At 35.3% G+C, this 246561-nt stretch overlaps 3 protein-coding genes, 1 long non-coding RNA gene and 1 other non-coding gene across 6 annotated transcripts; 2 read left to right on the top strand and 3 right to left on the bottom strand.

The window, feature by feature from the left end:
- The first annotated feature begins 69321 nt into the window (after positions 1 to 69321).
- Positions 69322 to 138417, top strand: LOC127870772 (sodium channel protein type 4 subunit alpha B-like). Its single transcript, XM_052413247.1, has 33 exons — positions 69322 to 69423; positions 70720 to 70810; positions 80453 to 80593; positions 85915 to 86094; positions 86459 to 86577; positions 88058 to 88144; positions 93460 to 93588; positions 94362 to 94456; positions 95405 to 95614; positions 97727 to 97775; positions 102910 to 103054; positions 103503 to 103667; positions 104430 to 104510; positions 105956 to 106150; positions 107169 to 107585; positions 107842 to 107923; positions 108213 to 108517; positions 111654 to 111827; positions 112796 to 113134; positions 113682 to 113806; positions 114410 to 114606; positions 115409 to 115437; positions 115855 to 116048; positions 116562 to 116709; positions 117117 to 117290; positions 118195 to 118317; positions 119695 to 119964; positions 124108 to 124164; positions 125671 to 125808; positions 126771 to 126878; positions 131599 to 131731; positions 132077 to 132214; positions 134980 to 138417. The coding sequence occupies exons 3-33, from the start codon at positions 80465 to 80467 to the stop codon at positions 136134 to 136136; spliced, it is 5892 nt and encodes a 1963-aa protein (XP_052269207.1). The 5' UTR covers positions 69322 to 69423; positions 70720 to 70810; positions 80453 to 80464; the 3' UTR covers positions 136137 to 138417.
- Trnaa-agc (transfer RNA alanine (anticodon AGC)) lies at positions 81746 to 81827 on the bottom strand. Its single transcript has one exon. It is a non-coding gene; the product is annotated as a tRNA-Ala (tRNA).
- Positions 138333 to 140247, bottom strand: LOC127870773 (uncharacterized). Its single transcript, XR_008044907.1, has 2 exons — positions 139943 to 140247; positions 138333 to 138468 (listed from the first exon to the last, which is right to left on the bottom strand). It is a non-coding gene; the product is annotated as an uncharacterized LOC127870773 (long non-coding RNA).
- Positions 140248 to 148004: 7757 nt separating this feature from the next.
- Positions 148005 to 220244, top strand: LOC127870770 (echinoderm microtubule-associated protein-like 6). Of its 2 annotated transcripts, XM_052413245.1 has the most exons (38): positions 148005 to 148289; positions 151325 to 151484; positions 152506 to 152604; positions 152910 to 153018; positions 153850 to 153995; positions 155902 to 156037; positions 156579 to 156681; positions 159699 to 159797; positions 160822 to 160959; positions 161918 to 162174; positions 162590 to 162802; positions 164171 to 164338; positions 165249 to 165465; positions 165841 to 166027; positions 167897 to 168002; positions 181160 to 181253; positions 182515 to 182615; positions 183133 to 183335; positions 186481 to 186720; positions 187236 to 187437; positions 188167 to 188259; positions 188553 to 188684; positions 189029 to 189294; positions 191421 to 191628; positions 193917 to 194037; positions 194492 to 194591; positions 196069 to 196198; positions 197490 to 197759; positions 198978 to 199198; positions 199799 to 199956; positions 203266 to 203383; positions 204521 to 204709; positions 205187 to 205356; positions 207154 to 207316; positions 211207 to 211310; positions 212389 to 212542; positions 216041 to 216141; positions 217647 to 220244. In XM_052413245.1, the coding sequence occupies exons 1-38, from the start codon at positions 148093 to 148095 to the stop codon at positions 217669 to 217671; spliced, it is 5898 nt and encodes a 1965-aa protein (XP_052269205.1). In that variant the 5' UTR covers positions 148005 to 148092; the 3' UTR covers positions 217672 to 220244. The 2 variants fall into 2 exon arrangements, 1 of the variants encoding a protein (XP_052269205.1); XR_008044906.1 differs by lacking the exons at positions 205187 to 205356; positions 207154 to 207316; positions 211207 to 211310; ... (1 more) ...; positions 216041 to 216141; positions 217647 to 220244 and having other exon boundaries at positions 203237 to 203383; positions 204521 to 204658.
- On the bottom strand, positions 175753 to 180222 carry LOC127870771 (E3 ubiquitin-protein ligase arc-1-like). The gene is made up of 3 exons (XM_052413246.1): positions 179777 to 180222; positions 177741 to 179119; positions 175753 to 177163 (listed from the first exon to the last, which is right to left on the bottom strand). Exons 1-2 carry the CDS (start codon positions 180109 to 180111, stop codon positions 178747 to 178749), a joined length of 708 nt encoding a protein of 235 aa, XP_052269206.1. The 5' UTR covers positions 180112 to 180222; the 3' UTR covers positions 175753 to 177163; positions 177741 to 178746.
- Positions 220245 to 246561: the final 26317 nt, after the last annotated feature.

The raw sequence follows: 246561 nt of genomic DNA, 5'->3' as shown, positions 1-246561 counted from the left end.
GAGAACTTAGCTACAGGAGTTTAATTTAATTATACTGTTTTTATAGTCTATCTAAGTTCAATTTAAGAATGAGCAATTCTAGAAAACTCAGCCACCGCTCTGCTCGTGACATAAGTATACATAGTGGGAGCAGTGGTCTAGTGGGAGCAGTGGTCTAATAGTAGGACGCTGGCGTAGGGATCGAGAGGTCCCAGGTTCGAATCCCGCCCTGACCGCTGTAATTTCCTTGAGCAAGAAATTTGTCCCACATCTGCTCCTCTCCACCCAGGTGTATAAATGGGTACCTTTGAGGGAAATAAGCCAATGTGCCGTGGCTGCCTGGTGCGCCATATGTAAACGGACGACTTAGATCCCAGTGATCAGGGGGATGATTGTGAAGTCGGCTGAATATTTATATAGAAGCAGACTATAAACCGCACCTTTAACCTTTAACCTTTTACTTGCGAAGTCGAAGGTTAAGACGCTATTAATTAGACGCTTACTTCTGGGTCGAATACGGCGAAATAATATTGCATAATATGATCAATTAGAATTATTTATTGCAAAAGAACGTTATCGATATTTGTCTCATCAACGCATAAAGGTCATTTACGTATCATATTGTTTTCCTGTCCTTTGAATTTGCCGTTTACCTGGTAAAACGCTGATGTCGACATGTTTCAAAAGCCAGTTATAGAAATATCGGATGCCATTTCAGTTCAGTCCAGCGAGCGATTTCAGATCGATTCGTGTCTCATGAGTATGAGGAACCAATACTCGCAGAAACACCAGACGATATTTTGCCGCCATTTTAGACATTAGTCGGTTTTTCGCAAGAAGGAGTTGTCGTAATGTATTTCGAAATAAACGCTTTTCAAACTGTCGTTTGCTCATTATTTGTGTGATCTGAGTGATTAAAACATTGATTAGAAGTCGATTCGTTCGACCATCTCCGAAAACATTCCGACACAGAATCGTCGTCATCTATTTAGTGCCAAGTTGTATTTGATATTGATATTGATGATCTCTGAAGATGGCGGACTTTTTTCATGCTATTTACGTAGCTCGACGCACGCGTTAGCTAGCGGGATGTAAAAGAATGACAAGGTAAGAGTCGTTTGGTCGTTTTTGTGATGTTTCGGTGGCATATGAATGAGTTACGGATGATGCTGGGAGCGTTCGTAGGTGAGCGGGTGTGGTCGATTTGAAGATACCTTTCTAAGAATATGGTTAAATGTTATATGCAGACATTCAACAAGTATATTGCGTTTTTGTGTGTGCGCGCGCGTGTGTGTGGGGGGGGGGGATGAGGGGGGGGGGGGTCTGTTTATACGCGTGCGTGCGTGTGTATGTGTTATGTAAAAAGTATTTTTGATAAAATACCATAATTAATCATGTAGCATTGATGCAGGTAAGACGCATTGAATGTATTATGAATTTAATAATAATGGTGTAATTATTAATAGTTTTCGAGCAATTCCAAATATCTGGCAATATTGCGGCAAAATTAACATGTACTTTATTTTGACAATGAAATTTGCTTTAGCAGTTCGACTTTAACTCGTTAATTGCGCTATATATAACATATACTCAATATTTTAAAGATCACACTGTAAGTATTTTAAATGCGGGACAGAAACAGGCTTTTTTATTTACTAGTACGCAGGTAATCAATTTGCATGGTTAATCATATAAAAACTTAAACTGCAAGAGAATATTCTTGAATACTCCTTGTTTTAGTTAAAGAATTCTCTTAGTTTAGCTTGGAAATGGTAATATGTATAATTTCATTTAGGCATTATTAATTAATCAAATTTGAAAAAAAGCAGAGCACACTTTTCTGTTGGCAGAAGAATCTATGATACAACAAAACCGGAAGTGGTAATCACATAACAAACAAGATGTCGACGTCTATGCCGAGACAGGTATTTTTCTCTGTTCACACCCTTTAATATTTTTTTTTTTAATTTTAATTATTGTTTAAATGTGAGTTTAGTCGATATATATAACGAATAATACGATATAAACGCTAATCACTTTCTTTCTGATATGACTGGAAAAGGAGAGGCAGTTAAACAAATAATATAAGTATAAAAGGGTATAACATGTCTCGGCATGGACGTCGCCATCTTGCTTGTCACGTGATTACCCCATTAAAAATGAAACTCTCGTGTTCCTTTCTTTTATTGTATATGCGTTTCAGGTGTATTATTCTGATATGTGATTTATTAGACAAACTAAATAAGCGAATTAAATGAAACAGTTACTCGAAACCTCCATCCGTACTACAAATTCAGGCTGTAATTTGTTTCTAGCCGACTGGCTATAATAATAGCAATAACATAATCAATTGACAGTTATTTGCAGATCGGCTTAATGACTCCGCTTTGCATACAATTACTCATACAGGTCATGTAATAGTTACCTTGATAAATATGCCCTGTTATACGCAACTAATTTGATATTGATGTCATATTAAACGACGTATAATATCCCATACTATTAATATCTTGAATGAAACATTGATAATTTTGTTTTCACTTAAATGCAACTCCCTTCTTGACAACATTTGTTCAATGCTCTCAGAGTTTTTATTGAAATGTGTGTGATTTTCAATCAATAAGAACATCTCTTGTAATATGTTTAAAGACTTTGTTATGCTTATCACTCAGGACACACGAGCATACATTGACGCAAAATGTGTTCGTTCAACAGCTCGTATTTATGATATAGATATAGGGTAGCAAAGTATGGTGCTTACTATGGCTCCACACAATGTCGTTGCATCCTCACATTACACTAAATAGATAGCAGAACATCAAGAATGGGGACTTCGATGCCATTAACCGTTAATGATCTTTTCATTTGATTGACAATAAATGATAAGGTATTTTCCAATAAAAAGACATTTTTTATTTCAAATATAACATCATATTCATGATTTCTGACCCCTTTTCTTAAATAAAGATTTAATGTTTGTTCATATGTGTTTAATCAATTAATACCTAAACTCACTCTAATATAGCTAATTAAGCTATATTCATCCCCGTTAAGATTCCGTTATCGCCATTCTGGGGGTTGGCTAGCATTCAAACTGCTTTAAAACTCCAATGTTTTACATGGACCGTTCAAAAACTATTTAAAAAACATAAGTTATGTTTATGTTGTTTTGTAAATATTGTTATGTATTGAGGTACCCACTTTTGCACTTGTCTTGAAACAAAGACCAGCTGATGGTAACACGACTTTATTTTTTTATAATGCTACTGAAATTAGTCCTTCAGTAGCATTATAGGTGCATGTATGTGTCTAAACTTTTCCTGGTTATATAGAACTGTCTGTGTAAAACATTTAACGCTCATCTATAATGCAATTATCATAGAAATAATGGTACCGTGATAAGCGTTTACCGACATGTTTTTCAGTCAACCATTTCTCCTGGATACACTGCTATTTAGGTTAATAATGGATGACTAAACGTTTCTTTGCGACATAATGATAGTAATTACGATAGTACTGACTACATTGTTGTTGATCTCATAGAATATCTGATGGCGCTTGTGTACATGGTTTTGTTTCACTTCGGCAGAACCAGCATCGATGACATTATAGTCAAGCATGCGGTCGGTTATTCATGGCTAGTGTCCTTATATAAAACTGCCCGACACAGCACACATCATAACAACCTAAACAAAAACACGCACAGACCGACACAACACACATCATAACAACCTAAACAAAAACACGCACAGCCCGACACAACACACATCATAACAACCTAAACAAAAACACGTACAGCCCGACACAACACACATCATAACAACCTAAACAAAAACACGCACAGCCCGACACAACACACATCATACCAACCTAAACAAAAACATGCACAGCCACAAATAGGTTATGTATTGGTGTTATCGCCTTAGAATGACCAATGAGTCTTGTAAACTATTATGTTGGTTACACGAATATTGCTTGTAAAGTCTTCATCTTTATTATTATCTGCAAAAGTAAAATTGTTTGATATTCATAAGTATTTACAAGTTTTAATTACTAAACGTAATATTATTATTCATATTTTTTTCTTACACAGTATGTTCTTTTCATATGTCAAAAAATTCTATCTTCTTTATTCCTTGTGAGACTCTGCTTCTACCGTAAGTTCTAACAGAAAAGCATATTGCCTTGTTCCTATTTGCGCGCTCGAGCAATTGAAACGGCATAACCAGTGTGAATACTGTCAAGAAATCCGACCTGTTGTCAATTTACATCCAGACACATCTGTATTACAGCTGTTTTGTTTATGTAGCCATGTCTCCAATTCCAGAGCGGCCTTCGTTTTCTTGACATCAAATTACCTGTATCTTGTCCGTCATTAAACGTGGACATTATGACTGCCTGGAAATGGTGTGAAACGCAGACGGCGCTCGATATGTAACGTTTTAACCCATTTATGCCTAGTGAACTCTCCCATCCTTCTTATTGGATAAATTTATTTCCAAAATTAGGGATGTCTAGTATATTAATTTCTATATTTAGAATATTTCTTACTAAATTATCTTTAAGCAAACAGCGCAGACCCTGATGAGACGCCGCATCGTGCCTAGGGATGTCTAGTATATTAATTTCTATATTTAGAATATTTCTTACTGAAATTTCTTTAAGCAAACAGCGCATACCCTGATGAGACGCCGCATCATGCGGCGTCTCATCTGGGTCTACGCTGTTTGCCAATGCCTTTTTTCTTGACGCTAGGCATACATGGGTTAAAGTCAGAAACTGTGACGAATACAAAGTATGTAATTCTGAAAATCGACTTCTTGTCTAATATTAGTGCGTACCTTCCATCGAAAATAGGTTAAAAAGAACATACATAAAATGATATGCATATTCATAGTTTATGGAACGCCTAGTCTGTCTCCTGTTGACTATTGGTATATCGAGGGTTTCATTCGAATGATGTGAGTTTAAATCATATTATATGTGTTTATAATAGTATGCTGTGTGCTTGCCATATTATGCTGTGTGTTTGTGACGGTATGCTGTGTGTTTGTGACAGTATGATGTGTGTTTTTGATGGTATTCTGTGCGTTTGTGATGATATGATATGTGTTTACCATAGTCTGCTGTGTCATGGTATTTTGTGTGTTTGCCATTGCATGGTGTGTGTTTGAAATGGTATGCTGTGTGTTTGTGATGGTACGCTGTGTGTTTGTGATGGTATGCTGTGAATGTCATTGAAATGATGTGGGTTTAAATAATATGCTATATGCTTATAATACGATGATGTGTGCTTGCCATAGTAAGGTGTGTGTTTGCGATGGTATTCTGTGTGTTTGTGATGGTATGCTGTGTGCCGTTCATGGTATGATGTATTTTGACATGGTATGCTATGTGTTTGTCATTGTGTGCTGTGTGTTTGTCATGGTATGCTGTGTTTTCGTCATGGTATGCTGTGTGTTTGTCATGGTATGCTGTGTGTTTACCATGGTATGATGTGTGTTTGCTTTACTATCCTGTGGGTTTGTCTAACATGATGTTCTTTTCATTCGCTTTGATGTAAGTTGACGTTATTTTCATTCGAAACACTCGGTTCTTGTCAAAGAACTAATGGTTACGTCATACATATATCCGTCGGTCCGTACATCCGTATTTCCGTCCGTCCGTGCGTCTGCCTATTTGTCTGTGTTTCTGTCTGTGTGTCTGTCTTTCTGTCTATCTGTGTGTGTGTCTCTCCGTCCGTCTGTCTGTTTTCTGTATGTCGGTGTGTCTGCCTTTTTTCTCTGTTCGTCCGTTCGTATGTCTGTCCGTCCGTGTGTCCTTATTTCCGTGTGTCCGTCTGTCTCGTCTGTTTGTCTGTCTGTTTTTTGTCTATCCGTCCGTCATTCTGTATTTCCGTATGCCCAATTTGTCCGTGTGTCCGTCCGTGTGTCCTTATTTCCGACCGACCGTGCATCTGTCTTTCCGTCTGCATGTCTGTCCGTTGCTCCCATAGTCCGTACATCTGTCTGTCTCTCTGTCGGATATACGGACATACAGACAGACGGAGGGACATACGCACTGACATACGGAAAAAAGGATCCACGGACTGAAGGAGGGAGGGACGGAGGGACGGAGGGACGGGCGGACGGACAGACGGACAGATAGAAAGACAGGCAGGCCGGTAGGCAGGCAGGCAGACAGACGCATGGACGAACAGAAATACGGGCGAACGAACAGACGGACATACGTATTACTTAACAATTAGATCTTTGACAAGAACCGAGTGTTCCGAATGAAAATAACGCCAACTTACATCATAGCAAATGAAAATGACATCATGTTAGATAAACCCACAGGCTAGTATTACAAAAACACAGCATACCATGATAAACACCTAGCATACCATGACAAACACACAGCATACCATGACGAAAACACAGCATACCATCACAAAAACACAGCATACAATCAAAAACACACAGCATACCATCACATACACACACTATACTATTTCAAGCACACAGCATAAAATTAAAAGCACACATCATATGATTTAAACCACATAATTTCAATGACACTCACAGCATACCATCATAAACACACAGCGTACCGTCACAAACACACAGCATACCATTTCAAACACATAGAATGCAATGACAAACACACAACATACCATGAGGTACACACAGCAGACTATGGTTAACACACAGCATATCATTAAAAACACACAGTATATCATCACAAAAACACAGCATACCATCACAAACAGACAGCATACCATCACAAACACACAGCATAATATGGCAAGCACACATCATACTATTATAAACACATATAACATTATTTAAACCCAAATCGTTTCAATGAAACCTTCGATATATCAATAGTCAATAAGAGACGGACTAGGCGTTCCATAATAGTTTATTTGAATTTTAAACATATTATATATAGAGTCTCGCTCTGGATAAACTAGGCTTAATTCACATGTGTATCGTCTCATATCAGCCTGAGCAGTCCACACAGGCTTATAAGACTTTCTGCTTCAAAAGATTTGTTCGCGTTAAAGAAGAATCTGCTAAACGAAAATCTAGCCTTAGCGAAAGTTATTTATTTCGGGGAGGTAGTTTACGTGCATGCATTAAGCCCATAGGGAGGCTTATATGCTTGATCATGATGAGGCAGTTCATACAGAATATACAGCTGCAAAGTTATTGAAAGAAACTGGTAACACAATGCCCCGAATCATGAAGAACATATGAGTCGCGATCTGAAAAAACTGGGCTTAATGCATGTGCGTTAAGTGTCATCCCTGATTAGCCTGTGCAGTTCACACAGTCTAATCAGGGACGACACTTTCCGGCTAAACTTGATTTTCGGTAAGGAGGGACCTCCTTGAAACTAAAAATACCATAGAAGCGGAAAGTGTACTGCACAGGCTAATCTGAGACGGCACTTAACGCACACTAATTAAGCCCAGTTTTCTCATATTATGTTTTAGCACACTGATCCTCTTATTCTTATGACATGAAAAAGGCTCAACAGATTCAACGTAATAATACATGCATTGTACACAGTGTCTCATAATTGAAAATAAACAACGATTTGTGTTGTTGTTTTTATCTAAATAATTTATAATAATTTGCGCAGTTCATCGCGATGTTTGACATTCCGAGAAGCACAAAAATGCAATTAGTCGATCGACGTCCACGACTCTTGACATGTATCAGTTTCGCGTCGAAGGCGTGGATTTCAATCTCTTTGGAACTTCCAATCGATCGGATGGTGCCTGATATTACAGAGATCGTTCTTGAGGCTGGCCTGTTTGTGTTTAAGTGATTAGCACTTTTCCTTTACATTTTTACTTTCATGTGCAATCTCATGTATTATCAGTTTTCAGTTTTAACTTTCAGAGTAAATTAAAAAGCGAATTTCACTTATAAATGATTTGTTAAAATAATTATAATAGGTGCTAGTTATAAACGATTTGATTTTAGGGCTTTAAACAAATGTCGTGACATGGTTTTCTTTCTTTAAAAAAGCCGTATTGAATATCAGAATCGTTATAAACAGTGTGTATATGTTGGTGTTATAATAATATAGTTTTTTACGATATATGTTCTGATTGACTGAATGTAGTTCAATAGTTTTACGTACATAAAAAGACATGCTCGCAAACAATTTTGATACGTAGTTTACAATGTTTGCTTTAAATGATCTGATCTGAACGAGGTATGTTTGCACAGCTTTATATTAATGCATTATCGTGATATTATAGCAAGAATTGTATGTTTAATGTTCTCAAAAGATCTCAAACAACTTAAGCAAATACACATTTCAAAGTTGCTGACTATATATTATTTCATTTGAAAAATAGAGCAAAACTGCAGATAGAATTTTCAACAACAAACGCACTCTGCGGTTGACAATGATATCATAAAATTGTAATTGAAGAGATAAACAAAAATTGAACTAAATATAACACAGTTATTTTCGATTTTTTGAAGTCGTTTGTGAAAGACTTAAAACACTTTCATCGAACAATAAAGTCGGGTTTATATAAAAGCTTGCTCTAAAACGTTTCCAGAATTACCAGTTTTCTTTCCGAAATTGTCTTGTTACTACCCATTACTTTTATGTCCTCATTTTTCAGATGTCAGATGCAAGTCTTTGTAAAGCCCAATTTCCAGGGAATTGCTTCACCGAAACACATAATTATATGCAAAATGCCATCGTGTGGCGTTTAACAATGTATTGGGCATTAAGAAGACTTAATATTTTCATTGTTGGAACATTATTTATATTTTTCTGCATATAAAATTGCATGTTACCAGATATAACGTTTTCGTTGCAAAAAAAATATATACGATTTTAAATTGTTATGTCTAATCTATATTAAACTGTCAGATTGTTTAAATACATAAACGTTTTGACATTCAATCATTTATATGTAAACATTGAATTAAACATGAGCTCTGTTGAATGTAGAGAAGACATATTAGTTTTATTCGGACTGCCATGGATTTTAAATTGAAGAATTATATATATTTTGTATTTTAAGAGTTTTTAGCAGGCCAGTTTTTTAATACAAACATGATGTGATTACTAACAACAAACGTTGTTTCGGTAGAACTTATTACTAGTACATGCTTACATGGCCACATGCATCAACCATGTGCTTTTTCAATATACCAACGCTATTCACCTGAGGGCAAAAAGTTCTTTAATTAATATGCTGTTTCTCAGAAAAAGCCATTTGGTTTGACCAAGCATGATGCATGTTCCAATGCATTAACAAGATCAAAGTCATCATTAGTAAATCCGTACACGAAGTTGAAGATTATATAAACACATAGCAAAGGGATGACGCATACATTCTTAAATGCAGCGGTTTCATCAATATTGCAAACCATGGTTCCGCTATTTGTGTTCGTCACGCACTACACACAGATTTATGGACTGCTAAAACCGATCTGGTCTGAACTTTTTTATTCTATTTGAGGTCACCGTGTGCAGCAACTGCAGTTAAATTTCTCATGTGAGTGGGTTAAATGTTCTATACATAGAGATTTTGTCCAGCATTTCCGTACGATACAAGAATTCACCGACTGCCGTTCAAATACTAGAGCCAGGTTGCTGTAAGTAAAGTGGTAAAGTAAATCCCTTTTAAAGGTTCATTGGTAATACTGGCGTTCATTCTATACCTTAGATGGATTTATAAAGATGGAAAAAACACACGCATTCACAAACCCGCGTACTAAAAGTTAACCGATTCCACAGCTCTCACAACAAACATTCAATATAACTCAAGAGTTGCAATATCGATTGGTAAATGTAACATGGGCTGACTCTTGAATTGGTTGCATTGTGTTTTTTTTTATAGATTTAAATCGATATTGAGTCATTAATTCCCGCAATTCTTTGATGTAATCTGTTTGAACGCTGAATTGGTTTCAAACATGGGCTCGAGCAATACTGAATATCCTGAAAAGTTGTTTTAAATAACAAATGACACACAGTCGTTGTATTATATATATCTTTATATACGGACTATGCAATATTCATACATTATTTAGAAATGAAAACATTTCAGAATAAGGATGTTTTTATTATGCAAAATGACGTTTTTAAGGATATCTCCAATCCCCATTTGCGTGTTTTCAAGACTTAAAATATATATATACCAGTATATACTGAAGGGATGACTTGATAAATAGAATAAAACAATTCTTCAGACCAGCCTGTACGTTCGATCAGTCTAGACAAGACCTACCCTGTCCACTATAAAGACACGCAAGGTTCCGAGGTATCATTAGAAGACAGGGTAGATCCTGACCAGACTGTCAGCTATAACATCACACAAGAGGTTGTGGTCTCATAAGAAGACAGGGTAGATCCTGACCAGACTGCGCTGAGTAATGTATATATAATAATTTATGTAACGGTAGCCGCTCAGTAATGATTTGTGTATGCACTACTTATGACGGTATGCAACGTGTATCCATTTACATATATAAATGAGTTAATACCTTTAATTTTTGCTGACGATGTGTCCAGTTTCTCTGATAGCATCATACGTATGCAATGTCAAATTAATTTCATTGAACAATTCTGTAAATCTGTTGATATGAACATTACTGTTGATAAAACAAACGTCATCGTATTTAGAAATGCTAGCGTTGTTAAACAAACTGAAAAATGGACATATTGTGGAGAAAATATTGATATTGTCTCATCTTATAAATATCTTGATGCCAAAACTTTTTTGGTCAAAAACTCAAGAAATGTTAGCAAAGTATTAAATCAATTGCCAGTATATTTCGATTTCAACGTAAATTTGGTTATTTAAGTACTGTAGATAATTTTAAAGTTTTTAATGCCATGATTAAACCTATACTTTGTTACGGGTTCGAAATATGTATCTATTCATATGTAATTAACATTAAAAAAAAGTACATATAAAATGTGGTAAACAATATTGTAATTTACGGAAAAACACACTTGATATCTTAGCTTTAGGAGAATTTGGTAGACTTCCTTTATGTATAACATGTATCCCAAACTGCATCAAGTTCTGGTTGAAAATCACCCGTATGGAAAATGATAGATATCCTATACAGTGTTATAAAATGTAACAGGATTAATAATAATAAAAATAAAATAGATGATGCAGGTAGAAGGGCATGGGCTAGTCAATAATTTGAAGAAAAAAGATAAAGTATTAGATACACATAACACAACATTTACATTATTCTATGTTTGTTATTCTTTAGCAAAGCAACCAAAATTCTAAAGATGGTTGTCAGTGCAGCAACCAATCGAAAAAAGAGACATATTGTTGTAATTTTGTCTAAGTTATCCCTATAACATTAATATGAGGATAAACAGTGCACACAAATCTCGACCTGTGCTTTAAGTCCCACTCTTTATAAATTTGAATGACTTGTGTTAAGTTCATACTTGCGATATAAAAAGTTTTCACATAATTTTGAAAACTGATTTGCGTCTAAGATTATGCAATAGCGAACCACTTCAGTTCCTTCAGCGCTTTGATTTTTATATCAGTTTGACAACAAAAGATCTACAACAACATTGACTGATGAACAATATGTAAAAGTGATTATTAAATTATTGAAATTACAAAATAATCACAATGATAACCCCTCGATCACGGAATCGAACGGCAGTTACCCATGAAACATTCGAAGAATTTTTGTAACCCATTTATGCCTAGCGTCTATAAAAAAAGGCATTTGCAAACAGCGTAGACATAAATGAAACGCCGCATGATGCGGCGTCTCATCAGGGTCTGCGCTATTTGCTTAAAGGAATTTCTGTAAGAAATATTCTAAATATAGAAATAAATGTGCTAGACATCCCTAATTTTGGAAATAAATTGATCTAATTTAGAAGCATGGGGGAAAGTCCACTAGGGATACATGGGTTAAATAGTGTTTCAACAACGCAGACGATCATTTGGTTTATGAAGACTTTCGATGGCGAGATAAAACGAATGGGCGTCGAGAAAATAATACGTGAATATTGGTTATCATGGAAACGCAAGTGCTTTTCTCCAAATGTATCACATTCGTATTGTGGAAAATATTTGGACTTCATTTCAGGAGTGTTTTGGCATTAGGGCGATATGTTTATATTCATAAATGTTAAGACACGTAAAAAGCTATGATAACATCAATGAAAGAGTTTCTGTCAAAAGTCGAGCGTATCTTATGCGTACTTTAGCTCTGCTTTCCTTTTGCTCAGGCCTATAAATGTTTACTGTCCCAGTCAAAACTAACTTGTTAATAATCTTCCAAAAGGTACATTGATAATACAGGCATTCATTCTTGTCTGAATACATTTATTAAGACAGACACAACACAAGTATTCTAAACCCTACACAGGGAAGGTAAAGCGATAACGCCTCTCCGTTGAAACTTAACATAACTAAAAGAACATGCTTAACAACATTTTTCTCCCACGTGATATTGTGCATGTAGTAAAAATTATAAAAGGGAGCATTGAATGCATATCATGCCATTATCATACCATACGTCCGTTTATATTAAAACAAGCATTTGACGTTACCTTCCTATATTCGTTGAAAAATCAAAAGAATAATTAGACCCTCACACAAAATATTAGATACACGTCAAGACTTGCTATATCGATTGGTTAATGTAACATGGGCTGACACTTGAATGAAAGGCATTTTTTTTAAAGATTTAAATCGATATTGACTCATTAATTCCCCGTATTTGTGTTTGCTGCAATCTGTTTGAACGCTGAATTGGTTTCGCAGACGGTCTCGGGCAATAGATAGTGCAAATGCTGAAAAGTTGTTTTAAATAACAAATGATACTCAGTCGTTGCATTAGATTTTTAAAACATGGCCTATACAAAATTCATACATTATTTAGAAATTAAAACATATTAGAGTAATGATGTTTCCATAATACAAAAAATACATTTTAAGGATATCTCCAAGCTACGTGTTACTTCCGGTCTCTCAACTGTCAAAATATATCAACCAGTATATAATCAAGGAATGCGTTGATATATAGAACGAACTATGCCATGCAAAAATGGGCCTTATGCCATATGTGACAATTACTTTTTCAGACCAGCCTGTACATTAGATCAGTCTCAACAAGACCTACCCTGTCCGCTATAAATTCACGCAAGGCTCAGTTGTCTCGTTAGCAGACAGGGAAGCTCCTGATCAGACTGCGTTGATGAATGTATACATATTTTAACATATGTAACGGCAGGCACTGAGTACAACAATTGTGTCCGCACTACACACTACTTTATGGAATGTGCATTCTTTTTCGTAATTATCCGTTATTGTATAATATCATATTCAAAAGATTGCATGAAAATGGTTTGCAAGATTGTATTGCTTTGCATTTACCATTCATATGCGATGCAGCCATTGTAATGTGTTGTATAGGCACGTGATGCATTGCATTAAATAAACAGGAGGCGGAAAACTACAACGGGCGAGGCATGGTCAGGGGTGATTACCCCAAAAAAGGGTTAGGGTAAGGGTTAGGGGTCGGGTTATGGTTGGGTTTAGGCTAACCCAAACCCTAACCCGACCCCTAACACTAACCCTAACCCTTACCCTCTAACCCCCCCTTGCGCAATACCATACCATGCCTCGCCCGTTGTCGTTTTCCGCCTCCCTAAATAAACGGTCAGAAGATAAGGATTGTGGGCTTTTCATTATTTTTTTAATAAAGTAACGTCATCAGTGAATCAGTGAATACCGATCACATATTGTACATGCCCTAGATCTTAGATCGTTACGACGGCTCCGAGATCCTTAACAAAGGCCTCTTTAAAGATATAAACTGCCTAACTGCCTTAAAACAGCTCTCAAGTACTAAATGATTGCCTAGTGTGTGGAACGAGATGACATTGGCATTAGCTTTTATTGGCTCAATAAAAATCAACCGCACTACTTTGGCTTTGATATCCAATACCTTGGATTAGTAATCAAATGGCAGTAGCATTCTCTACATGAGGCAAGGGTTGGATATATTGAATTATTTAGACATTTTCATACAAACGTATAAAACTTGGGAGTTCTGCGTGCAAGCATATTGGAATTTACATCTCCTCTGTGTTTCGATCGACTGAAAACCCTTGTTAATAGAATATTCCTTTGTTTTAATGTGTCCAGAAAGTCTACAATTGACACGCTGCTTCATGTTGCCTTCGAGATTAACGGTGACAAGTGATACGGCTTTTTCCAAGGATTGGCTCACCGCCAATTCACTATGACACATTGCATATGCATCTCGTTTACGTCCGGGTATCTATGTTCTCTTTCGCTACATCATATGTAGTACGAGTAAGTGTAACCGCCAGGGTTGCAGAAGCTACAATAACCCCTCCAGAAACAGATACAACTACACAAGAACAATAAATAAATAAATTTACTAACAACATTAAAATAAACTATTTACAATATGATATGACTATCAAAAGAAATAAACCAACAGAGTATCAAAGTTAATGGCCAGTTAACGTAGTTCAACTGTAGATGTTAGATGTAGTGGTGGAGCACTATTGAGTGTCACGACCTGAACCTATGTCCAGCCGTCAATGACCAGAACCGGAACTGAGTGCCGGTGTTAAGTGTTCTGCGACGTAGCAAACTTCGAGCTGTATCAAGCCCGAACGTAGAGTGCAGATAACCCGAGCTGTATCAAGCCCGGAAATAGACTGTAAATATCCGAGCTGTATCAAGCCCGGAGGTAGACTGTAGATACCAGAGCTGTAATAAGCCCGGAAGTAGACTGTAGATACCCGAGTTGTATCGAGCCCGGAAGTAGTCTGTAGATAGCCGAGCAGACGATGCCCGGAAGAAGACTGCGATACCCGAGCAGAGCTGTATCAAGCCCGGAAGAAGTGTTCTGTCAAACACCGAGCGACGATGCCCGGAAGAAGAACGTACTGGTGACGTTTACGTGGCCGGCCGTGTACCGGTGCAAACGGTTCCCCGTATTTCCGCCTTATAACGAGGTGTCGTAGGTAATGTCAACGAGTATGACGCCCTGTAGACTTGCGGATGCTCATGTAGCACTAGCGTAACGCTAACGGTGCGTTCACGACCTGACGTCTACCATGCCAAACGACTATCCACATTGAAACGGCTAAAATAAATGACATTAGTAAATACTTTGCCATTAACGACTGGCTTACAGTCATACCATATAAATATATATAGTACAATGTCATACAATGTATTACAAACTTGTTTACTTCCATTAATGCACAAGTTTCTTATAAAATATTGCTACTCGCTTGAATGCATTTATTTAATGCACGGTGTGCCAACAATTGTACACATAATACTCAATTCACCAACTAACATCTAAATGTTAAGTATGATACTCCATTGTTAATGTGTAATATTGAATTAAATCAAACTCGAATGGTTTGTTAAATCAATTGATGCATAAATCTACACACAATACATGATATTAAGACATAAACAATGTCATTATTATACATGCCTCGCGTACCTAGAATTATGTACACAAGCAAACAACTACACAGGTAATGCAAGTTTCCGCTTTTGACAAATATTTAAAATTCGGAACACAACTTCGGCGTTTACTTGTATAAATGCAAGCAACAATTTACTTTATTCCTATAAGAATTAACTGGTATATTCAAATAAAACAATTTATTTCACCTAGCAAAAACAATTATCAAAAATGTAATTGAAAATAAAATAACTTGCCCAAATGCCGTATGTAATCGACACTTACGTCCCAGCTAGTGCTGGTCTCAAAGTTGTAACTGTCCGTGTGTGTCAAATAGTCTGTCGATTTATACGTGTAACCGCCCAGCAGCGTTACCGAAAAATCGAGGAACATGCTCTCCATGAACTCAAACTGAACAACTTTTCTTCACTGACCAATAAAATCAGACATAAATCGATCATGTACACATCACCCGATATCGTACGACTAAAAGCGTATTTACTGAGTCCCACTTTACAGAAAAACATAACAATTTACAAAAATATGAAGATCGAAGTTTCTTAAACCTGAACGTATTTGACCGTGTTTTGGCTTAAAATGTATCTTGTACCACACTGAATAATGTGGCAAACTTGCTTAAAACCCCAATTATAATCACCAAACAGAACAATCTGAAAACTTACATAACTTGACAAATGTAAATATCTATACAAATGAGGCCCGATAATTAACATAAAATAACATAGAAATCGTAACAATAAGCTCGAGACACGCCCTTTGTTGTATCCATATACACGAGACACGCCCTTTGTTGTATCCATATACACGAGACACGCCCTTTGCTGTATCCATATACACATAAAAATATTTGTGGGAATCAGGGAATACATCTTTGTTTCCATTCGCAAGTCTTATATTTTACACAAATTACCAATTACTACAACAATTTGGAACAATTTAGACACAATATACACAGGAGTTAGACTTTCGTATTAAATAGAAATGCTATGATATATTCTAATATATATTCTAAGATTCAAATCTTGAAAAGTTTTGAACGAGATATGTGCACATGCAAAAATCTGAAATGTCATTCCAGATTAGTCTGTGCACATTAAAATCTAAAACGACACTTTAAGCATATGTAATAAACCCGGTTTTGCCAGAGACGTGTGCATTTCTTAGTATCGACCCATTCTCTACAGTAATTGTCTTGATCTTTGATCTTTGAGGAAAGCTAAAGAGAGTAGAGTTGTTCTTTGCAGTCGAACTATATACAAACTATTCTAACAAAAATGGGCGGTAGATTACTCATATCAATAAAAAGTAAAATGTAGGAAATTTTTAGAAGGCTCTGAATTTAGTTTTAAAGGGACTAACACGCGTAAATATTGAATTTTCGCATATCATTTTGACAACAAAGAACCACAACAACATTGACTGATAAGCAATATGTTATTTTGATAATTAAATAATTGATATTAAAAATTAACGACAATAATAACCGTTGACCAGTGAATCGAACGGTAATAAGCAATGAAACATGGGCATAATTATTTTTACTAGTGTTGCAATTACGTGGACGATCGTTTTGTTTATGAGGACAATTTTGAGACTTTGGTTGGCAAGATAACACGAGTGGGCGGCGAGAAAGTAATATGTGAATATTGGTTACCATGGGAATGCAAGTGCTCTTTTCCATCGCGGGAATAGACTGTGTTTTATAGTCACGTATCCGAGTCGTATTGTGGAAAATAATTAGACTTAATGTCATTAGTTTTGGGCTTAAAGGTGGCATAGTGTGAATGCAATGATGTTAAAACTCATTAAAGCAATAATCATATCGATGAAGGAGTTTCTTTCAAAAGACGCGCTTATCTTATTTTACTTCAGTTCTTCTTTCCTCTTGCACAAGAATTCGATGTTAACTATACCAACGAATTAAAGTACTGACAGTACTGGTGTGACGATGCTTTTGAGAGGATGGATATAAACGCATCAAGTTAAGTTTATCTACATCACCACAATCACCACAATTACGTATGTTGGTACGAAAAAAAAAATAGGTACAGAAATTTTGCGAAAAAAAATTTGGGTATGAAAACAAATTTGGGTACGAAAAAATATTTGGGAACAAAAAAATTGGGACCGAAAAAAATTTGGGTACGAACAAAAAATTGGGGATGAAACAAAAATTGGGTACGAAAAAAAAATTGGGTACGAAAAAAAAATGGGTACGAAAAATTTTAGGTACGGAAAATAAATTGGGGGAACGGAAAAGTAGTACCTGTGGGGAACTTGACCCACACTCGCACATTTTCGGCCCTTTCCGTCAAATATCAGATAAGTTCCTCGAAGGCAATAGTATGAATACACATTTCGGAAGCGGTAATGCGGTCCTACCTACGCGCGTCAAAATGTAAGCGAAATATGTACACAAGTCTGTCAGGAATGATTGAATAAACGAAGAAAATCGTGTATTGATGTAAGTTTTTTTAAGAAATGTGCAGAAAATATATTAAACAAGAGCTGTGTTTGTGAAACACAATGCCCCCTGCTGCGCAGCTTTGAAGCCATATATTTTACCTTTGACCTTGAAGGATGACCTTGACCTTTCACCACTCAAAATGTGCAGCTCCATGACATACACATGCATGCCGAATATGGAGTTGCTATCTTCAATATTGCAAAATTTGACCTTTGACCTTGAAGGGTGACCTTGACCTTTCACCAATCAATATGTGCAGCTCTATGAGATACGCATGCACGCCAATATTGAAAAAGTTATGGCAAATGTTAAAGTTTTCGGACAGACAGACGCTTTATATTTGACATTTGACCTTGAAGGATGACCTTCACCTTCACCTTTCACAACTGAAAATGTGCAGCTCCATGAGATGCACATGTATGCCAAATATCAAGTTGCTATGTTCAATATTAAAAAAGTTATGGCCATTAAAGTTTTCGGACGGACGGACAGACTGACACACTGACTGACTGACAGTTCAACTGATATAGGCCACCCTACCGGGGGCATAAAAAACAATTGCGATATTTTTCTCAGCCACATAATTGTTAATAGTTTGATATCACAAAATGAAAGTGAAAGTAGAACTGTCAAAAATGACAACCTGTCAACGTGTTGTTTTTGCTGGCACGAGAGGGCGATTACACTCAATGTGTTCACATTTTGACCATAGGCTTTGTCAATGACCTTTATAGTATGGGTAGCTTTTATATTATTTATTGCTATCATGTAACTGCATGATTGTGTATATGTTTACAATACACAAAGCATAAATAATGATATAAATACATGTATACTGATTGAGCTTATAATAATCTGAGAACTATAGCCAGGTCAATTAAGGGCTTAAAATACAATTTTGTGTCCTGATTTCATGAAGAAATGACCATGCATGTCCTAGATTTCAAATTCAAGGCCCTGGTGTGGCACATTGGTAGCATTACCGTTAAACTGTTACCAGGCTTATGAAATTAGTTTTTATTGAACTATCTAAGGAAATCTAAATCAGGCACTGATTTTTATTGTTTTAATACAGTCATAGATCAGTTGTGGCCTCTGGGTAATGACCAATTTTTGCTTACTTGTCACACCCTTAAAACTTTCCACACGTCTATAATAGCAAATCTGGATTTAGGTGATCTTCAATGGTACATTTAAACTTTAGCTCTGTTACAAGAGTGCTGGCAAAGTCCAGTCACATATTTAAATCTAGGCCATGTCAAAATCAAAGTGTCAAAGACAAATGAAAGATGCGTTCATTAATTATTGTTCAGTTGTTTACTACTGCTGTAAGTTTTTATATAATATGACTGATAAACACCATGTGAGAGAATATTCACATTATCATTGTATATCAGGTTTAGCAGCCTTTTAGATAACAAAGTATGATAGTTTTCAATGTGGCGTCTGGGGATCAAACCCGTAGGGCTTTTAGGAAGATTCTGAAATTTTCGATCCCTCGAGAGCAACCAAACCAAAAATTAAGTCAAATATTGCAAACTCGGTTTTTTGAGTCGGTTCATGAGGGATAATGGAGCTTGATTGGTCATTGTCGGCTCTGGTACTACTTACATGTACCCCGGGTACTCTTAAGTATACTTACATGTACACTGGGTACTCTAAGTATACTTACATGTACCCCAGGTACGGTAAATAAACGTAATTGTACTCGGTCCGTATTAGACTGTACCCGAGTTGTATTCGCGCCCAAAACATGTAAGTATACTTAAGAGTACCCGGGGTACATGTACGTAGTACCCGAGCCGACAATGAACAATCGAGCGATACTGGAAGGTGCAACATCTCTCACGCCCTCTAGCATCGCCTTAAGCAGTATTCAATTCTCAACAGGAAAGTGCTGGAGTCATTGATCCCGAGGGACAAGAAAAACAATTGATTAATGTTCGAAATAAATAATTTGTTTAATGACAATTCTATTATTTGAGCCAGGTCACAGGAAAAGCGCAGTCAAATCAGTATCCAATTAAATTATTTGTTATTGTCAGAAAAACGCTTTTAAGCAAACAGCTTTCAAGCGACTGCAGGATGATCTAGATCCAAACTGGCCACAATCGCCTTAATGTCTCTTTTACTGTGACACAGTTTATTTAACTTTAAAATGATAAAAAGTACTAACACTAAGAAAAGAGTTTGAAATCAATGTTGAATTTCAGGACAGCTTGGTGATCTGCAGATCCCTGATGAAATGTTGATATCGGGTATCATAGTCATTCAATAAGTTGCAAAATGCTCGAATACAATTTATAATGCACAATGTGACTTATATTGATAACTAAAAATACCAGTATGCCAGTTTTGCCGTGTCAAGCTGTTACGATCCAGAAAGTCCTTCATTCACATCGAGTATATATCCTTCGAATTCCAACTATTGTTGTCATAAGCGGAGATTTAGTGAATAAATAATTCATATATCCTAAATGACAGCTTCTAAATAGCGAAACAAGCCAATTTATGCAGTAAGAAAGTTTTGAATCGAGATTCTCATGGGGACAGCCATTGTTGAATGTTGAAACACGAACGACAACTCTGCTAGGAGAATGTTATCAATGACGAGCAATCTCATACGCAGTGGCGAATGCAAAAGGGAAGTAACTGAAAAATCGAGTTATCTCAATCGGACTGGCTCTGTCTTTTACATAGGTCGCCATTTTGATTTTTTTTAGATGGTTATCATACCTTGGACGATGCTGTTGATGACTTGGTAAGATTAACCAATAACAGCCTCTAATCGTCAAACTATTAGGGCGAAAAACACATTCTGATCAGTATTGTTTGTGTCGTTTTCTTCAAGAAACAGTTACCAGATGATGCAGAAACTTTGGTGTGGGGATTTAATTGCCGCATATTATTTTCTTGAGAAAACTTCATAGCTTCCTATTGTATCGGGACTTTTTATGCGACAGGTATGCCTTTTGCAGAAATACTTAATATAAGTGTCACATTTCATTATTTATTATGTCATCTATAGATAATGAAAAAAGGTGTTCATACAATAATTACTAATTGTTATTTCCCCTGAGCATTTAATTTCACCGTATTACATTATATAAATGTGATACGTGCGATTATCAATAGCTGTCTTTAACGCTGCCAAGCTGGTATCCATTGTGTAAGCAATATTTCTGAACCCCAAGGGCTCTGCTTTCGTTTGTAACACATAACTTGTAAACATAAATACCTTATATACATATATGTAAAACAAAATTTAATTTTCTTTGAACTTGTGTTTATGATATATTGATATAATCTTTAAGTTGAGAAAACGATAAAAGAGAGAACATAGCCGTATAAATTGAGGTTTAACGAAACTGTAATTGATAAAACTCCAAAAACTTAATCAGGGGAGATATTCTTGTTCCTATAAAAACATAAAAGAATGATGCATAGACAGGATAGATTCAATCTACAAACACGTAACCGTTCCGTTAAAAACAGGTTAACCGTATACCTTTGTTACATGATAGCAATGCTTAAGCTTAAACATTACTACTAATTTACTAGTAATTCGGCTACTTGTGTCAATGTGCCGTGCGAACAATGCTGCACTGAAATCTGAGGATCTCCCGATAATCTTTGATTCACGATTGTCTACTGCACAAAAACAAATTAGTTGAACTTTTAACGATTATATTTCGTTCAGTCCCAATTCTTTTTAACATTACTCTATTCTGATATTCATCAACGTTTATCCGTTGTGATTGTTTAGAAAGATCATATAAACTCGCTTTAATAAAAACTTAGCTGCCCATCGCCCCACGTGTTTTAATGCATAATATTGTAATATTTTGAAATTTGAAATAGTTCTATTGCCCTTTGGAGTCGTGTCTTGCGGATATGCTTATAATGCCAGCGTACCTCCAGGCCAGTCTGCGTACGTTATATTGTACCCTGTCCGCTGTAAAGAAGCGCAAGGCTCCGTGGTCTCATTAACGTACAGCGTGTGAATGCATATGGCATAATGATCCATTTTTGCATGACGTGGTTCATTTTAACATATCGTTTACTTATAATCAATACGTGCTGCGAGTCTGATAAAATTATAGGATTTAATGATAGGTTATCGCTTCGGAATGTTGGACCCTGTGAATGAGACTCGAATCCGGGTCGGAGCATCTGCATGTCTCTTGTGTTTTAAATTATTACATTATTTGATCTTATTTTGAAAATATCAATTTGCTACATATATGACATACTCAAAACATACAAAAGCATGTGAACAAGTCATCTTGAAGAAAAGCCGTTGCCCATTACTTCCCAAGGCCTTGTTTTTGTAACCGAATGCGATCTGTAACTTGGCTCCGTAATTAATCGTACAAAGTCTATTACATACGCTGAGTTTAAACAATGCTATAAGCAATCATCTTAGAGGACCGAAAGATCGTATCATAAATTATAGTAATATCTGCGACCTCAAACCGGGACCTGTCAGGTCAAGCGTCAATTAATTTGTAACACTATCAGGTTAACCTAATAAGACGACGTCTATAATTATATCTCATTATCGAATTATCGGACATACGTAACGAGATTATATTCACGCGATCCTGGCAATATCGCGACAGTCCTATTTTGACTTATGACAGCTGTACATCTCTGCGCTTGACACAAAGTTATTGCAACAATGGCAACAACGACGTTGTAAAATCTGCGACATTACCCCTTTGACTTATTATATCAGCTGTGATTACATTTGTTATGCAGTTTTTTTAAACTAGAGTGTATGTTTGTGTTTTTCGCCGTTTTCAACAGTATTTCAGCACTATCACGACGGTCAGTCAAACAACTCACACTTATTATGAGTAAGCTGGTTTACCAGTACCTAATGCACATACATAGGCAAGTAACTGGCAACTGCACGAATTGTATCAGAAGAAGGGGGCGCATTGCCCTATAGGCAAGTAACTGGCAACTGCACGTATTGTATCAGAAGAAGGGGGCGCATTGCCCTATAGGCAAGTAACTGGCAACTGCACGTATTGTATCAGAAGAAGGGGGCGCATTGCCCTATAGGCAAGTAACTGGCAACTGCACGTATTGTATCAGAAGAAGGGGGCGCATTGCCCTATAGGCAAGTAACTGGCAACTGCACGTATTGTATCAGAAGAAGGGGGCGCATTGCCCTATAGGCAAGTAACTGGCAACTGCACGTATTGTATCAGAAGAAGGGGGCGCATTGCCCTATAGGCAAGTAACTGGCAACTGCACGTATTGTATCAGAAGAAGGGGGCGCATTGCCCTATAGGCAAGTAACTGGCAACTGCACGTATTGTATCAGAAGAAGGGGCCTAATGCACATACATAGGCAAGTAACTGGCAACTGCACGTATTGTATCAGAAGAAGGGGCCTAATGCACATACATAGGCAAGTAACTGGCAACTGCACGTATTGTATCAGAAGAAGGAGGCGCATTGCCCTATAGGCAAGTAACTGGCAACTGCACGTATTGTATCAGAAGAAGGGGGCGCATTGCCCTATAAAGCACTTCAATACCAAGTTGCACACTAGTTATGTAACCGGATCGGGTATCGTTTATATAAGTGAACACATCGGAATCAAAAGAAAAGACGACACAATCAAAGTATCATCAGTATAAATATGGTCGGAGATAGAACGATATATCGTAATTCCATTTTTATTCCATCGTTAACATAATATATTTTGCATTGATATATAATATTTGAAAATGCACAAAATAAATATATTTGTTTCACATTGTTAGATATTAACTATAATTAATTAATTATATAATTATATTATTAATAATATAATTATATTATTAAGTATAACATAACATATAATGTTTGAAATTGCACAAATAAATATATTTGTTTTACATTGTTTGATATTAATTATGGTACATAGCATCTATGAAGACTATGGTTGGTGTGGATTAAATACGTTTAAAACTCAGTCAATTGCAAGCATTCTTACAATTTTAAACTCACATGCAATAGCATAACACAAGTACATAAAGATATGGGTAAAACAAACAAAAGATACGGGGAAAATGTATGTTGCTTTAAGGTTGGTTAAAATTATATTTTAAAGGGGCCTTTTTACAGATTTTGGCAAGTACTGAAGCATGCCATTAAATTCTTTATATCGATAAATTTAAACATTGGACGTAAAAATCTCCAGTAAAAAATCAAGAATACAATTTAAAAAGGACAAAAAAGTAACACTCAACTGGGCTCGAAACACTGACCCCTAGAGTCCTGGAGTAAACAGTCTCCCGCTTAGACCACTCGACCATCCGTTCACATGCCATAAGAGGATGTATTTTTTCGGCGTAAGCTGTATTAAGCCAGCTTTTCACCCTGACTTGACCTTTGTAAGTGTCCAATAATACTCAAATAAAATTTCCCGCGGCTAGGTACGAATGAATACACTTCATTTATTCCATTGGCTGATTTGAGTATAACACCAGAACATTGGAAACATATCCGCGTCTTTGAAACACTGTTTTACTGCATGAAACAATTTTATCTCTAATGAAAAGGCTCAATAGATAGAACAGTTTTACAATCAATTTTCGACATAAATACAGTTTGTGCGTTGACCTTTTATTTTCAGAGAATTACCAGCGCAAAAGCGTTTATACTAAAGGCTATGTTGTCATATTTAGTACTTACTTGCATTGCATTTCAACCCGCGAGGTTTCGGGTCAATTCGCGGCCATTTGTGAAAGTCAGAGTTTATATACAGTTCATCACCGGAGTTCGCACAAGGGGTTGCGATCATTGTGTTACACCGGTCTTACTGACAATAACGTAGTGACTGAAATGCATTGCATTCCAATCCGCAAGGTATCAAAGGTCAGTTTGCGGTCAGTAGCAGAAATCTTTATATAAACGCCGTCTCGTAAACTTTGTGCACTTGAAGTCTGTTTTGATCAGAAAGATACTAAATAATGATATTCGGCGATATTATTGTGGTATGTCAATCATCGATTTTTAATATGGTTTCAACATTTGCATGATAAGGACCAATTTTGATAAAATTAATTAGAAATATTTATCCATTTAGACCAGTTTATTAAGCATGAGCACAATAATTCGCTATACTATAATTATGCAATTAAATAAGATTCGAGTATTGCCAGCTGACCTATATGCACTCGTTTATTTTAATGTTTCTTGTGTTTTTCTATTCTGTAAATATAGATATCTGAGTAATAATATCACATAAAGCAAAATAAGCCACGAAATCTGGCGCAACACCCCGTAATTGACAACAAATCTGGAAATAAGAATATTTTATACAAGTGTAATTGCACTTGCTAAATAATATTGACTTAGAGTGTGGCTAAGGGAGGCTATTATAAATTTGTAATACAAAATCCATATAATCTTTTATTATAACAGACCAAATGTGATTCTTGATAAATTTGTGACATAAAGTTAATATGTTTTCTATAATATTACAGAAATATCATCTGTTTATTTATTAGTTATAAGACCCACTATGTAATAAATATCTAATAACTTTGTTTACATTGAATCAAAAGTGTCACTGTTGTGGATGCTCTGAACCTTGATATTTAAACTATTTCATAATTAGAGGATCAGTATTGTACATAGGCACTACTATCTTTATCAGTCTATAGACTTATAGTTTCTTGATAAACATACTATTTAAGAAAGTAAAAGGTACTTTGATATTAACCTTTTAGACTAACCAAAAAATAGCAAACTGACTATATGAGATTTAAAGGCCATAAATGCATATCATAATTTAAGTCAGAACTAGTATTAAAATGGGAAAAAAAATAAAAATTGTTTTCTCAGTTCAGGGATAGTAATATAGACGGGTAAAATTTATATTGTACTGTTGCTATATAAATGTTGTGTTTCTTTCTCTATCTTGATATTATTTTATGTTCCTTATACGCGGTTTCTTTCTCTATCTTGACATTATTTTATGTTCCTTATACGCGGTTTCTTTCTCTATCTTGACATTATTTTAATATAGATGGGTAAAATTTATATTGTACTGTTGTTATATAAATGTTGTGTTTCTTTCTCTATCTTGATATTATTTTATGTTCCTTATACGCGGTTTCTTTCTCTATCTTGACATTATTTTATGTTCCTTATACGCGGAGTACCATGCTAATTTAAAACGTATTGTTTATAAACATGAGTATTATGCATAAGCACATAGGCTAACCGCTTATGTTTTGTTCACATGTTTTGTTTTATAGTCGCACTGTATGTGTGTTTTTTTGTATGTTTGTATGATTTCAGAATGTATTGTCTATTTATGTTGTGTATGTGTAGATGTCTTTCCAGTAGAATCTGTGTGCGAACTTCAGCATTTTTGTATTGCCTATTTATTTGTTTTGACAGAGATAAAACGTATTGTGTATTTACTGCAATTGTGTATTGTGTATTGACTGTGGTAATTGATAATGGCTGTTGCTGTCTATGGTATGTTAACAAAAATGTCATCCTTTGTATTGAGAATGGATAATTTAAAGATTGTTTCATACAACTGTCGTGGTCTAAATGATGTTTCAAAAAGAGCTGATGTTTTTAAATATCTAAAAAGTCTAAATGCCCATATATATTGTTTACAGGATTGCCATTTCACTTCTTCAATGGAAAAACAAATTTACTCAAATTGGGATGGTGAATGCTATTTTAGTTTTGGCACTTCTAATTCAAGAGGAGTTTGCATTTTATTTAATAAATGTTTGACAAATCTGAATGTTAAAGTGCACAATCAAGAACAAGATATAAAGGGAAATTTATTAATTCTAGACTTAACAATAGATAACCATAGATTTACTCTGTGCACTCTTTATGGACCAAATACTGATACTCCTTTGTTTTATAGTCAACTTTTTAATATAATAGAGACCATAGGTAATGAGTCTTATATTTTATGTGGAGATTTTAATCTAGTACTTGACGTGAATATTGATTATGCCAACTATAAAACTTTGAATAATAATAAGAAGTCAAGGGAATTGTTATCTTCTGTAATCAATGATAAAAATCTAATAGACACTTTTAGAGTTATAAACGGGGATACAAAATGTTTCACTTGGCGAAAGCCTAACACTGTCAAACAAGCTAGATTGGACTTTTTTCTAACAACTAATGATTTTAGTCAGTATATTAGGAAATCTGATATACATGCTAGCTACAAATCAGATCACTCCCCTATCACTTTGGAATTAAATTTTAGCAAAATAGAACATGGAAAGGGCCTGTGGAAATTTAATAATTCATTACTTTATGACCTAGAATATATTCAATGTATAAAACAAAAAATTGAAGAAATTAAGCAACAATATGTCTTACCTGTGTATAACATTGAATATCTTAACACTATAGAAAATGATTTAATACAGTTTACTATAAATGATCAACTGTTTTTAGAAACTTTATTAATGGAAATCAGAGGTAAAACTATATCATATTCGAGCTTCAAATCCAAAAAGAGAAAAGAAAGAGAATATTATATTTTAAAAGCAATTGAAGACATTGAAAAACAGTTAACAAATGAAAACATTGAAGAGCTCAATCTTTTGCAACAAGAACTCATAGGCATTCGAAACTTGAAAATGAAAGGCGCTTTCATTAGAGCTAAGGCGAAGTGGATTGATGAAGGCGAAAAACCCTCAAAATATTTTTGTAATTTGGAAGCACAATATGCATCTAATAAAAACATTCCTTTCATTGAAAACGATGAAGGTCAGCGGCTATTTGATAATCCTGGTATTTTAAAAGAAGCTGCCCAATTTTACAAAACATTGTATACAAAGTCTGTCTTTAATGACTCTTATAATGTACATGATGACCTTAAAGAAATAAACACAATTAAATTAAACACTGAACAATCTCAATCATTAGAAGGCCTTCTTACACTTAAGGAAATATTAATTACTTTAAAAAATATGAAGCATGACAAAAGCCCAGGATCAGATGGTTTTACAGCAGAATTTTTTAAAGTTTTTGGAAAGATTTAGGCCAATTTATAGTGAGAAGCCTCAACTATGGTTTTACCTCTGGAACCATGTCAATTACTCAAAAACAGGTATAATCACATGTATACCTAAAGATAATAAACCCAGACATTTTTTGAAAAACCTAAGGCCATTAACACTTTTAAATGTAGTTTACAAGCTTGCATCTGGGACTATTGCTAACAGATTAAAAACTATCCTTGATACTCTTATTTCTAAAGATCAGACAGGATTTATTAAAGGCAGATATATTGGTGAGAATACCAGACTTTTATATGACATTATGCAATATACAGAAGATAACAATATCCCTGGACTCTTGATGACCATCGACTTTGAAAAGGCGTTCGATACCCTTGAATTTGATTTTATAGAAAAAACATTAGATTATTTTAATTTTGGTACAACATTGAAAAAATGGATTTCACTTTTCCTACATAATACCTTGACGGCAATTCAAATCAATGGGTTTTTGTCAGAATTTATAACAATTCAAAGAGGTTGCAGACAAGGAGATCCAATAAGTTCCTATATCTTCATTCTGTGTGCTGAAATTTTGGCAATTAAAATAAGAAATTGTAATGAAATTAAAGGAATAGTGATATAAAATATTGAATATAAAATTTCTCAGTTTGCTGATGATACATCTCTCTTTCTGGATGGCACAGATGTTTCCCTTTATGCTACCCTCGATCTTTTAAATAACTTTGCCTTATGTTCTGGATTGAAAATCAATTATGACAAAACAAACCTTATATGGATTGGCTCCAAAAAGTTTAGCATACAATCAATAAAAACTAAATTTAAACTAGTCTGGGGCACAACAAACTTTAAAGTTTTAGGAATATTATTTGATGTTGATTTAAAGAAAATAATAGAAATAAACTTCACGAGTAAACTGGAAAAGCTGCACAATATCATAAATTTTTGGAAAAGAAGAAATTTAACACCCCTAGGAAAGATAACAGTTGTTAAATCACTACTACTTCCCCTTTTTACACACCTGTTTGTAGCTCTTCCTAGCCCAGGAGAAAAAGTTTTAAAACAAATAAATAGCCTTTTTTTCCAATTTTATATGGGATGGACCAGCAAAAATTAAACAAACTATTGCTATTAAATCATATGATGATGGAGGAGTTGCCATGACTGATATATATGCTTTTGAAAAAACTATGAAAATGACATGGTTAAGGAAAATTGTATCAAGTAATGGAAAATGTTTCCAACTTGTATATTCTATGTTTGATGTGAAGAAAATGTTTAATTTGGGGAAAAAATACATAGAAAAAATTATGATAAGTTTAAAAAATTGTTTTTGGAGAGATGTCCTTACATGTTACATTGAGTATATTAATAAACAAAATGTCAGTAAGTGTGAAGATATCCTTGATATGCCGTTATTTTATAACCACAATTTTAAGATAGGTGGGAATATTATATATAACAAAAAAATGTATGATAGGGGAATTAGATATGTAAGAGATATAATGTGCACTTCTGGAGAATTTTTAAAACAATCTGTATTAGAAACTCTCATTGGCGTTAAAATTAACTTTCTTTTTTATGAAGGTTTAATTAGAACTGTGAATGCATTTATCAGACTATCAGGACTTCCATTTATTAAAAAGCCAAATATACAATGTGCATTTATATCATTTTACTTGAATAACATTGTATTTGGATATAATCAAAACAAACTTGTCTATAAATGTTTAAGCTATAATACAGATATACCCACTTGCCATTTAAAATGGAATACACTTTTTAATAACGTTGAATGGACAAAAGTGCATGCATTTGTTTTTATTATATCTAAAGACACTTACACTCAGTGGTTCCAGACAAGAATTGTTCACAGAATCCTAGGAACCAAATCTTTGTTATTTAAAATGAACATTGTTCATGACAATTTATGTTCTTTCTGTAAAGAAAATGAAGAAACCATATTACATATATTCTGGGACTGCATTTTCACAAAGAGAATTGTTAATTATGTTGTAGACTTTTTAAGATCCCATAATGTGCAAAAATGTACTGATATTTCATGTCAAACAATGTTATTTGGTTGTACAAGTATTAACATGACTGATATTAATATTCTTATTCTTGAAATTAAAAAGTATATATTTGTATGCCAGAGAAAGGGTCTATTACCTTCAATAAGGGGGCTGAATAATTATCTTTGCGTAGCATGGGAGATTCAATCTAATACTAAATGTAAAGAAAAGAAACTACTTAACTGGTCAATTGTAAAACTTTTTGTAGATCAATAGAACAGTGTTATTGTAAATTGTGTTGTTTACTTAAAATATTTAATACCATGGTCGTTTGATTAATGTTTTTAATTGTCTGAAGTCAAAACGTTTGATTAAAGCTTATGTTTTTCTGAAGTCCAAACAATTGTTGTTTTTTTTTGTTTCATAACATCGCATGTATGTGTCTGTGTATGTGTGAACTGTAGGATTGTGTCTATATAATGGAATGCATGGATTTTATATACCTCTATTATATTATTCATTTGAATTGTTAAACAACTATATTATATACTAACAGAATAACATGAAAACTAATGATACACTTTGTAATGTATGGAGGTGAATAAACGCTATAAATTCAAAAAAAAAAAAAAAAAAAAAAAAAAAAAAAAAGTAATTGATTTGCTTATGATGTAGCTAAGAACTGCGCAGAAAAAAGGCATCCGCTACTTTTTATCTCATAGAGATAACTTTTGATCGTTCATAAACATCGACCACAATCAACGCCGTATATCTTTTTTTAAAAGATATTTCTTGTTACTTATATAAGCAATCCTCGTAGTTTCCCAAAATATAACGACAACAGCAGAACTTTCCAAATTATTCAATTGTTTTGCGTTTCAACGCTTTATAATGTTCAGGTCTTCAAATCGTCAAAAGATGCATATAACGGATATGTTAGGGCATGGTTAATGTTCAGTATTACTATTTCCTCACAAATATCATAACTAAAACGAAAATTTGCGAATCTGAAACAACTATTTTTTTTTATTTTGCCAATTTACCAAAACGTGAAAAGGTCCCTTTAAGTGTTTCTTTTCAAGATAGGTGTAATAGTTTAGTATAAAAAGCGCCCAACGAGTATAAAATATGTTATTTATTTTGTGTTGTCGCGATAAATTCCTCGTGTTTAATTCATTTTTTAAGTACACACAGGTTTCTAGTTGTGGTGTTTATTTTTCCTGTTTGTATCTAAAGATAAAAATATATAGCCATTAATTATTAGGACTTTATAACGTGTGCAGCGTTGGAATCAGCTTTGGTCGAATTGCAGAATGATATAATTTCTAAATTTAGTTCAATGTTTTCTAACCTTTCCAACTTGTTGTAAATAAAGTACTTGTTGTAAATAAAGTTATTGTTATTCATCCATGTTTTCACGAAATGACAATCACATAATACGTGAGTATATGTTTCTGAGTGCATATAACAAAAATCACATAATGTTGACGGAACGAGATTGCATTTATGGAGGTATGTATTGTTTTATTATTGGTAAAATGCGCATGAGGTATTTATATTGGAAGTTTTTTAGTTTGGTGTCAATAGTTAATTTGACTGGTTATTTTTGCAATTATGTAAGGTTATTGCTATTCAAAAGAATACTTTAGAGAACTTACAACATATTGCTTTATAATGTTTCCAAAATATTCGATCACAATTCTGCGGAGATACCATCTGATCCTGGACTTTTATTGTTTTTCATGAAAAAGATACCTTTGTTCATTTTGCTATTGTTCAGGACTTATTTTTATTGTAAATGTTCGTAAAGAAACGTTCATAATTGTTTTTATCTATACTGGTGTTGTATTTTGTGTTGGTACTGATCGCTTTTTTCCAGATTTGCAAAAAAAAAATGTTTTTTTTTTTTTTTTTGGGGGGGGGGGGAGGGGTCGGAACCACCAATCAACTGTGATTTAATGCGTAACGGTATTCCTTTTATATTATTTTTAATGAGATTATTTTATTTAATTATTTATTTTATTTAATTTTTGAGTCGATTTTTGAGTTTGCATGTTCTTAATCATAGCTATTTATTGTAAGCTCTAGTTCTAACTCTGTAATTCTTGATTGAAGTGTTTCCTTTCGTTCTTTTTTCTTTCTATTTTTCTCGCGTATTTAATTGTTTTGTCTCGAAGACTTCCTTTAATTATTTCATATAACGTTTTTGGATTAGCTTTTTGATTAATACGTGCAATTTCTGATTTAGAAGCACGGAAACATTTTTGATATTCTTGTTTCAATAAATATTAATTACTAATTTAAAAAAACGCTGGATCACTGCAATATGAATGTAGATCTAGATGAATTGATGCTATTGAATCAAACCCTTGGGAAATGTTGCAATCTGCGATGAAATTAACAAGGTCCTGAGATAATAAAAAATATATAATCGACACAATATAGGCGGTTGAATGTTTGAATGTCATGTGTAAACGTTTTATATGGATTTAAAGTCACATATCACAAAGATCTTTGTTTTCTATTATTTCATTTATTTTTTCGTTAAATTTTTTATTTGTCTATTATCGGCCGTTCAATTAATCTAAATTATACTTAATAACTTAATATCACCTCCGAGGATTAGTAGATGATCTTTGTACTTATGTAAATGTATTTCCAAAGTGTTAAAAATCCATATTATCTGTATTAGGACGGTAAATATTAAACATATCAATTAGTTTTCCTTGTATTTCTATTTCCAATATTTGAAGCCTGTCGCTTATAATTTCCTGATTTTCAAAGATAGTGTAGTTAAAATCTAAATCTTTCTTTATAAAAATTCCAATGCCAAGAGAGTTAGAACTAGTTCAGATGTATTGAAGGTAACCATTATTCTAATCAAATGAGATTTAATATATATGATTGCCTATAAGCCAAATGAAGTTGAAATAGTTTGATGGTTGTGTTTTGAACAACTTGCGAAGGTAAGGCTCTTATGTACTGAATTACGTTCTGTACATTATGTTAACGAAAAGTTATTCTAAGCATAATAATAATAATAATAATAATAATAATAATAATAATAATAATAATAATAATAATAATAATAACTTTATTTCATGAAGAATTCACATTAAGAAATAATTTCTTTTTTACAATGTGATCTTCAGAAACAAAACACAAGTATACATATTAAAACATGCATACGAACATACAAGGGAAAAAAAAATAACTATACAGCTAAATGTTATAATAACTTCCTTATCAATTCAGACGACGACGACGAAGATGACGACAACGATGATAAAGATGACGATGATGAGTATGATATTACAAAATATGATACAAAAATCAATCTTTCAAAATAAATCACATCAGACACATCACAACAAAGTATTTACATAGAAAAATGTAAAAAAATTATTTGTTTGTAGGTATTTTTTAAATTTTATTTTGAATGTAGTATTCGAAGACACTTGTCGGATGCTTATTGGAATTAAATTCCATATGGTTCGCGACCGAAACGAAAACGCTCGTTTTCCATAATTTGTTTTAAACGGAATAGATGATATATCAGTGTGTGTGATGGATCTAAGAGCGTACACATTGTTATTTGAGACATGAATAACATTATTGAAATAAGAGGGCATTGCGCCTATAACAAACTTATGAACAATAGATCCAATTAGGTAAGTACATCTGTTATTGAATGCCAACCAACCTAGTTCTTTGAATAAGGGAGCTGAAGGAGTTGAATATTGCTTATTCAGTATTATTTTAGCAGCTCGTTTTTGTATCGAATGTATTTTACGTAAGTGTGACTGTGTTGCTGGACACCATAATGCGCAACAATAATCCATAGTCGTTAATATATATGAGTTGTAAATAGTTTTTTGTTTCATAGTTTATAAAATAGTTTTTTCGTTTTAATAAGGCCAGTTTAAAGTTCAGTTTACGACTTACACTGTTTATGTGAGATTGCCATGTAAGATGCTCATCAATCGTAACTCCTAGTAAATTTAATTCTTTGGTTTGTTCAAGGAAAATGCCATTAATATTAAGTCTAAGATTGTCAGTAGAACTACGAGCTTTTGATAAATGCATACATTTAGTTTTGTTTAGATGAATTGACATGTTATTAAAGGAACACGATGTTGCTATACTGTCCAAATCGTTTTGCAAATGTAATTGTATATTATGAATGTTATAATCCGATACGTGTAATGTTGAATCGTCTGCGTAAGGATCAATTGTTAAGTTTTTAACGAAGGATGGGATGTCATTAATGTAAATAAGAAATAAAATTGGCCCAAGTATAGAGCCTTGTGGTAGATATTGATATAGGTTTTGATGTATTGAAACGACGATTTTCTGGGACCTATTTTAATACACTGTCTTCTATTAGAAAGATGAGATTTCATCAAAGCAAGAGCATTGTCAGAAAAATGGTACATGCTGAGTTTTTCAAGTAAAATGTCATGATCTTCTAAATCGAATGCTTTTCTGAGATCCAGGAAAATTGATCCAACCATGCGACCAGAATCAATATACTGTAACCAAGAATCTACAAGGCGAATCAAGGATGTTTGACAGGAATGATTTTGGTGGAAACCAGATTGTGACTGTGACTGTAACTGTGGAGTAGTTCATGCTTTTCAAGATATGATTTTCAGTTGATTTGTAATGTGTCTGTCAAATATCTTCGAAATTGTTGGGAGAATAGAAATTGGTCTATAATTGTTAAGATCACTTTTATCTGCACCTTTATGTATTGGCAAAACATGTGAACCTTTAAGCTGGTCAGGAAAAATTCCAGCAATTATACAAGTATTAATAATAGAAGTAATCGGACCTACAATGGTATCCCCACAATATTTGAGAATTTTAGCGCCAATATTGTCTATTCCGGCAGCTTTGGATATTTTGAGAGAGTCTATTATTTTCCGAACGTCAAATATCGTAATCTGAGGAATATGCCAAATACATTCACTCCTATTTTTTTGTCTAAATTTTTTTTTTAAGTTTGATAAATGTTTGGGTCATATTTTCTTTTCGAAACTATATGGGAAATGATTGTTAAACTCTTCTAAAATATCTTCAACATTTTCAATATCTTTATTATTTATCCTTATTTTTGTTTTGAAGTTTGTGGTGTTGTTAAAGCATTAAGAGTTTTCCATAGATGCTGAACTGATGCATTTTCCTTCACCGATTGGTTATAAAACTGCCTTTTACTTTTTCTTATTAGGAATTTTACACGATTTCGCTGTTTCTGGTATTCATCTACTTAATGATGCTTTTAAACCAATCGCGAATTTTGATTTCTTGTCTTATTTCCGCTGTAAACCAACTGGGTAAACGATCAGATTTTATTCTTTTTGTTTTTCATGGTGCGTGAACGTCTAGCGCTTCATTAATTTTATTTAGTAAATAACTAAGTGAAGTATTTGGATCTGCTATTGTTTCAACATGTTCTGCATTTGACATTAACAAATAATTTTGAAAGTTTGATTCATTGAAATTTTTGAATTGCCTATATTCCTTTGTTAAATGCGTGTTTTTAGATAGTTAATAACGTGTCTTTCGCGTGAAACACACTGGAAAGTGGTCACTTATACTATAGGACGATACAAACATTTCTATTATTCGATCCGGACGATTAGTATACAAATGATCAATTATAGTGTTAGATGTTTTGTAATTCTTGTTGGTTGCCTGACCATTTGTTGGAGTCCATTTGCCATCACAAAAGAAGACCATTTATTATTACTGAACACATCTTTGTCAGAAATAAAATTTATGTTAAAATCTCCTAATATATAAAATTCTGTATCCATTAAGTTATTAGCGTTTTAAAAATTAGATTCATATTTCGATATCCATTCAATTGTAGAATCCGGTGGTCTGTATAAAAAGTTTATTAAGAATGATTTTGTTTGAGGAAACATTATTTCAATCCAAACTGATTCTAAAAAAAATTACGTTTAAGTCCAATCTATGTTGGAAAGGTATGTTATCTTTAATATAAATTAATATGCCTCCACCCTTTCGATTGTTTCTGTCACGGCGAATAATATTATAATTTGGAATTTGTATATCATTATCTAATATTTTGGCATTTAAAAATGTTTCAATAAGTCCTAATATGTGAATATCCGAATTATAAAGTACATATTTGATTTCATCAATCTTTGGTAATATGTGATGAATGTTTAAACAAACATTATGTAATCCTCTATTAGTGAAATTGAAATCCAAAGTTGATTCTGTAATAATACTACACTTTTCATTAGAAAAAACAATTATCTGTTTCAATGGTAGTGCTACTTTCTAATAGAGAATTTTTATCATTAATATTTGATACTAAGTAGACAGCTTCATTTGATACAATCGTATTTAAAATTCTAGTGTCAGAATCACATTTGCATACACAGTTATTACATTCTATACAGCTGGGGCCTTGCTCTGACAGCGATATCGTCCGTATCTCCTAGACTCGGACCACGAGTTGCTATGGTAACTGTCCGATCGACGCCATTTCCGATAGCAGACATTTGTTTCGTGGTTATTCAAGCCACACACATTGCAATATGCTTTTGGTGGCATTCGTCGTCCCTGAAGAGAGTCAAATCGTCGTTGATCAGTTGCTATGCTGTTTCCGGCAACTTGACCTGGTGCATGATCTCTGTATCCGGTTTGCGTCTGAAAACTGCTTCTTCCGTCACGTGAATAGGCATTCCTTGAGTCTCGTCCAGATGCGTATTTTTTGTAGCCATAACTTCCGGTTTGCAAGTGATAGTTACGTGAATCGCCGTTTCTCGGACTGCCTCGGTCAGGAGCATAACTTACGTATCCATTACTTCCGGATTGAGTGGAGTGAGGGGTTACGCTACGATAAGCTTGTCGATCTTGTTGCACGCACGTCTTCTGTTAAATGATATTCACGGCTTTGTTTATGTTAGCCACTAGCGTACTGCAGCCTATAGCGTGAAATGATGTATGCATATAGATGTATGCATTGCTATACTTAAATAGAACTAAATAACGCGTGTTCTCACATAAACAATTAAATCGAAAGGTTTTTGGCACTGCATAAGGTAGTTGAATTTAATTTTATTTTATTTTTTAATCTTAAAAGGGGACCTCGCATGATTAGGATAGATTTCAAATGTTTCTATTCATATGAAGAAAACAAAGTAGCTTAGTGTCGTTTTTGACGATGCTGCGAAGCATCGTCTAAGTTATCATATCATGAAAAAAATTCTTCACAATGGCAACCTATGTAAAAGACCGAGCCATTCCGATTGAGATAGATCGATTTTTCTAATCGGCATACCTCGCTGATAATCATTGATAAAGGTATAGAAAGCTCAGCTATAAATAGGAAAGCATATTCTGGGAAAAGATTTAATAATAGTTTGAAAACGTTAATTTTAAATCAGTTATATTCAATCCATTATATGTTTATATATCAATGAAACAACTATGCATTTTCTGTATTGTATTTGACATTCAGTAAATAAATTGCGAATTAAAACGTGGAAAACTTTCAACGCGATCATGAGTGTAAAGAAAACGAATTATTTCGAACCTGCCATTTGTAAACGTTGTAGCGACTATGGTATATAAACAGCATAATAGCCATATCATATCTGTGATACTCGCTCTTCTGCGTGCTTTCTCATTTTGCATATTCAATAAACTTTTCAAACATAAATTACAGAGCCACATCAGTGCACATAATATGTTTGACCATTCATTCGTTTGTTGGATATTGTTTGCTGTTTTAAACGCATATTAGGTCATATCGCGGAGATTTAGTTAACCTTACAATGTGTTCATGGGCGAACTCACGTATTCAAGTGCTCTTACGACTATGTGCTCATTCCCACTTTCGATCGGGAATCATCATGAAATTATTGCCGTACTTAACGAACAAACATGCCTTAGCTTATTGAATTAGAGAAAAAGAAAAATAATCAAAAGAGAAAAAGTATATGTTCATGCACATGGGATTGTGAAATCACGTCCGTACAAATAGCATCATTAACTTAGGAAAGGAAACAACGAAATATTAAGTTTGGTATGATATACATGTGGAATTAAAGAGCATGGTGTAATTAAAGAGCATGTCAAGTTTTGAATTTATATGCTGAAACGTAATGTTATAACCCACACACGTTTTACTGTAACAGACATTTTTTAAATATAAGGAGTACAGAAAATACACGTTGAATACCTTTTTAAAGATATTTCTTGTTATATTTGATCGAGAATGTAACCCGCCTTCCAGTTTCGCTGAAAGGATCAAGTTCCCAACGGGTACTACTTCCCCGTGCCCCCAATTTTTTTTTCGTACCCTACATTATTCGTACCCAATTTTTTTCGTACCCAATTTTTTTTTATACCCAAATTTTTGCTCGTAACCAAATTTTTGTTCGTACCCAATTTTTTTCCAACCCAATTTTATTTCGTAACCAAATCTTTTTACGTACTTAATTTTTTTGGCATATTTTTTGTACCCAATATTTTCGTACCCATTTTTTCCTACCAAAAAAATAAATAAAAATGTTCGTACCCACATACACAATTGTGGTGATGTAGATAAACTTAAATATAAGCTTTTATATCAATCCTCTTCAATATTCACTTTATATCCACCATTTAGTCGATGACAAAGACCAAAGGTATCAAAAGCGTATTTTGTCCGATTACTGTATAATTTATATTCCGCAGCGTACTCGGTATCATGCGTAATATCCCAGCGTTATTTCACTCCTGAGACGCAATAGGTCAATCAAATCGATAAAACTGCAATCTTTAACCAAATTTAAATAGGTAAGAGCGACCTATTATTATTATGTAGGTTAAAAGTTATAACTACTAAGCCAATTAACGATGCACTGTGTCGATTTAATAGATGAACTGACATTTTTAACAAAATAACCATAGATCAGAGCGCGCTCCAAATAGAACTCAAGGTTAAAGTTAAAACTAATCCTCGCGTGGGCTTTAGGTGGCACTTTGGGTTCAATATACTGTTGTGTAATCTGTCAGTCCACATTTCAAACTTGGAAACCTATATATTCAGAGCATAATGTTTTGCAAAGTCATCGAAATAGAATATGGCCTAGTCAGTAAAAAAATATTTGTGTTTCTTTCGTCGTTTTAAATATGATATTTTAGAAGACCGTAGATCACTGATTACAAAAGAAGTTTAATACCCGCAGCACTCCAGTTTCAAATGTCGTAAACAATCTGATATCTATTAAAACACTAAAATCATTCGCATCCATATACGTACAGGAATGTACCAAACACGCACCTTTCTTGAGGGTAAATAACCGTCGTAAATCTATGCAGCATATTGTACTACATGTAGCTAATAGTGTTCAGCTCGTAAAGTTAAACTATTGCATTGTTGGTCTTTAATCATTAAATGCTCCGTTGCTTTTTAATTTGTTACATAACACGCTGCAGCAAATATTTAGGATGTATTTAACATCAATAGTTCCTCGTGTGATATAAACATCCAAATGATGTATCCAAATTTATCTTATTTATTAATGACTTTTGCACTAAGTATAATATTCTGCGGGTTAAATATAGTAAATATAGAATATATATTCGTGTTTCAACAACACTTTTTTCTTGCATTTGACACGTCTCAATCGAGCAGTCAATCAACTGTAATGCAGACCTATAGAACTTATTAAACATTACAAATTGGTCTGTTGTCCTGTTCTACCAATATATTATAGTCATTATTTCAACATTTATTATATATTGTTAAAACTATGTGATGAGACTTGGATCAAATACTTTCTTTTTGTGTTTATGGGTTCATTAGAATAGAAAATGTGAACATTAGCCAATGATCATCGCAGAATATTCCGATTCCCTCTAGATCTTTCTGTTGAGAGTTTTTATTAAGATAATAATCTTTTAAGCGAAGAGGAATCTGTTGGCATTCTGGGATAGACTCTCCTCAACCATAGAAAACAGAGATGTGCTTAACATCTGCGCAATCATAAAAATCGACTTTAATACGATCCAAGAATGTCCGATATGTATTTATACACACCGTTTATCGCATGATTTAATGTTAAATGTTTATAATACTCTTAATAATGCTAAAACAATAATCGCCCTTAAATTGAATATCAGAATGCAAGAGAAAATAATGCACTTTAAATCAAGGTTATTCAACATGTATTAGTTCTCATTAATAGTTTTGATTGTTCTTTATCATGACAAGGATCAGTAAACACTTAAAGTTAGCTATCAGACACGGATGATCTATTAATCTATCAATTTATTTAACGTATCGACCATAATCTTAAAGAATAAAGGCACGATAAAAGCACTGTGTCTTCGAGATATCAGAGGTGCATTAACTGACTCGGGTTATTTATTATTTGTCTTTGGTGTGTGGGAAGCGGCTGTAAAGAATTTTAAGTGATTATTGGATTAAATTTGGTTTTATAAATCAGCATCTAGATGAGTTGGACACCGATAATTTTATCTTAACTTTTTGAATTGGGGTAATTAAGTCAAAGTTAGAATATTTAAAGATATTTCAACTTGTTTTTACTTAAATTGAAGTCAAACTGACTGTAGAGCTTCTTTATCCGCTTAGGACACTGCGTTGAACAGAGGGTTGTGTCCTTATCGATGTCAATGTAATTATAAGGGATTGTGTGCAGAATAAATATTAAAAACTAATTTGGAACTGTTGTATAAAGAAATTGATTGACCATTTCTTCAAACGCTCACATTCGAAAACAAAATACTGTGATAAACAGCTGGCAAACCCCATGGTGCAAGATTTTGTTTGGAGTTCAGAGAAAGTGTGTAAGTACTATATATAGTTATTGGATGTAGATTATTTCATTTTTTTCACGTCTGTATACCTGCTTATATAATGGTATGATGTACAAAAGTAACACAAAGCGCATACCATAATTTTATTATTTAAACCTTTGGGTTGGAACATATCGTGTTGCATGTTTATTTTTTAGTGTTTGACTTAAATCCTTCGAGCGTATAGATTTCAAAAGATGAAATGTCATTCGAGGAGTTGCTTAAAACGCACGAAAATGTCCTAGTTTATTGAACTGTTTACGCAAATGCGACATTTTAAGATTTGTTCACTGAACCGTTATTAATGAACTGCATGTACTACAAAATATCTTTTATTGTTCTAAGCAAATTGATATTTCTGTATTTTTTTTTACATTTAAGTGACACGCAAATAACGATTGTTTTTGTGCGAGTTTTGGATGCATGCGCAGACATAAAAAATACATCAAACAAAATATATACGTATGTTTTGGTATATTACGGACGCTTTGCCACCATTTAGCTACCTAATTCTTCTCGCAATTGTGTAGTTACCTGAGCGTAATTTGACTTTTTTCACAATTGATTGTATTTTTTATTTTCCTTATAATCAAGACAGTTTAATGCCAGTATAATTGTATGCACTGGTCATAGGTAACCGCAAGATAATGTAATAACAATTCATACAACTTTTTTTAATGTGTCATGGTTGCATATTAGTATTAAATGCTTAGGAATTTCCGCGTTTTTTTAGACTAGTGTTATCAATACAAGCATTATGAATGCAGAAGATTAGTAGTCTTGCATGTTATATAGTTAAATAACCGCGTTTTAACTTCAAATATTTTGTATATAATCAAATAGACAAGTAAAATCATTATGATGCATGGCGAAATCTATTAGAAAAATACATGACCGTATATTATATTAGCCCAGTGAAATACAACAATAGGCTTTGCATTTTACGTTACAAGCTCGCTACAATTATTGCAATCGGACAGAGTTTCACATAAAAGCATTGTAAACTGTGTATAATTGTCTCCAAGAGAGGGAACAGGAGCAGTCGAACTCTATGGCATTGAGAAGGGCCACAACTGATAGCATACGCATAATAATCAAGAGGTGGTATACTCGATTTTCACTGCTTACCTTAGAAAACATTTAAAGTCAAAAAGTTTAATATTAATATTCAAAATTGTTTTTTTTACTGTAAAATTGATGCTACTGACCTTGGTTTGGATTATAATCATGAAGTGATGATGATGATGATGATGATGATGATGATGATGATGATGATGATGATGATGATGATGATGATGATGATGATGATTTATACGCCATGTGGTATGTGCCCCATTTTCATATATTTGTGCACGTTTTACGGACACAGTAACATCACCTGTATTGTGACGCGTCAACAAGTTAAGGTTATGTCTTTCTCATTCGCAACGAGTCTGCGGCACAGGTAAACGAATGATAGTGCAAAATTATGTCAAGTTCATCACCAGTAATTTCTCTTGACCTGGTGACCCTAGCATCAGTCAATCTACGTCTGATTAGTCGATTTCTCCTATGAATATTAAATCATTTGCAGAGGCGTTTGCTGAACGAATTATGTTGGTTCCGGAACATTCTTCTATATGAGTGGGACAAGAGAGGTTATTATTGGTTTCATATATTTGTGACAAGCACTGCATGTGTGCACAGCTCAGATTCAACAAGAAAGTAAAGGTATATTGAAATCCCAACACAATACCAGGAAAGAAACTCTTGTACATGAACACAGAACAGAACACGTTACTACGGATAACACTGTGATCGACGCTTTGAAAAGGTCAACACACAATCAACGGCCAAATAAGGATCGTCTACATAACCACGTAAATCGTATAAACGCATATGTATTATGTGTTCATTCAAGTTGTTGCCATTCGTTACTATATTTCAGTATCAAAACTATTTACTATTGAATTATCTGATAATACAATACGGGTCAGTAGAACAAATTGTCTTATACAGTTGCATGCATGCTTGCAAAGTGTATAGTGTCTGCGAAATTCAAAATTAACGCGTGCCATAATTGACGAGAATCGTATTACTAAGGCACATTTTTAGGTATTTAACTTTGTAGTTTAGCTTTATGAGAATTGAAACAAAAAAAAATCCACAATTTCCCCACCGTTTAAATGTAAATTGGTGTAATTTATTAAATGACGTGATCGATTGATCAATCTACTGTGTGGGAAGTTATTTTAGAGGAAAGATCACAGTTATCCATTATAGAGACCGCTTCCAATGTATTGATGATGTTCGTTCACAAACATCACTTGTGAATTATTGATGTATTCTTGCGCGCATAAACTTCCCTGCAACTCGTATAGCCTGGTTCTTTTATTTAGACTTGATTCATGAAATCCATGATTCGCTTGAATCCGCAGGCTCCTTATGTGTTCTTCATTTTGTAACCATAATACTATACATTATATAATGCGGATGTATGCGTTATTGCTAGTAAAATCAAAACGATTTTGCTTTTGACGTCCATTTCAAGCATCGGTTAAGGGCTATATGCATGCCTTATCCGGTTTCCCGAATGTCGATAATATTCTGAAATAAAGTATGCATGTTGTATTTTATCGGTTAAGAAAAAGAGATGAGGGTTTATTTAAAAGGGTTTTTCTAACTTAAGTGATGTTGGGCTAAGAAAAGCTATTCATTCGTTTGAGCTTGCTATTCATTTTTGAAACATTTCTAAAAATGTTAGTTGGATTTATAAGATAAATTACGGCGATGTTCGTGAAAAGAACCCTAATTGTTACTTATTAAATGTTAATTTTATAATGGGCTTAGATGGTTTTTTATGTATTGGTATTGGGGTAAATTCTACTGGGACTGTGGTTGAAACGATGGGTTGGGCAAGATGCGCATAAAACAACCGTACCAAATCGTTAGAAGCACATACGACCCACTTGCTCATGTGATCAAGCACATACGACCCACTTGCTCATGTGATCAAGCACATACGACCCACTTGCTCATGTGATCAATAATGCACATACGACCCACTTGCTCATGTGATCAAAAAGCATATACGACTCACTTGCTCATGTGATCAATAACGGGTTTCTGAAGCGTCGTAATCATGCACAATAAACCAATGTTATTTCATCTATTGGTTGCTTGTGTAGCGAACATAAGAGTATCCGAACAAATCCAGGAAAAATACCTTCGGGAGATTCTCCTATTGATTGGAAGTTTCCAGTGTATCCATAATTCAGACGTTTCTCCTGCTATACACGTCTATTTTCGCAATATTTTGTAGTGTTTTTTTCTATCTATCATTCTATTTTTTTGGAAGGGCATAATCGATAGCACGCTTATAGAAATTCACCGGAATATAAACAAATATTACATAAGCGTTACTTATTATGATGTCGGTCCTGCGAACTATCTCTAAAGTTAAATGATTGACAAGTGTTTTTCAAAATACGAAAATACGTTTAAGAGATTAGATAAGTTTGCATCAATTTTTTATTTATGTGAATGTTCCAAGTTAATTTGCGCATCATCTGATACCATATTGGGATAATCCATAGAAAAAATAGGGTTCGCGCTCCTTTATAGTTCTATTTCTGTAAATGCAAAACGTTGAATTTTATGTTATGTTGATGTTAAGAGCAATGTTACACCTATAAATTTAACCAATTAACCAAGATGAAAACATTTGTTATTTTCGTCTTTTTTTTATTTAATTGAATCATCATATTTCTATAAAATGTCACGTTACGTGCTCAAGTTACTGCTTATACTATTTAAGTTCATTTATAGACTTTCATAGAACAATACTATCCATTTAAAAAGTATGCCTATTCGTGTGTTAAATTCTTGTTAATTAACAAACACATTTATGTGTCTCTTGTCAATTTAGTTCTCTTTGTATCCTCATTAACAATGCACGTGCCGTAATTTATAACGCTTTAATTTTAATCAATGCTCTACTTTGAGGATGGTTTGATTGTTCAAGTGTTTATAATTAAGATTAAATTAAGAACCATTTTCTGTCTACGCATTTTAAATAATAAGCTCTTGTAATGTTATTAGAATCAGTACTTCATCTTATCAGTTCAAGGGTCTATTAGCCAAGTTATGTCTTCTCCCATTTAGAAGAAATTCATAGTTTATTTCATTTTGAAATACATACGAAACCGCTGAAGGTATGTACATATTCGGTACAATAGTTGCCTCATTATTTTATGAAACTTTTAACATGATTTGTTTAAATGAGATATTTTTTACCCATTTTGTTTTACTGCAATGGAATGTGTTAGCGATTAAAATAAATAAAAAAAACTGTTAAGTATAAAGTTAGCGCTTAATATTAAGTTTTCTTTATTAAATAACGTTTAACCAATTCTACAGATTGTATTCAACAGATTATTAAAATAATATCATAAACATAGTTATGAGGTTTCAACAAACGGTTAACTCATCGGTGGACGGAACCTTGCCATGCAATACTTACTTTACATACAACTGAAATATATTTCATTTTAACACATGCTTAGACTATATAATTGTTGTTATACTCTATAGCGAATACACTCATCATCATCATCATCATGATCATCATGATCATCATGATCATCATGATCATCATCATCATCATCATCATCATCATCATCATCATCATCATCATCATCATCAGCATCATCATCATCATCATCATCATCATCATCATTAACATCATCATCATCATCATCATCATCATCATCAATCCTTTGACCGGTTTGGCCGTTAGGGGGAAATGAGGGACAACGATACAGAAATCCTCCTCCAGTCAGATCTGTTGTGTGCTGCTGATAGTAATTCATCAATAGGAAAGGATGTCCACTCTTTTACATTATCAATCCTGCTTTCGTTCTGACGGCCTCGACACCGATATCCCTCTAGTGTGCCCTGGAGAACAGTCTTGCACAGAGAATCGTTCCTGGTGACTTGTCAAATTCAAGCCAACTTTCGTCGTTTGACGGCAACCAGTAAGACTTTTCTGGACTAAAAAGTATTGCAGTCATGTTCCGGACATACTCGTTGGTCTTGTGCTCCGTATAGGAAGTGCGGAGCAGTAATCGGAGACGTTTATGTTCAAATGCCTGTATCATGCGTTCTGTGTCCGCGTGAAGCGTCCAGGTCTCGCAGCCGTTGAGTAGGATGGATACTACAAGCGACTTGTAGAGTCTGTACTTGGTGGGAAAGCTGATAAAACTGTTCGTCCACAACCTGCTCATTCTGGCCATCGCTGCAGATGGCATGGTAATTCTAATTCGGACCTCATTGATAATGGAACCATCCTTTTTAAGGGTTGCGCCTAAGTACTTGAAGCTGGTCACTTCTTCTAGTTTCTCACCGTTCGTATTAATGTCTACTCTGGTGTTGGTCGTGCTGATCTCTTACCCGTATGATCTTGCTCTTTCATAAAGTCTTTTGGTGAGATCTTAAAGTTCACTACTGGTGCCAAGCATGAGGTCATCAGCGTATCTTAAGATAGAGATGGGTCTTCCTCCGATGGAGATAGAGGTGTGGTGGTCATGGAGAGTCTCCTGGATGATTTTCTTAAGTAAAATGTTGAACAGGGCGGGAGACAGCAGACAACCCTGACGCAGGCCCATTGATATCCTGAAGAAGTCCCCCTACTGTCCGTTGAGACGTACTGCACTGGTGGCGTTACCATAGAGTTCTTGAATGACTCGCAACAGTCTTCCGTCAATATTAAATCCTCTCAAAACATTGCATAGGCCATCATGCCACACGCGGTCGAAAGCTTTCTTAAAGTCAATAAGTTTGCGGGAGAGGTCACGTCAGATGTTTCTTAATGATGATTCCGCAGTTGAAGATCTGTTCATCTGACAGTGTGCTCCGCCCAGCTCTGAATACAGCCTACTCTTCGACCAGCAGTTCCTCGGTCTTACTTTTCAATCGATTAAAGATGATGCGTATCATGACTTTGCTTGGATGACTGATTAGACCGATGGTGCGGTAATTCTCGCAAAACTTGAGGTTGCCCTTTTTCGGTGGGGTATGACCAGTGACTGGGTCTACTCCTTGGGGCAATTCTTCTCCTCCCAGATCTTTCAGCATAGTGTCGGCAATGATGATGTCGCTTCTTCTTCTCCGTGCTTAATCAGCTCAGCAGGAACGTTGTCCGCTCCCGGAGATTTTTCTTCCTTAATACTACGCACTGCCTCCTCCACCCCTGCATTAAGTATGGGCGGACTTTCATCGTACGCTTCTGGTCGGAGGTCGTTCTGGAAGAGACTGGAGGCCGGTTGAAGCGGATAGTTGTAGACGTCCTCTGTTTATGTCTGCGGCACTCTCGGTCAGGAGATTCCCGTCAGCGTTTGCTTTAACACTGGTATTTGGCCGACTGGTCTTCGTGAGGGTCTTAAGGGTGCTGTAGGCCTTCTTACTGCTGCCAGCGGTCATCTCTTTGTCAATGATGACACATTTTTCCTCAATCCATTCCTCCTTGGCATCCTTAATCTTCTTCAATACCTCCTTGTTCGCTTTCTGGTAATCTTCCCTAGAGTCCCGGCTGGTGTACTTCTCATGACTCAGCTCTCTTCGTTTGTCACATAGGTCCATGATTTCGGTCGTCACCCATGGCTTGTTCGTTCTTCTCTCTATCTCCCAAGTACTTCTTCGTCCGATGACAGTAGGACATCCTTGATGCTGTTGCAATGTTATGACGATAGCATTGTTTTATATGTTAAGGGCTGCAAACTTGCCACTTGCACCATTTCTGTGCTTGAAATACAACTGCTATCATTGGATCTTTCAATTTCTCCTATTCAAATCTAATGCGAGGGTGCTTTGTGGTGCGCTTGCTCTTTAACTTCAGCTTGATGGTGGTGAGTCATGGTCACTGCCGATGTCTGCGCCTGAGAACTTTGTTGTGTTCGCCTTGTTAACTCGGAGTTGAACCGTAGCGGCACCAGCATGAAATCGATCTGGTTTTGTATTTGCTCGTTTGGAGCATGCCAGGTTGCTGCTACATGTTAATCTGATACTACAGTTTCACACTCAACCCGTATTCGCGCATGGAAAGAAGTTATGTTGCAAGTAGTTAGAGGTTGTCTAATGTTGCATATTGCTTTTGAATAACATATTCTGAACATTGCGCTTTGACCAGTCTTATGTTCTTAGCTACAAACACTCAACATATTAGACACTACTTATTCGTTGTGTCGCTAAGGTATAAATTAATGTAAACGAGTGCGATACGATATGCCACAGTATCGTTTCTTCTCAAAAAGAGAAAGGGTAAAAAGTTCAACAAACGCAAGCATCGTTTTGGTGAAGATGTTGATAAAAAAAAACATATTTAAAACAATTTCAAAATCGAAAGAAGTTTAAATGCTTTCCTTGCATTTGTTACTTTTTAGTAACAACCAAAGAATTAATTCATGAACGACAGCGTAGCCTTTCTCATTCTTAAAACTGATCGTTTGAAAGTGAATGGCAATGAACGAAACTAATCAGCAATTTACGCAGTATGGGTATTCATATGGAATCGGAGGCTATAAATATAGCAGATGATATTACTTCTCGCAGCAGTTATCTCCCGTAGATTTTAATAACGCATTACGCGTAATCTTACGCTTAATACTTTTGAAGGTTGAATTTAAGCTAAAATTGTGTTAAAGAAGCAATTTCGTGACAAGTTAACATGCTTGTTATTTATGTTTATATAATTAATACATGTACAAAACTCCGCAGTACGTTCCCGTTATCTTGGTGTCACCAATAGTATGATATTGAACAACGCGCATTCTATTCGCTGTTTGTTATAGATGTTGATGTATATTATAACATTGCTTGAGGTTGGAATTCCCTAAAACTAGAAATGTTTTACAATTTGTTTGGCATTGTCTTCTTCCAATACAAAAAAGAGATAAATATAGGTCAGAACCCATCTCAGAAAGCTGCCTATTTAAGTCGGGAAAATAATTACGATTTGGTAGTTGTATGTTGTACAGTCTCTCTCTATATATATGTATTTTTTTATTTACATTTATAATTATGCAATGTACCAATGCGAAAGGATTGAATACTTTTTTATTACTTTATTGTTGTTGTTTTTTTACACTGGAACTCTTTCTGGATGTTCACATCTTTCAATTTGAAGCAACTAATTACGAACTTAAAACACTTCCAAAATATGTTAACAAGTCTCTTGAAAGTAATATGTGTACGCATATTTCTCTTGTAACAACATGCGCTACAAAGGCAAAGACAACGGCCATTAATGATTGATGATATCCGGAATGTCGAACAAATCCATTAAGATGAGTTGACTTTGTCATTCAGATCTTTGACAAACATATGAGGGCATTTACAGAGTAAAATGTGATGGTCTAATGTGATGGTTCCAAGCTTTTAATTGGCTTGGGCATGCACATGAGTTAACAGTCGTCAGGTGACAAATCCGACTCGATAAGTTTGTTTAAACTTTAAACTAATTTATTTTTATCTCGATTGCATCAACACTCTTAGGCTTATTCATACGCTATCGATACCGTTTCCTGCAAAGAAACAGTCCCACCGGACGGATCTAATCCACGCCTTCCTTGTTGCTAGGCGAATCCCATACCAACTACAACATGGATACTGGAAGCTCAAAGAGGTCTAGTTTTTATTGTTATAATTGTTGTCAAACAAAATAAGCTTTTCCAGGCTTCAACACGGATTACTATAAGTATGTGTTTTCTTGGCTTGATAATGAATTTATTTAATAAATGCCATGAATAAGACCGTTAGAATTGATTAAGAAACAGTAAGACGCGTCCTTATTGATATATCTTTTCATTAAAACCTTAATTAATGTCTTAAATTCATCAAATGCATATGGCTGTTTTGTGTTTAGTTTCGTTTTAAATTATAATGTTTTCAACGTTACAAAAATGATAAGTATGATGTGCTTTCATAATAAGACAAGATTAGATTTCTTTTTTGAAAGTTTTATCAGAACATTTTACATAATTCGCACAACTTAAAATTCCATTTTCCAAAAAAGGTTTGTGAATACGGGTCCATGGCTATTATATATATTATTAATTATTTAAAACAAATAACGAGACCAGTATATCACTAACTGGAATGTCAGTGTGACGTTATGTTGCTCACTGATCCTATATTAGGAACTAAACCCAGTATTTGAAAGTATTTCCAAATTAACTATTCAGTTCAATGTATTATTAAACAAGTTGCATAATGTTTCACGAATTGCGTGGACGCCCATCGAACATGACGTTAGGAATATAATACACTAACTGGTCAGAAGCTTGGACAAAGCGATGTAACAATAACGGTCACAGTTCCATAAGTAAGAACAATTAATGTGGAGTTTCAAGTACACTAGCGAGTATTCAAGTTCACTAGCGAGTACTCAAGTTCACTGGCAAATATTCAAGTTCACTAGCGAGTATTCAAGTTCACTAGCGAGTATTCAAGTTCACTAGCGAGTATTCAAGTTCACTAGCGAGTATTAAAGTTCACTATTCAAGTTCACTAGCGAGTATTCAAGTTCACTAGCGAGTATTCAAGTTCACTAGCGAGTATTCAAGTTCACTAGCGAGTATTCAAGTTCACTAGCGAGTATTCAAGTTCACTAGCGAGTATTCAAGTTCACTAGCGAGTATTCAAGTTCAATCAGAGCCCCAGATAAGGTTTTGTGAAATTCTTAACGTTACTACCAGATTTTCAAAAATAACTCTTAACTCTGAAATTTTATTCTTAACGTTACTACAAAGTTTTGGAAAATAATTCTTAACTTTTCTAAATGACCTAAAAATAAATAATATTGGTTATTTTCATGCAAAAAATCAAAATAAACATACAAGCTACTTAATTTAAACGAGTTCAACAGTGTCAAATAAGTATTATACAATTTTATTTTTCAAATACCTTCATATGCCCAAACTGTGCTTAGATTGCATGCATTCGATGAATTTTTACATTTTTCACAATTAAAACGGGTCTCCCCTTCAATCTTTTCAACTATTGGCCACGGGCATTGTCCCTTCCACTCGTTCAATCTTTTTTTGTTTAAGTTTGGACCCATCGTGTCGCGTTTTTTTAGCTTTTCCGACTGTTTCGGCAACTGAACATACAACATCGTATAAGATCTTTTCTATAATGTATTTCTTAACATTCAAATTCGGCTCACTTTGCGTACAATATGTTAAAAGCGTGTTTTTGCACGCTTTGCAGTTTTTTAGGGACGCTCTCTGGGCGCCGCCATTGTTTTTTGACAGACAGACTTACACGCCGCTTTTATTGGAAACAAGAAATATCTTTAAAAAAGATATACGGCGTTGATTGTGGTTGCAGTTAATGAAAGGTAAAGACTTCAATGAATGAAATCAAAGATAGCGAATATCTTTTTCTGTGCAGTTCTTAGCTGCAGCAAACGCAGTACGGGATGATACGCGGAGTTTTCGCGGCTTATTTTACATTATTACATATTGCTGGTCATAAACGTATAGATACAAAACAGAAAAACAAAAGAAGAATGGAATTGAAATTAAAACATATGAGTCAACCGGCCACACGCGAAGTATCCGTACATATTTTGAATATTTATACGCGAGTTCTTCGAACAAACCTGTTTTAGTGGTTTGTCTGGCGTTGCTATTTGATTCGATTATTAACAGTATCGAGAATCATTGCGCTCATGCTTAATTCATTAGTCAATATGATGGCATAATTCTTGTTAAATTAATTAAAAATAATATTTATCATGGTATTGTTGTAAAACACATTAAGAATCTATTATTGACATACCATAGCGATATCTTCATTTAACATCTGTCTGGTCTAAAGAAAATTCCAATTCACCTAGTTCACGCTATAGCGTCTTTATTATGTAACGATTATTTTCCTGGCCGCGAACTCCGAACAGCACATAGGGTAGACGCAGCGATGACCTGTATGTAAACTCTGACATTCACAAACAGTGGCCGCAAATTGACCCGATATACATCGCGAGTTGAAATGCAATGCATTAAAGTGAGTCTTCGCTTCCACTGCTCTCTATACTTTAACATGTTAACATGTTGACAGGAATATGGAAGTTAGTACTAAATATGAGAACATAGCCTTTAAATGCAAACGTTCTCGCGCTGAAAATCTTCTGAAAATAAAACGTGGACGCACAAACTGTATTGATGTCGAGATTGAGTGTAAAACTGTTCTATCTATTAAGCCTTTTCATTAGATATAAAATTGTTTCATTGTGAACACGCAGTAAAACAGTGTTACAAAGACGCGGACATGTTTCCAATGTTCTGGTCGTATTCTCAAATCAGCCAATGCAGTCAATGAAGTGTATTCATCTGTACTTGTCCGCGGGAAGTTTTATTTGAATTCTATTGAACGCTAACAAAGGTCAGGCTAAGGTGAAAAGCTGGCGTATACAGCTAACGCCGAAAAATGCGCTTTGTTAAACAAACCCGATAACCATTTTATATAAGCACCGAAAAGATCTTTAATACGCGAAAAGAACTCAATAAAAATCGATACGAACCGATGTAAAAATAATATTCGTAACTTGATTTTGTAATTCGTAATGGTACGACAAGATTTTAAAATAAATACGTAACGGACTTGAAAATAATTCGTTATTACGAAAATACGACCCTTATCTGGAGCTCTGCAATGAAGAGTATGCTGCAACTACTTGTACAATGTAAACCGTTTGTAAACATAATATTTCCGTTCGAATTTACCATATAAAGCTTATCGTCGTTAACACACACATACAATATTCACATTTTAACCGTTTGTAAACATAATATTTCCGTTCGAATTTACCATATAAAGCTTATCGTCGTTAACACACATATACAATATTCACATTCGTTTTAAATCAAGACAAAACATTCATCATTGCTCAGATACATCGATAAAAACATGAAAATACACATGTTTAAAACTATAGCGCCATATGGAGAAAATAAACATTTGCATAATGAATTCATAATGTAACATTATTGAACAATTGCAACATACAAATTGCTGTTGTATTTTTGCTGCCTTTTTGAAAATTAAAAGAAATTGTTTATTGCTACATAAACAGGGTATTTTCCCGTATTTTAAAGCATTTGAAAAACACATTAATTCCTGCATATTTGTTTGATTAAAGTTTTAAGAAAACAAGATTAACTTGTACATTTTTTATATGAAACTTTGGAAGGCATTTATTTCAAAGATTTGAATAATGATACATGTACATCATTTAAGAAAAAGAGGTATGGTATCTCGATTTCATGTAAGTTGCTAACATCGCATGTGTTGATATCTGACAATTAATGGCGTGTTTACGTTTTTATATGTATTTTGTTAACGTGTTTACAACATACGTTTTATTACGTGCGTTACAGATAAAAATAAATATATTAAATTTGTATTGCTACAAACCATTGATTGTCTCTTTGGCGTTCTAATTTACAAATCAAATGCTACAATAAATGTGTATTTTCTGAAAAACAAATTAGTAAGAATTATATAACTAATACATCCTTGGCTCATTATCAAATCTATTAAACTGCACTAATGTGTATTAAACTATATCGTCGTTTCATGCAGAACAACATTGTACCCTTACACAAACCTGTTATTTTGCACTCGTATGTAGATGTTCACGTGATAATATACATAAAACTTTCATCGTGGTATAGAAGTATTGAAAAATCGGCGAGAAAAACCTTAGTATGTTCTATATATATATATATATATATACGAAACGGACCAGGTGTAAGTCGTATAGGTGAGATGCCATTAGGTCGGAAATCGATGCATAACCCATTGGAAACATCTTATATCGGCCATGCAGTCTTCCAAGTCGGCAGACATAAAGTGTTCGCGCGCGTTTCACGTTTCCAATTACCATTTATGGCATTCGCCGACGGAAGCGCGACCGATTGACACAAAATGCGTGCATTTTGTCGACACTGATGTTTAGACAAGACTCTGGATTAGATGTGATGCTGATGTTAGTAAATATTGAAAAAATATACTACACAACAGCTTGGTCTTAGAAATGTGTTGGTATCGGTTTGGACTTTGCGTGGCCATTGTGAATAGAGTTGTTTGATTTCTTCTGGAGTCAAGCATGTGCATGCTTGTTAATGGAATAGAAAAGTATAGTTGCCGAATGTTCTTGGGCTATTGCGATAATAAATAAACGCCAAGCGGTTGGGTAAGCTATTTATTGAGTCATATGTACCGTAATGGTTATTACATTCAAACGGAAGCAAATCCTATAAGTATGGTCAATAACAAAAAAAACACGTTTAAACTACCCTTACTTGATTTTTTCGTACACATTTTGAGCATCATAATTTTGTGTTCCTGTTTCTACACTCTGCAACACATACTATGTTTTCCTTTAGACGTCATTTAAAGCAGCGAATGTCTTGTATAATACATGCATTCTTTTGTACTTAACGGTACCGATATAAATCGATATCATGTTGTATTGCGTGCAGTATACATTGTGGTGCATAATTGAATTGGATTTTTTTTTTTTATTATTTAAGATTATTTTGTTGCGTGAAACAATGCAATAAAGAATCGATAAATACTTCTTTTGTTTCGATATACTGTTCTACCTTGAAGAAGTTTCAAATTACAATGTTATATTGTGTGATGATATCAAGACAAACACAATTGGAAAAATATTCTTCGCAAACATTGTTGTATACCATATTTTAATAGTGCGAACGATATATATTATTGAAACGCGATAGCTCTTTGACGTCAGTCGGATATATTTCTGTAAGTCATTAGTTCAATTTGATTCCCTTGCGAGGAACAAGCACACAAAAAACACGAAGGCGGGAGCAACGAACATGAAAGTGCTTCAAACAAGTCTTTCTATATTTATTATAGTATCGAAATCTAGTGAAAGGAAAAGAAATCAAGATCTAGTATTTATTGTTAAATTACGGAAATAAAAGGGACAGTATCATCAGCAGCAGCAGCAGCAGAAAAAATAATAGTTGAGGATCATTTTTTTATACAAGCCAATAGCATCGGAAGAAAAAAACACAAAACCCGAGTAAATTTGAAAATAATCAAATCTAAAATTAATCATTTCAACAAACATTGAAATTTCTAGTAAAATTGTATTATTTAGGTATATACGTCATTAATTCCCTGTGGAAATTAAGTATTTGATTGTGTGAACAACGCTTAAAATATGAAAACTGTCATCAAGTTGAAAACTGTTTTAATACAACTGGCATTGTTTATTTCTATGTATGCTGTTATATTTCTCGACACAATCTATGAAGTAGTGTGCACGGTATTCGAATTTTGAAAAAAAAGCCATTATTGAGCAATTTACGAACTTTAATCAGTTTGATACGTTTATTTAGGAATTTGCAAACTTAAATTAGATTGATACGTCAAAATATTTTGTTTTGACTTATTAAATTAATTTAAAATATTAACTTGTCTTGTTATTTGGTGCAAAATTTATTGACGTTTGTCAGTATGTTCTTAAAAGCGTTTTTTATTACCTGTGCAATTAAAACTTTGGTTACAAGAATAACGGATTGCGCGATGCAACACCCTTTGATCTTCCTTTTCATTTACAGAAAACTAGGCGTCCAAACTTAAACAATCAAATGAAAATAAAAGGTTCCACTTTCATTTAATTTGAAATAAACGTTAGCAATCATGTAGTCATAATGAGTCATATTGAGAATTGGTTTGATGTTGGTTACACTAATGATGGCTTTTTTTCACTTGTTGGACCTTGTGTGTGCCTTTAAAATCGGTATCAACAGCTTTTAACGCATATACGTCTTTATTCACAGCAGCATTATCATAATAATCAACATATTACACTTCACTATGATTATTTGTTTTAATAGTATGATGGACACCACAATCGTACTGAAAGCACCATAGCAGTTATCATCAATAGCTGTGGCAGTAGTACAAATAATCAGTCGTTGTCGCATTTGTTGTTATATTTTGTGAGCATCACATTTCAGCGAAGAACGTTTGACTTACTAATAACTCGCTATACCTGTTTACGGTGTCTGTATCTTAAATCGATAACTGGCATGCTACGAGGGTATAGTATACTGATACCATGGCATATGTTTCATATAGACGAGCATATGTCTCCTAAATGGATACCATTGTCATCCGAGTATCGATCAGGGAACTAGGAAACCGTATTCCTATACTTAAGTGAATTAATAATGAGCTATCCGCGATAAACACTTGTTCAGGCTACACTAGCAAAATATGCAGCAGATAGGCTCTATAAATAATTCATCATCGGGGCATTTTGCCTCATTGACTACCACAGCTATTATTTTCGCAAAATTTGGAAATGACGCTGGAAAATTACGTTGTTTATGAAAGAAATAGGATTGTTTGAACTGGGCGTATTCGGAATTTAACTCATTCTTGTATGTGGATTATATGCAAACGTGAGTGTGTTTGCAGGAGAAAAGTGGTTAAAAATACAGACAGCAAAATGAGAACTAAGTAATTTTGGTAAGTGTTTTAAAAATTGATATGAAAAAACATTTAAGTTGTTAGCATGGCTTTGGTGATCTTTTATAGGCGCTTGTTCAAAGTTATAAAATTACAAAACTTTCAAACATTTGTCATGGATAACAAAAAGAATGTCATATTAATCAATAAAAAAGCGAAGTAGCACTCTTGACTTAGCATTTTATATGTTGATTCATAAATGTAAAATCGTAATTCGAATCTGTAAAATAATGCAGCGTTTGGAACGCCTTTACTCGAAAATTCGAAAATTAAATACATTAATAAAATAGCGTTTATAAATAACTATTCATATTAAAGCCAGCGTTGCTCAGCAATAGCGCACGAACTTTATCTTCCTGAGGGGCGTGCTTCGAATCCTTGGAAAGGAATTATTTTTTATTCTACGTCATTCTCATTGGTCTGATATGTATAGACTATTCAAAACAGTAAACAAGTATAAGTAAAACATCTGTACGTCAATTTTCAAAAATATGAAAATATGTTAACAAGTCCTTTTAAATTTTACATCTATTTTAAGAATATATTGTAAACACACAAAACGTCATCTACCTTCAAGTTGATGGCACGTTCGTATTAAATGTAATTAGCTTTGCAGTCTTCAGACATTTAAGATAAACTTTTAACGTTAATTTCATACAATATTTATTGTATTAACTTTTCTCTTTTCATAACATCGTCTGCAGCACAGTACAAATGATTTCGAACAAAAGGAGAATAAAAAGTACAAACATTGATTGGTACTAGCGCGGAATAAGTATACTGCCATAAGTATGGCTAAATTAGAACACGGAATGTAACTCTGACTTTCAACGCTATATCGATATGCACAGATTATTTAAGCCAACCCACTAATGGCTTTCACTATGGTAACCATTGTCTTAGCGTATGAATTATGGACGTGTTTTAAATTGTGTACGGGCACAACAGATTACTACAACAAAACGCTCTACTAATTCAGAAATTATTAACCGTTATGTTGACCTGATTGTGTCATTAGCGCAAGAACCAAACTCACAAATATTCATCAACGAATCGACAAATATGTGTCTTGTTCTGTGAAAATTGGGCAAAATGCATGTGCGTAAAGTGTCGTCCCAGATTAGCCTATGCAGTCCACACAGGGACGACACTTTCCGCTTTTATGGTATGTTTAGTTTGAAGGAAGTCTCTCTTTACCGAAAATCAAGTTTAGGCGGAAAGTGTCGTCCCTGATTAGCCTATGCGGACTGCACAGGCTAATCTGGGACGACACTGTACGCACATGAATTTAGCCCAGTTTTCTCAGAACAAGGCTCATATAATCTATATCCGGATATAGTAACATTACTTCCACACCTGAAAGTATTTAAATAATTATAACTAGACGATATATCTACTCAGTCGTCAGGATTTCCGTAACCAACTTTGTCACTGAAGACAACACGTAAAGCACTGCAGATGCAACTCTGCGTTTCACCACTTATACTTGTAGCGTTTGCCGACACTAGTCATCGTTATTGCTCTTGTTTAATACTTATATTCCTCGATGGAATTACATGACTTTATATACTTTATATACTATACGATGTTTTAACATTTTGCCTTTATGTTTGGGGCATGTGTGGATTGGCATAGTCTTTAAATGTCAATAAATTTAGGGATCAATTGTAGATTTACAGCAACGTGTATTCAATTACATTAACCCATTTAAGCCTAGTGGACTCTCCCATCCTTCTAAATTGGATCAATTTATTTTCAAAATTAGGGATGTCTAGTATGTTTATTTCTATATTTAGAATATTTTTACAGAAATTATTTTAAGCAAACAGCGCAGACTCTGACGATAGCGTGCAGAAACGTATATGGAAACAGGCCCGTAGCCAGGGTTTTGAAAAGGGGGGTGCGAATTTTTCCATCAACAAATGTTATTGAGCAACGAAGTGGCGAAGGGGGTAGGTGCGGGAGGGGGTGTCCCTCCTGCAATCGGGGGTTTGAAGGTCCTCCCCATAGAAAAAGTTTGAAAATGAAACGTAAAACACTGCATTCTGGTGATTTTTTTATCTGTATTTAGAGACTGAAGTTATAGAGCAATTTTATATGAAATTTCCCTTTCATTGACCATACTCAGTGACTGATCGACATGGATATGATATACCATTTATTTCCCATTACTGTTTTTCATTTACCAGCTTTATCGACCAGTCACGAAAATGCATTATATTATACGGCGTTTAACCTGAAACTAGTTTGCGCGCACATACTTTGTTTCCATATGCAATAACACATTTATTGAAAGTAAAATCAACAATAAGAATGATATAAAATATCATTATTTATTGGAATCTTGATAAAATTAGTGTTTTCTACCATTCCAAAATTTTACCATTCACAAGTCAAGCAAATTAAAAGGAATATGTGATTTTTTTCAAAACAATTGTTTGTCTGCTACTATGGATAGTACCAGAGGCCTAGCATTACTCTACACGTGCTAATAGTGTATTGTACAACAAACACTGTTTAACAAAACTGGGTCATCCCTAATTTGCATCAATACTAGGGTGCAGGACCACGTGACTTAGAAGTCAACACACCGTTAAGTGCTGCTTTTTTCCAAATAACTTTGTAAAACAATTTTTCTTAAGAATTTCAACTAGTGCATAAAAGATAGATTTTTAAGCTGCGTATGTCAATGTGAAATACCTCAGAATTACTTTATATAATAAGCACGTGTTCTTTTTTCAAATATTTCATTAATACTGCACAAATATCCTTCATGCAAATTGTATTTTTGTCACCGATTTCAGACGTATTCTCAAGGATCGACTCAAACTGCAAAACAAACTGTCTTTTATGCACTAAAGATTTTTGCAAATGTATTTCAATAACGTGACATATTTGTTAAAATAAAGTTCTGAACGGTGTTTTACATTCTGTCTAGCCCGTGTGTAAATACCTTAAAACCAGGCGTATTCTGCACCCTGACTACTAAACAGAAACAAAATGGTATAACTGGTTACTTTTACTTTTGTCAACTATTTTTAACAAATTAGTTATCTGTTCAGATACATATAAAACTTAAGACTTCATAAAGACCCTATCACCACAAACTACTGGCCATATGGTCTCAAAGTCCTTAACAGTGTAAACCAGGACATTGAAAAAAGGACGAATTTGCCCATTATGCTCAAGATCTGTCACAATTTATGAACATTAAACATTAACGTCCACCTGATCAAATGTCATAACGGTTTAAATTCATTATGACAGCATAGATCTTTTGACATGTTGCTGTCAAAACTTTTATTGATTTCAGCAATTCTGCGGTTAAAAATTGTAAATAAAAATCACGGTCTATCTTGGAAATGACTTCATAGATAAATTTAATTATATCATATATGGTGACCTGTCAGTAGCCTATTAAATTCAACATTATTGTAACGCTTAAATACGAAGACTCACTGGATTCAAGGAAAAGATAAATAACCGCTTTTTCGTCGAATAAAGTTGGGTGCAACTTATAGTACACATTTTTTTACCTGTCAAAAAACATTGGGTGCGAACGCACCCAACGCACCCCCCCCCCCCCCCCCCCCTGGCTACGGGTATGGGAAAAAATGAGAAAATTAACAAAGTGCTCTGTTGGCCAACTTTTGACAGCTCATCTTTCATTGTCAATATAGGAATATGACGGTATTTTAAGTTTACTAATTTTGTACAGGCAACAGCTAACAAATCGTTGATATATCGACCTGTGAATAAATTTTAAGCTTGTGGGATCCTTAGTTTAAATGTTTGTGATTCAGAATCAGGCCCGTAGCCAGGGTTTTGAAAAGGGGGGAAGCGAATTTTTGCCATCGACGATTGTTATTGAGCAACGACGTGGCGAAGGGGGTATGTGCGGGAGGTCCTCCCCCTAGACAATTTTAAAATGAAACGTAAACTCCTGTATTCTGGTCACTTTTTAACTGTATTTAGAGACTGAAGTGATAGAGCATTTTATTATGAAATTTCATTTTCATCGACCTTACTCAGTGATTGATCGACATGAATATGATATAACATACATGTATCCCCACCACGTTTTTCAATAACCACCTTTTTTAATCTTTCACGGATATACATCATTTTATACCTTGTTAAACCCGACACTAGTATGCGCGCACACACTGTGTTTAAATATGCAACAACAAATTTATAGAATATAAAATCAACAATCAGAACGGTATAAAATATCATTATTTATTGGAATCTTGGAATCTTGATAAAATTGGTGTATTTTACCATTCAAACATTCTAAAATTCTAAATAGAGCAAATTAATTGGAAAGCAACTGTGTTTCTACTACTATGGATAGTACCAGAGGCATAGCATTGTTCTAAACGTGCAAATAGTGTATTGAACAACAAACACTGATTAACAAACTGGGTCTTCTCTAATATGCATCAATACTAAAAAGAAATCAAAATGGTATAACTGTTTACTTTAATTTTTTAAAACTATTTTAAACAAATTAGTTATCTTTTTTCTACGCGAATTTCAGAAACATATAACGCTTAAGGCTTCATTAAGACCCCATTACCACAAACTATTGGACATATGGTCTCAAAGTCCTTAACAATGTATACCAGGACGTTGAAAAATAAAGATGTACTTATTTGCCCATTATATGCTCAAGATCCGTCACAGCTGATGGACATTAAACGTTAACGTCCACCTGATCAAATGTTATAACGCTTTAAATTCATTACAACAGCTGTTAAAGAGAAAGACATTCCTAGTTTCAAGTTTGACATAATTCTAACATTGTAAAAAATTGTATATTTGGAGCAGAACAGATGCCATAACGTGTTGGTAAGCTACATAAAAAAGCTACATTGCTTGTAGAAATGATTTGTTTTCTTGTCATTCAACAAAAATTACCCTGTTGAGCATAGCTGATATTTTTGTTGCTTGAAAACCCTTTAGGGGATCCGAAAATGGTTGTACGGGGATATAACAAAAAGACAACGCAGTCTGTCGAAAATGCTGTGCACAATGTGTCATTGTTATAATTCATGGTATAATGCAAAGTTATTAATCAGTGACTCATTAGTCTTCGGCAATAGTCGAAGGGTGTCCTTTGATTTCAGTCATTTTCGGAAGTTGACATAACATTCCGTTAATTATCATCTAAAATGTCTGTATTATATATGTTCTTGTTTATAAGATTATTTATTCAAGTTAATCAAATTGTTTTTCAAGCCATTTAGATACTTGTCGAAAAAGGTTATTGACTGGGAATTCAACCCACACTAGGTAGGCTTCATCATTTTGTTATGATATCTATTGAAGTTATAGCTTTAACAGACATTAATAACGATGACAAAAGTGACAAAACTATAATTTAGTAACAAATATCTATAAATAAGTATCGATTTTATACGGATTAGAGTGCCAGGTTAATAATTTTGCATTATACAGAAAACAAATATTAATTTATAACAAAGATTCCAGTTCCATTTTGCGGATCGGCTTCTAAGATTTTCTCAAATTTTGCTATCAAAACTTCTGTTGAGTTCAACAGCTCTACGGTTAAAATTGTAAATAAAAATCACGCGCTATCTTGGAAATGACTTAACCGAGAAATTAATTATATGGTGACCTGTCGCTTGCATATTGAATAAAAAATTATTTTAACGCTAAAATACAAAGACTCACTGGAAAAAAAACACAACATTTTTGCGTCAAATAAAGTTGGGTGTAACGTATAGTACAATTTTTACTCGTCAAAAAAGATTGGGTGCGAACGCATCCAACGCACCCCCCCCCCCCCCCCCCTGGCTACGGGTATGAGAATAATAGTGTGATGCCTATCCATACAAAACACTTTCTTTATTGCATAATGTGCCATGATTAAGTGGTGAAACACGGTGAAGTGTAATAGGGTAAGATGTTATTTGAAACTCAGCGCAGACTGGAATTCAATTCAATTCGAATTCCGATAAACATCGGAGAGAAATCGAAATTCACTTCTGAAACGCCAATGACTACACGGTGTATGGGTGCGTTTATTATTACAGTGGAAATATCAGTTACACTTGGAATCGGATACTTATCGTCCTTTCAGCCGGTTATGCTTGCCCCAGCTGAATACTTCATCATGGGTCGATCGATATCTGCTGGGAGACAATAGTTGCATAATATTCTGCAGGAGATGTTGAGAGAAATACAATACTTGTATACATGGAAAATAATACACACATAGTTTTATATGTGCAAAACATTATATTGTTTACGCAAACATGATTATACACTTTGAAAAAGATTTCGGAGCACAATGGGTGATGGTAACGACTTTTCGTATCTAAGATTTCTATTTGCATGGTTGAAATATTACTAATCAGTCACATTAATGGTACCATAATCTATAAATATATTTTTTAAACTGCATAATTATTCAATATACACAGGCTTTATTTTTTTATTTTAATGCAAACCTATTGATTTTAGCACTATTGCAACGAAAGTCGAAACCTTTTCGCGCCCGTGACAATGGTAGACGCAGTACTTTTAATCTGTATGGGACATCAAAAAAACGCTTAAAAAGTCGGGATTCTACCCGTGACGTCCCGGTCGCTAGGCGAACGTTATATCCACTATGTGAAGCCGCACAACTTTTATTTTAGTAGGATTGATGTCAAAATAGTTAAGATCATAACAATTTCAAAAAATCGATACTGTGGAGTTTCATTGCGGCGTCATTCTGACTGATAATGACGAATCGAGAGCTATGTCTGCTCTCGTGAAAGTCGATGTCTGTCATTGAAGACGTTGAGAGTTATGAGCCACGTGTGATATTTATAATGAATTGATACATTTACAAATTATGTTGAGAGCAATTTTATACTGCAGAAGAAACAATTACGCAATTTATTCAAACAAAAAGTTCGTACAGTAAAATGATGTTGGCAGTTTATTTATATATTATCCTTTGTACTCGATGTGATTGTAATGTTTGTGAAATGGATTATGTTGCCTTCAAGATCTATTGAGGGCGGGGGGGTGAGAAATGAATGTTATGAAGAAACACTCGCAGAATTAAATAGATATTTGCTAAAGTAGAAATGGTGTCGGCAGTTTATTTATTCCGTATCCTTTGTTCTCAATTTGATTGTAATATTCATAAAATGTTTCTTTTAAAGTACACACCCAGTTTTTAAAAGGAAAAGGGATCGACTTGACAACAAAGTTTTAAGATGAAAACGAGTATATCATAAATACTTCATTGCTGTTGTTTAATAAACATGTAATGCAGAATTCTTTCTTGATTCTGTCTTGAGAGTCCTTTTTAACAATTGTTTACGGTTGTTCATCATGTGCTAAAAGCTTTTCTCACATGTCTGGTCGAAGTGTTTAATCCGCACATATTTCTACAAAAATTATCATAAACTTAAATCGATTTAATATAAAATGGTATTTATCTGGTGATCGTGTTGGTCAACTCCTATGTTATTGAATCATTAACTTGAGTTATGTGTCTGGCAAACACACAAAGTAGCAGTTTTATTTATATGCACATTTTAGTAAAAAATATAAGATACTACTTTTGTTCATGCAGTAAAAAATATACGTGAACTGAGCTATTGAACCGTTCGATTGTAAAAACGGTTATGTACATTATTTATAAAACATATTGAGTCATGAGAAAATGAATGTTACTCTCTTTGAGACTTGGCTTCTTAATCTTAATTTCTTAATCAAACATGCACTAGAAAACCAAGACTTTCAACAACCGAACTCGTCTCGTTGCCCGTTTTTGGTAAATAATAGTTGCATATACACAATGTATTGATGTTTGATTAACATTAAGTTTTAGCTTCCTATAAGTGTATGATTTCAAATTGTTTATTTGGTGCACAATAAAGCTTGTTTTTGCGAAATCGATTAATTATAATCTACTAAGTTGGTCGTTTGACAATGCAGAGTTGACATTGTAATATCAATAATGTTATAGACAAAATACTGTGACTGTGTATATGTTTCACAACGTTTTTAATTAATTTATGAGTTGACGTTGTTTACATTTAGTTGAAGTTGTTTGAAGCTAAATTACCCATTTAAAACAAATTCGGTCTTGTCATACATTTGTGAAATTGGGCATATGCAAAAGTTGTGGGAGGTTGTAAGTTCTCAGTTGGTAGAGTCATTCAGATTTAATTAATTATCGCAATAACTAGAGATATCGTAGTAAGTACAATTTGCCTTTGTGTTCACAAAATTTTATCGGGCTTATAGCGTTTATTCCAGACGAGTTTGTCCAAACAAAGCGGCCTTAAATAAATCACTGCGTTCATGCACTTATTATGTGAAACGTTTTCTCTGTAATTAGGTGTCGTTTTCTTAGAATGGAAGCGACGTAACTAGGACTTTTGCAAATAGTTATGATAAATAGACACTCGTAACCCAAAGCATCTCGCTCTGGAGTAGACATTCGTGAAATTTAAAGACGAAATTGGTTGTTAAACGCTTGTTATTGGTCTTTGTTTTTAAATCAATATAATACTGTGCTGCTGTTAGTTTATTTGAAATTTTAGCAATTGATTCGACGATTTATCCAGGAATTCTATCCACCGCTTCAAAAAGGGTTCGAAATGCAATTTTGTTTATACCTAATGATAAAACATGACATTTCTGCAGTGAAGTAACAGCAATGAAAATAAACAAATTGTTATTTTCACCGGTGAAAATAACACATTTTCGGAACTCCTTTTTCTATTTTTAGATTATCATAAATAACTTTATATATATTTTATGATAGCGAGTGAATTAAAATCGACATTTCACCGAATCCAACATTTTTATTTTTATTTTATGCTTTTTTACCGTTCATTTACATTTTGAAAGAGTTTTACTGTAGAATTTCGTTGGTATAATGACGTCATTTCGTCACACTAAGGACGTCATTTTGTGTTTTGAAATGTATTGAGGCATGCCACGGGAGAAAAGGGTAACTTTTTAGCGAAAGGGAAACAGCTATTAGTTATCTTTTTGAAAAAGGGGCATAAAAGAAACAGAAAATGTGTTCATGTCAGTGTAATATCGTTTGTTATTTCACTCGTGATCATAAACAAATAATATTTTCACTCGTGGCGCATATTTTCTGTGATCACTCGTGAAATAACAAACGATCTTACACTGACATGAACAAATATCCTCTATATCTTCAACAAATAATGACGTTGTGAGCGCCATTATAAACAAACAGAAAATATGAGAGATGTAAAAATGTGTACTACCAAAGCTTAATTTTATTTTGTTATGCTTATATTTGCCATATGTCGATTATGATATAATGTAATAGAAGTTGATCTGTATTCTTATGAAATCCATAATAACTAACTAACTAAACTATAGAGGCTATGAAAGCTCTATGGCACTAAAAGTGACCCGTAAGGAATTCGCAAATTGAATATGGACAGAAGCAGAGGTCTTGGGCCTGGCGCGGCATGGTAATTTCATTGGGCCAGTTGTGTTTCTTAAACATGTGCATTATCCGAATATTTCAGTTTTATATCATGACGTGTACAATTAACACTTTAACAGTACTCATGGTTTACCTCTCAAAGTAGGATAAAGAACTTCAAAAAAAAATCGGACAACTTTTTTAAGAGAGTTGAAAGTTCAAAGAGCATCACACTCGGCAGCTTGCATAAAAACTGTTATTTCAAAGATGGTTTGCAAATCAATTCTTGCAAATTATTCTTATTTGCTCCATGTTCTTTAATTGTATTCAAGTAAGATTATACATCTCAAATCGTTGCTTTCCAAATATCGCAGCGGTTTTTGTGTGTTTTTTTGGCTTAAACATCGAATACAGGCTTTAGTCAAAAGTGTTAGCCCCACCAATGGTACATGCGTTGAAACATGCAGACCTTTTGCTCAAAATAAACATCACACAACATGTGTCAATCCACACCGCACATACTCACATCACACAACATGTGTCAATCCACACCGCACAGACTCACATCACACAACATGTGTCAATCCACACCGCACAGACTCACATCACACAACATGTGTCAATCCACACCGCACAGACTCACATCACACAACATGTGTCAATCCACACCGCACAGACTCACACAATTAGAGAACATAGTCAAGAAATAGAAGCATTGGGATGTAGGCCTAGTGTCGGATTTAATTATCTTCAAATGTCCGCATCTAAATGTCCTGGGACGCCTCGGCCTCTCGTAAATGCATGAAACCTCCGCTGGGGGACCTTCGAGATAATGTGCTGTATCGATCCCTACTAGAATTATCACTATCTATACATTTTTTGATGTAGAGTATATAAAATATTTATATGGTAAAGACATTCGCTTTTTGTTCGCTCGCCATGTTTGCGATCTTTTACAATTGTGTTCGATAGTGGTTAGGATTGAATGGTGTGGTTTCTTGATATAACAACCGTTACGGTGACAAAAATAGCAGCGTACATTATTACAATGTATTGATTTAAATTTTATTGATTTAGATTTTCTTTCATACACTTGGAATTAATAATGCTTTAGGCGGATACATTGCCAATGTGTTTGATAAAGTGTAGGCTCGTGTTGTAGAAGAAACATTTGTATCGAACAAAGGGAATAAGACATCTTTCTCCGGGTCTTACATTGTTAGAATCCATTCATTCATTCCAAACATAAGCCTCTTGTGTGGATTGCTAATGCTTCAGTTTATGACGCTCGCATATTTGTACTTCTTAATTAAATATACTGTAGTCGTAAGGTTAATACAAGGTTCGTAGTATTTACAAGGGTCTATATTAGCATTATGTCATGTTAAGAAGCCCTGGTGACAAACAACCAGTGGCCAGAGAAATAATAGTAGGCAAATGAGTCGGTCGGAATGATGTCTCAATACAAAATTATTCGAAGAATGGTAACACTGTAGAATTATATTGAGTTTTCATTTGTATTGTTGTTCATACGATTGCAAAATTTAAATGGGTTTCTTCCGGTAAAAGGGGCTAGACCAAAATGTGTTACTAAACATCTCTAAAACGCAAAACAATGTGTTCTATTACAAGCAACACCCTTACACAATTCATCGGACTATCATATAAGTGAACCTCACTTAGGGATAACGAGGTTTAATGCATGTGCGTAGAGTGCCATCCCATATAAGCTTGTGCAGTTCGCACAGGCTAATTCCGTGACGACACTTTCTTCTTAACTGGATTTCCACTAAACAGAAACTTTCTGTCAACGAAAATTATCATAGAAGCTGCTAGTGTCGTCTATGTCTAGAATGTGCAGAATTCACATGCTAATATAGAATGACACCTATGCACATGCATATAAACCCTTTTTTGAAAGTGAGACTCAAATATAGTCCTTTTTATCACAGATTACTAAAAAAACTAAACAAATCCTCCCTTTTTACTATCTTTAGCATGGTTTCACCTGTTTCTAACGTATGTCGTAAAAACTAGCCAATACTTATTTGTGTAATATTCGTATGTATTCGTTATTGATATTGACATAATTATACATGCTCCTGACGCCACAACAATTCATGTTGCTCTAGATGGTCGCTATATTCAGTATATTGATCGATGTTTATGATTGCAGTTCCAAACAAGCATTACCACCGAGCTCAGTGTTGACTTGTTTCAGTGGCCATGGTTGAATCGGGACTCGATAAATGATTTATTAACCAAATCCTTTTGGTGACATGATTGTTGCTTTCAATATAGTGTATTCTATTATTTTGTAAAGTGATATAAAATATGTCAATCTACCTGCACATTGAATTTATACTAGTGAAAAGGCCATGGGCATCCTTTTCAATAATAAAATATTATAGATTCGTAGCTGTCAAATGTATAGTGTGCAATATATTTGCTTTACTTTTTGGTTGTCTATTTGTATTGTTCAATATATATATAATTATGATTCATGTATATTGTACAAGCAACGTAATAGAACAAATTGAAATATAAACTTTTGGTATTAATTGATCCAATATTTAGACCAATATTCTAACTCTAAATAAGGCACGTGTCATCGTAAAACCATTTAAATGGTGAATGATATGATAACAGTATATACACAGATATTGATTAGAAACAGTTCAAACAACAACTAAGATATCCTGAATATGGCATTTGCATGTAGCTAATAGATCTGACCACTCATTATTGATATGACGAGTGGAACGCGAAGAGACTAGATAACTACGTTCATCCCATAGCGTAACATCTATGGCATTTGGCTCGACGTTCATCCCATAGCGTAACATCTATGGCATTTGGCTCGACGTTCATTACATAGCGTAACATCTATGGCATTTGGCTCGACGTTCATCCCATAGCGTAACATCTATGTCATTTGGCTCGACGTTCATTACATAGCGTAACATCTATGGCATTTGGCTCGACGTTCATCCCATAGCGTAACATCTATGGCATTTGGCTCGACGTTCATTACATAGCGTAACATCTATGGCATTTGGCTCGACGTTCATTACATAGCGTAACATCTATGGCATTTGGCTCGACGTTCATCCCATAGCGTAACATCTATGGCATTTGGCTCGACGTTCATCCCATAGCGTAACATCTATGGCATTTGGCTCGACGTTCATTACATAGCGTAACATCTATGGCATTTGGCTCGACGTTCATCCCATAGCGTAACATCTATGGCATTTGGCTCGACGTTCATTACATAGCGTAACATCTATGGCATTTGGCTCGACGTTCATTACATAGCGTAACATCTATGGCATTTGGCTCGACGTTCATTACATAGCGTAACATCTATGGCATTTGGCTCGACGTTCATCCCATAGCGTAACATCTATGGCATTTGGCTCGACGTTCATTACATAGCGTAACATCTATGGCATTTGGCTCGACGTTCATCCCATAGCGTAACATCTATGGCATTTGGCTCGACGTTCATTACTTGCGTCTTTATTCCATGGGAATATTTATGGTCGATGGTGGAACACAATCGTTCGTATGTGAACAAATGGATTTGTAACGTGATCTTAGTACTGTAAGCAAGTATAGGTCGAATAAATATGCTTTATTGAAGGGGATGGATATCAAAATGATTGTATGGTGTATTTAATTAGAATGTTATATCTGTGCATTATCCATAAGCATAATTTTATATATGTATATTCCGTACAGGTTTAAAGTTGAAGATGGGATACCATTAAACGCTAGATCCCAGTATTTGTTAAAAAAGCTTATTGGCGAAAATAATCAATATATTTTGTATATCTTAATACAATAATGTGTATGAATTGAACACATTTTGGAAAACAAAATTTAATAAATATTGACCTACTGTAACACATCGGCATGTTTCTATTTACGATGTTCATAGATGTGCTAATTGAGCCTTATTTGTGTGTTGATTTTTCATCTACATAATCCATTAAGATGTTACAAAACATCTTTGTATCAAGGTTCTCATTTTAATGCGTTGGAATAGTCGCTAAGATCCGCCTTGATATTCTATATGATAAATGCATGTTATGTTCATACGTCTTACCTTCGAAAGTAGGAAAATGTTGAAATAGATATTGTAAGAGATTCCTCATAGACGCCCAAAATATTTCAATATTTGGATATCCTTAATATAATATAAAACAGAAGTAGAATTCATAAAAATCACATGTGTGCAAGAACTAAATCTGTTAAGGATTAACTCCGTCATGCCTAGCGTCTAGAAAAAAAGGTATTGGCAAAGAACGTAGACCCAGACGAGACGCCGCATGATGCGCTGTTTGCTTAAAGGAATTTCTGTAAGAAATATTCTAAATATAGAAATAAATATACTAAACATTTCAAATTTTGACAATAAATTGATCCAATTTAGAAGGATTGGAGAGTCCACTCGGCATAAATCGGTTAATCCGACGCAAACTGAAAAAAAAATGCTCAAACTCTGTTATTTAAACTAGTAAAATAGTAAAGGTGTATGCGTTGTGATATCTAAAATACGTTTTTAAGTATGAAATGATTTTACTCCACCACAGGTAACGACAAATATTGTGCATTGCTTAATTACTTTTTAAGTATGCAATGATTGACTTTACCCTACCAAATTAATTATATTAAAGTATGCAATCATGTTTTACTTCACCGCATTTCCAATCATCCTGTTTAATTGCTGAACGTGTAATGTTACGTAATGTAATGTTACAATTGTTGAATTTATTTGCTGTAAGTTTTGTTATGTTATGTTAAATTGCTAAATTAATATATGACAATGTAATTTTATGTAATGAAATGTTCAATTGCCGAACGTCTATTCTGTAATGTAATGATTGATTATTTCCAGAGCCAGATGTCTTTGCGTGTGTCGCCTGCATCCAGCCTTTTGGCCACAAGTAGTTGATACATCAAACAACCTCATCTCTTCTCATAGCTAGGTAACAAGGGTTTCGACTTTTCTTTGCGATGTTATCACGTTATGTTGGTAGTAGAGCAGGGATCTATAATTGTACCTTTTTGTTTCGTGTTGATACAATGTCCTACTTACCGTGATTTTTTTTGTAAATTATCTTATTGTTGTCCACGTTTATGCCATGGACTTCTTGTTTATCGTGGTTAATAATTTCATGCAATGTCCTTATTTGGGTTCATATTTATTTTATGGTTTCTAGTTCAAAGTTCAAGCAATAATGTACTAAACGTGGGTCAATTCTATTGGGAAGCGGACAACGACAACTAGCGAGGCCTGGTATTGTAATGCGCATGGGGAGGTTAGAGGGTTAGGGTAAGGGTTAGGGTTAGGGTTAGGGGTCGGGTTTGGGTTAGGGTTAGCCTTTACCCTAACCATAGCACTAACCCGACCCCTAACCCTAACCCTAGCCTAACCATAACCCAGGGTTATCTCCCCTATACAAGGCCTCGCTCGTTGTCGTTGTCCGTTTCCGAATTCGCATCCCAATTCTATTAGATGATCCCCTCATCGATGTCCGTGGGCATGTTATGGACTTATTAAAGGCCTGGTGTTGGCCTATTATATCTGATCAAATGACTCCCTGTATACATTGACAACGCTGTTGGCGTAGTGTAAAACCCCTTATTACTAGTAATCGATGTACACATTATTGAATGATCTTTCATCTACATATCTTGCTTTAAGATCAAGATATGTATGGTGGACAAATACACTGAGTAGAATCAACGAATTGAGGGGGTCTATGTATTCACCTACATCGGCCTTTGACTAACATAATTGTAAGAATTGTTTATGCTTTAAAGGGGCCTTTTCACGTTTTGGTAAATTGACACAATTTAAAAAAGTTGTTTCAGATTCGCAAATTTTCGATTTAGTTTTGATATTTATGAGGAAACAGTTATACTGAACATTTACCATGCCCTAATATAGCCATTATATGCATCTTTTGACGATTTAAAAACCTGAAAATTATAAGGCGTTGCAACGCGAAACGATTGAATAATTTGGAGAGTTATGTTGTTGTCGTTATATTTTGTGAAACTACGAGGATTGCTTATATATAGTATAAAATACATCTTTTATTGTAAGCGGAAGGATGGACGAGTGGTCTAAGTGGTTGACCTTTACTCCCAGGACTCCGGAGCCCTGGCGAGGGTTACTTTTTTTTTTTTTTTAATTTTATTCTTGATTTTTACATGAGCTTTTCAGAGCAAATGTTTACATTTATCAATAGAAAGCATTTAATGACAAACTTAAAAACATGCCAAAATCTGTGAAAACTTACCTATCGTGGTTCAATCGCATCGATACTTAAGTAATGACCAGACTCGCGAACATACATCAAAAACAGAACCTTATTTAATCACGAATGTCGGATTTATAAAACAAGCGGGACAAAATGTAGTTAAATACCATACTCTTAATAAATTTTGCTTACCAACAAAACATAGCATTCACATACAGTTACATGATATTTAATTATCAGAATTGGGTATCTATGAAAATTGGTGCGTACACAATCATATTATTCAGACACTTGTTTACCCAAAATAAACAAGTCAAAGAATTACGTTGTTTGTATATGAATTTTTATGAAAATATCTTATCATGTACAAGGAATTATGTCGTTTTGGAAACTGTAAAAGTCTTAAATTTCAGAGATTTAATTATAATCAAAATGTTTTTACCGTATAACCAATGCCTTTATGATAAATACCCTACCGTGTTATTTTTTGGTGTATGTTAATATCCTGATTATAATTAATGCTCTATTTGAATGATTAGATGCGTGCTCGTTTAGTTTAAATCAAATAAATTCGGGAGTGTGTTGTTTACATTTTACAAACGAAATTAATTCGAATATTCGTATATTACAAGTTTAGGAACATATGAAAACGCAAAATCGTTATTTATTCAATGATATCCCATATGCGACCCTGGTTCAGTACCCGCTCCCTGTTTCATCTATGCGACCCTGGATCAGTACCCGCTCCCTGTTTCACCTATGCGACCCTGGTTCAGTACCCGCTCCCGGCGCATTTGAATAAGGTTGCTGGTCAAACTGGACAAGTAATTTGTTATGGGTTCTTCGACTTGTTCGTGTCCCCTCAAGAGCACAATACTACACTATATACTTAAAACGCATGTTGTTATTTTATATGTATATTTATATGTATGTTTCTTTATATGCTCAAGTCAAAATTAAATATTCTGTTCTGTTCAGTAAAAATAAAAAGCTGAAAACTGCCGTACGATTTTGAAAATGGCTCCAACAAATCTTAAGTCTGGTCATTAATAAGCCTTACTGAGTGCTGAGATCCAACAAATCGTAAGTCTGATCATTAATAAGCCTAACTGAGTGCTGAGATCCAACAATCTTAAGTCTGATCATTAATAAGCCTTTCTGAGTGCTGAGATCCAACAATCTTAAGTCTGATCATTAATAAGCCTAACTGAGTGCTGAGATCCAACAATCGTAAGTCTGATCATTAATAAGCCTTACTGAGTGCTGAGATCCAACAATCTTAAGTCTGATCATTAATAAGCCTAACTGAGTGCTGAGATCCAACAATCTTAAGTCTGATCATTAATAAGCCTAACTGAGTACTGAGATCCAACAATCTTAAGTCTGATCATTAATAAGCCTTTCTGAGTGCTGAGATCCAACAATCTTAAGTCTGATCATTAATAAGCCTAACTGAGTGCTGAGATCCAACAATCTTAAGTCTGATCATTAATAAGCCTAACTGAGTACTGAGATCCAACAATCTTAAGTCTGATCATTAATAAGCCTTTCTGAGTGCTGAGATCCAACAATCTTAAGTCTGATCATTAATAAGCCTAACTGAGTGCTGAGATCCAACAATCTTAAGTCTGATCATTAATAAGCCTAACTGAGTGCTGAGATCCAACAATCTTAAGTCTGATCATTCATAAGCCTTTCTGAGTGCTGAGATCCAACAATCTTAAGTCTGATCATTAATAAGCCTTACTGAGTGCTGAGATCCAACAATCTTAAGTCTGATCATTAATAAGCCTAACTGAGTGCTGAGATCCAACAATCTTAAGTCTGATCATTAATAAGCCTTACTGAGTGCTGAGACCCAACAAACTTAAGTCTGATCATTAATAAGCCTTACTGAGTGCTGAGATCCAACAATCGTAAGTCTGATCATTAATAAGCCTTTCTGAGTGCTGAGATCCAACAATCTTAAGTCTGATCATTAATACGCCTTACTGAGTGCTGAGATCCAACAATCTTAAGTCTGATCATTAATAAGTCTTACTGAGTGCTGAGATCCAACAATCTTAAGTCTGATCATTAATAAGCCTTACTGAGTGCTGAGATCCAACAATCTTAAGTCTGATCATTAATAAGCCTAACTGAGTGCTGAGATCCAACAATCTTAAGTCTGATCATTAATAAGCCTTACTGAGTGCTGAGATCCAACAATCTTAAGTCTGATCATTCATAAGCCTTTCTGAGTGCTGAGATCCAACAAACTTAAGTCTGATCATTAATAAGCCTTACTGAGTGCTGAGATCCAACAAACTTAAGTCTGATCATTCATAAGCCTTTCTGAGTGCTGAGATCCAACAATCTTAAGTCTGATCATTCATAAGCCTTTCTGAGTGCTGAGATCCAACAATCTTAAGTCTGATCATTAATAAGCCTAACTGAGTGCTGAGATCCAACAATCTTAAGTCTGATCATTAATAAGCCTTACTGAGTGCTGAGATCCAACAATCTTAAGTCTGATCATTCATAAGCCTTTCTGAGTGCTGAGATCCAACAATCTTAAGTCTGATCATTAATAAGCCTAACTGAGTGCTGAGATCCAACAATCTTAAGTCTGATCATTAATAAGCCTTTCTGAGTGCTGAGATCCAACAATCTTAAGTCTGATCATTAATAAGCCTAACTGAGTGCTGAGATCCAACAATCTTAAGTCTGATCATTAATAAGCCTAACTGAGTGCTGAGATTCAACAATCTTAAGTCTGATCATTAATAAGCCTTACTGAGTGCTGAGATCCAACAATCTTAAGTCTGATCATTAATAAGCCTAACTGAGTGCTGAGATCCAACAATCTTAAGTCTGATCATTAATAAGCCTTACTGAGTGCTGAGATCCAACAATCTTAAGTCTGATCATTAATAAGCCTAACTGAGTGCTGAGATCCAACAATCTTAAGTCTGATCATTAATAAGCCTTCCTGAGTGCTGAGATCCAACAATCTTAAGTCTGATCATTAATAAGCCTAACTGAGTGCTGAGATCCAACAATCTTAAGTCTGATCATAAATAAGCCTTACTGAGTGCTGAGATCCAACAATCTTAAGTCTGATCATTAATAAGCCTAACTGAGTGCTGAGATCCAACAATCTTAAGTCTGATCATTAATAAGCCTTACTGAGTGCTGAGATCCAACAAACTTAAGTCTGATCATTCATAAGCCTTACTGAGTGCTGAGATCCAACAATCTTAAGTCTGATCATTAATAAGCCTAACTGAGTGCTGAGATCCAACAATCGTAAGTCTGATCATTCATAAGCCTTTCTGAGTGCTGAGATCCAACAATCTTAAGTCTGATCATTAATAAGCCTAACTGAGTGCTGAGATCCAACAATCTTAAGTCTGATCATTAATAAGCCTAACTGAGTGCTGAGACATACTCCGTGTACTAACATTGTTCAGCCTCAGACAGCGAAGGACTACGTTAACCCTTTGCATGCTGGGAAACTTGTCGTCTGCTGAGATGTCGTCTGCTGAATTTCTAAAATTAGCATTTTCTTCGTGTTTTTTTTTTAAGAATACTATCAAATAGCAAACAGTTTGGATCCTGATGAGACGCCACGTTCTGTGGCGTCTCATCTGGATCCAAACTGTTTGCAAAGGCCTTCAAAATTCGGTTCCAGCACTGAAAGAGTTAATTTGAAGTTCACACACGCAAACGTTAACAACACTTTCCAGTCTACTGAGCTTTGTTTATAGCATCAACGGGACGAAGGAAAGTCTGAGATATCGCTCATAACGACAGTAGTTTTTGAATGAAAGCATGTTTGGATGTTTAGGTTTAATCTTTCATTGATCACCATTCCATAAGACATATTGATTATTGCATCACAAGCGGAAGGAAAATCAATTACCTAAAATGGATATTGATTAAAAAACACGCTAACTAGCACAGATGAAAATAACAATACGGCATTCAAAAGGGTATATTTGACATCCACACACATATTTTGATTTTGATTTTCGTTTGGTCTACACGTATATAGGAAAGGAATTGATGCTATAGATAGAAAGTTATTCACGTTTATTCGTCATTGTCAACTCATTTGATGTTCTGGTTAACGCCTTTTCGCAAAATACGTCTCACATTTATGAAACAAAACTTACCGTTGTATTATTAACTTCCTATTGCAATGTGTCACCATAGCGATTGTTTTAACCAGTGTTTAGTATAGTTTGTTTTTTTACATATTTTTTGCATCTGTAAATCCATCTAGACTGTAAAGGGAGGACTGTGAGTATAAAAAAAGTACAAATTAGTGAACTTTAAACACTAAAGAAACTAAAAATCATATGTTTATATTTTACTTTTCTTTCAAGATTTTAATATAACCTGCAGTACAAGAATACGATAAATGCAAAGTTTCAATTGATTTCGTTCTTAGTGTATGGTCCTTTTATGGCGAAAGCTAAGTCTTGCGTGACTACATGAAACTATTCATCTTTAGGAATAAGCCCCAACGCATAATGTTATGTTTTTACCAATTCTAACATGCAAGCTGAGTGTATGCATGTATAGCATATCAATACTGAAACGTTTCCTAGAAAATCTAGAACAATTCTAGATAAAGGAAACATATCAATGAATTATTCAGTGCCAGGAACGTCAGTTACATGATCATGAATGCTGTATGTGTCTTGATCGTGTTTCCATGATCATTGCTAATACGGATATAGCATATACCAATATCAATTAGGAAAACATGAACTATGACCGTGCTCTCATTGTGGCAACATCTGAAATTAAGCTATCCGTTATTCTATTCACTATGCACTATATCCTATGGTAGTTTAAAACAGCATAAAACAGCATACATTAGTTTCCAAAACTGGGGCAATACAGAATTTGATACTGCATGGATTAATGGAAACTATGGCATGTTCTTCTAAATATGTTAAGAGGTCAATGGAAGGCTTTTTAAACCATAGAAAGGAATAGTTAAAATGTTACTATGCACATGTTTTTTTTAACAAACACATTTTCTTAATTAATCCACTGTTTTGTATAAATAATAAGAATGTATTATAAATTATAGCTCAAAACTGTGAATGGTTGGTGAATAATGTCGTCATGGTTTGAACAAACATCATTGAGTTGAGAGATTGTTTTCGGAGGCGCGTCTGTTCAAGCATATTAATTGAACCATTGTATGAACACATGAATGATCGTTGTGACGCATGAGATTGTGTTTTAGCATCATATGAATCCATGATTAGTCGTTTAGACGCGTTATATTGCATTCAAACAGTGTATGAATCCATGATAAGTCGTTGACATGCGTGAAATTTAATTGAAACATTGTATAAACACATGGTTGTTCGTTGAGACGCGTGAGAATGCATTGGACCAGTGCACGAACCTGTTATAAGTCCTTGAGATGCGTGAGATTGCATTGAAGCATTGTATGAACCCATGATAAGTCGTTGTGACGCATGACCTTGCACGAAAACATTGTTTGTACCCTTGAAAAGTCGTTGAGACGCGTGAGATTGCATTTAAACATTGTATGAACCCATGATAAGTCGTTGAGATGCGTGACATTGCATTAACATATTGTATAAACAGATGATAAGTCGTTGAGATGCATGAGATTGCATTAAAACATTGTATGAACCCATGATAAGTCGTTGAGATGTGTGAGATTGTATTGAAACACTGTATGAACCCATGATACGTCGTTGAGATGCGTGGCATTGCATTAAAACATTGTATAAACCCAAGTCGTTGAGATGCGTGACATTGGATTAAAACATTGTTTGAACCCTTGGAAAGTCGTTTAGCTGCGTGGGATTGTATTTAAACATTGTACATGTATAAGCTCATGCTTATACATGATATTATACAGGCACGATATTATATTTAAACATTCTATTAACTCACGATTGTTTGTTAAGACGCACGAGAAAGCATTGAAAGATTGCACGAAGCCACAATCGCTTGTTGAAGTGAATGATAGAGCATTGAAATATTACACAAAACCATGATTGCTTGTTGAAACGCATGAGGGAGCATTGGAATATTGCACAAAGCCATCATTGTTTGTTGAAGCGCATAAGGCAGCATTGAAACATTGTATTATCCATGATTCTTATTGTGACGACTGAGATTGCATTTAAGAATTGTATAAACCTATGGTTGTTTGTTGAGACGAATGGGGTTTCATTTAGTAAATGTATAAACCTAGGAATGTTTTAAGACGCGTGGTATCGCAGTGAAACATTACATAAGCCCATTATTCATGTACAAATCAGATAACATCGCCACCTACGGATTTCACAAGTCTGCCTCTTAAGTATTCTATCCCTCATAATACGGCATCGTAACAATATCACCATAGAACATGTATTGTAGTGTATTAGTTCAGAGAATGGAATAAATTAATGAAGAAAGTGGGAAAAAAATCAGACGGGTAGTTTTAGTGGAAATGTGAACTGTATATAAAGTTAATATAAAATTGTGAAATGAACATCGGATAAATTTTAATATTGTACATTGAAACATGTAACTATCCATAATAAGCATATACTGTCGATAAATTGATTTTTTAATTTCTGTTAATCCTATTGCAAATCGTGTTTTCTTACTTGCATATAAAATTAAAAATTAGGTTTCCTATGTAAAAACTCAAATGGCATGTTTTAATTAAATATGCTCTGGTTTGACCTCAGGCCAAACGCACCACTCCCGCAAACTGATGTTATGCAAGACTTGTTAATGTGAGAGTTAAACAACGTACACAACATCACATTTCACGGAGGACTGGTTAGAAAGTATATTTGTCTTGTGTAATGCTTTTGTCTGGTCTTGTCATAATGTTGTATTGAACAAAAACATGAGTATCTTATGGGATTGAACCATTGAGCATTGAGCACCACTAATCACCATTAAATTATAACGCTAAACGAATGGGCATGCGTTTTAATAATTAAATATACCTTACTTGATTATGCTCAACTTATTAAATACAGCTACAAAAAGATAAGCTTTACGAACTTTGACCAGACTTATGGGTACAAACAAAGTTCTCCTGGTCTCCCGGTATAGAAACGTATAGAAACTTTGATAACACATTATTAAAACAACACCGCCGATTAACCCATTTATGCCTAGCGTCTAGAAAAAAGTCCTTGGCAAACAGCGTAGACCCTGATGAGATGCCGCATCATGCGGCGTCTCATCAGGGTCTGCGCTGTTTGCTTAAAGGAATAACTGTAAGAAAGATTCTAAATATATAAATAAATATACCAGACATCCCTAATTTTGGAAATAAATTGATCCAATTTAGAAGGATGGGAGAGTCCACTAGACATAAATGGGTTAAAACAACACCGCCGATGAAATTATTGTGCAATATCATGTTCTTATATCGTAAATAAATATGGAAAAGAAATAATTTAGAGGTAAGGTTGCAATCCAGCTGCAACTATTTAACAACATGTACAAAAACAATTAAATAATTTATTATAAGTGTCTTTAACAATGGCATCGATCTATTATTGCTATTAAACAAATACATCAGCAACAAATTGTAATGGTTTGTGTTTATATACGTGTCAATAAGCACGTGAAATAATTCTGTATACGCGATCATGACATAAACAAACGCCACGAATGAAATCAATTTTTGTACAGCAATTTCGTGTTTAGTTTTTTTTTTATTCCCGTTTGTAGCATCTCCTTCCCTGTAAATATTGACGTAAGTGCCTGACGCCGCATATTGTATTGTGGTGGAGTGCATATCCCTTACAAAGCAATAACTGGCCTGCACAAACCGGATAGTGGCAACAGAAAACAACTGCTTTGAATGGCTAATGCGGGTAAATTATGCCGGCGGATATTCCAACGTTTTCGTATGGCAGTCTTTAAGTTTGATCTAAACAGACGTTACTGGAACCAAATGTCAGGAAGCGAATTTTAATGTCCCATTAGTGGTTGTGACTATCAGAGGTGTCGGATTTCTGATGAATGCGATGCTTAATTCAAAGTCGGTTTTTATATAATGACCGTTGGAGTTTGTTTTTATTGAGATAAACTTTAAATGGTGTTTCGAAGATCACGTGACTTTCTAAACATTTGAATAGTCATCGCCGAAAAATCAACGTGTAAAACAGTAATTTGCCTTTGTTAAAAGCCGTTGTAGATTCCCCATATAACATTACAGATTGGGCTAATAAAGCTTTTAACCTTCCAAAAAATGTCATACAAAGCATTTTGACATAGATCGGAAAACGAAACTCTTCACCGAGTGACAATATTCGCTGACAGTGAACATTCAATATGATGCTATTTACGTTTCCTTTCTTCAACCAGAAGGGGTCGAATATGGAAAACACAGATAGGACCGCCGCCGAGGAGCCGGAAGAGGCCGAAGAATTCACTCCCTTCCGGCCGTTCACCCGGAACTCGCTGTTTAACATCGAGCGGCGAATAGCGGAGGAGGCCGCTGCCAAGGTAACTCTAGAAATGTTGCTTATTCTTGAGTTTGATTTTAAATTTAGCCTCGTTTTGCTGAAAACAGGGCTTCATGCATTTGCGTTAGTTATGATCTCAGATTAACATCTATAGTCCGCACAGGCTAATCAGGGATGATACCGCTTTCATGGAATGTTTCGTTTAAAGGTAGTAACTTCTAAAAAACTATTCACTTTAGGCGGAAAATGTCGTTCCCGATTAGCCTATGCACAGTGCATTGATATGAACACGAGAAGCTCGTATTTATTCATTAGGATTAATCTATTTGTAAACAATAGAATGTAAATACGCTCCAATTGCAAGGAATTAAACATAAGCGTTTGCAAATATTATAGTTAGCCATTTTTAAGCAAAAACATTCTTAAATTATCAAAAAAATGTTCTTAACGCCAATAGATACCACAAACATAAGCTGTAGCAAATTTTCATTTTGTTTACATTAAGGTAGCGCACCTCTAATGGGCACATATCCAAATATAATCTAATTAATTATTTTCTTAATCAGCATCATTTCACTGAACTACATGCAAATTTGTAGGTAGGCTTTCCAAGCTTTTTAAAAAAATATACCGATTTTTTCAAAACCACCCCCACGCTCGGCTTTTGTCCAGTTTATTTTCACCCCTGGGGTATATAAAAGTTCCATAATTCATTCAAATTTCCAAATATGGGCATGCAGTTGGTATGTACAGATGCTGTAAAGGTGTTTAAAGTTTAAACAAGATGAAATAAGTATTCTTTTACAGACATTTATTTTTTACAAATTTTTATCTATGGAAGAGCGCCATGAAATGTAAGTGATTTCAGCCAAGTAAAAATTGGGTCGGTTAAAAACAAAGTGTCATAAAATTCAAAATAGTATCATTTAAGTCATATTTTAAACTTAGTTTTTATAGAAACACTATATACAGCAAAAATACCAAGAACTAGACAGATTTACCGTTTACTTTTTGAAATAAAAATAAAAATGCAACATGTAAATCACCCAATTTCGCCATAACGTTGTTTTAATTTTAATAATTGAAGAATGTGCATAAAAATTGCAACATATTTAACAATAAATATAGCTTATATGCCATATTAAATCAAATTACGTTAGAAAATAAATAAAACGCGTCGCAAAAAAGTATACGTCGTCGGCAGGATTCGAACCTGCGCGGGAATATCCCAAAAGATTGCTAGTCTATCGCCTTAACCACTAGGCTACGGCACCTAATAGTAGGCTCTTCAACCTTCGAAGAAATCGCGGGAAATCATTAGAGGTGCACTACCTTAAGTCATATCCGAAATCGAAAGTTATTGTTTTGGTGATATTGGTACAGGTGTTCATACACGTTTATGTTTCGATTCGTTTCACAGACATTTGTATAATACAACCAGCATTGAATATCCTCTAAACGCGTTTAATTATGTTTTCTATTGATATGTACTCCTTATATCGTGGTCATATCCACTACATGTGTAAATAACTAACCAGTTCAAACATGATATTCACTTAGAATGGTTAGATACGATACTAGATTGGTGTTCATATGATTGCGGTTTGTAGATACATAACTAACACAAAAGGATGTAAAATATGTGTTTATTTTGCAGAACAAAGGAGAAGTATTATAAACGAATGCCTATACGCTGTTATACTTTATTACAATGCATACTTGTAGGATCGACTTTTAAAATGATATCGCGTGCGTGATTAAGGTTTATAAAGAACTTAATCAATGAACAAAATTAGATTTGAATGTATTTCGTAATGTTCAAATGAATAATTATAATAGAAATTAAGAGTTTCTATTATGGTGCGTTAATAAAGAAAGAGTTTTTTTTACAATCCGAGCCTACCGCTGTGGCTAGTACCTAAAGATTTCGCCTCTTCAGAATACTTTATGATGCAAATATGTTGTATACAGAAAGTGACCATTTTTGTTACCATTCCTTTTCTGAGTAATTAACTATGTGTCAAGGTTATACACTTACATTTAATGAATACGATTATCACTTAGTACAGACGGTACGATCTACGAAGCGAATCAATTTGCAAGAGCATGACTTATTTGTTCAACCATCAGGCAGCATACTACCTGTGGAGAAGTATTGCCATTTATCATTTTAAACACGAAGCCTTGTGTAATTTAGATAACAAATGTGTCGCGTTCTGAGAAAACTGGGCATAATGCCAGTGCGTAAAATGTCGTCCCAGATTAGCCTGTGCAGTCCGCACAGGCTAATCAGGGACGACACTTTCCGCCTAAACAGGATTTTCGGTAAGAAGGGACTTTCTTAAAACGAAAAATACTATAAACGCGGAAAGTGTCGTCCCTGATTAGCCTATGCGGACTGCACATGCCAATCTGGGACGACACTTTACGCACATGCATTATGCCCAGTACGCACAAGCATTATGCCCATTTTTCTCAGAACGCGACACAAATAATGCATTTGAACAATATTAACATATGAGATGCGTTCTGAGAAAAAAGGCTCAATGCATAAGCGTGTTGACTGATACGCCTAGACTGTATTTCAGTTTAGAAGATACGTCTTTTGAACGAACAATTAGACACAAGCGAAAAGTTGCGTCCCTGACATGCCTGTGCGGACCTCATAGGCTAATCTGGGACGAAATTTTTAGCTCATGCATTAAACCACGTTTTCACAGAGCGAGAAAAATATATAAAATAAGACTATTTGCGTATGCAACCAGTGCACTTCTGTTGCATTGACCCCAGCATTGTTATCGAATCTATTGGGCTATATGCACATACATAATGGCGGCGTCACGGAACATTCGCTTTCAGTGGCGAATCAATGTGTAGTCATCGCCATAGCTCTGAATTATAGATGAAGATACATTCATTGGCGTCGCAAGACAGTCTAGGGGGTGATTCACAAACAGAAATGTATTGATCTCCTCTCCTTCCGCTCGTTCTAGAAACGCAACTGGTGATGGTTGCGTTTAGACATGTCAGCTCTATGCCTCAGTAATACAGTAATTCAAATTTAATATAACTTAAGGGTCGAAAATTGCTATGTAATATTTTTCTTTAAGTCTCGTTTCTGTTATGTTATGGCTTCTGATGGTTTAAAAAGTATATGTCGACGCTTGTAACAAAGTGCTCTACATTCATTTGCATGATATTCAAATTTGAGTAGACTGCATTTTTTTATTAGCATGAACGTTTAATGGTATTAACGTAAGTGTCTTACAGAGGGTTGACTTTAGTTGTGCTTGCGATTTAAACAGCGATGAAATTGTTTGATCTTATATCAAACGGATAATTATCCCCATGCCAACTGTGCGCTTTTCTTATGCATTTTTTTTTATTTTTAAGTCAAACAACAATGTGAGCATTTGTTTTTTATTTTTTGGTTTTTTGAAGGCGGGAATGAATTGTACCGATTTGTAATTAATACGGTCTTCAACATTCATTAGAGTTACGCATTCCATATATATTTGGCCAAATATTTAGTATGTTAGAACTTTTTTATTCTGAACGTACAAAGCATAATGAAAACTATTCAATCGTTAAAAACAAGTTCCGATGCTTGAGCTACCAATACCAGCATGCATACCAAACATTGATTAATGTGGAAATAAATACTGGTCTCAATTGGGTATTCTTATTGATCCACAGCTATTCAAATCGATGGAATGTATGAAAAAGAGTTTGTTACGTCAATTCACATCACCAGTTCATTCTGGTTGTGTCGGATTTAAGTATGGTATTTCTTATACACCATTCAAATGTCATGCATAGGAAAAGGAAATAAAGTCAATGGTAAGATGTCACATGACCTGAATCCCTAACTTTGGTAAACCCGGCATGCTTACATGTTAACGTCTTCCAAGCAACAATTCCAATGTCACTGGCCTTAGTGTAAACATTATTTTATACAAACGTGTTTTTCACATTTTGTAGAGTAATTTCACAATCCAGGTGTCGTCAAATTCATCGTCATAAATATTATAAGTATTTATATGGTCTAAATAATCCATATTTTTCATTTAAGAAGTATGGTTTATTGGCAACACGTCGAGTTGTGTATTGTGTGGTTATGCTAGGAATATCTTATTCCAAATTACTATGCCACATTTTGTTCAATCGTAATTACATATAACAAAAGTGTGTGGGAAGCACAATACTGGCGTTCTTTTTATTCATAAAAAAATATTGAGTATCCGATTAACATTATGTATCATATTAAGCAAAGACATGCGGTAAACTTTATTAAAACGTCCTAAGATATGGTTTAGGTGATTTAAAGATGTTTATAGATTTCAAAAATACTTAAAACTAAACGAATTAAGACTTTGGAAACATGCATTTTCAATTGAGAGATCACCAAACAGAAAACGACGCTGTTAAAAAATAAAACGTTCGTTTGTCATTTACTATTCCAACGGCTAACGGCTACCATATAATTGTGCACTTTGCATTTTTTTATATAAAACCAAACACTGCGAAACTAATAATGTGTCAATATCAAAGTCCAAACAAATGAAAAGGTAATATATATGCATGATAGGTCGACATTGCGCCATGTGAATCTTTGCATTTGCACATGTTAGTTTCCATCCCGAACCTTTCACCACATTCTTCCTGGAATTGATACGTAACCCTTTGATAATAACTGTTAGTGATTTAGTTTATCAATAATGTCCATAATCGGTTTTAAACTGATTTGAAATTGTGTTGATGCTGCTTGATTTTTCATTAAATTTTAACAAATAATATTTGAACATGTAATTTTTTTGTTTTACTACCGACTTAAAAGATGTTTATTGAAATAAAATGTATGCTTAAATGCATTCACGTTCACAAATGCTAAACGCTCGTTTCATTTTGCCAGCGCAGCCTCTGAAAGATTCATAACACATGTTTTTGTTCTACATTTTATGTGGATACCCGATTCACATTATTTGTTTTTATAATTTTAACGACATTAAATGTTTGAGTTTGCAGTTAAACCCTGAATATGTTCAGTCTTCCGTGGTCGTATGTGTCCCTTAAATAAGTCTTGCATTTTATAAATCAATAAATCACTTTGTACATAAGGGCCTAATAAGCTTTCGCAATCATAATACATGACCTTAATTTATAACAATCAGTTAAATATTTGAAATGGAAATAGTATCTTATTCGGATTTAATATAATATCATTTACACGTGTAAATAGACCCCTTTTCATTTCATGTTGTTAATAAAACGCGAAAAGGTCTGTTCTCTGATTTCATTAACTTTTAACTCATATCAGGATAGTTTAAAGAAAGAAACTCACTGATTTGCATAAACGAACAGGCAGCGGAAGAGGCCGCCGCTGAGTCGGACGATGAAGATGAGCCGACGCCGGAAGAAATCAAACCGAATCCCAAGCTCATGATCGGCAGGAAGCTTCCACTGACCCTAGAGGACTACTTTTTACCGGAGCACGTGGGGAAACCCCTCGAGGATATCGACGAGTTCTACCAGAATAAAAAAGTAGGCGGCGCTATTCACAGTCCACCTATTTAAGGAGAGTAACATAACTCAACAATGTCTGTGCGTCATTAGCTTTGATTTACTTACAGAAAACATTTATTGAAACTTTTAAATATTACAGTTATGGAATTGCTTACACATAAAACATTGAATTGTTATATTGGTAATTTGTGATTGTTTTAATTGAGACCAATGACCAATGCGCCGAAAAGTTCTTAGTAAGAGTTAATGAAACTATAGCATAATCATGATGTCTTTCATTAAATTCCTAATTATATTTATTTAAAAAAAAAAAGTCAGTATTAAGCTGATATAAGTAGAATTAAAATGACGTCATACGTTACCACGACAACTCTATTCGCAGACATTCGTGGTGATTGGCAAGGACAAGATGATCTTTCGATTCAGCGCCACCAACGGCTTCTTCCTGCTTTCCCCCTTCAACCCCGTGAGACGAGCCGCGATGTACATTCTCACCCACCCATATCCTTTACTTCACAAGCTATAATATCCGTATTTATGTAATGTACAAATTTGATGAATTCAGGAAACGTCAAGTATTTATATGGAAAAGTTTCAACAAAAATTATAGTACATCTCTTTAACGCACGAATGTAAATACATGAGTGTGTTCTTTTGAATGACTTCCTAGAATAAGTAATATTGTGCATGAGTAACAAGTACGTGAAACAAACAAGTGCTCGTCTGAAAGAATTTATTACGTTTGTTTGAATTATAATCACTGCAATGGCACAAAAGAGTTCCATGCAATTTTTAATTTTATTTTGTTTTACGGTCAGAAGCATGGTTCATTTGGGCTAATTGTGTATTGTTCACAAAAAATCCGTTCTATTGAATACAAAGATTTGTATGATTCGAATGGAAGCTCAGAAAAACACACTGATTAGTAAGATCAGTTGATACTAGATACGACGATGATTTTGCAAGTATTTATAATCCATGTATTACAACGCATGTTATTAATATGTTTTTGTTAAATCTAAATGGACATTTTTGTATTGTAGACAATATCTTGTTTTAAATTGAATTTATAACAGAATAAAAAATAAACTATTTACAATGTAGAGAAAATTATTAATCATTTTCGTTGTGATTTAATAGAAATTAATTCAATTAATATGAATTATTTATTGTGTTAGATATTGTCAGCGTGTTTCAAGGCTAGCTGACTTGCTGTCCTTGATTTAAATTATCAATTTTAGCTTGCATATTTGTTTGCTCGTTTGCAGTCATGTGAAATCATTTCAAGTTACATTCAAACTCAAAATTTTGGGGCTACATACTATCGATCTTTCACACTCGCATATACTAATAACAAGTCCATAGGAGATGAATTTCGTTTAATGCTATGATTTCACATGATGTACATTTAATACAATTATTGTTGGCTTTTTAATTGCTCGATTGTTAAATGCAAAAAGGCATGATTTGATATTTAGTTGTTCTCTATTAAATATTTTTGGCTTGGCAAGTATTTAATTTATTTCTGTAGTCGGATGAAATTTTCATTTTTCTCTTCGCAAGAAACATGAACACATTTCAATGAAGACATTGTTCTTTATAGGCATCATTAAAATAGTAGTATTTTTCACGAATTCAGTCAAAACGTCTATTAATATATTTAATAGATGATAATAACAATGATAGACAATTTTGAAACACCGTTAATTCAACCCTCGTTAAAACTGTTTTATAAAGATAAACGATTTACCTCAACATACAATTTATTTAATCAGCAAATATTTCTTGAAGGGTAATCCATGCGATACATATTTAATTTAACACGGTATATTTGATGCAAGCATATATCTTCACTTTACCGTTTTAAAAACATTTTCATCATAGTTATACTTACTTTTGTTCTCTTCATTTCTATATTCTGTGATATTTAACTATCACCATATGATGCAAGGGTACTATCTTTGACCTTAACCTTTCTTACAATTTTTAGCCTAATGGTTATACTGACTATTATTGTCAATTGTATCTTTATGACGTTTACCGAGACCCCTGGTGGAGACATAACGGAGTAAGTGGTTGAAAATAACCTTTAGGCAACAAATACTTGCATGCATTTCCTTTTGCATGACGTTTTTGGTGTGGTGTGTACCTTTTGCCATTTGCATGTGGTGTGTACCTTTTGTTATTTGCAGGTGGTGTGTACCTTTTGTTATTTGCATGTGGTGTGTACCTTTTTCTCTCAACATGAGTCTATATTATCTCATGCTTTTCATAACAAATTAAATTAAATATGTTTTGATATATAATAGAACTATTTCAACAATATATAAATCAGTTCACTGTTTGTGAAGTAATCTGATAGGTATTGACAATTTCAATCTGTGTAATATTGAGCTACAATCTTTGTGATATTGAGCAGCCATTTTAACATGTTTTTGACAATTGAGGTGAATAAGTTATGTTCTATGCAAGCATATTTCCGACCTGCTTGTAAGTAGGCCTAAATTTAGTCATTTTTACGACGGCATTTTGCACGAAATCTAGTTGTTTGCATTTATTATAAAGAGCATGAAATAAAAACAGAATATGTTGATGAAAGTGTACGTTCGTATTATCAATTCATTTGTGGTCAAATAAAACATAATTGCCGTGGCTCGGTTTCTCGAGAAAAATGTTTTTATTACCACCCACGAAATTGTAATACGACCGTTAACTTAAATTCACAAACATCATCTGTTTCACCGTACTATAAGGCTTTATAAAAACATAAAAACGCGTAATATTACATGAGTTGTTGAATACGTAAGCAGATGCTAAGACTGAACAAGGAATATAACTACATAGTTTAATACATTGTAAAACTACAAACACTATTCGTGCGTTTCAGCGCCACAAGATTGTGTGTCCCTTGCAATTACTTAAAATACAAGAGAATGTACATGTTCCGTTTGTACATTGTGTTATTTCGGGTCGGTGTTTTAATTGCCGACGCGATTTGCAAACACAAAGTGACTGTCTGTGGTCAATTAAAGTTTCCAAAAGGTAGGCTTTATGACAGGTATACTGTCATCACCATAGCGACGCATTATCGCGCCTACCGGAATAAACACTATGACACGAGGAACAACTTTTTATAAACAATGTTTGAAGCAAATTGTACGAATACGAAGTCTTTGAAAATACTCGATTTTTTTCCGAATATTCGATTCGGAAAATAGTATTCGAATATACGGTGCGGGACCGAATATTCGGATATTCGGATATTCTTTGACATCCCTAGTTATGAGTAAACCCGTATTCGACTTGCGAAGTGATTGGGTAAATCCCCCACTTGCAGTTTGTGTAATCTGCGTGTATGTATAATAAGTTCCGACATGCGTTTTTCTACTAATTTCTACCAAAAGCATTCAGTTTTTTAGACCAATTTCAATCGCAACTAGCGTGTTTTTTTTCATACGTTAATGTACAAACATATTCTTGCACGAAACCACTGTGGCAAATACTTTGTTGTATCTTAACTACAATTCTTTGCATTGTATATATTGGAACAACATGAAACAATTTATTTCATTAAGCATACCTTCTATAGAAGTATATTGAGGGCAGTTCCAAACCACTTCAGTTTAAGCATAAATGAGTTAATCTAATGATGTTTATATTTAAAAATAACAGCGTGAATGGTTGGACCATTAACAGACTAGGGACGTTTCTTTATGAATGCATGTGCCTTCGTTTGTATCCGCACGTTAGGTCCGTGTATATACCGTCTTTTCCTTTTTCGTTTAACATTCGAAACAACCATACACGAAAATCCACGCATATAAGTTCATATTTCGATTTTCTAATAACCGAAACTTAAACAAAATACGAAAACAAAATTAACTTCTTTATATCGTTTTTCGTTGTACTTATTATAAAACAAAAAACGAAATTGATTTCCCTGTTCATATTTCGTTTCAAATTATAACAAAAAAAAAGTTTTAAAATTGAAACGGATTGTTTGATTCCGTTTACCGTTCTTGGTTTGAAAAAACGGTATACGAAAAACGAAAAACGAGTGGCGTTTGCGGGATGTGCTGCCGTCTTGGGGAGGTAACTCATTAGTGGCATTTTGCGCGTATTTTTCTCCCTTACATAAGACTTAATCACTTATTTCCATCAGCATGGCTTCCTACGTGCTTTTTGTCTAGGAGGTAAAGACACGCCCGTAAGGGACAGAGACATGGATTTTTTCAGTTTTTTTTTATCCAGGTATTGTATTTTTCCAATTTGAAATGATCATTATCTTGACATGGAAAGGTTTTCCAACGTACCGGTATTTCATGCCGATCCAGCCGATTATGATTAGCTTCTTATGACACTTCTTGTTCTTTGCCCCTATGCTATGTAAATTCAGTACTTATTTTACAAAAAAAAACTCGTTTTAATCCTTTTATCATGGGGGAGTTTCTTACATTTAAAGAGCTGCAATACCCCGTCCCCTGAATCTCGTATTCCTATTTTTATTACCCGTTAGACCCGCAGGACATTTCATGGACACAATAATCGGCGACGGCTGCTAAAATGATCCCATGTTTTACTTTTAACGTCACCTTACATAATAGAATGTCACAGTTGTATAAGTACAGCCACTATTGATAGAAAGAACAGGACGAAAGGAGAATAAATAAAGAAATGTTTTAATCTTATGGAACGGTAAGGTGCAAGGAGTCTAATATATAATTTCCAATTCGTTCGATTAATAACAAATACATGTTGCATTTAACAACTGCATTGTGATATGTCTAGTGATTTTAGCTCAAAAACAAGAGTTATAACCAAACACCTTATATGAAACCGTTTTTGCGCTTGAAGAAAATGAAATTAACTTAAATATAATTAATAAATGTTAAATTAATATTTAATGTTCCCGAAAGAGCGCCCAAGATTAAGTTCATGCTAACAAGATACATTCCAATGATATTATAACGCCGCTTAATCTTTTTTCCTTTAAACGTTACGTTACTTAAAGAAGGAGAATATCATGCGTCACGCCTATAGAATCTACTTGCACTCGTTGAAATGTTCCGTTTAAGACCTCGGCTGCCTCCTTAAATGAAACTCGAATGCCATTATAGAAAAGTGTTTACATTTGTAACAATACGTGTATGATTTGCTGAGTCAATGATATATATGAGAAGCGCGCCATCAAGCGTTCGCTTGCATGATCTGTTATGGTACATTTATTAGTCGAAAAGTGTTTTATTGTATTCGTTTTATACACATCCAGTTCATTTTAACAGTTCTTCAAAAATTGGACAAAATCTGTACACCAAACAAAAACGTTATTAAAAATAAATAAATAAATTTGTAATAACGTCAGAGTTGTAAATCCATTGACATAATGTACTATATACTTAGCGTTGATTTTTCTGTTATTTGAAAGATGTGTTCTCGCAAAGAGTTTCAAATAATTTTATAATTGTTAAAGGCAAATTTTCTTTATTCTATAAAGGGAGCACCAAATTTAATCATGCTGATCAAATTTAAAAAGAACTCAGAGCGTTAACCGATAGCTTTATAAAAACATAAATTGTTACATTCAGGACCAGTGTCGCACCCTTCATTTGCAACTTTTTGCAAATCACTGGTTCGATGCAAGAACTGCATGGACACCTGATACGAGAGCCCACCGCCAGCCAGTAACCCGAAGTGTATGAGCCAGGACGGCACACGATGTGCCATGAGAGGGCTTTATGAGGCCGTGCATGCTCTTAGGAATAATTCACCATACTAATTGAATGTACATGTGTATATGTTTAGCAATAATGTGGATTTTTATTTCATTTCTTAAACAGATATTCGATTTTTGTTTATTACTTGAAGAGAAAGGCTACGCCGAACAAAGATATTTTATTGTGCAATGATTATTGTAATGCATGTTATACATTAAATCAAATTCAATGACTTGAAACAAAAGCAGGCATGTATATTGGTATCGTTATATAACTTTACTGTTGATCTATTCATTATTCCATTAGACTAGCCAAAAAGAGCTGTGCCAAGACTCGTCTATTCTTCCTCGATAAATTATAATACATGTCATAGTGAACATTTTATTATTCAAAATAATAGTTTCGAAGGGAGGAAACTGCGCACTAATATTAATCATGAGTTATTATCCGAATAAAGCTGCGCAGCGCCCCTCGTTTTCCGTTTTCCGTGTATCGTTTTATCAAATCAAGAACGATAAATAAGAGCAGGCGCTTTGTTTCAATTTTCAAATATAGATTTTGTTTAATTTAAATTGAAACGAAATAGGAATACACATACACGTTTCGTGATTTTTTTGTAATAAGTAAAACGAAAAACGATATAAATAAGTCGAATTGTTCTTTGTTTTTTGTATTTGTTTCGGTTTTAAGAAAATCGGAATATGAACTAATATGCGTTTATTTTCGTGTTTCGTGTTGTCGAATGCAAACCGAAAAACGAAAAGACGGTATGTACACGGACCACGTTAGCACCAGTTCGTATTATGTTTATTTATTGTGACGTTACCATGATGAATCGGAACAATCGTATCACAAATCATACTTCATTTGTCACGGTCGTGTTTTTGATTAACCAATGGTTGTGTAATTTCACTGTTTAATTTTCACCATATATTTTCTGTGCGATCCTTAACATTTTCCACTGTGTTTAGTAGGCTAGTTATGTTCACCATTATTGCAAACTGTGTAGTCATGGCCACAGACGAAATACGAATTGCAGAGTAAGTGAAGAGAGATAATTTTGGTATTCCTAGAAGTACTTTATAAAATTGCTCGAGGGTTGATAGTTGTTTGAAAATGTACACATGAAGAATACGGATATGCTAAAGTTTAACGAATTTAAAAAACTTCGATTAATTTAAAATGTTTTGCGAAAATTTTGCTTTAATAATATATCAATTGAGAAACGAAAGCATCCGATTTTAAAAGAAATTAAGCGTTGGGAGATCAGAAAAAACGGTGTGATCCCCTAACGCGTTAATGTAATAAAGTTATTTGTAACATAAGATATCAGATTTATATACATGACGTAATGGGCTTTGTAAGGTGCACGTATAATTTCGCGTTTGGCGATTGCAATTTTAGTTGTATAATTTGTTTTAAGCATTTTGTTACTAGCACATGTTTGCTTAGATATCATGCATACGAACTTATATTGATGCACTTTTATAATCGCTTATTTATTTTAATAGATGTGTTTACAGTTTTAGATATGAGTATATAAAATGTATAACTCCGATGATTCATGCATAATTTATAAATCCAATTATAATTACCCGATTGAACGTATGGAATAATTTTAAAAAATCACATCAACAACAGGTATAACTAGTACATACGATTTTTCAAGGTACGTTTTCACGGGTATTTACACTGTTGAATCACTCGTCAAAATGACCGCTAGAGGATTCGTCCTACAGCCATTCACATATCTCAGAGATCCGTGGAATTGGCTAGACTTCGGCGTCATAGCCATTGCGTAAGTCGTCCCTTTTTGTTGTTCTCTTACTGCATAATCAGTGCGAAAGTTGTCTTGGTTTCTTATAATATTTTTATTTTTTGCAATGGAATAAAATTGTTTGTTTTATAAAACAACATAACAAACGCGTGTATTTTCGCGTTAATTCCACATCGTTCATGTCATGATTTGAGGTCAACATGACCCCGAAGTTTATTATATATAGTTTTTATTTCCAGTTAGACTTTTGTCGTGACTAATACGAAACTAGTGAGATATAATAACTAATGAAGTTTGAAAGTGTACTGGGTACATTCTCACGTCGTAGTTTTTGCGAGTGTGGGTTTAAATGTAGCATATGTAGATTTATTTTACAAGGTCATAAAATGGTTATGGTTTCGTGTTTGGTGCTGATTGTTCCTATTTCAGGTACATGACAACGTTTATTCCTCAACTCGGCAACCTATCGCTGATTGTTCCTATTTCAGGTACATGACAACGTTTATTCCTCAACTCGGCAACCTATCGCTGATTGTTCCTATTTCAGGTACATGACAACGTTTATTCCTCAACTCGGCAACCTATCAGCATTGATTGTTCCTATTTCAGGTACATGACAACGTTTATTCCTCAACTCGGCAACCTATCAGCATTGATTGTTCCTATTTCAGGTACATGACAACGTTTATTCCTCAACTCGGCAACCTATCAGCATTGATTGTTCCTATTTCAGGTACATGACAACGTTTATTCCTCAACTCGGCAACCTATCAGCATTATTGTTCCTATTTCAGGTACATGACAACGTTTATTCCTCAACTCGGCAACCTATCAGCATTGAGAACCTTCAGAGTGTTACGAGCCTTAAAAACCGTTGCCGTTGTCCCAGGTATGAACTCTTTTTGTAATTTTGAAAATATGAGTCGTGTTCTGAGAAAACGGGGTATAATGCATGTGCGTAAAGTGTCGTCCCAGATTAGCCTGTGCAGTCCGCATAGGCTAATCAGGGACAACACTTTCCGCCTAAATTGGATTTTTGCTGAGAAGATACTTCATTTAAACGAAAAATGTAATAAAAGCGGAAAGTGTCGTCCCTGATTAGCCTTTGTGGACTGCACAGGCTAATCTGGGACGACACTTTACGCACATGCATTGAGCCCAGTTTTTTTCAGAACTCGACTCATATATAGCGAAATAATTTTTTTATTTTTAACTAATAAACACGGCCTTGTATAAATAAATAAAACGCCATTGTTTTATCAGTCGTTTTTCTATTCATTTTTTCACGTAAATAAAAACGTGTCCTTGTGATTTGGAAACATGTTAGATGTTGCAAGTCTATTTAATAAATTAACGCATTGCATGTAACATTTTGTGTAAGTATATTATTGGAACATATATATTCATAGGTCGAGAGAGCACGATTTTGAACGCGTCACAGTTTTTGTAATCGCTTCCGTGCCATATATAAACGTCCAACTGCTATAATAAATGTGTCTTGTTCTGAGAAAATTGGGCTTACTGCATGTGAGTCAAGTGTCGTCCCAGATTATCCTGTGCAGTCCGCACAGGCTAATCAGGGACGACACTTTCCGCTTTGATGGTATTTTCGTTTCAATGAAGTCTCTTCTTAGCAAAAATCCAATTTATGCGGAAAGTGTCGTCCCTGATAAGCCTGTGCGGACTGCACAGGCTTATCTGGGACGACACTGTACGCACATGCATTATGCCCAGTTTTCTCAGAACAAGACACAAATATTCTCTCTTGCTGGTGCAGCTGAAGTTTCACTTTGGTTAAATTGTACGCGTTATTAGTTTTAGAAACCCTTTGTTGCAGGACTTAAAACCATCGTGGGTGCCTTACTCGAAGCTGTAATAAGACTGCGCGACGTCGGCATTCTGACGTCATTTATGCTTTCAATCTTTGCGCTCATCGGCATGCAACTTTACCAGGGCATATTACGTAACAAGTGCTTGCGTAATATAACCGAAGCTCTTGGACCAAACGTCACAGACATGGAATGGGGTAATTTCACAAGCGACACGAGTAAGTATATTTGCAAATCTATCATTAAAATGAAAGAGATCGTACTCGCCATGTATTAATACAAATCAATATAATGTATCATACAAATCTATTAACTTTGTTTCAATTACGTTGTATACCCCACTGTCTTACGTAATGAAGTAAAGGCATAAAATGACTCACTATCTGCCACGTTGACGTCAAATGCATGACGTTACTATGGTTTAAATATCAACACATTACATATTTGTGTGTGTTATAAATTATTGGAATCCCATTAAACCTATCTTTCGCCTTGAGTAAAAAAAAATAATTCGTTTTTCTTGCGACGCGACAAAATATATAAAAATGTACTTCATTTGTGCACAGTTATTTTAATAATTTACCTTTTCAAAACGATTAATGAAGTATATGTATGCTCAACATACCACTACAAACACGTTGTTACAATTTATGCCATGCCGACAAGTAATACTTAACTTTTAAAATATTGGAAATGGCATTGCTGATAGTTGTATCTTTGGTGTTAACAGAATTTTAATTGGCTAAAACGTGCATTTATTTTAAAGTTCTACCTGTTTACAAGCAAGTTGGACACACACATTTGCTAAATGAACATTCTTTCATTATAAGAACAAGGAGCTAAAATGACTTCTTTTCGCGAATTCATCACATGTTAAACATGTTTTTGCAAATAATAACAATTATTGCGATTATTAAAATATAACAAGTGTTTTAGATAAGAATTTGATTCATTTGCTGCATCGGTCTTCACATACCGGTCGGATTATTATGGCGAATGACGACTTTAACGTAATATACCGTCACTTCCGTATTTTTTATTATCTCATATGTATGTTCTGTTTTGTCGTTAACAAGTATTTAATCAAAACTTCGGAAACGTGTTTTTTTTTATTTCTAAGCTTTATTTAATTCGATCTGGAAGTCTCGGACCAACCGGGAGATCAAATCCAGGACACTCTAGACTCAAAACCGAACACGCCATCAATCAGGGTGCATAATCAACGGGGTTTTCAGAGATTTACACACGGGCTGGACAGAATGTAAACACACCGTAAAGAACTTAATTTTTGCAAATATCTCTAGTTATTTAAATACAATCTTTAGTGCATAAACAAGTTTTTCTTGCAGTTTGTGCCGATATCTTAAGATATAAGAATAAATCCTTGAATACGTCTGAAATCGGTGACAAAATTCACGTTGCGTGAAGCATATTCATGCAGTATACATGGACATTTTGAACAAGAACACAGGCTTATTAAATTAAGTATTTCGGATGTATTTCACATTGCCATCAGCAGCATAAAAATCTGTCTTTTATGCATTAGTTGAAATTCGTAAGAAAAAAATGTTTTAAAAAGTGTTTTGGAAATAACACCACTTACCGTTGTGTTTACATCCATTAACGTTTAATTAGGAACCCAACAAAGTCGCGTGATCCTGCACCCTGAAGGTTGAAATTAGTTCTCAGCTTTAACGATAGATCTCTAAATGCACGATCCTAATAAATTATCAATTAAGATCGTTAAACACACATTATTTTTTTTCCAGAGATTAATGATACAAATCGTATCTTTTTAACATGATTCGTCAGTTGGCGGTTTTCTTGTTTGAATATTATAGATTCATTAAATCTATGGCATTTTTTTTATAATATAAAGTGTCATTGTGCAGACAAGCGAATAGGTCCCTTTGTCAACATTCATGAACTTATAACATAAACTATGGAAAGAATTGACTACTCGCATGTACTTAATACGCATTTTTTTATTATAATTTATCCTGTTTGATGATTTTTGCTTTCAACTCACAAGTAGCTTCCCGCTGATAAAATAAGACAAAATAGGCTACACGAAAAAGGGAACTTTGATGATTTTCCTGAAAGTTTTAAAACATGCAAATTGCGTTTTTATTGTACATCACAATTTCTTCTTTCGTCAAGGCAACTTTCTTCTGTTGGACAATGGCGAATTCCTTGTATGTGGGAACGCATCTATTAGTGGGTAAGTTCAGAGTGAACAAACGTCATGTATGACGTCACAGTATGTTAGTCATGTAAGAAATAATGTGATATTGGTGTGTTTTAACTACGAGGTAACCCATACATTTTAGATAACTACGCCCCAGGAGACATAATGTGTGGAAATGCCAGTTCCGCTGGGTATGTGAGGCACTTTTCACTCTCGAAAACAACCAAACGTTAGAAAGTTTTTTTGTTACGCTGACGAATATTACGAGATATCGATTCTCGCTTTATTTCCGATAACGGATATGCCTTAACGTTTTAGAACTCATTTGTTATGTGGGAAACATGAGTGTTTTTAATCCTCCAACGTTAATTTGGAGAAGGTTTATGGTATATCTCTTCCGACGGTCATGTCTAAAGTCCGTAAATGTGTGCGTGTCAACTAAATATTTAATATTAAAAGAGAAATTAATAATATAAGAAAAGTCTAAAATATACTTGCTTATTATGACACTTCTATTTCCCTGTTACAGTACTCTTATGTCCATCGAAGTCTATATGTTTGCATTATAACGTAGAAATGCATTATACATACCATAGTTGTTTGAAGGCCTCATTGAAAATAAGATTGCCATTGTTAAACTGTTTGCCTGACTTCGTATCAATGTGCTGTCTTAATGAGTTACCTTCGGAAAATAAAGAGATTATTATTATTATTATTATTATTATTATTATCATTATTATTATTATTATTATTATTATTATCTACTTTGCCGTTCGAATGATGTTCTTGAAACTATATTTTAAAAGTTTAATTTATTGACACGTTGTGCAGACGGTGTAATGTTATTGTCACACGCTATTCGTTTCCCTCTTTGTGCTCTTTCAATATCTTCTGTACGCTTAATGTTTTCCACGAAACATTGCTAAAATGTGAAGGCCATTTCGCAGTTCCAAATACATAAGTCCGGATCTTTCCTTAAAAGTACCTCAAATGTCAAGGTCGTTTCAACTCCAAACCTATGATGTTTTTTTGTAAAATTTTTTCAGTAAATTGGTTCAAATGTTTAGGTCAATAAAACAAAAAACGAACGGAAGAAGGCTGAAAAACTAAAAGTCAATTCTAAATTTGAAGGTTGACTTTGCAAGCCTGTATTTTAAGTCTGTTTGTATCTCGTATGCTCTTCACCAGATGCCCTAAATGTTGCGCCAAACAAATTAGCCACCACTCGATACAATCTTTTTTAAGTTTGCCACTATTATTTTTAATCTATTCCAATGAATTCAACATAATAATTCCTCACCACAAAATAATATTTATTAGACGCGAATTTAACAAGAAAACGACTTATATTAATGCTGAGATACCAACGAGAATGTTTTTTATATTCAAAAACGTTTACATTACATTGTTGTTTTCGATTGTGGAAAGTCGATGTGTGTTTTTTTTTAAACTCAAACTTTCTCGAACTAATCTTTTATAGTAGTAGCCTGGGCGATGTAGAAGTTTTACATTTGAGTCTGGCAATTGGAAAAAAGGGGTTTAATGCATGTGCGAAAAGTGTCGTCCCAGATTAGACTGTGCAGTCCGCATGTGCTAATCAGAGACGACACTTGCCGCTTGTGTGTCTTTTCGTTTAAAAAGTCTCTTCTTAACGGAAATCCAGTGCGGACTGCACAGGCTAATATGAGGCGACACTTCACGCACATTCGTTAAACCCCATGTTCCGAGAGCAAGGCTTATTTTACACTTTCTGGTTTCCCCATCTCTGTTGAAATGGTGAAAGATATGCAAAATACTTAGCCTTCAAAATCATCTTTATATCACGCAAAAATATAAACCAATAAATGTGAAGAAGTTTTGACTTAAATGCATTCGAATTAAATATTTAGTAACCTTTTTTTACTAAGACATCAGACACACAGATTTGCTTAAGTAAAACGTTTCATTAATGGCCACATGTAACTGTAATATTATACAATTATTTTAATTTCTTTATTACAGAATGTAAATAATGCTCACTTGTAAAAAAATGATTAACGAATTCTACTTCATTTTCATGTTTACAAATGTCATATACTAACGCGATTTCAATTCGACAAAAATTGCTTACTTATAGCGATTGATTTGTAAAAAGTATTTGATGATCATGAAGTTAAATGCAACTTTTAATTATGAAAACTAAAGTTGCAATGCGTCGATGTTATAACAACTTCCCAATAAAAATGCTGTTTTCAGTATCTGGCAGTTGATTCATGCGGATAGTATGTGTCGTGTTCTGAGGAAACTGGGCCTAATGCTTGTGCATAAATTGTCATCCCAGATTAGCCTGTGCAGTCCACACAGGCTAATGAGGGACGACAATTTCCGCTTTTATGGAATTTTCGTTAAAATGATGTCCATTCTAAGCGAAAATCCATTTTTGGCGGAAAGTGTCGTCCCTGATTAGCCTATGCGGACTGCACAAGCTTATCTTGGATGACACTTTACGCACATGCATTATGCCCAGTTTTCTCAGAACACGACACATATTTCAACTGCAATTTAATGTATAAGTGGTCACCAGTATATTAATTTTTGTAATAGAGATGGGGTCCGCATTTTGAATTTTTGTCTTTTGCATGCGTTATACGTAATTATTGATACAACCAACATTAATTGCATTAATACTTTTGTGAAAGAAAAGATGGGCTTTTGTAACATATAAAGTGTGTTATAGTTACTTAGACACAATTTCTTCCATCTTTAACGACTTTCTCTTTCTTTTTTTTGTATCATCATTTCAACAATGTTTACATAATCATGTATGATTTCTCAAAACGCTGAGTCAATAGATAATATTTTACCGAATACGAATATGATATAAACACACGCATGTAAACGACCATCCAGTTCTTTTAATAACACTATTGTGAAACACCTTTTTGACCAAACATGATAAAGTGTCCATTTAAATGTCATGAGGAACACATATAGGAAACACCTTGCATTGTGAATTAAATATTTGTTCAGTTAATGTTATGTCCAACGACTATAAATAGTAATGACATACAGAGGTATTTCGTACGATTACATACGTATTTGGTATTTGGGAAAGTGTTTTTGTACACGTTTGCTTTTTGAGTGTGTGGTAACACTTATTAATCAAAGTACAAATTATGAAGTTAAAAAGTTATTATTCATTCAAATGCTACTTATTTTGGAGTGTTGAAGACCTAATAGTATGTGTATTACTCTAGCGCATTTTAATGCCCAATAATAAAAAGGAATGAATTCATGCTCGAATTCAGCTTTTGATATTGATGTTTTGCACCGTTTTTATTAACAATTGAGCATACACTATAATGTTACTTTTTTAATCATATGCCCACAAATATATGCAAATAGAACACATATACTTTATCGAAATTAGTGATTTAGGACTGAAATATTGTTTTAATGCAAGACTTCAAACCGAACCAGTGGTAAAATGAAAACAATTTATAATGATAAATGATTACAATTGTTGTTGCATATCCTATAAAGTGAAACTTTCATTTTATTGCATGAAAACTTGCATGAACAATATTTTAATCATATATATTTATTTTGTTAACATATTTTATACGATGTCACTTTGTAGACGACATGCTTAAAGCACTGACACTTTTTCCATCTGTGCGTGTATGTAGCGTTTTCATAACCAATATGTTTTTGCTATATTTCGTCTACTTTTTATTGACAATTATATTTTATTTTTTAAATCTTAAAATAAGCCCAATTCTGTAAAATACTGATTTACTCAAATAATATGCTTATATTTATGTAACACTTAATTGTGGTAGAAGCATACACGATACTGAGATAATTCAATTTCTGTTGTGTTTTTTTCACTTGGTAATAACATCATATGTATTTCCCAATGTTATACAAACTTATTTTATGCTCGTGGTATTTTTTTCTATACCGCGATGCACCGCGTCTTTCCGCCCGTCTGGCCGTGAGTCCGTGCGTATGTCTGTCTGCTTTTTTACAAACGACGTCTACTCAAGCCAAGAGATTAAATATTTGGGATGTCACATCGTATACTGATCCTCCACAAAATTTGTTCTAATCATGTCAATGGATCGAAAATGGACATGCCCCAGCGGTCAAATGATTTAAATATGCTTATAAAGCATTAAACCCATTTATGCCTTGCGTCTAGAAAGGCCGTGACATGATGCGGCGTCTCATCAGGGTCTGCGCTGTTTGCTCGATGGGATTTCTGTAAGCAATATTCTAAATATAGAAATAAATATAGTAGAAATCCTTAATTTTGGAAATAAATTGATATAAATAAATATAGAAATAAATATACTATTTGTTCTAATCATGCCAATAAACATCCCTAATTTTGGAAATAAATTGATCCAATTTAGAAGGATTGGAGAGTCCACTAGGCATAAATGGATCTAATGTTTATACGTTTGGCTCATCGCTGTGATTCAGACATTGTATGATGATCATCTACCAAGTTTGTTTAATCTTGCCCATAGAGTTTAAAATTGACCCCGCTCTTGGGGTTACTTGTTTTCCTTAAACTATTTATGCCTAGTGGACTCTCCCATCCTTCTAAATTGGATCAATTTATTTCCAAAATTAGGGATGTTTATTGGCATGATTAGGACAAATAGTATATTTATTTCTATATTTAGAATATTTCTTACAGAAATTCCATTAAGCAAACAGCGCAGACCCTGATGAGACGCCGCATCATGCGGCGTCTCATCCGGGTCTAAGCCATTTGCCAAGGCCTTTTTTCTAGACGTAAGGCATAAATGGGTTAAATGTATACAGTGAAAACTTCATCAATCATTTCATCGGGAACCGCAGGGCTAAGAGGCTTGGTATTTGATTTAATGACAATTAACTAAGTCATGCCTATGTGGTCAAAGGTGGCCAAGCCAAATAGGTAACTTGTTTAACGCAGGGATAGTGAACAATTTGAACACATTTTCTGGTCTGAAACCACAAAAGCTTTAGACTTTAACATTTGGCACGCAGCATCGTCTAGACGGTTCACAATTGGCCTTGCTCCGTAGGTACCAGTTTACGTGGATATATTTTAATAAACGATACTTATTTTAACAAAATAATTTTCGTTTTCAGCCCGCAACATAATGAGCTGATACACGTTGTCTGTATTTCACGTTACACTGTGCAACCATCGTCACAAAACCCCCTTTCCTTTCTATTACAATACTCCGTGTACTCTTCGCACCGGACACTATACATTTCGACTATGTTAATTGGCCTATAGCCATAGCCCATGTTCTTTTTTTTTGACATGTTCTATTCATCTTCCAGGAAATGTCCGGATGGATTTACATGTATCGAAAGAATCGGGATAAATCCGAACTTTGGGTACACAAGTTTTGACAATTTTGGCTGGGCGATGCTGTGCGCTTTTCGCCTCATGACGCAGGATTACTGGGAAAACCTGTATATGCTTGTATGTCATAGACCTTACGTACGATACTAAAGTAAATCTGAAAAATAAACGAATTCTGCTCCTTAAGAAAATGTGTGTATACATCAGTGAATGTTTATCACGAACCGTAATTTTATAACTAATAGTTAAGAAAAAAAACGAAGTGATTTTCATTTTTTTTAATACGTCTGAGTCGATTTGTTCTGGTGTAAATAGGTCGATTGGTATATGTGTCAATTGATATGTGTATTTGTTCTCAATACACGACTTTACAACGAACTTCAAATTAGTATGGGGTGCGCTTTAAAAAAGTGTGAATTAATTGTTTGCAAAATCATTCGTAATATTTCAAGCCTTTGAATGGGCGTCAAGAAACTTCCCAAAGTCAAGTTAGGTTCAAACTTTCTGAGGTACAATACAATCCAATCTCGCCCGTAACGTCTATTACTCGACGATATTCGTTTTACAGATCATTCGGGCGGCAGGCCTATACCAGGCGCTGTATTTCATGCTGGTGATCTTGCTGGGTTCTTTCTACCTTGTTAACCTGATATTAGCCATTGTTGCAATGTCGTACAGCGACCAACAAAAAGCTGATAAAAGCGACGCTGAAGATGAAAAGCTTGAAAAGGAGGTACGAATAATATACCCAGATTTTAAACTTAATTTTCTAATGAATTAAATTCATATACAAATTCAAATCAGTATGAACGTTTCCCACTCATTATGCCAATAACTAGTGACTTTTGGCATTTCAAAATTCAATTGACAGGTTGTTGTAGTTATATAAAGATCTTGCAAAATACGATAATGAAACTACATGTATTTAAATTGTTGACAGTTTAGTTTTGCCAATGGTCTTGTTCACATGCATCCGTAGCATGCTTTTGGAGTGTTTGGTTCTCATGTCGTTGTTTTCCTGTGATGCTTGCCATGCCATTTTTGTGTTAGAACCCCGATGATGTTTATAATGATAATTTTCGAGAATAGATAATAACATACCTGTGTATTACCTAAATCGATTTAATTACAAAACGTCAGCTAAAATGAAATCCGGTGTTTATCTTTTGTTTTTGAAAAGCAAGTGCATGCGCATGATCATTTGTTCATGTTTGTCGCTAATGTTGACTTAAATCTTTAAACTAAATTCTTAGAGGCAGAGTTTACATGTTTGGTATCAAGTATATTCTCATACAATGATTGTTTACATATCCAGGCATATGCAAAGTCTAAGGTAAAGATCAACACGTATGTACTCTCCATTAGCATTTCTAGTCTTTACTTGCGCTTGTTTTCTATTTAAGGCAATTACAACAGAACATTTCAATCCATACTTCGCATATATGTACGTGGTATATCAACCTGATATATATTTTTCTGTATATGAATTTGACAGTTTGCAGAAGAGAATCTTAGGGCAGCCCCGGGACTCGCCGAACTAGCCCAGACATTTCGATTTCATGCACCTGTTTTTCCAGTAATATTGATATGTTATTCCCTTTATGTAAACTCCCCCAATATAGTTGCCATAAACTGAAGCTAACCTGTTAAGTTGATTTAATCGTTGATGTTGTTGTTTTTTTCTATTTACCTCTTTGTGTCAGCATGTAGAATAGTTTCATGGTCAGCACCAACATACGTTTTGATTTGTTTTGCACATTACATAAATGCAGATCATAAATTGAATTTACACCACAACATTTGAGTGATTCATCAAAAAGATGTTACATTTCGAGTTAATGAGACAATGATTAACCGATTTAGTTAAAACTTTAATAGCATCAATAATTAGAAGCCCATAACCCTCAAAATAAACGAACATTTTCTACAATATTTCGAAAAATAAAGTTAACATATAAAAAATCAATGTTCCCTATAACAATAGCCACAATTTCAACGCTATATGTAGTCCGGTTACATGGATTTCACGAGATACAAAATACTCTTTTTGTGGGTTTTTTTGCGGGACAATATATTCATCACATGTTCATAAACCAAGTCGTATGCCGTATGAATAGATATCGTTGCGGGGAATGAAAATGGAATATACTGTGCTTCAAAAAAGCAAGCATTTTGTATCTTGTTATATCCATATTACCATACCACACCTAGCATTGAAAGTTTGGCTATTGCTTCAAGAGACTTTGATTTGTTATGGGTTAACTTCATTTTACGAAATATTTTGCGGAATGTTCGTTGATTTTGTGTATTTATCTGAGTTTAAAGGAAATGTATGCATGTTGCAGTTTGCAATAAAAAAAATACTAATACTATTTTAGCTTTGTTTTAGGGATTTATTTCGATAAGCATCATGTGTTTAACGCTTCGTTTCTCCTTTACGCTTTTTGTTTGTTTCTTTATTTTTAATTAATCTCAGATTTGAATACGCAAAATTTTTAATTCATTTGTTACACTAACACTGTTGAAAAAAAAGTCGAGGTTTTAAAAATGAAGTCTTGAACGTACTAAGTTATCATGTCGGTTCAATTAAAGCATAATTCAATTTCATATATTTCATCATTCACGTAAATTAAATATATAAACATATACTAGTTTATTTTTATAGTTCACTATTTTGTTTCATATTCTAATTAAACGACATTGTTATGTCATTTCGTTTATAGTTGTATAAATGAGCAAGTGTCTTGGTTGCGCTTATTGTGCTAGTAATGTAAATTCCGACTTTTAGCATCTTGGTGTAGTTTTAGTTGACAATTATACACATTGTAAGTAAAAAGCATGATAAATTACATTATTTTTAGTTGTTTGAGAAGTTATTAACTAAGAACATCACTACCTGCATGAATTAGTAATTTCTTTTAATTTGACGCTAATCAAACTGATAACCACTTTGCTTGCATTGATCTCAATGTGTCGGTGATACCTCACAGGTTGTGATTCTTATTGGACTCGTTTCTGTAGAACAAAATCGAGCATATGATGGAAGAGATAGAGGATGCTATGCACGAGCTGACTAAAAGTCCCAGCATGCAATCCAACACCAGCGGTCCGCCTTTCAGTCCAGACAGCAAAACGGAGGATGGTGTCGACAGAATATCGGTCCAGTCGGAGAAAAATGGCGCCGATCCCCACCATCTCAGCGTTGCAAGCCCTACGGTATTGTTGATGTTGTAACCAACGACATCATGGCTTTTGCTTTGTTTATATCTAACGTGCAAGTAGTTATAACAACCTCTTAAGCAGTGCTCGGTGTTGCCTGTATACCATCAGATTGATGATTGCGAAGTCGTATGCATTGTTGTGGATTGCAGTAGTAACAAAACGCTGTATACCATGTTCCAAGTTTCAAATAACATTGCATCATCTTATAATAGTATCATCGCTTTAACGTGTTTTCATCGTTACACAAATGCTTTAAGTACGCATCCGCTCTAAGAAGCGTAGGTATATTTTTTCGCATATGTCCGTCGGTCGGTCGGAAGGTTCAAACACAATTCGTTTCCGCGCCTCGGAAGAACTATTTGACCTACAACTATGCATATTGGTTACTTAATTGGTTACTTAATGAGAGAGAAGACGTCAATATATTTTGATATAAACATATCAAATGTCAAAGTTACATGACGTTGTCTCTGGAAATATTGTTCTCGCACACTATCTTGAGAACGCTTTGACCTTTGATAATGCAACGTAGATATTGATTACGAGTGCGAAGTGGGAGACGACAACTAAGTTAAAGGTTATCAGATCAAAGGTCAAAGTCATTGGGGTTTGTATCGTGAAATTGGTTTCCGCACAACATGTAGATAAAGCTTTGACCTATGATCATATACATTGCTTTGCTTGTTACTTGTGGAAGTAGACAGATGTTAATATATTTAGAGATAATCATGTTAAAGATCAAGATCACGCGTGGTTGTAAAAGGATTATGATTAAATGGGCATATCAATTAGTAATCTGGTCATATTTGACCCTTTGTGGTTTTCAAGTAAAGATATCACAGGTCAATTTGATTTAGACAACTTTACGTCGGGGGTATAGTACACATGTTTTCTGAACATTTCTGGATTTTCGCCTGTTATGCATTGTTGGTAGCCAAGCCTCAGTAATCGTAATGAAAACACAGCTTCCAAAAAACGCAACTGATTTATGTTTAACCTGTTATGTTTGTAGGCAAGCTTTAGTCTACCGGGCTCTCCGTACGTACGACGCCGCCGGAAACCAAGTAAAATCAGTTTAAAAATAGCCAAACAGCTGCGCAATCAAGCAGAAAAGCAACCTTTGGTACATTTAGAATCACTTAACCTACCATATGCAGATGACTCTAACGCAGTAACGCCGTGTTCAGATGATATTCATCTGTGCGCTTTGCCCTCGAAATTTTCCATTCTTGCACGACATGCGTCCCTGCGGAGAGCCTTAGAAGAATCCTCCCGCCGAAACAGCAACACTTCCCAAACTAGTAGATCATCGCACCCCCGCCTGTCTCCCCACTCCCCTACTGATAAAATGTCCATGCTTATGGAGGCATTTGAGAAACGCAGCAAGGCTAACAATCAACTGATGCCTGATGCTTGCATGGATAAACTGGTACTAATGACTGCTTGCCTGCTTACTATAGTGTTTGCCTTATTAAAACACATTAACAAATTAACCTACTAGTACGAGTAGTAAGTTTGTTTAATGATAAGTACTACTCAACATATTTATATAAATGAATTCAGATCCAATCCATAAAAAAGCAAAGATATTGTCAGTGCATAACTTCCGTAAATGATGTCGGAAAAAAAATCGTTGAATTAACTTGCGTACTCGGTTTTTATTCGAAATATTCATCATTTTGCAGGATGAAACTGGATATGATATCAATAAACGATCAAAGGGGTCTTTATGCCGAACCCCCCGCGCATCGAATGTTGACCCAAAAGGTAAGACTTATAGGAATTTCACAGCTAAATACCTTACTGAAACATTTGTACTCTCAGCGCTTTGATTAAAATAAAAAAAATATCGGTAGATACTTTTAAAAGCGTTCCATAACCCTAAATATCCAGAATAATTTTTACACTTGTTTATACATTTCATTTATAAAGTTGCCTTCCTGCTGTTTTTTATGTATCCTTTTCGTATATTATATTACTCATCAATGCGTTGTTTTATTAAAAAAAAATATTCATAAAGTGAGTGTCCGATTATTAATGATATTATCTTTAACAGACGTAATGGTTTTACGTGAACTCATTGACCACGTGGAAACGGCGTCTAGGGGCAACCGAGCTCTGAGCGCAAGCGTCTTCAGCGTTGAGAAAGAGCCGTTCAAGGACAAGTTGCACCGCTTGCTCTGCAGCTGGGATACTCCTGCGTGGTTCAAGCAGATCCAGAGCTGGGTTGGATTCATAATCCTCGATGCGTTCGTAGACTTGTTCATCACTCTATGCATCCTCGCCAATACCGGGTTTATGGCCGCCGACATGCACGGCCTGACCCCAGAGGCGATACACACACTCGAAACAGGAAACCGGGTAAATTAGTGGTTTGATAAATATTCATTTTTTCCAGTTTTGTAAGTTTACTAGTAGACATATCATGATATATGTTAACGAGTACACACATATATCAATAATATGATAACACATTTTTACACGGTCTTGTAAAGCGTCTGATTTACAAAATATATTATGTTTGCTTTTGTTGCGCTCTGTGCGTTGACTGATAACATTTCAATTTCAATTAACCCTTTGCATGCTGGGAAATTTGTCGTCTGCTCAAATGTCGTCTGATGAATTTTCTAAAATTAGCATTTTCTTCGATTTTTTTCAAAGAATGCAATTAGAATAGCAAACAGTTTGGATCCTGATGCATCTGGATCCAAACTGTTTGCAAAGGCCTTCAAAATTCGGTTCCAGCACTGAAAGAGTTAAAAGAGACGACGTTTTGAAAGAACGTATTTATAAAAAAAGAATGCTTTAAATGCAAGGTTATTTAAAGTAACTCCATATATTTTAAACACCATTTCATATCAAATTATCAGCTCAGTAGAGTTAATCGTCCAAGTGCATTTAAGGACATGTAATTGATTTAGTTTTACTTATAATAAAATATGAGAAAATCATACAATGACGGAAGTAATAAGATATTTACCATCCACACTGTAATGCCTAAGTCACAAATAATCCGGTTGCCGGCCGCTGTGTCCGATCTCCATGCATCGGGAAAACTTGACACGTCGGAGCCGTCCGCCGTCCGATGAGTAACATAGTTTCATTCCTCAGTCACAAATAGAGACCGATCAACGTCCGATCAGCGAACGACGTTTTTCCCCGCTCATCGGGCTCGCGCCCGGCCGATGACCGCACGGACACCGGGTAATTTTTAGCATCGGGCGTCGGCATCCGGATAAATTTTTAATATCACAAAAAATTACATAACGTCGGGCCCGGGAAGAAATTCATTTGAGATAGAAAAAAGATCGGACGATCAACGCGCGGTTATCGCCCGGCGAGCCCCGAGATCGGATTCATTGTAAGTGTATCATCACGAGCGTTGTCCGGCGTCCGTCGGTCATCGTGCGGGGGTTATCCGGCAATCAGACGGTCGCCTGCCGATGTATATACCCCTGGGAAATACCTTGACTTTTGCCGATACATGTTCAATGGATCCGATGTCGGGCGATCTCCGTATTTAGTCTCAAATATTACGTGCGAGTTAAATGACGTTAAATTCGGAAAACTTTGAAACCAGGTCAAATCTGAGAAAGCATTGTTACCTTTCTAGTAGCTTACTTTATGTTTCAATCTTGACGGAATATTGTCTGAATGTCTATCATGACAATATGTTGAACGTGATCAAACCTGGGTCACGGGTGTGTCTATAAACTAGATCACCAACTCAAAACATGTTTAAAGCTCGATACCACTCTGGAAATCGATAACACTTATCACATTATCTCTATTATATTTGGGTCGGAATGTTTATTTTCATAATGTTTAAGCCAAGTTAGAGTCTGGGTCACGTTGGGGTAAAAACTAGGAAACTATGTGAAATATTCGAGTACTGGCGTACCTTAAACTTTTGTAAGAGCTTCCATGCTAGCATGTGCTCTTGTATTTAATTGATTCCCAATCAGGCTCTATAGTTACTACATCCTGCTAATGAACGAGTGTAGGGTTCGACAGTCTGGCTTATCTGATTGTTGCTTCGATATCAACGAGAATGGTATAATGAACAAACCTAACACATGTGATGTCGATCCAAAGTCGGGCCGACACGAACGATGCAGCATGTGTCGGTAGACATCGGCCTGGTGTCGAACATGAGTCGGTAGACATCGGCCTGGTGTCGGACATGTGTCGGTAGACATCGGCCTGGTGTCGGACATGTGTCGGTAGACATCGGCCTGGTGTCGGATCAATATATGAACGCATGCTCACATTGTGTATCTTAAATGACGTCTGCGATACTGATATATACAATATTATGTGTTTTTACTTAAACGTCCGACCCAAACACTGTATTTCATAAGAAATAAAAATATAGCTTTATAGCCGGAGCGTTATCTTCCCTTGATTAGTAAACACCTCATTTAGTTCTACCATCCTGTCGATCAGGACATGTTTGACCTGTGAAGGATGCACTTGCATAAGAAAATCCATCTGTGAAAGTGGGATGACAAAACGAAACGCACTACTACACTTATACACTGTACTTCACTTACAAAGCACTTATAATTGCAGTGTTTTTATATATCTTAAGCAATACATCCATTACTTAAACAACAATAATACAATACAAGAAGAGCAATTTCGTTCCACAACGAAAATTCTTTTGTTTATATTGATGAGAAGTTGAAATAAAGAAAGACTTGCATCGTGCGTTTAATGTAGAAATCCTTGTATTTGAATTAATTTTAATTGAATACGTCTTGGGGCGAACAAACTTTCAATTAAACGCTAATACCCTTTTGATGTAAACTTCAATATCACATTTATGAATACCCATATTTACTAACTGCAGTTAATATACGTTTTACTTTCTTAAGTGTGAGTTACAAGAAACACCTTCTATTTTACTTATTTCAGAAGCTAGTTGTCCCTTCGGATCAGACAGCGTCACCATAATTTAGTGTATGTTTGAGTGCAGAAACGTCATTTCATAACCGAAAAGAAGTAAATTAGCGCCTCTTCAGCTGTTCCGCCGCCTCCTTAATCTGCCTATGATACAATTCCAAAAAATTTAATTGGTTCATGAATAGGATGTATTTGATATATATCTAAACTATCAATAGAATAAGCATAATATAATATTATTAAAAGCAAATTTAAGGCCAGTTGTAATTTCTAGACGTCGACAAATTCACCAAGCCAATGTACGTTGTTATTAAAACCTCACACATTGAGACCAGATTGTATCAATATATCATATATATTGTTATCACGCCAGTTTTTAAACCGGTACCGCTCACGTACGAAAAAATGTGTATGTAATCACATTTTTCCTTACAAAGCCGCATAAAGCTTCTTTTTTTTAACAAAATAGATGTGTGTATCAAAACGTGTTCAACGTCAGTTAACGATTCCCTATGGACTTAATACAAAGTCGTCTTTTTTCATACACCGTCAATCGTCCCATACGATCTTTCCCCCCCCCCCCCCATTCCAGGTTTTCAGCTACATATTCGCGACAGAGGCGTTCTTTAAGATCATCGCGCTTGGGCTGATACAATACATGAAGGACGGATGGAACATATTCGATTTCTTCATCGTCTCTCTGAGCTTCGCGGAGATGCTTCTGGAAGGCGTGAAGGGACTGTCGGTGTTGAGGACTTTTAGATTGGTAAGCAATGATGAGCTCAACATTAAGTATCCCATTTGGAAAACGGGGCTTAATGCTTGTGCGTAAAGTGTTGACCCAGATTAGCCTGTCCAGTCCGCACGGGCTTTTCAGGGACGACATTTTCCCCGTGTATAGTATTTTTCATTTAAAAGAAGTCTCTTTTTTAAAAAAAAATCCAGACTCAAAGTGTCGTCCTTGATAAGCCTTTGCGGACTGCACAGGTCAATCTTGGCCGACATTTCATGCATATGGATTAAAGGGGCATTTTCACAGATTTTGGCATGTTCTGAAGTTATTCATTAAATGCTTTCTATTGATAAATGTAAACATTTGATCGTAAAAGCTGCAGTAAAAAATCTATAATAAAATTAAAAAAAGGAAAAAAAAATACCGGAGTAGGTTTCGAACCAGTGACCACTGGAATCTTGCCGAGGTTCTGAAGTAAAATCGCTTATACCCTCTCGGCTATTCTGCCGAGTATACAGACACGTATTTTATTCCTTATAAAAGCAATCTTCGTAGTGTCACAAAATTTAACGACAACAAAAGAACTCTCCAAATTATTCAATCGTTTCGCGTTGCAACGCTTTATAATTTTTAGGTTTTAAAATCGTCAAAAGATCCATATAATAGCTATATTAGACCATGGTACATGTTCAGTAATACTGTTTCCTCACAAATATCATAACTTAACCGAAAATTTGCGAATCCTAAACAACTTTTTTCAATTTTGTCAATTTACCGAAACGTGAAAAGATCCCTTTAAGCCCCGTTTTCCAAACGCGAGGCTCATCTGAAAGAATTGCTCTGACAACATAATAAGCGAAACAACTGATAGCAATATTTGATAACACTTTTTGACAGTCATATCATACATTCTTTCAAACTGGACTAAGATCCTTGAAAAGATATAGTTTAATAATATAATTGCGTTAACGGTTGTATTCTTAGAATTTCTGTGTTTGCAGCTGCGTGTATTCAAGCTGGCAAAGTCTTGGCAAACGCTAAACATGCTGATAGGGATTGTTGCAAGGACGATCGGCGCGTTGGGTAACCTGACATTTGTGCTTGGCATCGTCATTTTTATATTCGCCGTTATGGGCCAGCAGTTGTTCTCCGGGAACTACACGGAACACTACAAAGACAACCTTCCTAGGTGGAACTTCAAGGACTTTCTGCACTCGTTTATGATTGTGTTCCGAGTGCTGTGCGGCGAGTGGATAGAGTCCATGTGGAACTGTATACAGGCGGCCAGTTATGTGTGCATCCCGTTCTTCCTGCTGACCTACATTATTGGCAACTTGGTGGTAAGCGTGTATATATAATAAATCACATATGTATATTCTTTATTAATAATTAGTTAATTTAGGTCTCTTTATATAGCTTACTATATCTGGTCCCTTCAATATATATCTTACTATATCTGGTCCCTTATATAGCTTACTATATCTGCTGTTCAATATATAGCTAACTATATCTGGTCCCTTCAATATATAGTTTACTATATCTGGTCTCTTCAATATATAGCTAAGTATATCTGGTCCCTTCAATATATAGCTTACTATATCTGGTCCCTTATATAGCTTACTATATCTGGTCCCTTCAATATATATCTTGCTATATTTGGTACCTTAAATAAATCACGAACAATATTTGGATCTTTATATAACTAAGTGCGTTAGGTCCCATCAATCAGTCCACATTAACGTTATAAAATCCAGTTGAAAAAGAAGATTTTAACACAGTGTTCAATGAACAAGCACAGACAGTCGTCATATTGTTTTTAAGTCACGTTTTGTCATGACTTATCATGTTGACGAACAACTTTGATGTATATTATTAATATGATGTCAGGTCCTGAACCTGTTTCTTGCCTTGCTGATCTCTTCGTTTGGCACGGAAAACCTCGCAGGGGACGCCGGGGAGGATGAGGCGGAACCAACGAATAAGCTGGCAGAGGCCTTTAATAGATTCTCTAGGTAGACAGTTTTAATAGTTGTTAATTATTCGATATTTCTAAATGAAAATGATTTGGTTTCTTATTATTTGAATTGAATAGAAAATAGCAAAGATTATCTTATTGTATATTCATGCGTCCATATTGCGCATGCAACTCAGAGAAAACAATTAATACTAAACAAGTGCCTCGAAAACATGTTCGTTAAAGTAAATAATATTGTATATAATCAAGGACGACAATTTTGCCGAAAATGGATTTCCGTTCAGAAGAGACTTGCTTTTAAAAACCAATCGATGAAATTTGGCTTCGTAGTCTCTAATTAGCCTGTGAGACTATAGTTTACAATCAGGCATTCAGCTCGAATTTCCCGAGATCGGCTCCTTTGTGATTCATTTCTATTGTCGTGGCTTAGATGTTGTGTTTAAAGAACTTTTGGATTTCTTGAACATAATACATCTATTGGTTAAGTCATTATGTTGCTTAAGACGTCATATTGACATCAAACAGGAAGTATACTTATAATCTTGATGAAATATATATTTGTAATACGTTTGACATTTAGGCCTAATGGTGTGCAAAAATCTCCGCCTTCTATATTGATCCCATTTTAATACCTGTGTAGGTTCGGAAACTGGGTGAAGGTGCACATGATTGTGCTTGTCAAGCGTACTCGTGAACGCAAGCGGCCCCTTCCGATTTCAATGGATACCAATGGAAAGAACGGTGCGTTACTTGACGGAAGCGTCATCGTTAACGGCAACGTTTGTGAACTGACGCTTGAGGAGAACGGTCACGTTACCCCGACTACTAAACAACCAGGTCTTGCTTTTAACCACTAACAATAATTTTGCTTTCGTGTGTTTTAACGTTACTTTGTGTGTGATTGATTTTGCTTTGTTTATTAAATTATTATTGTGTTCTAAATGAAACTACATACACGTTGAGGTGATAGTTTTGTTTACACCTTCAAAGTTAATTTACAATGTTCAAAATTGTTTTTTTCAACGATATCTAAAATACCTGTACTTGAATTTTATTTAACCTTAAATGTGCACATTTTATTTATAAGTGAACATATTCTAACATAAACGACGTTCACGAGCATGACAAATTTGAAACCTGTTTACTGTTCATGTATTTGCACGTATATGATTCCCTTAATATTTTTTATAATTTAATTTGTTAAAAAATAAATATGTACCCTATGAATTCAATAGATGAGGACAAAAACTGCATAATAAAGAAGGAATTACGTGCTATAAATGTATTTTAATTGAACGCACAACAAACTAATAACGCAAATAGTAATTATTTGAGTTTAAGCGCGTACATTAATTGAGCCTTGTTCTGAGAAAACTGGGCTTAATGCATGTGCGTGAAGTGTCGTCCCAGATTAGCATGTGCAGTCCGCACAGGCTAATCAGGGACGACACTTTAAGCCTTAATTGGATTTTTGCAAAAAAGAGACTTCATTTAAATGAAAAATGTTATAAAAGCGGAAAGTGTCGTCCCTGATAAGCTTGTGCGGACTGCACAGGCTAATCTGGGACGACACTTTACGCACATGCGTTATGCCCAGTTTTCTCAGAACACGACTCAATTGAATTCCTGTTGATTTTAGAGAGAACTGGGGATATCGTAGATGGAATGGTGAGTATGTCAATTTTAGCTACATTGCATTATCCATTATTTAAGATTTAAAATCGTATACCCACTCATATGTAATTGGGTGAAAAAATGATTGAAATAGTGTCAGGCATTTAACCCTTGGTATATAACAATCAAAATTACCAAAATACATTGATTCTTATGGATGCGTGCCCATAGCTACTGACGCGAAGTATATTTACTTATTAATGTCGACGACGTCATTTTACAAAAATAATATCAACCGATCGGTTTGGTGAAATATAATTAAACAAATGACTACGCTCAGATTTAGTTTTTCTTTCATAACTTACATATGTATAAATTCAAGAAGACGTTATGGTGGTATTTCACAATAATCGATGAATAACTTAATATTATATGCACTATTATACGACCGATCATTTTAATGACCATCAGCTAACTGAACCATCTACGAGGACGCAGAGTCGGGCCTCTGTCCGGTCCACAATGTCTGACACGGAATCGACAATATCCGAAGATTCGGAAACCAAGAGTTTGAAGAAGGTGGACGCCACTGGGGAACCGGAAACGAATCCAGCTGACGTCATCGAAACTGAGGAGCCCGATCCGTGTCTCTGCAACATCTGCAGGTCATATTTGTATAGTTATATTAAGCATACATTGAATACTTGTGTTAGTTTCATTTGAGTTCATTTACTTGTATTCTTTAATATTGTGTTGTTTTATATTTGACAATAACAACACTTGTAAAACAAAGTGGCAACAAAAAACGTATAATTCAAGAAAAATGATCAAAATAAGTCAAATATCTCTTCTACCAGCAGGTTGGTGGATATTTAGAAGTCACTAAGTAAGAAAATAGCTAAGCATATCCCACTGAATTGAGTCGTAATCGCGCTGTTTAGTCAGTAGCTACCCTATCCAATGTTAAGATCCACGCGGTCTCCTGATCTTATTAGCGGACGTGGCAACTCCTTACCACATTTCGTGAATGAGGCTAAATGACGCAGCTATTTCAATTAGAGGTGTATTTTATTCACGCTGTTATGCCATTATCTGTTTGTGCTTTATTCATAATCAAATGTGTCATGTATTGCAAACTTGTGTTTCTAGCGTTAATACATCTGTTTATATGTTTCTAGAACTAAAATCCCGTGCTGCATGCCTCTCGAACATTCACGGTTTGGTCAGGTGTGGTTTGCAGGAAGAAAGAAGGCCTTTGCTCTTGTGCAGCACAAATACTTTGAAACGTTCATCATTGTCATGATTTTAGCAAGCAGTCTGGCATTGGTACTATTTGCTGTATAATTAAATTTTGATTATTTAGAATGATCAATAAGTCAAAAAGATTGCATATGCTTAAACTTAAAGAAAACGGCCTTTTCAGCTAATTAACTTGAGGTACAAAATAACCTTAATTCCGTGGGGTCATGTATTGTCATTCAAACAAATGTAACCTCAAGTATTTTGTCATTACGCAAATAATAATGCGACACAATTGCATTCGAGTAAAAAGTTGGTACACAACATATTAACATATTAATGTGAATGTGTTCTACAGCATAATGTACATATTACTGACGTCGATGATTATAACAAATCTATACCATGTTGCTGTATTTTCAAATAACGATATCGCTTTATTAATTTTAAATTGCATACATATGTAAAATGATTATCTTTTCTTTTTCTTAAAGGCCTGTGAAGACATATATTTAGATGATCGGCCAATGCTGAAACGTGTCCTCAGCTATATGGACGAAGTTTTCACCGTGGTGTTCTTCCTCGAGATGATACTTAAGTGGTATGCGTTTGGCTTTAAGTATTACTTCACGGATGCCTGGTGCTGGCTGGACTTCATTATCGTCAGCGTAAGCGAGATATGTTTCTTGGTTTTAACATTATTCATTCAAAAGAACATTTAAGATAAACGCACACAAAGTGACAAAAAGTGCATACAATCATAGTGTGGATCGGCCAAGAACCTTACCAAGCTTTAAGAATTATTATCATCACCACAGGAAAATATTAAACCCGAATCTGTGTTTTTGCCGATCAACTAGATAAAGCTTTAACTTGAATTAATGTAGCATGAAATATTGTCAATACCAAGTTGTTGCCTATATATAGGATCTGGCACGAGTTGTCATATCATACATATTTTGTTTAACGAGTTCAGGAACTGTGTTGATAAGCGAGCCTTTGGCGAGCTTACTTACGAATTTTCTGGACACGTTTAATAAAATATGGTATGATATGACAACATGATGAGTGTCAGATCTTTTTCATCACATACTTTTTAATGATCAAATTAAATAAATATGTACGCAAAAATAATGATAAACCCCGGATGTTGCTAACATTTTGTGACGTCATTTGACGTTGCAACGTCATTTCAGCAAAATAACAAAATGCGATTGGTCAGTCGAACGATAATAAGTCAATGAAAACGATTAAAAAGTATATTACACATGTGTAAGATAAAAATACTCGTACTGGTTATATTACAAGGGAAACAGGGTGTGGCATTATCACCCTTTTATGATCAATTGATTAAAACCTATTCGTCGACAACCATTATCAGAACGTGTTGAATGTATATCTGTTAGCTAGCTCTCTCGGTGTTATTCATGAAAAAGTCAATAATATTAATTTGGTATCAACATATGTGGAAAATTTTATAAAGACATATATCGAATATATTTTAAATAATTATTGTGTAAATCAGATATTTGCGGAACAATAAATTCACTTATCAGATTGGTGATATTGCAGGTATCCCTGATTATGTTGGCGGCCAATATATTCGACATTGGCGACGCAGCGTCTTTGAAGGCCATGCGGACTTTGCGAGCTCTGCGACCGCTGAGGGCTGTCTCCAGATGGGAGGGGATGAAGGTATGTGCTTCCAATTAAATAAGACACACTGAACTCTTCTTAAAAAAATTAAGATTAAGTTAACTGGTATCGAAAAGGAACTGTCAACTTCCTTTTTATTTACCGGAATCAGCGTTTCTGTGGTAAAGGCGTATCAACCGTAACATAATATGTTCAAATAGTTGAAGGTCTAGAACTGAACGTTAACGAAAACCAATGTTACTTGTAAGTTTTTTTTAAATCACTTTTTAGTCCCCGCTGGTTTCAGCAGAGGTGACTTTAGGTTTAACCCCCTACTGTGATGTGTGACTGCCCGTCTGGATTTCTTTCTGTCTGTAAATCCAAAATGTGTTTCTGCGATTTCTAAAATTCTACTGCAGCTACTTGGATAGATATCGGTATGCTTAAAAAGGACAGCGTCAAAAGTATAATAGTCCTCTATTTTCACTATAATTCAAACGGCGGGTCATTGTTACTTAACTTTTGCAAGTGATAATTTCTCAAAAAGTATATTAATTTTGTACGTGTTATTAAATACTAATTATAATAACATGAAACATAACATAGGATATTATCTGCAAACTTTGCGTAAACATTTAGTAATAGGTTATCTGCGTGTATATGTGACACTCCCTTCATCTGTTCATCTGTCAATATGTCTGTTTCTACATTATAAGTTATAATGCAACTTAGATGTAATCATATGTCTTATTCTTGCCATTGGTCTGTTTTCTCTTTCTGGTCACACACCTTTCATTTGTCCGTTCGAAAGAGACATTGCACGACAATGACCGAGAGTATGATTATGGAGCTTTGTATACACTTTAAAAGGGATGAGAAGATTATGCATAACCCTTCCTTTCTGCACATAGCAAATGACATGTATCTGTTACTACAAATAGAATTACACAATATAAAAAAAGTTTTTCTTAAGGCACATAAGATATAATCAAACACCTGGTAAACATAAACATAGCTAATATAACAGTAGCAAGCATAATCCTCTTTCACTAGAGATTAATGTTCAACAAGTATAAATATAGCTGTGTTCAATGAATATTATTGCATTTTAACGAACATTTAACGTGTTGCATTAAGATCAATTTATAAGTAATACACAATTTTAATTGATACGGGTTTTAACACGAGCGATAGAGGACTCAGATATTACGTGCAATACTGCCAAAGTCTTCTTTAGCAAGTAGCCGACAATTCGTTGCCTCCATAACGTGTTTCTTGCATAAATGTTATATTTTTATAAAACAAAACAACACTATATCGATCTTATTCTGCCAATTTTAGTACCAGGTAGATGCCATCTCATTAGATTTACATGAGATCATTGTAAAAAACAAGCAAGACGACGATAGTGTTTAAAACTGTCCATTTGGGTTACAGGTTGTAGTCAACTCACTTGTGAAAGCCATACCGTCGATTTTCAACGTGATGCTGGTGTGTCTAGTCTTCTGGCTGATCTTCGGCATTGTCGGCGTTCAGTTTTTCGCCGGCAAGTTCTTCAAATGCGTCGACGAAAACAATACTCGAATTGCCGCCTCGGTAGTGAAGAATAAATCGGACTGTCTCAACCATCCGAACAACTACACATGGGAGAATTCGGCGATCAACTTTGATAATGTGTTGAACGCATACCTTGCGTTACTTCAAGTGGTAAGCCAAATATTCAGAAATTAAAAAGGAAATAATGCAGTGTATTCCCTTGAAAACCAGACAGAGGTGTCAGCCTTTTGGCATATTTGCTGAGAACTCTTTTTGGCTTTCAATGCAGATGGATTATTGCATTGTGGTATAAGAATGTCATTTCAATAATTAAAAAAAACAATTGTTTCAAATAATTGTTGTATCTTTAAGTCATAGCCACGTCAACGTTGGTTTTGTTTAATTTTGTTATGGCTGGTTAAATTACGTTTCCTATGTTAAGTATATAAACGAACGACATTACGGCACCTTATTCACTCAATTGTCGTATAATACTTATTTTGTTTCCAAGATGCACATGCTGCTAACGTTTGGGGATTATTTAACATTTGAATGGGATTTCAAGGGCTGGTAAATCCTGCCCCACCTGCACTAATATGCCTTGCTCACAACCACGACGGTCTGATCCTTGTATGTTATTGCTTGATTTGTCTCGCTATTGCTTCTGCTTTGGAATATGATAGAATAGTATTTGGCACTGCACACTAATATTCTTTAGACTCATGTTTTACTGATTTCGTAAGTAACACTTGCATTACCGTTTGCACAATGCCGATAACTGTGTCTATAGCGAATGCAAAAGTAACGTTATAGTACCGTGGTATTTTTTTATGTTTGCATAATAATAAAAACCTTTGTTAATGCATGTATGATTCATTTGAACACTCTAGTTTTTTTTATTTACATGTGTTTCGACTGCTTGTGCACTAGTCACACTGATGCTGTAGCTATTTGTTATAGTTATTAAAATATAGATATAGTTATTGTGAATGTGCCTCTTTACTTTTTCTTTTGTCATAACTATATATCTTTCATTGAATATATGAATGTAATTACTAAGAATAAACATCACTCCTAACATGCATTATGCAATACTTAGTAAATATCTGGTTTCGCGAACTAAAACGTTTTAGTACATTGTCATATTTTGCATTTTTAAATGGTTGTGTGTTTTGCATCTACAAAATTTGTCAATGTTTTCTTTTTTATTCCATGTTTCAATAAATGAAATCTCTTACAAAACTCATACTGTAAAATCATTATTATTCGTCTGTGCATTGACAGATCTACGCATTGTTTGCTTGCATTGACAGATCCAAGCATTGATTGCTTGCATTGATAGATTTACGCTTTGATTGCGTGCATTGACAGATCCACGCATTCGTTGCGTGCATTGACAGATCCACGCATTGATTGCTTGCATTGACAGATCCACGCTTTGATCGCGTGCATTGACAGATCTACGCATCGATCGCGTGCAACGACACATCCACGCTTTGATTGCGTGCATTGACAGATCCACGCTTTGATTGCGTGCAACGACAGAACACGCACTGATTGATTGCATTGACAGATCCACGCATTGATTGCTTGCATTGACAGATCCACGCATTGATTGCGTGCATTAACAGATCCACACATTGATTGCTTGGATTGAGAGATCCACGCATTGATTGCTTGCATTGACAGATCTACGCATTGATTACTTGCATTGACATATCCATGCATTGATTGCGTGCATTGATAGATCCACGCATTTATTGCGTGAATTGACAGATCCACGCTTTGATTGCGTGCATTGATAGAGAAACACATTTATTGCGTGCATCGACAGATCCACGCCTTGATTGCTTGCAGACAGATCCAAGCATTGATTGCGGGCATTGACAGATTCACGCCTTGATTGCGTGCATTGACATATCCAAGCATTGATTGCGCTTGCAATGACAGATCCACGCATTGATTGATTGCATTGACAGATTCACGCTTTGATTGCGTGCATCGACAGATCCACTTATTCATTGCGTGCATTGACAGATCCACGCATTGATTGCGTGCATTGATAGGTCCACGCATTGATTGCGTGCATCGACAGATCCACGCATTGATTGCGTGCATTGACATATCAACGCATTGATTGCGTGCATGGACAGATCCACGCATTGATTGCGTGCATTGACAGATCCACGCATCGATTGTGTGCATTGAAAGATCCACGTATTGATTGCGTGCATTGACAGATTTACGCATTGATTGCGTGCATTGACAGATCAACGCATTGATTGCGTGCATCGACAGATCAACGCATTGATTGCGTGCATCGACAGATCCACGTATTGATTGCGTGCATTGACAGATCCACGCATTGATTGCGTGGATTGACAGATCCACGCATTGATTGCGTGCATCGACAGATCCACTCAGTGATTGCGTACATTGACAGATCCACACATTGATCGTGTGCATTGACAGATCCGCGCATTTTTTGCGTGCATTGATAGATCCACACATTGATTGCGTGCATTGACAGATCCACACATTTAAGATCCCAAAGAGCACATTTCTTCAGTGTATTACTTTACACCGAATTTTGCCATAGGTATGACAGAAAATAATATTCAATGTTATCCACGCATACATTCAAAAGTTCAAATATTATCCAATTGGGAGTATATTACACTGTGTATTTAATACTTGGAATTTGCTGTAAAAATAGTATGTAGTAACGCTGAATCGATATCGTTAACTGAGTTAAGGAAGAATAAATAGAAATAGCGCTAATGGTTACTTCATGTTAAATTAATTGACATTTTATTTTTTATACACTTTAAACTTGGTGTACTTTTTAAATGTAAACAATATTCGCGTCTTCTCTAATTTGTTTCGATACAGGTATGATTGTCATCAGTATGGCCATGATTGTAATTTTATAAGACAAATTGGACCTTTGCTTTAAATACACGTTAATGGTGATTTAGTGTCGCTATTGTGTTTACTATCATGCATTACCGTGGACTTGTTAACGGGCATGCAATACAAAGGGCCAGTTAATATATGCTCATACCAAAGGGCTAGTTAATATCTGCCCATACCAAAGGGCCAGTTAATATCTTCTCATACCAAAGGGCTAGTTAATATCTGCTCATACCAAAGGGCCAGTTAATATCACCTCACACCAAAGGGCTAGTTAATATCACCTCATACCAAAGGGCCAGTTAATATCACCTCATACCAAAGGACTAGTTAAGATCACCTCATACCAAAGGGCTAGCTAAAATCATCTCATACCAAAGGGCCAGTTAATATCAACTCATACCAAAGGGCCAGTTAATATTACCTCATACCCATGGGCCAGTTTATATCTGCTCATACCAAAGGGCCAGTTAATATCTGCTCATACCAAAGGGCCAGTTAATATCAACTCATTCCAAAGGGCCAGTTAATATCACCTCATACCAAAGGGCCAGTTAATATCTGCTCATACCAAAGGGCCAGTTAATATCTGCTCATACCAAAGGGCCAGTTAGTATCACCTCATACCAAAGGGCCAGTTAATATCACCTCATACCAAAGGGCCAGTTAAAATCACCTCATACCAAAGGGCCAGTTAATTGACATGTGATTAACAGGGTTCACTTCCTGCAAGTGGCATCTCTTCAGATTTATCACAGATAGATATGCAAACACACTGGAAAATGACCGACGCAAATTCATTGGTTGTTTGATCATGTTTATTTTTTTTCAAAATCAAAACCCCACGAACATGCGTGTCTTTATGAAACCAACTAAATGTAATAGTGACGAATAGAATGATTTTGCAGTATGTAGCAGCGATCAAATAAAACAACTTGTCGATCTAATTGTACTTGTAAATGCTTTTGTTTCTTAATAAGTTGTTGTGACGTAGTGACTAGCTTGTACCTTAGCATACAACTTTATGCTTAGATTGCAATTGTAGCGCGTTGTTTATAGTGTGTGTTTGCAACGCATCTCCTTTCAGGCAACATACAAGGGTTGGGTAGACATCATCAGGGACTCTGTGGACAGTCCTCCCGAAGTATGTATTGTCATGGGTAATATCAAACTGTTCTGGGTTGGGGACCCTAATGTGTGTATCTAGGATGATTGCCTTACGTGTCGAATGTCGCATAAGCACAAGCTTGTGTTGATACGACACATTCTTAGCGGGATAAGGCAGGGGGGTAAACAATTCATTAAAGCGTGGTCCCAGTTAATCGCAAGTGTGCATCTGCAAAACGGAAACAAAGAATGTGTAAACGCGATATTATGCATCAAAACACGCATGTATTTCAGGCTACTTATAAAGGTTGGACTGATATTATACAGAATGCAGTTGATAGCCCAACAAAGGTAAGAAATACTAGAAGCGAAGAGTGTGTCTGATCATTTTCGCGAATCGCAACGTATTTATACACAGATATCAGTTCGTTTTCATAACGAAGGTTTTAATTTAAGACAAATGGTTAAATACGGCAGCTGTTTTCGTTCCTTTACATGTGTGTACGTTATCAATAAATCGTTAAATAAACATATACGAAAAGCAGGAAACATTATTTTACAAAGATTGTGTCTAGCCAAAAATTAGTTTGACCTTAATATAGCTTTAGAAACCATGATCATGCGCCGATCTCAAGCTTGGTGTTTTGAAAAGTATTATTTTTCTTCGTATCTCCATTTTCGTGAATTCCATAATGCAGTAGCAATCTTAACGTAAAGGATTTTATTCCGAAAACGTTTGCTCTATACATGTAATTGTGTTCCGTTTTAAAATAATAATAGAGTTTAATAAATATTCAAAATGCCTTTGCAGCTAGTGTCACATTATCCATACTTTTCATCATAACATTAAACAAATGAAACAAATTTAATATGAACCAATTGGAAATGTTTGTACTTTTATATTTTGTAAAAACTTCAACATGAACTTAAAGCTATCGGTTTGAGATATATATCGAGTTAGATACATGTATGCTTGTATTTATACACATTATTGGAATAAAATTGAAATATACGTTTTAACCATGATCGTGAAACAGCAAATCTTATGTTAAGGTAATTACAATATAACAAATTCTAATAACAGTCTGGTTCAGAATGTATCTTGACATTAGGTAAGTATTTTTTCATTTTGCTTAAACTTTTCACAAACTTAGACTAATTCATTCCGTAATATGCCAATTTGCCGAATGTCTGCACTTGTAAGAGAAAAATTCTTCGAAAATATTTAGCCAAATTTGACGTTTCCTATTTTAGATGGACCATAATACAATCGTCGGAAAACGCTGCATATCGTTTTAGCGCGGGGAATTATGCCAGCAAAATTCGAATTTATAAATAATTGATGCGGTCACTTATCAACTTCTTGTTTATGTTTGAACGAAAATTCAACCAATTGAACAATATGTTGTTTCAACAGTTACATGTGCGCTGCTTTCTATTGTTCACACTTTCATTTGATTCAGTCATTTGAAGTTTATGTTCAGACTTTATTCAAAATGTGGTTTAAATTTCACTGAAATTTCTTTAATGAAAACATTAAGCGTAACGATTAACGTTTTATTTAAAAAGTCCAACATAAAACTTACATGCAATATGTCATAAACATGTGATCATCGTTTTGGAAAATTGGCGTAATGCACGTCCATCCGCACAGGCTAATTAAGAACGACACTTCCCGCAATATGAAATATAGAAGTCTCTTCTAAACGAAACACCCGGTGTAGGCTGTAAGTGTCGTCCCTGTTTAGCCAGTTCGGACTGCAGAAGCTAAAATGGATTGACACTTTACGCGCATGCATTAAGTTCAGTTTTTCTTGAACGTGGCTCACAGTTATCAAGTTCCTTTTGCTGTTGCAGGTGGACATTCAGCCTGACAATGAGATCAATTCTATGATGTACCTGTTCTTTGTCCTGTTCATTATTCTTGGTTCATTCTTCACTCTCAATCTCTTCATCGGTGTTATAATTGACAACTTTAACAGGCAAAAGAAAAAGGTAAGAGTTCCATATGTGACAAATGATCGCTGTCAATTTGCATTGTATACATAGTTGCATTGAGCAATATAAATGACATGATGTTACTGTTTATACGTACAGTTGACGCGTTTGGTCGGGTAACAAGTAATTGATTTTATGACTATAATATATTGCCTATTGCGATGTAAAGTAAGTATTTGAATTATTGAAAATTTCACGTCAAATGTCATAGTTGCTGAGGTTTGTTTAGGGTTCATGAAATGAAAAATGCCTGTCTTCTCTTTGTTTGTGTTTTTGTTTTAATCTGTTTTTTTATTTCAGGATAATCTTGCTTTTTTTATATTTCGGCCCGGGATGTATTGTTAAAAGTTCATTTTAGTATGCGAGATTTGTTAAACTGTCCTTAATTATTACATGTTCAGATCAGAAAAAAACTACAAAAATTAATAATGTGTACCTTTTAATAACGTTGCTTTAATTTGTCGTAAAAATAGTTTAAGATGGTCAAGTAAGTACTTAATTGTTTAGATGTAAGATCTACTGTCAGGAAAAAATTATGTATTTGAATCAAATAAGTTTTTTTTATCGCACTCTTGGTAACGTTCGTATTCAATTAGGATTTACCAATGGAAAATATAATTATCGAACATAATGATATCCATTTTTATGTAAAATGTAGTTTTTACCAAATACATATTTTCTATATTTAATACCTAATAAAACATATATAATGTTTATCAAAAAGCATAATATAAAGCAGAATTTCTCAGTCCTAAATATATGTGCTTTAGACTCCCTTAATTGAAAGAATATAAAGGGAATAATTACTTATAATTTTGATTAACACTTTCCTTCACAACGGGATTGGGTATGCAATGGGTTATTTCAGGCTGTGGATTTTGATGAAAAAAAGGTATGAACAAGTTTTTTCCCTGTATATTACAGACCATTAACATAATGATGTTTGTTACTGACTTAAGGCAGGTGGCTCGTTGGAAATGCTTATGACTGAAGACCAGAAAAAGTATTACAAAGCTATGAAGAGAATGGCAGCTAAAAGCCCTATTAAGGCAGTACCTCGGCCAGATGTCAGTGTCAGAAATGTCCCTGTATCGTGATATGTTTCCCAAATCCCGAAGTTATTGTTGTTTGGAAAATGCTCTTGCTGTTGCTGCTGCTACTGCTGCTTAAAGACATGTCGTCTGTCTGTGTTAGTAAATCCGTGTTAACCAATATGCCAACTGACTTTATGCGTCGAGGATTCTGAATTTATCATATTAAACTTTCTAGTAAAGTACCATCACGTAGCTGCTATGACACTTGGCATAATTTTGACACGGATGGTTGACCATACCATTTGCAATGACCATGTATAGATGTGTTCATACTTTGACACGGATGGTTAACCATATTTTGCAATGACCATATATAGCTGTGTTTATACTTTGACACGGACGGTTAACCATTTGCAATGACCATATATAGATGTGTTCATACTTTGACACGGATGGTTAACCATTTGCAATGACCATATATAGATGTGTTTATACTTTGACACGGATGGTTAACCATTTGCAATGACCATATATAGATGTATTCATGCTATTGTGTATTCATGTTAAAATGTTATCTATATGAGTTAAAACTCTGCTACGCATAACCATTGTTTCTATTGTGCCATCTGCAGCTCAATAATTGTCTTCCCTAAAGCAGACACAGAGGCTATGAGCATATGTACTTTCGTTTACCCAGTAAAAGGATATTTACATATCGGGGCATACCGACATTCAATTTCATAATGCCTCCGAAAATAACACGTGTGGCACCTAGCAATTAATACACTTAAAATAATAAAAATGAAACTTCGAAACAACATTCCTTACTAAAATTTGCTTTAAATGACAAAGACAATATTTTAAATGCAATCATTTTTTAAGCGTGACTACTATTATTTAAATGGCTATTTTGCAACAGTAATAAGTAACATTTTTCATTCCAGACATCATGAGACGCAGAGCTGTTTTTAAGAGTGATGTTTAGAGATATGACTTTTTCAACGTTCGGAATTATAATATATTATACAGTGGGTTTTTATTACTAATTTAAAACGTCATAACATCACTCTAAGCAGCACATACATCCTTTCACATTCATGTGTGTATGTATCGTATACGTGTAACCATTCGCCCTGGATTGCGCAACCAATTCTTCATCAAATGCCTGCGAGCGTTCATTTTGTTATTATGTATACCAGACAGGTGGATCGCTCGAAATGTTCATGACAGAGGACCAGAAAAAGTATTACAAGGCTATGAAGAGAATGCAATCAAAAAGCCCCATAAAGGCCATCCCTCGGCCCAACGTCAGTCGCTAGGGCATTTTGTCGTGCTTTTCTTTCTAATCTGATCTTTTCGTTGTGGATGGGCTTACTTGATCTGTGTTGTTTATATAGCCTGTGTGAAACATTGGTTATACAATTGGAATGCTATTATAGTGGAATACTAACTGGCAATGCAGAATGTGTGTGTTGGGTAGGTACGCCTGTCATTACTAAGCAATCAAACCATCAGTCAAGTTAAACAGGTCTGTTTGGTTTGAACTTGTCCTATACATACATGACAATACTTGTGTATAATAAATAGCTAGCATCGCTATTTTAATGTCATATATGTATAATAAATAGCTAGCCTCGCTATTAATAACTTGCTTTTGTGTTAACATGTTTACATCCCTCGTGTACTTACAAAAGTACCATTTTAATCTATTCCTTTCTAGCTTTTGTGTTTATCTACTTCAACGCGCGTGTGTCTGTAAAATTCTATTTGTATTGAGCAGTATTTGCAATGGTTTTGAAAGGAATTGTTTCAAATGGTGTTTTAGATCCGCTTTGAGCGCTATTATACATTCTGTTGAGCTTCTCTCTAAAATGATTTTAAAAGTTTTCATAAAACTCAAATATTCAAGCAACTGAACGACTCTAATGCTTTGTTATGTTAAACAATATTTAAACAAACTATTACTGATCATTATAGACAGAGCTCAATTTTTGATGTTCAATGTGTAACTGTTATTTATAACGTTTGTTGTAGGTGGTTGGGACAACTAAAACCAACGCTGATCTATCAGCAGCTTATTCAAAAGTCTCTATATTATTCTCGAACACACTTCTTAATCTTGCTTCTTCAGGCTGGTTCTCTAGAAATGTTCATGACAGAAGATCAGAAGAAATATTATAACGCAATGAAGAAGATGCAGTCCAAAAGTCCCCAGAAATCTATACCACGACCTACCGTTAGTCCAATGCAGACCCTCTTAAGATGCACACAACATTCATTTATTCAATGAAAACGTTTTGGTTTCATGTCATTTTTCACTGCGTCAAGTAATGCTTTTGGTTCATATTAAAGCATCGTCAAAGTTGTTTCGGTTTTTGCATTTTAGCAGTGGGGATATCGCAATATTTGTTTTTCACGACATTATATAAATTTATTATCCAGTCATATTCATGCTGTAGTTGACATTTAAAGCAAATATTGTGATACGAAAATATGTTACTTTAGCCTGCTTTCTTAATTGTTGAACCTGCAATTCCCAACGGAAAAAAGTGATTTAAAACTTGTATATCTTTAAATATTAAAAATAAGATCGGTGTGTGTATGGGGATGGTATTTACTGTAATCTAACAACCCAGTTACAATAAAAACTGTTTACATTAATAAGAAAAAGGACATGAAACTGTGCCAATAATTTGCAATCATTTCGTCTCTGATAATGTGTTATCATATACAATTTCAAACTAGACACAGGAACTTGTTATTCATTTAAACAAAATATTCGGTCATATATGGTGTGTAGAATATAAAATTAAACATATTTGATAAATTAAATACTTATTAATTCAGTGAAAACAACGGTTTAAATTCAAATATAAAAGTTTTGTCATAATGTATAATTGATTCAATTATTTACTGAGAATGGCAAATACCAGGGTACAAATTATTGTTAAAAACGCAGCGAACCGATTAGGATTTCGAAACAATGTTTAAAGACGTTTTTAAAATCCGAGCTTATTCTTTACATAAGTAATCATGAAATTATTGATCTATCGTATTCTACGCTTATACATGCATCAAAGTAGAAATGTCAGTGCGAGGTTCCTTTTGAATAAGTTTGAAATCCCCATGTTCTATTTGTGATGGGTTGGTAAGCTAGAATACGGAAAATGCACATGTGAACAGAGAGTAAATGATTTCATTGTTAAGTAATTACATAGGTTTATTAAATACAATAATGGAATGGGCATGTCACAGGGGTGTTAGCGTCCATAAGAGCAGCAACAATTTATAAAATATATCAACAACTTTTTACAAAAATAATTAAATAAATTGATACACATGTCTATAAACGGAAACTAAATGAACGTTTTCAGTTTTTCATGTAAATAAACAGTGAAATTCAAAGTTGTTGATATAGACACTACATTTTTGTTCTTACATCCACTATATATTTCACTTTTGCACTCGGTTTAGTTAAGATCTACTCCACCATATACCTTATTTCTGCACTCAATTTAGTTCAGGTCCATCTAACAATATGCTTCACTTATGCACGCTGTTTAGTTAAGCTCCACCCACAGCAGCCAGTATACATTTGACACCATCATTTTTTGTAAATAGAAAGTTTTCTTGAAAGCATACATAATTAAGTAGAACAAAACGGTTAGCTATGCATAGTAATTATTTCCGGTTAATGTTCACTGCTTTAGCTATAACCGAATTATTTGTTATAACTATAATCGTATGAAAAAGTGTATATTTGTACTTATATTCAAATCTGTTTGAAGGCCTTCGTATACCGAGAAAAGAGCAATCTTTAAATGAAATGTATTACACCTTAAAATAAAGAGATGGGTTGAAATCGATGCAAATGTTAAGGCATTAATATATTTATAATAATTTCGATGAAAATCACACAGTACTAAAGGTATTATTTCTTAGGTTAAAAGGAATGAAAATCACAATAGCGACTGACGGCCAATTATATACAGCAATTCAAATGATGATATAATGACATATAAACTATCCCGTTGGGCGGAAATATATATCTTGTAGAGAATAATAAAATATAAAAATGTACCTTCCATCACATGTAAAAGCAAGATTTTCTCTTCTAACAAAAGTTTAAAAAAAAATACTTATCGCAAGAATTGCATGGTATCGTTTGCATGGTATGTGTCTGTGTATGTGTTGTTTGTAAAATTGTTAGTCTAGATGATTTTTTGCATTTAATGCCTATACAATTGTGACTTATCACACTGTTTTGAATAATTATATGTAGACATAAGTAAAAATATATGCAACTGTTAATATGAATTTTAATAAATGCTATTATATATTCACTCGTAAATCATCGCAGGATCGTTTTTATCAAAATAGAACAAGAAACTCACTTTAAGTAAATGGATACTTTGAATTTGAAGCAATTTTATTTTAACTCTTTGCACGCAAAGATATTTCAATCAAGCTTCAACACCTTATATTTGTTTAATATATAATTCAATATTTTAACTAAGTCGAAGTGCTACACGAGTATATATACAAGTAAATTAATGTAATTGAAAAAAAAAATAATTTAAAAACTTAAATATTGATGACAACGTTTTGAAAAATAAAAGACATGAGTATTCATGATAACTGTCCAACGGTGTATATTTTCTAAACCATTTTAAAATAGCAAATAAAGCTTACATCATAAAAAGGCAATCATTTTAAATCGCCGTTGAACGCAATATGTTTATTGTTGCAACAGTGGTTCCCGGGCAATGTTTTGTTTGACCTAACCACGACACAGAAATTCGATATCTTCATCATGGTCATCATACTGCTGAACATGCTGACCATGACTATGGAGCACCACGAGCAGAGCAAGGAGTTCACCGCTGGTACGTTACTATGGTTACCGGATATGTACTGAGTAACCATGGATAGGCAATAATTCTAGTAACTAGAGTGTTGGATGTAAAATAAAGTTTCGTATCATTAACGACTTATCAATTAATTACAGTAAAAAAGCTCCATGTACGTAAATATTTGCAAAATATATTACAGTCACTATATTAAGATGTTACTCTTTCTCAGACGAATCTACTCTTGGCATAAGCGAACACACTAGTAAATGGCAAACAAGTACTACTTTTAAAAGCTATTATCATTCATATAATTGTTTTATTGTAAATATTAGTATTATTTTAAAAATAGTATTTCTGTTATTACCATTACTATTAAAGCGCTGTTCTGGGTCAATTTGGTCTTTATCATCATCTTCACCGCCGAGTGTGTTATAAAGCTGATTGGACTGCGGCAATTCTATTTCAAGATCCCGTGGAACGTGTTCGACTTTGTGGTCGTCATTTCATCCATTTTAGGTAAAATATATATATATCCGTCTTTGGTTAAGTATATTTGTACATATTGGTGAAAGTATATGCATCAATTTCAGGCAGTAAAAAGTATAGTCCATATAAGGTAAAGCATATTTATTGATGGTATTATATTTTCCCATTAGGCTTATGTACCTTTTTAATGTTTTGTTAATATATGTTTTATCAGAATTATATGCATGTATAAATGTATAAAGTTACGTGAAGTTATTTAAGTGTATTTATCCATCTTAGATAAGGCATTTTAGAAGTATGCTTTATTATATTTCGTTATTAAAATTTCTGCGATAGTTCAACACTCGTGTCGGAGTTCTTATTGCACGTAAAAAACGTGTTTGTTCCTCAGTGGTCTTTGTAAATTAGGCTTAGGCACATAATTAGTAACGTAGCAAAAAATATATATTCGTCATGAAGTCCCAGTTAGGCTATGAAAGTCACCCCTATCTATATCTTTTTGGAAACAGCGAGCACGTACTTAAGTTTCTTTTATGACAAACTGACTAGTAGTTTTTTTATAAATTTTATTCATTCTCTTCACTTATGGACTTACACTTACATAAGAATAAAAACATGCCACATTTTCTAACCTTCTTCATATAATTGTGTATGTGTTTGGAAACATATATTGCAAACCAATAGTTAACTATCATGGTTTTTAAATCGTTACGGAGATTTAAATATGAAATGCACAAGAATATGTACATTATCATATAGTATTTCATTTAACAGACAATATGCAAAGACATTGAAAGTCAATTTACATGTACATGTACTTATTTCATATTGTACCTGTTTCGGTTCAATGATTTTGGTTGACATGTGGCTTTTAAATGTGATAGTACAAAATCTTCGTTACTAAATGAAAAGCATGGTTGAAATAGATTTAGTATCAGTGCGTCTGATTTTTATTTCGTATTTTCAGCCGATGTTGTAGCATCTAGTAGTGGTAAACACCGTATATCAAACAAATTATCAGATTGTTAAAAACTGTAAGAAAAGCAATTACAAAATTCAGAAATATCCTTTAATTTATTTTAAAGTTTTTAATATCAGTTCTTACAGTTTTTACTTAAGTCAAGTGAAATCAAATTATGTATCTTATCACAGAAAGTATGTGTCGAAATTGAAATACACAATGGTGATGGTTATTTATTATATACAAATACTGATATACGTATCTAACCACCTTTGTATTATTAGTGAACTACACGAAACACATTTTATATAATTTTGATTTTCATCTTTGAAGGAGTTGTTTATTTAATTTTTAACGCATACAAAATGCCGAGTTATTTATGTGAAACTCGATGTGCTAAAAACTATTGTGCTTTCAGCTGAATCGATAAGTAAGTTGTGAACTAGTTTCGATCTGTTTCCAAGAGCCTGTCATTTCCCATTATTCAGTTGTCCCAGAATGAAATGAAGTTGGTTATATTTGTAATGATTTGCGAGTGAAACAGTTTCGTGATCTGGTGCATGGTTTTGAAGACAATTATTTTCATAATTATTTCCTGAGTGTCAGTGTAGTGGTCACCTATGCTGGGGGTACTCAAATGGTTATTAACAATTATACACTTACCATTGTCTTTCTGACTATTCTGATTTTTGCTCGGTCATAACCAAATTAGTATCAAGGTAATATAAAGGTATCTTTCCAATTACTTGTGTCGTAATTAATTAAGGTGATAAAAGTCAGTTGGATCAAGAACAGCGTAATGAAATCACACACAAAACTGATCAATGGAATATTTCGATAAATAAACAACAGATTGGACAAATAAATAATGTATTCCGTGCGAAAGGTGGTCACTACTCTTGACCTTAGCAAATATACGTTCAGCATAGGTAACCACAAGTAGTTGACGATTGTGTTACATGATGTATACCATTGTTGCATTCATACATTCAACACACATTATTACGAACTCTTTGGAACTATTCATTTGAAAAAAGGTCAACTCTAGCTGTGAGGAATTATTATGTTTACACATGCACATATTCATCTTACAGAATTAATGTGTTGTTGACCGCAAAGCATCTTACTTTTATCTATAAACAAATGATATTGCATGCGTTATGTCTTGTGACGACCGGAGGATAATTAAACACATGCCTTGCAGACTAGAGTAATGTCTATATTGGTATTCAAAATGCACTTTGGGTGCACTTCTTAATGTTTCAATCCAATGCACCCCATTCGCTTAAGTTTTGAAATCAACTATCAAACTGATTTTCTTTATCCCATGCATCATTACTTTGTCTTTCTATAAGCAATTATAATCCTAGGTACACATCAAACCCATCGTTTACTACCGGTGTGGAGAGAAGCATTATGATCCGTTTTATAGACTCACACCACATACTTTCTTAACATGCTTAGAATAGTCAACACATTTGGTTAATACGAAGAAGCAGTATATCTTTTCCATACTTGAATAAATGTTGAACATATACGACATAAATATTTGCCATGGAAAATTTTAGAGTGCGCGGTCCATTTGTTAACTTTTGTTAAAATCATGCAAAACCTGGAAACACCCCTTGAGATCGCTTTTATACTATGTGTAAACTAATATATCTGAAATACATTGCATATAGAGATCTTGCCCTATTTTTGTCATATTATATACAATATACTGCTTAATACAAGAATTTACTTATTTACATTTTCGAGTGTTGACAATAACAGTGTATAATTATTAATGCAGTTTTGAAATATTCAATAAGTTTATGATATGTTTATATCGCAGCTCTGGCACTGGATGACTACCTTGAAGACTTACCAATCTCCCCTACTCTTCTTCGCGTTGTTCGAGTCTTCAGGGTTGGCCGAGTGTTACGTCTGGTTAAATCCGCAAAGGGGATTCGAACATTACTTTTTTCACTGGCCGTTTCGCTTCCTGCTCTTTTTAACATAGGTCTGTTGTTGTTTCTCGTCATTTTCATCTACGCTATTTTTGGAATGAATTTCTTCAAAGACGTCAAATTGATAGGCGGTCTGGATGACGTGTTCAATTTTCAAACGCTAATGCAAAGTATGATTACCCTATTCCAAATGTGTACATCGGCCGGTTGGGACGGTGTATTAAAAGGTATAATGAATGAGGATGACTGTGAGAAACTCCCAAAAAACAATTGTGGAAGTTACGGCTTGGCAGTTTTATATCTTGTAACGTACTTAGTTATAAGTTTTCTTGTTGTTGTGAACATGTACATTGCCGTCATTTTAGAAAACTTTAGCCAGGCAACAGAGGACGTTCAACAGGGTTTGACGCCAGATGATTTTGATATGTTTTATGAGGTTTGGGAAAAGTTCGATCCGGATGCTACGCAGTATATATCTCTTGACCAATTGTCTGATTTTGTGGACTTTTTAGACGAACCACTAAAGCTTCCAAAACCAAACTACTTTTTACTAGTAAAATTAGATATTCCAATTTATGAAGGAGACAGGCTATATTGTAGAGACATCCTTGATGCATTGACAAAGAATTTCTTAGGGACTGCAGATACTGGCGATATTCCAGAAGATGCTAAGAAGGATTTGAAAAAGAAGATTGAGTACGAAGTTGTAAGCAGCACTCTTCAAAGACAAAAGGAGCATTATGCTGCGAAGATTATACAAAAAGCATACAGGAATTACCGCAATGCGCACGGTGGCTTTAACGGTGACAGCGGAGATATAAAACTGGATCCTCCTGCTTATAACGAGATTATTGTCGAAATACCTATGGACGAAGAAAATGCTTCAGATACAAAGAATGCAAGTGAACACAAGAAGGTAGAGTCTATTGAAATGCAAAATGTAGACAGCAATATCGGCAGTCGCGGCAATGAAGAAGATAGTAGACCATGTCACACAATAGTGGAGGTCGATCTAAAGCCAGACAGCGATGTAGTAGCGTGATCAATCAAAGAAAGGTGTAGACGCAGACAACGTGTGTGATATTAACATGGTATTAGAGTAAGTGGTGCGATAGAGTATAAATTTAGATTTCATTCTTAACGATAATGAATACCGTTCGCTTTGCGAATATAAAGGCGGGCATTTTCAAATCGTTGTTATCAAACACCGATAAGTGCATCCAGACTTGGCCGATCCCATTAAAGAACTCTCAATAACATAATGAAGGGATTTATTCAATTCCGGATAAAATATACGACGTACAGTTTACGATTTTTTTACGAATTAAGCAATAATAGAATGCAAGAAATAGTGGTGATTGTGCTTGATTGAATATTGACGTTTTGTCGAGTTGTATTTCTTGTAAGTAAAGCAAAGCTTCAGTGATATTATTTGAGGAATAGGATATACATTTGATCACTTTAGAATATGCCATTTGGACAAATCTAAAGGTTTTAATTGATAAAATATTGTAGTGTCTGCATATTATTTTCTATGCACTTTGAAAGAAACTTCTCTGCGCATGCTCTAGCGGAAATAATGTTTAATGTATTGATCACACTAAATAATTTAAATTTGTATCTGTCTTTTGCATTTTTAAGATGTTTATAATGTTTTGTCTCATCATTTCTGATCATGTTTATGCCATGATTGTCCACAATGATATTACCTGTAAGAAATGTATTTCAAGAAAGTATTTATGAACATCTCTTTTAATTATAAACATATTTAGACAGGTGTTATATATATTTAAGAAAAAAATATTATTTATAAAATGACACGAAAATATAAATAGATCTAGTTTTATTTAAACATCTATGAAGGCGATTGTCATCGGTTTTACTGTAGGATGAAAAATATAGGCTTAACACTATTTATTATCTAATTTCTTTGGAATAATATCAATATTTCTCGCGCCATTTTATCTGTCATAACGTTCATTACAAATATACATATAACTCATGTTTGACTTGTTGAGGAAAGATTTTTTTCTTTTTTTTTGTTTTGTGCTGTTTGTGCAAAAAACTTTGTGTGTACATGATATTGAATGGTTCTGTATTATTAAGTTGTATGTAGTTTAAAGTTTGCAGTTTTAATTCAGTAATTCAGTGTTATGATTTATCTGTAAAATGACAGACTGATTATTTCGTATTTTAAAGATTAACTTCGTGTTACTGTAGGGAATGCATATTTTATAGAACATAATAAGACACACATATATGTATATTCAAAGAAATTAAATATATGTATATGCATTACAACATGAAACTAATACTGAAGATTAAGTAAGAGTTTTAAATTCGTTCTTATAATATCATTAATCACATCCATGTCGTCATAATAAACTATTTTTCATGGTTAAATTATTCTTCTGTAGTATTATGTATTAGTTTATTTAGATATTTTTACTTTTCAATTGTTGTCAGAGACAATGGTTCACAGTAAGAAATAAATAAAATGCCAGATTTGAGAACATTATTTGTGTAACAGTAGTGGTAAGCCATAACCGACAGGGGAGGTAACCGATATTACGAGTGTGGAACATGCTGCTATATTTTTTCTGTATAATTGACCTTTCGACAGCCGATTGATTGACAGGCTTATTAACCAATCAGATTACAGCATTGATTAGGCCCGTTACTATCCGCCATTTTGTCCGTCAAACTCGCCGTTGTCCGACACATAAGCTTATACGTAATTCTGTGTTTTAAACAAAGAAAATGGTTAAAAGGTGCTGTTATGGCACTTGTTATTCAGACACAAGGTATCCAGAACGGTTAAAAGATGGAAGTACGTTTTTTCCGTTCCCTCAACCGGGTACTAATCTTGAAAAATTCAAACGTTGGATTCGTCTTTGTGGTCGTCCACACGAACAGCTTAATCTCAACATATTAAGCGATCGCCCGAAAGCAAAACACAGTCGTAATAATAAGATACTACGCGAAAATAGAAAATGTAAGTTTTGCAACGGACACGTTATAAAAAAGAGTATAACTTTGTACTTGTTTATCCTCTATATAGACAAATTAGAAAGGAACATTTAAAACCATTTTTCAAAGGTGGCCAACGTTAAATAAATTTGACTTTCTAATGCAGTCGGCTAATAAATAAGACATTATAAACTTTGCTAGATTTTTTTAATGCTAATGAAATGCGTAATAATAAAGACAATCAGTTATTATTTTTAATAATATCACATAGAATAAAACATTTTTTATTTCTTTCGGTTTAAGTCTTCCAAATTTAATGTAAGTTAAGAAACTATTTTAAAATGCGCAAGTAATTATCAATAGGGGCCAATAAGTGTCATTTTACACCATATGTGGGCTTTCTACTAATCCGTTATCAAAACAGATGCCGCAAACTGTGAATGACCCTTTGAAAACCCGGTCTGATTAGCGAGTTTTTTTGTACATGAAAATTCTTTCAACTTTTTATATTTTAAATATTGCAGAAGATAGTTTACGAGGAAATAATAATATATAATAATATATTGTGTATGTTACTTTTTTGACGACTTTGACTATGTTTGACGATTATAACAATGCTCATGGGTCATTTTGACCAAACGCATTGTAGATATGTGTTATATCGGATTTCAATAAAAACGTTCATCGTCTTCTATTATAATAAATTTACTTACCTGTACCACAATTGCGATGTTGCCATCGGTTGCAAAAATTAACGGCTTTTAATTAAAAACTGAAACATCTATTACTCAAGGAAAAAAATTGTGACTAACGAACAATTCATACTGTATGCGATAATTGGCGATAATTTTGCCGACTTTGATGATAAATTTAACGGCTTTTAAGTAGACTAATAAAAAAGTTTTGACTATTTAATAGATATGATAATTATATTCAGCACCACTATTCAATGATAATAAAAACTATTGTATTGCCTTTCTGGTATACCATGAGGCCTTTTTGGTTCACTTATGCGGCCGATTCGCGTAGCCATTTTTATGACGGACTTCGGCGGAGTGACCCCCCTTGAAATCGGTGGGCGTGGCTTCACTCTAGCTGTCGAAAGGTCAAATTGACCTTTCGACAGCCGATTGATTGACAGGCTTATTAACCAATCAGATTACAGCATTGATTAGGCCCGTTACTATCCGCCATTTTGTCCGTCAAACTCGCCGTTGTCCGACACATAAGCTTATACGTAATTCTGTGTTTTAAACAAAGAAAATGGTTAAAAGGTGCTGTTATGGCACTTGTTATTCAGACACAAGGTATCCAGAACGGTTAAAAGATGGAAGTACGTTTTTTCCGTTCCCTCAACCGGGTACTAATCTTGAAAAATTCAAACGTTGGATTCGTCTTTGTGGTCGTCCACACGAACAGCTTAATCTCAACATATTAAGCGATCGCCCGAAAGCAAAACACAGTCGTAATAATAAGATACTACGCGAAAATAGAAAATGTAAGTTTTGCAACGGACACGTTATAAAAAAGAGTATAACTTTGTACTTGTTTATCCTCTATATAGACAAATTAGAAAGGAACATTTAAAACCATTTTTCAAAGGTGGCCAACGTTAAATAAATTTGACTTTCTAATGCAGTCGGCTAATAAATAAGACATTATAAACTTTGCTAGATTTTTTTAATGCTAATGAAATGCGTAATAATAAAGACAATCAGTTATTATTTTTAATAATATCACATAGAATAAAACATTTTTTATTTCTTTCGGTTTAAGTCTTCCAAATTTAATGTAAGTTAAGAAACTATTTTAAAATGCGCAAGTAATTATCAATAGGGGCCAATAAGTGTCATTTTACACCATATGTGGGCTTTCTACTAATCCGTTATCAAAACAGATGCCGCAAACTGTGAATGACCCTTTGAAAACCCGGTCTGATTAGCGAGTTTTTTTGTACATGAAAATTCTTTCAACTTTTTATATTTTAAATATTGCAGAAGATAGTTTACGAGGAAATAATAATATATAATAATATATTGTGTATGTTACTTTTTTGACGACTTTGACTATGTTTGACGATTATAACAATGCTCATGGGTCATTTTGACCAAACGCATTGTAGATATGTGTTATATCGGATTTCAATAAAAACGTTCATCGTCTTCTATTATAATAAATTTACTTACCTGTACCACAATTGCGATGTTGCCATCGGTTGCAAAAATTAACGGCTTTTAATTAAAAACTGAAACATCTATTACTCAAGGAAAAAAATTGTGACTAACGAACAATTCATACTGTATGCGATAATTGGCGATAATTTTGCCGACTTTGATGATAAATTTAACGGCTTTTAAGTAGACTAATAAAAAAGTTTTGACTATTTAATAGATATGATAATTATATTCAGCACCACTATTCAATGATAATAAAAACTATTGTATTGCCTTTCTGGTATACCATGAGGCCTTTTTGGTTCACTTATGCGGCCGATTCGCGTAGCCATTTTTATGACGGACTTCGGCGGAGTGACCCCCCTTGAAATCGGTGGGCGTGGCTTCACTCTAGCTGTCGAAAGGTCAATTATTTATGCTTTAAGTCATACGGCTTACACATTTATGAGTGTTCTGGGTACCAAACCTAACAGTGGCCCTCACATAAGAATATTTCAGTGGGTTACTCAGATTTATTTCTAAACGCAAAAGCGTTTTATTGAGAACAAGCATGTTGTTTGTTGTCACATCCACATTAAAACATCGTTGAGAATATACAAATTGTTTGGAACAATCATTTTGTTATATAATCTTGAAGTTGAACATATGTACTGTATGGGGTTCTACCTTATTGTTAGTCATGCAACCTGAACCAATCATAGTGTTTACGTTTAAAGTAAAAATGGGTATGTTTGAAAATGTTTGAAAATGTGCCATACACGTAGAATTCATGCTTTGAATATGTCATGTTAGCGTGTGTTCTACTGTCTCTTACAATTCTTTCAAATTATGCTCAAATTATTATACCACCCGCCACGAAGCGGCTGAAGGAAACTGGATTCTTCATGGATGTCCGTCCTTTTGTCTGTATATGAATGTCAAGAGACTCAAACTTATCCGTAAAAGTTTCAGTCATCACTTCACTTATCTGCATAACACCGATCAAACTTGCATGTTTTGACATTTTAATAATACTTTGCTTAAATTGCTAGAACGAAGCCCTTATTAAACTTATAATTTCTATAACTCTGTCCTTACAACTTGCTAGTATGAGGACGTGTGGCTTTGAGGGTGTTCGTTACTACTGTAACAATTAGTGTTGTTATCATTATAATTATTAAGTTATTATGTCAGTGTACGTCATTCTTTTTCATTCTTGCTAATGTGATATCATTGATTGTAAATGAGCGTGTCGCTTAAATGGCTTGGTTTGTTTGGCAAGACGAATCCTCTGTACAGATAATCAAGTGGTCCACATAGTTATATATGATACACAGAACACATTACAATACCATAATTATACTAAACATGAAGTAAATGCCGAGCAGTGTGATTGCAAATTTATGAAAATTATTTAATGCTGTACATTGCTCAAAACAGTCTTGTGTCGTGTCTTACTATATGCACAATTCATGCAAATCCTTGACGTACAAATGTGTTTTCTAAAACAACTGTGTATGAAAACAACGGGTGTTTTGTAGCAATCTGCAATATCTTTAGAAAGAAGGTATATGTTTTGTCATATTTTTAATATATTAATATGTGTGTAAATTTAAGAATGTATACTCCCTTTTCTCTAACCGTTTCACCTGAAGTGTGTAGATACAGTTAAAACGGCGTACATCCTCTACTTATGTAATACTTTTAGCAGTATTTTTATGCAGATTATATGTATATTTATATGCAGTTTCTAAAGGACCTCTGCTTCGTACAAATCATTTTCTTCGTTTTATATGTTTGTGATAAAAATAAATCATGATAACCAAATAATATAATAAAATAAATAAGTTGTCGAAAACAGTCACCCCATACATAATAATACCAATAGTCTAATACCAATGAGTTTGTTATGTAAATTTTAATGTTTTAAAATGTATAAACTTTGGGCAATTAATGGCATTTTAATTTACTCAATCTGTCAATAAAAAATAGCTCACAATTCTCCGACTACATCTAATATTTTAATTATTCATTTTATGCCGTAATACAATAATAGTGTTATACAAAATACAATTCAAGTGTGTTTTTGTGTCAATGTAGTTTGTTTCATTGTTCATAAAATAAAATGAAATTTTTTGTTCAGACATTCAAACAATTCGGTTGGATGACATTGTGAAATTTCTCCTCAGTTTATTTTAATCCGCTTGTTTGAACAAGGTATTGGCCAGTGATTTTCCATATTCATGTGATCTTTAACTTTCATGTGTACACTTCGGCCCATCTTGGATTGCAAACACATGTGATCACACATGACAGAGCAGAGCAGAAACATCGAAATTTCATCACTTTAAATATAATAAAAACTGAATTTCTTTATACTAAATTGAATTCTTCGGCTTGTATTTATTTCATTTTACCGCCGGCAATCTGTGTGTGTTCTTGTGGGCATTTTGCCCACTACCAAATGCCAATGGCATCACGTGTGTTTGCATTCCATTGTTACGCACTGTGCTTCAGTATTGACTCTATTTTGCGCGTCACTGTAACTTATTGCCGTGCTTAACTTAGTTTGTGTCTACTTTTTGTAAATAAAGTTTTACACATTACTGAAACCAACAATGTTGTGTTGCGTGGTGTATGCTCCCAAATATTTCAAATAACTTAAATTACATTAAGCGCCAAATAAAGGAAATATCATATCCAAACGTCGTTAAACTGTTCCATCTTAAAGTGATATTATGGGCATCTAACAGTTTATAGGTGTCTATCGCAACCGTTGTTTACTTTTGGTGTTTTCACTTCATATACATTCATATTTGTTAATGCAGCATCAACATACTAAAACAATATCCCGGAAAGAGAAAAATAATGCATTTGAATATCAACCGTACTTTCGGTTGACAACTGATCACGCATGTACAATGTGAACCTAAATTTAGTTTTAGTGCAGAATCGTTTATACGACACAACTACACCATTTTGTTTTACGGATCATTTCGGCTTACAGGACTGAGTGGGTCACGTAAAATATATAATATAAAATATATTTTTATAAACAACTGGTAGCAAGATGATTTGCAGATAATTGGTCAGTAACCACATTTTAACTTACTCTTTTGACCTGTTAATTCTTTTCAGTTCAATTCAACAGTGAAAAATGCCCATAATATCACTTTAAAGGTAAGAAATAAAAAAAAAATTGGCAGTTTACTAACTCCACAAATGAAATGTCAGAAATTACCAGAATATCGTTATACTTGTACAACTGAAAAATAAATCATAGATAGACGAGCAGACAGACATAAATCATAGACGAACAGACACACATAAATCATAGACGAACAGACAGACATAAATCATAGACGAACAGACACACATAAATCATAGACGAACAGACAGACATAAATCATAGACGAACAGAAAGACATAAATCATAGACGAACAGAAAGACATAAATCATAGACGAACAGACAGACATAAATCATAGACGAACAGACAGACATAAATCATAGACGAACAGACAGACATAAATCATAGACGAACAGACAGACATAAATCATAGACGAACAGACAGACATTTTATGCAGACTTTTACAAAAAGTGCATCACCTTTATACTTAAATATACACATTTTTTTCTATAGCGTGAATAAGGACAACAATATATATATCATAGTCATTTAAGAATATGCATATAAACAAAGACAATCCACGGAAAGAAATGAAGTCCTATCGATGCGGTAATGACATTTATTAAAAAATGTTACTTTTGATCGTATTTCTTACAACAAAAGCTTCTTTGATGTTTTCCATACAATAGTAATTAACGATTTGTCGTATGAAACTAATAACTGATACAAATTCTAACCAGATGAGTTAATATAAAACATTTTAAGTTACCGTAACAGTGCAATATCGGCATGTGGATATTAAAGGGGCCTTTTCACGTTTTGGAAAAATGACAAAATTGAAAAAAAATGTTTCAGATTCGCAAATTTTCGTTGTAGTTATGATCTGTGTGAGGAAACAGTAAAACTGAACATTAACCATGCTCTAAAATATCCATAAAAGGCATCTTTTGACGATTTAAAGGCCTGAAAATTATAAAGCGTTGCAACGCAAAACGATTGAATAATTTGGAGAGTTCTGTTGTTGTCGTTATATTTTGTGAAACTGCGAAGATTGCTTATATAAAGTATAAAATACATCCTGCATTGTATGAGCACGGATGGCCGAGTGGCCTATAAAGTATAAAATACATCCTGCATTGTATGAGCACGGATGGCCGAGTGGCCTAAGTGGTAGTCTTTTGCTCCAGGGGTCAGTGGTTCGAGCCCTGTTGAGGGTTACTTTTTTCTTCTTTTTTAAGTTTATTCTAGGTATTTACTGGATGTTTTTCGATCCAATGTTTACATTTATCAATATAAAGCATTTAATGACAAACTTCAATACATGTGAAAATCTGTGTAAAGGCCCTTTAAATTGTTTTCGTCTTCGAAATCAACGTAATAACAACATAAACAGCACCGTTCATTTCGCGGAATGTCATTCTAAACAAACCTGCTAGTCTGGATTCTCAATGGGCAGAGACACTTTATCTGATACAAAATAAGCGCAGACGTATAGGATATAAGACTAAATATTATTCATATTCAACGTTTTTAAAAAATGTGTACATAGCTAATATAGAAATGTTATTCATTTTACCATACCACTCTTGTATCATCAACAAATCTATTTTGAACTCGCTAATAAAACTGTTTACTTGCACAACGTTTAGATTTTCAAAAAAAACATAACCAAATCCATAACTACATAACATGTTCTTAAAGGGGCCTTTTCACGGTTTGGTAAATTGACAAAATTAAAAAAAAGTTGTTTCAGATTCGCAAATTTTCGATTTTGTTATGATATTTGTGAGGAAACAGTAATACTGAACATTTACCATGATCTAATATAGCCATCATATGCATCTTTTGACGATTTAAAACCATAAAATTATAAAGCGTTGCAACGCGAAACGATTGACTAATTTGAAGAGTTCTGTTGTTTTCGTTATATTTTGTGAAACTATGAGGACTGCTTATATATAGTATAAAACACAGCTGTCATTGTATGCGGAAGGATGGTGGAGGGGTGTAAGTGGGAGAATTTTTACGCCAAGACCCTAGGGGTTTGTGGTTCGAGCCCTGTTGAGGATTGCTTTTTTCTTTTCTTTTTTTTTATTCTTGATTTTTTACTGTAGCTTTTAAGAGCAAATGTTAACATTTATCAATAGATAGCATTTAATGAAAAACTTCAAAACATGCTAAAATCTGTGAAAAGGCCCCTTTAATATTTGAGACCCGATTTGTATAACCTTTATTACAATCGTCAATGCAAGTTTGTAAAAAATTTGCATTTTGATGTTCATTGTTAAAAAAACGTTTACCAATATTTTTGAATTTTAATAAATATGTTGACGTTGAATATATAATCTACCTTTTTTCCCCAATAAAAATGTATTTATTTTAACCTGTAGCAATCGTTTGCAAAAATGTTGCATGTACGCGTCCAATTTCATTCAACCTCCAATACTTCTGCAGCATAATGTAATATAGAACGCACAAAACCTGGCAGACTATTTTATGTTTTAGATTAAGTGGGTTCTACTCATGATAATAAATAATTACCAGCGTAATCTGCGTTTGAACGAATATTACTATTTATGAATGAACCGACAAGCTACATAAAAAGCTATGGAAAATGTGTGAAGCTGTTGCTGTTTTCTTCACCAACTGTATATACTGTACACAAGAACGGGAGTATAATAATTAACAAGTATATAAATTATTACAATGAAGACGATCAATATAGAAGTTGTTGAATACGGTCTATCCATTAAGACTAGCATGTTTCAGAATATTTTCTAATGTATCAATTGTTTAAAAAAAATCATGATAGCATAAAAATAAAACTAACTCGCAAATTAAAATTAAAGTAAAGTTTTAAAAACAGACCTGCTTAAATAAGTGTAACCTTCCTGTGCAATTCACGACTCACGTGCTATGGCCTAACACAATTACTTATAAACTGAATAATATTTGTGTATCATAATAATCTATTCTAGTTGAGTATTTTTTTATTGTGTTTGCCATTTTTCATAAAACGATTTTTTTCTTCGGACTTCAGCAGTAATTAAAAAATGACATGGTACCTTGATTCGCCACATTTTTTAACTTTGCTTTTCTGAACAATATAGGAAATCCATTAAATTGTGTTTAACTATCGATTGTATACTTCGACCCTTCCTTGATTACAACACATTGGATTGAATATGACTTAATCTAAATAATTTAGTACAATCCGTGACACTAAAGTAGTTAGCTATGACACTAACGCTCGATTGGTCATTGTTGGCTCGGGTACTACTTACATGTACCCCTTAATTATACTTAAATGTACCTCGGGCACGGAAAATATACTGACACGTACTAGGGAATTCTAACGCTGAATGGACGTTAACGGCTTTTTTCAAATAAATTATGTTCATATTTTTGTAAATATTCTATGAAGTGACCTCCATGTTATCGAAACCATTACTCCAAAAAGCAAGTCGATGCAGGTTTTGTTCAAACAGAATTTTGTTTTGTATTCCGTAACGCGTTTTACGACGTCGGATTTTGGGCGGAAATATAACTCGGGTACAGTCTTAATTGGCCGGGTACGTGTAAGTATATTTTCTGTACCCGGGGTACATTTAAGTATACTTAAGAGTACAGGCGGTACACTTAATTAGTACCGGATCCGACAATGATCAATCAATCGACATTAACTGTATTGTTCAAGATCAAATAATAAATATTCACGCTGGGACCAAACAAATGGTCAGGTCAGCTGTGAATAAATGAGCAGCGTACTGGAAAACCGAGTTTAATGCACGTGCGTAAAATATCGTCCAAGATTTGCATATGCAGTCTTAAATGCGCGAATTAAAAACTTTCTTTAAAGAATGACCAAAAATGTAATTTAAATGTGTACGCAATCGCTTAATTGATAGTTTACCAAATGAACGTGTTTTTTGTTTTTGGCAAATTCGAACGCTTTTGCAACGTGTTGCCATATGATAAAAGAGATATTCGAAAGGTAATAATCTTCTTCACCAATGGTCAGCGCAGAAACGGTTGGAACCGTACCTGATGGCAGTGGAATTTTCACGAAGTACCGGACGGACTGATCCAAAGTATGAACGGCCGTTATATATCGAGTGTGGCGGATATAAATATCGGTAAAATTGTTTCACAACCCTGCAAACTCGGTGTAATCAGGTTATATTTCGGATGAACTGACAGGGCGGTTTCAATATATCCCTCCATAACTTGGGAATCATAAAAATACAGAGCATATTGATATTCTCCCGAAATTATTACTCACGATGTATCATACACGCTGTATACCCTGTTCGTACCAGAGTCCGCGCGGTTCTTACGCAAACTTACCCATCAGTCCGTTGACGTTAACGAATGGCGAACACCGCCCATCAACATCCGAGCGCGGTTTTTTTAAACTTAAAGTTTGACAAACCATTTAGTGTTGTGTTTTTTAATTAACGGTTTAAAGTGTTTAAACTGGTTTTGTGAAATAAATGAATAGTTCAATAAACCAAATCATATTTGATAAGAATAGCGCGCACTCTAACTCTACCGACGACTCTGATTAGTTTTGTCGGGTTTTCTCTTCTTTCGGACGTCCCACAGATTTGACCGCATATTACACGCATCACTTACAACAAAAAAATCCGAGGTACTCCGATATTGTTTACGACAAGATTCTTCAGGAATCGGAACGGATGTTTTCACAATTGTTTACATAAAAATACATTTCAAGTAACCGTGCAATGGCGGATAAAACTGCACCTGATGCCCAACTTCGTTTGGAATGGGTGTACGGCTACAGAGGTCACCAATGCCGCAACAATCTGTTCATAACCGGTGCCAAAGAAATTGTGTATTTTGTAGCCGGTGTTGGCATTGTTTTTAACCCCAGAGAAAACCGGCAGCGATTTTTCCTTGGTCACGACGATGACATTTTGTGGTAATCAGAACTGTTTACATCTTATTTCATTTCTTTTAAAGATTATTCATAGCTATTCAAATTAATTAAATAAAGATTTGTAAATTACTTATTGCCAGGAAATCAATTATCCAAACAGGAACAGCATGAACAGCTGTGTCATCAATGGTTGATTCAGCTTATCATTGAGTCAGGCCGACAGCTCTGTCTTTGCCCACTATCTTTTTACTTAAACTTTGATTAACTATGAACTTCAAATATCTTCTATGCCATACATTTTCTTTATCAAAATATATGATTGTATTGTTTTCAAGTCCAAACATGCTTTCCTACTAATTTAAATAATTAAGACATTTTACATAGGATGAATCATGATCCTATAACGTCCAAACCAAAACAAACAGGTCATATTTATGAATTTTCCTCAAATTCATTTTTAAACGATCTTAAAACAAACAATCTTAAATAATGTTAAGTGAATTGCAATTCCACCAAAGAGCTACGAAGCAAACCTTTTACAGCAGATAAAGCATTAAATAATTATTAATTTAGCTACATAAATCACAGTTGTTGTTGTTTTCTAATAGCAGTGCTTCTATATGAGCATGCCATTTGCATTAAGGAATGTTCATTATGCCCATTATGATGATCAGTGATGGACCTCACTCCTGTGTATTAAAAAATCCTCATTCCTCTATCGATAGAAGAGACCCTTGTTAATCTTATCTCATTTTTGTTAAAACAATGACTACTGGAACAAGTGGGCTTATTGTGTGATTAGCAGCACATGCATGTTGCATTTAAAACATAACCATTCAGAAATTGTGCATATTCTACATTAAAATCCAAATAGCAAAAACAAAATATTGATTTTAAATCCAGAACATGACTGTATTATGCATATCAAATGGTATTCATCCCCACGTTTGTGGGATTATGTGGTTATCTCCGCCATCTGTCCATCCGTTCGTCCTGCCCACTATCTCCTCCTACACTACTAGCACTAGATCCTTGAAAATTACACACATGGTTGTTATGAGCATATGTGCCACGGTGCACTATTTGGAATTTGATCTGACCCCTGGGTCAAAAGTTATGGGTGTTTGGGTGGGGCTGGGTCAGAGATTTTTCCTGCGACCGCGATTCAAAAAAGGCTCATAACTACTGTGTCCCGTCAGATATTGCTTTCATATTTGGTACGCATGTGTATCTGGACAACACCTTTCCATGCTCATAATTTTTTTTGACCCCTTTGACCTTGACCTTGAATTTGGGGTCAGCGTTTAGGTTTTAAAATCTGCGACCTCAACTCGAAAAAGGCTCATACCTACTGTGTCCCTTCAGATATTGCTTTCATATATGGTACGCATGTGTATCTGGACAACACCTTTCCATGCACATGAAATTTCTTAACTTGGGGTTCGCGTTCAGGTTTCGAAATCTAAGGCTGCGATTAAACAAAGCTCATAACGTCTGTGTCCCTTAGATATTGCTTTCATATTTGGTACGCATTTGTATCTGGACAAGACCTTTCAATGCGCATAATTTTTTTTACCCCTGTGACCTTGACCTTGAACTTAGGTCCGTGTTAGATTTTTATGCACCCAGTAGGGTGGCATATAGCAGTTGAACTGTCCGTCAGTCAGTATGTGTGTATGTGTGTTTGTCAGTCTGTCTGTCCGTCCGAAAAAAAAACTTAAACGTTGGCCATAACTTTTGAATTATTGATGATAGAAACTTGATATTAGGCATGCATGTGCATCTCACGGAGCTGAACATTTTGAGTGGTGAAAGGTGAAGGTCAAGGTCATCCTTTAAGGTCAAATGTCGAATATATGGTGTCTGTCTGTCCGAAAACTTTAACATTGGCCATAACTTTTTCAATATTGAAGATAGCAACTTGATATTTGGCATGCATGTGTATCTCATGAAGCTGCACATTTTGAGTGGTGGAAGTTCAAGGTCAAGGTCATCCTTCAAGGTGATCCGTCAAGGTCTAAAAGTTTTTTGTGTTTTTTTCAAAGCGGCATTCTCATGAAGCTGCACATTTTGAGTGGTGGAAAATCAAGGTCAAGGTCATCCTTCAAGGTCAAAGTTCAAAAAAATTAATATTTATTTCAAAGCGGCGCAATAGGGGGCATTGTGTTTCTGACGAACACATCTCTTGTTAAATCTATTATGCGGATATCTCTGCCGTCTGTCCATTCATCCTGGCCATTATTCTCTCCTACACTATTTGCACTAGAACCTTGAAACTTACACACATGGTAGCTATGAGCATATGTGCGACAGTGCTCTATTTGGAATTTTGATCTGACCCATGGGTCAAAAGTTATGGGGGTTGGGATGGGGCTGTGTCAGAGATTTTCACTCATTTTTATGCCCCAAGTAGGGTGGCATATAGCAGTTGCACTGTCCGTCCATTTGTCTGTCTGTCTGTCTGTCCGTCTGTCTGTCCGTCACACTTTTGCATTTGGTTTTGAAAAATGCACATAACTTCTATGTACCTTCAGATGTAACCTTCATATTTGGTATGCATGTGTATAGGGACAAGGCCTTTCCATACGCACACAAATTTTGACCCATTTGACCTTGACCTAGAACTTAAAGTCCGGGTTTAGGTTTCGAAATATGTGTTTAGGTTTCCAAAAATGCTCATAACTTCTATCAAAGCGTTTATCGGGGGCATATGTCATCCTATGGAGACAGCTCTTTTTTTAGATTGTTTTACGTTTACTTCTTTATTTCTACACCGATTTTCTTCAAATTGATACTGAACATCTTTTATGACAATACAGTCAATCTCAACAATGCATGGCCCCATTACCAACCCTAGGGCGCCCCTGGGTCAAACATGTGGCGTGGGGATATGCGTGGGCCTCTGTCGCGTCATTTCTAGTAATCAAATGTAACCTGCCCAAGTAGAACAAATTAAAGTATGCCTTATGTTAGCATATACTCGTCGTACAGTATACAGCAATATAGATGCTTTTGTAAAATGTGGAGAATTCAACCTATTAAATCATTCAGCATATGTTGTATGTGTTTCCCGACAGCTTAACCTTGCATCCAGACAAATCTCAAGTTGCTACTGGACAAACTGGGAAAGACTCCTATATTTGTGTTTGGGACAGTAACAGTCTTGCTACTACATCCATCTTGAAAGGAGGACCAAATAATGGTATTGGGGCGCTGTCATTCGACAAGGATGGCCAAGTGAGAATATAGATTGTTTATCTATTCGATTAACACAAATTTATTTTATTGCTGTTTGATTGTCCAAGTGTTATTTTGTTCTTGTAATATTATACGAAATAAATGAAATAAGTCTGACAATACTAATTAATATATAATGTAAACACATTATCTCACCTTTTAAGTTCACCTGCTTAAAAAATGCTCACAGTAACTAAGCGTGTGTGATTGTCTTTAGTCTGTCATTCAGCATCCATCAGGCGTTATCTGTCGCCAGCATTTGCCTTTTTTGACACTCCAAAGGCCACATTTATTTCCAATTTTTATGAATCTAAGTCGAAGTATTAGTTTTATTGGTCAAGTTCGAAACTGGGTCACTTGAAGTGAAAACAAAGTAACAAGCTCAAATTAAAGAGAAAAAAGTTTTCACATTCATTGGTCCAATCTTTAGGAAACTTATTAAGAACACTTGTTCTTATGATAAGTGTAAAAATGATTCTCATCAGTTGAAAAACAGGATGCCGTGCAGTTTTGCTCATATGGCCTTAAGTCAAATGTTGATAACACTCTAGAAGTGTCATATAAGTATAATCTAAAGAAAATTTGCTAAGAACAGAAAATTCTATCTAATGATATATCTGTCAGTTTCAATAATCATTCCAGACATTTGAAAAATGTGGTCACAAGGGGTACTGCAGTTTGACTTATGTGGCTGTAGTGACACAATGTTAGCACTCAAGTAGTCACAATTTAAATGTTATCTTCTTAAAATCACTTATGATACTAAGCCCAGTTTTAACATGTTTCCGGTTCATTGAAAAACATGGCCTCTAGATGGCCGGGCTGTTTTCCTCATGTGGCTATATTTTAACCTTCGTAACACTCTAGAAGTCACTTTTTTTGGTCCAATCTTCTTGATATATGCTTAGAAAATGTGTTCTTATGATATAATTGCCAAGATAAAATATTGTTCTGGTCATATTGTTTGCCTAGAAAATAAAGATTAAGATTGACAAAAAAATAGTGATATAATATTATTCAGAAATTGGTTTCTGTTGGAATGGACCCCTATGCAACCATACAAGTATGGGACTGGCGAAAAGGGAAGGTCATTGCAACGGTCAGGGGACATTCTGACAGGGTGAGTACTTCAAGTGTTTTGCAAGTTTTTGGTTGTTTTGAGTTTCTTTCTTTAACAATCATTTGAAAACACATAATTTACGCCACCAGCTTTTCTGGTGTGCTCAATTTTGTCAGAAATCCGAATTTGTTGTCAGACAGCTTTTTTTCAGATTGGTTGGTCATTATATGGCTTTTAAAACCACTCATCATTTCACAAGCTGTTTTAAATGTATATGTTTTAAATTGTAATGTAACTGTCTCCTTTTCTTCCATGATTTTTGATACAATTTGCAATTCAAGATGTTTTTATTTCTCTGTTTGTAGGTCTTTGATATTAAATTTAGCCCCTACCAAGACAACACAATTGTTAGTTGTGGAGTAAAACACATCAAGTTTTGGACACTGTGTGGAAATGCACTTACTGCACAGAAGGGTATGTGTTGCTTTTATGTCATGTCAGTCCTACAAAAAAGATAACTTTTGATCTTGTTTATTGCTCACCTGAGCACACTGTGCTCATGGTGAGCTTTCGTGATCGCCTTTTGCCTGTCATGAGTTGTGAATGGTGTAGCGTCAACATTTTATTGTTAACAGTCTAGATCGAGGTCACATTTTATTGTTCCAGCTTCATGAATTTTTTCAGAAGATTTGTGCCAATTATATCTTGAGCGAGTTCGAAAATGGTTCCGGTTGGTTGAAAAACATGGTCGCCAGGGGTAAGGTCATTTTTCCTCATATGCCTGTAGTAAAATATTGTTAACACTAGAGGCCACAGTTAATGTGCAATCGTCATGAAACTTGGTCAGAAGAATTATCCCAATGATATCTTGGAAGAGTTCGAAAATGGTAATGGTTGGTTGAAAAACATGGCCCCCGGGAGATGGGGCTTTTTTCCTTATATGGCTAAATATGGCTATAGTAAAACCTTGTTAACACTCTCGAGTCCACATTTATTGTCCAATCTTCATGAAATTTGGTCAGAAGATTTGTCTCAATGATATATGAGTTCGCAAATGGTTCCTGTTGGTGGAAAACATAGCCGCCAGGGGGCTGTGCGGGACATTTTTTACCAGGTTTTCTGAAGGAAAAAAACTGGTTATTGGATTGACAAATGTAGGCAGGCAGACGGGCTGGCGGGCTGTCGGAACAAGCTTGTCCGGGCCATGACTATTGCCTTTAATCGTCTCAAGTAATATGAAACAATACTTAGGAATTCAGGATTGCTTCAGTGTTAATGACCATTCAATGTAATTGTTGGTTTTAGGCATTTTTGGCAAAGAAGGAGAGATTCAGACGGTGCTGTGTGTCTGTGTGGCATCTAACGGCCTCACCTACTCTGGTACCTTAAGTGGTGATGTCTACGTCTGGAGAGGCACCAAGCTCGATAGAGTTATCACCATGGCACATAAGGTTTGTGGTTGACTCTTGTGTTTTATATGTTACTTTTGTTTAATATTATTGTAGTAATTGTTGGAAATCATAACATGGTATTGGTTTAAGATTATCTGTAGTTGAGATACTCTTCACCCAGAATGCAATTGTCCATGGTTTTTATGGTCACGGTTGGGTGGCATATAGCAGTTGCACTGTCTGTCCGTCTATCCATCTCTCCGTGCGGCATTTCCTGTCCGGTTTTTTTCCTTAACCTCTTTGTTGATGTCAGTGTCTACCTGCATGACTTACAGATAAGTTCGAGTTTTTTTCTGGTCCATTGATTTTTTATGCGAAGTAACGGGCCTGGGAATTTGCTTTAAAATAACACTTTTCTAGATATTTTTAAGGCTTTCAGATACTGACCTTATTTGTGGTGTGTTAGTTTACCTACATGACTTACAGATCAATTTTGAGTTTTGTTCCAGTCCATTGATTTTTGTCCTAGTTTCCTGCCAAAGACATAACAATTTTCTCTAAAATAACACTTTTTATGCCCCCGGTAGGGTGGCATATAGCATTTGAACTGTCTTTCAGTCCGTCAGTCTGTCAGTTCGTTCAAAAACGTATACATTTGCCGCAACTTTTGCAATATTGAAGATAGCAACTTGATATTTTGCATGCATTTGTTTCTCATGGTGATGCACATTTTAAGTGGTGAAAGGTCAATGTTAAGGTCATCCTTCATGGTCAAAGGTCAAACAAACAAATCCAAGGGAAGTAACAAGCTTTAAATTTCTATTTATCATTTTGCAGGTACAGATCATTTTTACAAGGGAAATAATAATTTTTAAAGGGATATAATCAAAAACAACATTTTTAAAGGGATATAATCAAAAACAAAAATAAATCAATCAAAGTGGCTTAGTTGGGGGCATTGTGTTTCTGACAAACACATCTCTTGTTCATACTATATTAACATGTTGACTCCCTACCAACATGCATTTGTGTCCAATGGCTTGCAGTGGTGGCATCTGTGTGCAATAGACAAGGTTCTTGCTACAAGTAAAATTGAAAGAGACAGTATATGGGAAAACCTGGTTAACAACATGTGCGTGAAATAGAAATATGAATAGCAATTAATTAAGTTTGATGAATCAGATGTTTACACACAGACATGTAAATTTTACTCTTTACAGAAATTAAACTCTCAATAACTAACTACATTATAAAGAGTATATATAAAATAGTTGCAATAATAATTATAATTAGGATTTTTATCATAATTAAACATTTGTTTGTCACAAAAGTTGCTTAACAATCCTTCTTTAAGATGCAAGTTGCAAACTAACCAAATTGGTAATTAGATTCTGTGCTGTGTATTATCAAAGGTCTCTTGACAAATTTCACTTAGAAGCGTATTTTGTTCCTGAACACATTTACTTTCATGATCAATATGCTTATTAAATAAAGATCAACTGGAAGATACCAAGAAAATCAATACATTTACTGAACTATAGAAAATTATTGATATTTGTGCTTTGCATTAATTCTTTGTAGATAATGTATCGTCCTCTGGTCATGTGATGTTGAGCTCCATGTTTATTTGCACTGTTTGTATGTTTAAGATCTATCATTAAGACTGATATTGACCATAGGGTTTAAGATCTATCATCAAGACTGGTATTGACCATAGGGGAACCCCTATCAGTCTTAATGATAGATCTCAAACATACAAACAGTGCAAATAAACATGGAGCTCAGTCTTAGTCTCAGGTTTAATCTCGAAAACAACAACAATTTAAAAAAAGAAAACTTAAAATGAGACATGTTTTCTTATCAATCAATTGTTAATATTTAGAGACCTAGAGTTGTTGTTGTTGTAGTAGAGGCTGATGATTTCACTTACATTGCATTGCGTTTTAGTAATCTCTTTTGATAACAGGGCCCTATATATACGATGGATGCATCAGATGAGGGATTCAGCACTGGGGGTAAAGACGGTGCGGTTAAACTGTGGGACATGGATTTCAAACCGATCACCACGATAAATCTGGTCACTGCCAAAGATGGTTACAAAGGTATTGAAAAAGCTATATTATAAATAACTACCATTTAGTGAATATGCTACATCTAATATGCATAGATTTCAAAACTTCTATCTGAAGTGATGTAAATAAAAATAGTTTTTATTAATGCACCATGTTAGATTCTGTTGAACATTTTTCATTTGAAACACTGTAATCATTGCCTTGTATACTTATACAAAACATATTCATGAATTTTTTTGCATGAGGATAAGGACAATCATATATGATCCTCTTTCTTTAAAAACAGGGTTTAATAGGTATTCATTAAGTGTCATCCCAGATTAGCCTGTGTTGTTTGCATTGGCCTATCAGTGATGACATTTTTACTTTTATGGAGTTTATGTTTAAAAGAAATCTCTTATAAACAAGTATCAAGTCTAGGCAGAAAGTTTACTCCCTGATTAGCTTGAGAATTCTGCACAGGCTAATGTAGGACAAAAATGTACGTGCATGCATTAACCGCAGATATACGTTCAAGGAGCCAATGTCTGAATTAAGCCCTTATCAATAGTGTCTTCTATGTTCTGGGCAGGTCTGTGTGTTAGGAGCGTGTGTTGGCGAGGAGACAAGGTCCTCATGGGAACTCAGGACAGCGAGATATTTGAGGTTGGGGCCCAAGACAAGGACATACCCAGGTGAGATATTTGAGGTGGGGGCCCAAGACAAGGACATACCCAGGTGAGATATTTGAGGTGGGGGCTCAAGACAAGGACATACCCAGGTGAGGTATTTGAGGTGGGGCCCAAGACAAGGACAAACCCAGGTGAGATATTTGAGGTGGGGGCCCAAGAGCAGGACATACCCAGGTGAGATATTTGAGGTTGGGGCCCAAGACAAGGACATACCCAGGTGAGATATTTGAGGTGGGGGCCCAAGACAAGGACATACCCAGGTGAGGTATTTGAGGTGGGGCCCAAGACAAGGACAAACCCAGGTGAGATATTTGAGGTGAGGGCCCAAGACTGGGACATACCCAGGTGAGATATTTGAGGTGAGGGCCCAAGACTGGGACATACCCAGGTTAGATATTTGAGGTGGGGGCCCAAGACAAGGACATACCCAGGTGAGATATTTGAGTTGGGGGCCCAAGACAAGGACATACCCAGGTGAGATATTTGAGGTTGGGGCCCAAGAGCAGGACATACCCAGGTGAGATATTTTAGGTAGGGCCCAAGGCAGGGACCAACCCAGGGGAGATATTTGATGTAGGGGCCCAAGACAGGGACAAACTCAGGTGAGATATTTGAGGTGAGGGCCCAAGACTGGGACAAACCCAGGTGAGATAGTTGGGGTGGGGGCCCAAGACAGGGACAAACCCAGGTGAGATATTTGAGATGGGAGCCCAAGACAGGGACAAACCCAGGTGAGATATTTGAGGTAGAGCCCAGGACAAGGACGAACCCAGGTGAGATATTTGAGGTTGGGGCCATGACAAGAACAAACGCAGGTGAGATATTTGAGGTGGGGGCCAAGGCAGGGACAAACCCAGGTGAGCACCCAGAGTGTATTTGGCATACATTTGGAAAATAAAAACTAGCAGATATGTAAAGATGCACATTAATAGCAACAAGCCCTGATGACCTTAAATTTTTGTGTATTAATAATTTTGTAAAAAGTCATAGTTAAGTCTGACAAAAGCATGCACTGACAACCAGTCATTATTGATCATTCATGAATTTGTCAAACAACAATAGACCAAGGTGACGAGTGATAATTCATGTGCATCTTGCAGCTTGTATGCAGAAATTAAATATATAAATACAAATACAAACCCAAATGCAATCATACTTTTTGAAATAACTGATTCTGGTTTTTGCAGTTTTTTATAATTTCAACAAAAAAGCTCATCGTTAGTGTGAACATTGAAGATTCATGCATTCATTTTCCAAATAATATGTATGTGTACTTGCTGTGCTCATGCAGTTTATTGACTTACAAAAGACCTTTTTTCTTCATGTGTTTCAAGCATCTTCATGCATTAATTTGCAAAAATGCAACAAAGTTTTTACTGATGTCTACGCATCGTCCTCCCCTTTATCCAAAATGAAAGGGAAATTGTTTTAACAGGATTCATAGTATTGCTAAAATATGTACACCGTTGTTCCAAATTTGCTAACCTTGATCGAAATCGAATAAGCTTAGGTCTGAAATGTATTTTACTGATCATTGTTCCTGGCCTACTTAATGTCTGTCCCTCCTTCCATTCTTTCTTCTGTCTTCCCGTCCTTCACACTTAATAGTAAGATCTAAGAGACTCATGATCTAAATTTGATCTGATCTGAAACTTCCATATAAAATCCCAGGAATCAATTATCAAAATTTGATGAAAGTTATTTGCACTTTCCTTTTAGGGTCGATATGCACATATTGTGAGGTTGTTTGGTTCCAATTATTTTGCAGGGAGTAGTTGTCCTTTGACTTATATAATAACCTTTTCTAATGAATGTTATGTTTTTTTGTGTCAGAACACTGGAACTATTTATCTTGATTTGATGAAATTGTATAAGCTGTGCTCTGTGAAAAAGGGCTTTAATACTTGTGCGTTAAGTGTTGTCCCAGATTAGCCTGTGCAGTTTGCACAGGATATTCAGGAACAACAATTTCTGCTTTTATGGTATTTTTTGTTTACAAAAAATAATATTCTTTGCAAAAATGCACTTCAGGCAATCAGGCATGACACTTTACACACATGCATTAAACACCCTTGTCACAGAACACGGCTCATATGAATTATCCCTACAGGTCTGACATATAGGCGTATTGTCATGTCATTCAGCTTGGATTTGTTTTCATGGATTTATTGATCTGTAATAAAACAATAATAAAACAATAAATAAAATAATTAACCTAAACATTGACAAAGCGCATCAATGGAAAGTGTTCGTCAGTTTCACTTCACTGATATTCTTGTTTTACATTTTTAACCAAGTTTTCCGAAGGAAAAAACTGGTTATTAGATTGGCGAATGTTGGTCGGCGGGCGGGCAGGCTGGCGGTCGGAACAAGCTTGTCCGGGCCATAACTTTGTTGTTCATTGTGAGATTTTAAAATCACTAGGCACATTCGTTTATAATTAGACGGTGTGTCGCGCGAAAGAATTACGTCAATATCTCCAAGGTCAAGGTCATCATGACTAAAAATAGATTTATTTTGAAACAAGGGGGTAACTATGAACTATGATCATTTCAGTTTGAGTTGTCTCCCTTTATCAGATTTTTTTTCAAATTGAAAACCTGGTTTTGTGACTATTTTGTCCCTTGTTAGGTAATTAAAATGTTAGTATCACTATGTATGTTAAACAGTATGGTCAGTCGTATTATCAGAATTGCTTTGATATATTGGCAACTCAATTTTCTATTACATAAAGATTGTTGAAGTGAGTTGGAGTGCATATATTGATTTCCCAAGGCTTATGTGTTCTATTCCTGGTCCGGCCACACAACTTGGGCATTGGTCATGAAATAATTTGTACAGCCCCTGTCATCCATCCCCCCTCCTCTACCTCTGATTGAAGATAAGCAGTTGTGAGTTACTGGCCTAAGAATGGGTGCTTAAGTACATAGTTTGAGTAAGTTAAAGCATATGACTGAAATTATTTTGGAAACTGCAACAGATCCAAATAAACCATTTTATTTGAAGGGTTCTCACTGCAGGTGCATCGTGCAAGGCCATGCTGAAGGAGAACTGTGGGCGCTAGCTGCCCATCCCAAGAAGCCTGTCTTTGCTACAGGGAGTGACGATCAAACGCTGCGGTAAGAGATCAAATGAAATAGGAATTGCCATGACTTAATGTTGAGAATTTTGTATGGAAGTTAAAGATCCTGTTTTTCAAGAAATATTATAATGTCACCTTCATGATAGTTCCTTTTATTCACAAAGATTAATATGTTTAGCTTCTCTTGATTCAAATATTTTAATTGCACAATTATTATTTCTTAGCGATGCATCCTTGTCTCCGTTATAATTATCATTATGAATACAGTGTTTTAATTAGCTGTAGCCAGGAGCCAATATGACCGCAAATATTGGCCGCTTGGAAATTCTGTAGCCATTAGCATTATTGTAAGGAATAGAAACCTATGAATTAAGTCATTAAAATAAATTGAAATACAGAAATATAACTTATGACACAGGCTTTTATCTTCACTTTCACCCAGTTTTCAGAAAATAGGATTTGTAGGTTGCATTAAGTCTTATTTTTAAATTGTTATACATGTAGATTAGCTTTTGTAATTGACTGAGATTAGAAGCTGATGCTTGCATGTAAACTTATGTGATGGGAAATAATCCTGTCCTGATTCAACATCAATTACAAAAATCTTTTGAAACATGTAGATTCATATCATACTTAAATTTCCAGAAAATGGTGAATGTTTGTGTTTAAGAAATTATTTAAATACACATTTAGTTGTTATATTGTTCAAGATTTTTTTTTAATGTAAGTCTTTGCGTGAATTGTGCATAACTGAGTGAAATTAAAGATATGTTTAAAGACTATTTAAAATAGTAAAATGGTTGTAGTTGTATTTATAAAAAAAATTGTGTTTGACACAATAGTTAGTCCTTTAAGTATATGAAGTTAGATGTTTTGAAATATATCTATATTTACAATCAGTTTAGAATTTTAGTCTAATGCAAATTAATATGATAGAATTTATATGTGCTTATTTTGATCTAGTTATCAATCTAATAAACAGCATAGGTATTAAACACACACATAACACATTTATTAGATAGGTTTAAATTTGCTTATTCAAAACCTTTTTTTATTTTCAGCATTTGGAGTATGAACACTTTTGAAATTCTATCAAAAACAACGTTAGAACAGAAGATTCGTTCCTGTGCCTTTGATAGTGATGGTGGTCAGCTTGCAGTCGGGATGATGGATGGCTCATTTATGGTGCTCAAATCCAGGTGAGTTATACATTTATTATTTAACTAATAAATTGTCTGGAAAAAAAACTGTCTTTAAAATTGTCTTCTTTTGAAATAAGAAATTTAAGTTGTCAAAAATGACAAATAAATCATAAAACAATTCAAAGAAGTAAAAGCTATCCAATTTCACACATATAATAAAGGAAAATTGATTTAATGCTTTAATGAAAATTTAAAGTGCAGACAAAAAAAACTTTGCCAAAAGCTGGAAAAACTTTTTTGCCATAAGGCTGAGGAGTGAAATGGCACAGGTTTAATATAATCTCATTTATAAAGACATGTTCATCAACATAACTGAAAATAGCATTTTCTGAGAAATGTCAATGTAGTTAGTGTATTTGGTATGCGGTCATTTGGCCTAAGTTGGTATTCTTTGTCACTAGTACCTCAAATTTAGTTTCGCAATCTTATTCAAATTTAAGACAAAGAAGAACATACTGGATACTTGTGTTTCAGAGATATGTCTAGAACATACTGGATACTTGTGTTTCAGAGATATGTCTAGAACATACTGGATACTTGTGTTTCAGATATATGTCTAGAACATACTGGATACTTGTGTTTCAGAGATATGTCTAGAACATACTGGATACTTGTGTTTCAGAGATATGTCTAGAACATACTGGATACTTGTGTTTCAGAGATATGTCAAGAACATACTGGATACTTGTGTTTCAGAGATATGTCTAGAACATACTGGATACTTGTGTTTCAGAGATATGTCTAGAACATACTGGATACTTGTGTTTCAGAGATATGTCTAGAACATACTGGATACTTGTGTTTCAGAGATATGTCTAGAACATACTGGATACTTGTGTTTCAGAGATATGTCTAGAACATACTGGATACTTGTGTTTCAGAGATATGTCTAGAACATACTGGATACTTGTGTTTCAGAGATATGTCTAGAACATACTGGATACTTGTGTTTCAGAGATATGTCTGAAGTAATCCATATCAAAGACAGAAAAGAAGTCATCCACGAGATGAAATACTCGCCTTGTGGAAACTACCTAGCGGTCGGCTCAAACGATAACTTTGTGGATATCTACTCTGTAGAGCAGCGCTACAAGCGGGTTGGGACATGCTCAGGCAATTCCAGCTTTATTACACATTTAGATTGGTCAGAAGACAGCAAATACATTCAGACAAACAGCGGTGCAGCTGAGAGACTTGTGTTCAAGATGCCAGGTAGGGAGTATAGTTTGAGCATCACTGCTTGTACAAATATTGCAGAAAAAATATTTTTGAATTGAAATTGTTCATGTTTGAGTTAAACTAATAAAAACATGCACTACTTAAAATTATTGAACATATTAAGCCCGTTTAAAATAATTACAAGTTTATTGAAATCAGAAACAGTTATTAATTACCTAAACCATAGTATTTTTCACTATTGTGTGTGTACATTTGCCGCAAAAAGTCCACCCTAGTGTTTGTTAAAATATAAAACTCCTTTTATTAATAATCACAATCATCATCAAGTGCTTGTTTTAAAATCACCCAAATAAAACACACGTTTTTTGTAATTATTGAATAATATTCAAAATTGATATAAACATTAGCAACAGTTGTGTCTGTGTTGATTTCTTGGTATGTTTTACAGTTGGCAAGCAGGCGACTAACAAGGAAGAGTTGAGTGCCATACACTGGGCCACGTTCACGGGGGTGCTGGGACAGGAAGTTAATGGAATCTGGGAAAAGTACACCGACACTAACGATGTGAACGCGGTCGACACAAACTACGAGGGCAATGTTGCAGTGACTGGGGATGACTTTGGCCTTGTGAAGTTGTTCAAATTTCCATGTTTGAAGAAAGGTAGAGATTCTTTGAAATCGCATAATTGTCATTTGAAACAAACATACAAATGGTATATTTTGTTTAAAAACAGACTACTTGTGTATAAAGCATCTTTAACCATGGGGTTTTGTTATGGTCTTCTGAAAGAAGGCATATAGTTGTCACACTGTCTTGGTGGTTGGGAGATTTGACCGAACTGTCGATCCAGATTTAGTGTCCTTTGCCGTTCCTGGGAGGATTTTAATATAACTTTTGATTATTCCTAGGAATGACCACATGCTCATTGGTCAAAGGTCAAGATCACACTTTAAAGTCCAGTGTGATAAATTTTAGTTTCTGATGCCTGGAATGATTCTTATAAATATATTTGGATGCTTATTTCCTACAACCAGATATTGTGTCACATACAACTCCCAAGCTCATTAGTCAAAGGTCTAGGTCACATTTCTAGGTCAAAAGTAATGAAACAAAAAATCTGCTTTGTAAATGTTGATTGCCTTGAATGATTTTAATAAACCTTCGTATTATTAATCTTCATGACCAAGAAATTCCTTGCTTACAAAACCCATGCTCCTGTTTGAAAGTTCAAGGTCTCATTCAAGGTCAATGGTGATAAATTTGAGCTTCTTTTCTGCAACATTTACAAGCCTTGGAGGATTTCAATATATTTTTGGATAATAATTATTATCTATGACCAAATAATCCGAGGTGTGCAATGTCCATGCTCCTCTGTGAAAGATCAAGGTAACAATTTAAACTCAAAATTTTGAATCATTATTCATTTACAGATTGGTTGTCATTAAGAATTGCACTTTTCCTTTAGTACGCCTGTATGTCCCAAAGCTTGTGTTTTCAAGTTCATTTTTACTATTAAGTGGATCGTGCTCGAACTTTAATGACTAATTCAAATTTCAAGGTATTGGTCATGAATTTTCATTCTTCTGTTTAAGTATTGAGATTAACTACGTTACACTGTTGTGTACTGTTATGTTTTTTTGATACTGAATGTATTGCACCCCATCCCCACAGTAGAGCATATACTTTGATGGCATATGCCACATCCTGTAAAGCGCTTTTCTTTTGGTAATGATGTTTAATTTTTTACCACTTATATACGTATTTTGACGCATGTGTAGTCCTTAAAACTTAAATTTAATTAAATACCTTTCTTACTTGGTTCAAGTTTTAGAGGCTTCATTTCCAACACTTAATTACTGATGAGCAGCAAACAGCATGAAACCCGAACAGACTACGAGTTACTCGCAGTCTTTTCTGATTTTATGCTGGTTGCAAAAGTCATTTTCACTTTGCTTTTTATGGGGGAAAGGGTCCAACAAACTGCAGGTTGGCAAGTTTTTTAAAGGCATAATTGCTTGGTACACACAGGTGCCAAGTTCAGGAAGTATGTGGGACACTCGGCCCATGTGACCAATGTCCGGTTCTCACACGACAAGCAGAGGGTGATATCCACAGGTGGAGGGGACCATGCCGTCTTCCAGTGGAAGTTTTTTCCAGCAGGGAAGACGGATAACGGCATTGGGGACCCACAACAAGGTCAGTCATAGATCCCATGTTAAACTTTTAAGGCAATCAAACCCCCAAAATTAGGAAAAAAATACGACTGGGTTTTGCTTCTTTAGCACTCTTTGAATTAATGCATTTTTTGCAAATCTGCATTTTTAACATAAAGTTAAAGCAATTGATGTGCTATGTAATAGTGAATATTATGTCTTGAATATGTTCATTATTCCAGAGTTATGGTTTCAATTCACTCTGGAATGTTGCTATTTATTTTTTTTAAACACGGTATAAAACCAATTGGATCCATTTCAAATCATTTTAAAATCAAATACTGATAAATATTTGTTTGAAATTGTGATTGGTTTGTTAGTAAGTGTTGTTTGTACCTTAGTTGGGTATCTGCAAAGATTTGGAGATTCCTATTATGACAATTGTATGAGTAAAGGATCTCCATTTGTGAGTTTGGGGAAAATTAAACATCTTCCTTTAAAACTGTGCCTTTTCAGTGCTGGAAAAGAAAAAAGTTCATAGCTAATGGTATCATAGAAGTGTAAAATGAGGGGTATTTACTCCTTGAAGAGCAAATTAGCCGCTTCATGTGAAAGATGCACAGGCTGGTCCTGAGCTACCCTGGTCGCATATGTCAAAAGACCCATTTTTTGCATGAAGAAGTCATATCATATCTGTTTTAAAGATGTGAAGATGTATCAATATTGAAATGACAATGTTTTTTTTCAAAAAAGATATTATTTAAGAATTTTCTATCTTTTAAAAACAATATCAATTTAGGGAAAAAATTGGATCTTAAAAATTACTTGATTTTGTTGATTAAAAACATTTAAAAAAATCATGCTTACACACTTAAAAACTGCCAAGAAAGCAATTGGCATAACTTTTTATTAAAGACTTCCCAATAACTGTCATTTTTTTCTCTTACTGACAGGCTTTGTGGATTCTAACAGTGAAGAGAGCGATTCAGATTTGAGTGACGTTGGGGACATGGATTCTGACTTGGAGAAAGAGAAACAGATCTCGTATGATCGGAACATGTACCGGGAAGACGCTGATAAAATCAAGAGACATATGAAAGAAGAGTTGGGTGCTGGGAAGAAGCGAAATTCTGCTCCCACCAACAGTTTGTCACTGGAATTTGTTCATGGGTAGGTATTTTATGTACTGATGTTCAAATACATATCTCTGTTATATCGTCTTTCTAATACCAACCCCAGTCTGATTTATCTTTACAATTTTTAATAATGAATAAAATACATTGAATTGGTCAGATAAAGTCAAATTTTCTACATACTGTAAAATCAATATAATCAATCTTAAAATTAAATGTCCAAGGATCGTTTAAGTACTTAGTATTATATCAGACATTATTTATTTATTTTTACAAATTTAAGATTTAAAAAAAAATCAGACTTTATGAATCCATGAAGTTTAATGTCACACTCAAAAAATGAATTTTAAGGACCGCTGTATCTCTGTACTCTTTCCCGCTTTCAGTTAATGTGTTTTGTCTCTTGCTCCAGGTATCGTGGGTATGACTGCCGCAACAACCTGTTTTATGCACAATCAGGGGAGGTTGTATACCACGTTGCTGCAGTGGGCATTGTCTACCATCGCGAGAAGAACACACAACGGTTCTATCTGGAACACACTGATGATATCCTGTGTCTTTCCATTCACCCTTTGAAAGACTACATTGCCACTGGCCAGGCATGTACAGCTTTTTGTTAGTTTTTATGCCCCCGGATCGAAAGATCGAGGGTATATTGTTTTTGGCCTGTCTGTCTGTCATTGTGTCAGTCATTGTATGTGTGTGGCACAAAACTTAACCCTTGGTTAAACTTATATAACTTTTGCAATATTGAAGATAGCAACTTCATATTTGGCATGCATGTGTATCTCATGTAGCTGCACATTTTGAGTGGTGAAAAGTCAAGGTCAAGGTCATCCTTTAAGGTCAAATGTCAAATATCATTGTACAGTCAATCTTGTATTTAGAGACCACTAAAGGGAGTAACCAAAAGTGGTCTCTTAATAAAATGGTCTTTAAATTAAAAAAAGGCCATTTGTGATGATTGCGGACCTTTGATTTTAAAACCAGATATTGGATTATCTCTTTTTGACACAGCGATTTCTGCTTTTGTAATCAAATGAATCTAAATATAAATAAAATGAATAAAACAATTTTTTACTTGAAATAAGTTGTATTTTTTCTCTCTAATTATAAATACAATGTAAATGGTTTGCCCGGAGAATGGGTTTTTCCGACTCCAAACTCATTTTTGATTAAATTTACGTGCACTTTTACTCTTTGACACTTCCAATACCTGAATTTTCTCATTTAACGTTAATACTTTCCGTTTTGACATTTTAATTTCTGCATGTAAGCTTATATATATCTGACTTGATTATGGTACATAGGGATATAAATAAAACACCTTGATCGAAAACTAAATAAACACGCCTGATTGGAAAATTTGCTAACACAAACGAATTAGCATAATAACAAATACATTTTTTAATGAACAGATTTTGCTACATGTTACCGATTAATAGTTTATTTTTTACACCTCTCGAGAACACTGTGAAAATGTTTATCGCGTAGGCGCATTGTTTCAGCAATAAAATCGGTGATCAAATATGTCACTAAATGTTCCAGATAGTAAACTCTTTAACCCGTATACTGTTGGCAATACTTCACTGTATTATTCGACACCAAAAATTGATACGCAATCAGCATTAACACCGGTCAGAACTTGTCATCGAGAAAAAGGAAAATGGCTGGTGTGAAATCACAACATTCATGTTATCGGCTTAGATAAACGATCAACACTGATTTGTCCCTGAAGGGTCAACAGATTTACCACTTTTACCTTAAAGCGGTCCTTTAATTTAAGACTTGGGCATCAAAATACACTAAAATCAGCGGTCGCTGGTCGCGTAAGACAAAAGTCGCTTAATACAATATGAAAATATAGGTAAAACGCTCGGGCGGGATTAAAAGTGGTCGCATAAGACAAAAGTCGCTTAATTCAAATGATCGCAAGCATAAGATTGACTGTATTTTTGGTTCCTAAAACTTTAACCTTCTTTAAAGTTTGGTCATAACTTTTTGAATATTGAAGATAGCAACTTGATATTTGGCATGCATGTGTATCTCATGGAGCTGCACATTTTGATTGGCTTAAGGTCAAGGTCATCGTTCAAGGTCAAATTTATGGCTTCAAAGCGGCGCAAAAGGGGGCATTGTGTTTCTGACAAACACATCTCTTGTTGCAAAATGAATGTTTTCGATTGTCTTAAGTCTCTTTGTGGCAATAACTGTGGAAAGTTATCATTTTAGTTGTCCAAAATATGTCAGATAAAAGTTGTGTTTGTCACTCATGCTATAGCTTTACCATTATTAATTTAAATTACATGTTTATTAATTTAAACCTTTATAAAGTATGATATAAAATATTTGTGAATGAATAAAACTAATTGTACTCAAACGTATTCATAAGTAAATTTGTATACACTTTTGTACGTACATACATATTTTCTCTGTTTTATTGTTTATTTGTCACATGCCATGTTAAGGTTGGACGCGACCCATCTGTACACGTGTGGGATGTAGAGACGTTGAAGACAATATCCATACTGAAGGGTCAACACGAGAGAGGCATATGTGCTGTAGACTTCTCGGGTAATTTACATTGGATTATGCACCTTTAATAACTGCTCTCAGGGGTGGCGAAATCAAATGTCCGAGTTGCCCGAGTCGTACATTTGCTTGTCTGGGCAACTGACTTTTTTCAATTATGTTGTCCGTGGACAACAAGTTTTTTAAAAGTCGCGTCCAGGTATACAAAAATACATTGTATTAAAGCCGTAATTAAGTTTTACAAAACCGGATTTTGACACATTGTCAGTGCTATTTGCGAAGCAATCAAGCTAAAATACGTGCACTTTCCTGCGCAGTGATCTCCCTTATTCTATATGAGACCGGGAGAATGCCGCATTTTCAACATTCGGCCCGACTGTTAGACAGTGTACAGACTGGTTTCTTTATTTTTACAATCAGACGGAAATAAAAAGTATCAATCTATGATAATCAAAACACGGTCTACCTTGTTATTTAATGGTAAAGATGAAACTTTTTTTTTTAAATCTTCAACAACGGAGCGGAAACTCGAAGCTTTGAGCAGCCCACCTCCCAAAAAACTAAGAAAGATTATGATAAAAAATATTATCTAAGTAAACGCACCAGAACTTTTCAAGAAACTTGGCTAACGATTTTCAATGGTTACCAGTTTATATAATCAAATTGCTACCAGTAGCGGAGCCTCAGTCTGATGAGGTCCACATATTGGACTAGTTTAATTTGTTAAGATTACAATGTACTTATGTTCAGCACATGTTTTAATAACACTAGCTTCGCAAGATTTAAAGTTTGAGAAAGTCTTTATTATATTGTTTATAATATACTGCTATAATGAATGTACCATTGAAATACAATTATAAACAAAACAAGCAAATCATACTCATTTTGATATATTCCACATTATTTAACATTAATCAATAAATGCGTTTATAATTTATATAAACATTAATGGACAAGTGTAGTTCAGCAACGGGCAAGTTAAATTTCCTAAATGGTTGTCCGTGGACAAGTATAGTTTTTTGAGATTTCGCCACCCCTGGCTGTTATATAAGATGACTAAAGAAATCCCAAATTGATGGAGGCTATATACATTTTTAATTTAACAGTATGTTATATAGAATTTAATATAAAAAATGCTCAGATTGGTATATCTTTATTATTGTTTTGTGCCTTTTTATACCCTCACAATTTGAGCTTCAGAAGAGATATATTGGGGTCAATCACTGTCGGTTTGTTTGGCAGATACTTAGTCAACATAAAATGTTATAAGTTTGTAGAGCAAAGTATGAGAACTTCTTAAGTGATTAAATGGAAACTTATGTCAATTGAAGGTATTACAGACATTTGTTATTGCAGTGATCTTTACAAACCTGAGTTATTCGCTCTTGAATAAAGCTGACAAAGCAGCGTGGAGTACTGGTCACATTCGTGACAAAGCTGTAGGTGATTAAGTTGTTTGTTTGGGATACCTGAACAAATTTCTTAATTTGTGCCACTCAACAGTTTTTGAGGGGGGCCTGGATGAAGAGATATTTTTGACCGAATTCACAAGAGGACACATGACCCTCGCTCTGGGAAGATGGGTTTTAATGCTTGTGGGTAAAGTGTTGTCCCAGATAAGCATGTGCAGTAAGCCCAGGCAAATCAGGGATGACACTTTCTGCTTTAATTTTATGCTTCGTTTAAAGGAAGTCTCATCTTAGAAAAAATTCAGTTGAGGGGGATAATGTCTGACCTGACAGTCTAAATCTGTCACAAACTTCAGGGCTATATCGCAGATACTATACAAGATTTCAACATGAAACTTCATGGTGAGAGATATCAATAATGAGAAATGCCATGCACAAGAACAATAACCCTACACTTTCATAAATAAAAGTTATTGCCCTTTGTTATATGTGTATGATGTTACTTTTTAGGGCTATATCTCAGATACGATACAAGATTTCAACATGGAATTTCATGGGTGTATAGACGACAATTAGGAAAAGTGCAATGCGCAAGAACCTAAACCCTACACTTTCTTAAAGAAGAGTTATTTCCCTGTGTTGTTGTAGTATGATATACCTTATCGGGGCTATATCTCAGATACTTTACAAGATTCCATCATGAAACTTTATGGGTGTATGGATATCAATGAGGAGCATTAGAATACATAAAACAAAAACCATACACTTTTTAGCTAATCTATTTTTTGAAAAAAAAATATTAGCTATTTTCATCACCTTGGCGTCGGCGTTGGCGTCAGCGTCCGGTTAAGTTTTGCGTTTAGGTCCACTTTTCTCAGAAAGTATCAATGCTATTGCATTCAAACTTGGTACACTTACTTACTATCATGAGGGGCAGGCCAAGTTAGATAACTCTTGCGTGCATTTTGACAGAATTATGTGCCCTTTTTATACTAAGAAAAATTGAACATTTTGGTTAGGTTTTGTGGTTAGGTCCATTTTATTCCTTAAGTATCAAAGCTATTGCTTTCATACTTGCAACACTTACTAACTATCATAAGGGGACTGTGCAGGCAAAGTAATGTAACTCTGACAGGCATTTTGACAGAATTATGTGTCCTTTTTATACTTAGAAAATTGAAAATTTTGTTAAGTTTTGTGTTTTGGTCCACTTTACCCCTAAAGTATCATAGATATTGCTTTCATACTTGGAACACTCGCAAACTATCATAAGGGTACAGTAAAAGGACAAGTTGCATAACTCTGGTTGTCATTTTTACGGAATTATGGCCCTTTTTTGACTTAGTAACTTTGAATATATGGTTAAATTTTGTGTTTCGATCCACTTTACTTCTTAAGTATCAAGGCTATTGCTTTCAAACTTCAAATACTTTCATGCTATCATGAGATAAATGTACCTGGCAAGTTGAATTTTACCTTGACCTTTGAATGACTTTGACCCCCCCCCCCCCCCCGAATCTCCCCCCCCCCCTAATTTATTTTTATTTTTTTAAGATCATCTCACAAATGACCACCACACCCTCACACTATACTATACCCCCCCACCACACCCTCCAAATTGTTTTTATGTCCCCCACTATAGTAGTGGGGGACATATTGTTTTTGCCCTGTCTGTCTGTTGGTCTGTTGGTCTGTCTGTCTGTTTGCGCCAACTATAACATTTTGCAATAACTTTTGCTATATTGAAGATAGCAACTTCATATTTGGCATGCATGTGTATCTCATGAAGCTGCACATTTTGAGTGGTGAAAGGTCAAGGTCAAGGTCATCCTTCAAGGTCAGAGGTCAAATATATGTGGCCAAAATCGCTCAATTTATGAATACTTTTGCAATATTGAAGATAGCAACTTGATATTTGGCATGCATGTGTATCTCATGGAGCTGCACATTTTGAGTGGTGAAAGGTCAAGGTCAAGGTCATCCTTCAAGGTCAGAGGTCAATTATATGTGACCAAAATCGCTCATTTTATGAATACTTTTGCAATATTGAAGATAGCAACTTGATATTTGGCATGCATGTGTATCTCATGGAGCTGCTCATTTTGAGTGGTGAAAGGTCAAGGTCAAGGTCATCCTTCAAGGTCAGAGGTCAAATATATGTGGCCCAAATCGCTTATTTTATGAATACTTTTGCAATAGTGAAGATAGCAACTTGATATTTGGCATGCATGTGTATCTCATGGAGCTGCACATTTTGAGTGGTGAAAGGTCAAGGTCAAGGTCATCCTTCACAAGGTCAAGGTCATCCTAAAATGTCAAACATCATATAGGGGGACATTGTGTTTCACAAACACATCTTGTTTTTTTTAACGGTTAAAAAACACAAATATTTATTTTTATTATTATATGTTTGAAATACCGTCCAACCATCGCACCCAAGAATACCCCCCCCCCCCCCCACCCCACCTCCCCCCTCGAATTCCCCCCCCCCCCCCTAATTTTTTTTTGTTTTTTTGTTTAATATCATCTCACAAATCTCACAAATGACCACCACACCCTCACACTATACTATATCCCCCCCCCCCCCCCCCGAATCCCCCCCCCCTAATTTTTTGTTTTTTGTTTTTAAGATCATCTCACAAATGACCACCACACCCTCACACTATACTATACCCCCCCCCCCCCCCCCACCCCACCCCCCAATATTTTTTTTTTGAAACGGTTAAAAAACAAATATTTATTTTTATTATTTTATGTTTGAAATACCGTCCAACCATCGCACCCAAGAATCCCCACTCCAACCCCCCCCCCCCCCCATTGGGGTCCATTGATTTTTGTCCAAATTATGGGTCTTGGACATAGAATTATTTTCTATAATAACTGTTTTACGGAGGTTTTTTACGCAACACTTTCTCGGATATTGAGCTGATTTTTGTTATGTGAGTATACCTACATCAGCTACAGATGAAGTGTGAAATTCGTTTCGGTCATTCGACTTTTGGCGAAGTTATGGGCCTTGAACTTTGGAATTTTCAATGTAATAACTGTTTTCAGAAAAATATTAAGCAAGGTTCTCAGATATTGAGCTGATTTTTTGTACTTGAGTCTACCTACATGACCTACAGCATGAAAATTGTGCCGATCTGTTGATTTTTTAGCGAAGTTATGAACTTTGGACTGTTTTCTATAATAACCATTTTTCTGAGCTTTTTCATGCAACACCTTTAGCTATTGAGCTGATAATTGGTGTGTGACTCTACCTACATGTCCAACAAATGAAGTGTGAATTTCATGCCGGTCTGTTGATTTTTGGCATAGTTATGGGCTTTGGACTTAATTTTTTTCTCTAAAATAACCCTTTTCCGGATGTTTTTACGCAATGCTTTAAGATATTGAGCTGATTTTTGGTATGTGTGTCTACCTACATGACCTACAGATTATGTGCAAAATTCATTTCACTCCGTTGATTTTTGGCAAAGTTATGGGCCTTGGCCTTAAAAATTTGCTCTATATAATAATAACCATTGTAGGGAGTTCTATTTTTACGAAACTCTTTCAGATAATTAGCTGATATTTTATATGCGAGTCTACCTACATGACCTACAGATTAAAAGTGAAATGTGTTCTTGTTCATTGATATTTGTCGCAGCCTTGGACTTTTCCCTTAAATAACCATTTCCGTCAGTATTTTAATCCAATCTTTAAAATATTGAGCTGATATTTGATATGTGAGTCTACCTAAATGACCTACAGATGAAGGGGGAAAATTCGTTCCAGTCCTTTGATTAGGGTCCTTGGACTTAAGAATTTGCTCTATAATTAGCCAAATTAATGTTTTCCGAGGGTTTTTTACGCAACCCTTTTAGATATTGAGCTGATTTTTGGTATGTGAGTCTACTTACCTTACCCACAGATGAAGTGTAAAATTTGTTCCAGTCCATTGATTTTTTTGGGTAATTATGGGCCTTCGATTATTCTCTGTAATAACTGTTAAAAACAGGATATTGAGCTGATTTTTAGCTTGACTATTATATATGAAATATATAAAGTGGAGCTATCCTACTCACCCCCGCGTCAGCGTGTGCGTCGGCGTGTGCGTTGGCGTGTGCGTTGGTGTGTGCGTTGGCGTTAGCGTGCAAATGTTAAAGATTGCGTACTACCCCAAATATTTTCAATGTCCCTTGACATATTGCTTTCATATTTTGCATACTTCTTTACCAACATAACCCCAACCTATAAACAAGAGCAGAATGTCCCTTGACATATTGCTTTCATATTTTGCAAACTTTGTTACCAACATGACTGCAATCTATAAACAAGAGCAGACAACTGTATCAAGCATTTTTTAAGAATTATGACCCTTTTATTATTATAATATGCATATTTCTTTAGTTACATTGCCATAACTTCTTTTATTATGATCAGATTTTATTAATACTTTGACAAAAGAACACTTAACCTGAATACCACAATGGATTCCACTCAAACAATACCCCACGCCCCAACCCAGAATCCCTGCCCCCTCACCCCCTCCCCCCCCAAATTTTTTTCCCCTTTTTTTTATTTTTGGAAGATCATCTAATAAATGACCACACCCCACATGATACCCCCCTCTCAACCCCCCCCACCCCCCCCAAAAAAAATAATTTGTTTTTCCCTTTTTTTATTTTTGAAAGATCGTCTAATAAATTATTGAATATTAACAATTTTCCCATGATGGCTTACGTTATACAGTCTTACACTCAAATAGTCGAGTACGCAGTCCTCTGACAGCTCTTGTTGTTATTTGAGTCTACCTACATGACTTACAGATGAAGTGTGACTTTTGATTTTTATGCCCCCTTTCAAAGAAAAGGGGGTATATAGTTTTCGCACTGTCCTTCAGTCTGTCTGTCAGTCAGTCTGTCTGTGAGTCTGTAAGTCTGTCACACTTTTCGTGTCCGCTCTCTTTTTCAAATAGTTTTCATCCCATGTTTACGAAACTTGTTCAGAAGTTGTATCTAGACAATATCTAGGTCAAGTTCCAATATGGGTCATGCCGGGTCAAAAACTAGGTCACGGAGTCAAAAAAACAAATTCAAGGGAAGTAATAAGCTTTAAATGGACATAATTATCTGACCTGCCAAATTATATATTTATGCCCCCCTTCGAAGAAGAGGGGGTATATTGTTTTGCACATGTCGGTCGGTCGGTTGGTCCGTCCGTCCACCAGATGGTTTCCGGATGATAACTCAAGAACGCTTAGGCCTAGGATCATGAAACTTCATAGGTACATTGATCATGACTGGCAAATGACCCCTATTGATTTTCAAGTCACTAGGTCAAAGGTCAAGGTCACAGTGACTCGAAATAATGAAATGATTTCCGGATGATATCTCAAGAATGCTTAGGCCTAGGATCATGATACTAAATAGGTACATTGATCATGACTGGCAGATGACCCCTATAGATTTTAAGGTCACTAGGTCAAAGGTCAAGGTGACAGTGACTCAAAATAGTAAAATGGTTTCCGGATGATAACTCAAGAATGCTTACGCCTAGGATAATGAAACTTCATAGGTACATTGATCATGACTGGCAAATGACCCCTATTGATTTTCAGGTCACTAGGTCAAAGGTCAAGGTCACAGTGACTTGAAACAGTAAAATGGTTTCCGGATGATAACTCAAGAATGCTTACGCCTAGGATCATGAAACTTCATAGGAACATTGATCATGACTGGCAGATGACCCCTATTGATTTTCAGGTCACTAGGTCAAAGGTTAAGGTCAAAGTGACTCGAAACAGTAAAATGGTTTCAGGATGATAACTTAAGAATGCTCACGCCTAGGATCATGAAACTTCATAGGTACATTGATTATAGTCCAACTTGTTGATGCTCTCAAATATTTAGCTACTTTTTATATTGGTAATATTTGGAGTGTCCAACCGGGCTGGCATTTAAAATATGTTGGACTGTTTTCCTTCTTTGTCTATATTGTTGTGCAAGGATTTTGTGCGCAACATTCAAGCCCCGATATAAGACACTTAATATCAACGGATTGCAATAATATTTACATACCTGTGTAGATAATTCATTTCTCGATAATGTTCCGTAAAAAATATGTAATGACACTTTGAATTTTGCACGCCTGAGCAATTTAAATCCAACCACTATTCAATTTTACAATATCTCTCGATTCGCTCGCTGTGTAGATATAAATCGATAACACAACCTCAATGTAAAGCATCTGGTTTAAATGTGGAAGAATAAACAGCGTAAAATACAGTTTGTGTTCGTCTGTTGTGGTGCAGAGCGTTACATAGTAAACCGATTGTTATACTCTTCTGGATTAATTTAGCATTGTTTTTTTTCTAAATTGACAATTAAAAAGTTCTGAAATAAATTACATCTTTTATTTTTATACTGAACATACATAATATTGATACAGATCGTACAGTATAACGTCCTATGTAACAAAGAATTTAAGTACATAAAACAACACAGACAGAGGTGCAAAAAGACATGCATAAAAACTTGCTGAAACTTAGAAGAGTGAATAGAAACTGCACCATATCTGTTTTGAACATATGCTTATTAAATCGACAAAGATTAGCATACTTATCTAGTTGGTAAAAGTCGGTGTTAAAAGCTCATGTTAAATAAAATTACACGTACACGTTACACCGTAATGCCTTCTTTTGATTGGTTCATATTTAAATCAGTTTCATGACATGGCTACATGTCAGTGATTGTTTTGCGTTTTAAGCAGAAGTTTGACTGAAGAATTTAAGCCTTTCTAACTTCAAATCGACGATATTTGTGGTGAAAATGGACTTCTGAATTAAAACTGAATGAGTGGATTATGTTATTTTGCAATTTTACGCAAATTGATGAAAATTTAAACTTTCTGGTTTCCACCACAAAAAAGGTCCTTCACCGATGAGACGTTCCAAAGAATTAAGCCCATATAAAAGTATCTCTAAATTCTTTGTGCGTCTTATAAATCAGACTACATTGATAATGACTGGCAGATGACCCCTCTTGATTTTCAAATCACTATGTCAAAGGTCAAGGTCACAGTGACTTGAAACAGTAAAATGGTTTCCTGATGATAACTCAAGAATAATTAGGCCTAGGATCATGAAACTTCATAGGTACATCAATCATGACTGGCAGATGACCCCTATTGATTTTCAGGTCACCAGGTCAAAGGTCAATGTCACTACAACTGACAGCCCATATGGGGGGCATGCATGTTTTACAAACAGCCCTTGTTTAATTTAAAAATTCAATATTTTAAGGGAATAATTTGATTATTTGTATGTATTGAATACGTTTTATTTCAAACAGTAAATGTGCCTGTAATGCATTTCTAAATGACTTATGTATAGAAAGTACATTTAAATCTTAACTATGAACTATTAAAAAACTCAGTGTTTGCTAAATACCGTAATGTCATTATTATATTTCATTCCCACAATTAGATTTCCTGTATGTTTACTATAGTAGACTGATGCTGGTTGTCTATGCTTCTCTCTAACCACTTCTGAGAGTTTCTGTTTCCCATCTCTGTCCACCTGGAATATTGTATCTGAATTGGCTCCACATACCAGAACTTGTCCAGAGGCTGTCACATGGAGGCTAGATGAGATATTTCCAATTAGAAACTTCCATCCCTGTCTAGTTGGCAGTGCAGGGTCAGTGAGTTTAGATATCACTTTGCCATCCCTGGACAGTGTGACCAGCTGGCCACTTTCCCAGTTGAGCACATATATCCTGTCTCCATCTGGACCCACTGCACAGGATGTTACTGTGGTATGGGAGTGAAGATGGTGTGTTGTACATGTATATAGAAATATGAACAAATAAGGTTATGAAATAAAGAAGAGGTTATTTGAGTTTTTATGTGGCAATATAAAGTCCAGATTGTTGCTAGTATTTAATGCATATATAAATCCTTTTATCAAATAGATCATTTGTTAAAAGTTCATATATAGAACATTTTTACATGAATGTTCATTGTTTGCTTGAAAACAAGTAGAATTGTAAATTTGATTACTGGTTTTTCTTCATTTTGTTACTTTGTTTAAGGGTTAAAGTTTAAAAACAATTTTGAATGAAATCTTTGTCTTAAAGCATTATATATGTTTATTATTCATGGAATGGTTTTCGGAAAAATGCTTTTGTGATTTGAATACACATGTTTGTGTAAATTTGCATAAAAACTACATATTATTACTTTATGGAACATGTCCAGCCTTTTATTTGCAACAAGTGCATTTGTTTTCTATGGATATATAAAACTTATTGCTTCTTTATTTCATTCATAATGCACAAATGGGTCTAATCAGAAATGAAAAAATAATAATTATATTGGTAATAATTACCTGTCCAACTTGTTATTTTATCTTGATACATCTTGCTCATCAGTGTTCCATCCACATTGTAGTGCTACAGGGCTGTGCCTTATGTAATGTACAGGTTGCCCTGGTGATGGGCAATTCCCTTGCAGATATGTTTGAGCGCCAGTGTCCTTTCCTGCACCAGTTGACCATTGGTCACTCTGATGAAGTGAACTCCATTGTTACACACAGCAACAGCCACTAGACTGGAGTCAATGCTGAACATGGAGTTTGGTACATCAGACAAGTCAAAGTGGGCCATCACCTTGTAGGTCTGATCCAGCAGCTTAACTTTATAGTTTGCCTGGTCTGTGATGAGGAGTTCTCCAGTAGCTGTCACACATATACCTGTTATGCAGCATTCGCACCGATCCCTCTCAATCTTCACACTATACATCTTACTACTCTTCACTCTAATGAGTTTGATGGTTTGAATCAGACTTGCTGATGCCACTTGGTTGATATCCATGAACTAACTGACGTGATGAACTTGTTCCTGTATCAGACATCTGACCTGGCTTGTTCACATCACTTGTAATGTTAGGTTGTGTAGATGAATAGGATATTGGATTGGAAACATTGTCTGGCTTGTTGACAGCAGTTTTTTGTTGTGCAATGTCACCATGTCTAGATGTTACTGATATTTGATTGTCAATCTGATCTGGCTTGTTAAGAACACTTGTTTGGTTCCCTTTTTCAGCTTGTCTGGCTGTTCTTGATACTGGACTGGAAACCAAGCCTTGCTTGTTGGTATCACTTGTTTTATCTTCGTGATCATTTTGGCTGCGTACTGGGCAACATGCTTCAGGTTTTGACTCTCTGGTCACTGTGTTTTCATGTATGAGTAATTGTCCAAATCCTGAAGTGGTGGACAAGGCTTGTTGGATGGTTGTATCAGGTGTAAAGCTCAGTTTCATATCATTCTTTACTGTTAATTCTTGTAAAACCGTTTTGGTCTTGACAGACTGATCTAGGCATTTTCTGTACAAAATCATCTGGATTGCTTCACTTTTTTCTTTAGCCAATCTTCTTTTACAGATGTCATCTTTTTCAAAGACTCAATGCAGTTTTCATTATCAATTTGAATACATGTCCTCAATTCAGCCAGTAGTGCATCTAACTCCTTGATGGTATTTCTCTCCAGTTGATCCAAAGAATCATTGATTGCCTTGCGTAAACCATTGATTTCTTTCAGAATGTTCTTGAAGAATCTTTTAAGGGACTTCATACTTTTCTCAAGGTCATCTTTCTTCTGAATCAACTGTTCATGTAATGTATTGAGAATTGCTGACAACTGTTTGAAATCTCCTTTCTGGCGCAGGTCTTTCACTTTATCAGGTATGAGTACAACATTGCTGCATTTCCTGTAAAGAAAGACCCATTTTTATGTTTTTCATATGTTTAAAACAGCCATTGAATATTTATTTGTAAAAATCTGACATAAGGAGTAACTTTGAAATTTCACAATTTCTGTACAACTTGTTATTTTTTTTTATCAATGCATTTGCAACAGCAACACGGGACTGTACTTGCACAATTTCAAGTTTATGCTGAGTTTTATGAGTCACAACATACCATGTTTTTGAAGTGTGTGTTCATATTTTGGATTTTTTTGTTTTCTGATGTTTATTTTAATTGTGCTTTGAATTCGTGGAAGCATGATGTTCATTAATAAAACATTTGATTTTCGCTCAGAGGGAAAATATTGACACAACTGTTTGATCTTATCACATGCTTTAAATGCTCATAATTATTGCAGAATAACATATAGTTGATTTCCATTCTCTTCCATGACAATCATAATTTGTAAATTGGCTGTTTTGCTAATTAGGATCTGTTCAAAATTATCCCGTTTAACATATTTTAAATTGTATGTGAATTTGTGAATGACAGTTGTTGAAGAACTGAAATTTCCTACATAACTGATTCAATAGGCCTTTTTTGTTTGGTTTGTTCTCATAACTTTAGTTGTTTGCAAGCAAACAACTAACTTGGTTACTAGTAGTTAGTATAGTACTTACTTGTGTTTGTAGACATGACAGACTGTACACATCAGCTCACTGTGGTCCTCACAGAATGTTTCCAATTTCCTGTCCTTGTGCACCTGACATTGCTCTAGGGCATCAATTGTTGCATTGGAAACAGGCCACTTGCTGATGTTTTTCTTGTCCAAAGTTGCATGCTTCTGGTATAGAAAGTTATGGTACTCCAAACATTTGCCACAATAAACCTTGGAACAGTCCTTACAATAAACCTCAGCCTCTGTGTTTCTGTCATTTCCCAGACAAGTGAAACGTGAAAAGTCAAAGAACAAATCTGATCCTCTATAAATTGAACTCTCGAAATTTGAAGCCATTTTAGTTATTGAATTATTTTTACTTTTGCTTTAGTGGATCAAATAATATTCTGATTTATGAACCGGTATCACCTGACTTACACTCACATGATTATTTAGAAATATGCACATGTATGTAGGAACATATTCAGTATCTTATCACTTAATTAAACGGATAAATGAGTATACCAAAATTTACACCTCAGGTACATGTAAGATAAAACCTGTTAAATATCTGTTATCATGTCAACCTCAGTGATGAATGTTCAACATATATTTGTTTGGTATGTTCTGCATGAGGTCTGACCTAAATATGAAGAATATGAACATGTATGTTGTAAATGCATAGCTGTGTCTGTGTCCCAACTGCAGTTTTTGTCTTTGCTGTTGCAAATATTTTAATTTCTGTAATGAATGCATGTGTTGCGTATTTTCCTGATCTTTGTATATGGGATGAGATAAAAAGTTACTCAAATCTACACAAAATAGGTTGCACATTTAAGTTCACAAGATTTTGAGAATTATTGTGCTTTGGCCTTATGTTGTTTGATAAATATAAGCGTTGTTCATTTAGACTAACTGTAGGTACATGTATTTCACAATTGATTTATATTAATTATAAATCAAAAGACTTTTGGGTAAAAAATCTTTCAAAAAACAAAATCAAATCACCTAACTGCTTTGTAATCGGTCATGTTATCCCAAACAAAATATTTTTTAAGGACAGTGTTTTGTCTTCATGTCATCCATCTTTCCAATGTTATTTTAATTCAGTAAAGAATGAAATTGCCCTTCAACAAATGTACATCATAAGATTGTCACAAAACTAATGTATAATAAAGATCATGTGAGTTTGAGAAAAATGCTGAATTGTTAATGAACTTTGTCAAGCAAAAATTGGGCCCTATGCCGTATGCACCAGCGGTGTCTTGGCAGTCTGGTCAGAAGCTACCCCACTGTTCATGACCAGACTGGGGGAATACTCAGGCTGGTCTATAGCCTCCTTAATTGGCTGCATATTGTATGAGACACATCTTTGCATGATTAAGCTCAAAATTTATTTTGACAGGAGACGGTAAGAAGCTGGTGTCAGTAGGTCTGGATGACAATCACTCCATAGTGGTCTGGGACTGGAGGAAAGGGGAGAAACTGGGAACCACCAGGTACATATGAGTTGTGCTCTGAGAAAACTGGGAACCATCAGGTACATATGAGTTGTGCTCTGAGAAAACTGGGAACCATCAGGTACATATGAGTTGTGCTCTGAGAAAACTGGGAACCACCTGGTACATGCCATAGTTTTTTTTTATAGGGCTTTCCTTTAACCTGAGCTCCCGGGTTTTGACGCTTGAAAATTACAGAAGACCCTTGTTTAACTCGTGAGAAAATTACGTCACGCGTCTTATTTGACCTGGGGGAATATGCCAACTTGCGTCAAGGAGATCAAAAGTTGTTAAGACCAAGCAATAATTATACCCTCACAAACGAAGTTTAGGGGGTTATATAGGAGTGAGCTTGACTGTCTGTCAGTCGGTCGGTCCGTATTAAGTGTCCGCTCTCTAATTCAAGTTGTTTTCATCCGATCTTCACCAAACTTGGTCAGATAATGTATCTAGATGATGTCTAGGTCAAGTTTGAATATGGGTCATGCCGGGTCAAAAACTTGGTCACGGGGTCACTTAGTGCGTTTTAAACATTGAGCATGGTGTCCGCTCTCTAATTCAAGTAGTTTTCATCCGATCTTTACCACACTTAGTCAGAAGATGTATCTAGATGATGTGTAGGTCAAGTTCAAACATGGGCCATGCCTTGTCAAAAACAAGGGCACAGGGTCACTTAGTGCGTCTTTAACATTGAGCATGGTGTTCGCTGTTTTTTGTGAAGACAACTTGCAAAATATTCTGTGTCAATGCAGCATGTGGGGGTATTCGTCAAGTCTGTGAAAAAGCTCTAGTTGGCTTGGGACGGAGTATCTCTTTTGGTAGACGCTTATGGTTATTGCCCGTTTCCAATCATTGAAGCACAAGTCTACCCAGTAGGTGGAGTTTGGCCCATTAAGAAATCTTGTAATGACCAATATAAACACTGTTGGTTCGATGACGTGTGTATCAACGTTCATTATTAATGATAGCATTTGTTATCAGCTGTTTGCTGAAAAGACATGTATTAAAAAACAGAATGGACTCGCCGCGTCAGTTTTAATAATATCCAATATAATTATAACATCCATATCCACAATACACTGTAAAGCATATTTTGAGAAATACTTCAACAATATGTCAGAATGTATTTCCGAGCGAATACAGCCAACCCTGTTTTACTTCATAAATAATTACAAACAACCAATAACTGACACATCTTGCATGCTATGGTATAGAATTTCATAATCTCATAACATTTAAGCATGTTGTTTTCATGTTTAAGGGGTCACAGAGACAAGATATTTGTGGTGAAATGGAACCCGTTTGATACCAACAAGATTATCACAGTGGGTGTGAAACACATCAAGTTCTGGACACAGGCCGGTGGGTTTTTCCTAAATCTTAGGATCGATTATTTGATGTGTTGGGTTCGCACATTCACCAAAAAATAGAACTTTAAGAACAAATAAAACCATTTCTCCTTATCCACTTTATTTGATGTGACAGAATAACATTACATTTTTAACTTGTATTTTATTTGTATATATGGCTCTAGGAACCAAAATAAGGTATCTACATGTACATGAAAATCAAAGCCATTCTGCAATGTATAATCAAAGATTATGAAAGACATTTAGTTTAAGAAAATAACAAATCAGTTTTCATCAAAATGATCTGTAATAGTGAAAATGGCTTTATACAACTTGCAGTCTGTTCAGGTTTCATGCTGTTTGCTGCTCAACAGTATCTATAGGTTAGAAGTGAAGCCATAAAAACATTTAAGCTGTAAAAAAGGTCTTTAATTTAATTAAATTTGTTAAGAACTGCAAAAGTGTCAAAAAAAGTATACATGAGCAATAAAAGGTTAAATCAATCAAACATTTGCTTCTTTTTAATTAAGGTGGAGGTTTCACCTCTACTCGTGGGACGTTTGGCAAGGTGGCCCAGAACTGTGACATGCTCTGCCTGGCCTTTGGCAAGGCTGACGGGGTCGTGTACTCAGGTGGTAGCGATGGTAACGTGTTCATGTGGGCCGGAGTGACCTTACAGAAGACTGTCAAGGCACATGAGGGGCCCTTGTTTGCCATGCATTCTTTGGACAAGGTGATTGTGACCAGGGCTTTTTTAGCTCATCTATTTTTTGAAAAAAAATTATGAGCTATTGTCATCACCTTGGTGTCGGCGTCCGGTTAATTTTTGCGTTTAGGTCCACTTTTCTCATACAGTATCAATGCATTCAAACTTGGTACACTTACTTACTATCATGAGGGGACTGGGTAGGCAAAGTTAGATAACTCTGGCTTGCATTTTGACAGAATTATGTGCCCTTTTTATACTTAGAAAATTGTAAAATTTGGTTAAGTTTTGTGTTTAGGTCCATTTTATTCTTTAAGTATCAAAGCTATTGCTTTCATACTTGCAACACTTACTAACTATCATAAGGGGACTGTGCAGGCAAAGTTATGTAACTCTGACTGGCATTTTGACAGAATTATGTGCCCTTTTTATACTTAGAAAATTGAAAATTTGGTTAAGTTTTGTGTTTAGGTCCACTTTTTTCCTAAAGTATCAAAGCTATTGCTTTCATACTTGCAACACTTACTTACTATCGTAAGGGACTGTGCAGGCAAAGTTATGTAACTCTGACTGTCATTTTTACGGAATTATGGGCCCTCTATACTTGAAAATTTGGTTAAGTTTTGTATTTTGGTCCACTTTACCCCTAAAGTATCATAGATATTGCTTTCATACTTGGAACACTGTCATAAGGGGACAGTAAAGGATAAGTTGCATAACTCTGGTCGTCTTAGTGACTTAGTAACTTTGAATATATGGTTACATTTTGTGTTGAGATCCACTTTACTTGTAAAGTATCAAGGCTATTGCTTTTAAACTTCAAATACTTTCATGCTATCACGAGGGTACTGTACCTGGCAAGTTGAATTTTACCTTGACCTTTGAATGACCTTGACTCTCAAGGTTAAATTATTAAATTTTGCTAAAATTGCCATAACTTCTTTATTTATGATTCAATTCGATTGATACTTTGACAAAACAACTCTTACCTGACATACCACAATAGACTACCCCCAAACCATCCCCCCCGAATCCCCCCCCCCTAAACCCCCCCCCCCCCCATTATTTTTTTTAAAATTAAAGATCATCTAATAAATGACCACCACACCCTCACACTCTACCCCCCCACCCACCCCCACCCAAAAAAATTAATTTTTATGCCCCCAGTAGGGTGGCATATAGCAGTTAAACTGTCCGTCATGTCAGTCAATCTGTTTGTCCGTCCGAAAAAAAACTTAAACATTGGCCATAACTTGTTAAGTTTTGAAGATAGCAACTTGATATGTGGCATGCATGTGTATCTCATGGAGCTGCACATTTTGAATGGTGAAAGGTCAAGGTCATCCTTCAAGGTCAAATGTCAAATTGATGGTGTCTGTCCGTCCGAAAACTTTTACATTGGCCATTACTTTTTCAATATGGAAGATAGCAACTTGATATTTGGCATGCATGTGTATCTCTTGAAGCTGCACATTTTGTGTGGTGGAAGTTGAAGGTCAAGGTCATCCTTCAAGGTCAATAAAAAATAAAAATTCAAAGGGGCGTTCTCATAAAGCTGCACATTTTGAGTGGTGGAAGTTCAAGGTCATCCTTCAAGGTCATCCTTCAAGGTCAAAGGTCAAAAAAATAATAAAAAATTTCAAAGCAGCGTTCTCATGAAGCTGCACATTTTGAGTGGTTGAAGGTCAAGGTCATTCTTCAAGGTCAAGGTCATCCTTCAAGATCAAAGGTAAAAAAAATAAAACAAAAAAGCGGCGTTATCATGAAGCTGCACATTTTGAGTGGTGGAAGTTCAAGGTCAAGGTCAAGTTCATCCTTCAAGGTCAAAGGTCAAAAAAATATATATAAAAATTCAAAGCAGCGTTATCATGATCCTGCACATTTTGAGTGGTGGAAGTTCAAGGTCAAGGTCATCCTTCAAGGTCCAAAAAAAATAATTTCAAAGCGGCGTTCTCATGAAGCTTCACATTTCGAGTGGTGGAAGTTCAAGGTCAAGGTCATCCTTCAAGGTCAAGGTCATCCTTCAAGGTCAAAGATAAAAAAAAATAATTTCCAAGCGGTGTTATCATGAAGCTGCACATTTTGAGTGGTGGAAGTTCAAGGTCAAGGTCATCCTTCAAGGTCATGGTCATCCTTTAAGGTCAAAGGTAAAAAAAAACACAAAAAAACTTCAAAGTGGCGCAATAGGGGGCATTGTTTTTCTGACAAACACATCTCTTTGTTTTCAAACATGGTTAAAAAACATATTTATTTTTATTATTTTATTTTTGAAATACCATCCAACCATCCCATCAAAGAACCCCCCCCCCCCATAAAAAAAATATTAAAAAATTGCAATTTTTTTCGCATTTTTGAAAGATAATGTAATAAATGACCACACCCCCACATTATACACCCCTCTCCACTCCACCCCTCCCTCCTTTATGATTGAAATTGAGATAGGTCCCTACACCTTTAAAAAGAAAAATAGATGAGCGGTCTGCACCCGCAAGGCGGTGCTCTTGTTGATATTGTTTTTTTTAGAGATTTCATTTACTTTTAACAATTGGAATTTTTTACTTCCTTGTTGTTTTGATGTTTCTTTCAATATATTTTGGATCTTTTGTCATTATTGCGTGACAATTTGTATAACATTTCAATATTCTCATGAACCATCACTGCTCTCATATTAAATTTTGTTTGTATTTCACTAAATGAGTTGGTGAAGGCCCTTTGATTGCACTTTCAGATTGGACAATAGTGCACCCTTGTCTTGGAATACACTGTCTTTCATAGCCTCTTTATGGTCTAAGTTGCTATTTTCAAAAACACAATTTAATTTCTATATCCATTAAATAAATTTGTGTTGGCAACATCCAAATGAATTTTTTTTAACTCTGTGAAAAATGTACTATAAAATATTATTAGGATGGATTTTAGCATTAAGTGTAAAAATTATTTTAAAACTTCATGGGACATGAATTTTTCTTGATTTTAGGGGTGGACCAATCTACGAATTGAACACAAGCACATAAGAAAATTAATAACGCAAATTCTTCTTTTTGTTCAATATCAGAATTACACAAATTTACACATAAATGAGAATGTTGTTTATTTTTTATCACAAAATGTCATGTCAACAAATATAAATGACTATTCAGTATGATGATACAGTACATTCAAATTCTCTCAGGGCTTTGTCACAGGAGGCAAGGATGGCATCATCGGTCTCTGGGACGACCAGTTTGAGCGATGCCTGAAGACCTACGCAATTAAACAGGAGGCCCTCGCGCCCCAGTCCAGGGGCATGCTCTTACAGGACTCCCCTGCGGTCCGGGCCATCGTTCTGGGTCACGGCAAGATACTGGTCGGCACCATGAATAGTGAAATACTTGAGGTTGATAAGGCGGGACCTATAACATTACTAACGCAGGTACATGATTTGAGCATGAGCTGAATGCCTGTGTTTAATGTGTCCTCCCAGATAAGCCTCTGCAGTCTGAACAGGCTAATCTGGAATGACACTTAACACACATGCATTTAGCCCAGTTTGTCCAGACAAAGGCTCATTTCATAGGGATTTTTAAGTTGGAAACGACTGTATGAAATTAAATTTGTTTCTGGTAGGAAAACATGGACTTCAATGTTTTGTCAAGACTCACTCTCTCATTTGTTGTTTCTAGTATTGTTATACTTTATTGCTTAGTCAGAAATATAACCAAAACCACATTCTACTTTAAGCATCATTGCCCTGAAACCGTGTGCTTATTTCAGGGCTATTTGATAATTGTAAGAATTTCTTTGTACATAAATTGCATGCATTATTGACAAATACTTACAGTTCATATGTGTAGTTTTACATATACAATCACTGAAAATAAAATATGTTCCATACAAATATTATCTTTTATGGGAAAATATTAACGTTCATTATCCCTCTAAAATCAGGGCCACTTGGACGGTGAAGTCTGGGGGTTATCTGTTCACCCAACAAAGGATTTCTGTGTCACTGTTAGCGATGACAAGACCTTGAGGGTCTGGGACCTGTCAGACGCTCACAAGCTGGCCAACTCCAAGCTACTCAAGCAGGGAGCCAGATGCGTGGATTTCTCCTTCGATGGAAAATTCATAGCCATAGGATTTAAAGATGGTACTCTATTTGCTATATTGCAAAATTAAGACTGCATGAAATTTTTATGCCCCCAGATCGAAAGATTGGGGTATATTGTTTTTGGCCTGTCTGTCATTGTATGTGTGTGTGTGTCCCAAAACTTTAAACAAAACTTTAACCTTGGTCATAACTTTTGCAATATTCAAGATAGCAACTTGATATTTGGCATGCATGTGTATCTCATGGAGCTGCACATTTTAAGTGGTGAAAGGTCAAGGTCATCCTTCAAGGTCAAAGGTCAAAAAAACAAATTAAAAAACTTTAACCAAAACTTTAACCTTCTTCATAACTTTTGCAATATTGAAGATAGCAACTTGATATTTGGCATGCATGTGTATCTCATGGAGCTGCAAATTTTGAGTGGTGAAAGGTCAAGGTCATCCTTCAAGGTCAAAGGTCAAGTTTATGGCTTCAAAGCGGCGCAATAGGGGGCATTGTGTTTCTGACAAACACATCTCTTGTTATTTTTACAGAGATGTCAATCTTATAAAGCTCTCACATTTTAATAAACCTAAATTATGTGGCTGTCATTGTGTGTTTGTGTTTTTACAGGATTTTTAATGTTACTGCCATTATTTTGTACTGAATATGTTGTTTCCAATACATTTAATTTGATTCCATTTTTTAACACAAATCTTTCTCTATTTCTAAATATATTTCTCTATTTATAAAATTTTTCCATGTGAAAGATATTATCTTATCTTGCAGGCAGTTTCACAGTTGTAAACTCTGACACAATGACCGATGTGGTAACTCTGCATCATCGGAAGGAAGAAATTTCTGATATAAAATTCTCACCTGGTGAGTTCCTTTGTACGAAGTCTCAAATAAATTGTATATTTAGTGCAAGTTTAACTAATGTAACAAATTAAAGTAGGTTAGAATGTTTTCAAGTGTTAAGAAACATAATGCTTGGATTTTCACATTCATTGGCATAAACCGATTGGGCTAACATACTTGTGATTTTATTGCCGATCATAAGAATTTTTAACATCACTGTATATCAATCAAGTTTTTTTAGAAAAGACAGGATATTCATGGCGACAAATATATAAGTGATTCTATAGTATTTTAGAAGCATTGCCTTGTGTCAGATCCAGGGAAGTACCTGGCGGTGGCCTCTCATGACAACTTTGTGGACATCTACAACGTGTTGGGTCAGAAACGGACCGGGACCTGCAAGGGGGCCTCCAGCTATATCACACATGTGGACTGGGACAGGCAGGGTAGGCCTATGGGATTGTTCAATTTGTAATTTTGTAAACGAGGCTTTAAAAGAGCCATATATCATTACACAATACTTTCATTATAATTGCATGAAATGAAAATGGCCCCTCCACTAGTGGTCTTTTTATTTATAGCTTTTGTTGAAACAAATTCATGAAATATAAAAAGAGCCTTAGATTTTTTAAACCAATAAGTAGACCCGTGGCTTTAGTTGTCTTGTTTGCATATAAAATCTGGATACATTTAAATTTCTGTTCACCACTCATGCTTTTGAAAAAACTGGGCAATACAGCAAAAACACTTTGGCACCTATATCACTGTTACACTTACTTAATACTTGCAGGCAAAATTCTCATGGTGAACTCTGGGGCCAAGGAACAGCTGTTCTTTGAAGCTCCCCGGGGAAACAGGATCACCCTGAAGAGCACGGAGATTGAGAGGTTTGCCTGGAACTCCTGGACTTGCGTAGTTGGGGCAACATGTGAGGGGTTGTGGCCGCCGAAATGTGACGTCACAGACATCAACGCCGCATGCACCACACGGGATATGGGAGTAATTGTGACTGCGGATGATTTTGGCCTCGTTAAGCTGTTCAATTATCCAGCTGTGGTAGGATATTAATTATATTGATGACGATCATAAAATACATAGGAAAATGATCAACATTACTTAATGGAATAAATCAATTAAATCCAAACCAAACTAATAAAATTACTAAATTAGCCTGTATCAAAGTTTTGTTTATGTACAGTCGAAACTGACCTAACGGCCACCTGAATTTACCGGTCACCTGCAGACAACGATCAGTCTGGAATCCCCTGCCGAAAAACACTATATTACACTTGAATTAAACGGCCACCTGGCCATAACGGCCAACGGCCACTATATTCCACTCCGAAATTCATGTTTGACATGTAATCAACGGTCACGCGTCAGTCGTCTCGAGTCACGAAAATTAAAAACACAGCACATCATTTGTCCGTCTATTTTGCGGTTAAAGCGTCTGAAAGCGGTAATTGTCTTTGATATTATAAAAGCGGCACGCTGCGAGTAAACAAATAATCAAGCGTTAAGACGGTTTGTTTTTTGGGGATAATTGTGGGGGTTTCTTCAAAAGAAAATATGTCAGAGTTTGTGACACCTTTAAAGTAATTATCGCTAATTAAATGACCTCTAATTACTACATGGTACTTTCAACGGTACAATTACACTGCACTATCAGTTTATGAAAGCGAATCCGCTTTTTAGATTTGTACGGACGTGACGTCAACGGCACGTGACAAGCTTTATTTACTGAATGAACAAGTGCATGAGTGAAAATTAGACCAGCGTTGATAAAGTCATTGCTTTAGTTTAACAAGATGAAATTAAATCAATCTGTTAGATATTATTCTGTATTATTCAATGTACACACATAAGTTTTTTCTGGTATTATGCTTAGTTAACGGCAATGAGCCTTTGATTTACACTGTATGCAAACGACTGGGTGGGGTAACGACGTAGCAATACTACCAATTGACAAACCATCTTAAAATTGTGATCCGAATTCATTGGTCACCTGTGGACAATGGTCACTTTGGTCATTTCTCTTGACTGACCGCTGTTCTCAGGTTTGACTGTACATAAATTGAAATTGTTGCTAAATGTTTGTAAGTTAGCCGACTTTGATTAGTTTTTTAGCTCACCTGTCACGAAGTGACATGGTGAGCTTATGTGACCGTGTGATGTCCGTTGTGTGTGCGTGCGTGCATGCGTGCGTCCGTCAACAATTTGGTTGTGTAGACAGTAGAGGCCACAGTTTTCATCCAATCTTTATGAAATTTGGGCAGAATGTTTATCTTGATGAAATCTGGGTTGGGATTGTATTTGGATCATCTGGGGTCAAAAACTAGGTCTGTTGGTCAAAAACTAGGTCACATAATAGGTCAAATAAAAGAAAAACCTTGTGTAGACAATAGAGGTCGCAGTTTCATCCAATCTTTATGAAATTTGGTTAGTATGTTTATCTTGATGAAATCTGGGTTGGGATTGTATTTGGGTCATCTGGGGTCAAAAACTAGGTCACTAGGTCAAATAATAGAAAAACCTTGTGTAGACAAAAGAGGTTGCAGTTTTCAACCAATCTTCATGAAATTCGGTCAGAATGTTAGTCTTGATGAAATCTGGGTTGAGATTGTATTTGGGTCACCTGGGTTCAAAAACTAGGTCAATAGGTCAAATAGTAGAAAAACCTTGTGTAGACAATAGAGGTCACAGTTTTCATCCAATCTTTATGAAATTTGGTCAGAATGTTTATCTTGATGAAAACTGGGTTGGGATTGTATCTGGTTAGTCAGGTTAGCGGAGCGATTCAGGGCCATCATGGCCCTCTTGTTTCACTTCTGGTATATTTCCTTTTATAATGGCAGAACATTTGACATAAAGACTAAGTCAATTAAATAGATGATTTGATGCAATTTGCAATTAGGAACTTTGTTTTTTAATTATGCATAAAACTACCATGTAATAATGTATTTTTAGTTGATTTGATTATGAATCAGGTCTTCCCTTGCTCAAATTTGTGTCAGTCAAATTGTACCTGTCTTTGCCAAAATTCTCCTTAATGTAGCTATTGTATGTATATTTACAGAAAAAAAGTTATAGCCCAAAATATACTGTTTAGCCAACTTGTGGATATGTTGTCATTTGCTTATTTTTCCAAAAGGGCAGCACAAGCAATGTGAAATTATTTTCAGGGCAAGTTCTCAAAGTTCAAGAGGTATGTTGGCCACAGTGCCCACGTTACAAACTGCAGATTTTCCAGCGGGGACAAGAAGCTGGTGACTGTGGGTGGAGCCGACACGTCGGTGATGGTGTGGAAACACACGTCAGGGCAGGGCAAGGAGAAGACAACTATGTGCGGTCAAAGTGATGACTCAGATACTGACTCGGAGGAAGAGGGAGGTAAGCCCCTGTTTTAGCTCACCTGAGCACAATTTGCACAAAATGAGCTATTTTTATGTCAAGCAACCTGCACAGTCCGAAGAACGATTTGCCTCACAAACTGTTAGCTTGTTACCACTCTAGACCCTACAATTTTGCATCCTACCCTCATGAGACTTGATTATTCTCTCAACAATATCTGGGCAGAGTTTGGTGTAGTCAATGTGTCCATAAAGTATGTCAGCTGTTCAAATCTTAGAAAAAACTTGTTACCACTCTAGTAGCCACATTAATAACTTAATGTTAATGAAACTTGTTTGTTCTTGACTTAATCTAGGCTAAGTTTGAATCTACAACACAGGCAAAGAAAAAACTGGTCCTTGTTACTACATTAGAGGCAATATTTATGACTCCATCTTGATAAATAGTAATCAAAGATTTGCTAGGACAAGTTTGAATGTGGGTCCAAAAACCAGGTCTAATATTATAAAACCTTGTAACTACTCTAGAGGCTTCATTCATGACTCAATCTATATGAAACTAGATCAGAATGTTTATCAGGCCAATATCTAGGCCAATTAAGAATCTGGGTCAAGTGCTTTCAAAAACTAGGTCACCAGGTCAAATCTAAGAAAAAAATCAAATCTAAAAAAACGATCTTTTAACAACTCTAGGACCACATGTATGACTCAGTCTTGAGGAACATTTTTCAGAATGTTTATCTTGGAAATACAAGAGCCACATTTTAATGTGGGTCAAGTGTGGTAAAAAAACTGATTCTGGCCAAGACTTCACCAATTGGTGTCTGTGAAATTGAATGAGGGCTTACGGGTCATCATGGCCCTCTACTTTGTAAGAAATTTGTTCAAAATGACTTTACAATGAAAAATGCTTGACTGCTAAATAATGTGCTCTGTTATACTTCAAAGAAGAAACAGGGGTTCATTTCACCTCTTTGTCTGTGGGTTGGATTGTCAGTAGATCATTTTATTTGATAACAATTACCCCATCCATCTTATATATTAGTAGGCAGGTTTACTGGGATGTAAAGGAAGATTCCTATTAATTTTTAGTTCAACAGGTCAACAAAACCAAGGTCACAGGAGCTCGTTAACATAAAATTATCATGTTAACAACCATAAATACCCATAAAAAATGCTGTAATAATTGCTTCAATTGTTATGAAGCGCAATATGGACATAGCACGATTTCATAATTATTGGTTAGATAATGGTTTGAAAGCCGTACATTTGTCAAGCATTTTAATCCTGATTGACATATTGTTTACCAAAAAAAACTGTTCCAGACTTAATTATTAGCCATATAGTGATTTTTTGCTTGCAGATCTCTACATGTGTGGAATTGATTTTTTTTATAATTTTATTAACCAGGTTTTCCGAAGGAAAAAACTGGTTATTAGATTGGCGAATGCGGGCGGGCTGGCTGGCTGGCTGGCGGGCTGGCTGGCTGGCGGGCTGGCGGAATAAGCTTGTCCGGGCCATAACTATGTCGTTCATTGTCAGATTTTAAAATCATTTGGCACATTTGTTCACCATCATTGGACGGTGTGTCGCGCGAAATAATTACGTCGATATCTCCAAGGTCAAGGTCACACTTTGAGTTCAAAGGTCAAAAATGGCCATAAATGAGCTTGTCCGAGCCATAACTATGTCGTTCATCGTCATATTTTAAAATCATTTGGCACATTTGTTCACCATCATTGGACGGTGTGTCGCGCGAAATAATTACGTCGATATCTCCAAGGTCAAGGTCACACTTTGAGTTCAAAGGTCAAAAATGGCCATAAATGAGCTTGTCCTGGCCATAACTATGTCATTCATTGTGAGATTTTAAAATCATTTGGCACATTTGTTCACCATCATGGGACGGTGTGTCCCACGAAAGAATCACGTCAATATCTCCAATGTCAAGGTCGCCACGACTAAAAATAGATTTAAAAAAAAAAAAAAAAAATTACAAAGGGGGTTAATTTTTTTTGGTCATTTCAAAAGTTCAGTTTGAGTTTTCTCCCTTTATCAGATTTTTTTTTCACAATGAAAACCTGGTTTTGTGACAATTTTGTCCCTTGTTATAAGTTAGAGGAGGGGAGGTTGTATGTTTTACAATTATCTCTTGTTAAGAATTAGTGTGTGTTTTTTAATTAACCCTGAAACACAAAAAATATTCAGACTTGCTTGATTGAATCTGAAAAGCTTTAAAAAAAATGCTCTTGATGATATATGTGACAGAGCTTCAAGAAAGTTGTTAAAAAAGAATAAACATAAATCATGTTTTTTTTACTTTTTTAGGCTATGATAGCGATGTTCAGAGAGAAAAGAACATGGACTACATGACAAAGATTTATGTGAACAACGTCAGAGAGAAGCAAGGAGTGAAACCCCACTTGCAGGAGACCAGTGAGAAGAAAAGGTACTGGTTCAGTGGTAGTACATTGCATTTATATTTTGGAGTTTGGCATGATTTCAACACATCAGGTGGTTGCATAGTTCTGTTCCTCACAGAAAAACTAACAATCGTTATTACTCAATTATATTCAGTGTTGAGATAAGTGGTTCAGACACCCTTGGTAAGAATATCATTTTAATTTTAAAATGGTTAATACTTCAGTCATAAATTCTTATTGAATTCATGGAAAAAATCTTGACACTATCTCACACAGCATTAAACCAGAACAGCCTGCAAGTGACTCCCATGCTGTTCAGATTTTATGCTGTTTGCTGCTCACCAGTATCTTAAGGTTGGAAATTCAGCCTTTTAAAATTTGAGTCTTGTAAGAAAAAAAAATCAAATTAATTTCTTTTCTAAGGTACTACAAATGGGTCAAAATGTGTATAAGAGTGGTTTAAAGTTGGTATGCTTTCAGCGCATTTGTGAGCAGGAATGCACCAGAGCCACCCAAGGTTAAGAGGGCGGAGCTTCCAGCAACCACGGGCGGGAAAAAGCAAAAAATGACCCAAGTGAATGTGAGTGGAGATCATGTTTTAAATTGCTGTTTGGTTTGGATTAGTCTAAATATATTGACTTAAGTTTTATGTTGTCAAAATAACTAAGGCTTCTTGAGACAGTTTGAAACATATTTTTAAGGGTAGAACAACTGCTAGGTTCCCTAGAATTGCCCTTAAGAAGGGACTAGGTTATTCTTATCCAAAATGTGTAACTTTAAAAATTACAGCATTTATGGCTATATAGCAAGTCTGTTGGTTTGTGTGTGTTTAATTTAGTCACATTTTGAGTGGTGAAAGGTCAAGGTCATCCTTCTAGGACGGTCAAAGGTCAAATATATGGCTTCAAAACGGCGCTGTAGGGGGCATTGTGTTTCACAAACACAGCTCTTGTTAGCTCATCTATTTTTTGAAAAAAAAGAGCTATTTTCATCACCTTGGCGTCGGCGTCGGGTTAAGTTTTGTGTTTAGGTCCACTTTTCTCATAAAGTATCAAAGCTATTGCAAACTTGGTACACTTACTTACTATCATGAGGGGACTGGGCAGGCAAAGTTAGATAACTCTGGCGTGCATTTTGACAGAATTATGTGCCCTTTTTATACTTAGAAAATTGAAAAATTTGTGTTTTGGTCCACTTTACTCCTAAAGTATCATAGATATTGCTTTCATACTTCATAAGGGGACAGTACAGGACAAGTTGCATAACTCTGGTTAACCAGTCATTTTGACAGAATTATGGCCCTTTTTTAACTTCGTAACTTTGAATATATGGTTAAAGTTTGTGTTTATTTCCACTTTACTTCTAAAGTATCAAGGCTATTGCTTTCAAACTTCAAATGCTTTTATGCTATCATGAGGGTACCTGGCAAGTTGAATTTTACCTTGACCTTTGAATGACCTTGACTCTCAAGGTCAAATTATAACATTTTGCTAAAATTGCCATGACTTCTTTATTTATGATCAGATTTGATTGATATTTTAACAAAACAACTCTTACCTAACATACATGTACCACAATAGACTCCACCCAAACCATCCCCCCCGCCCCCACCCCTCAAAATAAAAAAGACCACACCCTCACACTTTAAACCCCCCCCCACCCCCCCCCCCCCCCCCCCCCCTGGACCCCCCCCCCCCAACTTTTTTTTTGAAACATGGTTAAAAAACATAAATATTTATTTTTATTATTTTATTTTTGAAATACCGTTCAACCATCCCACCCAAGAATCCCCCCCCCCCCAATTTTTTATATATATTTCTTTTGCATTTTTTTCTTATTTTTGGAAGATAATGAAATAAATGACCACAACCCCACACTATACACCCCTCTCCACCTCACCCCTCCCTCCTTTGTGATTGAAGTATTGAGATAGGTCCCTTCACCTTTAAAAAGAAAAATAGATGGGCGGTCTGCATCCGCAAGGCAGTGCTTTTGTTTATTTAGGTTCTTTACTATTTAAAAAAACATGTTTGTTGGTTTTTGTTTTCGATATCAAGGACCTTCAGTTAGAATACATCTATGGCTACAGAGGGTTTGATGCACGCGACAATCTCCATTATGTGAACGACGGGGCAGACATTGTGTATCATGCGGCCGGAGCTGGGATTGTCAAGAACCTTTCAACAGGTAGGCAAATAGAGACTTAAAATTCTGTGACTCTTTGTTCGAATATTCACTTTCACATGTCCTAAAGTAAATCTGGTATAAAATTTCACATTTCAAATCACATTTTCTTTGTGAAAGACTTCTTAAGAGCTAAAGACCTATGCAATTTTAATAACTATCAAACAACAAGGGCTGTCCCAAGACAGCAGGATTGGCTATTCTTGTGCTTTCTGTCATTCATGCAACCACAAAGACATGCTGCAAAATCATTATTAGTCCCCTACCGGTTTCACCGGAGGGGACTTATGGTTTTCTCTCTGTGTGTCCGTCAGTCTGTCACACTTTTCTGGATCCTGCGATAACTTTAAAAGTTCTTAATATTTGTTCATGAAACTTGGAACATGGATAGATGTTAATATGGACATTAAGCACGTCATTTCATTTCGTTCCTACATCAAAAATTCTGGTTGCTATGGCAACAAATAGACTAGAAATACTGCTGAAAACGGTGGTTTTCTTGATCCTGCGATAACTTTTAAAAGTTCTTAATATTTTTTCATGAAACTTGAAACATGGATAGATGGCAGTATGGACATTATGCTCGTCATTTCACTTTGTTCCTATGTCAAAAATTCTGGTTGCTATGGCAACAAGTATAATTTTAAAAAATCTGAAAATGGTGGAATTTCTGACAATGGTGGAGCCGGTAGGGCTTATATTGCTTGACAATAGTCTTGTTAATCGTGGGTCATCAATTTTCATTTATTTGTTGGAATAGACAGATTCACAAATTTAATATTTGGACCACAAATAATGCCCAATTGTTAAATTTTTAGAAACCGTGTTACCATAGACATTGAAAAAGATAAAATCAACTCCCACATCATGTGTTTCTTTTGCAATCTTGATGAATTTAGATTAAAAAAAAATCTATTAACTTGTGTGGTACGTAACATCAAAACATATTGACACTGGATGACTGTAACTTTACAAACATATTAACTAGTGTGTGAACTTGCACATCTGTGTAATGATTAAAGTATTTCTGACATGAAGTGAATTTTCAGACAAAAGAAGCATTTGGGGGCATACATGTCATCTGTACTCATTATGCGTAAGTAGTATGCACCGGCAAATCAGAGATGACACTGTCCCTTTAAACTGACTTTTTGTTTAGAAGAGACTTCCTTTAATAGAAAAGTTTTATCAAAGCAGAAAGCACAGCTTATTTTGAGGACACTTAACTCACATGCATTAAGCACGGTTTTCCCAAAACGAGGCTCATTTCACTGTTGTTTCCACGTGCTTTCAGGCTCCCAGTCTTTCTACCTAAAGCACACAGATGACATCATTTGCCTGGCTGTAAACCAGCATCCAAAGTTCAAGAACATCGTGGCATCAGGTCAGATCGGGAATCCCCCTTGCCTTCACATCTGGAACGCGGCCACTAAAGAAACGTTGTCCATCTTACGTGGAGGGGAACACAGCAAGGGCGTGTGTTCTGTGGACTTCTCGTGCACAGGGAAATACGTGGTGTCCGTGGGCTTGGAGCACAACATCACTGTGTGGAGATGGCAGGATGGTCAGTAGAGACATTAGGGGTCATTATGTAGAAACAAGTGATTTATGGTTTTACCCTGGAGGGTATTTGATCTACCCTTTACAACTCAAATATGCATTTTTGCCTGTTTGAAGTGTTTTAGTGAATCAAATTTAATTTAGGACATTTCCTACTAATTTCAAATTGTAAAGGCTTCATTTCCAACCCTGATGAGCAGCAAACAGCATAAAACCTGAACTCTTACTCGCATGCTGTTATGGTTTTATTTAGCCATTTTCACTTCTGAGCAAGAACGTGTTAAACAATATAGATACCGGTACATTTACAGTACTATCTTTTGTCTTACTATATCAAATGTTAAAAATTATTTACAAAATTGTTATTTGATTCCCTTTTTGGTATGAAGCATTTAAACTATCTATGTTCAGATCTTACATTGAAATTGTTGTTTATCTCAAGATTGTATTCTTTAATATGGCTCCTGGTTTACAAAAAGCATTAAGTAATATGTCTTTCATACATACCTTTACTATGCTAACCATATTCTTGAGGATTATTTTCAGAGGGGGTAATCACGTGATAGTCAAGATGGCGACGTCCATATCGAGACGGTTATTTTTTCGCCGTTTTATACCCTTTATTACTTCTGTTTATATTTTTAAATGACGCTCTTTTTCCAGCCATATCAGTAAAAAGGTGATAAGCGTTTATTTCGTATTTAAATCCGCTTTATACCTCGACTTTATCCCCTCGCAAATTTTCTTAGTGGAGCCCTAATTAGGTCATCCCGCTAAGAAATTTCGCACAGAGTAAAGTCGAGATATAGAGCGAATATTACTATGAAATAAATAATACAAGTAATACAGGGTATAAAACAATGAAAAATACCCCCTCTGATTTTGTACTGGAACTTAGCAATAGAAAAAGGATCTCAATAAATATGAAAACAAAAAGATTTTTATAGTTTACGAAACAATATTAGCCGCATTCTGCGAACACTGGGCGTAATGAATGTGTAAAATATCAGTTCAGAATAGCCTGTGTCGTCTGCAGGGGCTAATCAGGGAAGACTCTTTCTGCTTGTATGAAATCTTTAGTTTAAACAAAAATCCAGTGTATGCAGAAAGTGTCGTCCCTGATAAGCCTGTGGGCAGGCTAATCTTGGATAAAACTTTCTACACATGCATTACTCCCAGTGTGTTTAAAATGCCGCTCATAAAAACTCTACCCTCTCAACAGGCACTGCGCTGGCCACAGTGGTTGGACACAGTCAGCGAATCTTCCGCGCCGAGTTTCGCCCCGACTCCGACAGCCAGTTTGTGTCCGTGGGTGTGAAACATGTTAAGTTCTGGACTGTAGCTGGGAACCAAATTGTTGGCAAGAGAGCCAGGCTAACTGATGCTGGAACTGGAACCAGTATAAAGAGATTGCAGACCATGTTGTCTATTGCATTTGGAGCTGTAAGTGATTTTGTTAGCTCGGCTGTTTTCGGAGAAAACCCAAGGTATTGTCATAGCCAGTTTGTTGTCCGACCTAGGCTAAAACCTTTACATTGGCTCTAAATTCAAAGTGCTTTCACCTACAACTTTGAAATTAAACATGTAGATGCACCTAGATGAGTTCTACATGCCACACCCATTTTGGGGTCACTAGGTCAAAGGTCAAGGTTACTGTGACCTCTTAAAAAAAAAAAAATCTTACAAGCTTTCATTTATTTAAAACTGCACCTGCAGCCGAGCGTTGGCACCCATTATGCAGTGCTCTTGTTATGATTTTAAGATGTTTTGAGTTCAAAGTATACTTTTTACCCATTTGTACTGTTTAGGATTGCGTGTGACAACTTTATAAATGCTAAAGATATTTAATGGAAATTTCACAGGTATTTGGGCTTATCACGCAAGGTCTCTGATGAAAGCATATAACTATGATCTGCATTTTAGCTGAATGATGCACCTTATTGAAATTAAAAAATGCTGAATATTGTTTATGACCAAATATTGTTTCAAAAAAAAGGTGCATAAATCCAAAGGAACAAACTCATGAAATTGTTCTATTCACAGAACAATGTGACGTACACAGGAGCAATGAGTGGCGACGTGTTTGTATGGCAAGACAACAGCCTTCTCCGACTGGTGCAGAAGGCCCACAATGGTCCCATCTTCTCCATGTTCACAACGCTGAGGGACGGCCTGATTGTGACTGGGGGCAAAGAGATGCCGTATGATGCTTTGCTATTACTTTTTGTGCTTTTTTAGCTGACCTGACCTGAGCAAAAAGAATTAAGGTTAATGCTTTGTGCTATCATTGCCTTCTTGTTGCAATATTTATACCTGCAGGTACCAAGTGAAATATTTGTACTTGTATCATCATGGAAGTCTGTCTGTTTGTCTATAAACACAACTTCATATTTTGCTCCTTCACTTTTAATGAAAAAACGTTTTTATTGTTACAGCTTGTTACATATTACTTCATGCAGCGTTTGGTTTCATATTTCACTACAGTGGAAACTTCTAGTCTTGCCTACTGTAAAATTCTATACCAAACTTTTTCAATATATTACTATACTGGTATTATCTCTGCCAAAGTCATTATTTGGTTGATTTGTCCTAGATACTTGTGACTTTTCGTTCCTCAATTATTTGAATTTAGCTTTTTTATTGCATCTGCCCACCACCCTACTAAAAATAACATATTTTTCCAGATTTGGTTGTTGAAGATGTTGTAGGACAGTTCTAAAAGGCAAATTGCTTGTCTACAACAGCTCTTTTGTGATATGTAGAGGAAAACAAATGGATTCCTGCAGTGAATAAACATGTGTACATAATGTAGTATTTAGTGTTAGGGAATATTGGACACCTTTAAAACTATGACATGAAGATAAAGTGCTTACAGTCATGTAATTGTACCCTATCCTTTTACAATTTGAATTTTTTAACTAAATTATGAATTGTTATTTGAAGGGGCATATATCCCAAAAGCATTTTTAAGTCTTGAAGTTCCTTGGTTTTGCCTTACATTTAATTGTCAAGCATAATCAAGAGTACTCACTGTTCAGCATAACAACTTAACTGTCCATATACATCTTTATGAGCCATGCTTTGAGAAAATGGGGCTAAATTCATGTGCGTCCAGTGTTGTAGCAGATTAGCCTGTGCAGTCCATACAGGCTTTTTAAGGGACAACACTTAAAGGGAGTCTAGCCTGTGCAGTCCATACAGGCTTTATAAGGCACACCACTTGAAGGGAGTCTAGCCTTTGCAGTCCATACAGGCTTTTTAAGGGATGCCACTTGAAGGGAGTCTAGCCTGTGCAGTCCATACAGGCTTTTTAAGGGACGCCACTTGAAGGGAGTCTAGCCTGTGCAGTCCATACAGGCTTTTGAAGGGACGCCACTTGAAGGGAGTCTCTTGAAAACAAATATCCAATCTAGGCGGAAAGTGTTGTCTCTGATTGCCCTGTGCCGACAGAACAGGCTAATCTGGGGCAGTACTTTATGCATCTGCATTAAACCCATGGGGCAGTACTTTATGCACCCTGCATGAAACCCATGGGGCAGTACTTTATGCACCTGCATTAAACCCATGGGGCAGTACTTTATGCACCCTACATTAAACCCATTCTGGGGCAGTACTTTATGCATCTGCATTAAACCCATGGGGCAGTACTTTATGCACCCTGCATTAAACCCATTCTGGGGCAGTACTTTATGCACCTGCATTAAACCCATTCTGGAGCAGTACTTTATGCACCTGCATTAAACCCATTCTGGGGCAGTACTTTATGCACCTGCATTAAACCCATTCTGGGGCAGTACTTTTTGCACCTGCATTAAACCCATGGGGCAGTACTTTATGCACCTGCATTAAACCCATGGGGCAGTACTTTATGCACCCTGCATTAAACCCATTCTGGGGCAGTACTTTATGCACCTGCATTAAACCCATGGGGCAGTACTTTATGCACCCTGCATTAAAGCCATTCTGGGGCAGTACTTTATGCACCTGCATTAAACCCATTGTGGGGCAGTACTTTATGCACCTGCCTTAAAACCATTCTGGGGCAGTACTTTATGCACCTGCATTAAACCCATTCTGGGGCAGTACTTTTTGCACCTGCATTAAACCCATGGGGCAGTACTTTATGCACCTGCATTAAACCCATGGGGCAGTACTTTATGCACCCTGCATTAAACTCATTCTGGGGCAGTATTTTATGCACCTGCATTAAACCCATGGGGCAGTACTTTTTGCACCTGCATTAAACCCATGGGGCAGTACTTTATGCACCTGCATTAAACCCATGGGGCAGTACTTTTTGCACCTGCAATAAACCCATGGGGCAGTACTTTATGCATCTGCATTAAACCCATGGGGCAGTACTTTATGCACCTGCATTAAACCCATTCTGGGGCAGTACTTTATGCACCTGCATTAAACCCATTCTGGGGCAGTACTTTATGCACCTGCATTAAACCCATGGGGCAGTACTTTATGCACCTGCATTAAACCCATGGGCAGTACTTTATGCACCTGCATTAAACCCATGGGGCAGTACTTTATGCACCTGCATTAAACCCATGGGGCAGTACTTTATGCACCTGCATTAAACCCATGGGGCAGTACTTTATGCACCTGCATTAAACCCATGGGGCAGTACTTTATGCACCTACATTAAACCCATGGGGCAGTACTTTATGCACCTGCATTAAACCCATGGGGCAGTACTTTATGCACCCTGCATTAAACCCATTCTGGGGCAGTACTTTATGCACCTGCATTAAACCCATTCTGGGGCAGTACTTTATGCACCTGCATTAAACCCATTCTGGGGCAGTACTTTATGCACCTGCATTAAACCCATTGTCCCAGAGTACAGCTGATATGTAACTGATTCCATTAAAGCGGGTATATACGATTTAGTCAAATATTTATGAATTTATATAAACTGTGTAAAAAACTTATTATATATATATTTCAATATAAATTAAAATAAAAGTTAAGAAGAACATGTGTCGAAAAATGCGAAATAAGCCAGATATTTAATTCTGAAATTGAAAACGGCTGTACAGCTGAATTCGCCAGCATGTATACCATACATGTACGATGTGCATCTAAACTTAGTTTAACGGTTTATTTGAAATTCTGCAACGATATCTATTCATACGACACACGAACACTATCTCCGATCCTAATACAAAGACAAATGCTTCGGTTATTGTAGGAAAATATGTACGTCACTATCGGCTCGGGACGCTAAATTTTCTTTGCTGCATTTTATTAAATTCGACTTTAATGTATAATTTTTCTGGCCTATTTTGTGTTATTGTAACATATTTTATCAATATATTACAATTAGACACATATAAAAAATCGTATATACCCGCTTTAATGATTATTGGATTCTGACTACAGGGCCAATGATTATTTGATTCTGACTACAGGGTCAATGATTATTGGATTCTGACTACAGGGCCAATGATTATTTGATTCTGACTACAGGGCCAATGATTATTTGATTCTGACCACAGGGCCAAAGACAATGGCCCCGTAAAGTTGTGGGATCAGGAGATGAAGCGATGTAGAGCATTCCCATTGCGAGAAAAAGGACTTAACCCTGATGTTGTGAAATCAGTTTGTAGGATAAAGGTATGTTCAATAGGGACAGTAGGTACTGTCTTTACATTAGCAACACACATTCTATTTCAATATGAAAATAATCTTTGAACAATAGACTTAAGAATTTGCCAAGAAATGGGGATCAGAATATTTATAATTTAGATGATCACAAAATTTAAATTCTCAGAAATTTTGAATCTGTATTTTAGATACAGTTTACACATTTAGTCTAATAGAAAAAAAAAACTTTGTTCAAATAAAAGTTGCTTTCTTTTTTTCAAACCCTTTTGATGAAAGCTCCATATATCAGTTGCCATCATGAGATGATGTGAAGCATGTAAATCTTGTCTCTCTACCTCAAGAGTCCAGGTCACACTCAGAGGTCAGAGGTCAAATTTTGAAATGAGAAAGCTTGTCCTTAATGTGACTTTTTTAGTCATCGTTGATTAAAAAAAAAAATTACTACAATTTACCACAATTAGGAGACAGAATGTTGATCCCCACTGCAAAGGTCAAGGTCTCATATAGAGGTCAAAGGCCACAAAACAGCTCTGTCTCTGTGTCATCAGTTAGCAAATTTTTTAATTATTTACCACATGTATTTCACATTCAGAATGGATCGTCTCTTCACTCAAAAGGTCATAGGCAAAACTAATGATCAAACGTGTGAAGACTCTGTGTCATGTGTAACAATCTCCTTACCTCAAGTTCAGGCATAAAGATCAAATTTTGAATTTAACCATAAAACCACAGTTTACTTATCTAGACTGTAACTTCATCATTCATTGTGCAGTTTTAAAATAATGTAATGTAACCATATAGTGAAGATGTGTTACCCATGGCAAAAAGGTTAAGATTACACTAACGGTCAAACATGTGTATAGCTCAGCTTGTTAAAAAATTACCGGCATCATTCAAATGAGCTCAGCATGATGACAAAAGGCATCTCTCTTTCTCTCTTGTCTTTATTAGCCTTTTATTTATTTTACATACTTCCTACATAGTGTGAAAATAAATAAGAAAAAACACAGACTTATTAAACAACAAAATGATTACTACAACTCCTGCTATAAATTATTATATACATTCGTTTCTTCAACAACTTGTATACATTCTTTTTTTTTTTCAAAATTGTTACAGTACAACAGAACTCTACATTTATTTCAGGGTAAAATCTTAGTTGGCACAAAGGACAATGATATCATAGAGATTGCAGAGAAGACTGGGGTCATTCAGACCCTGGTGGGAGGTCACGGTGAAGGGGAGATGTGGGGGCTGGACAGGCACCCCTCCCTGCCCCAGTTCATCACCGCTAGCTATGACGGAACTCTACGCATATGGGACATTGCTGCTAAGGTAAGCCACAACTCTCTCCACATATGGGACATTACTGCTAAGAAAAGATTTCACTTGTGAAGATTTTTAAATGCAAGATGGCAGTAATTTTGTTGATGATCATTTAACAATTTGGATTTGTTCACAGATTGGGACATAATTTGAAGTTTATCAGTAAATGCCTTAAATTATAGATTTTAACCTCAGAAACTAGACTCAATTGTTATATCAAAAATAGAATATAAGAACGTAAAAGAGAAAGGAGTTAAGCCCAAGCAGGGCTCCAACCAGTGTCTTTTGATTAAAAAGCTTTTAAACTGAGGATCTATTCTCATTTATTGAATTTGCAAATCCAAAAAATATTTGTTAACACTGTATTTTAGATATTTAATGCAATGGAATCTTATATGTAGAAAATTAATGTCAGATAGTTCTTTCGATCATATTCCAAATAAACTGTAAATACATCTATAAATGTTTCATGTTGCATTTGTGTAGGCCTGTGTAGCCAAGCTGTCAGTGACTGCAGCCCGTTCGGTGTGCTACAGCCCCGATGGGGAGATGATAGCAGTAGGCCTGAAGACTGGAGAGTTCATCGTGCTACTGGCTAATGGCCTGAAGACCTGGGGAAAACGCAGGGACAGGGCTGCTGCCATCAGTGACATAAGGTGAGAACATAGACAGGGCTGCTGCCATCAGTGACATAAGGTGAGAACATTTGAGTCAGAGACAGGGCTGCTGCCATCAGTGACATAAGGTGAGAACATTGACAGGGCTGCTGCCATCAGTGACATTAGGTGAGAACATAGACAGGGCTGCTGCCATCAGTGACATTAGGTGAGAACATTTGAGTCAGAGACAGGGCTGCTGCCATCAGTGACATTAGGTGAGAACAAAGACAGGGCTGCTGCCATCAGTGACATTAGGTGAGAACATTTGAGTCAGAGACAGGGCTGCTGCCATCAGTGACATAAGGTGAGAACATAGACAGGGCTGCTGCCGTCAGTGACATAAGGTGAGAACATAGACAGGGCTGCTGCCATCAGTGACATAAGGCTAGAACATTTGAGTCAGAGACAGGGCTGCTGCCATCAGTGACATAAGGTGAGAACAGAGACAGGGCTGCTGCCATCAGTGACATTAGGTGAGAACAGAGACAGGGCTGCTGCCATCAGTGACATAAGGTGAGAACATAGACAGGGCTGCTGCCATCAGTGACATTAGGTGAGAACATTTGAGTAAGAGACAGGGCTGCTGCCATCAGTGACATAAGGTGAGAACATTTGAGTCAGAGACAGGGCTGCTGCCATCAGTGACATAAGGTGAGAACAGAGACAGGGCTGCTGCCATCAGTGACATAAGGTGAGAACAGAGACAGGGCTGCTGCCATCAGTGACATAAGGTGAGAACATAGACAGGGCTGCTGCCATCAGGGACATAAGGTGAGAACATAGACAGGGCTGCTGCCATCAGTGACATAAGGTGAGAACAGAGACAGGGCTGCTGCCATCAGTGACATAAGGTGAGAACATAGACAGGGCTGCTGCCGTCAGTGACATAAGGTGAGAACATAGACAGGACTGCTGCCATCAGTGACATAAGGTGAGAACATAGACAGGGCTGCTGCCATCAGTGACATAAGGTGAGAACATAGACAGGGTTGCTGCCATCAGTGACATAAGGTGACAACAGAGACAGGGCTGCTGCCATCAGTGACATAAGGTGAGAACATAGACAGGACTGCTGCCATCAGTGACATAAGGTGAGAACATAGACAGGGCTGCTGCCATCAGTGACATAAGGTGAGAACAGAGACAGGGCTGCTGCCATCAGTGACATAAGGTGAGAACATAGACAGGACTGCTGCCATCAGTGACATAAGGTGAGAACATAGACAGGGCTGCTGCCATCAGTGACATAAGGTGAGAACAGAGACAGGGCTGCTGCCATCAGTGACATAAGGTGAGAACATAGACAGGGCTGCTGCCATCAGTGACATAAGGTGAGAACAGAGACAGGGCTGCTGCCATCAGTGACATAAGGTGAGAACAGAGACAGGGCTGCTGCCATCAGTCACATAAAGTGAGCCGCATTCTGGGAAATCTGGGTTATACATGTGTGCAAAGTGTTGTCCTAGATAAGTCTGTGCTGTCCACACTGGCTAATCAGTGACAACCATTTCTGTTTTTATGGTATTTTCAATTGAAAGTTGTATCTACTAAACAAAAATCCAGTCTAAGATGGAATTGTTGTTCCTGACAAACCTGTGCAGACTGCACAGGCTAATCTGGTACGACACTTAACACATAAATTAAGCCCAGTTTTTTCCAGAATGAAGCTCATTCAGAAGCAACTTTTGTCAATCTTGAATTCCTTTCTCTTTGGATCAACATGTTGCATAATTACATTTATTAATATGACTGAAATACTGTGTTTAACAAGATGCACAATTGATTTCTGTTCAGGTTCAGTCCAGATGGTCATTGGCTAGCGGTGGGCTCAGAAGACAACTGTGTAGATTACTATGATGTCAGTAAGGGGCCATCGCTCCAGCGAGCAGGATATTGTAAGGACATCCCTAGCTTCGTGATTCAGCTTGATTTCTCAGCGGACAGCCAGCATATCAGGGTGGGTATTGATTTGATCATGCAAGGTACTTTTTAATGAATATGGTGCTGATATTCAGCTGGATGGTATCTGATATGCTAGGTACAATTTTATTAAGCTGCTTATGCATGCGTAATTCTTACGCTTTATTTTTATCTTCCCTTTATTGAAATTAAATAATTTTATTAAATATACAGTCGAAACCCGATGGCTAGAACTCGCCAGGACCGACAACCAAAGTTCTAGCCATCTGGAATTCGAGCCAACCGATTTATAATATACTTATGTTTACTGAATCTGCAATAGATTTACATCTCCATTTGAAGAGTATTTCAAACTGCCTAAACTCCGTACTTACTTTCTACTATCAAATTAATAAGACCTAAACATATAATATTAATATTTTTATTAATCAATATTTTAAAACAGTTACATAAACAATCAAACAAATACCATGTTATATACACTTCAACACCGTTATTTCGAACACCGATAATCCGAAGTCACCGTTATTTCAAAGTATTTTTCTGGTCCCGATTTTGATTCTTGTTTGTTTAATGTAAAATTTCATTGTTAATCCGAACTTCGTTAAACCGAAGAAATCGTTAATTCGAAGTGATTCTGTCGGTCCCAACACTATAATTCGCACCTAATTATCAAGCTTTAATCCGAAGTCAAAACTGAAAAAATACTGATTTTTCACACCTTTGTCGTGGCGCGTCAAAAGCCGATAATAACACCTTTGTCGTCTGCGCGAACGCCGGTGTTCAGAGAGACATCGCGTATTATTAAACAAAGGTTAATTTGGGAGGCGGAAAACTACAACGGGCGAGGCATGGTCAGGGGTGATAACCCCAAAAAAGGGTTAGGGTTTGGGTTAGTGTTAGGGGTCGGGTTAGGGTTAGGGTTGGGTTTAGGCTAACCCAAACCCTAACCCGACCCCTAACACTAACCCAAACCTTAAACCTAACCCTCTAACCCCCCCTTGCGCAATACCATACCATGCCTCGCCCGTTGTAGTTTTCCGCCTCCCGGTTAATTTATTTCCGAAAATGTATGCATATGTACGTATGTCTGATAATTTGTGCTATTTGTTTTATTTTATATGTTCTGTAATTAGAGAAAAATAAAAACAAGAAAAAGAATCGTTTTATTCCCCCGTTTGTTACGAGTAGAAATATATTGCTATCTGACTAGTTTACGTTTTTAAGTAAGCGTGTAACCGAACCATTCGAATTCCACAACGTTTTATTTTTAAGGAATCAAAGAAGTCTTCTGTCAAATGTTTATTTCGAATTATCGTTAATCCGAAGTTTTTTTTACGGTCCCCACCACTTCGAAATAACGGTGTTGAAGTGTACTCATATTATATAATCGCGTTTGTACGTAGCACATTTACGGGTACATGTAAGAAACAGCACTAGGAAAATATAATACAGCACTACATGAATTTATTTATTTGCTTTTCTAAGAATAACATGATGTCAATACGTGTTATTTTAATAAGTTGTTGTATAGATACAAAGTTTTCTATTCCATCAAGTTGACATTGTACGTTTAATGATGCAGCCATTCCAGCCATAATGATACTGCATCTACAAAAACACCAGATTTGATACAGAATGCCATCTTTTACTACAATCAATTAACAATTGAGTCCATGACATGTTTGCAATTATGGTGTGGCCTTAATCAAGCTCTCCTAGGCGATTAACAACTTTATGCAAGCCTAAATGATTTTGAGCCAAACAAATGACCCTCATGATTTTGAGCCATCCTACAGAAATTTATATGAGTATATAGCAATAAAAATCTATGCTTCGCGCCAACCGGAAATTTGAGCCAATAAATATGCTAGTTTGAGCCATCGGTTTTATTATATATTTTAACAACTCTTTTAATTTGCATCAATTAAAAAAGTCTATTTATTTTTATATGGATTTAAAATATGTGTTTGTAAGTCTAAAAATTTGCTTACCATACCTTACTTTTTAGCTCACCTGAGCACAACGTGCTCATGGTGAGCTTTTGTGATCCACTTTTGTCGGTCGTGTGTTGTCCGTTGTGTGACGTCAACATTTGCCTTGTTCACTCTCTAGAGGCCACATTTATTGTCCAATCTTCATGAAATTTGGTCAGAAGATTGGTTTCAATGATATCTTGGATGAGTTCGAAAATGGTTACGTTTGCTTGAAAAACATGGCTGCCAAGGGGTGGGGCATTTGTCCTTATATGGCTATATAAGGCTATATTAAAATCTTGTTAACACTCTAGAAGCCACATTTATTGTCTGATCTTCATGAAAATTGGTCAGAAGATTCATCCCAATAATATCTTCGAAAATGATGCCGGTTGGTTGAAAAACATGGCCGCCAGGGGGCGGGGCATTTTTCCTTATATGGCTATAGTAAAGTTACCTTGTTAACACTCTAGAGGCCACATTTATTTTCCGATCTTCATGAAACTTGCTCAGAAGATTTGTCCCCCTGTATCTTTGATGAGTTCAAAAGTGGTAACCTTTGCTTGAAAAACATGGCTGCCAAGGGGCGGAGCATTTTACCTTATATGGCTATATATGGCTTTAGTAAAATCTTGTTAACACTCTAGAGGCCACATTTATTGTCCAATCTTAATGAAGATTCATCCCAATAATATCTTGGACGAGTTCCAAAATGATGCCAGTTGGTTGAAAAACATGGCTGCCAGGGTGGGGCATTTTTCCTTCTATGGCTTTAGTAAATCCTTGTTAACACTCTAGAGGCCACATTTATTGTCCAATCTTGATGAAATATGGTCAGAAGATTTGTCTTAATGATATCTTGGATGAGTTCGAAAATGGTTATGTTTGCTTGAATAACATGGCCGCCAAGGGGCTGGGCATTTTTCCTTATATGGCTTTATAAGGCTATAGTAAAATCTTGTTAACACTCTAGAGGCCACATTTAAAGTCCGATCTTCATGAAACTAGGTCAGAAGATTCATCCCAATAATATCTTGGACAAGTTCAAAAATGATGCCGGTTGGTTGAAAAACATGGCCACCACAGGGTCGGGGCTATTTTCCTTATATGGCTATAGTAAAACCTTGTTAACACTCTAGAGGTCACATTTATTTTCTGATCATCATGAAACTTGGTAAGAAGATTTGTCCCAATGATATTGTGGATGAGTTCGAAAATGGTTTTGGTTGCTTTAAAAACATGGCCACCAGGGGCGGGGCATTTTTCCTTATATTGCTATATATGGCTATAGTAAAACCTTGTTAACACTCTAGAGGCCACATTTATTGTCCAATCGTCATGAAATTTGGTCAGAAGATTGGTCTCAATGATATCTTGGATGAGTTCGAAAATAAATATGTTTGCTTGAAAAAAATGGCTTCCAAGGGGCGGGGCATTTTTCCTTATATGGCTATAGGAATATTTTGTTAACACTCTAGAGGCCACATTTACTGTCCGATCTTCACGAAACTTGGTAAGAAGATTAATGCTGATAATATCTTGGATGAGTTCAAAAATGATGCCGGTTGGTTGAAAAACATGGCTGCCAGGGGGCGGGGCATTTTTCCTTATATGGCTATAGTAAAACCTTGTTAACACTCTAGAGGCCACATTAATTTTCCGATCTTCGTGAAACTTGGTCAAAAGATTTGTCTCAATAATATCTTGTTATCTCAGGAGTGCGACTTTTGGCCTTTCAGGCCCTCTTGTTTTATATGGGGCCCTGTTCTGTTCTGGATTTTTGTTTACTGCATTACCGTGTTGAACTGAAGAATACGCATTTACATGTTTGTTGTAGGCATTAAAGAAGTGACTTCCTTAGTACCATGTTAAACAATTTATAGAACAGTGAAGTAATTTGTTCTTCATATATTTTGGTAAGAGTAAATTATTTCTCATTGTCTTTCTATAGGTCAGTACAGGTGCCTATGTGCACCAAGTGTTTTCTGTGCCAGGGGGGAACCTTGTGTCAGACAAGAATGTCACCAGCAAGATCACGTGGGCTACTTGGACCAGGTAGATTAGTGATTATATGAGTCTTGTTCTGAGAAAATGTGGCTTAATTCATCTGCATTAAGCATCATTTCAAAAATGTACTTGCAAACCCCACAGGATCAGGTACAACTCTTTTCCCATTTGTCTTCTTTTTTTCGTCTAAACAAAGTGTCTTCTAAACGAAAAACCAGTTTAGGTGGAAATATTAGCCTATGCATACTCTACAGGCTAATCTAGGACGACACTGAAAGCACGAGCCTTAAGCCCAGTTTTGCAAAAATAAAGGCACATATTATTATGATATAATTGGTTGATCGATATGTGTAGATTACTTCTGTAACATTCGAAAATAGTATAATAATTTAGTACTATATTATATAGTCAGCTATGGATTTTAAGAGAGGGTACTTAAGTTTACCCACACTCCATTTGTATGTTGGAATCTGGATCCTTTGATAAATAAATACTACTTAAGCTAGATTAATGAAACTTGATATGTTGATAGAGGGCAATATTGGGAATATTTTGTTTATTTTGTTTGTGTCTTCTGACAAATATTGTGATGGCTATGGTTACAGAAATAATTGAAAACTAAAATCTGGCTCCTGCTACCACTCAAAACTTAATAAGGTAAGGCTGATGAAACTCTGTGGAGAGAGGACCATATGGATAATTCTAACAGTGTTTAAAATTTTCATGGCACAAAATGTGTTGTTGCTATGGTTACAAAAATATTGTGAGACTTAAATCTGGATTCTGCCATAATTGATAAGTAGTTCAGCAATTTTGATAAAACATATGGAGTTCCTGTTTATACTTAATATAAACCTGGTAGGGGATTGCTGTGCTGATTGTGACAAAGTTCTTGTTTTAATTGTTAAATACTTGAGTTTGCTTATCAAGCTTGTTGCTTCTGTTTGATGAATGTCACTGTGTTAATGTGGGTAACTTTATTGTTGATGATGATATTTATAAAATGATGAGAAAAAAGACGATGAAATAAATGTTAATATTTGCATGGTTTGCATATTGGCAAAGTTATTGCTATAATATTACTATTCAATAAATGGATAACAGATTTTACCTCAATCTCTCACAGTGTGTTGGGTGATGAAGTCATTGGCATCTGGCCCAAAGATTCTGACAAAGATGATGTGAATTGCGCCCATCTCTCACACCATGGCACGGCGCTGGCTACTGGCGATGATTCCGGCCTTGTTAAGCTGTTCAACTTCCCATGTCCAGACAGAAATGTAAGTACACATAGGTTTGGTAAAGAAAACAATTCTTTAGGAGTGTTTAATTTTGTTTGAGACCTTAACACATTTTTTTTTTGCCTAACTGGATTTTTTTTATAGTTTTTAACAATCCTGTATCTTTGAAGATGTTCATAATTAATATTGGAAACTTAGCTGCTAAGTTTCCCTTGTTGTCAAACTCATCTTACAGATATATTCTTGAAAATACCTTCTTAAATTTAATAAAATCTTATTTTTAAAATTTAAAAAGCTATATTATAATTTTCATTTATTAATTTAATGAATTTTTCAAATCCAGTTACAACATTTTACAAACTGTGTAGATATACAGTGTCCAGTTTGTTACTCATATATACATGTATTTAATAACGCTCTTATTTTGTTTATGAATACTCTCAAGACTTTGGTAAGTGAAACACAACTAATTTACACTAAGTGAACCTTGAGCTTCTATGCAAGTATATGTTACTAACAACTTTGGCAAAATCCAGAGAATGTATGTTGCCTAATTTTAGTGGGAGGAGTGTTGTTGAATTGTTAAGTATAGTTGAATTGTTTAGTATAGTTCTGGTACACATATCATCAATTTACCAACAAAGCCATTACCATATGTTATTCTTTATACCTGTTTTCAATCTTAACAAAAGGCTGGCTATCTCAATAATTGAAAATCATGTTGATAGCAAAAAAATATCTGCATCCTGCTACTGGCTGTAATATCTAGCAGGATAGGTTTTTGCAATGTTGTCATCGATAAAGGAGCTCCTTGATCTATTATAATCTGCATTACATTATTGAAATTTAAAAAAAAATCAGGACATTAAAGTGTGCAAGTGTATGTGTAAAAACACTGGGCTAGTGTTGAATATAAAACTTAACCCTTTCCCTCTCAAAAGCAAAGTGAAAAAGGCTATGTGCAAACAGCATAAAACCAGAACAGCCTGGTAGTAACTCGCAGTCTGTTCAGGTTTTATGCTGTTTCCTGCTCATCAGTATCTAAGGGTTGAAAATGAAGCCTTTAAAACTTCAATCAAGTAAGAAAGGTCTGAAGTAATATTTAACTTTCTAAGAGACTACAAAGCGTAAAAAATACGTATCTAAGTGGTAAAGTGTTAATAAACTAGACCATTAGTCTTCTTGAGTGGATAATTTTGTGCATGAAATTTAATGCTTCATATGATTGTGAAAATTTGTTAAAAGCCACTGTCTTACATTTAAAATCACAAAATGCCAGGGCCTTGTAATGGAAGTTTTCGTTTTGTTCTTATAAAATTGCAAGTTCTTACTGTATATTTTGACAACTATACACCAAAATGGGATAAACAGTCTCTGACTCCTTCTTGTTCTTAATACCAGGAGATGAGATAATCAAAAGAATTTAACTTTATTAAATATTTCATTTGTCTTTAGAGCACTTAGATTAGAAGTACAATGTATAATCCAGTGATATAGCCCTTAAAGAGAATAAGAATGTTTGTATTTAATCTTATCTTATGTCTTGTACAAGCTGAAATAATTCGCGTTCAGAATAAATCTGCCAAAGCAAAATTCATCAAAAGACTCTATGGCTGCAATTTATATTGGCTAGTCTTGTACTGTCGAGAGTCAAACATAAACTCCAGTGTTTGAGGAAAGTGTGAATGTTGGATCTTGTTGGAAATAGCTCAGTTAGAGTCAATAGCTATTGACACTGTTGGAAATAGCTCAGTTAGAGTCAATAGCTATTGACACTGTTGGCATAAGGCACACTTGCACAATGATGAATTGATCACAAATCACAACACATTGTGAACACTTCACTTCCTCATTTACTCTTTAAATAGTTAAACAAATAATACTATGAATGTAGTATTGAAATACAAAGTTTAAATTTTTAGAATCTCAGCTAAAGTACACATCATTGGTCTTTACTGAGGATTCAATAGTTTGAGGGTTGAGGGTGGAACTGTTGTATCTTCCTCACCTTTCTATATAAGAAACAATTATTTTGCACTAAACTGTTGCATTCATGTAGAAAAATGCTTTCCACTATTTCATTTCTCGCCAGGAAATCGTTGTGAATTTCATTAATATTGCAATGTTGATCTTTGTCAATTATCACCACAAAATCTGTCTTGTTTTTATAATTTTCTGGTTTGTTAATATGAAATTTAAAATGTGATGTATTCATGGCATTGGGGGACACCAGTTCTGGGTCATATAATAGCCTTTTATTATGACATGAGAGACATAGAATTAGTGTAAATACCAGTTTAATTTGTTAAAAGTTAAGTATTTGTGCGTCTAGCATTTATAAACATATATCCTTTAAAAGCCCAAACATTTTGTGAAAGATTGAATCAGAATGTATTTATTTGAGATCTTCTAAGTTAAAAACAAATTGTTATGATATTCCAATCTGATGGAAGGTCAATTATCTATAATATAAAAAATCACTAATATTCTTGTATAAAAATGCTACACAATAAATAAAAATATGGTGAAATGGGCATTATTTGGCAAGTGTCATGCATAAATGGGTCTTATGCCTTATGAAGCCTGCGTAGTTAAAGCCCAGCCTGCTGGTAAGGAACACCCTGTCCACTAATAAGACCATGTGACTTTACAGCAAACATAGCACCTGACCATAGCACCTGGATGCGCAGGCTGGGTCGGAGCTACGCTTGCTACATACAACATAAGACCCTATTTCGCTTTATGTGGCTCATTTTGTTGCTGTGGTTACACTAAATGGCGTTAAAAGATGTTTATTCCTAAATACTGTGGATGTGATCTTCAAAAGATGATAACATGAACTGTTAAAAATCTAGGACCTTGTAAAAGTAAGATGAAAGACAATGAACATTCATAGATAAGCATTGCTTAAACAATTGTATACTTTAAATATTATAATTTATGGTTAGTTCCAGTCATTTCTTTATCATGCTTGTGTTTCAGGATTTAACCACTTTAGCAGCATTTGTTTGCATAACATTGTGCATTATGTGGTGGTTGATATTTGCCATGTTTGTAAGAATTTCGAAAAAAAAGAAAATCTTTGATCTCTTCATCATCAGCCTTATATTCAAAAATACAGGTGCAAATCCATCTTTAAAATGAAGCTATACAATTTTAATCTGCCAACAACAAATTGCATGTTACATTTTTATGTTTACAAACATCAATCATATAAAAGGATGTGTTAGTTGAAGAAGAAAAAACAAGTCTTATTACAAAATAGCAGGCTGTTAAAAAAAACTTATTTGTATTTGTTCAGTCAAAATATATCAAATGTGTATGATATATTTAAAAATATAACAATTATTGTTTGGAAGTCATGAATTCAATCCCCACTGTGAGAGCATTCTGTAGATCTTTTCCATAAACACCAAATACTGGTTCTACCCAGGCAACAAACTCAAGAGGGTTTCAAAAAGCCTTATGCTTTCGCTGCAATCAAGCTAAATTAAACAGGTTTAGACTAGTTATTATGATTGTAACATTGATTTCCAGTCGGCCCACAAGACGTTTGTAGGACACTCCGCCCACGTGACCAATGTCAGATTCACAGCAGACGACAAATACCTTATTAGCACAGGAGGGGACGATTGCTGGTATGTCAGGGATTGGTTTTGTTCTTCAATTATTTACTTGAGCCTTTCCCTGGGGAAATAGGGCTTCATGCATGTGTGTAGAGTCAGGGACAACACTTTCGGTTAATGGTATTTTCTATTGAAAGTAAGTTTCTTCTTCGCAAAAATACAGAATAGCCACAAAATGTCGTCTTTGATTAGCCTGTGCATACTGCACAGGCTAATCTGGAATAACAAGCACATAAATTTAACCTAATTTTAGAGAGCGTGGGTCATCTCATTTGTGTCTTGTTCTGAGAAAATTAGGCTTAATGCATGTGCAGTTCGCACAGGCTAATCAGGGACGACACTTTCCGCTTTTATGGTATTTTTAGTTTCAAGGAAGTCTCTCCTTGCCGAAAATCAAGTTTAGGCGGAAAGTGATGTCCCTGATTAGCCTGTGCGGACTGCACAGGCTAATCTCGGATGACACTTTACGCACATGCATTATGCCCAGTTTTCTCAGAACGCGGCTCATTTTGTTAGTTCTCCCTTCAAAAGTCTGGATAAACATCTTTAGAAAGTGCAACATTAATACATGGTCCCATTTGAAATAAACTGTTATATTCTGACAGGATAGTGACTTTATAATAATAAGATATAAGTAGTTTTTTACTCTTTGACATTTTGTATGTACATAAAGTGTTTATATAAGTTGTAATTTTCTGATTTTTAGTTTGGCACTCTTTTTGTCATAGTCACAGCTTGAAAGTGGTACATGTGTATATATAAAAGCCTCTAATGCTTATTGCACACACTACACGGTAACCATAACCAGAAAGTGTGGTCACATTGCTTAGATAGTGTGATTGTTTGTGTTCCAGATGTGAATAATCATTGAATGGCTAGGTTATCATTTTTTTGTTAATTATGCCCCCCTTCAAAGAAGAGGGGGTATATTGCTTTGCTCATGTCGGTCTGTCAGTCGGTCCGTCCACCAGGTGGTTGTCAGACGATAACTCAAGAACGCTTGGGCCTAGGATCATGAAACTTCATAGGTACATTGATCATGACTCGCAGATGACCCCTTTTGATTTTGAGGTCACTAGGTCAAAGGTCAAGGTCACGGTGACCAGAAATAGTAAAATCGATTTTGAATGATAACTCAAGAACGCATACGCCTAGGATCATGAAACTTCATGGGTAGATTGATCATGACTTGCAGATGACCCCTATTGATTTTGAGGTCACAAGGTCAAAGGTCAAGGTCACGGTGACCCGAAATAGTAAAATGATTTTTGGATGTAACTCAAAAACGCTTTTGCCAAGGATCATGACACTTCATAGGTACATTGATCGTGACCCGCAGATGATTTTCAGGTCACTAGGTCAAAGGTCAAGGTCACAGTGACAAAAATCATATTCACACAATGGCTGCCACTACAACGGACAGCTCATATGGGGGGCATGCATGTTTTACAAACCTTTTTTTGTTGTAAAAGGTACTACATATTTTCCCATTTAAATGTGTCATGTTTTCTTTACAGTGTGTTTGTGTGGAAGTGCATGTAGCTGAAAATGATCAGGACAAGATGACAGCAGAGATTGTTTAAGCACGAAAACAGCTCACTCAGAATGGACCTGAACTTGTTTGCCTTTTTGCCAGGAGAGTTCAAATAAGCAAATATCCAAGATGGAAGTCAAGATCTTAATTGCCAATGTCACAATTAAGAGAATAGTATAATCATGTTTTAAAGCGTGGGATATTGATTTAGTTGAAAATTATTTTGAGAAAGTCGAAATGATTATATGCATATTTAAAACTCTAGCATATTTAAGATAAACAACCTTTCACAAAAAAAGTAACCTGAAATGATGATTATTACTCTTGCTGTTGTTCTCAGTCATGAAGAACTTGGTTTCTTAATAAAATTGTTGATAAAATGCATAGAGCTAGAGTATACAGCTTTTGGCTTGGTTCATAAATCCCTATTAGAGATAGGCACATGGTGTAGAAAAGAATGTTAATTGACAGATTGGTTAAAGGTGTACAAGGTGAAGTTGAGCTCATTGGTTGTTGATTGATTTGTTACACAACATATGTACACACTAAATGTTACAGTGGTACGAACATGAATTATCTGGGGGCTTCTTGATCCCTTACATTAAAATTTAAATAAATGTTCATATATCATAATTTACATTCTAATATTTCATACATATTTTCCTCACATTCCATCATCATTTATATGGCTTTAATAGCGATTTAAAATGTCAATAGGAATATATTAGATGTTTTGTTTAATTCTTGGTTTTAATGGATCATTTCACAATTTAATCGTTACATCATAAAATTTTGTAGTTGTCCAGAAATACATTGATAATTTGGTTAGTAATTTTGTGTTTTCATTAATGCAGCTTTCTCATTTGAGAGACCTTTTATAACTTATATACATGTATCGGTCCTATTTATTTCCTCTTTGCTCATCATGAATAGGTTTGTGATGCTTATTTTTGTTAAACTTGATTAAAGGTGTAAGCATTTTGTTGCACATTTGATTCAAATATCAATTATTTTGTTGCGAGCCCTTAAAAAATAATTCAATTGTTTATACTCAGGTTTGATTTTTGAGTCTGTGATGAATAACATTAAATGCCGTTCAAAAGCATGGAGATTTTCAAGACAAATGATATTGACATATCCAATTTGGGATAAAATTAATATAAACTTGTTTTCAAATGTGTACCGAAATATACATGTAAACATTTCAAACATTGTATGATGTTATATTCCAACAATGTATCATGATGTTATTTTAGTGCTTAACTTATAATGTAATTAAACATGTTTGTATCTTTTTGTTAATTTTTACTTTACTTACCATTTTAGTGACTGCGAAAATGTTAATGCTGTATTTATGGCTACTAGTATTTGTTATAAACTTTTCTTAAATTTATAAAATAGGAAAGAACAGTTATCTCATTTATACTTATACATATATGACATGTTTTGTTCTGAATGGAAACATGAAGTATGATTTGCAGAAGATTTATATTAAATCCAACTTTCTAAAATTCATCAATGGAAGGAATTCTGTGGAAAATCACATGTACATGTTTATATAACTTCTGAGAAAGTCTTAACTTAAAAAAAAGAGTAAAAATCAATCAATATTTTAGACAAGTGTATTTGCAATTAGATATGTAAATGTATTAACGAATGTTACTGATTGTCTCAATCATGATTTGTACTGGTACAAGTTTAACAAGAGATGTGTTAGTCAGAAACACAATGCCCCCTAATGCGCCGCTTTGAAGTATTTTTTTGACCTTTGACCTTGAAGGATGACCTTGACCTTTCACCGCTAAAAATGTGTAGCTCCATGAGATACACATGCATGCCAAATATCGAGTTGCTATCTTCAATATTGCAATTGTTATGACCAAGGTTAAAGTTTTGGTTAAAGTTTTGGGACACACGCGCACATACAATGACAGACAGGCCAAAAACAATATACCCCGATCTTTCGATCCGGGGGCATAAAAATGTTGATATGCAGAGTGTATTCATCATTTTGATAAATAAGCAGATTTTGAAAATGAAATTTCCATTAGCTTCAGCTTTTTCTGAATAAAACCTAATAAAACAGCAAAATTAAGGACTTTTCTATATTCTTAAGTAATTTGGACAAAAATTGTTTAGCCAGAGTCTTGTCCCTTGATTATTGTTTACATCAAAAAGGCAGTGTAATGATCATAATATACATGTGTTTTGGGCCTGCACAATTGATATTTGTTGTTGAAATAGTTGTGTACACCCAAAGTACTTGTTGGTGATGTACTAAGTGCAATTGTTAACAGATAAGTGATCATGAATACAAATAATTTTTCCATACATTTATACAATATTATATGATAAATTATATGTCTTTGAATCAAAAATAGTGGCCTCATGTTAACTTGTAAATTGTTTTCAAAATTGTGTAGATTTTTTATTCCATAAGAATGACAAAAGCACATGAGTTATACATATACTTGTTTTGAGGCTAAAGCAAATGAAAAGGCAGCAACTTTTTAATAGTTGTAGGTGTTGTGATAGAAGTTAGTGCATGATACATATAGCTAGAATATATTTATTAAATAAACAGAGTGTATGTTGTTTTTCACCCCATCAACTTCTAGATTTAATTGTCCTTATCAAATTGATATTATTTAAGTCAAATAGACTTCAAATTGTTTATCTGTCACTATGATGTCTTTTGGCTGAGAGTTTTTAACTGTAAAACACACATGTGCATTTATCAATAGAATTATATTTTTTAACCCACAAACTGAAAACAATTTATTTAGATGTAATTGCATTCTCTGTGTCGTTTGTTTTAGGCGCCCACGATTTCCAGGCAATTAAAATTGTTTAACAATTTTATAGCCCTCCAAAATGATTGTGTGACATTGTTAAAAGAGATTTAAATAGATTATGTTTATGTCCTTCATGTTATTGTCTAATGTTGTTACCCTCATAGCGTGTAACATTATCACAGCTAACTAGCTAAGTAACAACCATTTATTTCCCATATAATATATACAGTAAATCTTTTAAACACAGCATTTATTTAAAACAAAACAAGATGTAAATTAGTAAATAAAAACAATATATATTTGTGTATAAAAAACAATCACCAGTACAAAACTGTACTTAATTCAAAACACACAGTATGGTGTTTAGTTATAATATAATCAAAATCAATATAGCAAATATTCCTATACATAAAACAAATCCGTGGACAGTTATATTTTGAATGTGTAAACTAAGGGGGAAATGGTGCAAAATTCAATATTAGTGGACAATAATTGAATAATTACAACAAAAGGGGCTTGTGAATTAACAAACAATAGTAACACTTCCTTCTTATGTATGCCTTCCATTTAAAGCTAGAGAGGTGGTATTTTTTAACAGCTTAATTATCTTCCTTGTGTTTTGGATACACCAGTGTTTTCATTATTGCATTCACACTATACAATCTAAACTAAGACACACATTTGTACATAAAAAGGAACATTGTAAAGATAAAATCCTACTATGTAGATTCCCTATACACATAATGAGTTTAACTTATTCTAAACAAATAACAAGTATTAATTTTATAACCACACGGACAACACAATTGTGTTTTAACGAAAGTGATTGATATACAAAACATCTCAATAGTTTGTTAGCATTATTAAGTACAAGGAAATCCAAATAAATGTTTTCCACATATAAGTAGCCTAATATTAGTATGTTAATCTGGTTTCTCTTTTTCTAGGCATCTACTGACATTGGCAATCTGCGGAATGTAATCAAAAGCTGTCTGGCACATATTACTAAATGGCCTCTGAAGCAATCTGTCTACAATTGTGACCTCAAAAGGCCTGCTGCAAAATATCTAATTATCCAAAGAAATTTAACATACGAGTCCCTATGCAATTGTTATCAAATACATTTAAATGATAATATGTTAAAATGCAATTAATATTTCTAATTCTACATGAAATAAATAGTGTTTGTTTTTATTTCTAATATAATGTGCTATATCATGCTAACATTCTATTCATTTGCTACTGACTAGTTAGTATTGCAGTTTCATACCTCAATGTTATCATTAGGATTACTAGAAATAACAAAAATATTTAGCAAAACTAGATGACAGAAGTACTAATATGCATTTACAAATGATGATTTTTTCTTCTTAAACCAAAATATTTATAATAATCAAACTTTTTTTATCACAGAAGTAAGTACAAATGCGTCACAGTCACTGATGCCCCAACGACATATGGATAGACACAGAAAAATCCACATTAGAATACAACAAAGGACAAATAGACAAGGGACCATAATTCTGTCCAAAGAAGAGCAGCAGAAATTCCTTCCTATACGATCATCAAAACATGAAGGCCATCAACTTTTCATGTTAAAGCAAAATTCATTATGTAGTTAAAGAGAAGGGGAAAACGCAAGCCTCGGGGCATACAGACGGACAAGTACAATGCTTCATGCCTCACACTCCATGGGGGCATAAATATATTTATTGTATTATAATGTCTTTGGTAATACTCTTTTTAACTTATTCAGCACAGTCATCTGTCAGTCAATTACTTTTTTGCAGAAGCTTTTTCTTTGTCAAGCTGGTCTTTCATCCTTTGAACTTCCTGCATCATGTATTCTAATGGCTTTTCAGGTTTGTTGTACACAATCCCAGCTGTCAAATGCTGAAATAAATCATCTCTCTTGTTAGTAGTGTTACTTCTTATAGATGTGTTATTCTTCATAGTAATATATATTTATAACAAGGCAAGGGATGACAAACTGGTGCTTCAGTCTAACCTTTCTTATCATATAAATGTTTTATTCTCAAAACTCCATTAAGGAATAGTTTGGTATGATTGGATTGGTCATTGTCGGCTCTGGTACTACTTAAATGTACCCCAGGTACTCTTAAGTATACTTAAATTTACCCTGGTTACGGAAAATATACTGAAACATACCAGAGAATTCAAATGCTAATTTGGTCGTTGTCGGCTTTATTTTTTTTGAATTAATAATGTTTATATTTATTTCAATTCTCTGTAAAATGGCATCTATATTATGGAAACTCCTGCTCAAAAAGCATTTTGAGAATTTTTTTTTTTTCAACAAGAATTTGTTCTGCACTCCGTAGGGTGTTTTACAACATTGGATTTTAGGGGGAAATAAAACTTTGGTACAGTCTAAATTGGCCAGGAATGTGTCAGTATATCTTCTGTACCCCCGGGGTACATTTAAGTATACTTCAGAGTACCCTTGGTACATGTAAGTTGTACCCTAGCCAACTATGAACAATCAAGCTTTGGTATGTACATGTATTATGGATGTTCTCCATCTGTCCAGTGCATCTGAAAACCCCTTTTCAGAGCTTACATTATTATGATAACCATGACATGAATATAATTTCATAACTGAATAAGAAGTTAATGGTACAAAAAGGTAAGATGTTTGTGTCCAAATAATAACAAATTATTCTGGTGTCTAAAATCTGTGCAATACATTGTTTGAGCTGTGGTCAAGTAGCAGTGATTTTTATTGTTATAATTCGGGGCCATTCGAAGGAAACTTTTCCAATAGAATTAGAAACAAGTGAGAAAAAAAATATAGTAAGTGTAATTATATTCCCCAGCAGATATGGACACTGTCGAATCTGTCACTGTCAACAGAGCTAACCAGCTGGTTTGTATCCTTGCACACTATAGACTTTTCTACTCAACCTTTAGTCACCATTACGAATTAAATCGTCTGAAAAAATCTTATTCTACATTAGATCAACTTATTTTCATTTTTAATACCTGAAAAAGTTGCATGATGTTATGATTTTCTAAATATTTTATGGCTTTGCTATATGGGTCCTGCATGGGCTCAACGTAGTCGACTTGCTCCTCATAAACTACGTCGTGGGATACAGGTGTCTTCGAGAATTCTGACTTCTCGCTGCCTGCCTGAGCAGATATATTACCCATTGCGCTATTCATGACCTGTGAAATTTCATTTTGCGCAGCTTTCAATATTGCATCGGCGTCCGCCATGTTTGTTTACTTCCGGTGTCATGTAAAAGGTTGTGGCTAATAGCTTAACGAATGCGCACCATACGATTACACTATAGCTTAACGAATGCGCACCATACGATTACACTATAGCTTAACGAATGCGCACCAAACGATTACACTGAAACAAACTCAGTAAATTAACCGTCCATGGTTTAGAAAGCGCAAAAACATAACAAACTCAACAAATCAACCATCCATGGTTTAGAAGGCGCAAAAACATTAAACTAAATACTTGCAATGAAGGGCTAAAAGGCAATTTATATTGACGGTCTGTAGAAATACCGAATTACCGATATGCTTTAGCTAGCACTGTCATAATTTTAAACTTAATTTTATATTACCCATATGGTTTTATGACAGAAGACACACAATTTAAAACTATTTTTGTTGATTTAATACAACATCAAAACAGTATGGATCATACATACAGAAAAGACTTCCTATCTGGAGGAATTGCTTTTTATCAACGAATTTGTTTTAACAGGGACCTATACAAACTTGTTTGCCCATTGTTTTGAATATATTGCATTCAATATTATTTTATCGGGCGTTTCAGCCGCTGATTTAGACGGCTTTCTCGTGAATAACTACTTTTATTTTAACTTTACATATTTGCACGCTTTCTATATTTACATCTGTAATTTTATACGTACGATATTGTATGAATCTTTAATTTAAGTGTGTTAGAATGTAAAACATGTATGAGCCGCGTCGTGCGAAAATGACTTTTAAATGGCCCATCCATGCAGTATATATATTGTCAAGAGCTACTCTGTCTGTTTTGAGACCACGAAACAATTCCTGAATTGGTCACGGACAGCGTAGTTCCTGACAAGTCTGCGCATTTGCGCTGGCTGTTTCCCAGCCAGCACACCACTATCGCAGTATCGGATAGATATCGGTAGAAAACGGTATATCGGCATATCGGCCCTATGTCTATCCGATGTTAATCTGTTTCGCCGCCCGATACATGTTATTAACAAAAAAGTCATTTTACATGCAACATGTTTAATGAAATATTACAAAATACATATATTCGTACCACAAAACATAAATATGGTCAATAATAAATATGCAACTTGTGCATATTTTTGCCGATAGCGAGCCGACAACGGCCCGTTGTGGTCGTAAATGTTTTCGTTCAAAAACGATTATCGGTCATACTAAATACCACTAAAGACCAAAGGACCGCTAAGTACCACTAAGGACCACTAAGGAACCACTAAGGACCACTAAGGAGGTCCAAATGACCACTAAGAATACATTTATGTAATTTGTAGTGATAAGGGGTAATTAGGATATATATTTGTGTCTATCTTGGCCAGTAATGTCAAATATTGATGATGGAAAAAAAAATTAGGTTGGAAAAAATCTATGTACAAAGTTCATAAGATGAACAGTTTAGTGTTTATTAATTTATGTACAATGAGATCGTAGTATTTTCAATTAAATAATAAGCACATTTTATTTGGTAAATCCGAATACATATTTAAGGTATAAAATGTACAATGGGCTTGCACAGTTAAATATAAACAAACACTGAGTTGTTTAAATCGGCATTTAGGAACATTTTTAGTAAAAAATTGACTTGCCCCAACTTGATGAAAAGAAAAATAATGTTATACAATTATTCTGGGCAAATTTATAATTTCAAAACATTTTTAGTTGGCGATGTTATTCACGTTCTATACATACATCCGCTAAACAAAATTGTGGTTTGCATCAAATTTAATGTCAAATTCCGATTGTATTACAAAAAAACTGCTAGTTTATAAATATGTCAAGCATGTACACATAACAAATCAGTACGATATTTCTTTATTTAATGAAGAATTTTGCAAAATTAACGTGCTTTATATATAACAATGTTTTATTCTTTTTTTTCTGGTTGAATAAAAACAAACTATGTATAACATATCATATGTGTACATTATTTATAAAAAATAAAATATACACGTGATGTTTTTATAATTTTGTTAAGTGTGCATGCCATTGAACGTTGAGTTAAGGGAGAGATGCGAATTAAATTACACATAATTATAAAATGATACCATTCTGTCAGCTTGACTTGCAAATCATGTCGCGCCAATATATTCATTTTTTTTCATGAAATTGTGACGCCAGCAGACCCGAATGAATACACTTCATTTATTCCAATCCGGCAAATAACAAATGAAATAATAAAACAGGGGAAGTCTACACTGTGTATTAGCAACCTGCTGTGGTGATCACTATCTTATCAGCTCAATACACAGGCACCTGGCTACTGATATCATTTATTGCTCAATCGTTGTGTACATTTAACATTAACAGCGTGTTACAGAATAATGGTGGTTTGATTTTTTGATAGCATTGTTCAAAAGTTATTTCTTGCTACCATTATCGTCGTTTCATTAAAAGAAATATAGTATAATAATAAAATCTATATAATTACTAAAACAAGTACACGTATAAGAATTAATATGAGTTAATAACAAGAGTATATGTACCTTAAAAACCCGTTGAATACAATAATACGAAATGATTAACTTTTTAATCCGTGTTATTTACCATAAATTATTTTATATACGCAAGGGGTTTTCCTCGCTTCATTGGGAAGAGGCCCTAGCCTATGGGTTTTGGGAAGAAATTGCTAATTTTGGGAAGAATTCTCGCTAAAATTACTGCTTTGGGAAATAAAAAAGCTGTTGTATGTTAGGATTTTGGGGAAAACTGCATGATTTTAAAGAAATTTTTAATTAGGAAGGAGCCTTTAATAGTCCCCTGTTATATAAAGCTGAAAACCCCTGTACGCGTTTAATGCCAAATAATACAGGTAAAATCATTAGTTGATGTGGATATCAGTACATTATTATTATTATTATTATTATTATTATTATTATTATTATTATTATTATTATTATTATTATTATACCGGATTTATTTAGCGCCCTTTTCATGCAAGAGTACACGTTCAAAGGCGCTTTACATAAGAACATTTGACGTATCGCAGATACGAATACATTTTGCAACACTGTTTCAAAAGAAATCGATCAAAACTACTCAATTATACTATAAAACTACTCTATTATAGTATAAGTACTACGTAAAAACATGCACAGTAACCATAGATTAGAAAGATCAACAAGACACTATAAAACTACCCTATGTGTATAGCTATAAGACAATTAATGAAACAATAAAATCTAAAACTTAAACAATAAGTACTACGTAAAACAACAAAAAATAATTATGCTTCCTTTAAAAGGGTTAATTAAAGTTCATGATGATTGAGATTTTATATAATGAATTGAATAAACCACTGCTTATATTGCATAAGAATGGAGAAAGAGGTGAGGTTTCAGTGCCTTTTTAAATGAATTCAGTGTTGAAGAACGTCGAATGTTTGAGTGAAGTGAGTTCCAGAGTTTGGGAGCAGCGTACATGAAACTTCGCTCTCCGTATGATAATGATTTAATCTCCGTTGGAATCACTAATCACACAGTTAATAAATATGATACTCTAGAAGTCACATTTTTGCCCAATCATCATGAAACTTGGTGAAAAGATTGGTTTTATATATATCACATAATTAATGCCATAATTATTGCCTTTAGATTGTCCAAATTTTCATCATATATATACAAAATCTTTGTAAACACTCTAGAGGTCACAATTTTGTTTCAGATTTTATGAATTTTAGTCATAATATTTATTTTTGTAAGCAAAGTTTGATGTTTGGTAAGGGGGTCAACTCAAAATATAGGTCACCAGATCAAATCTTACAAAAACAAAATCACTCCATATGCCAGAGTTTTGGTTCAATAATGATGAAACTTTACCAGGATGTTTGTCTGGACAACATCTAGGTCAAGTTTTACGTTTGGTAATGATTCAATGAACCGACTCCTCTCAGGTGAGCGAACTAGAGCCATCTTGGCCCTCTTGTTGTTAATTTTGTTTGAAAATTGTTTTATAGTATTGTCTTTTTTAAGCAAAACTGTATATTTCTTATTGAGTTCTTTTTTTGACAGGATTTTGTAATGGAATATCATTTAGATAAAACTGTTTATTCGCATATTTCATTGGAACATACCAGCATATCCATATATGATTTCTCCACAGACTCAGCTGCTAACCTCATATTGATGGTTTTCTTTAATATTAATTACTTTAGAAACATCGGATATGTTTGTTTATTAAATATAACAGATGTGACTAGACGATAGTGAATCTCTTTAAATAATTTTTGGTAAATGGCATAATAAATGTTGATGTCTTCAAGCAGGCATACACTTGCATATTGTAGGTGTGTACACATTGTTACGAGCATGATGAAGACTTTAAATTGTGCATGTATACATTTTTATAAGAACCTTAGTTACAACTATTACAAAGCAAAGTTATAGCAGTTTATAAAATGTTTTTAAATTTTTCTTAGGGGTAGGAAATGAGGCGGGATTAAAAAAAACGAAAATATTGGGCCAGTGTAGTTGCTAGATTATTTTCTGTTTTGTATTATTGCTGATCATAAACACATATGTCCATGGTATGGGAAACAATAAGCTCCTCCCAATGACAAGAAGTCAAGGACTTTGTAAGAAAACTGAGCCATTTAAACTTAAGGGTTAACTTAAGGTCTACTTCTTTGTTTGCGCAATTAAGATTAAGTCATCTATTAAAATTCTTCTTGTTGTTTGCAACAGATTATGAAGCGAGATCAATAGCTGACATGTATCAAGCAGATATTGATTTTTATGCATCCAAATACTAGTATAACTTTTACAATGTACCAATATTTTTAATGAACATCTTAGTATAAATAACGGCATTTTACAAAGTCAGAGAAAGTGTATTTCTTTAAATAGTATACAGTGGAAGAATGGATAAATTCATAAAACATATGCATTAACAAAACTGAATGTGAATATATGAAAAACATAAAAAGCGTGTTGTATGATTGCAAAGATTATTGGTGCTGAGTTGATCAAGGCACAACTGTATGTTTGCAAGTTAACTTCCACATACAATATTATGGAGTAGACCTATCTCCCCATTTTAATTGTGCAAGAAGCATTTTTCAAGAATCACATCATTTTGTAACTGATGTCAGTGGTATCTGATCTTTTTAGGCTTCCTCTTTTCTTTGTTTACAATTTTGTTTTAATGTTATTGTTTTTCTATTGCATATTTTTGTCAGATTATTGCATAACCCATGTGTGCCAATTGTAAATAATGACAAATATTATATTTCTAGTTTGATTGCAGGTTTTTGTACAGGTATACATGCATTTCTTTGCTTCAAAACTCAATGTGTATGAATTATTATAGAGATCAGTTTTTAAATAAACAAATCTTGAACCTTTATAACATTTTTTTTTAAATTATTCAATTCAAGTACATAATAGGTTAAAGTTTAAGTGATTTAAGTTATTATTTGAAAACTTAAATATTTATTGATAAATAGAATGTTTACCATATATGTTAACTACATTTTTAATACTTATAATCACTCGTTAGTTCTATGACATACCTGTTATATTTATAAATTATTATGTGTAACCAAGATCAGATTTCTAAAAATCTGAAAATAAATAACAAGAAGCATGTGAATAACTATGCATTGAAATGTATTGTTTAAGTACTTTTATATTATCGTGTTGATCCTTACAAATTTCTTATGTTATTTATTGAACTGATTTTAAGGTATTTTACATGCCACGTGATACCGACTTACAACTTAATATATTCCTTCCAATGCCTCACATATTACTGATGCTATGTTCTTTTGTATCCTGTACAAGTACTCTTCTTTTAAATAAAACTGATATAAAATCATCTCCAGACTAAAATATATTAGTTGAACCTACCAACCTACTTGTAATAGAAATGCCTGAATCCCTGAATATTTTCTTATCAGGTATTTGTATGCCCCCGGATCGATTGATCAGGGGTATATGGTTTTTGGCCTGTCTGTCTGTCTGTCATTCTGTCCCAAAACTTTAACCTAGGTCATAACTTTTGCATTATTGATACTTTATATTTAGCATGCATTTGTATCTCATGGAGCTGCACATTTTGAGTGGTGAAAGGTTAAGGTCAAGGTCATCCTTCAAGGTCAAAGGTCAAATATATGGCTTTAAAGCGGGGCATTGTGTTTCACAAACACAGCTCTTGTTTATTTTCTTATGCTTTAAAACTTTTTTAAGGGTAAAACTGCCTATTTATTAACAATATTCTTTCAGTTGTGTACTTACAGTTTACCATCTACTATAGACGAAAAAAACGCTAAATAGCAGCCCCATTTTTACAAATCTGCTGTGAAGTTTAATAGGTGTGGGAACTTCTATTATTCTTTTGAGCAGATATGTGCCAAAGCCACGTAAACTCTCAAAATCAACAAAAATTTCGTAAAATAATGTTAATCCAAAAAAATCAGTGTTTCTTATAGCAATAGCCAAAATTTTAACGCAAGATGTAGTCTGGTAACATTTAACAAAATACAAAATGCTGGTTAGTCCTCTACCGGTTTCACCGGAGGGGATTTATGGTTTGCGCTCTGTGTGTCCCTCAGTCTGTCACACTTTTCTGGATCCTGCAATAACTTTTAAAGTTCTTCATATTTTGTCATGAAACTTGAAACATAGATAGATGGCAATATGGAGATTATGCACGTCATTTCATTTTGTTCCTCCGAAAATTCTGGTTGCTATGGCAACAAATAGACTAGAAACACTGCTGAAAATGAAAATGGTGTTTTTTCTGGATCCTGCGATAACTTTAAAAGTTCTTAATATTTTTTCATAAAACTTCAAAAATGGATAGATTGCAATATGGACATTATGCACGTCATTTCATTTTGTTCCTACGTCAAAAATTCTGGTTGCTATGGCAACAAATAGACTAGAAATACTGCTGATAATGTGTTTTTTCTGGATCCTGCGATAACTTTAAAAGTTCTTAATTTTTTTAATGAAACTTGAAACATGGATAGATGGCAATATTGCAATATGTAATAGTTATGAAATTATCAATTAAATCTACTTACATATGTTTTATTAACTCCAGATACTTGCTAACAATCCATTGTTTGTCACAATTCAGTAATTTTAATCCAAAAATACGCTCCATGTTTGTTTACTATGACGCTGTCAGCCAGCTGTGTAGGAATACGACCTACATTTTCAATTGTATAATTTGTTATTCCTAACTATTGTTCTACAAAATTAATGGCTTTCACTTGTATTATTAATCTAAGGATGCATTTGTGTATTGCATTTTGGTAAAGTTATGTTCCAGTTGCAAATGCTTTGGAACTATTTTGTTAGGCGTAGAAAGCCTATGCATCATATAGTTTCATGTTTCCATTGTATTATTAAAATGTTTAACAGAATTTAAATGCAGAACATTTCTGCCTGATATTATGTATTAATGTTATGTGTTTTAATACAAATTGCTTTTTATAATGTAACAACTCATATTATTGACTTACTTTGTTGATTTAGGATTCCGAAATGCTGTTTAGGAAAATGGCTCTTTGTAAACTTGTTTTATTGGTTAAGAAATTCCTAAGTGCACGTTGATTGGTTGGGACGCCTAAGTTTCGGATTCCTAAAGCATCTTCACTATAAATAGCGCGCAGCATCACGGATTCTTCACCTCGGTCAATGACTCAAAATCCACGTCATGTAAAAGTCGGAAACCTACCAGCTTAAGCTAAAGCCATCATAATGGTAGGGAATAGTTCTGCAAACTCTTAAGTATTCTTTTCAGTTATTTAAAATAGTTATCAAGTAACAGTGATGCTGCGCACCTTCATCATACTTATAGTTATTTATTCGTAAACCAAACTTCTTAAGTCGCGTTCTACGATTTGAATAGATTTGTTAAACCTTAACTCGGTCGTTTGTTCTATCCTGACAACTTCGAAGTGTCTAAGTATTACAATTGGTGTCAGAAGCGCGGTTTATTTTTAAATAATTTTCCGAGTGATACGAACCCAGCCTAACATTAGAAAGAAAAACAAACACATTGATATTAAAGCAGTTTAAATTTATTCAATCACAAAAATCTGTAAACCGAGGTCACACTCAACTATTACTACGTGCAACTACAACTACTACATTATCAACACCACATAAAAGATGGCATCCCCAGACCCTGATATCTCATTTAATCTTCGTTAAAATAATGACACTTCAGACATCATAAACACAGAAAATCAGCACCATGAGAATGACGAAAATGATACTCAAAACCATCGCCCTTCAATTGATCGACACATGTCCGATGACGATCGTTTAGTCAATGTAACAGGCGATGCAGAACACTATTTTTCTTCAAACAATAACAGTTCACACACACATCGTGAAACACAACTTAGTAGACCACGATTCGAACATCGAGGTAACTTTGCACCCCCTGCAATTCCAGTAGTTCATCCTTCATTGATAAGGCCAGATAATTATGAGGGCTCCGGTGACTTTGAAGCATACATGTCACATTTTAGGACTGTGCAGAGTTCTCTGGATGGGATGATAAATCCAAATGTCTTGTCTTGGCCAGCTGCCTACGTGGCTCTGCAAGGTCATTCTACATGAGCTTGCCCCAATCTGAAAAAGGGATTATTTTCTGCTCTGTAGAAGACTTGCTTCGCGCTTCAGTAACAGCAAGCATCAAAACCTTTGGCTTTTGAAGTTCGAAAGCCGGCGCAGGCAAAGGGGTGAATCAATTGCAATAGCGGATGACCTACGCCAGTTGGCCCAGAGAGCCTACTAAGACCTGGACATACATTCCCAAGAGCGCCTTGCACTCAATCAACTTTATAAACAGGTTTCACCCGATATGCAGTGTCGGTGCATTGATAATGGCTGTCGCACAATCACAGATGCTGTTAATGTTATTGAGCGCTACGAGGCAGTTCTTGGTACGCATTCCACATTTGTAAGGGCACTCAGTGAAGAGAGCTCTACAAACTCTGACACTGATATGCGCAAGTGTCTTCAGCGTATCGAGTCCCGTCTGGACAGGTTAGAAAAGGTCTGTCCCAGAGGCCCACCATTTCAGAACTCTCGCCACAAAAAGCCCCAATCACCTGGTTGCTTTGGATGCAAAGCCAATGATCACTACTGGCGCGATTGCCCGAACAACACTGAGAGAAACAGGTTCACAAACACCAACAATATGCTACACCACAATCAACAACCGCCCAATCGCATGGTTGAGCAGAAACACAATGTTCTTGATGGCTCTTCATCTCGCCGCCAGATGAACGACAATAGGTCGGAAAACTAGTTTCAACCGACTCTGAGGGTCAAGAGTCGGTGCAGATTATTAACAGACCCACACCTTGTTATGATAACTTTGTTCCAATGCATTCTGCACGAGCCGGTGCGGATACACACACTTATGACAATGGTTTCTATGTTACCGGCACGGTTGCTTCTAAGCCTGTTAGATTTCTTGTTGATTGCGGCGCGACAACTTCTTTGATTTCCACTGAAACATTTGCAAATATCCAACAATATTGCAATTCTATGACCCCAGTTACTCAATCTTTTCACACGGTGAGTGGGCAACAAATGAACATCCTTGGCAAAGTCGACCTTGTAGTTCAGCTTGGTAAGGAGTGCTACGATGTTACTTTTGTGGTTGGTGACATTGATTCAGATGGAATCCTAGGTCAGGATTTTCTTCGACAAAATGTGGACCACATCAATTACGGAAAGTCCTGTTTGGTGATGGGGTCCGATATTGTACCACTTCAAACTGTGGGCGGCTCCAGTCAAATATGTCGTGTAGATGTTCGTGACACGGTCAAGATACCTGCACATTCTAGAATGTGGGTTCCAGTCAATATTCCCCTTGCTGAATATATGGCACCACTTGGTTTTGTAGAACCAGATCCTGATGTTATGGCTGAAAAGGAAGTTTTTCTCATGAGCGGTATTGTTGAAACACACTCAGAGAATGTTCTAGTTAATGTTGTTAACTATGGTTCAGAACCTGTCACAATCTTCAAACGAATGCATCTTGGCACCTGCAAACCTTTCTTTGAAAACACGCAACAACATCGTGTTGCGCGTGTGACTCAACAAGTTGAATGTAACACTTTGCAACAGCACCTTACTGATCTGTATGATCGCAGTTCAGTCCATCTAAATGACTCAGGAAAAATCTGATCTTCAAAACTTGCTTTGCAAGTACAGTCCTGTCTTTTCCAAATCTTCAGAGGACATTGGGCGAACCTCACTAGTCAAACATGTCATCAACACTGGTAAAGCTGCACCGATTCGGCAACCGCCAAGGCGTTAACCACTTGGTAAACGTGCAATTGAAAAGGACGAAGTTACCAAAATGCTGGAACGTGGCATCATAGAGCCGTCAAGCAGTGCATGGGCTTCTCCAGTTGTTTTAGTGACCAAGAAAGATGGCACCCCGCGGTTCTGTATAGACTATCGGCGCCTAAATGACGTCACCATCAAAGATGCATACCCGCTACCAAGGGTTGACGATTGCATCGATTCACTTTCTGGCGCCAAATACTTCAGCTCGCTTGATCTTAATAGCGGCTACTGGCAGGTCGGTATGAGTGATGCTGACAAAGAAAAGACCGCTTTTGCAACAACTATAGGGCTGTACCAATTTACAGTAATGAGTTTTGGACTGGCAAATGCTCCATCTACATTCGAAAGGCTGATGGAGAACGTTCTAAGAGGTCTACAGTGGGAGGAGTGTCTCCTATATATGGATGCCATTGTTGTTCCATGTGCCACTGTGTCCGAAGGTTTAGCCCGCCTTGAACATATCTTCGAAAGGCTTCTTGATGCTAACCTTAAATGTAAGCCCTCAAAATGCAGCTTGTTTCAAAAGAAAATAAAATTTCTTGGCCACATTGTCTCAGAGGATGGTATCTCTACGGACCCAGCAAAGATTGAAGCAGTGCTGAGATGGCCAACGCCGAGAGATGCAAAGGAAGTTAAGAGCTTTCTGCTCATATTATAGGCGCTTCGTCAAGGACTTTGCGCTTAAAGCGAAACCTTTGCACAAGGTTTCGGATAAGAGCTCCAAATTTGAGTGGTCACAAGAATGCGACGAGTCATTCCAATCTCTAAAGACTTCTCTAACTTCCTCACAAATTCTAGGTTATCCGGTTCCTGGTTCCAAGTTTGTCCTGGACACTGACGCCAGTGACATAGCAACTGGTGCTGTCCTCTCACAAATTCAAAACAGGACCGAAACTGTGATTGCATATTACAGTAAGGCTCTCAACTCCCATGAAAAAGCATACTGTGTTACACGGAAGGAGTTGCTTGCTGTAATAAATGCATTGAAAGCACTTCACTCCTATTTGTACGGACAGCCAGTCCTTGTCCGGACAGATAATGCAGCGGTAAGCTGGATGAAAAACATGAAGCACCCTACTGGGCAAGTTGCACGCTGGCTACAGGAGCTTGGTACGTATAACCTTGAGGTTACGCACCGAAGTGGGTCACAGCACAGGAATGCTGATGCCCTTTCACGCAATCCGTGCTGTAATTGTGCCCGGCAACAACGCCTCAGTGTTGAAGTGTCCGAGCAACAAACTGCTACACCTGAAAATTGTCTCCCTGAGGTAGACAAGCATGACAATGATCGCTTAAGGGCCGTTACACGATCCAAAGCAAATGAAAAGTCCCAATGCAAACCTTCAATGGCTACTCTTAGTAACTGGTCACCCACAGAAATCAAAACTGAGCAGCTGAGAGATCCTTGCATTGCATACCTCATTCAAGCTCTTGAAGGTTCTGAGACAAGGCCACAATGGCAGGCCGTCAGCGACAAAGCATCTGCTGTCAAAATCCTTTGGCGCATGTGGGACCAATTGAACGTTGGAAGAGGTTTCCTGGTACGTACATGGCATGAGGATGAGCTTCACAAATGGGATCAGATTGTCGTGCCGTCTCACAGACGAGAAGATGTACTTTATTACTTCCATGACATTCCGTCTGGTGCTCACTTGGGTGTCGAGAAGACACTAGGAAAGATTCGGCAAACTTTCTTCTGGCCAAGTATGCGAGAAGACGTTGAGAGGTACTGCGCGATGTGTACACATTGCGTATCACGCAAGAAATCTAAGCCGCCTAAGTCACCCCTAGGTCAGAATCACACCTAAGCCCCATTAGAGCGGTGTGCTGTGGACATATATGGGCCGCTTCCCAGGTCTGAATCTGGTAATGCATTTGTCCTTGTGATGTGCGACTGCTTTACACGGTAAACTGAAGCCATTGCGATACCAAATCAAGAAGCCAAAACTATTGCAAAAGCATTTGTCGACAATTATGTTTCGCGATTTGGAGTCCCTCTATCAATACATTCGGATCAGGGTAGTTGTTTTACCTCATCTCTTTTTAAAAACATGTGCGACTTGTTGGGAATAAGGCATACTCCACTCCATTGCATCCGCAGTCCAACGGAATGGTTGAGCGCTTTAACCGCACTCTAGGTACCATGCTCACCATGTACTCTGCCTCAAACCAACGAACTTGGGACCATTTTCTGCCACAAGTGCTCATGGCTTACCGGTCTTCCATCAACACTAGCACCGGACAGTCTCCCAACAAAATGGTTTTTGGTAGGGAAATCACATTGCCCTTGCAGGCCTGCATTGGACTGCCACCAGGGTCTGGTACAAACGAAAAACCTATTCCTGACGATTATGTGTCAGACCTACGTGCAAATTTGGAACACATCCATGATGTTGCTCGTAAAGTTCTTGCGAAAAAGGTGGTCTATCGCAAGCGACATTATGACCTTCTCGCAAAAACTAGGCAATTCAAGGTTGGTGACCCTGTCTGGTTACTGGATTCAACACGCAAACCAAGTGTATGGAGTAAACTTCGTCCACAATGGCAAGGGCCATATCTTGTATTAGGAAAGATAGACGATCTTGTCTATCTTATAAAGAAGTCCCAGAAACACAAAGCTAAACCAATCCATGTTGACAGGTTGATGCGATTCAACGGCAGCGAAATCCCTAAGTGGATTCTTAACGCGAAGTAGATATTTATCAGTACAATTTACACAGCTCACAAATTGTTATCTTCACACAGACCACTTCCTACAACAATACAATCTGCACTTTATTATATATATATATAGTTTTAATCTTCGCTGTGGTTGCAATCACTCGATGGCAAACTTCTGAAATTTGCATGAATCATGCAATATGATAATTTGATACCGATACAAATGATGATGCTTAAATGAAGATTGAAGTCTATGATGAATGGTGCGCACCATACGCTGAGTAATGAAGTTGGCTTGATCACCCGATTGCGATTTACTCCAGAGAATGATTAGATTCTACGTTAAAGCATATCAGCTCATCAGTAAGGTATTTCCCTTGTGTACTTGCAGGATACAAGCCAATTTGGATATCAACTCATCTGCCCCTTCTGTGTTGATCATCGACCCAAACTCTTCAGCCGTTCTAGTGATTTACGCTACCACGCGAAGTCAAAGCACCCCATTGAGCTCCGAGTAGCACCAAATGACCTTTTCAGCAGTAAGATGGCCTTCTACTTCTCTACAGAGCCAGCTGCATTCATCAAGTGCCATGAAGTTGAAAACCCCAACAGCGCCACTGCGTCCTACGCAAAATATCTTGTAACAAAGTGGGCTGCAGGTAGATCTCCTGGGATTTCTTCATGGATTAAGGGTTGGGAGTTGGGATGTGAATCGTCTGCAAAATCCAGGAAACGAAAATCTTCTGGAAGTGTTTCATACATCCGACTAGATGAATTCGGTGCTGTGGCCTATTTGGAAGATGGACCTTCTGTCTATAAGGCCACCATTAAGAAGGGGATCTTCCAAAATCAAAAGTCTTTGAGCGCATTGAAGCGGCGACAGGATTGTATCGCTCCTTCGCAGACTCCACCTCAAGGTCCCTGGGCTGAAGAGGACTATCCAGATCTTTATATGGATATCGCGCAATTGCTTGGGATTGAGGACCGGTTGGTTGCAAGGGTGCAGAAGAGGAGCGACATTGTGTTCCAGGCAATAAGAGAATCGGAAATCGACATTATACCGTCTCCAATGTCGATCCACCTATCTGATCTATCATCACCCGTCCAGCTACCCCTCCAATCCATGCCATCCTTTGATTTGTCTCCCCTCCCCACAGTGTCTGCATCTTCACTGATCATCCCTGTACCAACTTCAACCCCCGCAATCACCCCTCTCCGAAGGATCAATGAGGTAACTGCCGTCATCGCCTCCACAGCCAACACTATACTCTCCAGCCAGACTCCACCATCAACTACCGCAATCGCCCCTCTCCGAAAGACCAATGAGGTAAATGCCGTCATCGCCTCCACAGCCAACACTTTACTCTCCAGCCAGACACCATCTTCAACCAATCTGTCACCTATTAACACATCTTCCGTCCGTCCTGTTCCAGCTATGATGTCGACGCCTGCAGCCACACTCCAAGCACCCATCACTGCCAACCTGCCTTCCCTGCCAACAGCATCTGTTTTCAAGCCACCACCATCTCTTAGGAGTCCCATCACCACTTCATCAACGTTACCCACAACAACATTCCCTTTTTCTGTCCGATGCCTTCTATCACCTATTAGAGGTTCAATACCTGTATATCATCCAACATCCCCAACCACCGAGGCTCAAAGCGAGGTCGCGAGGTATTCCCCTTCTCCATTGTCTGTGGTGGAACACTACGTGCCGACCCCTGCCAACACACTCCTACAAACACATGCGAAGGCCCTTCTGGTCAGTGGGGCCATGCCTCTGCTACCCCCTTCCAAACGTGATTGGTCTTCTGTTTTGGATGAGGCAATTACGCTCGTACAAGGTTTACGCTGGCCACCAAAAGGATGGAGGAACCTATCTCCTGACTGCCGATTACTTGCACTGGAGTATGCTGCAACATCCATCCTCCAGTCCACTGCTGTATCATGGAGCATCACCAACCGATGTCTGTTGGTCCACCAATTTCAGCACCTGATGCTCCCTGGTACAGCAGGTATTCTCCTGGACAACAGTGGAAAGGCCCGCCACTACTTACACGAAACAGTCCGAGAGATTGCCAGCGGCGTCAGCTCTCTTCCAACTGAAGTCAAGTCGACGATACTAAGGACCCTCCCAGAACATCAAGGCGATCCTCTCATGTCCATCATCAAGGACATTCCAGTCAGGCCCTGAAGGAAGAAGATGTCATGTAAACTTTGAATGTTTAAAGTTGTTTAGTATAAATAATTAAATTTTATTAAATCATATGTTTTAAATGACTGTTTAAATTTAATGACATAAAAAAAGTACTTGTGCTTGTACATTTCAAACTCCAGGAGGAGTTTATTTCTTTAAGGTAGGGGAAATTTAATATGTAATAGTTATGAAATTATCAATTAAATCTACTTACATATGTTTTATTAACTCCAGATACTTGCTAACAATCCATTGTTTGTCACAATTCAGTAATTCCAATCCAAAAATACGCTCCATGTTTGTTTACTATGACGCTGTCAGCCAGCTGTGTAGGAATACGACCTACATTTTCAATTGCACAATATAATTTGTTATTCTTAACTATTGTTCTCTAAAATTAATGGCTTTCACTTGTATTATTAATCTAAGGATGCATTTGTGTATTGCATTTTGGTAAAGTTATGTTCCAGTCGCAAATGCTTTGGAACTATTTTGTTAGGCGTAGAAAGCCTATGCATCATATAGTTTCATGTTTCCATTGTATTATTAAAATGTTTAACAGAATTTAAATGCAGAACATTTCTGCCTGATATTATGTATTAATGTTATGTGTTTTAATACAAATTGCTTTTTATAATGTAACAACTCATATTATTGACTTACTTTGTTGATTTAGGATTCCGAAATGCTGTTTAGGAAAATGGCTCTTTGTAAACTTGTTTTATTGGTTAAGGAATTCCTAAGTGAACGTTGATTGGTTGGGACGCCTAAGTTTCGGAATCCTAAAGCATCTTCACTATAAATAGCGCGCAGCATCACGGATTCTTCACCTCGGTCAATGACTCAAAATCCACGTCATTTAAAAGTCGGAAACCTACCAGCTTAAGCTAAAGCCATCATAATGGTAGGGAATAGTTCTGTAAACTCTTATGTATTCTTTTAAGTTATTTAAAATAGAAATCAAGTAACAGTGATGCTGCGCACCTTCATCATACTTATAGTTATTTATTCGTAAACCAAACTTCTTAAGTCGCGTTCTACGATTTGAATAGATTTGTTAAACCTTAACTCGGTCGTTTGTTCTATCCTGTCATCTTCGAAGTGTCTAAGTATTACAATATGGACATTATGCACGTCATTTCATTTTGTTCCTACGTCAAAAATTCGGGTTGCTATGGCAACAAATATAAAAAAAATCGAAAAAAAAATCTGACAATGCTGGAATTTCTGACAATGGTGGGGCCGGTAGGGGACATTTATTGCTTGGCAATAGTCTTGTTTGTTATTTTTTGTGTCACAATATATTCTATGTGAATTTTCCACGAGGATATCCGAACATTTACGAGCAAACCAGAGATTGTCTTCGGGCAGTGTTGGAAGCACGACGTAGTTCTCATGAGCTGCCTGAAGAAAATCTCGCGTTCGCTCGTAAATGTTTGCATATTGTCACGGGAAATTTACATAGAATATATTGTGACACAAAATAAAATCGAGCATTTTGTTTCTCGTTAAATCTATGTTACCAGACCACATATAGCCTTGAAATTATGGCTATTGGTGTAAGGAACACTGATTTTAAATGTGTTATCTTTATTGTTCGAAAGATTTTACGAACTATTCGTTCATTTTGAGTGTCAAAGGCCTTTTAATTGCTGTTATTTTGTTCAACAGACATATAGCAACTCCTGATATAGGGTTGAACAGATATATTGGAATTCCAGCTATACTGTTCAACTGATATATAGTGACTCCAGCTTTACTGATCAATTGAGCAGTTGTGCTACGCTGCTAAACCGGCATATGGGTTCAACTCCTGTGATTCCTTTTAACATATATGTAAGAACTCCTGTAATACTGTTAAACCGACACATGTTAGTTCCTGTAACACTGTTCAGCAGATAGTTGGGAACTCAAGCTATACTGGTTTTCAGGCAATCCTGCTTTAATATGTAGTTACTCCTTGGCTTGTTATACGGTTCAACACGCATGTGTGAACATACGCTTCTTCGTTCAAAGGTAGTATTATACTATATATTGTTGCCACGTAAAATATAATCTTCCTAACTTGAGCACAGCGAATTAGAGGAAAATTATTTTCCTTTGCATACGAAAGTCTCCTGTAGTGGTCGTTCAGTGTATTGTATTTGATGGTAAATATGCTCGTGGAATAGCCATTCGGCTTTGCGATACGAACCAGAGAGCACATTAATTTTCCACATATTTTATTGGATATTAATTATTGACAAGTTTTCTCATGAAAAAAAATATTTATCTACAGAAATATAGTCTGTTTTTTTCGTGTAAACTATATGAGCTTTGGTTCATGTATCAGTTATGAAATCTATATAAAAAATGTAAATTGTTCAAATTTGTTTATTGTCATACGTTAAATAAAAAATGTGTCATCTGGTCGTACGCATAGATACCAAAATACAAGCTGTATTTTCAAGTTATATCGTTGTGTTTGTTGTTAATTTTGGAGACGAATAAGGTATAAGGAAACGTATTTATAACGTATAACAATATAATTATACGACTGCTCATGCATCTTGGCAAATATATGTATAAACATGCCAGAAAATAGATTTCTGATCGTGAGACGGTGACCTCAGATACTGCTTTGAACATGAAATCTGTGAGATATACTAAAGAATTTAAAACGTATTCAAATGCATTTTGTGAAATGGGCCCAATGGCGACCCGAGCAACGTTGAATGAAGTATTACAACTATTGACACTTCAACGATGGTCATTTCATCCTCAAACCATTTACCAAGCAGTAAACCCTTACTCATAATACTTAAATCCACATACCTTGCCTCTGACTTTGAAATGAAATACATGTTAATCAATACATATAGATGCAATTTGAAAGTGTGCAAAATTGTAATTAAATCTATAGCCTAGTTAGCAAGTAATTTCTTATTTTTCAAACAGTACCGCTTTTACAACCGAAAGTATGATTTCTAGACTTATGCGTCCATTCATTTCGACAAACGCGATTATTTTTAAGTTTTGAAGCGCAAAAAAGACGGATTTCTTCCTGGTAACCATCATATATATTCTAATTGACATATATAAAATTAAATATATAGCCTAGTTAGCCAGTAATTTATTATTTTTCAAACGGTACCGCTTTTAAAACCGAAAGCAGGATTTCTAGACGTATACATCCATTTAGACAAACACGATTATTTTTAAGTTTATTAGCGCAAAAAAGACACATTTCTATCTTTTTACCACCAGATATAGTCTAATTGGCATAGATAAAATATGTTTCTCATTTCTACTTAAATTTACTTTGCCAAATAATGTATGTGGCTTTAATACACAGGCCAGACAAACTCAACTGCGCAGGAGTTAAACAGCCCCGCTACAATACAATTTGCACCACTGATAAAATACGGATATAACTGTAGTTGCTGATTACTGATACGAATATGGGCACGTAATTTATACACGCTATATGACTTGATAGTATATAATTTGTGTTGGTAGTAATCACTAATAGGAATAGATCTATATAGGACCTCGGGGTATACTCTTTATGACCTGGAGCCGTATTCCAGTAGCTTCTTAAGTTTTCACTTAAGTTAAGAAATTTCTTAGAATTATTTTTTTAACTTACATATAAAAAAATCTTAAACTTAAGTCGTATCACAAAATTAACCTAAGAAAATCTAAGCTTAAAAAATTCTTAACTTAAGTTAAAAGTTAAGAAATTTTTTAACTTTCTTTTTATGAAAATGGGATTTTCCATTACTAAAAATAGTAACGGAAGTTGTGGGTAAAGCGCGTGCTCATGTTTATAGCAGACGTATATTTTGTAAACATGGCTGCTGTAGAAGAGAAAGTGACGAAGAAGCGATCGGCAAACTTTTCAACAGCCGACTGCCTCCTGTTGGCTGAGATAATGGGGAGTGAGAGTGGCATGGAAGGCTTGGCCTTTCATGCTTACACAAAGCATCGCTTCACAAATTGTGAGTACTATCTCCTTATATCGATCTTTTTACGTGCTATCGAGATGACACACATGGATTAATCTCAGTTTTTCCAAAACAAGGCCCATATTAAATATTGCATCTATTTTGGTTCCTTCTAGCAGTGCGGCCACCACTCTCCGCACCACAGCAGGCACGTCATCAGGCAAGGGGGGTAACTCATCCAGCCTATGGCTGCGACTGTTTAGCCTCCCATGGTCAGTGTTGTAGAAAAGGTTGTCTGCCCCAAAGATCTCGTACGCCAGGGCACCTGCACTCCATGCGTCCTCCTTCCGATAATCCAACTGGGCGAATCTGCCAGGTTCAGCTGTAGCTATCTGGAGACAAATATAACAGAATTTAAATTTAAACTAATATGTGCTTACATGTTAGTAGTTTTTAATTCGTGCCCTGAGAGCAGTGTTGCCTCCCCTGTATAAAGGATCAGCGTATCAAGGAAGGTTACTTCTATCTCTGTTGCCATGAGAGGGGTTCTGACCTCTTTGTCTATAAGAGCAGTGTATAAAGGAAGGTTACTCCTACCTCTGGTGCCATGAAAGCAGTGATGCATTCCATGTCTATGAAATATAAACGAATCGAGAGAGGTAGATCCTACCTCTAGTGCAATGAGAGCAGTGTTGCCTCCCCTGTCTATAAGATCAGTGGTGTAAGGGAGCACAAGGCAATATGTGTTGTCTCCCAGACAGGAACCAAAATCACTTGTCACCAGTTTAGGGGCACCATCTTAAAAAGGCAGTCTTATACTGAAACAAAGAATGGCATAACTTTTTGACGTTAACAAAACTAATATTAACACACTGTGGGCAAACAGGGCTTAATGCCTGTGCGTTTATTCGTCATCATAGAGAAGCGTGTGCAGTACACAGAATGTAGGACATCAAATTTATGGCAGCAAAATATCAACAACAAAAAATAAATTATTTATTTTAAAAATAATTAACAATTTCAATCAATTAGGCAGATCAGATGTCATGAATCAATGTTCCTTGTGTATACGTGTAGCCATATCATTAATACAGCCAGAAAGGTGAAACTGATATACCAGTATTTATCATTCTTTTCCTGCTCAGAGGAAAAATGTTCATTGCTATATATAATCAGAATTAAACCAGAACAGCATGCAAGTAACTTGCAGTGTGTTGAGTTTTTATGTTGTTTGCTGCTCATCAGAATCTTAGCATAAAGGCTATAAAACTTCTTATAGGTCTTAAATTAAATTTCAGTTTTAAAGGGACTTCCAACCATCTGTGTGTGATATTTCTAGGCCGGGCACCTGCGTCAATGTCCAGTAGGATGATGTCACACTTTATATCCCGGTGGGCGATCCCATGAGCACCCATGTGAGCGAACCCTCCAGTAACTGGGTCAACAGTGAGGTTTACCACAGAGAGATAGTCCTTCAAGGTTGTTGGGTACCTGATTACATGAAGCATAAGATTGTTCCTATTTACTGGACATGCATAACAATTTTTGAAAGTTAAAGAGTAAATTACTCCAAAATGTCGCCCGAAGACAGCTTTGGAAAGTTCTAAGACATCTTAAATGATAATCATGGTGGGTGAATCATGCAAAGGTTAGAATCTTTAATTACATGATTTTTCTTTATTTATGCTTGTTTCTAATTAAAATTGGCATACACAGGAGGAAGATGACACGCAAGTGTGGCGTAAGTGAGAAAATATTATCTGGTGTTCAACGTTGTGGCCAACCGCTGATTATTGTGATTGCCTGTTGGAAGCATCTTAATGTTAATGCAAGGTAAACTATGATGGTTGTTGAGTCCATCTTTCCATGAAAACTAACGGTATTGAGAAAACCGTATACATGACCTAAAAATGCACAAACAATGAACCTAGTCAATCTTAAACAATTAGGCACTTGCGTAATAAAATCTTCGATAACTTTTTACATATTGATAATGCACCTACAGAATTAAAATGATATCGGTAAATCATTCTGCTTGTAAGGAATATGTCAAATAATGTACAAACCTTCAATAGTTTGGACGAAAACATTAAACATGCAGCCGTTGACTGCCAATATGAACACCAGTTTTTTTTTCTCACTTATGATACCCAAGTTAGTTGCATACAATCTACCCCCTATTTCATGCGCTAATTGTAGTCTTCAAATAAAAAAATGATTTTATACTTTATTTTAATTCTAAACTGCTAAGGAAATTGAGTGAAGCTCAGTTAAAACTTTGCTCGCTTGGGTTACTGAATGTGTAAGCTGTGTTATTATCACATAACCAAATCATAGACATAATTGTGGAAGCAGTGATAGCCTATATCCTCAGACGAGTTATACTTGCTCCTTCATAACTCGAAACAGTGATGTTTTGCCTATTCCCTCAGCGTGGATTCTTTGCGGCAAGGCGGCAGGATAGTTCAATACGTCATCAGGAAGATTTGGAACCTGGGCCCGTATTCACCAAATAATTCTTAGACTTAAGTCTAAGAATAAAGAAAATTCTTTAAATTAGAATATTCAATAATTTCTTTAATTTTGAATCAAACTCTGCAGTAAACACCTCTTTCTATATTATTTTTCATATAGAACATTTTGTTGATGACATAATCACCAGTGGAGGCCTGTATATATTCAAACACTGAACACATTTTTCTTGGTTCTAAGTCTATTCTTTATTCTTAAGTCTAAGAATCGGTTGGTGAATACGGGCCCAGATCAACAAACAATCCACACATTGTCACGATGTTCAAATGAGGTGATAACTTTTTCTTCCACACTTTGTGTATGTATGAAAATTGATTGTTTATTTCTGCATAGTATTGACAAATGTTTACAAAAAAACAACCAGTATATTCTCTCTTAATAAAGTAAAATTGTTATTTTCAGACTAGGAAAAAAAAGGTTTCCAGACCTTTGTCGATATTAACCAATCTAATTTTAGACTAAAGAATAAAAAATAAACTTACAACCAAGAAAACTATCAACAGCATTTGCATAAACAGGTTACCACTTGCAATTACATGTATGTCATTCAGAAAATGTTCTACATGAAGAATGATATAGACAGATGTGGTTAATTCCAAGTATGACTCAAAATTATAGCAATGCTTGAACATTCCAATCTAAACAATATTCTGTAATCTTAGACTTAAAACTTGAATCAAACCCTGAACACATTAATTATCATACAACAGTCAATATAAATCTTATATATGTCAATTGTCATTATATTATATCTTTCACAAACAAACATTACCTAATCAAAGCGCTGTAGGCGCTGAAGGCCTGGGGCTAGGTTTAGTGTGACGTAAAATGCATTTAGGCTGTTTTGTCCGAATTTCCCCCTTTGTCCGAATTTATACGGATTGACCCTAGCGGTTGAGTGCAGAAGCTCAGAGTCTGCAAGAAAAGACAATAGTTGTGTATATACTACAGTGTACATAGACGGTGGAGTACAAAGCGCTACTGGTTGTGGGAACGATAACCTCTTGTTCAACTCTACAGATCTGGTGGAGGTTCGTCTACATAGGCGGTGAAGATATACAACAACAACATGGTCGCAAAAAAACAGTTATTGTTGGCGTCAAATAAATGCCTTTCAATAGCCAAAAATAGTTTTCTATTACATAATTAACAGACCAGGAAAACACTCATACTTCCTTTGTAATGTGTATACAAAAGAAAA

The sequence above is a fragment of the Dreissena polymorpha genome, chromosome 3 (genome assembly GCF_020536995.1).
Source record: "Dreissena polymorpha isolate Duluth1 chromosome 3, UMN_Dpol_1.0, whole genome shotgun sequence".
Taxonomy (NCBI): Eukaryota; Metazoa; Mollusca; class Bivalvia; order Myida; family Dreissenidae; genus Dreissena; species Dreissena polymorpha.
Note: the sequence above shows the minus strand (reverse complement) of the source record. Positions and strands in the feature narration are given on the sequence as shown.

What these genes read in the sequence shown, in the direction of transcription:
- LOC127870772 (XM_052413247.1), top strand. Translation starts at nt 80,465, where the DNA reads ATGGAAAACACAGATAGGACCGCCGCCGAGGAGCCGGAAGAGGCCGAA. An exon ending in GGGAAAACCTGTATATGCTT is followed by an intron (nt 103,055 to 103,502) that starts GTATGTCATAGA and finishes TTCGTTTTACAG; the next exon opens with ATCATTCGGGCGGCAGGCCT. An exon ending in TAGCAAGCAGTCTGGCATTG is followed by an intron (nt 116,710 to 117,116) that starts GTACTATTTGCT and finishes TTTTTCTTAAAG; the next exon opens with GCCTGTGAAGACATATATTT.
- LOC127870770 (XM_052413245.1), top strand. Translation starts at nt 148,093, where the DNA reads ATGGCGGATAAAACTGCACCTGATGCCCAACTTCGTTTGGAATGGGTG. An exon ending in TGATATAAAATTCTCACCTG is followed by an intron (nt 188,260 to 188,552) that starts GTGAGTTCCTTT and finishes GCCTTGTGTCAG; the next exon opens with ATCCAGGGAAGTACCTGGCG. An exon ending in ACTGGGGGCAAAGAGATGCC is followed by an intron (nt 199,957 to 203,265) that starts GTATGATGCTTT and finishes TTCTGACCACAG; the next exon opens with GGCCAAAGACAATGGCCCCG.
- LOC127870771 (XM_052413246.1), bottom strand. Translation starts at nt 180,111, where the DNA reads ATGGCTTCAAATTTCGAGAGTTCAATTTATAGAGGATCAGATTTGTTC. An exon ending in TGTCATGTCTACAAACACAA is followed by an intron (nt 179,120 to 179,776) that starts GTAAGTACTATA and finishes CTTTCTTTACAG; the next exon opens with GAAATGCAGCAATGTTGTAC.